The sequence below is a fragment of the Moschus berezovskii genome, chromosome 20, assembly GCF_049115385.1.
Source record: "Moschus berezovskii isolate FMDL1 chromosome 20, NW_MosBer_1.0, whole genome shotgun sequence".
Classification (NCBI taxonomy): Eukaryota; Metazoa; Chordata; class Mammalia; order Artiodactyla; family Moschidae; genus Moschus; species Moschus berezovskii.
In genome coordinates this window covers 325752-611544 of record NC_142479.1, presented here as the reverse complement: position 1 = coordinate 611544, position 285793 = coordinate 325752, and the positions used below count along the sequence as shown (strand labels likewise).

At 46.7% G+C, this 285793-nt stretch overlaps 1 protein-coding gene across 1 annotated transcript; it reads left to right on the top strand.

The window, feature by feature from the left end:
- Positions 1-58872: 58872 nt before the first annotated feature.
- On the top strand, positions 58873-234750 carry LOC148774600 (uncharacterized). Its single transcript, XM_088828765.1, has 2 exons — positions 58873-59141; positions 234162-234750. Exons 1-2 carry the CDS (start codon positions 58873-58875, stop codon positions 234748-234750), a joined length of 858 nt encoding a protein of 285 aa, XP_088684891.1.
- The last annotated feature ends 51043 nt before the right edge of the window (positions 234751-285793 follow it).

The following is a 285793-nucleotide window of genomic DNA, read 5'->3' as shown; positions in this document are numbered from 1 at the left end:
AATGGATAACATTTTGTTGTTTGCATGAGGAAGCTGGGGGTATTTCTTGAGTTGCGACGGGGCCCTCAGGAACTCACTCGAGTTAGTTCAGGGAAGACAGGTCCCCTTCTGTGCTGGAAGGGGAACTTCCGGATTACTCTCGTGCCCTTTAATGGGAATAAGTCCTCTTCTCGAGTTGAGTCCATAAAGTGTGTCCTCCTTCCAATGGGGACAGATTTTAGGAAACTTTCTGAGTGGCATAAAGTGTGTCAAGGACCCTTTTGCCTTTCAAGCGGGAATGTGGGATTTCTCTTGAGATTCTGCAGCGCAAATTTACCTCATCTCGCATTGAGGGGATAATTTTCTGGTGTTTCTCGAATTGCAGCGGGAAGCTGGGGTCCTTCTGAGTTGCGATGGGGACCTCAGGAACTCACTCAAGTTACTTAGGGAAGTCAGGTCCTCTTTTCTGCTGGAAGGGGAACTTCCAGATTACTCTCGAGCCCTTTAATGGGAATAGGGTCTGTTCTCGATTTGAGTCGATAAAGTGTGTGCTCCTCTTCAGTGGGGACGGATGTTAGGGAACTTTCTCAATGGCATAAGTTGTGTCAAGTACCCTGTTGCCATTCAAGTTGGAATGTGGGTTTTCTCTTGAGATTCTACAACGCAAATTTACCTCATTTTGCATTGAGGGGATAATTTTGCGGTGTTTCAGGAGTTGCGGCAGGAAGCAGGGGATACTTCTCAAATTGTGACGGGGATCTCAGGAACTCGCTCGGGTTGCTTCAGGGAAGTCAAGTCCCCTTTTGTGTTGGAAAGGGAACTTCCAGGTTACTCTTGAGCCGTTAAATGGGAATATTGCCTCTTCTCGATGTGAGTCCTTAAAGTGTGTTCTCCTCTCCCCTGAGAACGGATGTTAGGGACCATTCTGAGTCGCCTAAAGGGAGTCAAGGACCATTTTGCCATTCAAGCGGGAATGTGGGATTTCTCTTGAGATTTTGCAGCGCAAAATTTCCTCATCTTGCATTGAGGGGATAATTTTGAGGTCATCTCGAATTGTGGCGCATAGCTGGGCGTACTTCTCGAGTTGCGATGGGGACCTCAGGAACTCACTCGAGTTACTTCAGGGAAATCAGGTCCCCTTTTTTCCTGGAAAGGAAATTTATGGATTACTCTCTAGCCCTTTAATGGGAATAGGGCCTTTTCTAGAATTGAGTCCATAAATGTGTTCTCTTCCCCAATGTGGATGAATATTAGGGAACTTTCTGAGTGGCATAAGGTGTGTCAAGTACCCTTTTTCCTTTCAAGCGGGAATGTGGGATTTCTCTTGAGATTTTGCACCCCAAAATTGCCTCATCTCTCATTGAGGGGATAATTATGTGGGGTTTCTCGAGTTGCGGCGGGCATCAGGGGCACTTCTCGCTTTGCGACGGGGACCTCAGGAACTTGCTCCGGTTGCTTCAGGGTAGTCAAGTCCCCTTTTCTGTTGGAAGAGTAACTTCCCGATTACTCTTGAGCCGTTAAATGGGAATATTGCCTCTTGTCGTTTTGAGTCCATAAAGTGTGTTGTCCTCTCCACTGAGGAGGGATGTTAGGGATCATTCTGAGTCGCCTAAAGGGAGTCAAGTACCCTTTTGCCTTTCAAGCGGGAATATGGGATATCTCTTGAGATTCTGCAGCGCAAAATTATCTCATTTCGCATTGAGGGGATCATTTTGTGATGTTTCTGGAGTTGCGGCGGGAAGCAGAGTGTACTTCTCGATTTGCGACGGGGACATCAGGACCTCGCTCGGGTTGCTTCAGGGAAGTCAAGTCACCTTTTGTGTTGGAAGGGTAACTTCCGGGTTACTCATTATCCATTAAATGGGAATATTGCCTCTTCTCGATTTGAATCCATAAAGTGTGTTCTCCTCTCCAGTGAGGACGGATGTTAGGGACCATTCTGAGTCTCCTAAAGGGAGTCAAGTACCCTTTTGCCTTTCAGGCGGAAATGTGGGTTTTCCCTTGAGATTCTGCGGTGCAAAATTTCCTCATCTCGCATTGAGGGCATAATTATTTGGTGTTTCTCGAATATGGCGGTAAGCTGGGGGTATTTCTCGAGTTGCGATGGGGACCTCAGGAACTCACTCGAGTTACTTCAGGGAAGTCAGGTCCCCTTTTGTGCTGGAAGGGGAACTTGCAGATTACTCTTGTATCCTTTAATGGGAAAAGGGCTTCTTCTCGAGTTGAGTCCGTAAAGTTTGTTCTCCTCTCCAATGGGACGGATGTTAGAGAAAATTCTGAGTGGCATAAAGTCTGTCAAGTACTCTTTTGTCTTTCAAGTGGGAATGTGGGATTTCTCTTAAGATTCTCCAGCGCAAAATTACCGTATCTCGCATTGAGGGGATAATTTTGTGGTGTTTCTCGACTTGTGACGGGAAGCAGGGGGTACTTTTCGAGTTGCGACGAAGACCTCAGGAACTGGCCTCGGTTGCTTCAGGGAAATCAAGTCCCCTTTTGTGTTGGAAGGGGAACTTCCGGAATACTCTCGAGCCATTAAATGGGAATATTGCCTCTTCTCGATTTGAGTCCATAAAGTGTGTTCTCCTCTCCACTGAGGACAGATGTTACGGACCATTATGAGTCGCCTAAATGGAGTCAAGGACCCTTTTGCCTTTCAAGCGGGAATGTGGGATTTCTTTTGAGATTCTGAAGCGCAAATTTTCTTCATCTCGCATTGAGGGGATAATTATGTGGTGTTTCTCGAATTGCGGCGGGAAGCTGGGGGTGTTTCTCGAGTTGCGACGGGGACCTCAGGAACTCACTTGAGTTACTTCAGGGAAGTCAGGTCCCTTTTTGTGCTGGAAGAGGAACTTCCGGATTACTCTGGAGCCCTTTAATGGGAATAGGGCCTCTTCTCGATTTGAGTCCATATATTGTGTCCACCTTTCCAATGTGGATGATTTTAGGGAACTTTCTGTGTGGCACAAAGTGTATCAACTACCCTTTTGCCTTTCAAGGGGGAATGTGGGATTTCTCTTGAGATTCTGCAGCGCAAAATTACCTTATCTCAAATTGAATGGATAATTTTTTGTTGTTTATTGAATTGCATCAGGAAGATGGGGGTATTTCTAGAGTTGTGATGGGGACCTCAGGAACTCATTCGAGTATCTTCAGGGAAGACAGGTCCCCTTTTGTGCTGGAAGGGGAACTTCCGGATTACTCTCGTGCCCTTTAATGGGAATAGGGCCTCTTCTCAAGTTGAGTCCATAAAGTGTGTTCTCCTCTCCAATGGGGACGGATGTTAGGAATATTTCTGAGTGGCATAAAGTGTGTCAAGTATCCTTTTTGCCTTTCAAGTGGGAATGTGGGAATTTTCCTGAGTTTCTGCATCGCAAAATTATCTCATCTCGCATTGAGGGGATAATTTTGTCCTGTTTCTCGAGTTGCAGCGGGAAGTAGGGGGTTCTTCTCGAGTTACGACGGGGACCTCAGGAACTCGCTCCTGTTGCTTCAGGGAAGTCAAGTCCCCTTTTGTGGTGGAAGGGCAACTTCCGGATTACTCTCGAGCCATTAAATGGTAATATTGCCTCTTCTAGATTTGAGTCCATAAAGTGTGTTCTCCTCTTCACTGAGGACGGATGTTAGGGACCATTCTGAGTCGCCTAAAGGCAGTCAAGTACCCTTTTCCCTTTCAAGTGTGAATGTGGGATTTTTCTTGAGATTCTGCAGCGCAAAATTTCCTCATCTCGCATTGAGGGGATAATTTTGTCGTGTTTCTCGAATTGCAGCGGGAAGTTGGGGGTCCTTTACGAGTTGCGATGGGCACCTCAGGAACTCACTCGAGCTACCTAGGGAAGTCAGGTCCTCTTTTGTGCTGGAAGGGGAACTTCCGGATTACTCTCGAGCCCTTTAATTGGAATAGGGCCTGTTCTCCAGTTGAGTCCATAAAGTGTGTGCTCCTTTCCAGTGTGGACGGATGTTAGGGAACTTTCTGAGGTTGCGGCGGGAAACAGGGGTTACTTCTCGAGTTGCGACTGGGACCTCAGGAACTCACTCGAGTTACTTCAGGAAAGTCAGGCCCCCTTTTGTGCTGGAAGGGGAACTTCCGTATTACTATTGAGCTCTTTAAAGGGAATAGGGCCTCTTCTCGAGTTGAGTCTATAAAGTGTGTTCTCCTCTATAATGGGGATGGATATTAGGGAAATTTCTTAGTGGAAAAAAGGTTGTCAAGTACCCTTTTGCCTTTGAAGCGGGAATGTGGGATTTCTCTTGAGATTCTGCAGCGCAAAATTACCTCATCTCTCATTGAGGGGATAATTTTGTGGTGTTTCTCGAGTTGCGGTGGGAAGCAGGGTTACTTCTCCATTTGCGAAGGGAACCTGAGGAACTCACTTGGGTTGCTTCAGGGAAGTCCAGGCCCCTTTTTTGTAGGAAGGGGAACTTCCGCGTTACTCTCCAGCCACTAAATGAAAATATTGCCTCTTCTCCTTTTGAGTCCATAAAGTGTGTTCTCCTCGCCAATGGGGACGGATGTTAGGGAAATTTCTGAGTGGCATAAAGTGAGTCAAGTACACTTTTGCCTTCCAGGGGGAAATGTCGGATTTCTCTTGAAATTCTTCAGCACAAAATTATCTCATCTCACATTGATGGGATAATTTTGTGGTGTTTCTCAAATTGCGGTGGGAAGCTGGGGTTACTTCTCGAGTTGCGACAGGGACCTCAGGAACTCACCGGAGTTACTTCAGGGAAGTCAGGTCCCCTTTTGTGCTGGAAGGGGAACTTCCGGATTACTCTCGAGCCCTTTAAAGGAAACAGGCCTCTTCTCGATTTGAGTCCATAGAGTCCATAAAATGTGTTCTCCTCTCCAATGGGGACAGATGATAGGGAACTTTCTGAATGGGATAAAGCGTGTAAAGTACCCTTTTGCCTTTCAAGTGAGAATGTGGGATTTCTGTTGAGATTCTGCAGCGCAAAATTACCTCATCTCGCATTGAGGGGATAATTTTGTGGTGTTTCTCGAGTTGTGGCGGGAAGCAGCAGGTACTCTTCGATTTGTGACCGGAACCTCAGGGACTCGCTCGGGTTGCTTCAGGGAAGTCAATCCCCTTTTGTGTTAGAAGGGGAATTTCCGGGTTATTCTGGAGATGTTAAATGGGAATATTGCCTCCTCTTGATTTCAGTGCATAAAGTGTGTTCTCCTCTCCTTGAGGACGGATGTTAGGGAACATTCTGAGTCGCCAAAAGGGCGTCAGGTACCATTTTACTTTTCAAGCGGGAATGTGGGATTTCTCTTGAGATTCTGCAGCACAAAATTTCCTCATCTCGCAATGAGGGGATAATTTTGTGGTGTTTCTTGAATTGCGGCGGGAAGCTGGGGGTACTTTTCGAGTTATGACACGGACCTCAGCAACTCACTCGAGTTACTTCAGGGAAGTCAGGTCCCCTTTTGTGCTGGAAGGGGAACTTCCGGATTACTCTCTAGCCCTTTAATTGGAATAGGGCGTCTTCACGTGTTGAATACATAAAATGTGTTCTCCTCTCCAATGGGAATGGATGTTAGGGAACTTTCTGAGTAGCATAAAGTGTGTCAAGTACCCTTTAGCCTTTCAAGCAGGAATGTGGGGTTTCTCTTGAGATTATGCAGCACAAAATTTCCTCATCTCGCATTGAGGGAATCATTTTGTGTTGTATCTCGAGTTGTGGTGAGCAGCAGGGGGTCCTTCTCGAGTTGCAAGGGGACCTCAGGAACTCGCTCGGGTTGCTTCAGGGAAGACAAGTCCCCTTTTGTGTTGGAAGGGTAACTTCCGGGTTACTCTTGAGCTGACAAATGGGAATATTGCCTCTTCTCGTGTTGAGTCCATAATATGTGTTCTCCTCTCCAATGAGGCTGGATGTTAGGGAACTTTCTGAGTGGCATATAGTGTGTTAGGTAGCCTTTTACCTTTCAAGCGGGAATGTGGGATTTCTCTTGAGATTCTGCAGCACAAAATTACGTCATATCGCATTGAGGGGATAATATGTGGTATTTCTCGAGTTGCGGTTGGATGCAGGTCGTACTTCTTGAGTTGCAACGGGGACCTTAGAACCTCGCTTGAGTTGCTTCAGGGAAGTCAAGTCCCCCTTTGTGTTGGAAGGGGAATTTCCGGATTACTCTGGAGTCCTTAAATGGAAATATTGCCTCTTCTCGATTTGAGTCCATAAAATATGTTCTCCTCTCCACTGAGGACGGATGTTAGGGAACATTCTGAATAGCATAAAGAGAGTCAAGTAACCTTTTGCCTTTCAAGTGCGAATGTGGGATTTCTGTTGTGATTCTGAAGTGTATAATTTCCTCATCTCGCATTGAGGGGATAATTTTGTAGTGTTTCTCGAATTGCGGCCGGAAGCTGGGGGTACTTCTCGAGTTGCGAATGGGACCTCAGGAACTCACTCGAGTTACTTCAGGGATGTCAGGTCCACTTTTGTGCTGGAAGGGGAACTTCCGGATTACTCTCGAAACCTTTCATGGGAATAGGGCCTCTGCTCATGTTGAGTCCGTAAACTGTGTTCTCCTCTCCAATGGGGACGGATGTTAGGGAACTTTCTGAGTGGCATAAAGTGTGTCAAGTACCCTTTTGTCTTTCAAGCAGGAATGTGGGATTTCTCTTGAGATTCTGCAGTGCAAAATTACCTCATCTCACATTGAGGGGTAATTTTGTGGTGTTTCGTTAGTTGCGGCGGGAAGCAGGGGGTACTTCTGGATTTGCCAAGGGAACGTCAGGAACTCGCTCGGGTTGCTTCAGGGAAGTCACGTCCCCTTTTGTGTTGGAAGGGGAATTTCCGGATTACTATCGAGCCCTTAAATGGGAATAGGGCCTCTTCTTGAATTAAGTCCATAAAGTGTGTTCTCCTCTCCAATGGGGACGACTGTGTGAGGGAATTTTCTGCGTCTCACCAGGCGGCGCAGACGCGAGAGATGCCGTCCCCTCCAGTGCAGACGGAAGTGAAGCCTTCCCTGCCTGTGCAGACAGGAGAGACGCAGGCCCCTCCCGCGCAGACGGGGGAGACACTGGCCCAAACCGCTCAGATGCCAGAGTCGCCGGCCCCACCCGTGCAGACGCCAGAGACACCGCCCCCTCCCGCGCAGACCCGCGAGACCCTGGCCCCTTCCACACAGATGCGAGTGACACGGGCCCCGCCTGCGCAGTCACGAAAAACCCAGCCCCCGGCCGCGCCGTAGTGAGAGAACCTGGCCCCGCCCGCGCAGACCCGGGAGACCCAGGACCCTCCCACGCAGACGCAAGAGACACAGGCCCCACCCGCGCAGACACGAGAATCGCCGGCCCCTCCTGCTCAGACGACAGAGTCTCCGGCCCCGCCCGGGCAGACACGAGAGATACCAACCCTGCCCGTGCAGTCTTGAGAGACGCAGGCCCCACCCGTGCAAATGCGAGAGACGCAAGCCCTGGCACAATGGACCATGCAAAGATGAGCGCCCATGAGGAGTTACCACATGCCTGAGGCCAGGGCAGGCGGCCAAGAGGAGGTACCCCACGTCCAATATGCTGTGGCTGTGCGTGGGAGGGCCGAGAGGAGCTACAAACATTCAACGTCAGGAGGGGCAGCCTTGAGGACATACCCCTCATCCAAGGTAAGGTGCAGCAGCTGCACTTTCTTGGAGAAGCTGTGAAGAGATATCCCACACCCAAGGTAAGAGAAACTCAAATAAGATGGTAGGTATAGCGAGGGGGCATCAGAAGGCAGAGACACTGAAATCATAATCACAGGAATCTAGTCGATCTGATCACATGGACCACAGCCGAATGTGGTCCACTGCAGAAGGGAATGGCAAACCACTTCAGTATACTTGCCTTGAGAACCCCATGAACAGTATCAAAGGGCAAAATGACAGGAGACTGAATGAGGAATTCCCCAGGTCGGTAGGTGCCCAGTATGATACTGGAGATAAGTGGAGAAATAACTCTAGAAGGAATGAAGGGATGGAGCAAAAGCAAAACGAGTACCCAGTTGTGGATGTGACCGGTGATAGAAGCAAGGTCCGGTGCTGTAAAGAGCAATATTGCATAGGAACCTGGAATGTTAGGTCCAGGAATCAAGGCAAATTGGAAGTGGTCAAACAGGAGATGGCAAGAGTGAACATAGACATTCTAGGAATCAGTGAATTAAAATGGACTGGAATGGGTGAATTTAACTCAGATGACCATTATATCTACTACTGTGGGCAGGAATTCCTTAGAAGAAATGGAGTAGCCATCATGGTCAACAAAAGAGTCCGAAATGCAGTACTTGGTGCAATCTTAAAAACGACAGAATGATTTCTGTTCGTTTCCAAGGCAAACCGTTCAACGTTACAGTAATCCAGGCCTATGCCCCAACCAGTAACACTGAAGAAGCCGAAGTTGAATGGTTCTATGAAGACCTACAAGACCTTTCAGAACTAACACCCAAAAAAGATGTCCTTTTCATTACAGGGGACTGGAATGCAAAAATAGGAAGTCAAGAAACACCTGGAGTAACAGGCAAATTTGGCCTTGGAGCACGGAATGAAGCAGGACCAAGGCTAATAGAATTTTGTAAAGAGAACGCACTGGTCAGAGCAAACACACTTTTCCAACAACACAAGAGAAGTCTCTACACATGGACATCACCAGATGGTCAACACCAAAATCAGATTGATTATATTCTTTGCAGCCAAAGACAGAGAAGCTCTATACATTTAGCAAAAATAAGACCAGGAGCTGACTGTGGCTCAGATCATGAACTCCTTATTGCCAAATTCAGACTTAAATTGAAGAAAGTAGGGAAAACCCCTAGACCGTTCAGATATGACCGAAATCAAATCCCTTATGATTATACAGTGGAAGTGAGAAATAGGTTTAAGGGACTAGATCTGATAGATAGAGTGCCTGATGAACTCTGGAAGGAGGTTCGTGACTTTGTACAGGAGACAGGGACCAAGAGCATCCCCATGGAAAAGAAATTCAAAAAAAGCAAAATGGCTGTCTGAGGTGGCCTTACAAATAGCTGTGAAAAGAAGAGAAGCGAAAAGCAAAGGAGAAAGGGATAGATATAAGCATTAGAATGCAGAGTTCCAAAGAATAGCAAGGAGAGATAAGAAAGCCTTCCTCAGTGATCTATGCAAAGAAATAGAGGAAAACAACAGAATAGGAAAAACAAGAAATCTCTTCAAGAACATGAGAGATTCCAAGGGAACATTTCATGAAAAGATGGGCTCGATAAAGAGCAGAAATGGTATGGACCTAACAGAAGCAGAAGCTATTAAGAAGAGGTGGCAAGAATACACAGAAGCACTGTACAAAAAATATCTTCACGACCAGGATAGTCACGAAAATGTGATCACTGACCTAGAGCCAGACATCTTGGAATATGAAGTCAAGTGGGCCTTAGAAAGCTTCACTACGAAAAAGCAAGGGGAAGTGATGGAATTACAGTTGAGCTCTTTCAAATCCTTAAAGATGTTGCTGTGAAAGTGCTGCACTCAATATGCTAACAAATTTGGAAAACTCAGCAGTGGCCATAGGACTGGAAAAGGTCAGTCTTCATTCCAATCCCAAAGAAAGGCAATGCCAAAGAATGCTCAAACTACCGGACAATTGCACTCATCTCACACGCTAGTAAAGTCATGTTCAAAATTCTCCAAGCCAGGCTTCAGCAATATGTGATCCGTGAACTCCCAGATGTTCAAGCAGGTTTTAGAAAAGGCAGAGGCACCAGAGATCAAATTGCCAACATCCGCTGGATCATGGAGAAAGCAAGAGAGTTCCAGAAAAACATCTATTTCTGCTTCATTGACTATGCCAAAGCCTTTGACTGTGTGGATCACAATAAACTGTGGAATATTCTGAAAGAGATGGGAATCCCAGACCACCTGAGCTGCCTCTTGAGAAACCTGTATGCAGGTCAGGAAGCAACAGTCAGAACTGTACATGGAAAAACAGACTGGTTCCAAATAGGAAAAGGATTACGTCAAGGCTGTATATTGTCACCTTACTTATTTAAGTTAACTGCAGAGTTCATCATGAGAAATGCTGGGCTGGAAGAAGAACAAGCTCGAATCAAGATTGCTGGGAGAAATATTAATAACCTCAGATATGCAGATGACACCACCCTTAGGGCAGAAAGTGAAGAGGAACTCAAAAGCCTCTTGATGAAAGTGAAAGAGGAGAGTGAAAAGGTTGGCTTGAAGCTCAACATTCAGAAAACAAAGATCATGGCATCTGGTCCCACCACTTCACTGGAAATAGATGGAAAAACAGTAGAAACAGTATCAGACTTTAATTTTTGGGCTCCAAATAACTGCAGATGCTGATTGCAGCCATGAAATTAAAAGACGCTTATTCCTAGGAAGGAAAGTTATGACCAACATTGACAGTATATTAAAAAGCAGAGACATTACTTTGCCAACCAAGGTCCGTCTAGTCAAGTCTATGGTTTTTCCCGTGGTCATGTATGGATGTGAGAGTTGGACTGTGAAGAAATCTGATCGCCGAAGAATTGATGCTTTTGAACTGTGGTGTTGGAGAAGACTCTTTAGAGTCCCTTGTACTGCAAGAAGATCCAACCAGTCCATTCTAAGGGAGATCAATCCTGGGTGTTCATTGGAAGGACTGATGCTAAAGCTGAAACTGCAATACTTTGGCAACCTCAGGCGACGAGCTGACTCACTGGAAAAGATTCTGAAGCTAGGAAATGTTGGAGGCTGGAGGAGAAGGGGACGATAGAGAAAGAGATGGCTGGATAGAATCACCGACTCTGTGGACATGAGTTTGAGTGAACTCCGGGAGTTGGTGATGGACAGGGAGGCTTGGCGAACAGTGATTCATGGGGTCGCGGAGAGTCGGACACGACTGAGCGACTGAACTGAACTGAACTGTACTGAATAACGTGTGTCAAGTACCCTTTTGCATTTCAGGCGGGAATGTGGAAATACTCTTAATTGTGCAGTGCAAAATTTCCTCATCTCGCCTTGAGGGGATAATTTTGTATTGTTTCTCGAGATGCGGCGGGAAGCTGGGGGTTCTTCTCGAGTTGTGACGGGGACCTCAGGAACTCGCTCGGGTTTCTTCAGGGAAGTCAGGTCCCCTTTTGTGCTGGTAGGGGAACTTCTGGATTACTCTTGAGCCCTTAAATTGGAGTAGGGCCTCAACTCGAGTTGAGTCCATAAACTGTGTTCTCCTCTTCAATGGGGACGGCTGTATGAGGAACTTTCTGAGTCGCATAGACGGTGTCAAGTACCCTTTGCCTTTCAATCCGTAATGTGGGTTTTCTCTTGATATTCTGCAGTGCAAAATTTCCTCATCTCGCATTGAGGGGATAATTTTGTGGTGTAAATTCTGTTGGGGCGGGAAGCTGAGGATTCTTCTCTTTGCAATGGGGATCTCACGAATGCATTCGGATTGCTTCACGGATGTCAGCTCCACTTTTGTGTTGATGGTGGAACTTCCGGATTACTCTCGAGCTCTTAAAAGGGAATAGGGCCTCTTCTCCAATAGAATCCATAAAGTGTGTTCTCCTCTCCAATGGGGACGGCTGTGTGAGGGAACATTCTGAGTCGCATAAAGGGAGTCAAGTACCCTTTTGCCTTTTAAGCTGGAATGTGGGATTTCTCTTGAGATTCTGCAGTGAATTCAAGTCCCCTTTTGGGTTGGAAAGGAAACTTCCATGTTACCCTCGAGCCGTTACATGGGAATATTGCCTCTTCTCGTTTTGAGTCCTTAAAGTGTGTTCTCCTCTTCAATGGGGACTGATGTTAGTGAAATTTCTGAGTCGCATAAAGGGTGTTAAGTACCCTTTTGCATTTCAAGAGGGAATGTGGAATTTCTCTTGAGATTATGCCTCGCAAAATTTCCTCATCTCGCATTGAGGGGATAATTTTGCGGTGTTTCACGAGTTGCGGCAGAGAGATGGGGGTACTTCTTGAATGGCGACGGGGACCTCAGGAACTCGCTCGGGTTCTTTCAGGGAAGTCAGGTCCCCTTTGGTGTTGGAAGGGGAACTTCCGGTTTACACTCGAGCCATTAAATGGGAATAGGGGCTCATCTCCTATTGAGTCATAAAGTGTGTTACCTTTCCAATGGGGACGACATTGTGAGGAAACTTTCTGAGTCGCATAAAGGGTTTCAAGTACCCTTTTGCCTTTCAAGAGGGAATGTGGTATTTCTCTTGAGATTCTGCAGCGCAAAATTTCCTCATCTTGCATTGAGGGGATAATTTTGAGGTATTTCTCGAGTTGCGGCGGGAAGCTGGGGATAGTTCTCGAGTTGCGACGGGGACCTCAGGAACTCACTCGGGTTGCTTCTGGGAAGTCAGGTCCCCTTTGGTGTTGGAAGGGGAACTTCCGGTTTACACTCGAGCCCTTAAATGGGAATCGGGGCTCATCACCAATTGAGTCCATAAAGCGTGTTCTCATCTCCAATGGGGGACGGCTGTGTGAGGGAACTTTCTGAATCGCATAAAGGGTGTCAAGTACCATTTTGCCTTTCAAGATGGAATGAGGTATTTCCCTCGAGATTCTGCAACACAAAATTTTCTCATCTCGCATTGAGGGGATAATTTTGTGGTGTTTCTCGAGTTGCGGCGGGAAGATGGGGGTACTTCTCGAGTTGCGACGGGTACCTCAGGAACTGACCTGGGTTGCTTCAGGGAAGTCAGGTCCCCTTTGCTGTTGGAATGGGAACTTCCTGTTTACTCTCGAGGCTTTAAAAGGGAATAGGGGCTCACCTCGAATTGCATCTATAAAGTGTCTTCTCAAGTCCAATGGGGACGGCTGTGTGAGGGAACTTTCTGAGTCACATAAAAGATGTCAAGTACCCTTTTGAATTTCAAGAGGGAATGTTGTATATCTATTGAGATTCTGCAGTGCAAAATTTCCTCATCTCGCATTGAGGGGATAATTTTGTGGTGTTTCTCGAGTTGCGGCGAGAAGCTAGGGGTAGTTCTTGAGTTGTGACAGGGACCTCAGGAACTTGCTCGGGTTGCTTCAGGGAAGTAAAATCCCCTTTTGTGTTGGAAGGGGAACTTCCGGTTTACTCTGGAGCCACTAAATGGGAATAGGGGCTCATCTCGATTTGAGTCCATAAAATGTATTCTCCTGTCCAATGGGGACGGCTGTATGAGGCAACTTTCTGAGTCGCATAAACGGTGTCAAGTACCCTTGTGCCTTTCAAGAGGGATCGTGATATATCTCTGGAGATTGTGCAGAGCAAAATTTCCTCATCTTGCATTGAGGGGATAATTTTGTGGTGTTTCTTGAGTTGTGGCGGGAAGCTGGGGGCACTTCTCTTGTTTGGACGGGGACCTCAGGAACTCGCTCGTTGGCTTCAGGGAAGTTAGGTCCCATTTCATGTTGGAAGGGGAACTTCCGGTTTATTCTCTAGCCTTAAATGGGAAAGGGGCCCATCTCGAATTAAGTCCATAAAATGTGTTCTCCTCTCCAATGGGGACTGATGTTAGTGAAATTTCTGAGTCGCATAAAGGGTGTCAAGTACCCTTTTGCCTTTCAAGGGGGAATGTGGTATTTCTCTTGAGATTCTGTAGCGCAAAATTTCCTCAACTCGCACTGAGGGGTTAATTTTGTGGTGTTTCTCATGTTGCGGTGGGAAGTTGGGAGTACTTCTCGAGTTGCTATGGGGACCTCAGTATCTCGCTCGGGTTGCTTCAGGAAAGTCAGGTCCAGTTTTGTGTTGGAAGGGGAACTTCCGGTTTTCTCTCGAGCCGTTAAATGGGAATAGGGGCTTATCTCGAATTGAGTCCATGAAGTGTGTTCTCCTCTCTAATGGGGACTGATGGTAGTGAGCTTTCTGAGTCGCATAAAGGGTGTCAAGTACACTTTTGCCTTTCAAGAGGGAATGTGGTATTTATCTTGAGATTCCGCAGTGCAAAATTTCCTCATCTCGCATTGACGGGTAATTTTGTGGTGTTTCTCGAGTTGCGGCGGGAAGTTGGGGATACTTCCAAGTTGCGATGGGGACCTGAGGAACTTACTCGTGTTGCTCCAAGAAAGTCAGGTCCCATTTTTTGTTGGCAGGATAACTTCCGGTTTACTATCGAGCCTTTAAAAGGGAATATGGACCCATCACAAATTGAGTCATAAAGTGTGTTATCCTCTCCAATGGGGACGGCTGTGTGAGGGAACTATCTGTGTCGCATAAATGTTGTCAAGTACACTTTTTCCTTTCAAGAGGGAATATGGTATTTCTCTTGAGATTCTGCAGCGCAAAATTTCCTCATCTCCCATTAGGGGATTATTTTGTGGTGTTTCTCGATTTGCGGCGGGAAGCTGGCTGTACTTCTCGAGTTGCGACAAGGACCTCAGGAACTCGCTCCTGTTGCTTCAGGGAAGACAGGTCCCCTTTGGTGTTGGAAGGAGAACTTCCAGTTTACTCTCGAGCTGTTAAATGGGAATAGGGGCTCATCTCGAATTGAGTCCATAAAGTGTGCTCTCCTGTCCAATGGGGACCGCTGTGTGAGGGAACTTTCTGAGTCGCATAAAGGGTGTCAAGTACCCTTTTGCCTTTCAAGAGGAAACGTGGTATTTCTCTTGAGATTCTGCAGCTCAAAATTTTCTCATTTCACATTGAGGGGATAATTGTGTGGTGTTACTCGTGTTGCAGCGGGAAGCTGGGGGTACTTCTCAATTTGAGACGGGGACCTCAGTAACTCGCTTGGGTTGCTTCAGAAAATTCAGGTACACTTTTGTGTCAGCAGGGGAACTTCCGGTTTACTCTCGAGCCGTTAAATGGGAATAGGGGCTCATGTCGAATTGAGTACATAAATTGTGTTCTCCTGTCCAATGGGGACGGCTGTGTGAGGGAACTTTCTGAGTCGCATAAAGGGCGTCAAGTACCCTTTTGTCTTTCAAGAGGGAATGTGGCATTTCTCTTGAGATTCTTCAGCGGAAAATTTCCTCATCTCGCACTGAAGGGATAATTTTGTGGTGTTTCTCGAGTTGCGGTGGGAAGCTGGGGATACTTCTCGAGTTGCGAAGGGAACCTCAGGAACTCTCTCGGGTTGCTTCAGGGAAGTCAGGTCCCATTTTGTGTTGAAAGGGGACCTTCCGGTTTACTCTCGCGCCATTAAATTGGAATAGGGGCTCATCTCGAATTGAGTCCATAAAGTGTGTTCTCCTCTCCAATGGGGATGGCTGTGTGAGGCACTTTCTGAGTCGCATAAAGTTTGTCACGTATCCTTACCTTCAAGAGGGAATGTGGTACTTCTCCTGAGATTCTGTAACGCAACATTTCCTCACCTTTCATTGAGGGGATAATTTTGTGGTGTTACTCGAGTTGCGGCGGGAAGCTGGGGGTACTTCTCGAGTTGCGACGGGGACCTCAGGAACTCACTTGGGTTGCTTCACGGAAGTCAGGTCCCCTTTTTTGTTGGAAGGGGAACTTCTGGTTTACTCAAGAGCCGTTAAATTGTAATAGGGTCTCATCTCGAATTGAGTCGATAAAGTGTGTTCTCCTGCTCAATGGGGACGGCTGTGTGAGGGAACTTTCTGAGTCACATAAAGGGTGTCAAGTACCCTTTTGGCTTTCAAGAGGGAATGTGGTATTTCTCTAGAGATTGTGCAGTGCAAAATTTCCTCATCTCGCATTGGGGGGTAATTTTGTGTTGTTTCTTGAGTTGCGGCGGGAAGCTGGGGGTGTTTCTCGAGTTGCGATGGGGACCTCAAGAACTCGCTCGTGTTGTTTCAGGGAAGTCAGATCCCCTTTGTTGTTGGAAGGGGAACTCTCAGTTTACTCTCGAGCCGTTAAATGGGAATAGGGGCTCATCTCAATTGACTGCATAAAGTGTGTTCTCTCCAATGGGGAAGGCTGTGTGAGGGAAATTTCTGAGTCGCATAAAGGATATCAAGTACCCTTTTGCCTTTAAAGAGGGAATGTGGTATTTCCCTTGAGATTCTGCAGCGCAAAATTTCCTCATCTCGCATTGAGGGGATAATTTTGTGGCGCTTCTCGAGTTGCGGCGTGAAGCTGAGGGTACTACTCGAGTTGCGACGTGGACCTCAGGAACTCGTTCGGGGTAATTCAGGGAAGTCAGGTATCCTTGGTTTCAGAAGGGGAACTTCCAGTTTACTCTCTAGCCGTTAAATGTGAATAGGGCGTCATCTCGAATTGAGTCCTTAAAGTGTGTTCTCCTGTACAATGGGTACGGCTGTGTGAGGGAACTTTCTGAGTCGCATAAATGGGGTCAAGTACACTTTTGCCTTACAAGATGAAATGTTATATTTCTCTTGAGATTCTGCAGCACAAAATTTCCTCATCTCGCATTGAGGGGATAATTTTGTGGTGTTTCTCGAGTTGCAGGGGAAGCTGGGGGTACTTCTCGAGTTGCAACGGGGACCTCAGGAAACTGCTCGAGTTGCTTCAGGGAAGTCAGTTCTCCTTTGGTGTTGCAAGGGGAACTTCCGGTTTACTCTCGAGCCTTTAAATGGGAATAGGGGCTCATCTCAAATTGAGTCCATTAAGTGCGTTCTCCTCTCCAATGGGGACTGATGTTAGTGAAATTTCCGAGTCGAATAAAGGATGTCAAGTACCCTTTTGCCTTTCAAGAGGGAATGTGTTATTTCTCTTGAGAATCTGCAGCGAAAATTTTCCTCATCTCGCATTGAGGGGATAATTTTGTGTGGTTTCTGGAGTTGCGGCGGGATGTTGGGTGTATTTCTCGATATTCGACCGGGACCTCAGGAACTCGCTCGGGTTGCTTCATGGAAGTCATGTCCCCTTTGGTGTTGGAAGGGGAAATTCGGGTTTACTCTAGAGCCGTTAAATGGGAATAGCGGCTCATCTCGAATTGAGTCCATAAAGTGTGTTCTCCTATCCAATGGGGACGGCTGTGTGAGGGAACTTTCTGAGTCGCATAAAGGGTGTCAAGTACCCTTTTGCCTTTCAAGAGGAAACGTGGTATTTCTCTTGAGATTCTGCAGCTCAAAATTTCCTCATTTCGCATTGAGGGGATAATTGTGTGGTGTTTCTCGTGTTGCGACGTGAAGCTGGGAGTACTTCTGGAGTTTTGACGTGGACCTCAGGAACTCCTCGGGTTGCTTCAGGAAAGTCAGGTCCCCTTTTGTGTTGGAAGGGGAACTTCTGGTTTATTCAAGAGCCATTAATTGGTAATAGGGGCTCATCTCGAATTGAGTCAATAAATTGTGTTCTCCTGTCCAATGGGGACGGCTGTGTGAGGGAACTTTCTGAGTCGCATAAAGGGTGTCAAGTACCCTTTTGCCGTTCAAGAGGGAATGTTGTATTTCTCTAGAGATTCCGCAGCACAAAATTTCCTCATCTCGCATTGGGGGGTAATTTTGTGTTGTTTCTGGATTTGCGGTGGGAAGCTAGGGGTGCTTCTCGAGTTGCGACGGGGACCTCAGGAACTCGCTCGTGTTTTTTCAAGGAAGTCAGATCCCCTTTGTTGTTGGAAGGGGAACTTTCTGTTTACTCTCGAGACGTTAAATGGCAATAGGGGCTCATCTCGAATTGAGTACATAAAGTGATTTCTCCTCTCCAAAGGTACTAATTTTAGTGAAATTTCTGAGTCGCATGAAGGTTGTCAAGTACACTTTTGCCTTTAAAGAGGGAATGTGGTATTTCTCTTGAGATTCTGCAGCGCAAAATTTCCTCAATTTGCTTTGAGTGAATAATTTTGTGATGTTTCTCGAGTTACGGCGGGAAGCTGGGTGTTCTTCTCGACTTGAGACGGGGACCTCAGGAACTCACTCAGGTTTCTTCAGGGAAGTCAGTTCCCCTTTGGTGTTGAAAGGGGAATTCTGATTTGCTCTCGAGAAATTAAATGGGAATATTGCCTCATCTCGAATTGAGTCCATAAAGTAGTGTGTTCTCCTCTCCAATCGTGACTGATGTTAGTTAACTTTCTCAGTCGCATAAAGGGTGTCATGTGTTTCTCGAGTTGCAGCGAGAAGCTGGGGTTACTTCTCAAGTTGCGACGGGGACCTCAGGAACTCGCTCGTGTTGCTTCAGGGAAGTCAGGTCCCCTTTTGTGTTGGAAGGGGAACTGATTGTATACTCTCGAGCCGTTAAATGGGTATAGGGCCTCATCTCGAATTGAGAACATAAAGTGTGTTCTCCTCTCCGTTGGGGACGGCTGTGTGAGGGAACGTTCTGAGTCGCATAAAGGGTGTCAAGTACCCTTTTGCCTTTCAATAGGGAATGTGATATTTCTCTTGAGATTCTGCAGCGCCAAATTTCCACATGTCGCAATGACCGGATAATTTCGTGATGTTTCTCGAGTTACGGATCTAAGCTGGGGGTACTTCTCGAGTTGCTACGGGGACCGCAGGAAATTGCTCAGGTTGCTTCAGGGAAATCAGGTACCCTTTTGTGTTGGAAGTGGAACATCCGGTTCACTCTCGAGCCATTAAATGGGAATAGGGCCTCAGCTCATATTGAGTCGATAAAGTGTGTTCTCCTGTCCAATGGGGACGGCTGAGTGAGGGAAATTTCTGAGTCGCCTCAAGCGAGTTAAGTACCCTTTTGCCTTTCAAGAGGGAATGTGGAATTTCTCTTGAGATTCTGCAGCACAACATTTCCTCATCTCGCATTGAAAAGATAATTTTGTGGTGTATCACGAGTTGCGCCAGGAAGATCGGGATATTCTTGAGTTGCGACGGGGACCTCAGGAACTTGCTCGGTTGCTTCAGGGAAGTCAGGTACCCTTTAATATTGGAAGGGGAACTTCTGGTTTACTCTCGAGCCTTTAAATGGGAATAGGGCCTCATCTCGAATTGAGTCCATAAAGTGTGTTCTCCTGTCCAATGGACACGGCTGTGTGAGGGAACTCTCTGAGTCTCATAAAGGGTGTCAAGTACCCTTTTGCCTTTCAAGAGGGAATGTTATATTTCTATTGAGATTCTGCAGTGCAAATTTTCCTCATCTCGTACTGAGTGAATAATTTGTGGTGTTTCGCTAGTTGCGGAGGGAAGTTGCGGGTTCTTCTGGAGTTGGGCAGGGCACCTCAGGAACTCGCTCGGGTTGCTTCAGGGAAGTTAGGTCCCCTTTTGTGTTGGAAGGAGAACTTCCGATGTACTCTCTAGCCATTAAAGGGAATAGGTTCTCATCTCGGCTTGAGTCCATAAACTGTGTTCCCCTCTCCAATGGGGACGGTTGTGTGAGGGAACATTCTGAGTCGCCTAAAGGGGGTCAAGTACCATTTTGCTTTCAAGAGGGAGTGTGGTATTTCACTTGAGATTCTGCAGCGCAAAATTTCCTCATCTCACATTGAGGGGATAATTTTGTGGTGTTTCTCGAGTTGCGGCGGGACCCTGTGGGTACTTCTCGAGTTGCGATGAGGACCTCAGGGACTCGCTCGGGTTGCTTAGGGAAGTCAGGTCCCCTTTTGTGTAGGAAGGGGAATTTCATGTTTACTCTCGACTGTTAAATGGGAACAGGGCCTCATCTCGAATTGAGTCCATAAAGTGTGTTCTCCTGTCCAATGGGTAAGGCAGTGTGAGGGAACTTTCTGAGTCGCATAAAGGGTCAAGTACACTTTTGCCATTCAAGAGGGAATATGGTATTTCTCTTGAGATTCTGCAGCACAAAATTTCCTCATCTCACATTGAGGGGATAATTTTGTGGTGTTTCTCGAGTTGCGGCGTGAACCTGGGAGTACTTTTCGAGTTGCGACAGGAACCTCAGGAACTCGCTCGGTTTGCTTCAGGGAAGTCAGGTCCCCTTTGGTGTTTTAAGGGGAACTTCCGGGTTACTCTCGAGTCTTTAAATGGAAATAGGGCCTCATCTCGAATTGAGTCCATGAAGTGTGTTCTCCTCTCCAATGTGGATGGCTTTGTGAGGGAAGTTTCTGAGTCGCATAAAGGTGTCAAGTACCCTCTTTGAATAGGGAATGTGGTATTTTACTTGAGATTGTTGAGGGCAAAATTTCCTCATCTCGCATTGAGGGGATAATATTGTGGTGTTTCTCAAATTGCGGCGGGAAGCTGGGGTGTACATCTCGAGTTGCGATGGGATCTAGGGAACTCGCAAGTGTTTCTTCCGGGAAGGCAGGTCCCCTTTTTGTTAGAAGGGGAACTTCTGCTTTACTCTCGAGCCGTTAAATGGGAATAGATCCTCATCTCGAATTGAGTCCATAAAGTGTTTTCTCCTGTCCAATTAGGACGGCTGTGTGAGGGAACTTTCTGAGAAGCAGAAAGGGTATAAGGTACACTTTGCCTTCCAAGAGAAAATATGGTATTTCTCTTGAGATTCTGCAGCACAATATTTCCACATCTCACCTTGAGGGGATAATTTTGTGGTGAGTCTCGAGTTGCCGCGGAAAGCTGGGGGTACTTCTCCAGTTGCGACGGGGACCTCAGGAACTCACTCGGGTTGCTTCAGGGAAGTCTGGTCCCCTTTTGTGTTAGAAGGGGAACTGATTGTATACTCTCGAGCTGTTAAATGGGAATAGGGCCTCATCTCGAATTGAGTCCATAAAGTGTGTTCTCCTCTCCGTTGGGGACGGCTGTGTGAGGGAACGTTCGGAGTCGCATAAAGGGTGTCAAGTACCCTTTTGCCTTTCAATAGGGAATGTGATATTTCTCTTGAGATTCTGCAGTGCCAAATTTCCTCATGTCGCAATGACCGGATAATTTTGTGATGTTTCTCGAGTTACGGAACTAAGCTGGATGTACTTATTGAGTTGCTACGGGGACCGCAGGAACTTGCTCAGGTTGCTTCAGGGAAATCAGGTACCCTTTTGTGTTGGAAGTGGAACATCAGGTTCACCCTCAGCCATTAAATGGGAATAGGGCCTCAGCTCGTATTGATCCCATAAAGTGTGTTCTCCTGTCCAATGGAGACTGATGTTAGTGAAATTTCTGAGTCTCATAAGGGATGTCAAGTACACTTTAGCCTTTCAAGAGGGAATGTGGAATTTCTCTTGAGATTCTGCAGCGCAAAATTTCCTCATCTCGCATTGAGGGGGTAATTTTATGGTGTTTCTCGAGTTGCGGCAGGAGGCTGGGTTGCTTCTCTAGTTGCGACGGGGACCACAGGAACTCGCTCGGGTTGCTTCAGGGAAGTCAGGTCCCCTTTTGTATTGGAAGGGGAACTTCCGGTTTACTCTCGAGCAGTTAAATGGGAATAGGGCCTCATCTCTAATGAATCCATAAAGTGTGTTCTCCTCTCCAATGGGGACGGCTGTGTGAGGGAACTTTCTGAGTAGCATAAAGGATATCAAGTAGCCTTTTGCCTTCAAGAGGGAATGTGGTATTTCTCTTGAGATTGTGCAGCGCAAAATTTCCTCATCTCGCACTGAGTGGTTATTTTTGCTGTGTTTCTCGAGTTGCCGTGGGAACCTGGGGGTACTTCTCGAGTTGCTACAGGGACCTGAGGAACTGGCTTGGGTTGCTCCAGGGAAGTCAGTTCCCCTTTTGTGTTGGAAGGGGAACTTCTGGTTTACTCTCGAGCCGTTAAGTGGGAATAGGGCCTCATCTCGAATTGAGTCCATGAAGTGTGTTCTCCACTCCAATGTGGATGGCTTTGTGAGGGAAGTTTCTGAGTCCCATAAAGGTGTCAAGTACCCCTTTGCCTTTGAATAGGGAATGTGGTATTTCACTTGAGATTGTTGAGGGCAAAATTTCCTCATCTCGCTTTGAGGGGATAATATTGTGGTGTTTCTCGAATTGCGGCGGGAACATGGGGGTACATCTCGAGTTGCAATTGGGACCTAGGGAACTCGCAAGGGTTTCTTCAGGGAAGGCAGATCCCCTTTTGTGTAGAAGGGGAACTTACGCTTTACTCTAGAGCCGTTTAATGGGATTGATCCTCATCTCGAATTGAGTCCATAAAGTGTTTTCTCCTGTCCAATTAGGATGGCTGTGTGAGGGAACTTTCTGAGAAGCATAAAGGATGTAAAGTACCCTTTTGCCTTCAAAGACAAAATGTGGTATTTCTCTTGAGATTCTGCAGCGCAAAATTTCCTCTTCTCCCATTGAGGGGATAATTTGGTGGTGTTTCTCGAGCTGCGGCGGGAAGCTGGGGTACTTCTCCAGTTGCGACGGGGACCTCAGGAACTCACTCGGGTTGCTTCAGGGAAGTCAGGTCCGTTTTTGTGTTGGAAAGGGATCTTCAGGTTTACTCTCGAGCCGTTAAATGGGAATAAGGCCTCATCTGGAATTGAGTTCATAAAGTGTGTCCCCCTCTCTAAAGGGGACTGATGTTAGTGAAATTTCTGAGTTGAAAAGGGTGTCAAGTACCCTTTTGCCTTTCAAGTGGGAATGTGTTATTTCTCTTGAGATTCTGCAGCGCAAAATGTCCTCATCTCGCATTGAGGGGATAATTTTGTGGTGTTTCTCCAATTGCGGCAGTAAGCTGGTGGTACTTCTCCAGTTGCGACGGGTTCTTCAGGAACTCACTCGAGTTACTTCAGGGAAGTCAGGTCCCCTTTTGTGCTGGAAGGAGAATTTCTGGTTTACTCTAGAGCCTTTAAATGGGAATAGGGCCTCATCTGGAATTGAGTCCAAAAAGTGTGTCCCCCTCTCCACTGGGGACTGATGTTAGTGAAATTTCTGAGTCGCATAAAGGGTGTCAAGTACCCTTTTGCCTTTCAAGCGAGAATGTGGGATTTTTCTTGAGATTCTACAGTGCAAAATTTCCTCATCTCGCTTTGAGGGGACAATTTTGTGGCGTTTCTCGAGTTGTGGCGGGAAGCTGGGGGTACTACTCGGGTTGAGACGGGGACCTCAGGAACTCGCTCGGGTTGCTTCAGGGAATTCAGGTCCCTTTTTTTGTTGGAAGGGAAATTCCGGTTTACTCTCGAACCCTTAAATGGGAATAGGGCCTCTTCTGGAGTTGAGTGCATAAAGTGTGTTCTCCTCTAAACTGAGGACTGATGTTAGGGAACATTCTGAGTCGCATAATTGGAGTCAAGTATGCTTTTGCCTTTCAAGTGGGAAAGTGGGATTTCTCTTGAGATTCTGCACCGCAAAATGTCCTCATCTCGCATTGAGGGGATAATTTTGTGGTGTTTCTCGCCTTGCGGCAGGAAGCTGGAGGTACTTCTCCAGTTGTGACGGAAACCTTAGGAACTTACTCGAGTTTCTTCAGGGAAGTCAGTTCCCCTTTTGTGCTGTAAGGGGAACATCTGGATTACTCTCGAGCCGTTAAATGGGACATTGCCTCTTCTCAATACAGTCCATAAAGTGTGTTCTCCTCTCCAATGGGGATGGATGTTAGGGACCATTCTGAGTAGCCTAAAGGGAGTCAAGTATCCTTTTGCCTTTCAAGCGGGAATGTGGAATTTCTCTTGAGATTCTGCAGCGCAAAATTACCTCATCTCGCATTGAGGGGATAATTTTGTGGTGTTTCTTGAGTTCCGACTGGGAACTCAGGAAATCACTCGACTTACTTCAGAGAGGTCAGGTCCCATTTTGTCCTGGAAGGGGAACTTCCGGATTACTCTGAAGCCCTTTTTTGGGAATAGGGCCTCTTCTCGAGTTGAGTACATAAAGTGTTCTCCTCTCCACTCTGGTCAGAGGTTAGGGACCATTCTGAGTCCCCTAAAGTGAGTCAAGTACCCTTTGCCTTTCAAGCGGGACTTTGGGATTTTCAGGAGATTCTGCAGCTCAATAATTCCACATTTCGCATTGAGGGGATAATTTTGTGGTGTTTCTCAAATTGCGGTGGGAAGCTGGGGTACTTCTCGAGTCAAGACGGGAACCTCAAGCACTGAATTGAATTACTTCAGGGAAGTCAGATCCCCTTTTGTGCTGGAAAGTGAGACTTCCGGATTACTCTCGAGCACTTTAATGGGAATAGGGCCTCTTCTCGAGTTGAGTCATAAAATGTGTTCTGCTCTCCAATAAGGACGGAAGTTATGGAACTTTCTAAGTTGCATAAAGTGTGTCATGTACCCTTTTGCCTTTCAAGAGGGAATGTGGGATTTCTCTTGAGATTCTAAAGTCAAAATTTTCTCATCTTGCGTTGAGGGGTTAATTTTGTGGTGTTTCTCGAATTTCGGCGGGAAGCTGGGGGTATTGCTCCAGTTGCGACGGGGACCTCAGGAAATCACTCGTGTTACTTCAGGCAAGTCAGGTCCCCTTTTGTGCTGTAAGGGGAAATTCCGGATTACTCTTGAGCCATTAAATGGGAATATTGTCTCTTCTAGATTTGAGTACATAAAGTGTGATCTCCTCTCCACTGAGCATGGATGTTAGGGACCATTCTGAGTCGCCTAAAGGGAGTCAAATACCCTATTGCCTTTCAAGCGGGAATGTAGGATTTCTCTTGAGATTCTGCAGCACAAAATTTCCTCATCTCGCATTGAGGGGATAATTTTGTCGTGTTTCTCGAATTGTGTCCAGAAGCTGGGTGTACGTCTCCACTTGCAATAGGGACCTCAGGAACTCACTCGAATTACTTCAGGGAAGTCAGGTCCCCTTTTGTGCTGTAAGGGGAACTTCCGGATTACTCTGGAGCCATTAAATGGGAATATTGTCTCTTCTAGATTTGAGTCCATAAAGTGTGATCTCCTCTCCACTGAGCACGGATGTTAGGGACCATTCTGAGTCGCCTAAAGGGAGTCAAGTACCCTATTGCCTTTCAAGCAAGAATGTAGGATTTCTCTTGAGATTCTGCAGCACAAAATTTCCTCATCTCGCATTGAGGGGATAATTTTGTGGTGTTTCTCGAATTGTGTCCAGAAGCTGGCTGTCCTTCTCCAGTTGCAATAGGGACCTCAGGAACTCACTCGAGTTACTTCAGGGAAGTCAGGTCCCTTTTGTGCTATAAGGGGAACTTCCGGATTACTCACGAGCCCTTTAATGGGAATAGGGCCTCTTCCCGATTTGACTCCATAAACTGTGTTCTCCTCTCCAATGAAGAGGGAAGTTAGGGATCATTCTGAATCGCCTAAAGGGAGTCAAGTACCCTTTTGCCATTCAAGCGGGACTGTGGGATTTTCTTGAGATTCTGCAGCTGAATATTTCCTCATCTCGCATTGAGGGGATAATTTTGTGGTGTTTCTCGAATTGCGGCGGGAAGCTGGGGATACTTCTCCTGTTGCGACGGGTTCTTCAGGAACTCACTCGAGTTACTTCAGGGAAGTCAGGTCCTCTTTTGTGCTGGAAGGGGAATTTCCGGTTTACTCTCGAGCGTTTAAATGGGAATAGGGCTTCATCTGGAATTGAGTCCATAAAGTATGTCCCCTTCTCCAACGGGGACTGATATTAGTGAAATTTCTGAGTTACATAAAGGCTGTCAAGTACCCTTTTGCCTTTCAAATGGGAAAGTGGTTTTTCTCTTGAGATTCTGCACTGCAAATTGTCCTCATCTCGCATTGAGGGGATAATTTTGTGGTGTTTCTCGAGTTGCGGCGGGAAGATGGGGGTACTTCTCGAGTTGCGACGGGGACTTCAGGAACTTGCTTGGGTTGCTTCACTGATGTCAGTTACTCTTTTGTGTTGGAAGGGGAATTCCGGTTTACTCTGAAGCCGTTAATTGGGAATAGGGTCTCATCTTGAATTGAGTCCATAAAGTTTGTTCTCTTCTCCAGTGGGGAAGGCTGTGTGAGGGAGTTTTCGCAGTGGCAGAAAGATTGTCAAGCACCCTTTTGCCTTTCAAGAGGGAATGTGGTAATTCACTTGAGATTCTGTAACGCAAAATTTCCTCTTCTCGCATTGAAGGGATAATATTGTGGTGTCTCTCGAGTTGCGGCGGGAAGCTGGGGTTACTTGTTGAGTTGCGTCAGGGACCTCAGGAAGTCGCTCTGGTTGCTTCAGTGAAGTCAGGTCCCCTTTTGTGTTGGAAGGGGAACTTCAGGTTGACTCTCGAGCTGATAAATGGGAAATCGACCTCATCTGAAATTGAGTCCATAAAGTGTGTTCTCCTCTCCAATTGGGACTGATGTTAGTGAAATTTCTGATTTGCATGAAGTGTGTCAGGAAACCTTTTTCCATTCAAGCAAGAATGTGGGATTTCTCTTGATATTCTTCAGCGTAAAATTTCCTTATCTCGCATTGAGGGGATAATTTTGTGGTGTTTCTCAAGTTGGGGCGGGAAGGTGGATGTCCTTCTCGAGTTGCGACAGGGACCTCAGGAACTCACTCGATTTACTTCAGGGGAGTCAGGTGCCCTTTTGTGCTGGAAGGGGAATTTCCGGATTACTCTCGAGCCTTTATATGGGAATATTGCCTCTTTTCAATTTGAATCCATAAATTCTGTTCTCCTCTCCACTGAGGAGGGCTGTTAGGGACCATTCTGAGTCGCCTAAAGCGAGTCAAGTACCCTTTTGCCTTTCAATCGGGAATGTGGGATTGCTCTTGAGATTCTGCAGCGCAAAATTTCCCTATCTCGCATTGAGGGGATAATTTTGTGGTGTCTCTCGAATTGCGGCGGGAAGCTGGGGGTACTTCTCCCGTTGCGACAGGGACCTTAGGAACTCACTCGAGTTTATCCTGGGAAGTCTGGTCCCCTTTTGTGTTGGAAGGGGAAATTCCGGTTTACTCTCTAGCCGTTAAATGAGAATATTGCCTCTTCTATTTGAGTCCATAAATTGTGTTCTCCTCTCCAACGGGGACGGATGTTAGGGACCATTCTGAGTCGCTTAAAGGGAATCAAGTAGCCTTTTGACTTTCAAGCGGGAATGTGGGATTTCTCTTGAGATTCTGAAGCGCAAAATTTCCTCATCTCGCTTGGAGGGGTTAATTTTGTGGTGTTTCTCGAATTTCGGCTGGAAGCTGGGGGTACTTCTCCAGTTGCGACGGGGACCTTAGGAAATTACTCGTGCTACTTCAGGCAATTCAGGTCCCCTTTTGCGCTGGAAAGGGAACTTCCGGATTACTCTCGATCCATTATGGGAATATTGTCTCTTCTAGATTGGAGTCGATAAAGTGTGCTGTCCTCTCCACTGAGCACGGACGTTAGGGACCATTCTAAGTAGCCTAAAGGGAGTCAAGCGCCCTTTTGCCTTTCAAGCGGGAATGTAGAATTTCTCTTGAGATTTGGCAGCGCAAAATTTCCTCATCTCGCATTGAGGGTATAATTTTGTGGTGTTTCTCAAATTGTGTCCAGAAGCTGGTGGTACTTCTCCAGTTGCGACAGGGACCTCAGGAACTCACTCGAGTTACTTGAGGGAAGTCAGGTACCCTTGTGTGCTGTAAGGGGAACTTCCGGATTACTAGCGAGCCCTTTAATGGGAATAGGGCCTCCTCTCCATTTGATCCATAATGTGTATTTTCCTCTCCAATGGGGACGGATGTTAGGGAACTTTCTGATTGGCATAAAGTGTGTCAAGTACCCTTTTGCCTTTTAAACAGGAATGTGGGATTTCTCTTGAGATTCTGCAGCGCAAATTTACCTCATCTCACATTGAGGGGATAATTTTGTGGTGTTTCTCGATTTGAGGCGGGAAGCAGGTTGTACTTCTCCAAGTGCAACGGGGACCTCAGGAACTCGCTCGGGTTGCTTCAGGAAAGTCAAGTCCCCTTTTGTGTTGGAAGGGGAACTTCCGGATTACTCTGGATCCGTTAATTGGGAATACTGCCTCTTCTCGATTTGAGTCCATAAAGTGTGTTCTCCGCTCCAGTGAAGAGGGAAGTTAGGGAACATTCTGAATGGCCTAAAGGGAGTCAAGTACCATTTTCCCATTTAAGCGGGAATGTGTAATTTCTCTTGAGATTCTGCACCTCAATCATTCCTCATCTCGCATTGAGGGGACAATTTTGTGGTGTTTCTCGAGTTCCGACTGGGACCTCAGGAAATCACTCGAGTTACTTCAGGGAGGTCAGGTCCCATTTTGTCCTGGAAGGGGAACTTCTGGATTACTCTGAAGCCCTTTAATGGGAATAGGGCCTCTTCTCGAATTGAGTCCTCTTCTCGAATTTCCTCTGGGATGTCTGGTCCCCTTTTGTGTTGGAAGGGGAAATTCCGGTTTATCCCTAACCTCCAATCTGGTCGGAGGTTAGGGATAATTCTGAGTCGCATAAAGGGTATCAAGTACCCTTTTGCCTCTCAAGCGGGAATGTGGGATTTCTCTTGAGATTCTGAAACACAAAATTACCTCATCTCGCATTGAGGGGTTAATTGTGTGGTGTTTCTCGATTTGCAGCGGGAAGCTGTGGGTGGTTTTCCAATTGTGCCAGGAACCTCAGGAACTCACTATAGTTACTTCAGGGAAGTCAGGTCCCCTTTTGTGCTGGAAGGGGAACTTCCAGATTACGCTGGAGATGTCAAATGGGAATATTACCTCTTCTCGATTTGATTAAATAAATTGTGATCTCCTTCCACTGAGGAAGGCTGTTAGGGACCATTCTGAGTCGCCTAAATAGAATCAAGTACACTTTGGCCTTTCAAGCGGGAATGTGGGATTTCTCTTGAGATTCTGCAGCGTAAAATTTCCTCATCTCGCATTGAGGGGATAATTTTGTGCTGTTTCTCAAGTTGGGGCGGGAAGGTGGATGTACTTCTCAAGTTGCAACGGGAACGTCAGGAACTCACTCGATTTACTTCAGGGGAGTCAGGTGCCCTTTTGTGCTGGAAGGGGAATTTCCGGATTACTCTCGAGCCTTTATATGGGAATATTGCCTCTTTTCAATTTGAGTCCATAAATTCTGTTCTCCTCTCCACTGAGGACGGATGTTAGGGACCATTCTGAGTCGCCTAAAGCGAGTCAAGTACCCTTTTGCCTTTCAATCGGGAATGTGGATTGCTCTTGAGATTCTGCAGCGCAAAATTTCCCTATCTCGCATTGAGGGGATAATTTTGTGGTGTTTCTCGAATTGCGGCGGGAAGCTGGGGGTACTTCTCCCGTTGCGACAGGGACCTTACGAACTCACTCGAGTTTCTTCTGGGAAGTATGGTCCCCTTTTGTGTTGGAAGGGGAAATTCCGGTTTACTCTCTAGCCGTTAAATGAGAATATTGCCTCTTCTATTTGAGTCCATAAAGTGTGTTCTCCTCTCCAACGGGGACGGATGTTAGGGACCATTCTGAGTCGCTTAAAGGGAGTCAAGTAGCCTTTTGCCTTTCAAGCGGGAATGTGGGATTTCTCTTGAGATTCGGCAGCGAAAAATTTCCTCATCTCGCACTGAGGGTATAATTTTGTGGTGTTTCTCGAATTGTGTCCAGAAGCTGGTGGTACTTCTCCAGTTGCGATAGGGACCTCAGGAACTCACTCGAGTTTCTTCAGGGAAGTCAGGTAACCTTTTGTGCTGGAAGGGGAACTTCCAGATTACGCTGGAGCCGTCAAATGGGAATATTACCTCTTCTCGATTTGATTAAATAAATTGTGATCTCCTTCCACTGAGGACGGCTGTTTGGGACCATTCTGAGTCGCCTAAATGGAATCAAGTACACTTTGGCCTTTCAATCGGGAATGTGGGATTGCTCTTGAGATTCTGCAGTGCAAAATTTTCTTATCTCGCATTGAGGGGATAATTTTGTGGTGTCTCTCGAATTGCGGCGGGAAGCTGGGGTTACTTCTCTCGTTGCGACAGGGACCTTAGGAACTCACTCGAATTTCCTCTGGGATGTCTGGTCCCCTTTTGTGTTGGAAGGGGAAATTCCGGTTTACTCTCTAGCCGTTAAATGAGAATTTTGCCTCTTCTATTGAGTCCATAAAGTGTGTTCTCCTCTCCAACGGGGACGTATGTAAGGGACCATTCTGAGTCGCTTAAAGGGAGTAAAGTAGCCTTTTGCCTTTCATGGGGGAATGTGGGATTTCTCTTGAGATTCTGAAGCACAAAATTTCCTCATCTCGCTTTGAGGGTTAATTTTGTGGTGTTTCTCGAATTTCGGCTGGAGGCTGGGGGTACTTCTCCAGTTGCGACGGGGACCTTAGGAAATTACTCGTGTTACTTCAGGCAAGTCAGGTCCCCTTTTGTGCTGGATAGGGAACTTCCGGATTACTCTCGAGCCATTAAATGGGAATATTGTCTCTTCTCGATTTGAATCCATAAATTGTGTTCTCCTCTCCACTGAGCACGGCCGTTAGGGACCATTCTAAGTCGCCTAAAGGGAGTCAAGTACCCTTTTGCCTTTCAAGTGGGAATGTGGAATTTCTCTTGAGATTCGGCAGCGCAAAATTTCCTCATCTCGCATTGAGGGTATAATTTTTGGTGTTTCTCGAATTGTGTCCAGAAGCTGATGGTACTTCTCCATTTGCGAGAGGGACCTCAGGAACTCACTCGAGTTACTTCAGGGAAGTCAGGTACCCTTGTGTGCTGTAAGGGGAACTTCCGGATTACTCGCAAGCCCTTTAATGGGAATAGGGCCTCCTCTCCAGTTGATCCATAATGTGTATTTTCCTCTCCAATGGGGACGGATGTTAGGGAACTTTCTGAGTGGCATAAAGTGTGTCAAGTACCCTTTTGCCTTTTAAGCAGGAATGTGGGATTTCTCTTGAGATTCTGCAGCGCAAATTTACCTCATCTCGCATTGAGGGGATAATTTGGTGGTTTTTCTCGAGTTGCGGCGGGAAGATGGGGGTACTTCTCCAATTGCGACGGGGACCTCAGGAACTCGCTCGGGTTGCTTCAGGGAGGTCAATTCCCCTTTTGTGTTGGAAGTGGAACTTCCGGATTACTCTGGATCCATTAATTGGGAATACTGCCTCTTCTAGATTTGAGTCCATAAAGTGTGTTCTCCTCTCCAGTGAAGAGGGAAGTTAGGGAACATTCTGAATCGCCTAAAGGGATTCAAGTACCCTTTTGCCATTCAAGCGGGAATGTGTGATTTCTCTTGAGATTCTGCACCTCAATCATTCCTCATCTCGCATTGAGGGGACAATTTTGTGGTGTTTCTCGAGTTCCGACTGGGACCTCAGGAAATCACTCGAGTTACTTCAGGGAGGTCAGGTCCCATTTTGTCCTGGAAGGGGAACTTCTGGATTACTCTGAAGCCCTTTAATAGGAATAGGGCCTCTTCTCGAGTTGAGTCCCTAAAGTGTGTTCTTCTCTCCACTGAGGTCGGAGGTTAGGGACAATTCTGAGTCGCATAAAGGGTATCAAGTACCCTTTTGCCTCTCAGGCGGGAATGTGGGATTTCTCTTGAGATTCTGACACGCAAAATTACCTCATCTCACATTGAGGGGTTAATTGTGTGGTGTTTCTCGAATTGCAGCGGGAAGCTGTGGGTGGTTCTCCAGTTGCGCCAGGGACCTCAGGAACTCACTGTAGTTACTTCAGGGAAGTCAGGTCCCCTTTTGTGCTGGAAGGGGAACTTCCAGATTACGCTGGAGCCGTCAAATGGGAATATTACCTCTTCTCGATTTGATTAAATAAATTGAGATCTCCTTCCACTGAGGATGGCTGTTAGGGACCATTCTGAGTCGCCTACATGGAATGAAGTACACTTTGGCCTTTCAAGCGGGAATGTGGGATTTCTCTTGAGATTATTCAGCGTAAAATTTCCTCATCTCCCATTGAGGGGATAATTTTGTGGTGTTTCTCAAGTTGGGGCGGGACGGTGGATGTACTTCTCGAGTTGCGTCGGGGACCTCAGGAACTCACTCGAAATATTTCAGGGGAGTCAGGTGCCCTTTTCTGCTGGAAGGGGAATTTCCGGATTACTCTCGAGCCTTTATATGGGAATATTGCCTCTTTTCAGTTTGAGTCCATAAATTCTGTTCTCCTCTCCACTGAGGACGGATGTTAGGGAACATTCTGAGTCGCCTAAAGCGAGTCAAGAACCCTTTTACCTTTCAATCGGGAATATGCGATTGTTCTTGTGATTATGCAGCACAAAATTTCCTTATCTCGCATTGAGGGGATAATTTTGTGGTGTTTCCCGAATTGCGGCGGGAAGCTGGGGATACTTCTCCCGTTGCGACAGGGACCTTAGGAACTCACTCGAGTTTCTTCTGGGAAGTCTGGTCCCCTTTTGTGTTGGAAGGGGAAATTCCGGTTTACTCTCTAGCCATTAAATGAGAATTTTGCCTCTTCTATTTGAGTCCATAAAGTGTGTTCTCCTCTCCAAATGCGACGGATGTTAGGGACCATTCTGAGTCGCTTAAAGGGAGTCAAGTAGCCTTTTGCCTTTCAAGGGGGAATGAGGGATTTCTCTTGAGATTCTGAAGCACAAAATTTCCTCATCTCGCTTTGAGGGGTTAATTGTGTGGTGTTTCTCGAATTTCGGCTGGAAGCTGGTGGTACTTCTCCAGTTGTGATAGGGACCTCAGGAACTCACTCGAGTTTCTTCAGGGAAGTCAGGTACCCTTGTGTGCTGTAAGGGAAACTTCCGGATTACTCGCGAGACCTTTAATGGGAATAGGGCCTCCTCTCGAGTTGAGTCCATAAAGTGTGTTTTCCTCTCCAATGGGGACGGATGTTAGGGAACTTTCTGAGTGGCATAAAGTGTGTCAAGTACCCTTTTGCCTTTTAAGCAGGAATGTGGGATTTCTCTTGAGATTCTGCAGCGTACATTTACCTCATCTTGCATTGAGGGGATAATTTGGTGGTGTTTCTCGAGTTGCGGCGGGAAGCAGGGGGTACTTCTCCAATTGCGACGGGGACCTCAGGAACTCGCTCGGGTTGCTTCAGGGAAGTCACGTTCCCGTTTGTGTTGGAAGGGGAACTTTCGGAATACTTTGCATCCGTTAATTGGGAATACTGCCTCTTCTCGATTTGAGTCCATAAAGTGTGTTCTCCTCTCCAGTGAAGAGGGAAGTTAGGGAACATTCTGAATCGCCTAAAGGGAGTCAGGTACCCTTTTCCCATTCAACCGGGAATGTGTGATTTCTCTTGAGATTCTGCACCTCAATCATTCCTTATCTCGCATTGAGGGGATAATTTTGTGGTGTTTCTCAAGTTCCGACTGGGACCTCAGGAAATCATTCGAGTTACTTCACGGAGGTCAGGTCCCATTTTGTCCTGGAAGGGGAACTTCTGGATTACTCTGAAGCCCTTTAATGGGAATAGGGCCTCATTTCGAATTGAGTCCATTAAGTGTATACTACTCTCCACTCTGGTCGGAGGTTAGGGACAATTCTGAGTCGCATAAAGGGTATCAAGTACCCTTTTGCCTCTCAAGCGGGAATGTGTGATTTCTCTTGAGACTCTGACAGGCAAAATTACCTCATCTCACATTGAGTGGTTAATTGTGTGGTGTTTCTCGAATTGCAGCGGGAAGCTGTGGGTGGTTCTCCAGTTGCGCCAGGGACCTCAGGAACTCACTGTAGTTACTTCAGGGAAGTCAGGTCCCCTTTTGTGCTGGAAGGGGAACTTCCAGATTACGCTGGAGCCGTCAAATGGGAATATTACCTCTTCTCGATTTGATTAAATAAATTGAGATCTCCTTCCACTGAGGACGGCTGTTAGGGACCATTCTGAGTCACCTACATGGAATCAAGTACACTTTGGCTTTTCAAGCGGGAATGTGGGATTTCTCTTGAGATTCTGCAGCATAAAATTTCCTCATCTCGCATTGAGGGGACAATTTTGTGGTGTTTCTCAAGTTGGGGCGGGAAGGTGTATGTCCTTCTCGAGTTGCGACGGGGACCTCAGGAACTCACTCGATTTACTTCAGGGGAGTCAGGTGCCCTTTTGTGCTGGAAGGGGAATTTCCGGATTACTCTCGAGCCTTTATATGGGAATATTGCCTCTTTTCAATTTGAGTCCATACATTCTGTTCTCCGCTCCACTGAGGACGGATGTTAGGGACCATTCTGAGTCGCCTAAAGCGAGTCAAGTACCCTTTTGCCTTTCAATCGGGAATGTGGGATTTCTCTTGAGATTCTGAAGCGCAAAATTTCCTCATCTCGCTTTGAGGGGTTAATTTTGTGGTGTTTCTCGAATTTCGGCTGGAAGCTGGGGGTACTTCTCCAGTTGCGACGGGGACCTTAGGAAATTACTCGTGTTACTTCAGGCAAGTCAGGTCCCCTTTTGTGCTGGAAAGGGAACCTCCGGATTACTCTGGAGCCATTAAATGGGAATATTGTCTCTTCTAAATTTCAATCCATCAAGTGTGTTCTCCTCTCCACTGAGCACGCACGTTAGGGACCATTCTAAGTAGCCTAAAGGGAGTCAAGTACCCTTTTGCCTTTCAAACGGGAATGTAGAATTTCTCTTGAGATTCGGCATTGCAAAATTTCCTCATCTCGCATTGAGGGTATAATTTTGTGGTGTTTCTCGAATTGTGTCCAGAAGCTGGTGGTACTTCTCCAGTTGTGATAGGGACCTCAGGAACTCACTTGAGTTACTTCAGGGAAGTCAGGTACCCTTGTGTGCTGTAAGGTGAACTTCCAGATTACTAGCGAGCCCTTTAATGGGAATAGAGCCTCCTCTCGACTTGAGTCCATAAAGTGTGTTTTCCTCTCCAATGGGGACGGATGTTAGGGAACTTTCTGAGTGGCATAAAGTGTGTCAAGTACCCTTTTGCCTTTTAAGCCTGAATGTGGGATTTCTCTTGAGATTCTGTAGCGCAAATTTACCTCATCTCGCATTGAGGGGATAATTTTGTGGTGTTTCACGAGTTGCAGCGGGAAGCCGGGGGTACTTCTCCAATTGCGACGGGGACCTCAGGAACTCGCTCGGGTTGCTTAAGGGAAGTGAAGTCACCTCTTGTGTTGGAAGGGGAACTTCCGGATTACTCTGGATCCGTTAATTGGGAATACTGCCTCTTCTCGATTTGAGTCCATAAAGTGTGTTCTCCGCTCCAGTGAAGAGGGAAGTTAGGGAACATTCTGAATCGCCTAAAGGGAGTCAAGTACCCTTTTGCCATTCAAGCCGGAATGTATGATTTCTCTTGAGATTCTGCACCTCAATCATTCCTCACCTCGCATTGAGGGGATAATTTTGTGGTGTTTCTCGAGTTCTGACTGGGACCTCAGGAAATCACTCGAGTTACTTCAAGGAGGTCAGGTTTACTCTGAAGCCCTTTAATGGGAATAGGGCCTCTTCTTGAATTGAGTCCATTAAGTGTATACTCCTCTCCACTCAGGTCGGAGGTTAGGGACAATTCTGAGTCACATAAAGGGTATCAAGTACGCTTTTTGCCTCTCAAGCGGGAATGTGGGATTTCTCTTGAGACTCTGACAGGCAAAATTACCTCATCTCGCTTTGAGGGGTTAATTGTGTGGTGTTTCTCGGTGTTGGGGCGGGAAGGTGGATGTCCTTCTCGAGTTGCGACGGGGACCTCAGGAACTCACTCGATTTACTTCATGGGAGTCAGGTTCCCTTTTGTGCTGGAAGGGGAATTTCCGGATTACTCTCGAGCCTTTATATGGGAATATTGCCTCTTTTCAATTTGAGTCCATAAATTCTGTTCTCCTCTCCACTGAGGACGGATGTTAGGGACCATTCTGAGTCGCCTAAAATGAGTCAAGTACCCTTTTGCCTTTCAATCGGGAATGTTGATTGTTCTTGTGATTCTGCAGCGCAAAATTTCCTTATCTCGCATTGAGGGGATAATTTTGTGGTGTTTCTCGAATTTCGGCTGGAAGCTGGGGGTACTTCTCCCGTTGTGACAGGGACCTTAGGAACTCACTCGAGTTTCTTCTGGGAAGTCTGGTCCCCTTTTGTGTTGGAAGGGGAAATTCCGGTTTACTCTTGAGCCGTTAAATGAGAATATTGCCTCTTCTATTTGAGTCCATAAAGTGTGTTCTCCTCTCCAACCGAGACGGATGTTAGGGACCATTCTGAGTCGCTTAAAGGGAGTCAAGTAGCCTTTTGCCTTTCAAGGGGGAATGTGAGATTTCTCTTGAGATTCTGAAGCGCAAAATTTCCTCTTCTCGCTTTGAGGGTTTAATTTTGTGGTGTTTCTCGAATTTCGGCTGGAAGCTGGGGTACTTCTCCAGTGCGACGGGGACCTTAAGAAATTACTCGTGTTACTTCAGGCAAGTCAGGTCCCCTTTTGTGCTGGAAAGGGAACTTCCGAATTACTCTCGAGCCATTAAATGGGAATATTGTCTCTTCTAGATTAGAGTCTGTAAATTGTGTTCTCCTCTCCACTGAGCACGGACGTTAGGGACCATTCTAAGTCGCCTAAAGTGAGTCAAGTACCCTTTTGCCTTTCAAGCGGGAATGTAGAATTTCTCTTGAGATTCGGCAGCGCAAAATTTCCTCATCTCGCATTGAGGGTATAATTTTGTGGTGTTTCTCGCATTGCAGAGGGAAGCTGTGGGTGGTTCTCCAGTTGCGCCAGGGACCTCAGGAACTCACTGTAGTTACTTCAGGGAAGTCAGGTCCCCTTTTGTGCTGGAAGTGGAACTTCCAGATTACGCTGGAGCCATTAAATGGGAATATTACCTCTTCTCGATTTGATTAAATAAATTGTGATCTCCTTCCACTGAGGACGGCTGTTAGGGACCATTCTGAGTCGCCTTAATGGAATCAAGTACACTTTGGCCTTTCAAGCGGGAATGTGGGATTTCTCTTGAGATTTTTCAGCGTAAAATTTCCTCATCTCGCATTGAGGGCATAATTTTGTGGTGTTTCTCAAGTTAGGGCGGGAAGGTGGATGTCCTTCTCGAGTTGAGACGGGGAGCTCAGGAACTCACTCGATTTACTTCAGGGGAGTCAGGTGCCCTTTTGTGCTGGAAGGGGAATTTCCGGATTACTCTCGAGCCTTTATATGGGAATATTGCCTCTTTTCAGTTTGAGTCCATAAATTCTGTTCACCTCTCCACTGAGGACGGATGTTAGGGACCATTCTGAGTCGCCTAAAGCGAGTCAAGTACCCTTTTGCCTTTCAATCGGGAATGTGGGCTTGCTCTTGAGATTCTGCAGCGCAAAATTTCCTTATCTCGCATTGAGGGGATAATTTTTGGTGTCTCTCTAATTGCGGCGGGAAGCTGGGGTTACTTCTCTTGTTGCGACAGGGACCTTAGGAACTCACTCGAATTTCTTCTGGGAAGTCTGGTTCCCTTTTGTGTTAGAAGAGGAAATTCCGGTTTACTCTATAGCCGTTAAATGAGAATTTTGCCTCTTCTATTGAGTCCATAAAGTGTGTTCTCCTCTCCAACGGGGACGTATGTAAGGGACCATTCTGAGTCGCTTAAAGGGAGTCAAGTAGCCTTTTGCCTTTCAAGCGGGAATGTGGGATTTCTCTTGAGATTCTGAAGCGCAAAATTTCCTCATCTCGCTTTGAGGGGTTAATTTTGTGGTGTTTCTCGAATTTCGGCTGGAGGCTGGGTGTACTTCTCCAGTTGCGACGGGGACCTTAGGAAATTACTCGTGTTACTTCAGGCAAGTCAGGTCCCCTTTTGTGCTGGATAGGGAACTTCCGGATTACTCTCGAGCCATTAAATGAGAATATTGTCTCTTCTCGATTTGAATCCATAAATTTTGTTCTCCTCTCCACTGAGCACGGCCGTTAGGGACCATTCTAAGTCGCCTAAAGTGAGTCAAGTACCCTTTTGCCTTTCAAGCGGGAATGTAGAATTTCTCTTGAGATTCGGCATTGCAAAATTTCCTCATCTCGCATTGAGGGTATAATTTTGTGGTGTTTCTCGAATTGTGTCCAGAAGCTGATGGTACTTCTCCATTTGCGAGAGGGACCTCAGGAACTCACTCGAGTTACTTCAGGGAAGTCAGGTACCCTTGTGTGCTGTAAGGGGAACTTCCGGATTACTAGCAAGCCCTTTAATGGGAATAGGGCCTCCTCTCCATTTGATCCATAATGTGTATTTTCCTCTCCAATGGGGACGGATGTTAGGGAACTTTCTGAGTGGCATAAAGTGTGTCAAGTACCCTTTTGCCTTTTAAGCAGGAATGTGGGATTTCTCTTGAGATTCTGTAGCGCAAATTTACCTCATCTCGCATTGAGGGGATAATTTGGTGGTTTTTCTCGAGTTGCGGCGGGAAGCCGGGGGTACTTCTCCAATTGCGACGGGGACCTCAGGAACTCGCTCGGGTTGCTTCAGGGAAGTCACTTCCCCTTTTGTGTTGGAAGTGGAACTTCCGGATTACTCTGGATCCGTTAATTGGGAATACTGCCTCTTCTCGATTTGAGTCCATAAAGTGTGTTCTCCTCTCCAGTGAAGAGGGAAGTTAGGGAACATTCTCAATCGCCTAAAGGGAGTCAAGTACTCTTTTGCCATTCAAGCGGGAATGTGTGATTTCTCTTGAGATTCTGCACCTCAATCATTCCTCACCTCGCATTGTGGGGACAATTTTGTGGTGTTTCTCGAGTTCCGACTGAGACCTCAAGAAATCCCTCGAGTTAGTTCATGGACGTCAGGTGCCATTTTGTCCTGGAAGGGGAACTTCTGGATTACTCTGAAGCCCTTTATTGGGAATAGGGCCTCTTCTCGAATTGAGTCCCTAAAGTGTGTTCTCCTCTCCACTCAGGTCGGAGGTTAGGGACAATTCTGAGTCGCATAAATGGTATCAAGTACCCTTTTGCCTCTCAAGCGGGAATGTGGGATTTCTCTTGAGATTCTGACACGCAAAATTACCTCATCTCACATTGAGGGGTTAATTGTGTAGTGTTTCTCGAATTGCAGCGGGAAGCTGTGGGTGGTTCTCCTGTTGTGCCAGGGACCTCAGGAACTCACTGTAGTTACTTCAGGGAAGTCAGGTCCCCTTTTGTGCTGGAATGGGAACTTCCAGATTACGCTGGAGCCGTCAAATGGGAATATTACCTCTTCTCGATTTGATTAAATAAATTGAGATCTCCTTCCACTTAGGATGGCTGTTAGGGAACATTCTGAGTCGCCTAAATGGAATCAAGTACACTTTGGCCTTTCAAGCGTGAATGTGGGATTTCTCTTGAGATTCTTCAGCGTAAAATTTCCTCATCTCGCATTGAGGGGATAATTTTGTGGTGTTTCTCAAGTTGGGGCGGGAAGGTGGATGTACTTCTCGAGTAGCGACGGGGACCTCAGGAACTTTCTCGGGTTTCTTCAGGAAACGCAGGTTCCCTTTTTTATTGGAAGGGGAACTTCCGGTTAACTCTCGAGCCGTTAAATGGGAATAGGGCCTCAACTCGAATTGAATCCATAAAGTGTGTTCTTCTGTCCAAAGCGGACATCTGTGTGAGGGAACATTCTGAGTCGCATAAAGGGTGTCAAGTACCCTTTTGCCTTCCAAGAGGGAATGTGGTATTTCTCTTGAGATCCTGCAGCGCCAAATTTCCTCATCTCGCATTGAGGTGTTTCTCAATTTTGTGGTGTTTCTCGAGCTATGGCGCGAATCTTGGGGTACTTCTCGAGTTGCGACAGGGACCTCAGCAAATCGCTCCGGTTGCTTCAGGGAAGTTAGTTCCCCTTTTGTGTTGAAAGCGGAACTTCCGGTTTACTCTCGAGCAGTTAAATGGGAACAGTCCACATCTCGAATTGAGTCCATAAAGTGTGTTCTCCTGTCCAAGGGGGAGGGCTGTTCGAAAGGAATTTTCTGAGTCGCATAAAAGGTGTCAAGTATCCTTTTGCCTGTCAAGAGGAAATGTGGTATTTCTCTTGAAGTTGTGCTGCGAAAACTTTCCCAATCTCGCATTGAGGGGATAATTTTGTGGTGTTTCTCGAGTTGCGGCGGAAAGATGGGGGTACTTCTCGATTTGCGACGGGGACCTCAAGAACTTGCTTGGGTTGCTTCACGTATGTCAGTTACCCTTTTTTATTGTAAGGGGAATTTCCGGTTTACTCTCGAGCCGTTAATTGGGAACAGGGTCTCATCTCGAATTGAGTCCATAATGTGTATTGACCTCTCCAATGGGGAAGGCTGTGTGAGGGAGTTTTCGCAGTGGCAAAAAAAGTGTCAAGTACTGTTTTGCCTTTCAAGAGGGAATGTGGTAATTCTCATGAGATTCTGTAGCGCAAAATTTCCACATCTGGTATTGAGAGGATAATTTTGTGGTGTCTCTCGACTTGTGGTGGGAAGCTGGGGGTACTTCTCGAGTTTCATCGGGGACCTCAGGAACTCGCTCGGGTTGCTTCAGGGAAGTCAGGTGCCCTTTTGTGTTGGAAGGGGAACTTCAGGTTTACTCTCGAGCCGATAAATGGGAATAAGGCCTCATCTCAAATTAAGTCCTTAAATTGTGTTCTCTTCTCCAATGGGGACTGATGTTAGTGAAATTTCTGATTAGCATGAAGTGTGTCAGGTAACCTTTTGCCTTTCAAGAGGGAATGTGGTATTTCTCTTGAGATTCTGCAGCGCAAAATTTCCTCATCTCGCATTGAGGAGTTAATTTTGTGTTGTTCCTCGAGTTGCGGCGGATTCTGGGAGTAATTCTCAAGTTGCGATGGGGACCTCAGGAACTCGCTAGGGTTGCTTCAGGGAAGTCAGGGGCCCTTTGGTGTTGGAAGGGGAACTTCCGGTTTACTCTCGAGCCGTTAAATGGGAATAGGTGCTCATCTCGAATTGAGTCCATAAAGTGTGTTCTCCTGTCCAATGGGTACATCTGTGTGAGAGAAATTTCTGAGTCGCATAAAGGGTGTCAAGTACTCTTTTGCCTTTCAAGAGGAAATGTGGTAATTCTCTTGAGATTCTGAAGCTCAAAATTTCCTCATCTCGCATTGAGGGAATAAATTTGTGGTGTTTCACGAGTTGCGGAGGGAAGCTGGGGGTACTTTTTGAGTTTCGACAGGGACCTCAGGAACTCGCTCGGGTTGCTTCAGGGAAGTCAGGTCCCCTTTTGTGTTGAAAAAGAAACTTCCGCTTTACTCTCGAGCCGTTAAATGGGAATAGGGGCTCAGCTCGAATTGAATCCATAAAGTGTGTTCTCCTCTCCAATGTGGACCGATGTTAAGGAAATTTCTGAGTGGCATAAAATGTGTCAAGTACACTTTATCCTCTCAAGCGGGAATGTGGGATTTCTCTTGAGGTTCTGCCATGCAAAATTACCTCATCTCGCATTGAGGGGTTAATTTTGTGGTGTTTCTCGAGTTGCAGCGGGAAGCTGGGGGTGGATCTCCAGTTGCGACGGAGACCTCAGGAACTCACTGTAGTTACTTCAGGGAAGTCAGGTTCACATTTGTGCTGGAAGGGGAACTTCCGGATTACGCTGGAGCCTTCAAATGGGAATATTGCCTCTTCTCGATTTGATTCTATAAAGTGTGATCTCCTCTCCAGTGAGGACTGCTGTTAGGGACCATTCTGAGTCCCCTAAAGGGAGTCAAGTACACTTTTGCCTTTCAAGCGTGAATGTGGGATTTCTCTTGAGATTCTGAAGCTCAAAGTTTCCTCATCTCGCATTGAGGGGATAATTCTGTGGTGTTTCTCGAATTGCGGCGGGAAGCTGGGGGTACTTCGGGAGTTGCGACGGGGACCTCAGGAACTCACTCGATTTACTTCAGGGAAGTCAGGTCCCCTTTTGTGCTGGAAAGGGAATTTCCGGATTACTCTCGAGCCTTTATATGGGAATATTGCCTCTTTTCAATTTGAGTCCATAAATTCTGTTCTCCTCTCCACTGAGAAGTTAGGGACCATTCTGAGTCGCCTAAAGGGAGTCAAGTACCATTTTGTGCTGGAAGGGGAATTTCCGGTTTACTCTCGAGCCTTTAAATGGGAATAGGGGCTCATCTGGAATTGAGTCCATAAAATGTGTCCCCCTCTCCACTGGGGACTGATGTTAGTGAAATTTCTGAGTCGCATAAAGTGTGCCAAGTACCCTTTTGCCTTTCAAGCGGGAATATGGGATTTCTCTTGAGATTCTACAACGCAAAATTTCCTCATCTCGCATTGAGGGGATAATTCTGTGGTGTTTCTCGAATTGCGGCGGGAACCTGGGCGTACTTCTGGAGTTGCTATGGGGACCTCAGGAACTCACTCGCGTTACCTCAGGGAAGTCAGGTAAATTTTTGTGCTGGAAGGGGAACTTCCGGATTACTCTGAAGCCCTTTAATGGGAATAGGGCCTCTTCTCGAGTTGAGTCCATAAAGTGTGTTCTCCTCTCCACTCTGGTCGGATGTTAGGGACCATTCTGAGTCCCTTAAAGGGAGTCAAGTAACCTTTGCCTTTCAAGCGGGACTGTGAGATTTTCTTGAGATGCTGCAGTGCAAAATTTCCTCATCTCTCATTGAGGGGATAATTTTGTGGTGTTTCTCGAGTTACCGCGGGAAGCTGGGAGTACTTCTCGAGTTGCGACGGGGACCTCAGGAACTCGCTCGGCTTGCTTCAGGGAAGTCAGGTCCCGTTTTGTGTTGGAAGGGAACTTCCGGTTTACTCTGAACTCGTTAAATGGGAATAGGGCCTCATCTCGAATTGAGTCCATAAAGTGTGTTCTCCTCTCCAATGTGGACTGCTGTGTGGGGAACTTGCTGAGTCGCATAAAGGGTGTAAAGGACCCTTTTGCCTTTCAAGACGGAATGTGGTATTTCTCTTGAGATTTTTTAGCTCGAATTTTCCTCATCTTGCATTGAGGGGATAATTTTGTGGTATTTCTCTCGTTGTGGAGGGAAGCTGGGGGTACTTCTTGAGTTGTGACGCAGACCTCAGGAACTCAATCGAGTAATTTCAGGGAAGTCAGTCCCCTTTTGTGCCTGAAGGGGAACTTCCCTATGACTCTCGATCCCTTTAATGGGAATCGGGCTTCTTCTCAAGTGGAGTGCATAAAGTGTGTTCTCCTCTCAACTGAGGACGGATGTTAGGGAACATTCTGAGTCGCATAAATGGAGTCAAGTACGCTTTTGCCTTTCGAGCGGGAATGTGGGATTTCTCTTGAGATTCTGCAGCGCAAAATTTCCTCATCTCGCATTAAGGGATTAATTTTGTGGTGTTTCTCGAATTGCGGCGGGAAGCTGGGGGTACTTCTCCAGCTGTGACGGGGACCTCAGGAACTCGCTCGAATTACTTCAGGGAAGTCAGGCTCCTTTGTGATGTAAGGGGAACTTCCGGATTACTCGCGAGCCCTTTAATGGGAATAGGGCCTCTTCTCTAGTTGAGTCCATAAAGTGTGTTTTCCTCTCCAATGGGGACGGATGTTAGGGAACTTTCTGAGTGACATAAAGTGTGTCAAGTACCCTTTTGTCTTTCAAGCAGGAATGTGGGATTTCTCTTGAGATTCTGCAGCGCAAATTTACCTCATCTCGAATTGAGGGGATAATTTTGTGGTGTTTCTCGAGTTGCGGTGGGAAGCAGGGGGTACTTCTCCAAATGCGACGGGGACCTCAGGATCTCGCTCGGGTTGTTTCAGGGAAGTCAGGTCCCTTTTTGTGTTGGAAGGGGAAATTCCGGATTACTCTGGATCCGTTAATTGGGAATATTGCCTCTTCTCGATTTGAGTCCATAAAGTGTGTTCTCCTCTTCAGTGAAGAGGGAATTTAAGGACCATTCTGAATCGCCTAAAGGGAATCAAGTACCCTTTTGCCATTCAAGCGGGAATGTGGGATTTCTCTTGAGATTCTGCACCTCAATAATTCCTCATCTCGCATTGAGGCGATAATTTTGTGGTGTTTCTCGAGTTCCGACTGGGACCTCAGGAAATCACTCGAGTTACTTCAAGGAGGTCAGGTCCCATTTTGTCCTGGAAGGTGAACTTCCGGATTACTCTGAAGTCCTTTAATGGGAATAGGGCCTCTTCTCAAAATGAGCCAATAAAGTGTGTTCTCCTCTCCACTCTGGTCGGAGGTTAGGGAAAATTCTGAGTCCCCTAAAGGGAATCAAGTACCCTTTTGCCTTTCAAGAGGGACTTGGGATTTTCTTGAGATTCTGCAGCTCAATAATTCCAAATCTCGCATTGAGGGGATAATTTTGTGGTGTTTCTCATATTGCGGCGGGAAGCTGGGGGTACTTCTCCTGTTGCGACGGATTCTTCAGAAACTCACTCGAGTTACTTCAGGGAAGTCAGTTCCCCTTTTGTGCTGGAAGGGGAATTTATGGTTTACTCTCGAGCCTTTAAATGGGAATAGGGCCTCATCTGGAATTGAGTCCATAAAGTGTGTCCCCCTCTCCACTGGGGAGTAATGTTAGTGAAATTTGAGTCGCATAAAGGGTATCAAGTACCCTTTTGCCTCTCAAGCTGGAACGTGGGATTTCTCTTGAGATTCTGACAGGCAAATGTACCTCATCTGGCATTGCGGGGTTAATTTTGTGGTGTTTCTGGAATTGCAGCGGGAAGCTGGGTGTTGTACTCCAGTTGTGCCAGGGACCTCAGGAACTCACTGTAGTTACTTCAGGGAATTCAGGTGCCCTTTTGTGCTGGAAGGGGAACTTCCAGATTATGCTGGAGCCGTCAAATGGGAATATTACCTCTTCTCGATTTGATTAAATAAATTGTGATCTCTTTCCACTGAGGACGGCTGTTAGGGACCATTCTGAGTTGCCTAAATGGAATCAAGTACACTTGGGCCTTTCAAGCGGGAATGTGGGATTTCTCTTGAGATTCTTCAGCGTAAAATTTCCTCATCTCGCATTGAGGGGATAATTTTGTGGTGTTTCTCATGTTGGGGAGGGAAGCTGGATGTACTTCTCGAGTTGCGGCAGAGACCTCAGGTACTCGCTCGGGTTGCTTCAGGGAATTCAGGTCCCCTTTTGTATTGGAAGGGGAACTTCCGGTTAACTCTCAAGCAGTTAAATGAAAATAGAGCCTCAACTCGAATTTAATCCATAAAGTGTTTTCTTCTGTCTAAAAGGGACATCTGTGTGAGGGAACATTCTGAGTCCCATAAAGTGTGTCAAGTACCCTTTTTCCTTCTAAGAAGGAATGTGGTATTTCTCTTGAGATTCTGCAGTGCAAAATTTCCTCATCTCGCATTGAGGGGATAATTTTGTGGTGTTTCTCGAGCTGCGGCGGGAAGCTTGGGGTAGTTCTTGAGATGGGACGGGGACCTCAGAAACTCACTCGGGTTGCTTCAGGGAAATTAGGTCCCCTTTTGTGTTGAAAGCAGAACTTCCGGTTTATTCTCCTGCAGTTAAACGGGAATAGTCCACATCTCGAATTGAGTCCATAAAGTGTGTTCTCCTGTCCTAGGGGGAGGGCTGTTCGAGGGAACTTTCAGAGTCGCATAAAAGGTGTCAAGTACCCTTTTGCCTTTCAAGAGGGAATGTGGTATTTATCTTGAGGTTGTGCTGCGAAAAATTTCTTCATCTCACATTAAGGGGATAATTTTGTGATGTTTCTCGAGTTGCGGCGGGAAGATGGGGGTACCTCTCGATTTGCGACGGGGACCTCAAGAACTTGCTTGGGTTACTTCACGGATGTCAGTTACCCTTTTGTATTGGAAAGGGAATTTCCGGTATACTCTCGAGCTGTTAATTGGGAATAAGGTCTCATCTCGAATTGAATCCATAAAGTGTGTTCTCCTCTCCAGTGTGGAAGGCTGTGGGAGGGAGTTTTCGCAGTGGCAGAAAGAGTTTCAAGTACCCTTTTGCCTTTCAAGAGGGAATGTGGTAATTCTTTTGAAATTCTGTAGCACAAAATTTCCTCATCTCTCATTGAGGGGATAACTTTGTGGTGTCTCTCGGGTTGCTGCGGGAAGCTGGGGGTATTTCTCGAGTTGCGACGGGGACCTTAGGAACTTGCTCGGGTTGCTTCAGGGAAGTCAGGTCCCCTTTTGTGTTGGAAGGGGAACTTCAGGTTTACTCTCGAGCCGATAAATGGAAATAGGGCCTCATCTCAAATTGAGTCCATTAAGTGTGTGCTCTTCTCCAATGGGGACTGATGTTAGTGAAATTTCTGATTAGCATGAAGTGTGTCAGGTAACCTTTTGCCTTTCAAGAGGGAATGTGTTATTTCTCTTGAGATTCTGCAGCGCAAAATTTCGTCATCACGCATTGAGGGGAAAATTTTGTGGTGTTTATCGAGTTGTGGCGGTTATTTGGGGATAATTCTCAAATTGCGAAGTGGACCTCAGGAACTCGCTTGGGTTACTTCAGGGAAGTCAGATCCCCTTTTGTGTTGGAAGCAGAACTTCCGGTTTACTCTCGAGCCGTTAAATGGGAATAGGCCTCATCTCGAATTGAGTCCATAAAGTATATTCTGTTCTCCAATGGTTACTGATGTTAATTAAATTTCTGAGTCGCATAAAGGGTGTCAAGTACCCTTTTGCCTTTCAAGAGGGAATATGGTATTTCTCTTGAGATTCTGCAACGCAAAATTTCCTCATCAAGCATTGAGGGGATAATTTTGTGGTGTTTCTCGAGTTGTGGCTGTAAGCTGGGGGTACTATTCGAGTTGCGACGGGGAGCTCTGGATCTCGCTACGGTTGCTTCAGGGAAGTCAGGTCCCCTTTTGTGCTGGAAGGGGTACTTCCGGTTTACTCTCGAGCAGTTAAATGGAAATAGGGCCACACGTCAAATTGGGTCCATAAAGTGTGTTCTCCTGTCCAATAGGACGGCTGTGTGAGGGAAATTTCTGAGTCGCATAAACGGTGACAAGTACTCTTTTTCCTTTCAAGAGGGACTGTGGTATTTCTCTTGAGATTCTGCATCGCAAAATTTCCTCATCTCGCATTGAGGGGATAATTTTATGGTGTTTCTCGAGTGGCGGCGGGCAGCTGGGGGTACTCCTCGAGTTGCAACAGGGACCTCAGGAACTCGCTCGGGTTGCTTCAGGGAAGTGAGGTCCAATTTTGTGTTGGAAGGGGAACTTCCGATTTACTCTCGAGCCGTTAAATGGGAATAGGGAATCATCCCGAATTCAGTCCACAAAGTGTGTTTTCCTGTCCAATAGGTACATCTGTGTGAGAGAATTTTCTGAGTTGCATAAAAGATGTCAAGTACTCTTTTGCCTTTCAAGAGGAAATGTGGTAATTCTCTTGAGATTCTGAAGCTCAAAATTTCCTCATCTCGCATTGAGGGGTAATTTTGTGGTGTTTCACGAGTTGCGGGGGGAGCTGGGGATACTTTTCGAGTTTCGACAGGGATCTCAGGAACTCGCTCGGGTTGCTTCAGGGAAGTCAGGTCCCCTTTTGTGTTGAAAAAGAAACTTCCGCTTTACTATCGAGCCGTTAAATGGGAATAGGGGCTCAGCTCGAATTGAGTCCATAAAGTGTGTTCTCCTCTCCAATGTGGACCGATGTTAAGGAACTTTCTGAGTGGCATACAATGTGTCAAGTACCCTTTTGCCTCTCAAGCGGGAATGTGGGATGTCTCTTGAGGTTCTGCCATGCAAAATTACCTCATCTCGCATTGAGGGGTTAATTTTGTGGTGTTTCTCGAGTTGCAGCGGGAAGCTGGGGGTGGTTCTCCAGTTGCGACAGAGACCTCAGGAACTCACTGTAGTTACTTCAGGGAAGTCAGGTCCCCATTTGTGCTGGAAGGGAACTTCAGGATTACGCTGGAGCCTTCAAATGGGAATATTGACTCTTCTCGATTTGATTCTATAAAGTGCGATCTCCTCTCCAGTGAGGACGGCTGTTAGGGACCATTTTGAGTCGCCTAAAGGGAGTCAAGTACACTTTTGCCTTTCAAGCGTGAATGTGGGATTTCTCTTGAGATTCTGAAGCTCAAAGTTTCCTCATCTCGCATTGAGGGGATAATTCTGTTGTGTTTCTCGATTTGCGGCAGGAAGCTGGGGGTACTTCTCGAGTTGCGGCGGGGACCTTAGGAATTAACTCGAGTTTCTTCAGGGAAGTCAGGTCCCCTTTTGTGCTGGAAGGGGAATTTCCGGATTACTCTCATGCCTTTATATGGGAATATTGCCTCTGTTCGATTTGAGTCCATAAATTCTGTTCTCCTCTCCACTGAGGACGGATGTTAGGGAACATTCTGAGTCGTCTAAAGGGAGTCAAGTACCCTTTTGCCTTTCACGAGGGAATGTGGGATTGCTCTTGAGATTCTGCAGCGCAAAATTTCCTCATCTCGCATTGAGGGGATAATTTTGGTTTACTCTCGAGCCTTTAAATGGGAATAGGGCCTCATCTGGAATTGAGTCCATAAAGTGTGTCCCCCTCTCCACTGGGGACTGATGTTAGTGAAATTTCTGAGTCGCATAAAGGGTGTCAATTACCCTTTTGCCTTTCAAGCAGGAATATGGGATTTCTATTGAGATTCTACAGCGCACAATATCCTCATCTCGCATTGAGGGGATAATTCTGTGGTGTTTCTCCAATTTCGGCGGGAAGCTGGGCGTACTTCTGGAGTTGCGACGGGGATCTCAGGAACTCACTCGCGTTACCTCAGGGAAGTCAGGTAAACTTTTGTGCTGGAAGGGGAACTTCCAGATTACTCCGAAGGCATTTAATGGGAATAGGGGGGCCTCTTCTCGAGTTGAGTCCAAAAAGTGTGTTCTCCTCTCCACTCTGGTCGTATGTTAGGGACCATTTTGAGTCCCTTAAAGGGAGTCAAGTAAACTTTCGCCTTTCAAGCGGGTCTGTGGTTTTTTCTTGAGATGCTGCAGTGCAAAATTTCCTCATCTCGCATAGACAGCATAATTTTGTGGTGTTTCTTGAGTGGCGAAGGGAAGCTGGGGGTACTCTCGAGTTGCGACGTGGACCTCAGGAACTCGCTCGGGGGGCTTCAGGGAAGTTAGGTCCCCTTTTGTGTTTGATTGGGAACTTCCGGTTTGCTATCGAGCCGTTAAATGGGAATAGGGGTTCATCTCAAATTAAGTCCATAAAGTTTGTTCACCTGTCCAATAGGGACGGCTGTGTGAGCCAACTTTCTGAGCCGCATAAAGGGTGTTAAGTAGCCTTTTGCCTTTCAAGAGGTAATGTGGTATTTCTCTTGAAATTCTGCCGCACAAAATTTCCTCATCTCGCATTGAGGGGATAATTTTGTGGTGTTTCTCGAATTGCGGCGGAAATCTGGGGTACTTCTCGAGTTGGGACGGGGACCTCAATAACTCGCTCGGGTTTCTTCAGGGAAGTCTGGTCCGCTTTTGTGATGGAAGGGGAACTTCCGGTTTACTCTCGAGGCGTTAAATGGCAATAGGGGCTCATTTCTAATTGAATCCATAAAGTGTGTTCTCCTCTCCAATTGGAACTGATGTTTTTGAAATTTCGGAGTAACATAAAGGGTGTCAAGTACCCTTTTCCCTTTCCAGAGGGCATGTGGTATTTCTCTTGAGATTATGCATTGCAAAATTTCCTCCTCTCGCATTGAGAGGATAAATTTGTGGTGTTTCTCGATTTGCGGCGAGAAGCTGGGAGACCTTTTCGAGTTGCGGCGGGACACAGGAACTCGCTAAGTTTGCTTCAGGGAAGTCAATCCTCGTTTGTGTTGAAAGGGCAACTTCCGGTTTACTCTCGAGGCGTTAAATGGGAATAGGGCCTCATCTCGTATTGAGTCCATAAAATGTGTCCTCCTGTCCAATGGGGACGGCTGTGTGAATGAACTTTTGCAGACGCATAAAAGGTGTCAAGTCCCCTTTTGCCTTTCAAGAGGGAATGTGGTATTTCTCTTGAGATTCTGCAGCCCAAAATTTCCTCATCTTGCATTGAAGGGATAATTTTGTGGTGTTTCTTGAGTTGCGGCGGGAAGCTTGGTTTTCTTCTCGAGTTGTATAGGAAACCTCAGGAACTCGCTCGGGTTTCTTCAGGGAAGTCAGGTCCCCGTTTGTGTTGGATTGGGAACTTCCGGTTTACTCTCGAACCGTTAAATGGGAATAGGGCCTCATCTCGAATTGAGTCCATAAATTGGGTTCTCCTCTCAAATGATGACGGCAGTGTGAGGGAAATTTCTGAGTCGGATAAAGGGTGTCAGGTACCCTTCTGCCTTTCAAGAGGGAATGTGGTATTTTTCTTGAGATTCTGCAGTGAAAAATTTCCTCATCTCATATTGAGGGGATAATTTTGTGGTGTTTCTCGATTTGCGGCGGTAAGCTGAGGGTACTTCTCGAGTTGTGATAGGGACCTCCTGAACTCGCTCGGGTTTCTTACATGAAGTCAGGTCCCCTTTTGTGTTGGAAGGGGAACTTCTGGTATTACCCCGAGCCGTTAAATGTGAATAGGGCCTCATCTCGAATTGAGTCCAGAAAGTGTGTTCTACTCTCCAATTGGGACTAATGTTATTGAAATTTCTGAGTCGCATAAAGGGTCTCAAGTAACCTTTTGCATTTCAAGAGGGAATGTCGTATTATTCTTGAGATTATTCACCTCAAAATTTCCTCATCTCGCATTGAGGGAATAATTTTGTCGTGTTTCTCGAATAGCAGCCGGAATCTTGGGGTACTTCAAGGGTTGCGACCAGCACCACAGGACTTCCTCGGATTTCTTCAGGGAAGTCAGGTCCCCTCTTATGTTGGAAGGGGAACTTCCGGTTTACTCTAGAGACGTTAATGGGGAATAGGGCCTCATCTCGAATTGAGTCCATATAGTGTGTTCTCCTCTCCAATGGGTATCGATGTTAGTGAAATTTCTGAGTCGCAATGAGTGTGTCAAGTACCATTTTGCCTTTAAAGAGTTGTGATAGGGACCTCAGGAACTCGCTCGGGTTGCTTCATTGAAGTCAGGACCCCTTTGGTGTTAGAAGGGGAACTTCCAGTTTACTTTCGATCCGTTAATTGGGAATAGGGTTTCATCTCGAATTGAATACATAAAATGTGTTCTCCTGTCCAATGGGAACGGCTGTTTGAGGGAACTTTCTGAGTCGCACAAAGGGTGTCAAGTACCCTTTTCCCTTTCCAGAGGGCATGTGGTATTTCTCTTGAGATTATGCATTGCAAAATTTCCTCCTCTCGCATTGAGAGGATAAATTTGTGGTGTTTCTCGATTTGCGGCGAGAAGCTGGGAGACCTTTTCGAGTTGCGGCGGGACACAGGAACTCGCTAAGTTTGCTTCAGGGAAGTCAATCCTCGTTTGTGTTGAAAGGGCAACTTCCGGTTTACTCTCGAGGCGTCCAATGGGGACGGCTGTGTGAATGAACTTTTGCAGACGCATAAAAGGTGTCAAGTCCCCTTTTGCCTTTCAAGAGGGAATGTGGTATTTCTCTTGAGATTCTGCAGCCCAAAATTTCCTCATCGCTCGGGTTTTTTTCACTGAAGTCAGGTCCCCTGTTGTGTTGGAAGGGGAACTTCAGGTTTACTCTCGAGCCAATAAATGGCAACAGGGGCTCATCTCGAATTGAGTCCATAAAATGTGTTCTCCTCTCCAATGAGGACTGATGGTAGTGAATTTCTGATTTGCATTAAGGGTGTCAGGTAACCTTTTGCCTTTCAAGAGGGAATGTAGTATTTCTCTTGAGATTCTGCAGCACAAAATTTTCTCATCTCGCATTGAGGGGATAATTTTGTGGTGTTACTCGTGTTGCGGTGGGAATCTGGGGGTACTTCCTGAGTTGGGACGGGGACCTCTGGAACTCGCTCGGGTTGCTACAGGGAAGTCAGGTCCCCTCTTGTGTTGGAAGGGGAACTTCCGGTTTACTCTCGAGACCTTAAATGTAAATAGGGCCTCATCTCGAATTGAGTCCATAAATTGGGTTCTCCTTCATAATGTGAATGGCTGTGTGAGGGAAATTTTTGAGTCGCATAAAGGGTGTCAAGTACACTTTTGCATTTCTAGAAGGAATGTGGTATTTCTCTTGAGATTCTGCAGGACAAATTTTCTCATCTCCCATTGAGGGAATAATTTTGTGGTGTCTCTCCAGTTGCGGTGGGAAGCTGGGGGTTCTTCTCGAATTGCGACGGGGATCTCAGCAACTCGCTCGGGTTTCTTCAGGGAAGTCAGGTCCAATGTGTATTGAAAGGGGAACTTCCGGTTAACTCTCGAACCGTTAAATGAGAACAGGACTTCATCTCGCATTGAGTCCAGAAAGTGTGTTCACATGTCCAATGGGGACGGCTGTGTGAAGGAAGTTTCAGAGTTGAATAAAGGGTGTCAAGTACCTTTTGCCTTTCAATAGGAAATGTGGTATTTTTCTTGAGATTTTGCAGCGCAATATTTCCTCATCTCGCATTGAGGGCATAATTGTGAGGTGTTTCTCGAGTTGCGGCAGGAATCTGGGGGTACTTCTCCAGTTGCGACCGGCACCTCAGGACTTCCTCGGGTTGCCTCAGGGAAGTCAGGTCCCCTTTGGTTTTGAAGGCGAACTTCTGGTTTTCTCCACAGCCGTTAACTGGGAATAGGGCCTCATCTCGAATTAAGTCCATATAGTGTGTTCTCCTCTCCCATGGGGACTGATGTTATTGAAATTTCGGAGTCACATAAATGGTGTCAAGTACTCTTTTCCCTTTCCATAGGGAATGTGGTATTTCTATTGAGATTCTGCAGCACAAAGTTTCCTCATCTCCCATTGAGAGGATAATTTTGTGGTGATTCTGGACATGCGGCGAGAACTTGGGAGACCTTCTCGAGTTGCGGCAGGACCACAGGAACTCGCTAAGGTTGCTTCAGTGAAGTCAATCCCCGTTTGTGTTGAAAGGGCAACTTCCGGTTTACTCTCGAGACGTTAAATGAGAATACGGCCTCATCTCCAATTGAGTCCATAAATTGTGTTCTCCTGTCCAATGGGGACGGCTGTGTGAATGAACTTTTGCAGATGCATAAAAGGTGTCAAGTCCCCTTTTGCCTTTCAAGAGGGAATGTGGTATTTCTCTTGAGATTATGTAGCAGAAAATTTGCTCATCTCGCATTGAGGGGATAATTTTGTGGTGTTTCTCGAGTGGGGGCGGGAAACTCGGGGTACATCTCGAGTTGGGAAGTGGAACACAAGAACTCGTTCTGGTTGCTTCAGGGTTGTCAGGACCCCTTATTTGTTGTAATGGAATTCCGGTTACTCTCGAACCGTTAAATTGGAATATGGGCTCATCTCGAATTGAGTCCATCAAGTGTGCTCTCCTCTCCAATGCGGACTGATGTTAGTGAAATTTCTGAGTCTTATAAAGGATTTCAAGTACCCTTTTGCCTTTCAAGAGGGAATGTGGAATTTCTCTTGAGATTCTGCAGCGCAAAATTTCCTCATCTCGCATTGAGGGAATAATTTTGTGGTGTTTCTCGAGTTGCGGCGGGAAGCTGGGGGTACTTCTCGAGTTGCGACGGGGACCTCAGGAACTTGCTCGGGTTGCTTCAGGGAACTCAGGTCCCATTTTTTGTTGGAAGGGGAACTTCCGGTTTGCTCTCGAGCCTTTAATGGGAAGAGGGGCTCAACTCGAATGGAATCCATAATGTGTGTTCTCCTGTCCAATATGAATGGCTGTTTGAGGGAACTTTCTGATTCGCATAAAGGGTGTCAAGTACCCTTTTGCCTTTCAAGAGGGAATATGGTATTTCTCTTGAGATTCTGCAGCGCAAAATTTCCTCATCTCGCATTGAGGTCATAATTTTGTGGTGTTACTCGAGTGGCGGCCTGAAGCTCGGGGTACTTCTCGAGTTGCGACGGGACCTCAAGAACTCACTCGGGTTGCTTCAGAGAGGTCAGGTCCCTTTTTGTGTTGTAAGGGGAACTTCCGGTTAACTCTCGAGCTATTAAATGGGAATAGGGCCTCAACTCGAATTGAGTCCATAAAGTGTGTTCTCCTCTCCCATGGGGACGGCTGTGTAAGGGAATATTCTGAGTTGCATAAATCGTGTCAAGTACACTTTTCCCTTTCCAGAAGGAACGTGGTATTTCTCTTGAGATTCTGCAGCACAAAGTTTCCTCATCTCTCATTGAGGGAATACTTTTGTGGTGTTTCTCGACTTGCGGCGTGAAGTTGGGAGACCTTCTCGAGCTGCGGCGGGACCACAGGAACTCGCTAAGGTTGCTTCAGGGAAGTCAATCCCCGTTTATGTTGAAAGGGCAACTTCCGGTTTACTCTCGAGACATTAAATGAGAATATGGCCTCATCTCGAATTGAGTCCATAAAACGTGTTCTCTTCTCCAATGGGGACGGCTGTGTGAATGAACTTTTGCAGACGCATAAAGGGTGTCAAGTCCCCTTTTGCCTTTCAAGAAGGAATGTGGTATTTCTCTTGAGATTCTGCACTGCAAAATTTCCTCATCTCGCATTGAGGGGATAATTTTGTGGAGTTTCTCGTTTTGCGGCTGGAAGCTGTGTGTACTCCTCGACTTGCGACGGTGAACTCAGGAACTCGCTCGGGTTGCTTCAAGGGAGTCAGGTCCCTTTTTTTTGTGGGAAGGTGAAATTCCAGTTTATTCTCGAACCGTTAAATGGGAATAGGTCCTCATCTCGAATTGAGTCCATAAAGTGAGATCTCCTCTCCAATGGGTACTGATGTTAGTGAATTTTCTGAGTCACATGAAGGGTGTCTGATAACCTTTTGCATTTCAAGAGGGAATGTGGTATTTCTCTTGAGATTCTGCAGTGCGAAATTTCCTCATCTCGCATTGAGGGGATAAGTTTGTGGTGTTACTCGAGTTGCGGCGGGAAGCTGGGGGTACTTCTCGAGTTGCGACTGGGATCTGAGTAACTCGCTCGGGTTGCCTCAGGGAGGTCAGGTCCCCTTTTGTGTTGGAAGAGGAACTTGCGGTTAACTCTCGAGCCATTGAGTCCATAAAGTGGGTTCTCCTGTCCAATGGGGACGCCTGTTTGACGGAACTTTCTGAGTTTCCTAAAGGCTTCTTAAGAACCCTTTTGCCTTTCAAGAGTGAATGTGTTATTTCTCTTGTGATTATGTAGCACAAAATTTGCTCATCACGCATTGAGGGGATAATTTTGTGGTGTTTTTCGAGTTGGGGCGGGAAACTCGGGGTGCTTTCGAGTTGCGACGTGGACCTCAAGAACTCGTTCGGGTTGCTTCAGGGAATTCAGGACCCCTTATTTGTTGAAATGGAATTCCGGTTACTCTCGAGCCGTTAAATGGGAATATGGGCTCATCTCGAATTGAGTCCATAAAGTGTGCTCTCCTCTCCAATGCGGACTGATGTTAGTGAAATTTCTGAGTCGTATAAAGGATTTCAATACCCTTTTGCCTTTCAAGAGGGAATGTGGAATTACTCTTGAGATTCTACAGCGCAAAATTTCCTCATCTCGCATTGAGGGATAATTTTGTGGTGTTTCTCGAGTTGTGGTGGGAAGCTGGGGGTATTTCTCGAGTAGCGACGGGGACCTCAGGAACTCGCTCGGGTTGCTTCAGGGAACTCAGGTCCCATTTTGTGTTTGAAGGGGAACTTCCGGTTTGCTCTCGAGCCTTTAAATGAGAAGAGGGGCTCATCTCGAATTGAATCCATAAAGTGTTTTCTCCTGTCCAATGGGAACGGCTGTTTGAGGGAACTTTCTGAGTCGCATAAAGGGTGTCAAGTAGCCTTTTGCCTTTCAAGAGGGAATGTGGTATTTCTCTTGTGATTCTGCCGCACAACATTTCCTCCTCTCGCATTGAGGGGTTAATTTTGTGGTGTTTCTCGAGTTGCGCAAGAAGATGGGGTTACTTCTCAAGTTGTGACAGGGACCTCAGGACTTCTCGGGTTGCTTCAGGGAAGTCACGTCCCCTTTTGTTTTGGAAGGGCAACTTGCGGTTTACTTTCGGGCCTTTAAATGGGAATAGGGGATCATCTTGAATTGAGTCCATATAGTGTGTCCTCCTGTCCAATTGGGACCTCTGTTTGAGGGAACTTTCTGATGCGCATAAGGGGTGTCAAGTACCTTTTGCCTTTCAAGAGGGAATGGGGTATTTCTCTTGAGATTCTGCAGCGCAAAATTTCCTCATCTCACATTGAGGGGATAATTTTGTGATGTTTCTCGAATTGGGGCGGGAAGCTGGGCGTACTACTCGAGTTGAGACGGGGACCTCAGGAACTCGCTCGGGTTGCTTCAGGGAAGTCAGGTCCCATTTTGTGTTGGAGGGGTAACTTCCGGTTTACTCTCGAGACCTTAAATAGGAATAGGGCCTCATCTCGAATTGAGTCCAGGAAGTGTGTTGTCCTCTCCAATGGGGAATGATGTTAGTGAAATTTCTGAGTCACATAAAGGGTGTCAAGTACACTTTGCCTTTCAAGAGGGAATGTGGTATTTCTCTTGAGATTCTCCAGCGCAATATTTCGTCATCTCACATTGAGGGGATAATTTTGTGGGTTTCTCAAGTTATGGCAGGAAGCTGAGGGTTCATCACGAATTGCGACGGGGACCTCAGGAACTCGCGCGGGTTGCTACAAGGAATTCAGATCCCTTTTGGTGTTGGAATTGGAATTTCCGGTTTAGTCTCGAGCCATTAAATGGGAATAGGGGCTCATCTCGAATTGAGTCAATAGTGTGTACTCCTCCTCAATGGGGACGGCTGTGTGAGGGAAATATCTGAGTCGCATAAAGGTTGTCAAGTACCCTTTTGCCTTTCAAGAGGGGATGTGGTATTTCTCTTGAGATTGTGAAGCGCAAAATTTCCTCATCTCGCATTGAGGGGATAATTTTGTGGTGTTTCTCGAGTTGCGGCGGGAAGATGGGAGTACTTCTCGAGTTACGACGGGCTCCTCAGGACCTCGCTCGGGTTGACTCAGTGAAGTCAGGTCCCCTTTTGTGTTGGAAGGGGAACTTCCGATTTACGCTCGAGCCGTTGAATGGAAATAGGGGCTCATCTCGAATTGAGTCCATAAAGTGTGTTCTCCTCTCCAATGGGGACTGATGTTAGTGAAATTTCTGAGTCGTATACAGGGTGTCAAGTATCCTTTAGCCTTTCAAGAGGGAATGTGCTATTTCTCCTGAGATTATGCAGCGTAAAATTTCCTCGTCTCCTATTGAGGGGATAATTTTGTGGTGTTTCTCGAGTTGCGGCGGGAAGATGGGGGTACTTCTCAAGTTGCGACGGGGACCAGAGGAACTCGCTCGGGTTTCTTCACTGAAGTCAGGTCCCCTGTTGTGTTGGAAGGGGAACTTCAGGTTTACTCTCTAGCCATTAAATGGCAATAGGGGCTCATCTCGAATTGAGTCCATAAAGTGTGTTCTCCTCTCCAATGAGGACTGATGATAGTGAATTTCTGGTTTGCATGAAGGGTGTCAGGTAACCTTTTGCCTTTCAAGAGGGAATGTGGTATTTCTCTTGAGATTCTGCAGCACAAAATTTTCTCATCTCGCATTGAGGGGATAATTTTTTGGTGTTTCTCGAGTTGCGGTGGGAATCTGGGGTTACTTCCCGAGTTGGGACGGGGACCTCTGGAACTCGCTCGGGTTGCTACAGGGAAGTCAGGTCCACTTTTGTGTTGGAAGGGGAACTTCCGGTTTACTCTCGAGCCCTTAAATGTAAATAGGGCCTCATCTCGAATTGAGTCCATAAATTGGGTTGTCCTTCATAATGTGAACGGCTGTGTGAGGGAAATTTTTGAGTTGCATAAAGGGTGTCAAGTACCATTTTGCCTTTCAAGAGGGAATGTGGTATTTCTCTTGAGATTCGGCAGCGCAAAATTCCCTCCTCTCGCATTGAGGGGATAATTTTGTGGTGTTTCTCGAGTTGCGGTGGGAAGTGGGGCTTCTTCTCGAATTGCGATGGGGATCTCAGGAACTCGCTCGGGTTTCTTCAGGGAAGTCAGGTCCAATGTGTATTGGAAGGGGAACTTCCGGTTTAATCTAGAATTGTTATGAGAACAGGACTTCATCTCGCCTTGAGTCCAGAAAGTGTGTTCACATGACCAATGGGGACGGCTGTGTGAAGGAAGTTTCAGAGTCAAATAAAGGGTGTCAAGTACCTTTTGCCTTTCAATAGGAAATGTGGTATTTTTCTTGAGATTTTGCAGCACAATATTTCCTCATCTCGCATTGAGGGCATAATTGTGAGGTGTTTCTCGAGTTGCGGCAGGAATCTGGGGGTACTTCTCCAGTTGCGACCGGCACCTCAGGACTTCCTCGGGTTGCTTCAGGGAAGTCAGGTCCCCTTTGGTTTTGAAGGGGAACTTCTGGTTTTCTGCCCAGTCTTTAACTGGGAATAGGGCCTCATCTCGAATTAAGTCCACATAGTGTGTTCTCCTCTCCCATGGGGACTGATGTTATTGAAATTTCGGAGTCACATAAATGTTGTCAAGTACCCTTTTCCCTTTCCAGAGGGAACTTGGTATTTCTCTTGAGATTCTGCAGCGCAAAGTTTCCTCATCTCCCATTGAGAGGATAATTTTGTGGTGTTTCTCGACTTGCAGCGAGAAGTTGGGAGACCTTCTCGAGTTGTGGCGGGACCACAGGAACTCGATAAGGTTGCTTCAGGGAAGTCAATCCCCGTTTGTGTTGAAAGGGCAACTTCCGGTTTACTCTCGAGACGTTAAATGAGAATACGGCCTCATCTCGAATTGTGTCCATAAAATGGGTTCTCCTGTCCAATGGGGACGGCTGTGTGAATGAACTTTTGCAGACGCATAAAAGGTGTCAAGTCCCCTTTTGCCTTTCAAGAGGGAATGTGGTATTTCTCTTGAGATTCAGCACTGCAAAATTTCCTCATCTCGCATTGAGGGGATAATTTTGTGGTGTTTTTCGTGTTGCGGCGGGAAGCTGTGTGTACTCCTCGACTTGCGACGGTGAACTCAGGAACTCGCTCGGGTTGCTTCAGGTGAGTCAGGTCCCTTTTTTTTGTGGGAAGGTGAAATTCCAGTTTATTCTCGAACCGTTAAATGGGAATAGGTCCTCATCTCGAATTGAGTCCATAAAGTGAGATCTCCTCTCCAATGGGTACTGATGTTAGTGAATTTTCTGAGTCACATGAAGGGTGTCTGATAACCTTTTGCCTTTCAAGAGGGAATGTGGTATTTCTCTTGAGATTCTGCAGTGCGAAATTTCCTCATCTCGCATTGAGGGGATAAGTTTGTGGTGTTTTTCGAGTTGCGGCGGGAAGCTGGGGGTACTTCTCGAGTTGTGACGGGGACGTCAGGAACTTGATCGGGTTGCTTCAGGGTAGTCAGGTCCACTTCTGTGTTGGAAGGGGAGCTTCTGGATTACTCTCGAGTCGTTAAATGGGAATCGGACCTCATCCCCAGTTGAGACTATAAAATGTGTTCTCCACTCCAATGGGGACGACTGTGTGAGGGAATTTTCTGAGTCTCACCCGGCAGCGCAGATGCGAGAGATGCCCTCCCCTCCTGCGCAGACGCAAGAGAAGCCTTCCCTGCTTGCCCAGATGGAGAGACCCCGGACCCTCCCGTGCAGACGCCAGAGACACTGGCCCCGCCCCCGCAGACCCGCGAGACCCAGGCCCCTTCAGCACAGATGCGAATGACACTGCCCCCACCCGCGCAGACGCGAGAATCGCCTGCCCCGCCCGCTCAGACCCTAAAGTCCCGGATCCCTCCTGCGCAGATGCGAGAGACCCAGGCCCCACCCGCGCAGTCGCGAGAGAACTCGGCCCCGCACGCGCAGACGGGAGAATCGCTGGCCCCTCCCGCTCAGACGCGAGAGTACACGGCCCCACCTGCGCAGAACGCGAGAGAACCAGGCCCCGCCCACGAAGTCGCGAGTGAACCCGGCCCCGCCCACTCAGACTCGAGAGATGCCGGCCCCGCCCGGGCAGACGCGAAAGACGCAGGCCCTGGTGCAACTGACCATACAAAGATGCGCGGCCAAGAGGAGTTACCCCACGTCCAATAGGCGGTGGCTGTGCGGGGGAGGGCCGAGAGGAGCTACTCACGTTCAAAGTCAGGAGGGGCAGCCTTGAGGACATACCCCTCATTCAAGGTAAGGTGCAGCAGCTGCGCTTTCTTGGAGCAGATGTGAAGAGATATCCCACACCCAAGGTAAGAGAAACTCAAATCAGATGGTAGGTATTGCGAGGGGGCATCAGAGGCCAGACACATTGAAATCATCATCACAGGAATCTAGTCAATCTGATCACATGGACCACAGCCGAATGTGGTCCACTGGAGAAGGGAATGGCAAACCACTTCAGTATACTTGCCTTGAGAACCCCATGAACAGTATCAAATTGCAAAATGACAGGAGACTGAATGAGGAATTCCCCAGGTCGGTAGGTGCCCAGTATGATACTGGAGATCAGTGGAGAAATAACTCTAGAAGGAATGAAGGGATGGAGCAAAAGCAAAACCAATACCCAGTTGTGGATGTGACCGGTTATAGAAGCAAGGTCCGGTGCTGTAAAGAGCAATATTGCATAGGAACCTGGAATGTTAAGTGCATGAATCAAGGCAAATTGGAAGTGGTCAAACAGGAGATGGCAAGAGGGAACATAGACATTCTAGGAATCAGTGAATTAAAATGGACTGGAATGGGTGAATTTAACTCAGATGACCATTATATCTACTACTGTGGGCAGGAATCCCTTAGAAGAAATGGAGTAGCCATCATGGTCAACAAAAGAGTCCGAAATGCAGTACTTGGATGCAATCTAAAAACGACAGAAGGATTTCTGTTCGTTTCCAAGGCAACCCATTCAACATTACAGTAATCCAGGCCTATGCCCCAACCAGTAACGCTGAAGAAGCCGAAGTTGAACGGTTCTATGAAGACCTACAAGACCTTTTAGAACTAACACCCAAAAAAGATGTCCTTTTCATTATAGGGGACTGGAATGCAAAAGTAGGAAGTCAAGAAACACCTGGAGTAACAGGCAAATTTGGCCTTGGAGCACGGAATGAAGCAGGGCCAAGGCTATTAGAGTTTTGTAAAGAGAACGCCCTGGTCATAGCAAACACCCTCTTCCAACAACACAAGAGAAGACTCTACACGTGGACATCATCAGATGGTCAACACCAAAATCAGATTGATAATATTCTTTGCAGCCAAAGACAGAGAAGCTGTATACAGTTAGCATAAACAAGACCAGGAGCTGACTGTGGCTCAGATCATGAACTCCTTATTGCCAAATTCAGACTTAAATTGAAGAAAGTAGGGAAAACCCCGAGACCATTCAGATATGACCTAAATCAAATCCCTTATGATTATACAGTGGAAGTAAGAAATAGATTTAAGGGACTAGATCTGATAGATAGAGTGTCTGATGAACTCTCGACGGAGGTTCGTGACATTGTACAGGAGACAGGGACCAAGAGCATCCCCATGGAAAAGAAATTCAAAAAAAGCAAAATGGCTGTCTGAGGTGGCGTTACAAATTGCTATGAAAAGAAGAGAAGCGAAAAACAAAGGAGAAAGGGAAAGATATAAGCATCTGAATGCAGAGTTCCAAAGAATAGCAAGGAGAGATAAGAAAGCCTTCCTCAGTGATCTATGCAAAGAAATAGAGGAAAACAACAGAATAGGAAAAACAAGAGATCTCTTCAGGAACATGAGAGATTCCAAGGGAACATTTCATGCAAAGATGGGCTCGATAAAGAGCAGAAATGGTATGGACCTAACAGAAGCAGAAGATATTAAGAAGAGGTGGCAAGAATACACAGAAGAACTGTATAAAAAAGGTCTTCACGAGCGGGATAGTCACGAAAATGTGATCACTGACCTAGAGCCAGACATCTTGGAATGTGAAGTCAAGTGGGCCTTAGAAAGCATCACTACGAACAAAGCTAGTGGAAGTGATGGAATTCCAGTTGAGCTATTTCAAATCTTTGAAGATGATGCTGTGTAAGTGCTGCACTCAATATGCCAACAAACTTGGAAAACTCAGCAATGGCCACAGGACTGGAATAGGTCAGTCTTCATTCCAATCCCAAAGAAAGGCAATGCCAAAGAATGCTCAAACTACCGCACAATTTCACTCATATCACAGGCTAGTAAAGTCATGCTCAAAATTCTCCAAGCCAGGCCTCAACAATATGTGATCTGTGAACTCTCAGATGTTCAAGCAGGTTTTAGAAAAGGCAGAGGCACCAGAGATCAAATTGCCAACATCCTCTGGATCATGCAGAAAGCAAGAGAGTTCCAGAAAACCATCTATTTCTGCTTCATTGACTATGCCAAAGCCTTTGACTGTGTGGATCACAATAAACTGTGGAAGAATCTGAAAGAGAAGGGAATCCCAGACCACCTGAGCTGCCTCTTGAGAAACCTGTATACAGGTCAGGAAGCAACACTCAGAACTGTAAATGGAATAAGAAACTGGTTCCAAATACCAAAAGGATTACGTCAAGGCTGTATATTGTCACCTTTTTTATTTAAATAATATGCAGAGTACATCATTGGAAATGCTGGGCTGGAAGAAGAACAAGGTGGAATCAAGATTGCTGGGAGAAATATCAATAACCTCAGATATGCAGATGACACCACCCTTAGGGCAGAAAGTGAAGAGGAACACAAAAGCCTCTTGATGAAAGTGAAAGAGGAGAGTGAAAAGGTTGGCTTGAAGCTCAACATTCAGAAAACAAAGGTCATGGAATCTGGTCCCATCACTTCACTTGAAATAGATGGAAAAACAGTGGAAACAGTGTCAGACTTTATTTTTTGGGGCTCCAAAATCACTGCAGATGCTGATTGCAGCCATGAAATTAAAAGGCGCTTACTCCTAGGAAGGAAAGTTATGACCAACCTTGATAGTATATTAAAAAGCAGAGACATTACTCTGCCAACAAAGGTCCGTCTAGTCAAGGCTATGGTTTTTCCCGTGGTCATGTATGGATGTGAGAGTTGGACTGCGAAGAAAGCTGATCGCCGAAAAATTGATGCTTTTGAACTGTGGTGTTGGAGAAGACTCTTGAGAGTCCCTTGTACTGCAAGAAGATCCAACCAGTCCATTCTAAGGGAGATCAATCCTGGGTGTTCATTGGAAGGACTGATGCTAAAGCTGAAACTGCAATACTTTGGCCACCTCAGAGGACGAGTTGACTCACTGGAAAAGATTCTGAAGCTAGGAAAGTTTGGGGGCGGGAGGAGAAGGGGACGACAGAGAATGAGATGGCTGGATAGAATCACCGACTCTCTGGACATGAGTTTTAGTGATCTCCGGGAGTTGGTGTAGGACAGGGAGGCTTGACGAACAATGATTCATGTGGACGCGGAGAGTGGGACACGACTGAGCGACTGAACTGAACTGAACTGAATAAAGTGTTTCAAGTACCCTTTTGCCTTTCAAGAGGGAATGTGGTATTTCTCTTGAGATTCTGCACTGCAAAATTTCCTCATCTCGCATTGAGGGGATAATTTTGTGGTGTTTCTCGAGTTGCGGCGTGAAGCTGGGGGTACTCCTCGAGTTGCGACGTTGACCTCAGTAACTCGCTCGGATTGCTTCAGGGAGGTAAGGTCCCCTTTTGTGTTGGAAGGGGAAATTCTGGTGAACTCTCGAGCCGTTAAATGAGAATAGGTCCTCAATTCGAATTGAGTCCATAAAGTGTGTTCTCCTCTCCAATGGGGACGGCTGTGTGAGGGAACATTCTGAGTCACATAAAGGGTGTCAAGTACCCATTTGCCTTTCAAAAGGGAATGTGGTATTTCTCTTGAGATTCTGCAGCGCAAAATTTCCTCATCTCGGATTGAGGGGATAAGTTTGTGATGTTTCGCGAGTTGCGGCGGGAAGCTGGGGATATTTCTCGAGTTTCGACGGGGACCTCAGGAACTCGCTCGGGTTGCTTCCGGGAAGTCAGGTCCCCTTTTCTGTTGGAAATGGAACTTCCGGTTTACTCTCGAGGCGTTAAATGGGAATAAGCGCTCATTTCTAATTGAATCCATAAATTGTGTTCTCCTCTCCAATGTGGACTGATGTTACTGTAATTTCGGAGTCGCATAAAGGGTGTCAAGTACCCATCTCCCTTTCAAGAGGGAATGTGGTATTTCTCTTGAAATTCTGCAGCACAAAATTTCCTCATCTCGCATTGAGGGGATAGTTTTTGGTGTTTCTCGTTTTGCGGCGAGAAGCTGGGAGACCTTCTCGAGTTGCGGCGGGACCACAGGAACTAGCTAAGGTTGCTTCGGGGAAGTCAATCCCCGTTTGTGTTGAAAGGGCAACTTTCGGTTTACTCTCGAGCCATTAAATGGGAATAGGGCCTCATCTCGAATTGAGTCCATAAAATGTGTTCTGTCCAATGGGGACTGCTGTGTGAATGAACATTTGCAGACGCATAAAGGATGTCAAGTCCCCTTTTGTCTTTCAAGAAGGAATGTGGTATTTCTCTTGAGATTTTACAGGGCAAAATTTCCTCCTCTCGCATTGAGGGGATAATTTTGTGGTGTTTCTCAAGTTACAGCGTGAGGCTAGGGGTACTTCTCGAGTGGCGACGGGGACCCCAGTAACTCACTCGATTTGCTTCAGGGAAGTCAGGTCCCTTTTTGTGTCGGAAATGGAACTTCCGGTTTACTCTGGAGACATTAAATGGGAATAGGGGCTAATTTCTAATTGAATCCATAAAGTGTGTTCTCCTCTCCAATCGGGACTGATGTTATTGAAATTTCGGAGTTACATAAAGGGTGTCAAATACCCTTTTCCCTTTCAAGAGGGAATGTGGTATTTCTCTTGAAATTCTGGGCGCAAAATTTCCTCATCTCACATTGAGGGGATAATTTTGTGGTGTTTCTCGAGTTGAGGTGGGAAGCTGAGATTTCTTCTCGAGTTGCGACGGGTACCTCAGGAACTCGCTCGGGTTGTTTCAGGGAAGTCAGGTCCCCTTTTTGTTGGAAGGTGAAATCCCGGTTTACACTCTAGCCGTTAAATGTGAATAGGACGTCATCTCGAATTGAGTCCAGAAAGTGTGTTCTACTCTCCAATGGGGACTGATGTTACTGAAATTTCTGAGTCGCATAAAGGGTGTCAAGTACCCTTTTGCCTTTCAAGAGGGAATGTCGTATTATCCTTGATATTATTCAGCACAAATATTCCTCATCTCACATTGAGGGGATAATTTTGTGGTGTTTCTCGAGTTGCGGCGGGAATCTGGGAGTACTTCCCGAGTTGCGACGGGGACCTCAGGAACTCGCCCGGGTTGCTTCAGTGAAGTCAGGACCCCTTTTGTGTTGGAAGGGGAATTTCCGGTTGACTCTCCAGCCGTTAAATAGGAATAGGTCCTCGTCTCGAATTGAATCCATAATGTGTGTTCTCCTCTCCAAAGAGTACGGTGGTGTGAGGCAACTTTCTGAGTCGCATAAAGGGTGTCAAGTACCCTTTTGCCTTTCAAGAGGGAATATTGTATTTCTCTTGAGAGTCTGCAGCTCAACATTTCCTCATCTCGCATTGAGGGGATAATTTTGTGGTGTTTCTCGAGTTCCGGCGGATAGCTGGAGGTACTTCTCGAGTTACGACGGGCTCCTCAGGACCTCGCTCCGGTTGCTTCAGTGAAGTCAGGTTCCATTTTGTGTTGGAAGGGGAATGTCCAATTTACGCTCGAGCCGTTCAATGGAAATAGGGGCTCATCTCGAATTGAGTCCATAAAGTGTGTTCTCCTCTCCAATGGGGACTGATGTTAGTGAAATTCCTGAGTCATATAAAGGGTATCAAGTATCCTTTAGCCTTTCAATAGGAAATATGGTATTTCTCCTGAGATTTTTAAGCGCAAAATTTCCACCTCTCGCATTGAGGGGATAATTTTGTAATTTTTCGCGAGTTGCGGCGGGTAGCTGGGGGTATTTCTCGAGTTTCGACAGGGACCTCAGGAAATCGCTCGGGTTGCTTACGGGAAGTCAGGTCCCCTTTATGTGTTGGAAATGGAACTTCCGGTTTACTCTCGAGGCGTTAAATGGGAATAGGTCCTCATGTCGAATTGAATCCATAATGTGTGTTCTCCTCTCCAAAGGGTACGGTTTTGTGAGGTAACTTTCTGAGTTGCATAAAGAGTGTCAAGTACCCTTTTGCCTTTCAAGAGAGAATGTGGTATTTCTCTTGAGATTCTGCACCTCTAAATTTTCCTCATCTCACATTAAGGGGATAATTTCGTGGTGTTTCTCGAGTTGCGGTGGGAAGCTGGAGGTACTTCTCGAGTTACCTTGGGCACCTCAGGAACTCGCTCAGGTTGCTTCTGGGAAGTCAGGTCCCCTTTTGTGTTATAAGGGAAACTTCCGGTTTACTCTCGAGCCATTAAATGGGAATAGGGACTCATCCCAAATTGAATCCATAAAGAGTGTTCTTCTCTCCAGATGGGACTGATGTTATTGAAATTTCTGAGTCGCATAAAGGGTGTGAAGTACACTTCTGCCTTTCAAGAGGGAATGTGGTATTTCTCTTGAAATTCTGCAGCGCAAAATTTCCTCATCTCGCATTGAGGAGATAATTTTCTGGTGTTCTTTAGTTGTGGCGCGAAGTTGGGGGTACTCCTCGAGTTGCGACGTTGACCTCAGGAACTCGCTCGGGTTTCTTCAGGAAAGTCAGGTCCCCTTTTTTGTGGGAAGGTGAAATTCCGGTTTATTCTCGAACCGTTAACTGGGAAAAGGTCTTCATCTCGAATTTAGGCCATAAAGTGAGTTCTCCTCTTCAATGTGTACTGATGTTAGTGAATTTTCTGAATCACAAGAAGGGTGTCTGATAACCTTTTGCCTTTCAAGAGGAAATATGGTATTTCTCCTGAGATTTTTAAGCGCAAAATTTCCACCTCTCGCATTGAGGGGATAATTTTGAGATGTTTCGCGAGTTGCGGCGGGAAGCTGGGGGTATTTCTCGAGTTTCGACGGGGACCTCAGGAACTCGCTCGGGTTGCTTCCGGGAAGTCAGGTCCCCTTTTGTGTTGGAAATGGAACTTCCGGTTTACTCTCGAGGCGTTAAATGGGCATAGGGGCTCATTTCTAATTTAATCAATAAAGTGTGTTCTCCTCTTCAATGTGGACTGATGTTATTGAAATTTCGGAGTCGCATAAAAGGTATCAAGTACCCTCTTCCCTTTCCAGAGGTAATGTTGTATTTCTCTTGAGATTCTGCAACGCAAATTTTCCTCATCTCACATTGAGGAGATAATTTTGTGGTGTTTCTCGATTTGCGGCGATAAGCTGGGAGACCTTCTCGAGTTGCGGCGTGACCACAGGAACTCACTAAGTTGCTTCAGTGAAGTAAATCCCCGTTTGTGTTGAAAGGGCAACTTCCAGTTTACTCTCGAGCCGTTAAATGGGAATAGAGTCTCTTCTCAAATTGAGTCCATAAAATGTGTTCTCCTGTCCAAGGGGTCGGCTGTGTGAATAAACTTTTGAAGACACATAAAGGGTGTCAAGTCCCCTTTTGCCTTTCAAGAAGGAATGTGTTATTTCTCTTGAGATTCTGCAGCACAAAATTTCCTCCTCTCGCATTGAAGGGATAATTTTGTGGTGTTTCTCGAGTTGCGGTAGGAAGATGGGGTTACTTCTGAAGTTGCGACAGGGACCTCGGGAATTCGCTCGGGTTTCTTCAGGGAAGTCAGGTCCCCTTTTGTTTTGGATTGGGAACTTACTGTTTACTTTGGAGCCATTAAATATGAATAAGGCCTCATCTCTAATTGAGTCCAGAAAGTATATTCTACTCTCCAATGGGGACTGAGGTTATTGAAATTTCTGAGTTGCATTAAGGGTGTCAAGTACCCTTTTGCATTTCAAGAGGGAATGTCATATTATTCTTGAGATTATTCAACGCAAAATTTCCTCATCTCGCATTGAGGGGATATTTTGTGGTGTTTCTCGAATTGCGGCGGGAATCTGGGGGTACTTCCCTAGTTGCGACGTGAACCTCACGACCTCGCTCGGGTTGCCTCAGGGAAGTCAGGTCCCCTTTTGTGTTGGAAGGGGAACTTCCGGTTTACTTTCGAGCGGTTAAAATGGGAAAAGGTCCTCATCTCGAATTGAATCCATAATGTGTGTTCTCCTCTCCAAAGGGTAGAGTGGTGTGAGGCAACTTTCTGAGTTGCATAAAGGGTGTCAAGTACCCTTTTGCATATCAAGAGGGAATGTGGCATTTCTCTTGAGATACTGCAGCTCAAAATTTCCTCATCTCACATTAAGGGGATGATTTTGTGCTGTTTCTCAAGTTGCGGCGGGAAGCTGGAGGTACTTCTCGAGTTACCTCGGGCACCTCAGGAACTCGCTCAGGTTGCTTCAGGGAAGTCAGGTCCCCTTTTGTGTTGGAAAGGGAACTTCCGGTTTACTCTCGAGCCGTTAAATGGGAATAGGGACTCATCAAAAAATTGAATCCAAAAAGAGTGTTCTTCTCTCCAAATGGGACTGATGTTAGTGAAATTTCTGAGTCACATAAAGGGTGTGAAGTACACTTTTGCCTTTCTAGAGGGAATGTGGTATTTCTCTTGAGATTCTGCAGCACAAATTTTCCTCATCTCGCATTGAGGGGATAATTTTGTGTTGTTACTCGAGTTGTGGTGGTAAGTTGCGGGTACTTCTCCAGTTGCGATGGGGACCTCAGGAACTCACTTGGGTTTCTTCAGGAAAGTCAGGTCCCCTTTTGTGGTGGAAGGGGAAATTCTGGTATTCTCTCGAGCCGTTAAATGTGATTAGGGCCTCTTCTCGAATTGAGTCCAGAAAGTGTGTTCTACTGTCCAATGGGGACTGATGTTATTGAAATTTCTGAGTCCCATAAAGGGGGTAAATTACCATTCTGCCTTTCAAGAGGGAATGTCGTATTATTCTTGAGATTATTCAGCACAAAATTTCCTCATCTCGCATTGAGAGGATAATTTTGTGGTGTTTCTCTAGTTGCGGCGGGAATCTTGGGGTACTTCCCGAGGTGAGACGGGGACTTCAGGAACTCGCCCTGGTTGCTTCAGGGAAGTCAGGACCCCTTTTGTGTTGGAAGGGGAACTTCCGGTTAAGTCTCGATACGTTAATGGGAATAGGTGCTCAATTCGAATTGAGTCAATAAAGTGTGTTCTCCTCTCCATGGGGACGGCTGTGTGAGGGAACATTCTGAGTCGCATAAAGGGTGTCAAGTACCCATTTGCCTTTCAAGAGGGAATATGGTATTTCTCTTGAGATTCTGCAGCGCAAAATTTCCTCATCTCGCATTGAGGGGATAATTTTGTGATATTTCGCGAGTTGCGGCGGGAAGCTGGGTGTATTTCTCGACTTTCGACGGGGACCTCATGAACTCGCTCTGATTGCTTCTGGGAAGTCATGTCCCCTTTTGTGTTGGAAATGGAAATTCCGGTTTACTCTCGAGGCGTTAAATGGAAATAGGGGCTCATTTCTAATTGAATCCATAAACTGTGTTCTCCTCTCCAATGTGGCCTGATGTTTTTGAAATTTTGGAGTGGCATAAAAGGTGTCAAGTACCCTCTTCCCTTTCCAGAGGGAATGTGGTATTTCTCTTGAGATGCTGCATCGCAAAATTTCCTCATCTCGCATTGAGGGGATAATTTTGGTGTGTTTCTCGAGTTGCGGCGGGAAGCTGGGGGTGCTTCTCGAGTTGCGACGGGGACCTCAGGAACTCGCTGGGGTTGCGTCAAGGAAGTCAGGTCCCCATTGGTGTTGGAAGGGGAATTTCCGGGTTCCTCTCGAGCCCTTAAATGTGCACAGGGGCTCATCTCGAATTGAGTCAATGAAGTGTATACTCCTCTCAAATGGGACAGTTGTGAGAGGGAACTCTCTGAGTCGAATAAAGGGTGTCAAGTACCTTTTTGCCTTTCAAGAGGGAATGTGGTATTTCTCTTGAGATGCTGCATCGCAAATTTTCCTCATCTCGCATTGAGAGGATAATTTTGTGGTGTTTCTCGATTTGCGGTGAGAAGCTAGGAGACCTTCTCAAGTTGCGACGGGAGCACAGGAACTCACTAAGGTTTCTTCGGGGAAGTCAATCCCCGTTTGTGTTGAAAGGGCAACTTCCGGTTTACTCTCGAGTCGTTAAATGCGAATAGGGCCTCATCTCGAATTGAGTCCATAAAATGTGTTCTCCTGTCCAATGGGGACGGCTGTGTGAATGAACTTTTGCAGACGCATAAAGGGTGTCAAGTCCCCTTTTGCCTTTCAAGAAGGAATGTGGTATTTCTCCTGAGATTGTGCAGCGCAAAATTTCCTCCTCTTGCATTGAGGGGTAATTTTGTGGTGTTTCTCGAGTTGCAACACGAAGATGTCGTTACTTCTCAAGTTTCGACAGGGACCTCAGGAATTCGCTCGGGTTTCTTCAGGGAAGTCAGGTCCCCTTTTGTGTTGGATTGGGAACTTCCGGTTTACTCTGAAGCCGTTAAATGGGAATAGGACCTCATCTCGAATGGAGTCCATAAATTGGGTTCTCCTATCAAATGGGGATGGCTCTGTGAGGGAAATTTCTGATCGGATAATGTGTGTCAAGTACCCTTTTGCTTTCAAGACGGAATGGGGTATTTCTCTTGAGATTCTGCAGCGCCATATTTCCTCATCTCGCATTGAGGGGTTAATTTGGTGGTGTTTCACGATTTGCGGTGGTAAACTGGGGGTATTTCTTGAGTTGCGATGGGGACTTCAGGAACTCGCTCGCGTTTCTTCAGGGAAGTCAGGTCCCCTTTTGTGTTGAAAGGGGAATTTCCGGTATTCTCTCGAGTCGTTAAATGTGAATAGGGCCTCATTTCGAATAGAGTCCAGAAAGTGTATTCTACTCTTCAGTGGTGACTGATGTCATTGATATTTCTGAGTCACATTGAGTGTTTCAAGTAACCTTTTGCATTTCAAGAGGGAATGTCATATATTTCTTGAGATTATTCAACGCAAAATTTCCTCATCTCGCATTGAGGGGATATTTTGTGGTGTTTGTCAAATTGCGGCGGGAATCTGGGGGTACGTCCCTAGTTGCGACTCGGACCTCAGGACCTCGCTCGGGTTGCCTCAGGAAAGTCAGGTCCCCTTTTGTGTTGGAAGGGGAACTTCCGGTTTACTTTCGAGCCATTAAATGGGAATAAGTCCTCATCTCGAATTTAATCCATAATGTGTGTTCTCCTCTCCAATGGGTACGGTTGTTTGAGGCAACTTTCTGAGTTGCATAATGGGTGTCAAGTACCCTTTTGCCTTTCAAGAGGGAATGTGGTATTTCTCTTGAGATTCTGCAGCTCAAAATTTCCTTATCTCACATTAAGGGGATAATTTCGTTGTGTTTCTCGAGGTGCGGCGGGAAGCTGGAGGACTTCTCGAGTTACCTCGGGCACCTCAGGAACTCGCTCAGGTTGCTTCAGGGAAGTCAGGTCCCCTTTTGTGTTGGAAGGGGAACGTCCTGTTTACTCTCGAGCCGTTAAACGGGAATAGGGACTCATCCCAAATTGAAACCATAAAGAGTGTTCTTCTCTCCAAATGGAACTGATGTTAGTGAAATTTCTGAGTCGCATAAAGGGTGTGAAGTACAATTTTGCCTTTCAAGAGGGAATGTGGTATTTCTCTTGAGATTCTGCAGTGCAAAATTCCCTCATCTTGCATTGAGGGGATAATTTTGTGGTGTTACTCGAGTTGCGGCGGTAAGCTGCGGGTATTTCTTGAGTTGCGATAGGGAACTCAGGAACTCGGTCGGGTTTCTTCAGGGAAGTCAGGTCCCCTTTTGTGTTGTAAGGGGAATTTCCGGTATTCCCTCGAGCCGTTAAATGTGAATAGGGCCTCATCTCGAAATGAGTCCAGAAAGTGTATTCTACTCTCCTATGGGGACTGATGTTATTGAAATTTCTGAGTCCCATTAAGGGTGTCAAGTACCCTTTTGCATTTCAAGACGGAATGTTGTATTATTCTTGAGATCATTCAATGTAAAATTTCCTCATCTCGCATTGAGGGGATATTTTGTGGTGTTTCTCGATTTGCGGCGGGAATATGGTGGTACTTCCCTAGTTGCGACGCGGACCTCAACACCTCGCTCGGGTTGCCTCAGGGAAGTCAGGTCCCCTTTTGTGTTGGAAGGGGAAATTCCGGTTTACACTCGAGACGTTATATGAGAATAGTTCCTCATCTCGAATTGAATCCATAATGTGAGTTCTCCTCTCCAAATGGTACGGTTGTGTGAGGCAACTTTCTGAGTTTCATGAAGGTTGTCAAGTACCCTTTTGCCTTTCAAGAGGGAATGTGGTATTTCTCTTGAGATTCTGCAGCTCAAAATTTCCTCATCTCACATTAAGGGGATAATTTTTTGGTGTTTCTCGAGTTGTGGCGGGAAGCTGGATGTACTTCTCGAGTTACCTCCGGCACCTCAAGAACTCGCTCAGGTTGCTTCAGGGAAGTCAGGTCCCCTTTTGTGTTGGAAGGGGAACTTCCTGTTTACTGTAGAGCCGTTAAATTGGAACAGGGACTCATCCCAAATTGAATCCATAAAGAGTGTTCTTCTCTCCAAATGGGACTGATGTTAGTGAAATTTCTGAGTCGCATAAAGGCTGTGATGTACACTTTTGCCTTTCAAGAGGGAATGTGGTATTTCTCTAGAGATTCTGCAGCGCAAAATTTCCTCATCTCACATTGAGGGAATTATTTTGTGGTGTTACACGAGTTGTGGCGGTAATCTGCGGGTATTTCTTGAGTTGCGATAGGGAACTCAGAAACTCGCTCGGGTTTCTCCAGGGAAGTCAGGTCCCCTTTTGTGGTGGAAGGGGAACTTCCGGTATTCTCTTGAGCCATTAAATGTGAATAGGGCCTCATCTCGATTTGAGTCCAGAAAGTGTGTTCTACTCTCCAATGTGAATGGATGTTTTTGAAATTTCTGAGTCGCATAAAGGGTGTCAAGTACCCTTTTGCCTTCAAGAGGGAATATCGTATTATTCTTGACATTATTCAGCACAAAATTTCCTCATCTCGCATTGAGGGGATAATTTTGTGGTGTTTCTCGAGTTGCGGCGGTAATCTTGGGGTACTTCCCGAGTTGCGACAGGGACCTCAGGAACTCGCCCGGGTTGCTTCTGGGAGGTCAGGACCCATTTTGTGTTGGAAGGGGAACTTCCGTTTGACTCTACAGCCGTTAAATGGGAATAGGTCCTCGTCTCGAATTGAATGCATAATGTGTGTTCTCCTCTCCAAAGGGTACGGTGGTGTGAGGCAACTTTCTGAGTTGCATAAAGGGTGCCAAGTACCCTTTTGCCTTTCAAGAGGGAATGTGGTATTTCTCTTGAGATTCTGCAGCTCAAAATTTCCTCATCTCACATTAAGGGGATAATTTTTTGGTGTTTCTCGAGTTGTGGCGGGAAGCTGGATGTACTTCTCGAGTTACCTCGGGCATCTCAGGAACTCACTCAGGTTGCTTCAGGGAAGTCAGGTCCCCTTTTGTGTTGGAAGGGGAACTTCCTGTTTACTGTAGAGCCGTTAAATTGGAACAGGGACTCATCCCAAATTGAATCCATAAAGAGTGTTCTTCTCTCCAAATGGGACTGATGTTAGTGAAATTTCTGAGTCGCATAAAGGCTGTGATGTACACTTCTGCCTTTCAAGAGGGAATGTGGTATTTCTCTAGAGATTCTGCAGCGCAAAATTTCCTCATCTCACATTGAGGGAATAATTTTGTGGTGTTACACGAGTTGTGGCGGTAATCTGCGGGTATTCTTGAGTTGCGATAGGGAACTCAGAAACTCGCTCGGGTTTCTCCAGGAAAGTCAGGTCCCCTTTTGTGGTGGAAGGGGAACTTCCGGTATTCTCTTGAGCCATTAAATGTGAATAGGGCCTCATCTCGATTTGAGTCCAGAAAGTGTGTTCTACTCTCCAATGTGAATGGATGTTTTTGAAATTTCTGAGTCGCATAAAGGGTGTCAAGTACCCTTTTGCCTTCAAGAGGGAATATCGTATTATTCTTGACATTATTCAGCACAAAATTTCCTCATCTCGCATTGAGGGGATAATTTTGTGGTGTTTCTCGAGTTGCGGCGGTAATCTAGGGGTACTTCCCGAGTTGCGACAGGGACCTCAGGAACTCGCCCGGGTTGCTTCAGGGAGGTCAGGACCCATTTTGTGTTGGAAGGGGAACTTCCGTTTGACTCTACAGCCATTAAATGGGAATAGGTCCTCGTCTCGAATTGAATGCATAATGTGTGTTCTCCTCTCCAAAGGGTACGGTGGTGTGAGGCAACTTTCTGAGTTGCATAAAGGGTGCCAAGTACCCTTTTGCCTTTCAAGAGGGAATGTGGTATTTCTCTTGAGATTCTGCAGCTCAAAATTTCCTCATCTCACATTAAGGGGATAATTTTGTTTTGTTTCTTGAGTTGCGGCGGATAGCTGGAAGTACTTCTCGAGATACTTCGGGCACCTCAGGAAGTCTCTCAGGTTGCTTCAGCGAAGTCAGGTCCCCTTTTATGTTGGAAGGGGAACTTCCAGTTTGCTCTCGAGCCATTAAAAGGAAATAGGGACTCATCCCAAATTGAATCCATAAAGAGTGTTCTTCTCTCCAGATGGGACTGATGTTAGTGAAATTTCTGAGTCGCATAAAGGGTGTGAAGTACACTTCTGCCTTTCAAGAGGGAATGTGGTATTTCTCCTGAGATTCTGCACCACAAAATTTCCTCATCTCACATTGAGGGGATAATTTTGTGGTGTTCCTCGAGTTGCGGCGGGAAGCTAGGGGTACTCCTTGAGTAGCGACGTTGACCCCAGGAACTCGCTCGGGTTTCTTAAGGAAAGTCAGGTCCCCTTTTTTGTGGGAAGGTGAAATTCCGGTTTATTCTCGAACCGTTAAATGGGAATAGGTCCTCATCTCGAATTTAGTCCATAAAGTGAGTTCTCCTCTCCAATGGGTACTGATGTTAGTGAATTTTCTGAGTCACATGAAGGGTGTCTGATAAACTTTTGCCTTTCAAGAGGGAATGTGGTATTTCGCCTGAGATTTTGCAGCGCAAAATTTCTACCTCTCGAATTGAGGCGATAATTTTGTGATGTTTCCCGAGTTGCGGCGGGAAGCTAGGGGTATTTCTCGACTTTCAATGTGGACCTCAGGAGATCGCTTGGGTTGCTTCCGGGAAGTCAGGTCCCCTTTTGTGTTGGAAATGGAACTTCCGGTTTACTCTCGAGGCGTTAAATGGGAATAGGGGCTCATTTCTGATTGAATTCATGAACTGTGTTCTCCTCTCCAATGTGGACTGATGTTATTGAAATTTCGGAGTCGCATAAAAGGTGTCAGGTACCCTCTCCCCATTCCAGAGGGAATGTGGTATTTCTCATGAGATTCTGCATCGCAAATTTTCCTCATCTCACATTGAGAAGATAATTTTGTGGTGTTTCTCGATTAGCGGCGAGAAGCTGGGAGACCTTCTCGAGTTGCGGCGGGACCACAGGAACTCGCTAAGGTTGCTTCAGGGAAGGCAATCCACGTTTGTGTTGAAAGGGCAACTACCGGTTGACTCTCGAGCCGTTAAATGGGAATAGGGCCTCATCTCGAATTGAGTTCATAAAATGTGTTCTCCTGTCCAATGGGGACGGCTGTGTGAATGAACTTTTGCAGACGCATAAAGGGTGTCAAGTTCCCTTTTGCCTTTCAAGAAGGAATGTGGTATTTTCTTGAGATACTGCAGCGCAAAATTTCCTACTCTCTCATTGAGGGGATAATTTTTTGGTGTTTCTCGAGTTGCGGCAGGAAGATGTGGTTACTTCTCAAGTTGCGACAGGGACCTCAGGAATTCGCTCGGGTTTCTTCAGGGAAGTCAGGTCCCCTTCTGTTTTGGATTGGGAACTTCCGGTTTACTCTGGAGCCGTTAAATGGGAATAGGGCCTCATCTCGAATGGAGTCCATAAATTGGGTTCTCCTCTCAAATGGGGATGGCTGTATGAGGGAAATTTCTGATTGGATAATGTGTGTCAAGTAACCTTTTGCTTTCAAGAGGGAATGGGGTATTTCTCTTGAGATTCTGCAGCGCCATATTTCCTCATCTCGCATTGAGGGGATAATTTTGTGGTGTTTCTCGAGTTCCGACTGGGACCTCAGGAAATCACTCGAGTTACTTCAGGTAGGTCAGGTCCCATTTTGTCCTCGAAGGGGAACTTCTTGATTACTCTGAAGCCCTTTAATGGGAATAGGGCCTCTTCTGGAATTGAGTCCATATAGTGTGTTTTCTTCTCCACTCTGGTCGGAGGTTTTGGATCATTCTGAGTCCCCTAAATGGAATCAAGTACCCTTTCGCCTTTCAAGCGGGAATGTGGGATTTTCTTGAGATTCTGCAGCTCAATAATTCCACATCTCGCATTGAGGGGATAATTTGTGGTGTTTCTCCAATTACGGCGGGAAGCTGGGGGTACTTCTCCTGTTGTGACGGGTTCTTCAGAAACTCACTCGAGTTACTTCAGGGAAGTCAGTTCCTTTTTTGTGCTGGACGGGGAACTTCCGGATTACGCTGGAGCCTTCAAATGGGAATATTGCCTCTTCTCGATTTGATTCTATAAAGTGTGATCTCCTCTCCACTGAGGACGGCTGTTAGGGACCATTCTGAGTTGCCTAAAGGGAGTCAAGTACACTTTTGCCTTTCAAGCGGGAATGTGGGATTTCTCTTGAGATTCTACAGCACAAAGTTTCCTCATCTCGCATTGAGGGGATAATTCTGTGGTGTTTCTCGAATTGCGGCGGGAAGCTGGGGGTACTTCGGGAGTTGCGACGGGGACCTCAGGAACTCATTCGATTTACTTCAGGGAAGTCAGGTCCCCTTTTGTGTTGGAAGGGGAACTTCTGGGTTACTCTGAAGCCCTTTAATGGGAATAGGGCCTCTTCTCGAATTGAGTCCATAATGTGTGTTCTCCTCTCCACTCTGGTCGGAGGTTAGGGACTATTCTGAGTCGTATAAAGGGTATCAAGTACCCTTTTGCCTCTCTAGCGGGAATGTGGGATTTCTCTTGAGATTCTGACACGCAAAATTACCTCATCTCGCATTGAGGGGTTAATTGTGTGGTGTTTCTCGAATTGCAGCGGGAAGCTGTGGGTGGTTCTCCAGTTGCGCCAGGGACCTCAGGAACTCACTGTAGTTACTTCAGGGAAGTCAGGTCCACTTTTGTGCTGGAAGGGGAACTTCCAGATTACGCTGGAGCCGTCAAATGGGAATATTACCTCTTCTCGATTTGAGTAAATAAATTGTGATCTCCTTCCACTGAGGACGGCTGTTAGGGACCATTCTGAGTCGCCTAAATGGAATCAAGTACACTTTGGCCTTTCAAGCGGGAATGTGGGATTTCTCTTGAGATTCTGCAGCGTAAAGTTTCCTCATCTCGCATTGAGGGGATAATTTTGTGGTGTTTCTCAAGTTGGGGCGGGAAGGTGGATGTAATTCTCGAGTTGTGACCGGGACCTCAGGAACTCACTCGATTTACTTCAGGGAAGTCAGGTCCCCTTTTGTGCTGGAAGGGGAATTTCCGGATTACTCTCAAGCCTTTATATGGGAATATTGCCTCTTTTCAATTTGAGTCCATAAATTCTGTTCACCTCTCCACTGAGGACGGATGTTTGGGACCATTCTGAGTCGCCTAAAGGGAGTCAAGTAACCTTTTGCCTTTCAATCGGGAATGTGGGATTTCTCTTGAGATTCTGCAGCATAAAATTTCCTTATCTCGCATTGAGGGGATAATTTTGTGGTGTTTCTCGAATTGCGACGGGAAGCTGGGGATACTTCTCCCGTTGTGACAGGGACCTTAGGAACTCACTCGAGTTTCTTCTGGGAAGTCTGGTCCCCTTTTGTGTTGGAAGGGGAAATTCCGGTTTACTCTGGAGCCGTTAAATGTGAATATTGCCTCTTCTATTTGAGTTCATAAAGTGTGTTCTCCTCTTTAACGGGGACGGATGTTAGGGACCATTCTGAGTCGCTTAAAGGGAATCAAGTACCCTTTTCCCTTTCAAGGGGGAATATGGGATTTCTCTTGAGATTCTGAAGCGCAAAATTTCCTCATCTCGCATTGAGGGGTTAATTTTGTGGTGTTTCTCGAATTTCGGCTGGAAGCTGAGGGTACTTCTCCAGTTGCGACGGGGACCTTAGGAAATTACTCGTGTTACTTCAGGCAAGTCAGGTCCCCTTTTTTGCTGGAAAGGGAACTTCCGGGTTACTCTCGAACTATTAAATGGGAATATTGTCACTTCTAGATTTGAATCCATAAAGTGTGTTCTCCTCTCCACTGAGCACGGCCCTTAGGGACCATTCTAAGTCGCCTAAAGGGAGTCAAGTACCCTTTTGCCTTTCACGCCGGAATGTAGAATTTCTCTTGAGATTCGGCAGCGCAAAATTTCCTCATCTCGCATTGAGGGTATAATTTTGAGGTGTTTCTCGAATTGTGTCCAGAAGCTGCTTCCGGATTACTCGCGAGCCCTTTAATGGGAATAGGGCCTCCTCTCGAGTTGAGTCCATAAAGTGTGTTTTCCTCTCCAATGGGGACGGATGTTAGGGAACTTTCTGAGTGGCATAAAGTGTGTCAAGTACCCTTTTGCCTTTTAAGCATGAATGTGGGATTTCTCTTGATATTCTGCAGCGCAAATTTACCTCATCTCTCTTTGAGGGGATAATTTTGTGGTGTTTCTCGAGTTACGGCGGGAAGCATGGGGTACTTCTCCAATTGCGACTGGGACCTCAGGAACTCGCTCGGGTTGCTTCAGGGAAGTCAAGTCCCCTTTTGTCTTGGAAGGGGATCTTCCAGATTACTCCGGATCCGTTAGTTGGGAATACTGCCTCTTCTCGATTTGAGTCCATAAAGTGTGTTCTCCTCTCCAGTGAAGAGGGAAGTTAGGGAACATTCTGAATCGCCTAAAGGGAGTCAAGTACCCTTTTGCCATTCAAGCAGGAATGTGTGATTTCTCTTGAGATTCTTCACCTCAATCATTCCTCATCTCGCATTGAGGGGATAATTTTGTGGTGTTTCTTGAGTTGCGGCGGATAGATGGAAGTACTTCTCTAGTTACCTCAGGCACCTCAGGAACTCGCTCAGATTGCTTCTGGGAAGTCAGGTCCCCTTTGGTGTTGGAAGGGGTACTTCTGGGTTACTCTCGAGCCCTTAAATGTGAACAGGGGCTCTTCTCGAATTGAGTCCATAAAGTGTGTTCTCCTCACCAATGGGGACGGCTATATGAGGGAACTTTCTGAGTGGAATAAGGGTGTCAAGTCCCTTTTAGCCTTTCAAGAGGTAATGTGGTATTTTTCTTGAGATTTGGCATTGCCAAATTTCCTCATCTCTCATTGAGGGGATAATTTTCTACTATTTCTCGAGTTGTGGCGGGAAGGTGGGTGTACTTCTCGATTTGTGACCGGGACTTCCGGAACTCGCTTGGGTTGTTTCAGGGAAGTCGGGTCCCCTTTGGTGTTGTAAGGGGAACTTCCGGTTTATTCTCGAGCCCTCCAGTGTGAACAGGGTCTCATCTCGAATTGAGTCCATCAAGTGTGTTCTCCTCTCCAATGGGGACGGCTGTGTGAGGGAACTTTCTGAGTCGCATTAAGGGTGTCATGTACCCTTTTGCCTTCAAGAGGGAATGTTGTATTTCTATTTAGATTCTGCAGCGTAAAATTTCCTCAACTCACATTGTGGGGATAATACTGTGTTGTTTCTCGAGTTGCAGCGGGAAACCGGGGGTACTTCTCGAGTTGAGATAGGGACCTCAGGATCTCGCTCGGGTTGCTTCAGGGAAGTCAGGTCCCCTTTGGTGTTGAAAGGGGAGCTTCCGGTTTACTCTCGAGCCTTTAAATGGGAATAGTGGCTCATCTTGAATTGAGTCCTTAAAGTGTGTTATTCTCTCCAATGGGGTAGGCTGTGTGAGGGAACTTTCTGAGTCGAATAAAGGGTGTCAAGTACCTCTTTGCCTTTCAAGAGGGAATGTGGTATTTCTCTTGCGATTCTGCATCGCAAAATTTCCTCATCTCGCATTGAGGGGATAATTCTGTGGTGTTTCTCTAGTTGGGACGGGAAGTTGGGGGTACTTCTAGAGTTGCCATGGAGACCTCCGGAAATCGCTCGGGTTGCTTCAGGGAAGTCAGGTCCCCTTTGGTGTTGGAAGGGCCACTTCCGGTTTACTCTTGAGCCGTTAAATGGGAATAGGGCCTCATTTCGAATTGAGTCCATGAAGTGTTTTTTCCTCTTCAATGGGGACTGATGTTAGTGAAATTTGTGAGTCGCATAAAGGGTGTCAAGTACCCTTTTGCCTTTCAAGAGGGAATGTGGTATTTCTCTTGAGATTCTGTAGCGCAAAGTTTCCACATCTCGCACTGAGTGGATAAATTGTGGTGTTTCTCAAGTTTCGGCGGGAAGCTGGGAGTACTTCTAGAGTTGGGACAGGGACCTCAGGCACTCGCTTGGGTTGCTCCAGGGAAATCAGTTCCCCTGTTGGGTTGGAAGGGAACTTCCTGTTTACTCTTGAGCCCTTAAATGAGAATAGGGCCTCATCATGAATTGAGTCCATAACGTGTGTTATCCTGTCCAATGGGGACGGCTGTGTGAGGAAACTTTCTGAGTCACATAAAGGTTGTCAAGTACCCTATTGCCTTTCAAGAGGGAATGTGATATTTCTCTTGAGATTCTGCAGCGCAAAATTTCCTCATCTCGTATTGAGGGGATAATTTTGTGGTGTTTTGCGAGTTACGGTGGGAAACTTGTGTACTTCTTGAGTTGCGACGGGGACTGCAGGAACTCGTTTCGGTTGCTTGAGGGAAGTCAGGTCCCCTTTTGTGTTGGAAGGGAACTTTCGGTTTACTCTCTAGACGTTAAAAGGGAATAGGGCCTCATCTCGAATTGAGTCCATGAAGTGTTTTCTCCTGTCCAAAGGGGACTTATATTAGTGAAATTTCTGAGTCGCATAAAGGGTGTCAAGTACCGTTTTGCCTTTCAAGAGGGAATGTAGTGTTTCTCTTGAGATTCTGCATCGCAAATTTCCTCCTCTCTCATTGAGGGGATAACTTTGTGGTGTTTCTCAGTTTTCGACGGGAAGCTGGGGGTACTTCTCGAGTTGCAACAGTGACCTCAGACACTCGCTCGGGTTGCTTCAGGGAAATCAGGTCCCCTGTTGGGTTGGAAGGGAACTTCCGGTTTACTCTTGAGCCGTTAAATGGGAATAGGGCCTCATCCTGAATTGAGTCCATAAAGTGTGTTCTCCTGTCCAATGGAATCGGCTGTGTGAGGGAACTTTCTGAGTCGCATAAAGGGTGTCAAGTACCCTTTTGCCTTTCAAGAGGGAATATGGTATTTCTCTTGAGATTCTGCAGCACAATATTTCCTCATCTCGCATTGAGGGGATAATTTTGTGCTGTTTTTCTAGTTGTTGCGGGAAGCTTAGAGTATATCTCGAGTTGCGACATGGACGTCAGGAACTCGCTCGGGTGGCTTCAGGGAAGTCAGGTCCCCTTTTGGGTTGGAAGGGAACTTTCGTTTTGCTCTCGAGCCATTAAATGGGAATAGGGCCTCATCTCGAATCCATAAAGTGTGTTCTCCTCTACAATGGGGACTGATGTTAGTGAACTTTCTGTGTCGCATAAACGGTGTCAACTACCCTTTTACCTTTCAAGAGTGAATATGTTATTTCTCTTGAGATTCTGCAATGCAAAATTTCCTCATCTCGCAATGAGGGGATAATTTTGTGGTGTTTCTCGAGTTGCGGCGGGATGCTTGGGGTACTTCTCAAGTTGTGAAGGTGACCTCAGAAACTCACTCGGGTTGCTTCAGAGAAGTCAGGTGCCTTTTGTTTTTGAAAGGAAATTCCGTTTTTCTTTCGAGCCGTTAAATGGGAAGAGGGCCTCATCTCGAATTGAGTCCATAAAGTGTTATCTCTTCTTCAATGGGTACTGATATTAGTGAACTTTCTGAGTCGCATAAAGGGTGTCAAGTACCCTTTTGCCTTTCAAGAACGAATGTGGTATTACTCTTGAAATTGTGCAGCATAAAATATCTTCATCTCGCATTGAGGGGATAATTTTGTGGGTTTTCTCGAGTTGCGGCTGGAAGCTGGGGGTACTTCTCGAGTTGCAACGGGGACTCAGCAACTCACTAGGGTTGCTTCAGGGATGTCAGGTCTCCTTTTGAGTTGGAAGGGGAATTTCCGGTTTACTCTCGAGCCGTAAAGTGAGAATAGGGCCTCATCCGGAATTGAGTCCATAAAGTGAGTTCTCCTGTGCAATGGGGACGGCTGTTTGAGGGAACTTTCTGAGTCGAATAAATGGTGTCAAGTATCTTTTTGCCTTTCAAGAGGGAATGTGGTATTTCTCTTGAGATTCTGCATCGCAAAATTTCCTCATCTCGCATTGAGGGGATAATTTTGTGGTGTTTCTCGTGTTGGGACGGGAAGCTGGGGGTACTTCTCGAGTTGCGACGGGGACGTCAGGAACTTGCTCAGGTTGCTTCAGGGAAGTCACGTCCCCTTTTGTGTTGTAGGGGAACTTTCGTTTTGCTCTCGAGCCATTAAATGGGAATCGGGCCTCATCTGGAATTGAATCCATAAAGTGTGTTCTCCTCTACAAAGGGGACTGATGTTAGTGAACTTTCTGTGTCGCATAAATGGTGTCAAGTACCCTTTTGCCTTTCAAGAGTGAATATGTTACTTCTCTTGAGATTTTGCAGCGCAAAATTTCCTCATCTCACATTGAGGGGATAATTTTGTGGTTTTTCTCGAGTTGCGGCGGGATGCTTGGGGCACTTCTCAAGTTGTGAAGGGGACCTCAGAAACTCTCTCGGGTTGCTTCAGGGAAATCAGGTCCCTTTTGTATTTGAAGGGAAATTCCGGTTTACTTTCGAGCCGTTAAATGGGAATAGGGTCTCATCTCGAATTGATTCCATAAAGTGTTATCTCTTCTCCAATGGATACTGATATTAGTGAACTTTCTGAGTCGCATAAAGGCTTTCAAGTACCCTTTTGCCTTTCAAGAACGAATGTTGTATTACTCTTGAGATTCTGCAGCATAAAATCTCCTGATCTCGCTTTGAGGGGATAATTTTGTGGTTTTTCTCGAGTTGCGCCGGGAAGCTGGGGGTACTTCTCGAGTTGCAACCGGGACCTCAGCAACGCAATCGGGTTGCTTCAGGGAAGTCAGGTCTCCTTTTGAGTTGGAAGGGGAACTTCCAGTTTACTCTCGAGCCGTAAAGTGGGAATAGGGCGTCATCCTGAATTGAGTCCATAAAGTGTATTCTCCTGTCCAATGGGGACGGCTGTGTAAGGGAACTTTCGGAGTCGCATAAAGGGTGTCAAGTACCCTTTTGCCTTTCAAGAGGGAATGTGGTATTTCTCTTGAGATTCTGCAGCACAAAATTTCCTCATCTCACATTGACGGGATAATTTTGTGCTGTTTCTCGAGTTACGGAGGGAAGGTGGAGGTACTTCTCGAGTTGTGATGGGGACCTCAGGAACTCGCTCCTTGTGCTCCAGGGAAGTCAGGTCCCCATTGGTGTTGGAAGGTGAACTTCCGGTTTGCTCTCAAACCCTTAAATGTGAATAGGGCTTCATCTCGAATTGAGTCTATAAAATGTGTTCTCCTGTCCAATGGAGACTTAAGTTAGTGAAATTTCTGAGTCACATTAAGGGTGTCAAGTACCCTTTTGCCTTTCAAGAGGGAATGTGGTGTTTCTCTTGAGATTCCTCAGCGCAAAATTTCTTCATCTCGCATTGAGGGGATAATTTTGTGGTGTTTCTCGAGTTCCGGCTGGAAGCTGGGGGTACTTCTGGAGTTTCGACGTGGATCTCAGGAACTCGCTCGGGTTGCTTCAGGAAAATAAGTTCCCTTTTTGGGTTGGAAGTGAACTTCCGGTTTACTCTCGAGCCGTTAAATGGGAATAGGGCCTCATCCTGAAATGGGTCCTTAAAGCGTGTTCTCATGTCCAATGCGGACGGCAGTATGAGGGAATTTTCTGAGTCGCATAAAGGGTGTCAAGTACCCTTTTTCCTTTCAAGAGGAATGTGGTATTTCTCTTGCGATTCTGGAGTGCAAAATTTCCTCATCTCGCATTGAGGGGATAATTTTGTGGTGTTTGTCCAGATGCGGCTGGTACAGGGGGTACTTCTCGAGTTGCAACGGGGACCTCAGGAACTCGCTCGGGTTGCTTCAGGGAAGTCAGGTCCCCTTTTGTGTTGGAAGGGGAACTTCTGGTTTACTCTCGAGCCGTTAAATGGAAATATGGCCTCATCTCGAATTGAGTCCATGAAATGTGTTCTACTCTCCAATGGGGACTGGTACTATTGAAATTTTTGAGTCGCATAAAGGGTGTCAAGTACCCTTTTGCCTTTGACGAGGGAATGTGCTATTACTCTTGAGATTCTGCAGTGCAAAATTTCCTCATCTGGCATTGAGGGGATAATTTTGTCGTGTTTCTCGAGTTGCGGTGGGAAGCTGGGGTATTTCTAAAGTTGCGACGAGTACCTCAGAAACTCACTCATGTTGCTTCAGGGATTTCAGGTCCCCTTTTGTGTTAGAAGGGGAACTTCCTGATTACTCTTGAGACGTTAAATGGAAATAGGGCCTCATCCTGAGTTGAGTCTATAAAGTGTGTTCTCCTCTCCAATGGAGACGGATGTTAGAGATCTTTCTCAGTGGCATAAATTTTGTCAAGTACCCTTTTGCCTTTCAAGCGGGAATGTGGGATTTTTCTGGAGAATCTGCAGCGCAAAATTTCCTCATTTCACATTGAGGGGATAATTTGTGGTGTTTCTCGAGTTGCGGCGGGAAGCAGGGGGTACTTCTCCAGTTGCGGCGGAGACCTCAGGAACTCGCTCAAGTTACTTCAGGGAAGTCAGGTCCCCTTTTGTGCTGGAAGGGGAACTTCCGGATTACTCTCGAGCCGTTAAAAGGGAATATTGCCTCTTCTCCATTTGAGTCCATAAAATATTTCTCCTCTCCACTGAGGATTGATGTTAGGGAACATTATGAGTCTCATAAAGGGAATCAAATACCCTTTTGCCTTTGAAGCGAGAATGTGGTATTTCTCTTGATATTCTGCAGCGCAAAATTCCCTCCTCTCGCATTGAGGGGATAATTTTGTGGTGTCTCTCGAGTTGCGGCGGGATTCTGGGGGTACTTCTCAAGTTGCGGCGGGGACCTCAGGAACTCACTCGAGTTACTTCAGGGAAGTCACGTCCCCTTTTGTGCTGGAAGGGGAACTTGCGGATTACCCTCGAGCCCTTTAATGGGAATAGGGGCTCTTCTGAATTTGAGTCCATAAAGTGTGTATGCCTCTCCAAAGCGGACGGATGTTAGGGAGTTTTCTGAGGGTCATAAAGTGTTTCAAGTTCCCTTTTGCCTTTCAGGCGGGAAAGTGGGATTTCTCTTGAGATTCTTCAGCACAAAATTTTCTCATCTCGCATTGAGGGGATAATTTTGTGCTGTTTCTCGAACTGCGGCGGGAAGCTGGGGTTACTTCTGGAGTTGAGACCGGGACCTCAGGAACACACTCGATTTACATCAGGGAAGTCAGGTCCCCTTTTGTGCTGGAAGAGGAACTTCCGGATTACTCTCAAGCACTTGAAAGGGAATAGGGCCTCTTCGGTAGTCGAGTCCATAAAGTGTGTTCTCCTCTCCCATGGGGACGGATGTTAGGGAACATTCTGAGTGGCATAAAGTGTGTCAAGTACGCTTTTGCCTTTCAAGGTTAATGTGGATTTTCTCTTGGGATTCTGCAGCGCAAAATTTCCTCATCTCGCATTGAGGGGATAATTTTGTGGTGTTTGTCGAGTTGTGGTGGGAAGCAGTGTGCACTTCCCTAGCTATGGAGGGACCTCAGGAACTCGCTCGGGTTGCTTCAGGGAAGTCAAGTCCCCTTTTGTGTTTGAAGGTGAACTTCCGGCTTACTCTGGAGCTGTTAAATGGGAATAATGCCTCTTCTCGATTTGAGTCCATAAAGTGTGATTTCCTCTCCACTGAGGATGGATTTAGGGAACATTCTGTGTCGCCTAAATGGAGTCAAGTCCCCTTTTGCCTTTCAAGCAGGAATGTGGGATTTCTCTTGAGGTTCTGCAGCGCAAAAATTTCCTCATCTCGCATTGAGGGGATAATTTTGTAGTCTTTCTCGAGTTGTGGTGGGAAGCAGGGTGTACTTCTCTAGTTGGGGCTGGGACCTCAGGAACTCCCTCGGATTGCTTCAGGGAAGTCAAGTCCCCTTTTGAGTTGGAAGGGAAACTTCCGGATTACTCTCCAGGTGTTAAATGTGAATAATGCCTCTTCTTGATATGAGTCCATAAAGTGTGCTTTTCTCTCCACTGAGGAAGGATGTTAGGGAACATTCTGAGTCTCCCAAAGGGAGTCAAGTACCCTTTTGCCTTTCAATCGGGAATGTGGGTTTTCTCTTGAGATTCTGCAGCGCAAAATTTCCTCATCTCGCACTGACGGGATAATTTTGTGGTGTTTCTCTAATTTATCGGGTAGTTGGGGGTACTTCTGAAGTTGCCCCGGGAACCTCACGGACTCACTCGAGTTACTTCAGGGAAGTAAGTTCCCCTTTTGTGCTGGAAGGGGAACTTATGGATTACTCTCGAGCTCTTTAAAGGGAATAGGGACTCTTCTCGAGTTGAGTCCATGAAGTGTGTACTACTCTCCACTGAGGACTAATGTTAGGGAACATTCTGAGTCGCATAAATGGAGTCAAATACCCTTTTCCCTTTCAAGCGGGAATTTGGGATTTCTCTGGAGATTCTGCAGCGAAAATTTTCCTCATCTCGCAGTGAGGGGATAATTTTGTGGAGTTTCTCGAGTTTTAATGGGGACCTCAGGAACTTTCTCTAGTTAATTCAGGGAATCAGGCCCCTTTTTTCTTGGAAGGAGAACTTCCGGATTACCCTTGAACCCTTTAATGGGAATAGGGCCTCTTCTGGAGTTGAGTCCATAAAGTTGTTATCATCTCCAATGAGGACAAATGTTAGGGACCATTCTGAGTCGCCTAAAGGGAGTCAAGTACCCTTTTGCCTTTCAAGCAGAAATGTGGGATTTCACTTGAGATTCTGCAGCGCAAAATTTCCTCATCTCACATTGTGGGGATAATTTTGTGGTGTTTCTCGAGTTACGATGGGGCCGTCAGAAACTTACTCAAGCTACTTCAGGGAATCAGGTCCCATTTGTTCTGGAAGGGGAACTTCTGGAATACTCTTGAGCCCTTTAATGGGAATAGGGCCTCTTCTCCAGTTGAGGCCACAAAGTGTGTTATCTTCTCCAATGGGGACGGATATTGTTGAACATTCTGAGTGGCATAAAATGTGTCAAGTACGCTTTTGCCTTTCAAGCAGGAATGTGAAATTTCTCTTGAGATTCTGCAGTGCAAAATAACCTCATCTCACATTGAGGGGATAATTGTGTTGTGTTTCTCGAATTGCTGCGGGAAGCTGGGGGTACTTCTCGAGTTGCGACAGGGACCTCAGGAACTCACTCGTGTTGCTTCAGGGAAGTCAAGTCTCCTTTTTTTTTTTTTTTTGGCCTTTGTCGGCAAAGTGATGTCTTTGCCTTTTATTCTTTTTTATTTATTTATTTATTTGCATTACAATAGTTTAATATGAACAATGAGAACTAATTAACAGTATAACAATATTTTACAACTGAAATAATTAAAATAAACTATAAAATTACTACATAAAACAGGTCTAATCTAGCTTATTTACTTTCTATAATCTCTTCAGTGCTGCAAAACCATTTATTTCTTTTTTATGTTCATGTTTTAATAAACACTTCGTCATTTTGTATTGTTTTCTTTTTCATCACAATAATAGAAATATAACACCATATATCACTGTAAAACACATTTCCACATAAATGCTGATAAGCACAAAATATTTTTCATCAAATGGTTTCTGTCGCAAAGTAAAATCGTACATAATGTCTAGTGACACAGTACGCTGGTGGATGGGTGGTTTCGGAAAATGGAAATGCAACTTCATTTTTAATTAGATTTATAAACTTCACCACCTCCACCTCCAGCCAGCTTCCCAACCCTCCCTCCCACCACCATTATTTATTTATTTATTTTTAAATGAGGCTTTTAATTAGTGTTTGACAGAGCTGATTCAGGTTGAATAGACTAAATTTCTTTAAACAAACTTACTTATATTCCAGAGTCCTTTAAAAACTTAATAGCATTTATACATTGAAGGTATTTGATTTTCTTGTAACTAGCACTTCAAATGCAACAAGTATTTGAAGCAACAAGCATTTGACCCAACAAGTAAAACTTTCTACAGTTCATAACTTTTATAAATAAAATAAATTAAATGTACAGTGAATAAATTCTCTGAAATATTTCAATATTTCTGCAGGTTTCGTAACATCATAAAATACATTTCAACTAAAATTCACAAATCTAAAAACCTGTTAGGCATTTTTAGGCATTTTAAGTTGGAAATGAAGACCAATGTTACATCGTAATATGCCAATTACAAATAGTACTTCAAATAGCAAATACTACAGTTTGTCCCAAACTTTAAAATCTATTCATGAACTCAACACTAAAGTATTGATGGCTATGAGAATTGTTTCCTAGCCTTTTTGAAAATTTCAACCCATTTACGTTTAAGGTAATTATTGATAAGTACGATCCCGTAGCCATTTTCTTTATTGCTTTGGGTTCAAGTTTATACACTTTTTCTGTGTTTCCTGTCTATAGAAGATCCTTTAGCATTTGTTGGAGAGCTGGTTTGGTGATGCTGAATTCCCTCAGCTTTTGCTTGTCTGTAAAGCTTTTGATTTCTCCTTCATATTTGAATGAGATCCTTGCTGGGTATAGTAATCTGGGCTGTAGGGTATTTTCTTTCATCACTTTAAGTATGTCTTGCCACTCCCTTCTGGCCTGAAGAGTTTCTGTTGAAAGATCAGCTGTTATCCTTATGGGAATCCCCTTATGTGTTATTTGCTGCTTTTCCCTTGCTGCTTTTAATATTTGTTCTTTGTGTTTGATCTTTGTTAATTTGATTAATACGTGTCTTGGAGTATTTCGCCTTGGGTTTAATCTGTTGGGGACTCTCTGGGTTTCTTGGACTTGGGTGATTATTTATTTCCCTATTTTAGGGAAGTTTACAACTATTATCTCCTCAAGTATTCTCTCATGGTCTTTGTCAAACAATAGAATAACAGAGGCAGAAGACAGGATTAGCAAACTAGAAGATAGAATTGTAGAAATAAATGAAACAGAGAGGAAAAAAGAAAAACGAATTAAAAGAAATGAGGACAATATTAGAGACATCTGGGACAATGTTAAACGCTCCAACATTCGAATCATAGGAGTCCCAGAAGAAGAAGTCAAGTCTCCTTTTGTGCTGGAAGGGGAAATTCCGGAATACTCTGGAACCATTAAAAGGGAATATTGCTCTTCTGCATTTGAGTCCATAAAATATGTTCTCCTCTCCACTGAGGATGGATGTTAGGGACTATTCTGAATCGCATAAAGGGAGTCAAGTACCCTTTTGCCTTTCAAGCGGGAATGTGGGATTTCTCTTGAGATTCTGCAGCACAAAATTTCCTCATCTCGCATTGAGGGGATAATTTTGTGGTGTTTCTCGAAATGAGGCGGGAAGTTCTGGGTATTCTGGAGTTGCGACGGGACCTCAGGAACTCACTCCAGTTACTTCAGGGAAGTAAGGTCCCCTTTTGTGCTGGAAGGGGAACTTCCAGATTACCCTCACGCCCTTTAATGGGAATAGGGGCTCTTCTAGAGTTGAGTCCATAAAATGTATTCTCCTCTCCAATGGGGACGGATGTTAGGGAACATTCTGATTGGCATAAAGTGTGTCAAGTACGCTTTTGCCTTTCAAGGATAATGTGGATTTTCTCTTGAGATTCTGCAGCGCAAAATTTCCTCATCTCGCATTGAGGGGATAATTTTGTGCTGTTTCTCGAATTTAGCGGGTAGCTGGGGGTTCTTCTGAAGTTGCCACGGGAATCTTACCGACTCACTTGAGTTACTTCAGGGAAGTCAAGGTCCCCTTTTGTGCTAGAAGGGGAACTTAAGGATTACTCTTGAGCTCTTTAATGGGAATAGGGCCTCTTCTCGAGTTGAGTCCATAAAGTGTGTTCTCCTCTCCAATGGGGACGGATGTTAGGGAACTTTCTGAGTGGCATAAAGTGTGTCAAGTACGCTTTTGCCTTTCAAGCGTGAATGTGGGATTTCTCTTGAGATTCTGCAGTGCAAAATTTCCTCATCTCTCATTGAGGGCATAATTTTGTGGTGTTTCTGGAGTTGTGGCGGGAACCAGGGTGTACTTCTCTAGTTGCGTCGGGGACCTCAGAAACTCGTTCGGGTTGCTTAAGGAAGTCAAGGCCCCTTTTGTGTTGGAATGGGAACTTCCGGATTACTCTCGTGCTGCTAAATGGGAATAATACATCTTCTCGATTTGAGTTCATAAAGTGTGTTTTCCTCTCCACTGAGGAAAGATGTTAGGGAACATTCTGAGTCGCCTAAAGGGAGTCAAGTACCCTTTTGCCTTTCAAGCAGGATTGTGGTGCTTCTCTTGAGATTCTGCTGCGCAAAATTTCCTCATCTCGCATTGAGGGCATAATATTGTGTAATTTCTCGAGTTGCGGTGGGAAACATGGTGTACTTCTCGAGTTGAGCCAGGAACTTCAGGAACTCGCTTTGGTTGCTTCAGGGAAGCCAAGTCCTTTTTGTGTTGGGAGGGGAACTTCTTGATTACTCTCTAGCTTTTAAATAGGAATATTGCCTCTTTTCGATTTGAGTTCATGAAGTGTGTTTTCCTCTCCTCTCAGGAAAGATGTTAGGGAACATTCTGAGTCGCCTAAAGGGAGTCAAGTATCCTTTTGCCTTTCAAGCGGGATTGTGGGATATGTCTTGATATTCTGCAGTGCAATTATTCCTCATCTTGCATTGAGGAGATAATTTGGTGGTGTTTCTCGAGTGGCGCCGGAAGCTCGGGGTACTTATCGAATTGGAACGGGGACGTCAGGAACTCGCTCCGGTTCCTTCAGGGAAGTCAGGTTCCCTTTTGTGTTGGAAGGGGAACTTCCGGTTTACTCTGGAGCCCTTAAATGGGAATAGGGGCTCATCTCGAATTGAGTCCATAAAGTGTGTTCTCCTATCCAATGGGGACAGATGTTAGGGAACTTTTTGAGTGGCATAAAGTGTGTCAAGTAAGCTTTTGCCTTTCAATGGTAATGTGGATTTTCTTTTGAGATTCTGCATGCACAAAATTTCCTCATCTCGCATTGAGGGGATAATTTTGTGGTTTTTCTCGAGTTGTGGCGGAAGCAGGGGTACTCGAGTTGCGGCAGGGACGTCAGGAACTCGCTCGGGTAGCTTCAGGGAAGTCAAGTCCCCTTTTGTGCTGGAAGGGGAACTTCCTGATTACTCTCGAGCCGTTAAAAGGGAATATTGCCTCTTCTCCATTTGAGTCCATAAAATACGTTCTCCTCTCCACTGAGGATGGAAGTTACGGAATATTCTGAATCGCATAAAGGGAGTCAAGTTCCCTTTTGCCTTTCAAACGGGAATGTGGTATTTCTCTTGAGATTCTGCAGCGCAAAATTTCCTCATCTCGCATTGAGGGGATAATTTTGTGGTATTTCTCGAATTGCTGTGGGAAGCTGGGGGTACTTCTGGAGTTGTGACTGGGACCTCAGGAACTCACTAGAGTTACATCAGAGAAGTCAGGTCCCCTTTTGTGCTGGAAGGGGAACTTCCGGATTACTCTCAAGCCCTTGAATGGGAAGAGGGCCTCCTCTCCAGTTGAGTCCATAAAGTGTGTTGTCCTCTCCAATGGGGAAGGATGTTAGGGAACATTCTGAGTGGCATAAAGTGCGTCAAGTATGCTTTTGCCTTTCAAGGTTAATGTGGATTTTCTCTTGAGATTCTGCAGGGCAAAATTTCCTCATCTCTCATTGAGGGGATAATTTTGTGGTGTTACTCGAGTTGTGGTGGGAAGAAGTGTGCACTTCTCTAGCTACGGCGGGGACCTCAGGAACTCGCTCGGGTTGCTTCAGGGAAGTCAATTCCCCTTTTGAGTTGGAAGGGGATATTCCGGATTACTCTCCAGCTGTTAAATGTGAATAATGCCTCTTCTTGTTTTGAATCCATAAATTGTGTTTTCCTCTCCACTAAGGAAGGATGTTAGGGAACATTCTGAGTCGCCTAAAGGGAGTCAAGTACCCGTTTGCGTTTCAAGCGTGAATGTGGGATTTCTCTTGAGATTCTGCAGCGCAAAATTTCCTCATCTCGCACTGAAAGGATAATTTTGTTGTGTTTCTCGAATTGCGGCGGGAAGATGGGGGTACTTCTGGAGTTGGGACGGGGGCCTCAGGAATTCACTCGAGTTACTTCAGGGAAGTCAGTTCACCTTTTGTGCTGGAAGGAGAACTTCTGGATTACTCTCGAGTTCTTTAAATTGAATAGGGCCTCTTCTCCAGTTGAGTCCATAAAGTGTGTTCTCCTCTCCAATGGGGATGGATGTTAGGGAACTTTCTGAGTGGCAAAAAGGGAGTCAAGTACGCTTTTGACTTTCAATCGGGAATGTGGGATTTCTCTTGAAATTCTGCAACGCAAAATTTCCTCATCTCACATCTAGGGGATAATTTTGCGGTGTTTCTAAAATTACCGCAGGAATTCGGGGTACTCTAGAGTTGCGGCGGGGACGTCAGGTACTCACTCGGGTTACTTCAGGGAAGTCAGGTCTCCTTTTGTGCTGGAAGGGGAACTTCCGGATTACCCTCGAGCCCTTTAATGGGAATAGGGGCTCTTCTGGAGTTGAGTCCATAAAGTGTGTATGACTCTCCAATGGGGACGGATGTTAGGAAAATTTCTGAGGGGCATAAAGTGTTTCAAGTTCCCTTTTGCCTTTCAAGGGGGAATGTGGGATTTTTATTTGAGATTCTGCAGTGAAAAATTTCCTAATCTCGCATTAAGGGGATAATTTTGTGGTGTTTCTCAAGTTGTGGCGGGAAGAAGGGTTACTTCTCTAGTTGCGGCGGGGAACTCAGGAACTCGCTCGGGTTGCTTCAGGGAAGTCAAGTCCCCTTTTGTGTTGGAAGGGGAACTTCCGGATTACTCTGGAGCTGTTAAATGGGAATAATGCCTCTTCTCGATTTGAGTCCATAAAGTGTGTTTTCCTCTCCACTGAGGAAGGATGTTTGGGAACATTCTGAGTTGCCTAAAGGGAGTCAAGTACCTGTTTGCCTTTCAAACGGGAATGTGGGATTTCTCTTGAGATTCTGCAGCGCAAAATTTCCTCATCTCGCATTGAGGGGATAATTTTGTGGTGTTTCTTGAATTGCACCGGGAAGCTGGGGGTAATTCTGAAGTTGCCACGGGAACCTCAGCGACTCACTCGAGTTACTTCAGGGAAGTCAGGTCCCCTTTTGTGCTGGAAGGGGTTTATACGGATTACTTTCGAGCTCTTTAATGGGAATAGGGCGTCTTCTCGAGTTGAGTCCATAAAGTGTGTTCTCCTCTCCAATGGGTACGGATGTTAGGTAACTTTCTGAGTGGCATAAAGTGTGTCAAGTACGCTTTTGCCTTTCAAGCACGAATGTGGGATTTCTCTTGAGATTCAGCAGCGCAAAATTTCCTCATCTCGCATTGAGGGGATAATTTTGTAGTGTTTCCGGAGTTGTGGTGGGAACCAGGGGGTATATCTCTAGTTGCAATGGGGACCTCAGAAAATCGCTCGGGTTGCTTCAGGGAAGTCAAATGACCTTTTGTGTTGGAAGGGGAACTTCCGGATTACTCTCGTGCTGTTAAATGGGAATAATACATCTTCTTGATTTGAGTCCATAAAGTGTGTTTACCTCTCCACTGAGGAAGGATGTTAGGGAACATTCTGAGTCGCCTAAAGGGAGTCAAGTGCCCTTTTGCCTTTCAAGCGGGATTGTGGGATTTCTCTTGAGATTCTGCAGCGCAATAATTCCTCATCTTGCATTGAGGGGATAATTTTGTGGTGTTTCTCGAGTTGCGGCTGGAAGCTCGGGGTACTTATAGAGTGGTGACGGGGACCTCAGGCACTCATTCGAGTTACATCAGGGAAGTCAGGTCCCCTTTTGTGCTGGAAGGAGAGCTTCCAGATTACTCTCAAGCCCTTGAATGAGAATAGGGCCTCTTCTCCAGTTAAGTCCATAAAGTCTGTTGTTCTCTCCAATGGGGAGGGATGTGAAGGAACTTTCTGAGTGGCATAAAGTGTGTCAAATAAGCTTTTGCCTTTCAATGGTAATGTGGATTTTCTTTTGAGATTCTGCAGCGCAAAATTTCCTCATCTCACATTGAGGGGATAATTTTGTGGTGTTTCTCGAGTTGTGGCGGGAAGCAGGGGTATTTCTCTATTGAGGCGTGGACCTCAGGAACTCGCTCGGGTTGCTTCATGGAAGTCAAGTCCCCTTTTGTGCTGCAGGGAAACTTCCGAATTACTCTCAAGCCGATGAAAGGGAATATTGCCTACTCTCCATTTGAGTCCATAAAATATGTTCTCTCCACTGAGGATGGATGTTAGGGAACATTCTGAGTGCCTAAAGGGAGTCAAGTACCCTTTTGTCTTTCAAGCGGGAATGTGGGATTTCTCTTCACATTCAGCCACGCAAAATTTCCTCATATCGCATTGAAAGGATAATTTTGTGGTGTTTTTCCAGTTGCAGCGGGAAGCTTGGGGTACTTCTCGAGTTGCGACGGGAACCTCAGGAACTCGCTCTGGTTACTTCAGGGAAGTCAAGTCCCGTTTTGTGTTGGAAGGTGAAATTCCGGATTACTCTCGAGCTGTTAAATGGGAAAAATGCCTCTTCTCGATTTGAGTCCATAAACTGTGTTTTCCTGTCCACTGAGGAAGTATTTTAGGGAACATTCTGAGTCGCATAAACGGAGTCAGTACCCTTTTGCCTTTCAAGCAGGAATGCGGGATTTCTCTTGAGATTCTGAAGGAGAAAATTTCCTCATCTCGCTCTGAGGGGATAATATTGTGTCGTTTCTTGAGTTGGGGTGGGAAGCAGGGGGTACATCTGGAGTTGAGACGGGACCCTCAGGAACTCACTCATGTGACTTCAGGGAAGTCAAGTCCTTTTATGAGTTGGAAGGGGAACTTCTTGATTACTCTCGAGCTTTTAATGGGAATATTGCCTCTTTTCGATTTGAGTCCATGAAGTGTGTTTTCCTCTCCACTGAGGATGGATGTTAGGGAACATTCTGAGTCGCCTAAAGGGAGTCAAGTACACTTTTGCCTTTCAAGCGGTAATGTGGGATTTCTCTTGAGGTTCTGCAGTGCAAAATTTCCTCATCTCGCATTGAGGGGATAATTTTGTGGTGTTTCTCGAATTGCGGCGGGAAGCTGTGGGTACTTCTGGAGTTGTGACGCAGACCTCAGGAATTCACTCGAGTTACTTCAGGGAAGTAAGGTCCCCTTTTGTGCTGGACGGGGAATTTCCGGTTACTCTCTAGCCTTTAAATGGGAATATTGCCTCTTCTCGATTTGAGTCCATAAAGTGTGTTATCCTCTCCCCTGAGGATGGATGTTAGGGATCATTCTGAGTCTCCTAAAGAGATTCAATTACCCTTTTATCTTTCAAGTGGGAATGTGGGATTTCTCTTGAGATTCTGCAGCAAAAATTTACCTCATCTCGCATTGAGAGCATAATTCTGTGGTGTTTCTCGAGTTGCTGCGGGAAGCAGTGTTTACTTCTGGAGTTTCGACGGGGAACTCAGGACGCACTCGGGTTGCTTCAGGGTAGTAAAGTCCCCTTTTGTGTTGGAAGGGGAACTTCCGGATTACTCTCGAGCTGTTAAATGGGAATATTGCCTCTTCTTGATTTGAGTCCATAAAGTGTGTTCTCTTCTCCACTGAGGGGGGATTTTAGGGACCATTCAGAGTCGCCACAAGGGAGCCAAGTACACTTTTGCCTTTCAAGTGGGAATGTGGGATTTCTCTTGAAATTCTGCAGCGCAAAATTTCCTCATGTTGCATTGAGGGAATAATTTTTTGGTGTTTCTCGAATTGCGGCGGGAAGCTGGGGGTACATCTCAAGGTGCCACGGGGACTTCAGGAACTCACTCGAGTTACTTCAAGGAAGTCAGGTCCCCTTTTGTGCTGGAAGGGGAATTTCCTTGTTACTCTGGAGCCGTTAAATGCGAAAATTGCCTCTTCTCGATTTGAGTCCATAAAGTGTGTTCTCCTCTCCACTGAGGACAGATGTTAGGGAACATTCTGAGTCATATAAAGGGAGTCAAGTACCCTTTTGCCTTTCAAGCGGGAATGTGGGATTTCTCTTGAGATTATGCAGCACAAAATTTCCTCATGTCTCATTGAGGGGATAATATTGTGGTGTTTCTCGAATTGCGGCGGGAAGCTGGGGTTACTTCTCGAGTTGCGTCGGGGACCTCAGGAACTCACTCGAGTTAACTCAGGGAAGTCAATTCAGCTTTTGTGCTGGAAAGGGAACTTCCGGATTACTGTCGAGCCCTTTAAATGGAATAGGGCCTCTTCTCGAATTGAGTCCATAAAGTGTGTTCTCCTCTCCATTTTGCCTTTCAAGCGGGAATTTGCAATTTGTCTTGAGATTCTGCAGGTCAAAATTGCCTCATCTCTCATTGAGGGGATAATTTTGTGGTGTTTCTTGAGTTGCGGTGGGAAGCAGGTGGTACATTTCCAGTTGCGATGGGGACCTCAGGAACTTGCTCCGGTTTCTTCAGGGAAGTCAAGTCCCCTTTTTTGTTGAAAGGGGAAATTCCGGATTTCTCTCAAGCCGTTAAATAGGAATATTGGCTCTTCTCGATTTGATTCCATAAAGTGTGTTCTCCTCTCAAATGAGGACGGTTTTAGGGGCCATTCTTAGTCGCCTAAAGAGAGTCAAGTACCCTTTTGCCTTTCAAGCGGGAATGTGGGATTTCTCTTGGAATTCTGCAGGACATAATTTCCTCATCTCGCATTGAGGGGATAATTTTGTGGTGTTTCTGGAATTGCGGCAGGAACCTGGAGGTACTTCTCCAGTTGCGATGGAACCTCAGGAACTCACCCGAGTTACATCAGGGAATCAGGCCCCTTTTGTGCTGGAAGGAGAACTTCCGGATTACTCTTGAGCCCTTTAATGGGAATAGGGCCTCTTCTGGAGTTGAGTCCATAAAGTGTGTTATCCTCTCCACTGAGGACGAATGTTAGGGACCATTCTGAGTCACCTAAAGGGACTCAAGTACCCTTTTGCCTTTCAAGCGGAAATGTGGGATTTCTCTTAAGATTCTGCAGGGCAAAATTTCCTCATCTCACATTGTGGGGATAATTTTGTGGTTTTTCTCGAGTTGCGATGGGGACCTCAGAAACTTACTGGAGTTATGTCAGTGAATCATGTCCGATTTGTGCTGGAAGGGGAAGTTCCGGATTAGTCTCGATCCCTTTAATGGGAATAGGGCGTCTTCTGGAGCTGAGTCCATAAAGTGTGTATGCCTCTCCACTGAGGACGGATGTTAGGGAACTTTCTGAGTGGCATAAAGTGTGTCAAGTTCCCTTTTGCTTTCAAGCGGGAATGTGGGTTTTCTCTTGAGATTCTGCAGCGCAAAATTACCTCAACTCGCACTGAGGGGATAATATTGTGTCCTTTCTCCAGTTGGGGCAGGAAGCTGGGGGTACTTCTGGAGTTGAGACGGGACTCTCAGGAACTGGCTCAGGTTGCTTCAGGGAAGAAAAGTCCTTTTTTGTGTTGGAAGGGGAACTTCTTGTTTACTCTCGAGCCATTAAATGGGAATATTGCCTCTTTTCGATTTGAGTCCATGAAATGTGTTTTCCTCTCAACTGAGGACGGATGTTAGGGAACATTCTGAGTCGCCTAAAGGGAGTCAAGTAGTCTTTTGCCTTTCAAGCGGGAATGTGGGATTTCTCTTGATATTCTGCAGCGCAAAATTTCCTCATCTCACATTGAGGGGATAATTTTGTGGTGTTACTCGAGTTGTGGTGGGAAGAAGTGTGCACTTCTCTAGCTACGGCGGGGACCTCAGGAACTCGCTCGGGTTGCTTCAGGGAAGTCAATTCCCCTTTTGAGTTGGAAGGGGATATTCCGGATTACTCTCCAGCTGTTAAATGTGAATAATGCCTCTTCTTGATTTGAGTCCATAAAGTGTGTTTTCCTCTCCACAGAGGAAGGATGCTAGGGAACATTCTGAGTCGCCTAAAGGGAATCAAGTACCCTTTTTCCTTTCATGAGTGAATGTGGGATTTCTCTTGAGATTCTGCACCGCAAAATTTCCTCATCTCGCATTGACGGGATAATTTTGTGGTGTTTCTCGAATTGCGGCGGGAAGCTGGGGGTACTTCTGGATTTATGATGGGGACCTCAGGAATTCACTCGAGTTATTTCAGGGAAGTTAGTTCACCTTTTGTCCTGGAAGGGGAACTTCCGGATTACTCTTAAGCTCTTTAAATTGAATAGAGCCTCTTCTCCAGTTGAGTCCATAAAGTGTGTTCTCCGCTCCATTGGGGATGGATGTTAGGGAACTTTCTGAGTGGCAAAAAGGGAGTCAAGTACGCTTTTGCCTTTCAATCGGGAATGTGGCATTTCTCTTAAAATTCTGCAGTGCAAAATTTCCTCATCTCACATCGAGGGGATAATTTTGCGGTGTTTCTCAAATTACTGCAGGAAACAGATGATACTTCTATAGTTGCGGCGGGGACCTCAGCAACTCACTCGAGTTACTTCAGGGTAGTCAGATCCCCTTTTGTGCTGGAAGGGGAAATTCCGGATTACCCTCGAGCCCTTTAATGGGAATAGGGGCTCTTCTGGAGTTGAGTCTATAAAGTGTGTATGCCTCTCCAATGGGGACGGATGTTAGGGAAATTTCTGAGGGGCATAAAGTGTGTCAAGTTCCCTTTTGTCTTTCAAGGGTGAATGTGGGTTTTTTTTTTTTTTTTGAAATTCTGCAGCGAAAAATTTCCTCATCTCGAATTAAGCGGATAATTTTGTGGTGTTTTTCAAGTTGTGGCGGGAAGAAGGGTTACTTCTCTAGTTGTGGCGGGAACCTCAGGAACTCGCTCGGGTTGCTTCAGGGAAGTCAAGTTCCCTTTTGTGTTGGAAGGGGAACTCCCGGATTACTCTCGTGCTGTTAAATGGGAATAATACATCTTCTCGATTTGAGTCGATAAAGTGTGTACTCCTCTCCCCTGAGGAAGGATTTAGGGAACATTCTGAGTCGCCTAAAGGGAGTCAAGTACCCTTTTGCCTTTCAAGCGGGATTGTGGGATTTCTCTTGAGATTCTGCAGCATAATATTTCCTCATCTCGCACTGAGGGGATAATTTTGTGGTGTTTCTCGAGTCGCGGCGGGAAGCTCGGGGTACTTATAGAGTGGTGACGCGGACCTCAGGAACTCGCTCGGGTTCCTTCAGGGAAGTCAGTTCCCCTTTTTTGTTGGAAGGGGAACTTCCGGTTTACTCTCGAGCCCTTAAATGGGAATAGGGCCTCATCTCGAATTGAGTCTAATAAGTGTGTTCTCCTCTCCAATGGGAAGGATGTGTTAGGGAACTTTATGAGTCGCAAAAAGGGTGTCAAGTACCCTTTTGCCTTTCAAGAGTTAATGTGATATTTCTCTTGAGATTCTGCATCGCAAAATTTCCTCATCTCGCATTGAGGGGATAATTTTGTGGTGTTTCTCGAGTTGCAGCGGGAAGCTGGATGTACTTCTCGAGTTGCAATGGGGTTCTCAGGAACTCGCTCGGCTTGCTTCAGGGAAGTCAGGTCCCCTTTTGTGTTGGAAGGGGAACATCCGGTTTTCTCAGGAGCCCTTAAATGGGAATAGGGGCTCATCTCGAATTGAATCCATAAAGTGTGTTCTCCTATCCAATGAGGACAGAGGTTAGGGAACTTTCTGAGTTGCATAAAGTTTGTCAGTCCGCTTTTGCCTTTCAATCGGAAATGTGGTATTTCTCTTGAGATTCTGCAGCGCAAAATTTCCTCATCTCGCATTAAGGGGATAATTTTGTGGTGTTTCTCTAGTTGTGGTAGGAAGCAGGGAGTACTTCTCTAGTTCTAGCGGGACCTCAGGAACTCACTCGGGTTGCTTCAGGGAAGTCAAGTCCCCTTTTGTGTTGGAAGGGGAACTTGTGGATGACTCTCGAGCTGTTAAATGTGAATAATGCCTATTCTCGATTTGAGTCCATAATGTGTGTTTTACTCCCCACTGAGGAAGGATGTTAGGGAATATTCTGAGTCGCCTAAAGTGAGTCAAGTACCCTTTGGCCCTTCAAGCGGGAATGTGGGATTTCTCTTGAGATTCTGAAGCGCAAAATTTCCTCATCTCGCATTGAGGGGATAATTTTGTGGTGTTTCTCGAGTTGCGATGGGGACCTCAGGAACTTTCTCGAGTTACTTCAGGGAATCAGGCCCCTTTTTTCCTGGAAGGAGAATTTCCGGATTACTCTAGAGCCCTTTAATGGGAATAGGGCCTCTTCTGGAGTTGAGTCCATAAAGTGTGTTATCCTCTCCACAGAGGACGAATGTTAGGGACCATTCTGAGTCGCCAAAACGGTGTCAAGTACCCTTTTGCCTTTCAAGCGGAAATGTTGGATTTCACTTGAGATTCTGCAGCGCAAAATTTCCTCATCTCACATTGTGGGGATAATTTTGTGGTGTTTCTCGAGTCGCGATGGGGACCTCAGAAACTTCCTCGAGTTACTTCAGGGAATCAGGTCCCATTTGTGCTGGAAGGGGAACTTCCGGAATACTCTTGAGCTCTTTATTGGGAATAGGGCCTGTTCTCCAGTTGAGTCCATAAAGTGTGTTATCTTCTGCAATGGGGACGGATATTATTGAACTTTCTGAGTGGCATAAAGTGTGTCAAGTACGCTCCTGACTTTCAAGTGGGAATGTGGGAATTCTCTTGAGATTCTGTAGCGCAAAATAACCTCATCTTGCATTGAGGGGATAATTTTGTGGTGTTTCTCGAATTGCGGCGGGAACCTGGAAGTACTTTTCGAGTTGCGGCGTGGACCTCAGGAACTCGCTCGGGTTGCTTCAGGGAAGTCAAGTCCCCTTCTGTGTTGAAAGGGGAACTTCCAGAATACTCTCGAGCCATTAAAAGGGAATATTGCCTCTTCTCCATTTGAGTCCATAAAATATGTTCTCCTCTCCACTGAGGATGGATGTTAGGGAACATTCTGAGTCGCATAAAGGGAGTCAAATACCCTTTTGCCTTTCAAGCGGGAATGTGGGATTTCACTTGAGATTCTGCAGCGCAAAATTTCCTCATCTCGCATTGAGGGGATAATTTTGTGGTGTTTCTCGAATTGTGGCGGGAAGCTGGGGTTACTTCTGGAGTTGCGACGGGGACCTCAGGAACTCATTCGAGTTACATCAGGGAAGTCAGGTCCCCTTTTGTTCTGGAAGGGGTACTTCCAGATTACTCTCAAGCCCTTGAATGGGAATAGGGCCTCTTCTCCAGTTAAGTCCATAAAGTCTGTTGTTCTCTCCAATGGGGACGGATGTTAGGGAACATTCTGAGTGGCATAAAGTGTGTCAAGTAAGATTTTGCCTTTCAATGGTAATGTGGATTTACTTTTGAGATTCTGCTGCGCAAAATTTCCTCATCTCGCATTGAGAGGATAATTTGGTGGTGTTTCTCGAGTTGTGGCGGAAGCAGGGGTTCTTCTCGAGTTGCGGCGGGGACCTCAGGAACTCACTTGGGTTGCTTCAGGGAAGTCAAGTCCCCTTTTGTGCTGGAAGGGGAACTTCCTGATTACTCTCGAGCCGTTAAAAAGGAATATTGCCTCTTCTCGATATGTGTCCATGAAGTGTGTACTCCTCTCCACTGAGGACTAATGTAAGGGAACATTCTGAGTCGCATAAACGGAGTGAAGATTTCTCTGGAGATTCTGCAACGAAAATTTTCCTCATCTCGCTTTGAGGGGATAATTTGTGGTGTTTCTCCAGTTGCGGCGGGAAGCAGGGGGTACTACACGAGTTCCGGCGGGGACCTCAGGAACTCGCTCGGGTTGCTTCAGGGAAGTCAAGTCCCCTTTTGTGCTGGAAGGGGAACTTCGTGATTACTCTCAGGCTGTTAAATGTGAATAATGCCTCTTCTTGATTTGAGTCCATAAAGTGTGTTTTCCTCTCCACTGAGGAAGGATGTTGGGGAACATTCTGAGTCGCCTAAAGGGAGACAAATAACCTTTTGCCTTTCAAGCGGGAATGTGGGATTTCTCTTGAGATTCTGCAGCGCAAAATTTCCTCATCTCGCATTGAGGGGATAATTTTGTGGTGTTTCTCGAATTTAGCGGGTAGCTGGGGGTTCTTCTGAAGTTGCCACGGGAACCTCACCGACTCACTCGAGTTACTTCAGGGAAGTCAGGTCCCCTTTTGTTCTAAAAGGGGAACTTAAGGATTACTCTTGAGCTCTTTAATGGGAATAGGGCCTCTTCTCGAGTTGAGTCCATAAAGTGTGTTCTCCTCTCCAATGGGGACGGATGTGAGGGAACTTTCTGAGTGGCATAAAGTGTGTCAAGTACGCTTTTGCCTTTCAAGCGTGAATGTGGGATTTCTCTTGAGATTCTGCAGCACAAAATTTCCTCATCTCTCATTGAGGGCATAATTTTGTGGTGTTTCTGGAGTTGTGGCGGGAACCAGGGGGTACTTCTCTAGTTGCGTCGGGGACCTCAGAAACTCGTTCGGGTTTCTTAAGGAAGTCAAGTCCCCTTTTGTGTTGGAAGGGGAACTTCCGGATTACTCTCGTGCTGTTAAATGGGAATAATACATCTTCTCTATTTGAGTTCATAAAGTGTGTTTTCCTCTCCACTGAGGAAAGATGTTAGGGGACATTCTGAGTCGCCTAAATGGAGTCAAGTACCCTTTTGCCTTTCAAGCGGGATTGTGTTGTTTCTCTTGAGATTCTGCTGCGCAAAATTTCCTCATCGTGCATTGAGGGCATAATATTGTGTTGTTTCTCGAGTTGCGGTGGGAAGCATGGGTACTTTGAGCCGGGAACCTCAGGAACTCGTTTTGGTTGCTTCAGGGAAGCCAAGTCCTTTTTGTGTTGGAAGGGGAACTTCTTGATTACTCTCTAGCTTTTAAATAGGAATATTGCCTCTTTTCGATTTGAGTCCATGAAGTGTGTTTTCCTCTCCTCTCAGGAAAGATGTTAGGGAACATTCTGAGTCGCCTAAAGGGAGTCAAGTATCCTTTTACCTTTCAAGCGGGATTGTGGGATATGTCTTGATATTCTGCAGCGCAATTATTCCTCATCTTGCATTGAGGAGATAATTTGGTGGTGTTTCTCGAGTGGCGCCGGAAGCTCGGGGTACTTATCGAGTTGCAACGGGGATGTCAGGAACTCCCTCAGGTTCCTTCAGGGAACTCAGGTCCCCTTTTGTGTTGGAAGGGGAATTTCCGGTTTAATCTGGAGCCCTTAAATGGGAATAGGGGCTCATATCGAATTGAGTCCATAAAGTGTGTTCTCCTGTCCAATGGGGACAGATGTTAGGGAACTTTTTGAGTGGCAAAAAGGGAGTCAAGTACGCTTTTGCCTTTCAATCTGGAATGTGGAATTTCTCTTAAAATTCTGCAGCGCAAAATTTCCTCATCTCACATCGAGGGGATAATTTTGCGGTGTTTCTCAAATTACTGTAGGAAGCAGAGGGTATTTCTAGAGTTGCGGCGGGGACCTCAGGTACTCACTCGAGTTACTTCAGGGAAGTCAGGTCCCCTTTTGTGCTGGAAGGGGAAATTCCGGATTTCCCTCGAGCCCTTTAATGGGAATAGGGGCTCTTCTGGAGTTGAGTCCATAAAGTGTGTATGTCTCTCCAATGGGGACGGATGTTAGGGAAATTTCTGAGGGGCATAAAGTGTGTCAATTTCCCTTTTGCCTTTCAAGGGGGGATGTGGGATTTTTTTTGAGATTCTGCAGTGAAAAATTTCCTCATCTAGCATTAAGGGGATAATTTTGTGGTGTTTTTCAATTTGTGGCGGGAAGAAGGGTTACTTCTCTAGTTGAGGCGGAAACCTCAGGAACTCGCTCGGGTTGCTTCAGGGAAGTCAAGTCCCCTTTTGTGTTGGAAGGGGAACTCCCAGATTACTCTCGTGCTGTTAAATGGGATTAATACATCTTTTCGATTTGAGTCCATAAAGTGTGTACTCCTCTCCCCTGAGGAAGGATTTAGGGAACATTCTGAGTCGCCTAATGGGAGTCAAGTGCCCTTTTGCCTTTCAAGCGGGATTGTGGGATTTCTCTTGAGATTCTTCAGCGTAATATTTCCTCATCTCGCACTGAGGGGATAATTTTGTGGTGTTTCTCAAGTTGCAGCGGGAAGCTGGGTGTACTTCTCGAGTTGCAATGGGGTCCTCAGGAACTCCCTCAGCTTGCTTCAGGGAACTCAGGTCCCCTTTTGTGTTGGAAGGGGAACTTCCGGTTTTCTCTGGAGCCCTTAAATGAGAATAGGGGCTCATCTCGAATTGAGTCCATGAAGTGTGTTCTCCTATCCAATGAGGACAGTGGTTAGGGAACATTCTGAGTGGCATAAAGTGTGTCAAGTCCGCTTTTGCCTTTCAATCGGAAATGTGGTATTTCTCTTGAGATTCTGCAGTGCAAAATTTCCTCATCTCGCATTGAGGGGATAATTTTGTGGTGTTTCTCGAGTTGCGCTGGGGACCTCAGGAACTTTCTCGAGTTACTTCAGGGAATCAGGCGCCTTTTTTCCTGGAAGTAGAACTTCCGGATTACTCTTGAGCCCTTTAATGGAAATAGGGCCTCTTCTGGAGTTGAGTCCATAAAGTTTGTTATCCTCTCCCTGAGGACGAATGTTAGGGACCATTCTGAGTCGCCAAAAGGGTGTCAAGTACCCTTTTGCATTTCAAGCGGAAATGTTGGATTTCACTTGAGATTCTGCAGCGCAAAATTTCCTCATCTCACATTTTGGGGGATAATTTTGTGGTGTTTCTCGAGTTGCAATGGGGACCTCAGAAACTTCCTCGAGTTACTTCAGGGAATCAGGTCCCATTTGTGCTGGAAGGGGAACTTCCGGAATACTCCTGAGCCCTTTAATGGGAATAGGGCCTTTTCTCCAGTTGAGTCCATAAAGTGTGTTATCTTCTGCAATGGGGACAGATATTATTGAACTTTCTGAGTGGCATAAAGTGTGTCAAGTACGCTCCTGACTTTCAAGCGGGAATGTGGGATTTCTCTTGAGATTCTGTAGCGCAAAATAACCTCATATCACATTGAGGGGATAATTTTGTGGTGTTTCTTGATTTGCGAGGGGAAGCTGAAGGTACTTCTCGAGTTGCGACGGGGACCTACGGAAAGCGCTCGGGTTGCTACAGGGAAGTCTGGTCCCCTTTGGTGTTGGTGTTGGATGGGGAAATTCCCGTTTACTCTCGAGCCGTTAATTGGGAATAGGGAACTCGCTAAGGTTGCTTCAGGGAAGTCAATCCCGGTTTGTGTTGAAAGGGCAACTTCCGGTTTACTCTCGAGACGTTAAATGAGAATACGGCCTCATCTCGAATTGAGTCCATAAAATGTGTTCTCCTGTCCAATGGGGACGGCTGTGTGAATGAACTTTTGCAGACGCATAAAAGGTGTCAAGTCCCCTTTTGCCTTTCAAGAGGGAAAGTGGTATTTCTCTTTAGATTCTGCAGCGCAAAATTTACTCATCTCGCATTGAGGGGATAATTTTGTGGTGTTTCTCGAGTTGCGGCGGGAAGTTGGGGGTACTTCTAGTGTTGTGACTGGGTCTTCAGTAACTCGCACGGGTTGCCTCAGGGAGGTCAGATCTCTTTTTGTGTTGGAAGGGGAACTTCCGGTTAACTCTCGAGCCGTTAAATGGGAATAGGTCCTCAATTCAAATTGAGTCCATACAGTGGGTTCTCCTGTCCAATGGGGACACCTGTTTGACGGAAATTTCTGAGTTTCCTAAAGGCTTCTTAAGAACCCTTTTGCCTTTCAAGAAGGAATGTGTTATTTACCTTGAGATTATGTAGCACAAAATTTGCTCATCTCGCATTGAGGGGATAATTTTCTGGTCTTTCTCGAGTTGTGGCCTTAAGCTGCGGCTACTTTTCGAGAGGCAACGGGGACCTCTCGATCTCGCCTGGGGTGCTTCAGGGAAGTCAGATCTCCTTTGGTGTTGGAAGGGGAACTTCCGGTTTACTATTGAGCTGTTAAATGAGAATAGGGACTCATCTCGAATTGAGTCCATAAAGTGTGTTCTCCTGTCCAATGGGGACGGCGGTGTGAGGGAACTTTCTGAGTCGCATAAAGGGTGTCAAGTACCCTTTTGCCTTTCAAGAGGGAATGTGGTATTTCTCTTGTGATTCTGCCGCACATTTCCTCCTCTCGCATTGAGGGGATAATTTTGTGGTGTTTCTCGAGTTGCGGCAGGAAGATGGGGTTACTTCTCAAGTTGCGACAGGGACCTCAGGACTTGCTCGGGTTGCTTCAGGGAAGTCACATCCCCTTTTGTTTTCGAAGGGCAACTTCCGGTTTCCTATCGGGCCGTTAAATGGGAATAGGGGCTCATTTCTAATTGAATCCATAAAGTGTGTTCTCCTCTCCAATCGGGACTGATGTTATTGAAATTTCGGAGTCACATAAAGGGTGTCAAATACCCTTTTCCCTTTCAAGAGGGAATGTGGTATTTCTCTTGAAATTCTGGGCGCAAAATTTCCTCATCTCACTTTGAGGGGATAATTTTGTTGTGTTTCTCGAGTTGAGGTGGGAAGCTGGGATTTCTCTCGAGTTGCGACGGGGAACTCAGGAACTCGCTCAGGTTGTTTCAGGGAATTCAGGTCCCCGTTTTGTTGGAAGGTGAAATCCAGGTTTACTCTAGACCGTTAAATCCCAGTTTACACTCTAGCCGTTAAATCTGAATAGGACGTCATCTCGAATTGAGTCCAGAAAGTGTGTTCTACTCTCCAATGGGGACTGATGTTACTGAAATTTCTGAGTCGCATAAAGGGTGTCAAGTACCCTTTTGCCTTTCAAGAGGGAATGTCGTATTATCCTTGAGATTATTCAGCACATTTTTCCTCATCTCACATTGAGGGGATAATTTTGTGGTGTTTCTCGAGTTGTGGCGGGAATCTGGGGGTACTTCCCGAGTTGCGACTTGGACCTCAGGAACTCGCTCGGGTTTCTTCAGGAAAGTCAGGTCCCCTTTTTTGTGGGAAGGTGAAATTCCGGTTTATTTTCGAACCATTAATTGGGAATAGGTCTTCATCTCGAATTTAGTCCATATAGTGAGTTCTCCTCTTCAATGTGTACTGATGTTAGTGAATTTTCTGAGTCACATGAAGGGTGTCTGATAACCTTTTGCCTTTCAAGAGGAAATATAGTATTTCTCCTGAGATTTTTAAGCGCAAAATTTCCACCTCTCGCATTGAGGGGATAATTTTGAGATGTTTCGCGAGTTGCGGCGGGAAGCTGGTGGTATTTCTCGAGTTTCGACGGGGACCTCAGGAACTCGCTCGGGTTGCTTCCGGGAAGTCAGGTCCCCTTTTGTGTTGGAAATGGAACTTCCGGTTTACTCTCGAGGCGTTAAATGGGCATAGGGGCTCATTTCTAATTTAATCAATAACGTGTATTCTCCTCTTCAATGTGGACTGATGTTATTGAAATTTCAGAGTCGCATAGAAGGTGTCAAGTACCCTCTTCCCTTTCCAGAGGTAATGCGGTATTTCTCATGAGATTCTGCAACGCAAATTTTCCTCATCTCACATTGAGAAGATAATTTTGTGGTGTTTCTCGATTTGCGGCGAGAAGCTGGGAGACTTTCTCTAGTTGCGGCGGGACCACAGGAACTCGCTAAGGTTGCTTCAGTGAAGTCAATCCCCGTTTGTGTTGAAAGGGCATCTTCCGGTTTACTCTCGAGCCGTTAAATGGGAATAGGGCCTCATCTCGAATTGAGTCCATAAAATGTGTTCTCCTAGCCTATGGGGACGGCTGTGTGAATAAACTTTTGAAGACACATAAAGGGTGTCAAGTCCCCTTTTGCCTTTCAAGAAGGAATGTGGTATTTCTCTTGAGATTCTGCAGCACAAAATTTCCTCCTCTCGCATTGAAGGGATAATTTTGTGGTGTTTCTCGAGTTGGGGTAGGAAGATGGGGTTACTTCTAAAGTTGCTACAGGGACCTCGGGAATTCGCTCGGGTTTCTTCAGGGAAGTCAGGTCCCCTTTTGTGTTGGATTGGGAACTTCCGGTTTACTCTGGAGCCGTTAAGTTGAATAGGGCCTCATCTCGAATTGAGTCCAGAAAGTGTATTCTACTCTCCAGTGGGGACTGATTTTATTGAAATTTCTGAGTCACATTAAGGGTGTCAAGTACCCTTTTGCATTTCAAGAGGGAATGTCGTATTATTCTTGAGATTATTCTACGCAAAATTTCCTCATCTCTCATTGAGGGGATATTTTGTGGTGTTTCTCGAATTGCGGCGGGAATCTGGGGGTACTTCCCTAGTTCCGACGTGGACCTCATGACCTCGCTCGGGTTGCCTCAGGAAAGTCAGGTCCCCTTTTGTGTTGGAAGGGGAACTTCCGGTTTACTCTCGAGCCGTTAAATGGGAAAAGGTCCTCATCTCGAATTGAATCCATAATGTGTGTTCTCCTCTCCAAAGGGTACGGTGGTGTGAGGCAACTTTCTGAGTTTCATAAAGGGTGTCAAGTACTCTTTTGCATATCAAGAGGGAATGTGGAATTTCTTTTGAGATACTGCAACTCAAAATTTCCTCATCTCACATTAAAGGGATAATTTTGTGCTGTTTCTCAAGTTGCGGCGGGAAGCTGGAGGTACTTCTCGAGTTACCACGGGCACCTCAGGAACTCGCTCAGGTTGCTTCAGGGAAGTCAGGTCCCCTTTTGTGTTGGAAGGGGAACTTCCGGTGTTCTCTCGAGCCGTTAAATGGGAATAGGGACTCATCTCAAATTGAATCCAAAAAGAGTGTTCTTCTCTCCAAATGGGACTGATGTTAGTGAAATTTCTGAGTCACATAAAGGGTGTGAAGTACACTTTTGCCTTTCTAGAGGGAATGTGGTATTTCTCTTGAGATTCTGCAGCACTAATTTTCCTCATCTCGCATTGAGGGGATAATTTTGTGTTGTTACTCGAGTTGTGGCGGTAAGTTGCGGGTACTTCTCGATTTGCGACTTGGACATCAGGAACTCGCTCGGGTTTCTTCAGGGAAGTCAGGTCCCCTTTTGTGGTGGAAGAGGAAATTCCGGTATTCTCTCGAGCCGTTAAATGTGAATAGGGCCTCTTCTCGAATTGAGTCCAGAAAGTGTGTTCTACTCTCCAATGGGGACTGATGTTATTGAAATTTCTGAGTCCCATATAGGGGGTCAAGTACCATTTTGCCTTTCAAGAGGGAATGTTGTATTATTCTTGAGATTATTCAGCACAAAATTTCCTCATCTCGCATTGAGGGGATAATTTTGTGGTGTTTCTCGAGTTTCGGCGGGAATCTTGGGGTACTCCCCGAGTTGGGACGGGGACCTCAGGAACTCGCCCTGGTTGCTTCAGGAAAGTCAGGACCCCTTTTGTGTTGGAAGGGGAACTTCCGGTTAAGTCTCGATATGTTAAATGGGAATAGGTCCTTAATTCGATTTGAGTCAATAAAGTGTGTTCTCCTCTCCAATGGGGACGGCTGTGTGAGGGAACATTCTCAGTCGCATAAAGGGTGTCAAGTACCCATTTGCCTTTCAAGAGGGAATGTGGTATTTCTCTTGAGATTCTGCAGCGCAAAATTTCCTCATCTCGCATTGAGGGGATAATTTTGTGATATTTCGCGAGTTGCGGCGGGAATCTGGGGGTATTTCTCGACTTTCAACGGGGACCTCATGAACTCACACGGATTGCTTCCAGGAAGTCAGGTATCCTTTTGTGTTGGAAATGGAACTTCCGGTTTACTCTCGAGGCGTTAAATGAGAATAGAGGCTCATTTCTAATTGAATCCATAAAGTGTGTTCTCCTCTGCAATGTGGCCTGATGTCTTTGAAATTTCGGAGTGGCATAAAAGTTGTCAAGTACCCTCTTCCCTTTCCAGAGGGAATATGGTATTTCTCTTGAGATTCTGCAACGCAAATTTTCCTCATCTCGCATTGAAGGATAATTTTGTGGTGTTTCTCGATTTGCGGCGAGAAGCTGGGAGACCTTCTCAAGTTGCGACGGGAGCACAGGAACTCACTAACGTTGCTTCGGGGAAGTCAATCCCCGTTTGTGTTGAAAGGGGAACTTCCGGTTTACTCTCGAGTCGTTAAATGGGAATAGGGCCTCATCTCGATTTGAGTCCATAAAATGTGTTCTCCTGTCCAATGGGGACGGCTGTGTGAATGAACTTTTGCAGAAGCATAAAGGGTGTCAAATCACCTTTTGCCTTTCAAGAAGGAATGTGGTATTTCTCCTGAGATTGTGCAGCGCAAAATTTCCTCCTCTCGCATTGAGGGGATAATTTTGTGGTGTTTCTCGTGTTGCGGTGGTAAACTGGGGGTATTTCTTGAGTTGCGATGGAGACCTCAGGAACTCGCTCGCGTTCTTCAGGGAAGTCAGGTCCCCTTTTTTGTTGTAAGGGGAATTTCCGGTATTCTCTCGAGCCGTTAAATGTGAATAGGGCCTCATCTCGAATTGGGTCCAGAAAGTGTATTCTACTCTCCAATGGTGACTGATGTTATTGAAATTTCTGAGTCGCATTAAGGGTGTCAAGTACCCTTTTGCATTTCAAGAGGGAATGTCGTATTATTCTTGAGATTATTCAACGCAAAATTTCCTCATCTCGCATTGAGGGGATATTTTGTGGTGTTTCTCGAATTGCGGCAGGAATCTGGGGGTATTTCCCAAGTTGCGACTGGGACCTCAGGACTTCGATCGGGTTGCCTCAGGAAAGTCAGGTCCCCTTTTGTGTTGGAAGGGGAACTTCCGGTTTACTCTCGAGCCGTTAAATGGGAATAAGTTCTCATCTCGAATCGAATCGATAATGTGTGTTCTCCTCTCCAAAGGGTACGGTTGTTTGAAGCAACTTTCTGAGTTGCATTAAGGGTGTCAAGTACCCTTTTGCCTTTCAAGAGGGAATGTGGTATTTCTCTTGAGATTCTGCAGCGCAAAATTTCCTCATCTTGCATTGAGGGGATAATTTTGTGGTGTTACCCGATTTGCGGCGGTAAGCTGCGGGTATTTCTAGAGTTGCGATAGGGAACTCAGGAACTCGCTCGGGTTTCTTCAAGGAAGTCACGTCCCCTTTTGTGTTGGAAGGGGAATTTCCAGTATTCTCTCTAGCCGTTAAATGGGAATAGGGACTCATCCCAAATTGAATCCATAAAGAGTGTTCTTTTCTCCAAATGGAACTGATGTTAGTGAAATTTCTGAGTCGCATAAAGGGTGTGAAGTACACTTTTGCTTTTCAAGAGGGAATGTCGTATTTCTCTAGAGATTCTGCAGCGCAAAAAATCCTCATCTCGCATTGAGGGGATAATTTTGTGGTGTTACTCGAGTTGCGGCGGTAAGCTGCGGGTATTTCTTGAGTTGCGATAGGGAACTCAGGAACTCGCTCGGGTTTCTCCAGGGAAGTCAGGTCCCCATTTGTGTTGGAAGGGGAACTTCCTGTATTCTCTTGAGGCATTAAATGTGAATAGGGCCTCATCTCGAATTGAGTTCAGAAAGTTTGTTCTACTCTCCAATGGGAATGGATGTTTTTGAAATTTCTGAGTCGCATAAAGGGTGTCAAGTACCCTTTTGCCTTCAATAGAGAATGTCGTATTATTCTTGACATTATTCAGCACAAAATTTCCTCATCTCGCATTGAGGGGATAATTTTGTGGTGTTTGTCGAGTTGCGGCGGTAATCTTGGGGTACTTCCCGAGTTGGGATGGGACCTCAGGAACTCGCCCGGGTTGCTTCTGGGAGGTCAGGACCCATTTTGTGTTGGAAGGGGAACTTCCGTTTGACTCTACAGCCGTTAAATGGGAATAGGTCCTCGTCTCGAATTGAATGCATAATGTGTGTTCTCCTCTCCAAAAGGTACGGTGGTGTGAGGCAACTTTCTGAGTTGCATACAGGCTGTCAAGTACCCTTTTGCCTATCAAGAGGGAATGTGGTATTTCTCTTGAGATTCTGCAGCTCACAATTTCCTCATCCCACATTAAGGGGATAATTTTGTTTTGTTTCTTGAGTTGCAGCGTATAGCTGGAAGTACTTCTCTAGTTACCTCGGGCATCTCAGGAACTCGCTCAGGTTGCTTCAGCGAAGTCAGGTCCCCTTTTATGTTGGAAGGGGAACTTCCGGTTTGCTCTGTAGCAATTAAATGGGAATAGGGACTCATCCGAAATTGAATCCATAAAGAGTGTTCTTCTCTCCCAAAGGGACTGATGTTAGTGAAATTTCTGAGTCACATAAAGGGTGTGAAGTACACTTCTGCCTTTCAAGAGGGAATGTGGTATTTCTCTTGAGATTCTGCACCACAAAATTTCCTCATCTCACATTGAGGGGATAATTTTTTGGTGTTTCTCGTGTTGCGGTGGGGAAGCTGGGGGCACTCCTCGATTTGCGACCTTGACCTCAGGAACTCGCTCGGGTTTCTTAAGGGAAGTCAGGTCCCCTTTTTTGTGGGAAGGTGAAATTCCGGTTTATTCTCGAACCGTTAAATGGGAATAGGTCCTCATCTGGAATTTAGTCCATAAAGTGAGTTCTCCTCTCCAATGGGTACTGATGTTAGTGAATTATCTGAGTCACATGAAGGGTGTCTGATAACCTTTTGCCTTTCAAGAGGGAATGTGGTATTTCGCCTGAGATTTTGCAGCCAAAATTTCTACCTCTCGCATTGAGGCGATAATTTTGTGATGTTTCCCGAGTTGCGGCGGGAAGCTGGGTGTATTTTTCGACTTTCGACGGGGACCTCAGGAGATCGCTCGGGTTGCTTCCCGAAAGTCAGGTCCCCTTTTGTGTTGGAAATGGAACTTCCGGTTTACTCTCGAGGCGTTAAATGGGAATAGGGGCTCATTTCTAATTGAATCCATAAACTGTGTTCCCCTCTCCAATGTGGACTGATGTTATTGAAATTTCGGAGTCGCATAAAAGGTGTCAAGTAGCCTATTCCCTTTCCAGAGGGAATGTGGTATTTCTCTTGTGATTCTGCAATGCAAATTTTCCTCATCTCACATTGAGTGGATAATTTTGTGGTGTTTCTCGATTTGCGGCGAGAAGCTGGGAGACCTTCTCGAGTTGCGGTGGGACCACAGGAACTCGCTAATGTTGCTTCAGGGAAGTCAATCCCTGTTTGTGTTGAAATGGCAACTTCCGGTTTACTCTCAAGCCGTTAAATGGGAATAGGGCCTCATCTCGAATTGAGTCCATAAAATGTGTTCTCCTGTCCAATGGGGACGGCTGTGTGAATGAACTTTTGCAGACGCATAAAGGGTGTCAAGTCCCCTTTTGCCTTTCAAGAAGGAATGTGTTATTTTCTTGAGATTCTGCAGTGGAAAATTTCCTCCTCTCACATTGTGGGGATAATTTTTGGTGTTTCTCGAGTTGCGGCAGGAAGATGTTGTTACTTCTCAAGTTGCGACAGGGAACTCAGGAATTCGCTCGGGTTTCTTCAGGGAAGTCAGGTCCCCTTCTGTTTTGGATTGGGAACTTCCGGTTTACTCTGGAGCCGTTAAATGGGAATAGGGCCTCATCTCGAATGGAGTCCATAAATTGGGTTCTCCTCTCAAATGGGGATGGCTGTGTGAGGGAAATTTCTGACTGGATAATGTGTGTCAAGTAACCTTTTGCTTTCAAGAGGGAATGGGGTATTTCTCTTGAGATTCTGCAGCACCATATTTCCTCATCTCGCATTGAGGGGATAATTTTGTGGTGTTTCTGGAGTTCCGACTGGGACCTCAGGAAATCACTCGAGTTACTTCAGGTAGGTCAGGTCCCATTTTGTCCTCAAAGGGGAACTTCTTGATTACTCTGAAGCCCTTTAATGGGAATAGGGTCTCTTCTGGAATTGAGTCCATATAGTGTGTTCTCCTCTCCACTCTGGTCGGAGGTTTTGGACCATTCTGAGTCCCCTAAATGGAATCAAGTACCCTTTCGCGTTTCAAGCGGGAATGTGTGATTTTCTTGAGATTCTGCAGCTCAATAATTCCACATCTCGCATTGAGGGGATAATTTTTTGGTGTTTCTCCAATTACGGCGTGAAGCTGGGGGTACTTCTCCTGTTGTGACGGGTTCTTCAGAAACTCACTCGAGTTACTTCAGGGAAGTCAGTTCCTTTTTGTGCTGGACGGGGAACTTCCGGATTATGCTGGAGCCTTCAAATGGGAATATTGCCTCTTCTCGATTTGATTCTATAAAGTGTGATCTCCTCTCCACTGAGGACGGCTGTTAGGGACCATTCTGAGTTGCCTAAAGGGAGTCAAGTACACTTTTGCCTTTCAAGCGGGAATGTGGGATTTCTCTTGAGATTCTACAGCACAAAGTTTCCTCATCTCGCATTGAGGGGATAATTCTGTGGTGTTTCTTGAATTGCGGCGGAAGCTGGGGGTACTTCGGGAGTTGCGACCGGGACCTCAGGAACTCACTCGATTTACTTCAGGGAAGTCAGGTCCCCTTTTGTGTTGGAAGGGGAACTTCTGGGTTACACTGAAGCCCTTTAATGGGAATAGGGTCTCTTCTCGAATTGAGTCCATAAAGTGTGTTCTCCTCTCCACTCTGGTCGGAGGTTAGGGACAATTCTGAGTCGCATAAAGGTTATCAAGTACCCTTTTGCCTCTAAAGCGGGAATGTGGGATTTCTCTTGAGATTCTGACACGCAAAATTACCTCATCTCGCATTGAGGGGTTAATTGTGTTGTGTTTCTCGAATTGCAGCGGGAAGCTGTGGGTGGTTCTCCAGTTGCGCGAGGGACCTCAGGAACTCACTGTAGTTACTTCAGGGAAGTCAGGCCCCCTTTTGTGCTGGAAGGGGAACTTCCAGATTACGCTGGAGCCGTCAAATGGGAATATTACCTCTTCTCGATTTGAGTAAATAAATTGTGATCTCCTTCCACTGAGGACGGCTGTTAGGGACCATTCTGAGTCGCCTAAATGGAATCAAGTACACTTTGGCCTTTCAAGCGGGAATGTGGGATTTCTCTTGAGATTCTTCAGCGTAAAATTTCCTCATCTCGCATTGAGGGGATAATTTTGTGTTGTTTCTCAAGTTGGGGCGGGAAGGTGGATGTACTTCTCGAGTTGCGACCGGAACCTCAGGAACTCACTCGATTTACTTCAGGGAAGTCAGGTCCCCTTTTATGCTGGAAGGGGAATTTCCAGATTACTCTCGAGCCTTTATATGGGAATATTGCCTCTTTTCAATTTGAGTCCATAAATTCTGTTCTCCTCTCCACTGAGGACGGATGTTTGGGACCATTCTGAGTCACCTAAAGCGACTCAAGTACCCTTTTGCCTTTCAATCGGGAATGTGGGATTACTCTTGAGATTCTGCAGCGCAAAATTTCCTTATCTCGCATTATGGGATAATTTTGTGGTGTTTCACGAATTGCGACGGGAAGCTGGTGGTACTTCTCCCGTTGCGACAGGGACCTTAGAAACTCACTCGAGTTTCTTCTGGGAAGTCTATTCCCCTTTTGTGTTGGAAGGGGAAATTCCGGTTTACTCTCTAGACGTTAAATGAGAATATTGCCTCTTCTATTTGAGTCCATGAAGTGTGTTCTCCTCTCCAACGGGGACATGTGTTAGGGACCATTCTGAGTCGCTTAAAGGGAGTCAAGTACCCTTTTGCCTTTCAAGCGGGAATGTGGGATTTCTCTTGAGATTCTGAAGCACAAAATTTCCTCATCTCGCAGTGAGGCGTTAATTTTGTGGTGTTTCTCGAATTTCGGCTGGAAGCTGGGGGTACTTCTCCAGTTGCGACGGGGACCTTAGGAAATTACTCGTGTTACTTCAGGCAAGTCAGGTCCCCATTTTTGCTGGAAAGGGAACTTCCGGATTACTCTCGAGCCATTAAATGGGAATATTGTCACTTCTAGATTTGAATCCATAAAGTGTGTTCTCCTCTCCACTGAGCACGGACGTCAGGGACCATTCTAAGTCGCCTAAAGGGAGTCAAGTACCCTTTTGCCATTCAAGCGGGAATGTAGAATTTCTCTTGAGATTCGGCAGCGCAAAATTTCCTCATCTCGCATTGAGGGTATAATTTTGTGGTGTTTCCCGAATTGTGTCCAGAAGCTGGTGGTACTTCTCCAGTTGTGATAGGGACCTCAGGAACTCACTCGAGTTTCTTCAGGGAAGTCAGGTACCTTTGTGTTGTAAGGGGAACTTCCGGATTACTCACGAGTCCTTTAATGGGAATAGGGCCTCCTCTCGAGTTGAGTCCATAAAGCGTATTTTCCTCTCAAATGGGGACGGATGTTAGGGAACTTTCTGAGTGGCATAAAGTGTGTCAAGTACCCTTTTGCCTTTTAAGCGTGAATGTGGGATTTCTCTTGAGATTCTGCAGCGCAAATTTACCTCATCTCGCATTGAGGGGATAATTTTGTGGTGTTTCTCGAGTTGCGGCGGGAAGCAGGGGTACTTCTCCAATTGTGACGGGGACCTCAGGAACTCGCTCGGGTTGCTTCAGGGAAGTCAAGTCCCCTTTTGTGTTGGAAGGGGAACTTCCGGATTACTCTGGATCCGTTATTTGGGAATACTGCCTCTTCTCGATTTGAGTCCATAAAGTGTGTTCTCCTCTCCAGTGAAGAGGGAAGTTAGGGAACATTCTGAATGGCCTAAAGGGAGTCAAGTACCCTTTTGCCATTCAAGCGGGAATGTGTGATTTCTCTTGAGATTCTGCACCTCAATCATTCCTCATCTCGCATTGAGGGGATAATTTTGTGGTGTTTCTCGAGTTTCGACTGGGACCTCAGGAAATCATTCGAGTTACTTCACGGAGGTCAGGTCCCATTTTCTCCTGGAAGGGGAACTTCTGGATTACTCTGAATCCCTTTAATGGGAATAGGGCCTCTTCTCAAATTAAGTCCATAAAGTGTGTTCTCCTCTCCACTCTGGTCTGAAGTTAGGGACAGTTCTGAGTCGCATAAAGGGTATCAAGTACCCTTTTGCCTCTCAAGCGGGAATGTGGGATTTCTCTTGAGATTCTGACACGCAAAAATCCCTCATTTCGCATTGATGGGTTAATTGGGTGGTGTTTCTCGAATTGTAGCGGGAAGCTGTGGGTGGTTCTCCAGTTGTGCCAGGGACCTCAGGAACTCACTGTAGTTACTTCAGGGAAGTCAGATCCCCTTTTGTGCTAGAAGGGGAACTTCCAGATTACGCTGGAGCCGTCCAATGTGAGTATTACCTCTTCTCGATTTGATTAAATAAATTGTGATCTCCTTCCACTGAGGACGGCTGTTAAGGACCATTCTGAGTCGCCTAAATGGAATCAGGTACACTTTGGCCTTTCAAGCGGGAATGTTGGATTTCTCTTGAGAACCTTCAGCGTAAAATATCCTAATCTCGCATTGAGGGGATAATTTTGTTGTGTTTCTCAAGTTGGGGCTGGAAGGTGGATGTACTTCTCGAGTTGCCACGGGGACCTCAGGAACTCACTCGATTTACTTCAGCCGTGTCAGTTCCCCTTTTGTGCTGGAAGGGGAATTTCCGGATTACTCTCGAACCTTTATATGGGGATATTGCCTCTTTTCAATTTGAATCCATAAATTCTGTTCTCCTCTCCACTGAGGACGGATGTTAGGGACCATTCTGAGTCGCCTAAATCAAGTCAAGTACCCTTTTGCCTTTCAATCGGGAATGTGGGATTGCTCTTGAGATTCTGCAGCTCAAAGTTTCCTTATCTCGCATTGCTACTGCTAAGTCACTTCAGTCGTGTCCGACTCTGTGCGACCACATAGACAGCAGCCGACCAGGCTCCGCCGTCCCTTGGATTCTCCAGGCAAGAATACTGGAGTGGGTTGACATACCTTCTCCAATGCATGAAAGTGAAAAGAGAAAGTGAAGTCGCTCAGTCATGTCCGACCCTGAGCGACCCCATGGACTGCAGCCTACCAGGCTCCTCCATCCATGGGATTTTCTAGGCAAGAGTACTGGAGTGGCTTGCCATTGCCTATCTCGCATTGAGGGTATAATTTTGTGGTGTTTCTTGAGTTGCGGCGGATAGCTGGAAGTACTTCTCTAGTTACCTCAGGCACCTCAGAAACTCGCTCAGGTTGCTTCAGGGAAGTCAGGTCCCCTTTTGTGTTGGAAGGGGAACTTCCGGTTTGCTCTCGAGCCGTTAAATGGGAATAGGGACTCATCCCAAATTGAATCCATAAAGAGTGTTCTTCTCTCCAGATGGGACTGATGTTAGTGAAATTTCTGAGTCGCATAAAGGGTGTGAAGTACACTTCTGCCTTTCAAGAGGTAATGTGGTATTTCTCTTGAAATTCTGCACCACAAAATTTCCTCATCTCACATTGAGGGGATAATTTTTTGGTGTTTCTCGAGTTGCGGCGGGAAGCTGGGGATACTCCTCGAGTTGCGACGTTGACCTCAGGAACTCGCTCGTGTTTCTTAAGGGAAGTCAGGTCCCCTTTTTTGTGGGAAGGTGAAATTCCGGTTTATTCTCGAACCATTAAATGGGAATAGGTCCTCATCTCAAATTTAGTCCATAAAGTGAGTTCTCCTCTCCAATGGGTACTGATGTTAGTGAATTATCTGAGTCACATGAAGGGTGTTTGATAACCTTTTTCCTTTCAAGAGGGAATGTGGTATTTCGCCTGAGATTTTGCAGCGCAAAATTTCTACCTCTCGCATTGAGGCGATAATTATGTGATGTTTCCCGAGTTGCGGCGGGAAGCTGGGGGTGTTTCTCGACTTTTGACGGGGACCTCAGGAGATCGCTCGGGTTGCTTTCCGGAAGTCAGGTCCCCTTTTGTGTTGGAAATGGAACTTCCGGTTTACTCTTGTAACATTAAATGGGAATAGGGCCTCATTTTTAATTAAATCCATAAATTGTGTTCTCCTCTCCAATGTGGACTGATGTTATTCAAATTTCGGAGTCGCATAAAAGGTGTCAAGTACCCTCTTCCCATTCCAGAGGGAATGTGGTATTTCTCTTGAGATTCTGCAGCGCAAATTTTCCTCATCTCACATTGAGAGGATAATTTTGTGTTGTTTCTCGATTTGCGGCGAGAAGCTGGGAGACCTTCTCAAGTTGCGACGAGGACCTCAGGAACTCGCTCAGGTTGCTTCACGGAAGTCAGGTCCCCTTTGGTGTTGGAAGGGGAACTTCCGGTTTTCTCTCGAGCCCTTCAATGTGAACAGGGGCTCATCTCGAATTGAGTCCGTAAAGTGTGTTCTCGTCTCCAATGGGGACGGCTGTGTGAAGGAACGTTCTGAGTCGAATAAAGGGAGTCAAGTTCCTTTTTGCCTTTCAAGAGGGAATGTGGTATTTCTCTTGAGATTCTGCATCGCAAAATTTACTCATCTCGCTTTGAGGGGATAATTTTGTGGTGTTTCTCGAGTTGCGGCAGGAAGCTGGGGTACTTCCGAGTTGCGATGGGGCCCTCAGGAACTCGCTGGGGTTGCTTCAGGGAAGTCAGGTCCCCTTTGCTGTTGGAAGGGGAACTTCCGGTTACTCTCGAGCCCTTAAATGTGAACAGGGGCTCATCTCGAATTGAGTCCATAAAGTGTGTTCTCATCTCCAAACGGTACGGCTGTGTGAGAGAACTTTCTGAGTCGAATAAAGGATGTCAAGTACCTTTTTGCCTTTCAAGAGGGAATGTGGTATTTCTCTAGAGATTCTGCATGGCAAAATTTCCTCATCCCACATTGAAGGGATAATTTTGTGGTGTTTCTCGAGTTGCGGCGGCAAGCTGGGCGTACTTGTCGAATTGCGATGAGGACCTCAGGAACTCGCTCCGGTTGCTTCAGGGAAGATAGGTCCCCTTTCCTGTTGGAAGGGGAACTTCCGGTTTGCTCTCGAGCCCTTCAATGTGAACAGGGGCTCATCTCGAAATGAGTCTATAAAGTGTGTTCTCCTCTCCAATGGGGACGGCTGTGTAAGGGAACTTTCTGAGTCGAATTAAGGGTGTCAAGTACATTTTTGCCTTTCAAGAGGGAATGTGGTATTTCTCTTGAGATTTTGCATCGCAAAATTTCCTCCTCTCGCATTGAGGGGATAATTTTGTGGTGTTTCTCAAGTTGTGGCTGGAAGCTGGAGGTATTACTCGAGTTGCGACGGGGTCCTCAGGAACTCGCCTTGGTTGTTTCAGGGAAGTAAGGTCTCCTTTGGTGTTGGAAGAGTAACTTCCGGTTTACTCTAGAGTCGTTAATTGGAAATAGGGGGTCATCTCGAATTGAGTCCATAAAATGTGCTCTCCTCTCCAATGCGGACTAACATTAGTGAAAATTCTGAGTCGCAAAAACGGTGTCAAATACACCTTTGCCTTTCAAGAGGGAAAGTGGAATTTCTCTTGAGATTCTGCATCGCAAAATTTCCTCCTCTCGCACTGAGGGGATAATTTAGTGGGGTTTCTCGAGATTTGGCCGGAAGCTGGAGGTACTTCTCATTTTGCGACGGGTACCTCAGCAACTCACTCGGATTGCTTCATGGAAGTCAGGTCCCATTTGGTTTTGGAAGGGGAAATTTCGGTTTTCTCTCGAGAACTTAAATGTGAACAGGGGCTCATCTCGAATTGAGTCCGTAAAGTGTGTTCTCCTCTCCAATGGGGACGGCTGTGTGAGGGAATTTTCTGAGTCGAATAAAGGGTGTCAAGTACCTTTTTGCCTTTCAAGAGGGAATGTGGTATTTCTCTTGAGATTCTGCATTGCAAAATTTCCTCCTCTCGCATTGAGGGGATAATAATGTGCTGTTTCTCGAGTTGCGGCGGAAAGCTGGTTGTACTTCTCGAGTTAAGACAGGGACCTCAGGAAATCACTCGGGTTGATTCAGGGACGTCAGGTCCCCTTGGGTGTTGGAAGGAGAACTTCCAGTTTACTCTTGAGCCCTTCAGTGTGAACAGGGGCTCATCTCGAATTGAATCCATAAACTGTGTTCTCCTCTCCAATGGGGATGGCTGTGTGAGGGAACTTTCTGAGTCGAATAAAGTTTGTCAAGTGCCTTTTTCTCTTTCAAGAGGGAATGTGGTATTTCTCTTGAGATTCTGCATCGCAAAATTTCCTCCTCTCGCATTGTGGGGATAATTTTGTTGTGTTTCTCGATTTGCGGCGGAAAGCTGGGGGTATTTCTCGAGTTGCGTCGAGGACCTCAGGAACTGGCTCGGGTTGCTTCAAGGAAGTAAGGTCCCCTTTGATGTTGGAAGGGTAACTTCCGGTTTACTTTCGAGCCGTTAATTGGAAATAGGGGGTTATCTCGAATTGAGTCCATAAATTGTGGTCTCCTCTCCAATGCGGACTAATATTAGTGAAAATTCTGAGTCGCAAAAACGGTGTCACGTACACCTTTGCCTTTTAAAAGGGAATGTGGAATTTCTCTTCCGATTCTGCATCGCAAAATTTCCTCATCTCGCATTGAGAGGATAATTTTGTGGTGTTTCTCGAGTTTCGGCGGGAAGCTGGGAGTACTTCTCGAGTTGCGACAGGACCTCAGGAAGTGGCTCGGGTTGCTTCAGGAAAATCAGGTCCCCTTTGGTGTTGGAAGGGGAACTTCCGGTTTCCTCTCGAGCCTTTAAATGTGAATAGGGTCTCATCTTGAATTGAGTCTATAGACTGTGTTCTCCTCTCCAATGGGGACGGCTGTGTGAGGGAATTTTCTGAGTCGAAAATAGGGTGTCAAGTACCTTTTTGCCTTTCATGAGGGAATGTGGTATTTCTCTTGAGATTCTGCATCGCAAAATTTCCTCCTCTCGCATTCAGGGGATAAATTTGTGATGTTTCTCGAGTTGCCTCGGGAAGCTGGGGTACTTCTAGAGTTGCTACGGGGACCTCAGGAACTCGCTTGGGTTGCTTCTGGGAAGTCGGGGTCCCTTTGGTGTTGAAGGGGAACTTCCAGTTTACTACCAAGCCCTTAAATGTGAACAGGGGCTCATCTCGAATTGAGTCCATAAAGTGTGTTCTCCTCTCCAATGGGGACGGATGTGTGAAGGAACTTTATGAGTCGAATAAACTTTGTCAAGTGCCTTTTTCCCTTTCAAGAGGGAATGTGGTATTTCTCTTGAGATTCTGCATCGCAAAATTTCCTCCTCTCGCATTGAGGGGATAATTTTGGGGTGTTTCTCGAGTTGCGGCGGGAATCTGGGGCTATTTCTCGAGTTGCGACGGGGACCTCAGGAACTCGCTCGGGTTGATTCAGGGAAGTAAAGTGCCCTTTGGTGTTAGAAGGGTAACTTCCAGTTTACTCTCGAGCCGTTAATTGGAAATAGGGGGTCATCTCTATTTGAGTCCATAAAATGTGCTCTCCTCTCCAATCCGGACTAATATTACTGAAAATTCTGAGTCGAAGAAACGTTGTCAAGTACACTTTTGCCTTTCAAGAGGGAATGTGGAATTTCTCTTCAGATTCAGCATCGCAAAATTTCCTCATCGCGCATTGAGGGGATAATTTTGTGGTGTTTCTCGAGTTGCGGCGGGAAACTGGGGGTACTTCTCGAGTTGTGCCGGGGACCTCAGGAACTGGCTCGGGTTGCTTCAGGGAAGTCAGGTCCCTTTGGTGTTGGAAGGGGAAATTTCTGGTTTACTCTCGAGTCATTAAATGTGAACAGAGGCTCATCTCGAATTGAGTCCATAAAGTGTGTTCTTCTCTCCAGTTGGGACGCCAGTGTGAGGGAACTTTCTGAGTCGAATAAAGGGTGTCAAGTACCTTTTTGCCTTGCAGGAGGGAAAGTGGTATATCTCTTGAGATTCTGCATCGCCAAATTTCCTCCTCTCTCATTGAGCGGATAATTTAGTGGTGTTTCTCGAGATTTGGCCGGAAAGTGGAAGTACTTCTCGTTTTGCGATGGGTACCTCAGGAACTAGCTCGGGTTGCTTCATGGAATTCAGGTCCCATTTGTTGTTGGAAAGGGAAATTTCGGTTTACTCTCGAGAACTTAAATGTGAACAGGGGCTCATCTCGAATGTCTCCATAAAGTGTGTTCTCCTCTCCAATGGGGACGGCTGCGTGAGGGAACTTTCTGAGTCGAATAAATGGTGTCAAGTACCTTTTTGCCTTTCAAAAGGGAATGTGGTATTTCTCTTGAGATTCTGCATCGCAAAATTTCCTCCTCTCTCATTGAGGGGATAATATTGTGCTGTTTCTCAAGTAGCGGTGGAAAGCTGGTGGTACTTCTCGAGTTAAGATGGGGACCTCAGGAAATCGCTCGGGTTGCTTCAGGGAAGTCAGGTCCCCTTTGGTGTTGGAAGAGGAACTTCCAGTTTACTCTCGAGCCCTTAAATGTGAACAGGGGCTCATCTCGAATTGAGTCCATAAAATGTGTTCTCCTCTCCAATGTTGACGGCTGTGTGAGGGAACTTTCTGAGTCGAATAAAGGGTGTCAAGTCCATTTTTGCCTTTGAAGAGGGAATGTGGTATTTCTCTTGAGATTCAGCATCACATAATTTCCTCCTCTCGCATTGAGGGGATAATTTTGTGGTGTTTCTCCAGTTGCGGCGGGAAGCTGGTGGTACTTCTCGAGTTGTGACGGGGACCTCAGGATCTCGCTCGGGTTGCTTCAGGGAAGTCAGGTCCCCTTTCGTGTTGGAAGGGGAACTTCTGGTTTACGCTCAAGCCCTTAAATGTGAACTGGGGCTCATCTCGAATTGAGTCCATAGAGTGTGTTCTCCTCTCCAATGGGACGGCTGTGTGAGGGAACTTTCTGAGTCGAATTAATGGTGTCAAGTACCTTTTTGCCTTTCAAGAGGGAATGAGGTATTTCTCTAGAGATTCTGCATTGCAAAATTTCCTCATCTCGCATTGAGAGTATAATTTTGTGGTGTTTCTCGAGTTGACGCGGGAAGCTGGGGGTACTTCTCTAGTTGCAACGGTGACCTCAGGAACTCGCTCGGGTTGCTTCAGGGAATTCAGTTCCCATTTGGTGTTGGATGGGGAACTTCCGGTTTTCTCTCGAGCCCTTCAATGTGAACATGTGCTCATCTCGACCTGAGTCCATAAAGTGTGTTCTCCTCTCCAATGGGGACGGCTGTGTGGGATCGTTCTGAGTCGAATAAAGGGTGTCAAGAAACTTTTTGCCTTTGAAGAGGGAATGTGGTATTTCTCTTGAGATTCTGCATTGCAAAATTTCCTCCTCTCGCATTGAGGGGATAATTTTGTGGTGTTTCTCTTGTTGTGGCGTGAAGCTGGGGGTACTTCTCGAGTTGCGACGGGGACCTCAGGTACTCACTCGTGTTGACCCAGGGAAGTCAGGTCTCCTATCATTTTAGAAGGGCAACCTCGGGCTTCCTCTCGAGGCACAGCAGAGGAAAACGGCCTCATCCAGCTTTGAGTCGGTCAACTGTGTTTTCGTCTCCAGTGGCGTTGCTACGATGGTTCTACTAGGGAGTCAAGTTTCGTCTCGATTTGAGGCATGGAATCTGCTTTCCTATCGAGTTGTAAAAGGGGAATCAGTCCTCTTGTCTTAATGAGGCCGTTCATAAGGCTTTTTCTAAAGGTTCAGCATGGTTGTCATCTATCCCGTCATGTATTGATGTCATAGTTGGCATTCCCTTGTTATTTGCTAGATCATCAGGACCTACCTCGATTAGAGGAGGAACTCAGAGTCCTTTATACTTGCAGCAGGATCCACAGAAGTGCATTCGAGATTCATAGGAGAAAGCGGCCTCTTCTTGTGGTGGGAGAAGTGGAAAGAATTCCTCTTGATTTGAATCAGGGTTTGAAAGCTCGTATCTTGAGGAGGTTGGGAATACGGAGCCCTTCTTGAGGTGTGGAAAGAAACTCATGTTTTCTCTCAATTGAAGACGGGTATTCTGGGAACCCCTTGAATTGTAAATAGGAATTCAAGCCTCATGTCATATGTCAAGAGAGAACTCGACTCGGGATTGATCTTCAGGAACTGCGGGAAGAGAAGGGCCTCATGTGACGTTTTTGGGACATCTCGTGGTTTTTGGCGAGTTACGGGAGAACGTTTGGCTTTCTTTTCGAATTATGACGGGGAACACATTTTGACACTCTGTTGCCTCAGTGAAGTCAAGTTGTGAGGGGAAGGTCGTGATTGCTCTCGACTGAATGCAAGGGAATCGGACTTCAATTCACATTGAAAGGGGTAATCCCGAAGAGTTTCTCGAGATGGGGCAGGAAACTTTCGTATCCCTCGCGTGGCAACAGGGGCCTCCTGTAATATCTCAAGTTGTCTCTGAGAAGACCGGAATCCTTTGAGGTGTGAGGAGACTTTGGGATGCCTTTCGAGGCAGTGCAGTGGACTAGGGTATCATCTGGAGTTGAGGCGCTATCCTCAGGGTGCCTCTCCAGTTCCGACAAAGGTTTCAGTAATCCTATGAAGTTTCAACAGGGGAGTCATGCCATGTCTCTTCTTGAGGCATGGAACTCCGCTATCTTTTCGAGGTATTAAAGAGGTGGGAGGCCTCATGTCGAGTTTCATTTCTGTCCTGGGGCTTTTTCTCCATGATGTACCTGGGAAGTCAGGTCTCCCTCTGTGGTGTTGGTTGATCCCGGGGGTTCTCTTTGAATCAGTACAGTGGAATCAGTCCTTATGTCGAGCGGATGGGGATATCCGTGTCATTTTGAATTATGGCACGACTCCCTGGGGTCTTCTCGAGTTTCATGGGGAGATGGGCCTCCTCTTCAGATTCCACGGGAACATCGGGATTAATTTACAGACGAAGCAGGGGAATCGATCCTCCCCTGGAGATGACGAGTGTAAAATGGGTCTCTTCTTCAGCTGTGGCAGGAACCTCACTGCTCTTCTCGAGTTGGGTAGGGTATCTCGGTTACCTTCTTGAGTGGCATACATGATGTCGGGTATCCTTTCGAGTTTGACGAGCGAACGTGTGATTTCTCTTAAGACACTGTACTGGAAAGGGGCGTCATGTCTGGTGTAGTGGAGCATTTAATGGTTTTTCGCGTGTTGCCTCTTGAGCTTGGTGGTCTTCTCGAGTTATGATAGGAACCACTGGGACTCACTAGTTTTGCTTCAGAGAAGTCAGGTCTTCTTTCCAGTTGAAAGTGTTACTTCTGGATTCTTTACGAGTCATTGCAGGGCATGAGGGCCTCATTTAGAATGGAGTGGGTAAACTCAGCGTTCCTCTCAAGTGGCCACAAGGATCTTGGCGTTGCTATGAATTTGACAATGAGGAGTCAGGCCTAGTCTTTGTTGAGGATGGAACTCTGATTTCCGCCCTAGTTTTAAAGGATTGTTAGGTCTGTTGTCTTTTCAAGCGGGAAAGTTGGGCTTTTTTAAGAGTCTCAGCGCGGGATTCATGCCTCAGATCATGTTGGGAGGAGATACTCGGTGTTCCATGGGAGCTGCTTTAAGCGCAACATGACTCATCTCTAGTTGAGTGTGAACTCGAAGTCCTTTGACCTTGCTGCAGGATCCACGGGGTTGCCATCAAGTGTCAATTGATGTGACAGGACTCGACACGTGGTGCGAGAGGAAGTTGGGATTCCTCTTCAGTTGAAAGTGGAATGTTCCATTTTCTTCAGCTGAGGTGTGACCACGGGGCTTCTCTTAAATTGTGGCAGTGAATTCGGTTTTCTTCTCTCATCGGGATGGGTATCTCTGGGCAACCCTTAAGTTGCTTCAAGGAATTCAAAACTCATATCCAAATTGCAGAAGGAACTCTGAACTTTTGTGTATTTACTACAGTAAAAAAAAAGTTCCTATCTTTCTTTGAAAGAGGCACCTCGAGGTTTTCCTTGAGTTGCTGCTGGAAGTGTGCTGATCCTCTCAAGTAACAACGGGAATAACAGGGAGCCTCCTATGTAGTCTCCGGGAAGATAGAACGCCTTTCCGTTTTCAAGGGGCACCTCGGGATTCTTTGGAGTCACTGCAGATAAATAGTTCTGCATCTAGATTCGAGTCTATTTTACTGAGGTTTCCTCTCCAGAAGCAACAGGGTTCTCAGGGTTGCTCTCCAAATTCACATGGGGGTCAGGCCTCATCTCGTGTTCAGACATGGAAGTGCACTTTCTTCTCGAGTTGTAAAACGGGTGTTAGGCCACTTTGGAGTTGAATTTGTACCTGGAGATTTATCTAGTATGCTCTGGGAGTCAGGTCTCCATTCATCTTGTGAGTTGATACTCGAGGATACATTTGAATCTGTGCATTAGAATCAGACAATATCTCGAGTGGGTGGTGACATCTGTACCTTTTCCATTTGTGTTCTGAAAACCTGGTGATCCTCCCGAGTTTCAAAGTGGTACCAGCCTCCTCGTACTGTGCAACATACTCATCTGGATAGCATTCCAGAGAAAGCAGATGAATCGACTCTCATCTGGAAAAGAGGACTGGAAATAGGGGCAATCTGTCATTGTGGCAGATAACTCAGTGTTCCTCTCGATTGGGGCTGTGTATGTCGGTTTAATTTTTGAGTCACATAAATGCAGTTAAGTAACCTGTCGAGTTTCAAGCTGGAATGTGGAATTTCTTTTGCCAATCTGCAACGGAAGTGTTCATCATCTCGCCTTGAGAGCAGAATTTTCGGTTTTTCTGGAGTGGCAGCGGGAAACTTGGGATCCATCTGGAGTTTACCCCGGTACCTCAGGAACTCGCTCGTGTTGCTTCAGGGAAGTCATTTCCCCGTTTATGTTGGAAAAGGAATTTCAGGATTACTCTCGAGCCCTTAAATGGGAATAGGGCCTTATCTCGAGTTGAGTCCATAAGTTGTGTGCTCCTTTCCAGGTCAGACAGCTATGTTAGGGAAATTTGTGAGTCGCATAAAGGGTGTCAAATACCCGTTTGAGTTTCACTTTCGAATGTGGAATTTCTCTTGAGATTCTGCAGCAGAATATTTCCTCATCTAGCATTGATGGGGATACGTTTTCGTTTTTCTCGAGTTGCAGCTGACAGCTTTGGCTTCTCTCGAGTTGTGACAGGGACCTCAGTAACTACCTCGAGTTGTCCCAGGGAAGTTACGTCTCCTATCCTGTTGGAAGGGGAACATCCGGATTTCTCTCGAGGCGCAGAGGATGAATAGGGCCTCATGTAGTGTTTTGTAAGTAAATTTTGTGCTCCACTTCAATGTGGATGGCTTTGTCGGGGAAGTTTTGGGATAGCATAAAGGATGTCAACTACTCGTTCGAGTTTCAAGCCGGAATGTAGGATTTCTCTTGCGAATCTGCAACGGAAGTGTTCCTCATCTCGACTTGAGGGCAGACTCTTCGGTTTTTCTCGAGTGGCGGCGGGAAGCTTGGGCTCCTCTCGAGTTTCCCCGGGTACCTCAGGAACTCGCTCATGAGGCTTCAGGGAAGTCATTTCCCTTTTTGTTTTGGAAGGGGAACTTCGGGATTACTCTCGAGCCCTTAAATGGGAATAGGGCCTCATCTCGAGTTTAGTCCATAAATTGTGTGCTCCTCTCCAGTGGGGACAGCAATGTTAGGGAACTTTTTTTGTCACATAAAAGGTGTCAAGTACCTCTTGGACTTTCATGCGGGAATGAGAGATTTCTCTTGAGATTCTGCAGCAGAAATATTCCTCATCTCGCATTGATGGGGGAATGATGTCGTTTATTTTGAGTTATGGCGGAAAGCTTGGACTTCTTCTCGAGTTGCCACAGGGACCTCAGGAACTCGCTCGCATTGTCCCAGGGACGTTAGGGCTCCTTTGATTTTGGAAGGTGAACCTCAGGATTCCTCTTCAGTCTCTGGAGAGGAATAGGGCCGCGTGAAGTGTATTGTAAGTATATTTTGTGCCCCACTTCAATGTGGACGGCTATCTCAGGGAAGATTTGGGTCGCATAAGTTTGTCAAGTACCCGTATGAGTTTCAAAAGGGAATTTGGGATTTATCTTGAGACTCTGCAGGGTAAAAGTTCCTCATCTCTCATTGAGGGGATAATATTATCTGGTGTTTCTCGAGTTGCAGCGGGAAACTTGGGGTTCTTCTCGAGTCGCGACGGGGACCTCAAGAACTCCCTCGTGTTGCCCCACGGAAGTCACGTCTCCTATCATGTTGGAAGGGGAACTTCGGGATTCCACTTGAGGCGCACGAGAGGAATAGGGACGCATCTAGCGTTGAGTGAGTCAACTGTGTGTTCCTTGCCAGGGACGACAGGGATCTTGTGGTAGCTCTCAAAATTCACCTGGGGAGTCAGGCCTCTTCTTTTTTTCAGACATGGAAATGCGCTTTCCTCTCGAGTTGTAAAACGGCTGTTAGGCCACATTAGAGATGAATTTGTACCTGGAGATTATATCAAATATGTTCGGGGTGTCAGATCACCACTCGTCTGTGAGTTGATACTCGAGAATACATTTGAATCTGTGCAGTAGATTCACACAATATCTCAAGTGGATGGTGACATCCGTACCTTTTCCATTTGTGCATTGAAAACCTGGGGATCTTCCCGAGTTTCAATGTGGTACCCACCTCCTCGTACTGTGTGACCGGAATGTCTGGATTCCATTTCAGTGCAAGCAGTGGAATCGACTCTCATATGGAAAAGAGGACTGGAAATCGAGGCAATTAGTCAGTGGGTCAGAAAACTCGGTGTTCCTCTCGATTGGGGCTGTGTATGTTGGTTTAATTTTTGAGTCGCATAAAGGATGTTAAGTAACCTATCGAGTTTCAAGCGGGAATGTGGAATTTCTCTTGCCAATCTGCAACGGAAATATTCCTCATCTCTCCTTGAGGGGAGAATCTTTGTTTTCTCTCGAGTAGTGGCGTGAAGCTTTGGCTCCCTGTAGAGTTACGCTGGGGACCTCTGGAACTCACTCGTGTTGCTTCAGGGAATTAATTTCCCCTATTGTGTAGGAAGGGTAACTTTGGGATTACTCTGCACGCGTTAAATTGGAATAGGGCCTCTTCTCGAGTTGAGTCCACAGATTGTGTGCTCCTCTCCAGTGGCGACCACTATGTTCGGGAACATTTTGAGTCCCATAAAGGGTGTCAAGTATCCCTTCGAGTTTCAAGTGGGAATGTGGGATTTCTGTTGAGATTCTGCAGCAGAAATGTTCCTCATCTCTCATTGATGGGGGAATGTTGTTGTTTATATCGAGTAGCGGCGGAAAGCTTGGTGTTCCACTCGAGTTGAGACGGGTACCTCAGGAACTAGCTTGCGATTTCCCAGGGAAGTTAGCTCTCCTTTGCTTTTAGAAGGGGAACCTCAGGATTCCTCTCCATGATCAGGAAATGAATAGGGCCGCATGTAGTGTTGTGTATGTAAATTGTGGGCTCCACTTCAATGTGGACAGCTATGTAGGGGAAGTTTCTGGGTCACATAAAGTGTGTTAAGTACCCGTTCGAGTTTCAAGCGGGAATGTGGGATTTCTCTTGAGACTCTGCAGCGGAAATTTTCCTCATCTCCCACTGAGGGTTAATTACGTGGTGTTTTTGAGTTTCGGCCTGAAGTTTGGTGTTCTTCTTGAGTTGCAACGGGTACTTCAGGACGTCGCTCATGTTGCCACAGGGAAGTCAGGTCTCCTCTCATGTTGGAAAGGGAACCTCGGGATTCCACTCTAGGCGCAGCAGAAGAATTGGGCTGCATCTAGGGTTGAGTCGGTCAAATGTGTGTTCCTTGCCTGGTGCGACATTGATCTCGTGGTTGCTCTCAAACTTCACCTGGGGAGTCAGCCCTCGTCTCTTGTTCAGACATGGAACTGAGCTTTCTCAAGTTGTAAAACGGATGTTAGGCCACATTAGATTTGAATTTGTACCTGGAGATTGTATCGAGTATGCTCCGGGAGTCAGGTCTCCACTCGGCCTGTGAGCTGATACTCGAGGATACATTGGAATCTGTGCAGTGGAATCAGACAATATCTCGAGTGGGTGGGGATATCCGCACCTTTTCCATTTGTGTTTGGAAATCCTGGGATCCTCGCGAGTTTCAATGTGGTACCTGGCTCCCCATACTCTGCGATCTGAACATCCGGATTCTATTCCAGAAAAAGCAGAGGAATCGACTCTCATCTGGAAAAGAGGACTGGAAATCGGGGCAATTTGTCAGTGGGGCAGATAACTTGGTGTTCCTCTCGATTGGGGCTGTATGTCGGTTTAATTTCTGAGTCACATAAAGGATGTTAAATAATCTTTTGAGTTTCAAGAGGGAATGTGGAATTTCTCTTGCAAAGCTTCAAGGGAAGTGTTCCTCATCTCGCCTTGGGGGCAGAATCTTTGGTTTCTCTGGATTGGCGGCAACTTGGGCTCCCTCTGGAGTTTCCCTGGTACCTCAGGAACTTGCTCGTTTTGCTTCAGGGAAGTCATTTCCCCTTTAATGTTGGAAGGAGAACTTCAGGATTACTCTCCAGGCGTTAAATGGGAATAGGGCCTTGTTTCAATTTGAGTCTATAAATTGTGTGCTCTTCTCCAATGGGGACGGCTATGTTAGGGAACTTTTTGAGTTGCATAAAGTGTGTCAAGTACCTGTTCGTCTTCATGCGGGAATGTGGGATTTCTCTTGAGATTCTGCATCAGAAATATTCCTCATCTCGCATTAATGGGGGAATATTGTCGTTTTTCTCGAGTTTTGGTGGAAAGCTTGGGCTTCCTCTAGAGTTGCAACGGGGAACTCAGGAGCTAGCTCACGTTGTCCCAGGGAAGTTAGGTCTCCTTTGATTTTGGAAGGTGAACCTCAGGATTCTTCTCCAGGCTCGGTGTTTCTCGAGTTGCAGCGGGAAGATTGGGGTTCTTTTCAAGTTGTGAAGGGGACCTCAGGAACTCACTCCTGTTGCCCCACGAAAGTCAGGTCTGCTATCATGTTGGAAGAGGAACATCAGTATTCCACTCGAGGCGCATCAGAGGAATAGGGCCTCCTCTAGCGTTGAGTCGGGCAACAGTGTGTTCCTTGCCAGGGGCGACAGGGATATTGTGGTTGCTCTCAAAATTCACCTGGGGTGTCAGGCCTCGTCTCTTTTTCAGACATGGAACTGTGCTTTCCTCCTGAGTTGTAAAAAGGCTATTAGGGCACATTAGAGATGAATTTGCACATGGAGATTATATAGAATATGCTCGGGGAGTCAGACTTCCACTCGTCTTTTGAGCTGATACTCGAGTATACATTTGAATCTGTGAGGTAGAATCACACAATATCTCGAGTGGGTGGTGACATCCGTACCTTTTCCATTTGCGTTTTGAAAACCTGGGGATCCTCACGAGTTTCAACGTGGTAGCCGCCTCCTCGAACTGGGCGACCGGAACGTCAGGATTCCATTCCGGAGAAAGCAGAGGAATCGACTCTCATCTGGAAAAGAGGACTGGAAATTGGGGCAATTTGTCAGTGTGGCAGATAACTCGGTGCTCCTCTCGATTGGGGTTGTGTATGTCAGTTTATTTTCTGAGTCTCATAAAGGATATTAAGTAACCTTTCCAGTTTTAAGCGGGAATGTGGAATTTCTCTTGTGAAGCTGCAAGGGACGTGTTCCTCATCTCGCCTGAGGGCAGAATCTTTGGTTTTTCTCGAGTGGCGGCGGGAAGGTTGGACTCCCTCTGGAGTTTACCCTGGTACCTCAAGAACTCGCTCATGTTGCTTCACGGAAGCCATTTCCCCTTTTTGTGTTGGAAGGGGAACTTCGGGATTACTCTAGAGCCATTAAATGGGAATAGGGACTCATCTAGAGTTGAGTCCATAAATTGTGTGCTCCTCTCTAGGTGGGACAGCTATGTTAAGGAACTTTGTGAGTCGCATTAAGGGTGTCAAATACCCGTTCCAGTTTCAAGTTCGAATGTGGGTTTTCTCTTGAGATTCTGCAGCAGAAAATTTCCTCATCTCTCATTGATGGGGAAACGTTTTCGTTTTTCACGAGTTGCAGCAGACAGCTTTGGCTCCCTCATGATTTGCGACGGGGAACTCAGAAACTCGCTTACGTTTTCCCAGGGAAGTTAGGTCTCCTGTCGTTTTGGAAGGGGGACATCCGGATTCCTCTCGAGGCGCTGGGGAGGAATAGGGCGGCAAGTAGTGCTGTGTCCGTAAATTGTGGACTCTGCTTCAATGTGGACGAATATGTAGGGGAAATTTCTGGTTCGCATAAAGAGTGTCAAGTACCCTTTCGAGTTTCATGTGGGAATGTGGGATTTCTCTTGAGACTCTGCAGCAGAAAAGTTCCTCATCTCTCATCGAGGGTAATTAGGTGGTGTTTCTTGAGTTGCGGCCTGAATTTGGCATTCTTCTCGAGTTGCAACGGGTACTACAGGAAGTCGCTCGTGTTGCCCCAGGGAAGTCAGGTCTCCTATCCGGTTGGAAAGTGAACCTCGGGATTCCACTTGAGGCGCAGCAGAAGAATAGGGCCGCATCTAGGGTTGAGTCGGTCAACTGTGTGTTCCTTGCCAGGGGCGACAGGGATCTCGTTGTTGTACTCATAATTCACCTGGGGAGTCAGCCCTCATCTCTTGTTCAGACATGGAACTGCACTTGTGTTTTGAAAACCTGGGTATCCTCCTGTGTTTCAAAGTGGTAACTGTCTCCTCGTTCTCTGCAACCAGAACGTCAGGATTCTATTCCGGAGAAAGCAGAGGAATCGACTGTCATCTGGAAAAGAGGACTGAAAATTGGGGCAGCTTGTCAGGGTGGAAGATAACTCGTTGTTCCTCTCGATTGGGGTTGTGTATGTCAGTTTAATTTTTGAGTCACATAAAGGATGTTAAATAATCTGTCGAGTTTCAAGCAGGAATGTGGAATTTCCTTTGCTAATCTGCAACGGAAATGTTCTTCATCTCGCCTTGTGGGCAGAATCTTGTGTTTTTTCTAGAGTTGCGGAGGGAAGCTTGAGCTCCCTCTCAAGTTGCGATGGGGAACTCAGGAACTCTCTTGCGTTTTCCTAGGCAAGTTAGGTCTCCTTTGCTGTTGGAAGGGGAACCTCAGGATACCTCTGCATGAGCGGGAGAGGAATAGGGCCTCATCTAGTGTTTTGTAGGTAAATTGTGTGCTCGGCTTCAATATGAGCGGCTATGACAGGGAAGATTTTGGTTCACATAAAAGTTGTGAGGTACCCCTTCGAGTTTCAAGCAGGAATGTGGGATTTCTCTTGCGACTCTGCAGCAGAAAATTCTTCTTCTCACATAGAGGGAATAATTTTGTTGTGTTTCTAGAGTTGCGGAGGGAAGATTAGGGTTCTTCTTTAGTTGAAATGGAGACCTCAGGAACTCTCTTGTGTTGCCCCAGGGAAGTCAGGTCTCCTATCATGTTGGAAGGGGAACCTCGGGATTCCTCTCAAGGCGCCGCAGAAGAATAGGGCCGCACATAGCGTTGAGTCAGTCTACACTGTGTTCCTTGCCATGGGCGAAAGGGATCTTGGGGTTGATATCAAAATTCACCCAGTGAGTCAGGCTCGTCTCTTGTTCAGACATGGAACTCCGCTTTCTTCTCGAGTTGTAAAACGGGTGTTGGGCCACATTAGAGTTGAATTTATACCTGGAGATGGTATCCAGTATGCTCAGGGAGTCAGGTCTCCACTCGTCTTTTGAGTTGATACTCGAGGATAGAATAAGAATCAGAATCAGAAATCAGAATCAGAAAATATCTCAAGTGGGTGGTGACAACCATTCCTTTTCCATTTGTGCTTTGAAAACCTGGGGATCCTCCCGAGTTTCAGCGTGGTACCCGCCTCCTCATACTGTGCGACCAGAACGTCCACATTCCATTCCAGAGAAAGCAGAGAAATCGACTCTCTTCTGGAAAAGAGGACTGGAAAATGGGTCTATTTGCCAGTGTGGTAGGAAACTCGGTGTTCCTCTCTATTGAGGCTGTGTTTGTCGGTTTTATTTTTGAGTCGCATAAAGGATGTTAAGTAACCTCTTGTGTTTCAAGTGGGAATGTGGGATTTCTGTTGCAAATCTGCAACGAAAGTGTTCCTCATCTCGCCTTGAGAGGAGAATCTTGTAGTTTTTCTCGAGTTGTCGTGGAAAGCTTGGGCTCTCTCTCGAGTTGCAACAGGGATCTCAAGAACTCACTCGTGTTGCTTCAGGGAAGTCCATTCCACTTTTTGTTGGAAGGGGAATTTCAGGATTACTCTCGAGCCATTAAATGGGAATAGGGCCTCATCTCGAGTTGATTCCGTAAACTATGTGCTCCTCTCCAGTGGGGACGGCTATGTTAGGGAACTTTTTAACACGCAAAAGGGTGTCAAGTACCCGTTCGAGTTTCAAGCGGGAATGTGGGATTTCTCTTGAGATTCTGCAGCAGAAAATTTCCTCAACTCTCATTGATGGGGAAACGTTGTCGATTTTCTCGAGTTGCAGTGGAGAGCTTCGGCTCCCTCCTGAGTTGTGAGGGGGACCTCAGGACCTCGCTCGCGTTGTCCGAGTAAATTTAGGTCTCCTTTGCTGTTGGAAGAGGAACCTCAGTATTCCTCTCGGGGAACAGGAGAGGAATAGGGTCGCAACTCGTGCTGTGTATGTAAATTGTGTGCTTCACTTCAATGTAGACGGCTATGTCGGGGAAGTTTTTACGGCACATAAAGGGTGTCAAGTACCCGTTCGAGTTTCAGTTGGGAATGTGGGATTTTTCTTGAGACTCTGCATCGGGAAAGTTCCTCATCTCGCATTAAGGGGATAATTTTGTGGTGTTTCTCGAGTTGCGGCGGGAAGCTTAGGGTTCTTCTTGAGCTGCGACGGGACCTCTGGAACTTGCTCGTGTTGCCCCATTGAGGTCAGGTCTCCTATTCTGTTGGAAGGGGACGGTCAGGATTCCTCTCGAGGCGCAGCAGAGGAATAGGGCTGCATCTAGCTTTGATTCGGTCAACTCTGTGTTCCTTGCCAGAGGTGACAGAGATCTCGGGGTTGCTCTCAAAGTTGACCTGGGAAGTCAGGCCTCATCTCTTGTTCAGACATGGAAGTGTGCTTTTTCTGGAGTTGGAAAACAAGGGTTAGGCCACATTAGAGTTGAATTGTTACCTGGAGATTGTATCGAGTAGGCTCGGGGAGTCATTTCTCCTCTCTTCTTGTGAGTTGATACTCGAGGATACATTTGAATCTGTGCAGTAGAATCAGACAATATCTCGAGTGGGTGCTGACATTGGTACCTTTTCCATTTGTGTTTTAAAAACCTGGAGATCCTCCCGAGTTTCAAGGTGGTACCCGCCTCCTCGTCCTGTGCTACCGGATCATCAGGATTCCATTCCAGAGAAAGCAGAGTAATCGACTCTCATCTGGAAAAGAGGACTGGAAAACGGTGTGATTTGTCAGTGTGGCAGATAACCCATTGTTCCTCTCGATGGGGGCTGTGTATGTCAGTTTAATGTTTGAGTCGCATAAAGGATCTTAAGTAACCTGTCGAGTTTCAAGCGGGAATGTGGAATTTCTCTTGCGAATCTGCAACGGAAATGTTCCGCATCTCACCATGAGGGCAGAATCTCGTGGTTTTTCTCGAGTTGTAGCGGCAAGCTTGAGCTCCCTCTCGAGTTGCGACGGGGACTTCAGGAACTCGCTTGTGTTGCTTCAGGGAAGTCTTTTTCCCTTTTGTGTTGGAAGGGGAACTTTAGGATTACTCTCTAGCCATTAAATGGGAATAGGCCCTCATCTTGAGTTGAGTCCGTAAATTGGGTGCTCTTCTCCAGTAGGACGGCTATGTTAGAGAACTTTTTGAGTTCCATAAAGGGTGTCAAGTACACTTTCGAATTTCAAGCGGGAATGTGGGATTTCTCATGAGATTCTGCAGCAGAAATCTTCCTCATCTCGCATTGATGGGGAAACATTGTCGTTTTTATCGAGTTGCAACAGAAAACTTTGGCTCCCTCTAGAGGTGCGACGGGGAGCTCAGTAACTCGCTTGCATTGTCCTAGGGAAGTTAGATCTCCTTTCGTGTTGGAAGGGGAACCTCGGAATTCCTCTCAAGCCACGGTAGAGGAATAGGGCCCCATCCAATGTTAAGTACGTAAATGGTGTGATCCTCTTCAATGTGGACGGCTATGTCGGGGAAGTTTTTGGGTCGCATAAAGCGTATCAAGTACACGTTCGAGGTTCAGTTGGGAATGTGGGATTTATCTTGAGACTCTGCATCGAATAAGTTTCTCATCTACCATTGAGGGGATAATTTTGTGGTGTTTCTCGAATTGCGGCAGAAAATTTGAGGTTCATCTCGAGTTGTGACATGGACATCAGGAAATCGCTCATGTTGACCCATGGAAGTCAGGTCTCCTATCGTGTTGGAAGGGGAACCTCGGGATTCCTCTATAAGGAGCAGCAGAGGAATAGGGCCGCATATATCGTTGAGTAAGTCAACTCTTTGTTCTTCTCCAGTTTAGACAGGGATCTCACGGTTGCTCTCAAAATTCTCCAGGGTATTCAGGACTCGTCTCTTGTTCAGACATGGATCTGCGCTTTCTTCTCTACTTGTAAAATGGGTGTTAGGCCACATTAGATTTGAATTTCTACCTGGAGATTGTATCGAGTATCCTCGGGGAGTCAGGTCTCCACTCGTCTTGTGAGTTGATACTCGAGGATACATTTAAATCTGTGCAGTAGAATCACAAAATATCTCGAGTGGGTGGTGACATCCGTACCTTTTCCATTTGTGTTTTGAAAACCTGGGGATCCTCCCGAGTTTTAACGTGGTACCCGCCTTGTCGTACTGTGTGAATGGAACGTTCGGATTCCATTCCAGAAAAATCAGAGGAATCCATTCTCATCTGGGAAATAGGAATGGAAAACGGGGCAATTTGTCAGTGTGCCAGGGAACTCGGTGTTCCTCTCGATTGGGGCTGTGTATGTCGGTTTAATATTTGAGTTGCATAAAGTATGTTAAGTAACCTGTAGAGTTTCAAGCGGGAATGTGTAATTTCTCTTGCGAATCTGCAACGGAAGTGTTCCTTACCTTGCATTGATGGCAGAATTTTTGTTTTTTCTCGAGTGGTGGCGGGAAGCTTGGACTCCCTCTGGAGTTGCACTGGGGACTCCAAGAACTCGCTCGTGTTGCTTCAGGGAAGTCATTTCCCCTTTTATTTTGGAAGGGGAACTTCGGGTTTTCTCTCTAGCAGTTAAATTGGAATAGGGCCTCATCTCACCTTTAGTCCGTTAATTGTGTGCTCCTCTCCAGTGAGGACAGATATGTTAGGTAACTTTTTGAGCCGAATAAAGGGTGTCAAGTACCCGTTTTAGATTCAAGTGGGAATTTGAGATTTCTCTTGAGATTCTGCAGCAGAAATTTTCCTCATCTCGCATTGATGGGGGAATGTTGTCGTTTTTCTCGAGTTGCGGCTGAAATATTGTGGTTCCTCTCAAGCTGCGATGGGGATCTAAGGAACTCGCTCACATCGTCCCAGGAAAGTTAGGTCTACTTTGCTTTTGGAAGGGGAAACTCGGATTTCCACTCCAGGCTCGGGAGAGGAATAGGCCCTCATCTAGTGTTATGTACATAAAGTGTGTGTTCTGCTTTAATGTGGACGGCTATGTCGGGAATGATTTTGGATCACATAATGGTTTCAAGTACCTGTTCAAGTTTCAAGCGGGAATGTGGGATTTCTCTGGAGTCTCTTCAGCGGAAAAGTTCCTCATCTTTCATTGAGGGGATAATTATGTGGTATTTCTGGAGTTGCGGCGGGAAGCTTGGGCTTCTCTTGAGTTGCGATGGGGAACTCAGGAACTCGCTCGTTTTTCCCCAGGGACATCAGTTCCCCTATCGTGTTGGAAGGGGAATCTCGGGATTCCACTCAAGGTGCAGCAGAGGAATGGGGCTGGAGCTAGCGTTGAGTAGGTCAACTGTGTGTTCCTTGCCCGGCGGCAACAGGGATCTTGGGGTTGCTCTCAAATTTCACCTGGGGAGTCAGGCCTCGTCTTTTGTTCCGACATGGGACTCCGCTTTCTTCTCGTGTTGTAAAACGGGTGTTAGGCCACATTAGAGTTCAATTTGTACCTGGAGATTGTATCGAGTATACTCCGGAAGTCAGATCTCCACTCATCGTGTGAGTTGATACTCGAGCATACATTTGAATCTGCACAGTAGAATCAGACAATATTTCGAGTGGGTGGTGACATCCGTATCTTTTCCATTTGTGTTTTGAAAACCTGGGGATCCTCCCGAGTTTCAACGTGGTACCCGCCTCCTCGTTCTGTTCAACCTAAACGTCCAGATTCCATTCCAGAGAAAGCAGAGGAATGATTTCTCATCTGGAAAAGAGGACTGGAAATTGGGGCAATTTGCCAGTGTGGCAGATAATTCGGTGTTCCTTGGATTGGGGCTGTGTATTTTGCTTTAATTTCTGAGTCATATAAAGGATATTAAGTATCCTGTCGAGTTTCAAGCTGGAATGTGGAATTTTTCTTGCAAAACTGCAATGGAAGTGTTCCTCACCTCGCCTTGAGGGCAGAATCTTTGTTTTTTCTCAAGTTGCGTAGGGAAGCTTCGGTTCCCTCTCGAGTTGAGCCGAAGACCTCAGGAACTCGCTCGTGTTGCTTCAGTGAAGTCATTTCCCTTTTTGTGTTGGAAGGGGAACTTCGGGATTAAATGGGAATAGGGCCTCATCTCGAGTTGAGTCCGTAAATTGTGTGCTCCTCTCCAGTGGGGACGGCTATGTTAGGGAACGTTGTGAGTCCCATAAAGGGTGTCAAGTACCCATTCAAATTTCAAGTGGGAATGTGGTATTTCTGTTGAGATTCTGCAGCAGAAATGTTCCTCATCTCGCATTGATGGGGGAATGTTGTCGTTTCTCTTGAGTTGCAGCAGAAAGCTTGGGGTTCCTCTCGATGTGTCACGGGGACATCAGGAACTCGCTCGCATTGTCCAAGTGAAGTTAGCTCTCCTGTGCTGTTGGAAGGGGAACTTCAGGATTCCTCCCAAGGCTCAGGAGAGGAATAGGGCCGCGCCTAGTGTTGTGTACGTAAATTGTGTGCTCCCCTTTAATGTGGAAGGCTATGTTGGGGAAGTTTCTGGGTCGCATAAAGGGTGTCAAGTACCCGATCGAGTTTCAAGTGGGAATGTGGGATATCTCTTGAGACTCTGCAGCGGAAAGTTTCCTCATCTCGCATTGAGGGGTAATTATGTGGTGTTTCTCGATTTGCGGCGGGAAGCTTGGGGTTCTTCTCGACTTATGATGGGTACCTTAGGAACTTGTGCGTGTTGCCCCAGGGAAGTCAGTTTTCCTATCGTGTTAGAAGGGGAAACTCTGGATTCCACTTGAGGTGCAGCAGAGGAATAGGGCCACATCTACCATTGAATGGGTCAACTGTGTGTTCCTTGCCAGGGGCGACAGGAATCTGGGGTTGTTCTCAAAATTCACCTGGGGAGTCAGGCCTCATTTCTTGTTCAGACATGGATCTGCGCTTTCTTCTCGAGTTGTAAAAAGGGTGTTAGGCCACTTTGGAGTTGAATATGTACCTGGAGATTTGTTGAGTACGCTCGGCGAGTCAGGTATCCTCTCGTCTTGTGAGTTGATACTCGAGGATACATTTGAATCTGTGCAGTAGAATCAAACAATATCTCGAGTGGGTGGTGACATCCGTACCTTTTCCATTTGTGTTTTGAAAACTTGTGGATCCTCCCGAGTTTCAATGTGGTACCCGACTCCTCCTACTGTGCAACCAGAACGTCCACACTCCTTTCCAGAGAAAGCAGAGGAATCCACTATCATCTGGAAAAGAGGACTGGAAATCGGGACAATTTGTCAGTGTGGCATATATCTCGGTGTTCCTCTCAATGGGTGCTATGTATGTCGGTTTAATTTTTGAGTCGCATAAAGGATGATAAGTAACCTGTCTAGTTTCAAGCGGGAATGTGGAATTTCTCTTGCGAATCCGCAACGGTAGTGTTCCTCATCTCGACTTGATGGCAGAATTTTGTTTTTTCTGGAGAGGCGGCGGGAAGATTGGGCATCCTCTGGAGTATCCCCGGGTACCTCAGGAACTCGCTCGTGTTGTTTCAGGGAAGCCATTTCCCCTTTTACGTTGGAAGGGGAACTTCCGGATTACTATAGATCCATTAAATGTCACTAGTGCCTCATCTTGAGTTGAGTCCGTAAATTGTGTGCTCCTCTCCATGTGGGACGGCTATGTTAGGGAACATTTGAGGCACACAAATGGTGTCAAATACCCGTTCGAGTTTCAAGTGGGAATGTGGGATTTCTCTTGAGATTCTGCAGCAGAATATTTCCCCATCTCGCATTGATGGGGAAATGTTTTCGTTTTTCGAGCTGCAGCGGAAAGCTTTGGCTCCCTCTCGAGTTTCGACGGGGACCTCAGGAACTCAGTCGCATTGTCCCAGTGAAGTTAGGTTTCCTTTGCTGTTAGAAGGGGAACCTCCAGATTCCTCTCGAGGCATGGGAGAGGAATAGTGCCGCATCTAGTGTTGCATATGTAAATTGTGTGTTCCACTTCTATGTGGATGGCTATGTCGGGGACATTTTTGGGTCACATAAGGGTGTCAAGTACCCGTTCGAATTTCAGGTGGGAATGTGAGATTTCTCTTGAGATTCTGTTGCAGAAAATTTCCTCATCTCGCATTGATGGGGGAATGTTGTCGTTTCTCTCCAGATTCAGGGGAAAGTTTGGGGTTCCTCTCGATTTGCCACGGGGACCTCAGGATCTTGCTCGCGTCATCCCAGGGAAGTTAGCTCTCCTTTGCTGTTGGAAAGAAAACTTCTGTATTGGAATAGTGCCGCATGTAGTGTTGTGTACGTAAAATTGTGCTCCGCTTCAATGTGGATGGCTATGTTGGGGAAGTTTAAGGGTCACATAAAGGGTGTCAAGTACCTGTTTGAGTTTCAAGTGAGAATGTGGGGTTTCTCTTGAGACTGTGCAGCGGAAAATTTCCTCATCTCGCATTGACGGATAATTATGTGGTGTTTCACGAGTTGCAGCGGAAAGCTTGGGGTTCTTCTCGAGTTGTGACAGGTACCTCAGGAACTCGCTCTTCTTGCCCCAGGGAGGTCAGTTCTCCTATCGTGTTGGAAAGGGAACCTCGGGATTCTACTCGAGGCGCAGCAGAGAAATGAGGCCACATCTAGTGTTGAGTCGGTCAATTGTGTGTTCCTTGCCAGGGGCAACAGGGATCTCGGGGTAGTTCTCAAAATTCACCTGGGGAGTCAGGCCTCGTCTCTTGTTCAGACATGGACCTGTGCTTTCTTCTCGAGTTGTAAAATGGGTGTTAGGCCATATTAGATTTGAATTTGTACCTGGAGATATATCGAGTATGCTCGGGGAGTCAGGTCTCCACTCGTCCTGTGAGTTGATATTCGAGGATACATTTGAATCTATGCAGTAGATTCAGACAATATCTCGCGTGGTTGGTGACATCCATATCTTTTGTATTTGTGTCTTGAAAACCTGGGGATCCTCCCGAGTTTCAAAGTGGTACCGGGCTCCTCGTAATGTGTGACTGGAACGTCCGGATTCCATTCCAGAGAAAGCAGAGGAATCGACTCTCATCTGGAAAAGAGGAATTGAAATCAGGGCAATTTTTCAGTGTGGTAGATAAATCGGTTTTCCTCCCGATTGGGCCTGTGTATGTCGGTTTAGTTTTTGAGTCGCATAAAGGATGTTAAGTAACCTGTCGAGTTTCAAGCGGGAATGTGGAATTTCTCTTGCAAATCCGCAACGGAAGTTTTCCTCATCTCGACTTGATGGCAGAATCTTTGGTTTTTCTGGAGAGGCGGCGGGAAACGTGGGCTCCCTCTGGAGTTTCCCCGGGTACCACAGTAACTCGCTCGTATTGTTTCAGAGAATTCATTTCCCCTTTTATGTTGGAAGGGGAACTTTCGGATTACTCTCATTCCTTTAAATGGGAATAGGGCCTCATCTCGAATTGAGTTCATTAATTGTGTGCTCCTCTCCAGGTGGGACGGATATGTTAGGGAACTTTTTGAGTCGCATAAAGGGTGTCAATTACCCGTTCGAGTTTCAAGTGGGAATGTGAGATTTCTCTTCAGTTTCTGAGGCAGAAAATGTCCTCATCTCGCATTGATGGGGAATTGTTTTCGTTTTTCTGGAGTTGAAGCGGAAATTTTCGACTCCCTCTCGAGTTGGGACGGCGACCTCAGGAACTTGCTCGCGTTGTCCCAGGGAAGTTAGGTCTCCTTTCGTGTTGGAAGGGGAACCACGGGATTCATCTTGAAGTGCGGTAGAGGAATTGGGCCCCATCTAGTGTTGAGTATGTAAATGGTGTGCTCCTCTTCAATCTGGACGGATATTTTGGGGAAGTTTTCAGGTCGCATAAAGGGTGTCAGGTACCCGATCGAGTTTCAAGCGGGAATTTGGGATTTCTCTTGAGACTCTGTGGTGAAAATATTCCTCATCTCTCATTGAGGCGAAAATTTTGTGGTGTTTCTCGATTTGCGGCGGGAAGCTTCGAGTTGCTCTCGAGTTGCGACGGAGATCTCAAGAACTGTCTCGCCTTGTCCCACGGAAGTTAGCTCTCCTGTGCTGTTGGAAGGCGAACCTCAGGATTACTCTCAAGGCTCGGGAGAGGAATAGGGCTGTGTCTAGTGTTGTGTACCTAGATTGTGTGCTCCCCTTTAATGTGGAAGGCTATGTCGGGGAAGTTTCTGGGACGCATAAAGGGTGTCAAATACCCGATCGAGTTTCAAGTGGAAATGTGGGATTTCTCTTGAGACGCTGCAGCTGAAAAGATGCTCGTCTTGCATTGTGGGGTAATTATGTGGTGTTTCTCGATTTGCGGCAGGAAGCTTGGGGTTCTCGAGTTGTGACGGGTACCTCAGGAACTCGCGAGTGTTGCCCCAGGGAAGTCAGTTCTCCTATCTTGTTGGAAGGGGAACCTAGGATTTCCACTCGAGGCGAAGCAGAGGAATAGGGCCGCATCTACCATTGAATGGGTCAACTGTGTGTTCCTTGCCAGGGGCGACAGGGATCTGGGGTTGTTCTCAAAATTCACCTGGGGAGTCAAGCCTCGTTTCTTGTTCAGACATGGAAATTCCCATTCTTCTCGAGTGTTAAAACTGGTGTTAGGCCACTTTAGATTTGAATATGTACCTGGCGAATTGTCGAGTATGTTCGGGAATCAGGTCTCCTCTCGTCTTGTGAGGTGATACTCGAGGATATCTGTGCAGTAGAATGAAACAATATCTCGAGTGTGTGGTGACATCCGTATCTTTGCCATTTGGGTTTTGAAAACTTGTGGATCCTCCCGAGTTCCAATGTGGTACCCGATTCCTCCTACTGTGCTACTGGGATGTCCGGATTCCTTTCCAGAGAAAGCAGAGGAATCGACTATCATCTGAAAAAGACGACTGGAAATCAGGGCAATTTGTCAGTGTGGCAGATAACTCGGTGTTCCTCTCCATGGGGGCTGTGTATTTCTGTTTAAATTTTTAGTCGCATAAAGGATGTTAAGTAACCTGTTGAGTTTCAAGAGGGAATGTGGAATTTCTCTTGCGAATCTGTAACTGAAGGGTTCGTCATCTAGATTTGAGGGCAGAATCTTTGCATTTTTCGAGTGGCAGCAGGAACATTGGGCTCCCTCTGGAGTTTCCAAAGGTACCTCACCAACTCCTCATGTTGCTTCAGTGAAGTCATTTCCCCTTTTATTGTGGAAGGGGAACTTCCGGATTACTCCTGACCCGTTAAATGGGAATACGGCCTCATCTCAAGTTGAGTCCATAAATTGTGTGCCTCTCTCCAGGTGGGAAGGCTATGTTAGGGAACTTTTTGAGTTGCATAAAGGGTGTCAAATACATGTTTGGGTTATAAGTGGGAATGTGGGGTTTCTTGTGAGATTCTGCAGCAGAAAATTTTCTCATCTCCCTTTGATGGGAAACATTTTCGATGGGGACCTCAGGAACTCTCTCGAGTTTACCTAGGCAAGTTAGGTCTCCTTTGCTGTTGGAAGGGGAACCTCTGTATACCTCTCCATGCCCGGGAGAGGAATAGGGCCTCATCTAGTGTTTTGTATGTAAATTGTGTGCTCTGCTTCAATGTGGATGGATACAGCAGGGAAGATTTTGGTTCACATAAAGGGTGTGAAGTACCCCCTTCGAGTTTCAAGCGGGAATTTGGGATTTCTCTTGCGACTCTGCAGCGGAAAATTGCTCATCTCGCATTGAGGGGATAATTTTGTCATGTTTCTCGAGTTGCGGCGGGAAGATTGGGTTTCTTCTTGTGTTGCGACAATGACCTAAGGAACTCGCTTGTGTTGCCCCAGGGAAGTCAGGTCTCCTATCGTGTTGGAAGGGGAACCTCGGGATTCCTCTCGAGGCCCAGCAGAGGCATAAGGCCGCACATAGCGTTGAGTCTGTCTATTCTGTGTTACTTCCCATGGGCTACAGGGTTCTCGGGGTTGATATCAAAAGACACCTGGGGAGTCAGGCTCGTCTCTTGTTCAGACATGGAACTCCGCTTTCTTCTCGAGTTGTAAAATGGATGTTATGCCACATTAGAGTGGGATATGTACCTGGTGATTGTATCGAGTATGTTTGGCGAGTCAGATCTCCACTCGTCTTGTGAGTTGATTCTTGAGGATAGAATCAGAATCAGAAAATATCTCGAGTGGGTGATGACATGAAAATCTTTTCCATTTGTGTTTTGAAAATTTAGGTATCCTGCCGAGTTTCAGCCTGGTACCCGCCTCCTCATATTGTGCGACCAGAACGTCCACATTCCATTCCAGAGAAAGCAGAGGAATCAACTCTCATCTGGAAAAGAGGACTGGAAAACGGGGCAATTTGTCAGTGGGGCAGGAAACTCGGTGTTCCTCTTGATTGGGGCTGTGTATGTCGGTTTAATTTTTTTTTCCTCTTTTTTGATAGTGTTGTTTTTTTTCTCTTATTTTTTATTTTTTTTTTAATTTTTCTTTTTTTAAAATTTATTTTTTTGGAGGCAAATTACCTTACATTAATATATTGGTTGGTTTTGCCATCCATTGACACAAATCCGCCCCGGGTGTACATGTGTTCCCTTTCTTGAACCACCCTCCCACCTCCCTCTTCCCCATATCCTCCCTCCAGGTTATCCCCATGCACCAGGTCCAAGCATCCTGTATCATGTGTCGAACCTGGACTGGTCACATATGATAATATACATGCTACAATGCCGTTCGCCATGATCATCCCACCTTCACCCTCTCCCACAGAGTCCCAAAGACTGTTTTATATACCTATGTCTCTTTTGCAGTGTCGTATACAGGGTTAATGTTACCATCTCTCTAAATTCCATATATAATGTTAGTATACTGTATTGGTGTTTTTCTTTCTGGCTTACTTCACTCTGTATAATAGGCTCCAATTTCATCCACCTCATTAAAACTGATTCAAATGCATTCTTTTTGATGGTTGAAAAATATTCCATTGTGTATATGTACCAAAGCTTTCCTATCCATTCATCTGCAGATGGACATCTAGGTTGCTTCCATGTCCTGGCTATTATAAACTGTGATGCAATGAACATTGGAGTACATGTGTCTCTGTCAATTCTGGTTTCCTCGGTGTGTATGCCCAGGAATGCGATTGCTGGATCATATGGCAGGTCGATTTCCAGTTTTTGAGGAATCTCCACACTGTTCTCCATAGTGGCTGTACTAGTTTGCATTCACACCAACAGTGTAAGAGGGTTCCCTTTTCTCCACACCCTCTCCAGCATTTGTTGCATGTAGACTTTTGGATAGCAGCCATTCTGACTGTTGTAAAATGGTATCTCATTGTGGTTTTGACTTGCATTTCTCTGATTATGAGGGATGTTGAGCATTTTTTCATGTGTTTGTAAGCCATCTTTATGTCCTCTTTGGAGAAATGTCTGTTTAGTTCTTTGGCCCATTTTTTGATTGGGTCACTTATTTTTCTGGAATTGAGCTGCAGGAGCTGCTGGTATATTTTGGAGATTAATCCTTTATCAGTTGTTTCATTTGCTATTATTTTCTCCCATTCTGCAGGCTGTCTTTTCACCTTGCTTATAGTTTCTTTGCTGTGCAGAAGCTTTTGATTTTAATGAGGTCCCATTTGCTTATTTTTGCCTTTATTTCCGATATTCTGGGAGGTTGGTCTTGGAGGATCCTGCTGTGAATTATGTCAGAGAGTGTTTTACCTATGTTCTCCTCTAGGAGTTTTATAGAATCTGGTCTTACGTTTAGCTCTCTAATCTATTTTGAGTTTATTTTGGTGTATGGTCTTAGGAAGTGTTCTAGTTTCATTCTTTTACAAGTGGCTGACCAGTTTTCCCAGCACCACTTTTTAAAGAGACTGTCTTTTCTTCATTTTATATTCTTGCCTCCTTTATCGAAGATAAGGTGTCCATAGGTGCATGGATTTATCTCTGGGCTTTCTATTTTGTCCCATTGATCTATCTTTCTGTCTATATGCCATTACCATACTGTCTTGATGACTGTGGCTCTGTAGCAGAGCCTGAAGTCCAGCAGGTTAATTCCTCCAGTTCCATTTTCTTCTTCAAGATTGCTTTGACAATTCGAGGTTTTTTGTATTTCCATACAAATTGTGAGATTATTTGTTCTAATTCTGTGAAAAATATCATTGGTAGCTTGATAGGGATTGCATTGAATGTATAAATTACTTTGGGTATTATACTCATTTTCACAATATTTATTCTTCCAATCCACTAACACGGTATATTTCTCCATCTATTAGTGTCCTTTTTGATTACTTTCACTAGTGTTTTATAGTTTTCTATGTACAAGTCTATTGTTTCCTTAGGTAGATATATTCCTAAGTATTTAATTCTTTTCGTTGCAACAGTGAATGGAATAATTTTCTTAATTTCTCTTTCTATTTTCTCATTATTAGTGTATAGGAATACAATGGGTTTCTGTGTGTTGATTTTATATCCTGAAACTTTACTGTATTCATTGATTAGCTCTAGTAGTTTTCTGGTAGAGTCTTTAGGGTTTTCTGTGTAGAGGATCATGTCATCAGCGAACAGTGAAAGTTTTACTTCTTTTTTAGAATTTGTATTCCTTTTATGTCCTTTTCTGCTCTGATTGCTGTAGCCAAAACTTCCAGAACTATGTTGAATAGTAGTGGTGAGAGTGGGCACCCTTGTCTTGTTCCTGACTTTAGGGGAAATACTTTCAGTTTTTCACCATTGAAGATATTGTTTGCTGTGGGTTTGTCATATATAGCTTTTATTATGTTGAGATATGTCCCTTCTATTCCCACTTTCTGGCGAGTTTTTATCATAAATGGATGTTGTATTTTGTCAAAGGCTTTCTCTGCATCTATGGAGATAATCATATGATTTTTAGTTTTCAGCTTGTTAGTGTGGTGTATTACGTTGATTGATTTGCGGATATTGAAGAATCCTTGCATTGCTGGGATAAAGCCCAATTTGTCATGATGTATGATCTTTTAATGTGTTGGATTCCGATTGCTAGAATTTTGTTAAGGATTTTTGCATCTATATTCCTCAGTGATATTGGCATGTAGTTTTCTTTTTTTGTGTGATCTTTACCAGGTTTTGGGATTAGGGTGATTGTGGCCTCTTAGAATGAGTTTGGAAGTTTCCCTTCCTCAGCAATTTTCTGGAAGAGTTTGAGTAGAATAGGTGTTAGCTCTTCTCTAAATTTTTGGTAGAATTCAGCTGTGAAGCCGTCTGGACCTGGGCTTTTGTTTGCTGGAAGATTTCCGATTATTTCTTCAAGTTGAGTGCTTGTGATGGGTCTGTTCAGATTTTCTATTTCTTCCTGGTGCAATTTTGGCAAGGTGTACTTTTCTAGGAATTTGTCCATTTCTTCCAAGTTATTAATTTTATTGCCATATGATTGCTGATAGTATTCTCTAATAATCCTTTGTATTTCTGTGTTGTCAGTTGTGATCTCTCCATTTTCATTTCTAATTTTATTGACTTGGTTCTTCCTCCTTTGTTTCTTGATGAGTCTGGCTAGTGGTTTGTCAATTTTATTTTCCTTCTCAAAAACCAGCTTTTGGCTTTGTTAATTTTTGCTATGGTCTCTTTTGTTTGTTTTCCATTTATCTCTGCCCTAATTTTTACGATTGCTTTCCTTCTACTGATGGTGGGGTTCTTCATTTCTTCCTTTTCTAGTTGCTTTAGATGTAGAGTTAGGTTATTTGGTTGACTTATTTCTTGTTTCTTGACGTGTGCCTCTATTTGTGAACTTCCCCCTTAGCACTGCTTTTACAGTGTCCCAGAGACTTAGAGTTGTTGTGTTTTCATTTTCATTCATTTCTACGCATATTTTGATTTCTCTTTTGGTTTCTTCTATTATTTGTTCATTATTCAGCAGCATGTTGTTCAGCGTCCATATGTTGGCATTTTTCATAGTTTTTCTCCCGTAATTGAGATCTAATCTTACTGCATTGTGGTCAGAAAAGATGCTTGGAATGATTTCAGTTTTTTTTAATTTACCAAGGCTAGATTTATGGCCCAGGATGTGATCTATCCTGGAAAAGGTTCATTGTGCGCTTAAGAAAAAGGTGACATTCATTGTTTTGGGGTGAAATGTCCTAAAGAGATCTATTAGGTCGAACTGGTCTATTGTATCATTTAAAGTTTGTGTTTCCTTGTTAATTTTCTGTTTAGTTGATCTAAACATAGATGTAAGTGGGGTATTACAGTCTCTCACTATTATTGTGTTATTGTTAATTTCCCTTTTCATACTTGTTAGTAATTGTCTTACATATTGCGTTGCTCATATGTTGGGTGCATAAATATTTATAATTGTTATATCTTCTTCTTTTTGATTGATCCTTTGATCATTATTTAGTTTCCTTCTTTGTCTCTTTTCACAGCCTTTGTTTTAAAATCTATTTTATCTGATATGAGTACTGCTACTCCTGCTTTCTTGTCGTCTCTATTTGAGTGGAATACCTTTTTCCAGCCCTTCACTTTCACTCTGTATGTGTCCCTCATTTTGAGGTGGGTCTCTTGTAGACAACATATATGGGGATCTTGTTTTTGTATCCATTCAGCCAGCCTTTGTCTTTTGGTTGGGGCATTCAACCCAATTATGTTTAAGGTGATTATTGATAAGTATGATCCTGTTGCCATTTTCTTTATTGTTTTGGGTTCGAGTTTATATACCCTTTCTGTGTTTCCAGTCTAGAGAAGATCCTTTAGTTTTTGTTGGAGAGCTGGTTTGGTGATGCTGAATTCGCTCAGCTTTTGCTTGTTTGTAAAGCTTTTGATTTCTCCCTCATATTTGAATGAGATCCTTGCTGGGTACAGTAATCCGGGCTGTAGGTTATTTTCTTTCATCACTTTAAGTATGTCTTGCCATTCCCTCCTGGCCTGAAGAGTTTCTGCGGAAAGATCAGCTCTTATCCTTATGGGTATTCCCTTGTGTGTTATTTGGTGTTTTTCCCTTGCTGCTTTTAATATTTGTTCTTTGTGTTTGATCTTTGTTAATTTGATTAATATGTGCCTTGCAGTATTTCGCCTTGGGTTTAACCTGTTAGGCACTCTCTGTGTTTCTTGGACTTGGGTGATTATTTCATTCCCCATTTTAGGGAAATTTTCAAATATTATCTCCTAAAGTATTCTCTCATGGTCTTTCTTTTTGTCTTCTTCTTCTGGGACTCCTATGATTCGAATGTTGGGGCATTTAATATTGTCCCAGAGGTCTCTAATATTGTCCTCATTTCTTTTAATTCGTTTTTCTTTTTTCCTCTCTGTTTCATTTATTTCTACAGCTCTATCTTCTATCTCGCTTATCCCTTCTTCTGCCTCCGTTATTCTACTGTTTGTTCCCTCCAGAGTGTTTCTGATCTCATCTGTTGCATTATTCATTGTATCTTGACTATTTTATTTCCTCTAATTCCTTATTGAACATTTCTTGCATCTTCTCAATCCTTTTCTCCAGTTTATTTATCTGTAACTCCATTTTTCTTTCCAGATTTTGAATCATTTTCACAAGTAAAATTCGAAATTCTTTATTGGGTAGGTTCCCTATATCTTCCTCTTTTGTTTGTGTTGGTGGGCATTTATCCTGTTCCTTTACTTGCTGGGTATTTCTCTGCCTCTTCATCTTGTTTGTATTGCTGTGTTCTGGGTGGCTTTTCCGTCTTCTGGCAGTTTGTGGAGTTCTCTTTATTATGTAGTTACCTGGTTGTGTGTGGGGTTGGATGGGTGACTTGTCAAGGTTCCCTGGTTAGGGAAGCTTGTGTTGATGTTCTGGTGGGTGGAGCTGGATTTTTTTTCTCTGGAGTGAATTGAAGTGTCCAGTAATGAGTTTGAGATGTCAGTGGGTTTGGAGTGGCTTTGGGCAGCCTGTATATTGAAGCTTAGTGTTATTCCCCTGTGTTGCTGGATAGTTTGCCTAGTATGTCTTTCACTGAAACTTGTTGAATCTTGGGTTGTGCCTGGTTTCAGTGTAGGTATGGGGGCATTTGATAAGTACCTATCAATTAATGTTCTCTGGAACAGGAGAACTCTGGTGTTCTCAGGATTTGGCCTTAAGCCTCTGCCTCTGGTTTTCAGTCTTATTCTTGCAGTAGGCTCAAGGCATCTCCCTCTGTTACATCCAAGGCAGTTCCTTCTATTGAAAAAGCTCTTCTGTTTTCTGGTCTCCTCCGTGTCTAATTCCTGTCCTGACACCAGGATGCAGTGGTGGACACTTTTTATTTCCCCAGCTCACCTATTCAGTCCTGCTATGGGGAGGGAGGAACAGCTAACAAATATCCCTGTTGTCTGTGGGGAGTGCTCACAGTGTCTCGGCTGCACTGGGAATGCTCCCACTCGAGGCGTGTGTGCTTTCCCTGTTTATGTTGCTTAGGCTTTAGGTTGCTCTGCTGGGAGCTGTCCGTGGCTGGCGCTGGGTTGCATGCACTTCCCTGCTCTGAGCGGCTCAGGTTCAGGTCCTCGGGTACTCAACAAAGGCACAAATGTGCCTGGGCCTGCGTTTTGTGCCTTCCCCGGTCCTAGCAGCCCAGTGAACAGACGTTTGGCGAGCGCAGTCGCTGTAACTTATCGCCATCCTGGTCCCTGCCCTCGGTTTTCTGGGAGTACAACCGGTGCACTTTCTCAGGCGGATATCGACAGGCCCAAACCCAAGAAGTCCTAGCCAGCAAGGAAACCTGCCTGCAACTTGGCACATGAAGCCTCTCTGGGGCCGCGGCTGCACTTGCCCCAGCGCTGGCTGCCCTCCCAGCCCGCGTCGGCGGGAGCTGGGGGATGGGCCACCTGCTGCAGCTCGCTCCAGTCAGCGCCCAGTTCTGTGGGCAGGGCTGGCGGAGTTCTGGGTTGGGGCTTTTCGCAGGCTTTTCCTAGCCTTTTAGCTTTTTAGCTGTAATTTCTGCTTTGTTATCTTAAGTTTGAGCCCTCGGTTTGCCCTGGGGCGTTCAAGCCCTGTTCTCACTCTAAGCGCCACTGCCCGCGCCTCCCTGCCCATTCCCCGCCTACTAGTGAGGGGTTGGGGCATCTGCGCCGCTTCTCTGCTGAGAGTTTCCTCTGGGAACTTAGTCTGTGAGTTTTAATTATGTATGTCTTTTGTCTCCCAGTTATGCAACCCTCTGAAATTACACTCGCCAGTGTTTCCAGGTGTTTGGAAACTTCTCTCTTTTTTTTTTAAGCCTCCCTTCCCAGGACGGAACTCTGTCCCTCCCTCTTTTGTCTCACTTTTAATCTTTTTATCTATTTCCTACCTCCTTTTAACGACAATGGGCTGCTTTTCTGAGTGCCTGATGTCCTCTGCCGGTATTCAGAAGTTGTTTTGTGGGATTTACTCAGCGTTCAAGTGTTCTTTTGTTGATTTTGTAGGGGAGAAAGTGGTCGTCCCGTCCTATTCCTCCGTAATCTTCCCGTGCTCCCCGGTTTAATTTTTGAGTTGCATAAAGGATGTTAAGTAACCTGTTGAGTTTCAGGCGGAAATGTGGAATTTCTCTTTCGAATCTACAACGGCAATATTCCTCACTTCGCCTTGAGGGCAGAATATAGTAGTTCTTCTCGAGATGCGGCGGGAAGCTTGGGTTCCCCCTCGAGTTGTAACGGGGACCTCAGGAACTCGATCTTGTTGCTTCAGGCTAGTCAGGTCCCCTTTTGTGTTGGAAGGGGAACTTCGGGTTTAACTCGAGCCGTTAAATGGGAATAGGGCCTTATCTCGTGTTGAGTCTGTAAACTGTGTGCTCCTCTCCAGAGGGGACGGATATGTTAGGGAACATTTTGAGGCTCACAAAGGGTGTCAAGCACCCATTCGAGTTTCAAGCGGGAAGGTGGGATTTCTCTTGAGAATCTGCAGCATAAAATTTCCTCATCTCGCAATGATGGGGAAATGTTGTCGTTTCTCTCGAGTTGCAGCGGAAAGCTAGGGGTTCCCCTCTAGTTGCGATGGGGACCTCAGGAACTCGTTCGCATTGTCCCAGGGAAGTTAGGTCTCCTTTCCTGTTGGAAGTGGAACCATGATATTCCTCTCGAAGCACAGTAGAGGGATTGGGCCCCATCTAGTGTTGAGTATGTAAGTGGTGTGCGCTTCTTCAATCTGGACAGCTATGCTGGGGAAGATTTTGGGTCGCATAAAGGGTGTCAGATACCCAATCGAGTTTCAAGCGGGAATTGGGGATTTCTCTTGAGACTCTTCAGCAGAAATATTCCTCAACTTTCATTGAGGGCATAATTTTGTGGTGTTTCTTGTGTTGCGCGGGAAGCCTGGGATTCTTCTCGAGTTGCGACAGGGACCTCAGGAACTAGCTCGAGTTGCCCAAGAGAAGTCAGGTCTCCTATTGTATTGGAAGCAGAACCTTGGGATTCCTCTCGTGGTGCAGCAGAGGAATAGGGTCGCATCTAGCATTGAGTCGGTCAACTGTGTATTCCTTGCAAGTGGCGACAGGGATCTCGGGGTTGGCCTCAAAATTCACCTGTGGAGTCAGGCCTCGTCACTTGTTCAGACATGGACCTGTGCTTTCTTCTCGAGGTGTAAAAAGGTTGTTAGGCCATATTAGAGTTGAATTTGTACCTGGAGATTGTATCAAGGATGTTCAGGGAGTCAGGTCTCCACTCATCTTGTGAGTTGATACTCGAGGATTCATTTGAATCAGTGCAGTAGAATCAGACAATATCTCGAGTGGGTGGTGATACCCGTACCTTTTCCATCTGTGTTTTAAAAACCTGGGATCCTCCCGAGTTTCAAGGTGGTACCTGCCTCCTCGTACTGTGCAACCAGAACGTCTGGATTCCATTTCACAAAAAGCAGAGGAATCGAATATCATCTGGAAAAGAGGACTGGATATCGGGGCAATTTGTCAGTGTGGCAGATAACTCGGTGTTCCTCTCGATTGAGTCTGTGTATGTTGGTTTAATTTTTGAGTCGCATAAAGGATGTTAAGCAAACTGTCGAGTTTCAATCGGGAATGTGGGATTTCTCTTGAGATTCTGCTACAAAAATGTTCCTCATCTCATACTGATGGAGGAATGTTGTCGTTTTTCTCGAGTTGCAGCGTATAGTTTGGGGTTCCTCTCGAGTTGCGACGGGGACCTCAGGAAATCACTCGCATTGTCCCAGGGAAGTTAAGTCTCCTTTAATTTTGGAATGGGAACCTCAGGATTCCTCTCCAGGCTCGGGAGAGGAATAGGGCCACATGTAGTGCTGTGTAAGTAAATTGTATGCTCCGCTTCAATGTGGACGACTATGTTGGGGAAGTTTTTGGGTCGCATAAGGGTATCAAGTACCCGTTCGAGTTTTGAGCGGGAATGTTGGATTTCTCTTGAGACTCTGCAGCGGAAAATTTCCTCATCTTGCATTGAGGGGATAATTATGTGGTGTTTCTCGAATTGCGGCGGGAAGCTTTGGGTTCTCTCGAGTTGCGACAGGGCCCTCAGGAACTCGCTCGTGTTGCTCCACGGAAGTCAGGTCTCCTATCGTGTTGGAAGGGGAATCTCGTGATTCCACTCGAGGCGCAGCAGAGGAATAGTTCCTCATCTTTCGTTGAGTCGGTCAACTGTGTGTTCCTCGCCAGGGGGGACAGGGATCGCTGTGTTGCTCTCAAAATTTACCTGGGGAGTCAGGCCTCGTCTTTTTCTCAGACATGGGACTCTGCTTTTTTCTCGAGAAGTAAAACAGGTGTTAGGCCACATTAGAGTTGAATTAGTACCTGGAGATTGTATCGAGTATGCTCCGGGAGTCAGGTCTCCACTCGTCTTGTGAGTTGATACTCGAGGATACATTTGAATCTGTGCAGTAATATCAGACAATATCTCTAGTGGGTGGGGACATCCGTACTTTTTCCATTTGTGTTTGGAAAATCTGGGTATCCTCCGGAGTTTCGACGTGGTACCCGCCTCCTGTACTGTTCGACCGGAATGTCCAGATTCCATTCCAGAGAAAGCAGAGGCATCGACTCTCATCTGGAAAAGAGGACTGGAAATCGGGGCAATGTGTCAGTGTGGCAGATAACTCGGTGTTCCTCTGGATTGAGACTGTGTATGTCGGTTTAATTTTTGAGTCGCATAAAAGATGTTAAGCATCCTCTCGAATTTCAAGTGGGAATGTGAAATTTCTCTTGCGAATCTGCAACGGATGTGTTCCTCATCTCGCCTTGAGGGCCGAATCCTAGGTTTCTATCGAGTTGCGGCGGGAAACTTCGGTTCCCTCTCGAGTTGCGCTGGGGGCCTCAGGAATTTGCTCATGTTGTCCCAGGGAAGTTAGTTCTCCTTTGCTGTTGGAAGGGGAACATCAGGATTCCTCTCCAGGCTCGGGAGAGGAATAGAGCCACATCTAGTGATGTGTACCTAAATTGTGTGCTCCACTTCAATGTGGAAGGCTATGTCAGGGAAGTTTCTGGGTCGCATAAAGGGTGTCAAGTACCCGTTCGAGTTTCAAACGGGAATGTGGGCTTTCTCTTGAGACTCTGCAGCAGAAATGTTCCTCATTTCGCATTGAGGGGTGATTATGCATTGGAAGGGGAACCGCGGGATCCTCTGGAGGTGCAGGAGAGTAATAGGGCCTCATCAAGCGTTGAGTCGGTCAACTGTGTGTTCCTTGACAGTGGCGACAGGGATCTCGGGGTTGTTCTCAAAATTCACCTGGGGAGTCAGGCCTCGTTTCTTGTTCAGACATGGAACTGGGCTTTCTTCTCGAGTTATAAAACGGGTGTTAGGCCACATTAGATTTGAATTTGTATTTGGAGGTTGAATAGAATATGCTCGGCGAGTCAGGTCTCCACTCATCTTGTGAGTTGATACTCGAGGATATATTTGAATCTATGCAGTAGATTCAGACAATATTTTGAGTGGGTGGCAACATCAGTACCTTTTCCATTTGTGTTTTGAAAACCTGGGGATCCTCCCGAATTTCAAAGTGGTACCTGGCTCCTTGTACTGTGCTACTTGAATGTCCGGATTCCATTCCAGAGAAAGCAGAGGAATCGACTGTCATCTGGAAAAGAGGACTAGAAATCGGGGCAATTTGTCAGTGTAGGAGATTACTCGGCGTTCCTCTCTATTGGGGCTGTGTATGTCGGTTTAATTTTTGAGTTGCATAAAGGATGTTAAGTAACCTGTCGAGTTTCAAGTGGGTATGTGGAAATTCTCTTGTGACTCTTCAACGGAAGTGTTCTCATCTCACCTTGAGGGCAGAATCTTTGGTTTTTCGCGAGTGGAGGTGGGAAAGTTTGTCTCCCTCAGGGGTTTCCCTGGGCACCTCAAGAACTCGCTCGTGTTGCTTCAGCGAAGTCATTTCCCCTTTTATGTTGGAAGCGGAACTTCCGGACTACTCTCTATCCGTTAAATCGAAATAGGGCCTCATCTCGTGTTGAGTCCATAATTTGTGTGCTCCTCTCCAGGTGGGAAGGATATGTTAGGGAACTTTTTGAGTCGCATACATGATCTGAAGTACCCGTTCGAGTTTTAATTGGGAATGTGAGACTTCTCTTGAGAATCTGCAGCAGAAAATTTCTTCATCTCGCATTGATGGGGGAATGTTTTCGTTTTTCTCGAGTTGCATTGGAAAGTTTCGGCTCCGTCTCGACTTGCGTCGGGGACGTCAGGAACTCTCTTGGGTTGTCTCAGGGAAGTCATTCTCCTTTGATTTTGGATGGGAACCTCAGGATTCTGCTCCCGTCTCGGGAGAGGGATAGGGCCGCATCTAGTGTTGTGTATGTAAATTTTTGCTCCGCTTCAATGTGGACGTCTATGTAGGGGAAATTTTTGGGTCGCATAAAGGCTGTCATATACCCTTTCGATTTTCAGTCAGGAATGTGGGATTTCTCTTGAGACTCTGCAACAGAAATGTTCCTCATCTCGCTTTGAGGGGATAATTTTGTGGTGTTTCTCCAGTTGCGGCGGGAAACTTGGGGTTCTTCTAGAATTGCGACGGGGATCTCAGGAACTCAATCGTGTTGCCCCACGGAAGTGAGGTCCAATTGTGTTTGAAGGGGAACCTCGGGATTATGTTCAAGGCGCAGTAAAGGAATGGGACAGCATTTAACTTTGAGACGGACAATTGTGTGTTCCTTGACAGAGATGACAGGGATCTAGGGGTTGCTCTGAAAATTCACCTGGGGAATCAGGCCTCGTCTATTGTTCAGACATGGGCTTGCGCTTTCTTCTCGAGTTGTAAAAAGGGTGTTAGGCCATATTAGAGTTGAATTTGTACTTGGAGATTGTATCGAGTATGCTCGGCGAGTCAGGACTCCACTCGTCTTGTGAATTGATACTCGAGGATACATTTGAATCTGTGCAGTAGAATCAGACAATATCTCGAGTGGGTGGTGACATCCGTACCTTTTCCATTTGTGGTTTGAAAACTTTGGGATCTTCACGAGTTTCAACGTGGTACCTGCCTCCTCGTACTGTATGACCAGAAGGTCGGGATTCCATTCCAGAGAAAGCAGAGGAATAGAGTCTCATCTGGAAAAGAGGACCTGAAAACGGGGCAATTTGTCAGTGTGGCAGGAAAATCGCTGTTCCTCTCGATTGGTGCTTGGTATGTTGGTTTATTTTTTGAGTTGCATAAATGATGTTAAGTAACCTGTATAGTTTCAAGCAGGTATGTGGAATTTCTCTTGAGAATCTGCAACGGAAATGTTCCTAATCTAGCCTTGAAGGCAGAATCTTGTGGTTTTTCTCGAGTTGTGGCGGGAAGCTTGGGTTGCTTCTCGAGTTGCACCGTGGACGTCAGGAACTCGCTCATTTTGCTTCAGGGATGTCAGGTCTCCTTTGTGTTGGAAGTGGAACTTCGGGATTACTCTCGAGTCATTAAATGGGAATAGGACCTCATCTCGAGTTGAATCCGTAAACTGTGTTCTCCTCTCCAGTGGGGAAGGCTATGTTAGGGAACTTTTTGAGCTGCATAGAGGGTGTCAAGTACCCGTTCGAGTTTCAAGCGGGAATGTGAGATTTCTCTTGAGATTCTGCAGCAGAAAAGTTCCTCATCTCGCATTGATGTGGTAATGTTTTTGTTTTTCTCAAGTTGCGGCGGAAAACTTGGGCTTCCTCCCGATTTGCGTCTGGAACCTCAGGAACTCGCTTGCATTGTCCCAGGGAAGTCAGGTCTCCTTTGCTTTTGAAAGGGGAAACTCAGGATTCCTCTCCAGGCGGAATAGGGCCGCATCTAGTGTTGTGTATGGAAATTGTGAGCTCCACTTCAATGTGGAAGGCTCTGATAGGGAACTTTTAGGGTTGCATAACGGTGTCAAGTTCCCAATCAAGTTTCAAGCGGGAATGTGGAATTTCCATTGAGACTCTGCAGCGGAAAAGTTCCTCATCTCTCATTGAGGGGATAATTTTGTGGTGTTTCTCGAGTTGCGGCTGGAAACTTGCGGTTGCTCTTGAGTTGTGACGGGACCTCTGGAACTCGCTCGTTTTGCCCCAGGAAAGTCAGGTCTCCTATCGTGTTGGAAGGGGAACCTCGGGATTCCTATATAAGAAGCAGCAGAGGAATAAGGCTGAATCTATCATTGAGTCGGTCAACTCTTTATTTTCTCCAGTCCAGACAGGGATCTCGCTGTCACTCTCAAAATTCTCCTGGGAATTCAGGCTTGGTCTCTTCTCCAGACATGGAACTGAGCTTTCTCTTGAGTTGTAAAATGAGTGCTAGACCACATTAGAGTTGAATTTGTACCTGGAGATTGTATCGGGTATTATCCGGGAGTCAGGTCTCCGCTCATCTTGTGAGTTGATACATGACGACACATTGAATCTGTGCGGTAGAATCAGACAATATCTCGAGTGGGTGGTGACATCTGTACCTTTTCCATTTATGGTTTGAAAACCTGGGGATCCTCCCGAGTTTCAAAGTGGTACACGGCTCCTCCTACTGTGCGACCAGAACATCCGGATTCCATTCGAGAGAAAGTAGAGGAATCGACTCCCATCTGGAAAAGAGGACAGGAAATCGGGGCAATTTGACTGTGTGGAAGATAACTCGGTGTTCCTCTTGACTGGGTCTGTGTATGTCGGTTTCATTTTTGATTCACATAAAGGAAATTAAGTAACCTGTTGAGTTTCAATCCGGAATGTGGAATTTCTCTTTTGAATCTGCAAAGGAAATGTTCCTCATCTCGCCATGAGGGCAGAATCTTGTGGTTTTTCCTGAGATGCGGCAGGCAACTTGGGCTCCCTCTCGAGTTGTGCCGTGGACTGCAGGAAGTTGCTCGTGGTGCTTCAGGGAAGTCTGTTCCCCTTTTGTGTTAGAAGGGGAACTTCGGGTTTACCTCGAGCCGTTAAATGGGAATAGGGCCTCATCTCGTGTTGAGTCCATAAATTGTGTGCTCCTCTCCACGTGGGAAGGATATGTTAGGGAACTTTTTTAATGGCATAAATGTTGTCAAGTACCCTTTAGAGTTTCAAGCGGGAATGTGGGATTTCTCTTGAGATTCTGTAGCATAAAATTTCCTCATCTCGCATTGATGGGGGAACGTTGTCGTTTTTCTCGAGTTGCAGTGGAAAGCTTGGGGTTCCTCTCATTTGTGACGGGGACCTCAGGAACTAGCTCGTGTTGTCCCAGGGCAGTTAGATCTCCTTTCGTGTTGGAAGGGGAACCTCGGAATATCTATCCATTAGAGGTAGAGGAATAGGGCCCCAACTAGTGTTGAGTATGTAAATGGTGTGTTCCTCTAGAATGTGGACGGCTGTGTCGGGGAAGATTTTGGGTCGCATAAAGGGTGTCTATTACCTGTTCGAGTTTCAAGTGGGAACGTGTGATTTCTCTTGCGATTCTGCAACATAAATGTTCCTCACCTTGCTGTGAGGGCAGAATCTTGTGTTTTATCTCGAATTGCGGCCAGAAGCTTGGGCTCCCTCTCAAGTTGTGATGGGGACCTCAGGATCTCGCTCGAGTTTCTTCAGGGAAGTCCGGTCCCCTTTTGTGTTGGAAGGGAACTTCGGGATTACTCTGGAGCCATTAAATGGGAATAAGGCCTCATCTCGAGTTCAGTCCATATAATTTTGTGCTCCTCTCCAGTGGGGACGGCTATGTTAGGGAACTTTTTGAGTCACATAAAGGGTGTAAAGTACCCGTTTGAGTTTCAAGCGGGAATGTGGGATTTCTCTTGAGACTCTGCAGCGGAAATATTCCTCATCTCGCATTGAGGGGATAATTTTGTGGTGTTTCTCGAGTTGCGGCGGGAAGCTTGTGCTTCTTCTAGACTTGTGATGGGGACTTCAGGACCTCGCTCGTGTTGCCCCACGGAAGTCAGTTCTCTTATTGTGTTGGAAGGGGAACCTCGGGATTCCTCTATAAGGAGCAGCAGAGGAATAGGGCCGCATCTAGCATTGAGTTGGTCAACTGTTTGTTCTTCCTGAGTCGATCAGGTACTTTGCCATTGCTTTCAAAATTCTCCAGAGGATTCAGGCTTCATCTCTTGTTCAGACATGGAACTGCTCTTTCTTCTCGAGTTGTAAAACAGATATTAGGCCACATTAGAGTTGAATTTGTACCTGGAGATTGTATCGAGTATGCTCGGGGAGTCAGGTCTCCACTCATCTTGTGAGTTGATATTCGAGAATACATTTGAATCTATGCAGTAGGATCAGACAATATCTCGAGTGTTTGGTGACATCCATACCTTTCCATTTGTGTTTTGAAAACCTGGGGATCCTCCCGAGTTTCAATGTGGTACCTGCTTCCTTGTACTCTGTGACCAGAACGTCCGGATTCCATTCCAGAGAAAGCTGAGGAATCGACTCTCATCTGGAAAAGAGGACTGGAAAACGGGGCAATTTGTCAGTGTGGTAAGAAACTCGGTTTTCCTCTCGATTGGGGCTGTGTATGTCCATTTAGTTTTTGATTCACATAAAGGATGTTAAGTAACCTGTCGAGTTTCTAGCGGAAATGTGGAATTTCTATTGAGAATATTCCATGGAAATGTTCTTCATCTCTCCTTTAGGGCAGAAATTTGTGTTTTTTCTCGAGTTGTGGCAGGAAGCTTGGGCTCCCTCTCGAGTTGCTTCGGGGACCCAGGAACCTTCTTACGTTGTCCTAGGCAAGGTAGGTCTCCTTTGATTTTGGAAGGGGAACCTCAGGATTCTTCTCCATGCACAGGAGAGTAACAGGGCCTCGTCTAGTGTTGTGTACGTAAATGGTGTGCTCCGCTCACTGTGGACGGGTATGTCGGAGAAGTTTTTGGTTCGCATAAGGGTGTCAATTACACGATCGAGTTTCAAGCGGGAATGTGGGATTTCTCTTGAGAATCTGCAGAGGAAAATTTCCTCATCTTGTATTGAGGGGATAATTTTCTTGTGGTTCTCGAATTCCGGTTGGAAGCTTGGGGTTCTTAGTGAGTGGCGACGGGCACCTCAGAAACTCGCTCCTGTTGCCCCAGGGAAGTCAGGTCTCCTATCGTGTTGGAAGGGGAGCCTCGGGATTCCTCTTAAGGCGCAGCAGAGGAATAGGGCCGAATCTAGCGTTGAGTCTGTCAACTGTGTGTTCCTTGACAGTGGCGACAAAGATCTCGGAGTTGCTCTCAAAATTCACCTGGGGAGTCAGAATTCCTCTATTGTTCAGACATGGAAGTGCGCTTTCCTCTTGAGTTGTAAAACGGGTGTTAGGCAACATTAGAGTTGAATTAGTACCTCGAGATTGTATCGAGTAAGCTCGGGGAGTCATTTCTCCAATCATCTTGTGAGTTGATACTAGAGGATACATTTGAATCTGTGCAGTAGAATCACACAATATCTTGAGTGGGTGGTGACATAAGTAACTTTTCCCTTTGTGTTTTGAAAACCTGGGGATCCTCCAGGGTTTCAGCGTGGTACCCGCCTCCTTGTACTGTGTGATTGGAACATCCGGATTCCATTCCAGAGAAAGCAGAGGAATCGACTGTCATCTGGAAAAGAGGACTGGAAAACGGGGCAAGTTGTCAGTGTGGCAGGAAACTCGGCGTTACTGTGGATTGGGGCTGTGTATGTCAGTTTAGTTTTTGAGTCACATAAAGAATATTAAGTATCCTGTCTAGTTGCAAGCCGGAATGTGGAATTTCTTTTGCGAATCTTCAACAGAAATGTTCCTCATGTCGCATTCAGGGCAGAATCTTGTGGTTTTTCTCGAGTTGCGGCGGGAATCTTGGGCTCTCTCTCTAGTTGCCATGTGGACAATTGCTCGTGTTGCTTCAGGGTATTCAGGTCCCCTTTTGTGTTGGAAGGGGAATTTTGGGATTAATCTCGAGCCGTTAAATTGAATAGGGCCTCGTCTCGTGTTGAGTCCGTAAATTGTGTGCTCCTCTCCAATTGGGACGGATATGTTAAGGAACTTTTGGAGGCGCATGAAGGGTGTCAAGTAACCGTTTGAATTTCAAGCATGAATGTGGGATTTCTCTGGAGATTCTGCAGCAGAAAAGTTCCTCATCTCGCATTGATGGAGGAACGTTGTCATTTGTCTCGAGTTGTGGCTGAAAACTTGGGGTTCCTCTCGAGTTGCGATGGGGACCTCAGGAACTCGCTCTCATTGTCCTAGGCATATTAAGTCTGCTTTCCTGTTATAAGGGCAACCTCAGGTTTCCTCTCCATGCGCGGGAGAGGAATAGGGCCTCATCTAGTGTTGTCTACCTAAATTGTGTGCTCCCCTAAGATGTGCACGGCTACGTTGGGGAAGTTTTTGGTTCTCAAAAATGGAGTCAAGTACCCGTTCTAGTTTCAATCGTGAGTGTGGGATTTCTCTTGAGACTCTGCAGTGGAAAATTCCTCATCTCGCATTGAGGAGATAATTTTGCCGTGTTTCTCGAGTTGCGGCGGGAAGCTGTGGGTTCTTCTCGAGTTGCGACGGGGATCTCAGGAACTCGGTCTTGTTGCCCTAGGGAAGTCAGGTCTCCTATCGTGTTGGAAGTGGAACTTCAGGATAACTCTCGAGCCGTTAAATGGGAATAGGGCCTCATCTTGAGTTGAGTCCCTAAATTTTATGCTCCTCTCCAGTGGGGATGGCTATGTTAGGGAACTTTTTGAGTCACATAAAGGGTGTCATGTACCCGTTCGAGTTTCAAGCGGGAATGTGGTATTTCTCTTGAGATTCTGCAGCAGAAATGTTCCTCATCTCGTATTAATGGGGAACATTTTCGTTTTTCTCGAGTTGCAGCAGAAAGTTATGGGATCCCCTCGAGTTGCGACGGGGACCTCAGGAACTCCCTCGTGTTGCCCCAGATAAGTCATGTCTCCTATCATGTTGGAAGGGGAACCTCAGGATTCCTCTCGAGGTGCAGCAGAGGAATAGGGCCGCATCTAGCGTTAAGTCGGTCAACTGTGTGTTCCTTGTCAGTGACGACAAGGTTCTCAGGGTTGGTCTCAAAATTCACCTGGGGTGTCAGGCCTCGTCTCATGTTAAGATATGGAACTGCACTTTCTTCTCGAGTAGTAAAACGGGTGTTAGGTCACATTAAATTTGCATTTGTACCTGGAGATTTTATCGTGTATGCTCTGTGAGTCAGGTCTCCACTCGTCTTGTGAGTTGATACTTGAGGATACATTTGAATCTGTGCAGTAGAAACAGATAATATCTCGAGTGGGTGGTGAAATTCATACCTTTTCCATTTGTGTTTTGAAAACCTGGGGTCCTCCTGAGTTTCAACGTGATAGATGCCTCCTCGTACTCTGCGACTGGAACGTCTGGATTCCATTCCAGAGAAAGCGGAGGAATTGACTCTCATCTGGAAATGAGGACTGTAAAACGGGACAATTGGTCAGTGTGGCAGGTAACTCGATGTTCCTCTCGATTGAGCTGTGCATGTCGGTTTAATTTTTGAGTCGCATAAAGGATGTTAAGTAGTAACCTGTCGAGTTTCAAGCGGGAATGTGGAGTTTCTCTTGTGAATCTGCAACGGAAATGTTCCTCATCTCACCTTGAGGGCAGAATCTTGTGGTTTTTCTCGAGTTGCCGCGGGAAGCTTGGGTTCCAACTCACGTTGGGCCGTGGACATCTGGAACTCGCTCATGTTCCTTCAGTGATGAGAGGTCTCCTTTGTGTTGGAAGGGGAACTTCAGGATTACTCTCGAGCCCTTAAATGGGAATAGGGTCTCATCTCGAGTTGAATCCATAAACTGTGTGCTCCTCTCCAGTGGGGACGGCTATGTTAGGGAACTTTTTGAATCGCATAAAGGGTATCAAGTACCCGTTCGAGTTTCAAGCGGGAATTTGTAATTTCTCTTGAGATTTTGCAGCAGAAATATTGCTCATCTCCAACTGATGGGGTATTGTTCTCGTTTTCCTAAAGTTGCAGTGGAAAACTTGGGATTCCTCTCAAGTTGTGACGGGGACCTCAGTATTCACTCGCGTTATCCCAGGGAAGTTAGCTGTCCTTTGCTGTTGGAAGGGGAACATCAGAATTCCTCTAGAGATGCCGGAGTGGAATAGAGCAGCATTTAGTGATGTGTATCGAAATTGTGTGCTCCACTTCAATGTGGACAGCTATGTCGGGGAAGTTTCTGGGTTGCATAAATCGTGTCTAGTACCCGTTCAAGTTTCAAGCGGGAATGTGGGATTTCTCTTGATACTCTGCAGTGGAAAAGATCTTCATCTCGCATTGAGGGGAAATTTTGTGGTGTTTCTCGATTTGTGGCGGGAAGCTTGGGGTTCTTCTCGAGTTGCGACCTCAGGAACTCGCTCGTGTTCCCCCACAGAAGTCAGGTCTCCTATCCTGTCAGAAAGGGAACCTCAGGATTCCTCTTGAGGCGCAGCAGAGGAATAGGGCTGCATCTAGCTTTAGGTCGGACAACTGTGTGTTCCTTGACAGAGGTGACAGGGATCTCTCGGTTGCTTTCAAAATTCACCTGGGGACTCAGGCGTTGTCTTTTGTTCAGACATGTGACTGCACTTTGTTTCAAGTTGTAAAACGGGTGTTAGGCGACATTAGAGTTGAATGTGTACCTGGAAATTGTATCGAGTATGCTCGGTGAGACAGGTCTCCACTCGTCTTGTGAGTTGATACTCGAGGATACATGTGAAACTGTTCAGGAGAATCAGACAATATCTCGAGTGGGTGGTGACATCCGTACCTTTGCCATTTGTGTTTTGAAAACCTGGGGATCCTCCCGAGTTTCAGCGTGGTACACACTTCCTCGTACTTTGTGACTGGATTGTCCGGATTCCATTCCAGAGAAAGCACAGGAATTGACTCTCATCTGGAAAAGAGGACTGGAAAACGGGGCATTTTGTCAGTGTGGCAGGAAATTCGGCGTTCCTCTCAATTGGTTCAGTGTATATCGGTTTAATTTCTGAGTCGCATAAAGAATGTTAAGTAACCTGTTGAGATTCAAGCGGTAATGTGGAATTTCTCTTGCGAATCTCAACGGAAATGTTCCTCATCTCACCTTGAGGGCAGAATGCTGTGGTTTTTCTTGAGATGCGGTGAGAAGCTTGGGCTCCCTCTCGAGTCGAGCCAGGAATGTCAGGAACTCGCTCGTGTTGCTTCAGGGATGACAGGTCCCCTTTGTGTTAGAAGGGGAACTTCGGGATTACTCTCTCCAGCCGTTAAACGGGAATAGGATCTCATCTCAAGTTGAATCCATAAATTGTGTGCTCCTCTCCAGTGGGGACGGCTATGTTAGCAAACTTTTAAAGGCTCATAAAGGGTGCCAAGTACCCATTTGAGTTTCAAGCGGGAATGTGGGATTTCTCTTGAGATTCTGCAGCAGAAAATTTCCTCATCTCTCATTGATGGGGGAACGTTGTCATTTTTCTCGAATTGTGGCAGAAAGCTTGGGGTTCCTCTCGAGTTGCGTCGGGGATCTCAGGAACTCATTCGCATTGTGCCAGGGTAGTAGGTCTACTTTCGTGTTAGAATGGGAACCTCGGGATTCTTCTTGAGGCACGTTAGAGGAATAGGGCCGCATCTAGTGTTGTGTACATAAATTGTGTGCTCCTCTTCAATGTGGACGGCTATGTCTGGGAAGTTTTTGGGTCGCATAATGGGTGTCAAGTACCCGTTCGAGTTTCAATCGGGAATGTGGGATTTCTCTTGAGACTCTGTAGCGGAAATATTCCTCATCTCACATTGAGGGGATAATTTTGTGGTGTTTCTTGAGTTGCGACGGGAACCTCAGGAACTCTCTCGTGTTCCCCCAAGGAAGTCATGTCCCCTATCGTGTTGGAAGGGGACCCTCGGGATTCCTCTATAAGGAGCAGCAGTGGAATAGGGCCACATCTAGCGCTGAGTCTGTCAACTGTTTTTTATTCTCCAGTTGAGACAGGGATCTTGCTGTTGTTGCACGTGAAAAGACACAAAGACAAGACACACAAAAGACAGACAAAGACACAACTCTGGCCGGAGGAATATTTCTTCTCAAAACCCCTTGTGGTTTATTTTTATACCCCGGTCGCTGGACACATACCAAAATCTAAGCAATGCATTCTTCTACCAAATAAGGACAAAAAGCCAAGCACATTTCAAGGACGGGAGGAAGAAAGGGAGGAAGTGACAACATCATGTTTATTATGAAGCCTGCAGAGAACTCCAGCCTCTTCCTTATTTTTAAGGAGCTCATGTCCCCTCGTATGCAAGCGGACCATTAACCTTGGATATTGTGTGCAGGCTTCCTGGCAGAACATCCTGTTTCAAGCATGCTCTGCCCAAGGAGAGAGTCTTGTTTGTAGGCACATCTCTGTTTCCTTAACCATTCTTTCTCGTGGTCACTGTCGGGCTCATACATTTCCCCCTTCTTTCTGAGAAGCAGTAGCAAGCTGTAAGGCGGCAATTATGTGTTGTCTGTCCTTTTTTAGTTGTTGCCTTCTCCACCAGCACCAGAAGACTAGAATAATAACACAGCATAATAGTATTATGAACAAAGTATTTCCAAAAGTAGTTCCAATTAGAGTAGATACATGCCCGAAAGGATTCAAATTTTTCATCCCTTCCTGCAAATCCTTTAACAGATCAGACACAGTAATGTCAGGTAGCATTTTGCTAAATGTATACAAAATTTGTTGCTCTAATTCCATAATTTCCCTGGTTAGGTTTTGATGCCCTGTTAAAGACCGTTTCACCTTTTCCCAACCCTCACTCATGTTGAAAGGCACAGGTGTTATACATAACTGAGAGGAGTTCGAATCACATTTCAACACATTTCTTGTGGATAAGACAGCTAATTGATCCCCAAGCCAAGAAACAGTATGTTGAAGATTGTGCACATCAGTTGCAAGTTGGGTATCCAAATCTCGTTGTTGTTGCCATAATAAATGAGAGTCTTTATGTCATTCCCGCACAAATTCCGCTATTTGGATTCCTTGATGCAAAGCAAGTCCAGCCACCGCAACGGTTGTAGTAACTGAAGCCACTGCAAGAACTGAAGCTATGATTACTCCAAGCATGCGTCGGGATCGACAAAGCAAAGTCTGTACAGCGGTCACAAAATGAGATACAGCAAAAGAGTCTGACGAAGGTCTTGTCAAATTTACAGGTAACCATACGTCAGTTCGAGTTTTAACAACCACCATAGAAAACTTAGAATTGCGAGTTTGTATTTCAAAATTTTTCCACCATGACTGATTTACACATTGTGTTAAATTACAATGATTACATGATATAGATTCCTCAGTTGCATTCCAAGTCCAATTCCCATACAACAATGCAAACGGGTACTTTAAACAAGCCATAGCAGATTAATATTTATTAATATGCAAGTTAACATGTAAGGGAAATGAACTGTCACTCATAGCCAAAGTATAGTTTTCCGACCATATAGTGAGATTTCCAGAAACTGCCCACAATTTCCAAATATTCCTTTGGAAGTGGGGATACCCTAACAATAGCAACTGAGGGGGAACGAGTGCAAACTGCTGCAATTTTACGGTTTCATTACCGTTACCCATTAAAGTACCATTAATTCGATGCCATTTGAGAGTTTTGTTAGACCATTTTTCCAAAATTTGGCTATGATCAGGGCTCTTATCTACAATAACAAATACAGAATAGTTCATGACCTTAAAAGGCCAATGACCTCGGCAACTTTCCCATTCCAAAGATTCTAGAGAAGAAATAAAAAATTTAGAAGGGCATAATGATATAAAGGTACCAGAATGATGACTCATTGGTGTCTTAGAGTTGTTGAATACCCTGGTGGAAACAAGCACAGTAAAGACAGCAGGATGATAATTATTATATTGTACCCCCCAGGTATTATAAGAGTGACGATTGTGCTTTTTTGTAGAAAGGCAAAAGGAATGTCCTCTAATGCAGAAGGGGAGGCCCTCCACTGTAACAGTAACATTATTTATGTTATATTGATTATTATGATGATACAAATGCTCAATTCCTCCACATGTGGGTGGTGGGAAGAATGCACTTTCATCAGTGTATACCTGTACTTCAGGTTCATCCCAAGAGACAGCTCTCACAAAAAGAGGATTAGGAACATAAGCCCAATAAGTATATTCTATCGCTTGCGCATACGTTACCTGACAGGTAAACACAGCCATCATAACCAACAGCAAATGAGTAGGATTGAGAGGTTGACCAGCATTAACGAGGGTTTTTTCAGCCTCCTGTGTAAGCTTCTTCAGTTGCCCCCATGTTGGAAGGGACGCAGATCGGGTAGGGAGAGTTAAGCTCCGCTGTGCAGAAAGCTCTTCAAATTTTCGCACAAAGCGGTCATCCATGATGAATCTTGATCAACCGAGTTGGTGTCCAAAACCTAAAATTATCAACAGATATGAAAGCATAACCTCATCCTAAATATATCAGTGATGCTGGAACCCAACCTTTTTCTTTATCTTTATACCAAATGAGTGTATTCAAGATCTTCTTATCTTCATCTTTTCTTCGAAAATGCAATTCTGCTGCTGATAGATTTTCTTTGTGCCAAATAGTCAAAAAATTTAAAGTAAGTAAGGTTCCCTGGTGGCTCAGAGGTTAAAGCGTCTGCCTTCAATGCGGGAGACCCTGGTGCGATCCCTGGGTTGGGAAGATCCCCTGGAGAAGGAAATGGTAACCCACTCCAGTATTCTTGCCTGGAGAATCCCATGGACGGAGAAGCCTGGTAGGCTACAGTCCCTGGGGTTGCAGAGAGTCGGACACGACTGAGCGACGGAACGGAACGGAACAGAACGGAAGGTTCGGAAGGTTTTATTCAAGATATCTTTTGGTTTCATAAATCTCTCCTGTTCCCCATTTTTTATTTTTTCAATATATTTATGAAAAGTACGATTAGCTCTTTCAGTGGTAGCTTGTCCTTGACTGTTATAAGGGATGCCAAAAGTATGAGTTATATGATATTGGGATAAAAAGTGAGCTAATTTAGCCTATTGGTAAGCAGGTGCGTTATCAGTTTTTAATTCAATTGGTATTCCCATAATTGCAAAACAAGATAATAAATGAGTAATAGCAGCGTCATCTTTTTCAGAATGTAATGCAGTAGCCCATTGGAAATGTGTGCATGTATCTATAGTATGATGGACGCATTTTTGCTGCCCAAAATATGAAATAAAAATTGCATCCATTTGTCATATCTGATTTGCTTGTAGTCTTCTTATGTTGACACCTGGTTGGGTAAATGGTAAAGTAAAAGGTGCACATATGGGACATGAGCGAACAATATTTTCAACTTGTGTTTGAGTAATATCATAAGATATTTTTAATCCTTTAGAGTTAGTATGTTGCAGATGATGCTCTTGCTTTGCTGCTTTTATAGGATAAAGTAATGCATGAATTGCAGCATTTCCAAAGGACAAGGGTCCAGGAAGGGTGGAATGAGCACTGATATGAGTAAAGAAAATTGATTTTGAATGTCGTAGAAGCAATTGCTGCACCTGATAAAACAATTTATCAATATCTGTCTTAAGAGTTATAGGCAGGGAAACTTGAGGAAGTTGAAGACAAGAGAGAACACCATATTGAGAATTTGAAACAATGTTAACAGGAAGCTGAGGAAAATCTTGCAAAACTAAATAAATAGTCCACAACTCAGCAGGCTGTACAGAGGAGAATGAATGGGGAAGAACTTTAGAACTTTCAAAAGTCCATTGTCCAGTGGTGTTTCTATTTGCATCAGTAAAAACATTGGGTCTTTTAACTGGAACATCTGAAATCGGAGATTTCATGGCGTTGGCTCGAAGAAAATCAATCAATTTAGATGATGGATAATGATTTGCAAATGAACCAGGAAATGAAGCAAGGGAGATTTGCCAATTTTTATTAAATTGTAAACATAAAGATATCTGAGCATTTGTTAATTGAGTAACAATTTGGTGTGGTTTTTTTCTGATAATTGTAAAATATGATTGTGACCCTTTTGTATAAGAAAGGCTAATTTATCCATATACATAGTTATTTTTTTAGAGAAACTATTAGGTAAAAAAAAAAAAAAAACATTTTATTAATCCTTTTCCTTGCGCAATCGCACCAGATGGAGAATGAGGGGTATTAAATATTATGAATGCAGTATGTTGAGATGCAGAAATATATGTTAAAAAAAACATCATTTAATCTTTGTTCAGCAAACTGAAGCTCTTGCAAAGCCAAGGGGGTTAGGATTCGGGGACTACCTAAAGCTGTGTCTCCTTTTAAAGTAGAAAATAAGTGTCGTAATTGATAAGTAGGAATCCCAAGTACCAAGCGAAGCCAATTAATATCTCCTCATAATTTCTGGAAGTCATTTAAAGTTTTTAAATGGTATCTTTTAATTTGCAATTTTTGAGGCCGAATTTGGTGTTGTTCTAATATGGTCCTTAAATAAGAAATGGGAAAAATCCTTTTGAATTTTCTCTGGCACAATAAGCAAGTTATATTATTTCAAAGTCTCCTGTACTTTTCAGAAGAATTTATCACGTTCAGCGATACAGGGAGCTGCCAATAAGAGATCATTCATATGATGATAGAGAATATAATTAGGATATTCTTGATGGATAGATTGTAAGCAACAAGCTACAAACTCTTCATATAAGGTAGGATTATTTATTGTTCCCTGTGTCAAGCCTGTCCAATGGTAGTGCTTAAAGGGGTGAGCGTGATAAAAAACAGGAACCGTGAAAGTAAATTTATCTCTATCTTGTAATTGTAAGGGAATAGTTAAAAAAAAAAACAATCTTTAAGATCTAATACCATTAAAGACCAATTTTGTGGAAAAAGTGCAGGAGAAGGAAGGCCCGACTGTAAGGCTCCCATGGGTTCAATACATTTATTAACTTGTCTTTAATCAGTCAACATTTTCCACTTTTCAGATTTCTTTTTTTAAAACAAATACAGGAGAATTCCAAGGGGAAGTAGAAGGCTCTATATGGCCAAGTTGAATTTGTTTGTTATTAATTACTCTAAGGCCTCGAGCTTCATTTTTGGTAATGGCCACTGCTCAACGCATTTAGGAGTATTAATTTTCCATTTTAATGGGATTGCTCGAGGAGTTTGAGCAATGGCTATTAGTTTCCCGACGGAATGCTTACAGAGGCTCCCATGGGAGAGAGAAGATCTCTTCCCCATATATTAATAGGTATACTAACATTATAAAAAGTGACAAAAACTGTTTTTCCATTATGGAGCTGGCATTGTAAAGGACAAGTACTTTTTCAAACATCTGCAGTGGAGCATAATCCGGTCAACATTAGAGGATTCTTTTCTTTGCTCCAGTCTTGGGGCCATTGTTGGGAGGATATGACTGAAACATCTGCCCCGGTGTCTATTAGCCTTTCAAAGTTCTTTCCTTGTATGGTAAAGGAAAGGACAGGACGAGAATCCTTGATGAGCATCTCCCAAAATATATGTTGCTCAGTACTTCTAAAACCTCCTGACCTTTCAGTAGGAAGAGCATAAAATGGAAGATAAGATAAAATAAGTATTTGTGCTATACGTTCTCCAGCCAATAGTGAAATTGTAACAGAAGTAGAGACCATAATTAAAATTTCTCCAACAAAATCAGAGTCTGTTACTCCAGGAATTATGGTTAGGCCTCTTAGAGCGGCACTATTGCGGCCCAATATTAAGCCAAAAGTGCCTTTAGGCAATGGGCCAAAAACGTTTGTTCTTAATTTATTAATGCCACAGGCTGGAGACCAAATAATATTTTCAGCGAGACGCAAATCAGCAGCAGCTCTTCTTGAAGTTGCAGAGCGTAAATCTGACACCATTAGAGGTTTGGTTATTCCTGTTGTAGTGGTCATCTCTAAGGGTTGTTGGGAAACAAAGGAGTTACCTGAGGAGCAGGAGGCATGGTTAATTGCATCCCCGGCATTGTTCCTGGGCCCCGGGGACTGAGGCACGCTAAGTAGTTTTCAGATTGTCGGTTACCATTAGGATTGCCATATTTATTAGTTTTAGAGCGGCATTCATTGGTCCAATGAAGCCCTTTTCCACACTGGCTGCAAAGTCCAGGGGGCTTATTTTGTTTTGTATATCCTTGTTTTGCCTTTAATTTTTTGCAATCCTTTTTCATATGTCCAGGTTTCCCACAATGGTAACAATTTTTGCCCTTAGAGGGCTTCATAGCTTGAGCCAAAGCAGTAGCAAAAACAGTAGCATTATGTTCAGTTCCTCCCACTCCCGAACAAGCTCTAATATATTTAGCTATAGAAGCCCCCTGTCCCCTTAAAGGACCTAAAACACGTTTACATTCTGGGTTTGCATTTTCGAAAGCAAGTGTTTGTAAATGTATCTCTGAAATTTCATCACGTCCAACAGCCCCTCAACAGCCACCCACAATCTAGCAAGAAAATCAGTATAAGGTTCATTGGGTCCTTGTAAAGTTTTTGTGAAAGAAGGCTGAGCTTGGCCAGTAGGTACAATATGGCGCCAAGCCCTAAGAAATACTTGGCGCACCTGTTGTAAATCCTGGTCAGAATATTGAGTCTGATCTCTTAAGGCTCGAAATTGGATTTCTCCCATCAATTTATCTTCTAAAGGACCAGGAGGGTTCTGTCCCTCATTAATTTGAGCCTGTTTTTGGGCTTTTTCTTCTGACCAACTCTTTAATTGCAAAAATTGGGATCCTTTAACCACAGCCTGGGCTATGGACTCCAAATCGAAGGGAAGAATCAATTTTGTCTTCTCCACAGAATCTAACATAGCTAATACAAAAGGGGATTGGGGACCATATTGAGCAACAGCAGCTTTAAGATCCTTGAAAAATTTATATTTAAAAGGCGAATATTGAACTTTAATCATATTGTTGGGAGCTGCTTGCCGTTGAATTGGAAATAACTGTGGAGGATCTGTAAAACCACCAGAGGGCGCAGGGATATCATCATCATAAAACATGGACTCGGGAAATGAGAAAGAGGGCCCCTCTTGGCCTACACCTGGAGAACTATGTGATACCGTAAAAAGAGAAGCATAGGGAGGGGCTGTAGGAGTAGGAACCCTCTTTGTTCCTCATTCTGTGCTTTCCACCATTGTTGAAAATTTCAGGCCACTTTATCAACTTGGTCGTTGCCTTCAGACGAGGAGGAGGAATCACTAGCACTATCAGATTTGGTGTCTGATTCCCCATCCATGGAATGCAAAGCAGCCGCCACGGAAGCGTCATTTAAAGCGGCAACATTTGATATTTTTGTTTGTTTCTCAATAGGACTTCCTCATAAATTACCTCAGATTTTGTAGATTTAGTTTCACTATCAATGGAAAGCAATGCAAGTGCTTGAGTGATAGCACTACATAGAGTCCACAATTTCAAAGGAATTATGTTACCCTTCTGATGCTGTTGCCGTAATTCTTTCTGTATTAATTTCCATTCCTTTAAGTTTAATTGTACTTCAGGTTGGCACTTAAACCAATAACAATGCTGCTACACAAGGTGAAATAACTCTGATAAACGACGACTAGATGCCTTTACCCCGATGGAGTGGAGAAGTCCTTTGACTAGCTCCATGTATTGTGCCTTTGCTGATGGGGAATTCCCCATAATTTTCCCGAAAGTTCCCCTGCCTTGGACCTACAATCCCCGAGGGGGTACTCACCCTTTCAGTTTCGCTTGGGCACCACGTTGGGCGCCAGATGTTGTGGGCTAAATGACACAGAGACAAGACACAGAAAAGACAAAGACACAACTCTGGCCAGAGGAAAAATTCTGCGCAAGCCCCCTTGCGGTTTAATTTTATACCCCGGTAGCTGGGCACATACCAAAATCTAAGCAATTTATTCTTCTACCAAATAAGGACAAAAAACTAAGCACATTTCAAGGACGGGAGGAACAAAGGGAGGAAGTGACCACATCATGTTTACTACAAAGCCTGCCCAGAACTCCAGCCTCTTCCTTTTTTTTAAGGAGGACATGTTCCCTCGTATGCGAGCGGAACATTAACTTTGGATATTGTGTGCAGGCTTCCTGGCAGAATATCCTGTTTGCAAGCATGCTCTGCCCAAGCAGAGAGTCTTGTTTGCAGGCACTTCTCTGCTTCCTTAACCATTCTCTCTCGTGGTCACTGTTGGGCTCCTAAACGCGGTTACTCTCAAAATTCTCCAGGGCATTCAGGCCTCGTCTCTTGTTCAGACATGCAAATGCGCTTACTTCTCGAGTTGTAAAACGGGTGTTAGGCCCCATGAGAGATGATTTAGTGCCTGAAGATTGTATCGAGTATGCTCAGGGAGTCAGTTCTCTACTCGTCTTCTGAGTTGATACTCGAGGATACATTTGAATCTGTGCAGTAGAATCAGACAATATTTCCAGTGGGTGGTGACATCCGTACCTTTTCCATTTGTGTGTTGAAAACCTGAGGATCCTCCTGAGTTTCAAATTGGTACCCATCTCCTCGTTCTGTGCCACCAGAACATCCAGATTCCATTCCAGAGAAAGCAGAGGAATCGACTCTCTCATCTGGAAAAGTGGACTGGAAAAAGGGGAAATTTGTTCACTATGGCAGGAAACTCGGTATTCCGCTGGATTGGGATTGTGTATGTCGGTTTAACTTTTGAGTCACATAAAAGATGTTCAGTAACCTGTCGAGTTTCAAGTGGGAATGTGGAATTTCTCTTGCGAAGCTGCAACGGAAATGTTCCTCATCTTGCCTTGAGGGCAGAATCTTGTGGTTTTTCTTGAGATGAGACAGGAAGCTTGGGGTCCCTCTCGAGTTGTGCTGGGGACTTCAGGAACTCGCTTGTGTTTCTTCAGGGAAGTCTGGTCCCCTTTTGTGTTGGAAGGGGAACTTTGGGATTACTCTCGAGCCGTTAAATGGGCTTAGGGCCTCATCTTGAGTTGAGTCCGTAAATTGTGTGCTCCTCTCCGGTGGGGACGGCTATGTAAGGGAACTTTTTGAGTCACATGCTGCTGCTGCTAAGTCACTTCAGTCGTGTCCGATTCTGTGCGATCCCATAGACAGCAGCCGACCAGGTTTCCCCGTCCCTGGGATTCTCCAGGCAAGAACACTGGTGTTGGTTTCCATTTCCTTCTCCAATGCATGAAAGTGAAAAGTGAAAGTGAAGTCGCTCCCGTTGTGTCCAACTCAGTGACCCCATGGACTGCAGCCTACCAGGCTCCTCTGTCCATGAGGTTTTCCAGGCAACAGTACTGGAGTGGGGTGCCATTGCCTTCTCCCTTGAGTAGCATAAAGGGTGTCAAATAACTCTTCAAGTTTCAACTGGAAATGTGGGATTTCTCTTGAGATTCTGCAGCAGAAAATTTCCTCATCACGCATAGATGGGGGAAATTTGTCGTTTTTCACGAGTTGTGGCGGAAAGCTTGGGGTTCCTCTAAAATTGCGATGGGAACCTCAGGAACTCGCTCGCATTGTCCCAGGGAAGTTGGCTCTCTTTGCTGTTGGAAGGGCAACCTCAGGATTCATCTAGAGGCGCGCGAGAGGAATAGGGTCGTTATCTAGTGTTGTGTAGGAAAATTGTATGCTCCACATCAATGTGGACGGCTATGTTGGGGAAGTTTTTGAGTCGCATACAGGGTTTCAAGTACCCGTTCGAATTTCAAGCGGGAATGTGGGATTTCTCTTGAGACTCTGCAGAGGAAAATTTCTTCATCTTGCACTGAGGGCATAATTTTCTGGTGTTTCACGAGTTGCCGCGGGAAGCATTGGGTTCTTCTCAAGTTGCGACAGGGACCTCAGGAAATCGCTCGTGTTGCCCCAGGAAAGTCAGGTTTCCTATCGTGTTGGAAGGTGAACCTCCGGATTCCTCTCGAGGCGCAGGAGAGGAATAGGGCCACATTTAGTGTTGATTCGTTCAACTGTGTGTTCCTTGCCAGTGGCAACAAGTGTATCGGGGTTGCTCTCAAAATTCACCTGGGGAGTCAGGCCTCGTCTCTTGTTCAGACATGGAACTGCACTTTCTTCTCAATTTGTAAAACGGGTGTTAGGCCACATTAGAGTTGAATTTGAACCTGGAGATTGTATCGAGTACGCTCGGGGAGTCAGGTCTCCACTCGTCTTATGAGTTAATACTCGAGGATACATTTGAATCTGTGCTGTAGAATCAGACAATATCTCGAGTGGGTGGTGAAATCCGTACCTTTTCCATTTGTGTTTTGAAAATCTGGGGATCCTCCTGAGTTTCAAGGCGGTACCCGCCTCCTCGTACAGTGCGACCGGAAGGTCGGGATTCCATTCCAGAGAAAGCAGAGGAATCTACTCTTATCCGGAAAAGAGGACTGGAAAACGGGACAATTTATCAATGTGGCACAAAACTCGGTGTTCCTCTTGATTGGGCCTGTGTATGTCGGTTTAATTTTTGAGTCACATAAAGGATGTTAAGTAACCTGTCGAGTTTCAAGTGGGAATGTGGATTTCTCTGGTGAATCTGCTACGGAAATATTCCTCATCTTGCCTTGAGGGCAGAATCTTGGTTTTTCTCCAGTTGAGGCGGGAAGCTTGGGTTCCATCTCGAGTTGTGCCGTGGACCTCAGGAACTCGCTCGTGTTGCTTCAGGGAAGTCTTGTCCCCTTTTGGGTTGGAAGGGGAACTTCGGGGTTACTCTTGAGCCGTTAAATGGGAATAGGCCCTCATCTCGTGTTGAGTCCGTTTATTGTGTACTCCTCTCCAGTGGGGATGGCTATGTTAGGGAACTTTTGGAGTTCCATAAATTGTGTCAAGTACCCTTTCAAATTTCAAGCGGGAATTTGGGATTTCTCTTGATATTCTGCATCAGAAAATTCCTCATCTCACATTGATGGGGGAACGTTGTCATTTTTCTTGAGTTACAGTGGAACGCTAGGGGTTCCTTGCGAGATGCGATGGGGAACTCAGGAACTCGTTCGCGTTGTCCCAGGGAAGTTAGTGCTCATTTGCTGTTGGAAGGGGAACCTCAGTATTCCTCTCGAGGTGCGTGGGAGGAAAAGGGCCGCATCTAGTGTTGTGTACGTAAATTGTGTGCTCCGGTACAATGTGGAAGGCTATGTCCAGGATGTTTTTGGGTCGCATAAACGGTATCAACTACCCGTTCGAATTTCAAGCGGGAATGTGGGATTTCTCTTGAGACTCTGCAGCGGAAATATTCCTCATCTCTCCTTGAGGGCAGATTTTTATGGTTATTCTCTAGTTGTGGCAAGAAGCTTGGGCTGCCTCTCGATTTGCGATGGGGACCTCTGGAACTCGATGGTGTTGCTTCAGGGAAGTCAGGTCTCTTTTCGCGTTGAAGGGGAACCTCGGGATTCCCCTCGAAGTGTGGCAGAGAAATAGGGCCGAATCTAGCATTGTGTACCTAATCTGTGTGCTCCTCTTCAGTGGGGACAGCACTGTCAGGGAAGTTTTGATTCGCATAAAGGGTGTCAAGTACTTGTTCGAATTTCAATCGGGAATGTAGGATTTCTCTTGAGACCCTGCAGCGGAAAATTTTCTCATCTCGCATTGAGGGGAAAATCTGATGGTTTTTCTCTAGTTGCAGCGGGAAGCTTGGGGTTCTTCTCCAGTTGTGACGGGGACCATATGAAATCGCTCGTGTTGCCCCAAGGAAGTCAGGTCTTCTCTCGTGTTGCAAGGGGAACCTCGGGATTTCTCTCGAGGCGCAGCAGAGGAATAGGACCGCATCTAGCGTTGAGTCTGTCAACTCTGTGTTGACAGGGATCTCGGGGTTGCTATGATGGTTCTACTGGGGAGTCAGGTTTCGTCTCGATTTGAAGCATGGAATTCTGCTTTCCTTTCTAGTTGTAAAAGGGGAATCATTCTTCGTGTCTTGATCGGGAAGTTCATTAGGGCTTTTTCTCTCTGCTGAGCATGTGTGTCAGGTTTCTCATCATGTTGTGAGGGTATAGTCGGTGTTCCATTGGAGCTTTGCTAGATCATCAGGACTTACCTCGATTGGAGGTGGAACTCAGAGTCCTCAGCAGCTTCCGCGGGAGGGCACTTGAGTTTCAATAGGAGACAGAGGCCTCCTCTTATGGTGGGAGAAAAAGAAAGGATACATCTAGAGTTGAAGCAGGGTTTGAATGCTCATATCATGAGGACATGGGGAATACAGAGCTCTTCTAGAGCTGTGCACAGAAACTGGGCTTTTCTTTGATTGAAATGGATATTCTGGGAGCCCCTTCAATTGTAAATAGGGATTCAAGCCTCCTGTGGTATCTTGAGAGAGAACTCGTGATTGCTCTCCAGGCGCTGTAGGAAAAAAGGGCCTCAAGTGACGTTGCCTGGGGCTTCTCGTGGTGTATGGCGATTGCAAAGGGAAGTTTGGCTTTCCTTTCGAGTTACGCCAGGGAACTCAGGGAGACACTCATATTGCCTCAGAGAAGAAAAGTTGCGAGGGGAAGGTCGTGATTGCTCTCGAGTCAATGCAGAGGAATCGGGCTTCAATTCACATTGAATGGGGGTCATCCCAAATTGTTTCTCGAGTTTGGGCAGGAATCTTTCGGAACCCTCGAGTTGCAAAAGGGGCCTCACGGATCCTCTCAAGTTGTCTCTGGGAAGTCCGGAAACCTTTTGTAGTGTGGAGAGCCTTTGGGATGCCTTTAGAGACAGTGCAGGGGAATAGGGTCTGATCTGCAGTTGAGGCGCTAACATCAGTATGCCTCTCCAGTTCTTACATGGATCACAGTGTTCCTAAGAAGTTTCAAAAGGGGAGTCAAGTCAAGTCTCTTGTTGAGGCATGGAACTCCGCTAACATTTCGAGTTGTAAAAGGGGTGGTCGGCCTCCTGTTGTGTTGATTTTCTGTCCTGGGGCTTTTTCCCCATGAGGCACCTGGGAAATCAGGACTCCCTGAGTGGTGTTACTTGATCCTGGGAGTTCCCTTTGAATCAGTATGGTGGAATCAGTCCTTATATCGAGTGGATGGGTAAATTGGTGTCTTTTTTAATTGTGGCACGAATCCCCAGGGTCCTCTCGAGTTTTAAGAGGACATAGGCCTCCTGTTCAGATTTGACAGAAACATCGGGATTAATTTCTAGACGAAGCAGGGCAATCGATCCTCACCTCTGGATGACGAGTGGAAAACGGGTCTCTTCTTGAGCTGTGGCAGGAACCTCGCTGCTCCTCTTGAGTTTAGCTGGGTGTCTCGGGGAAACTCTTCAGTTGCACATAGGGTGCCGAGTATCCTTTCGAGTTTGAAGAGGGAATGTGGGACTTCTCTTAAGACGCTGCAGCAGAAAAGGGTGTCCTGTCGCATGGAGTGGAGAATTTCATGGTTTATCTGGAGTTGCGGCTTGAAGCTTGGAGGTCTTCTCGCATTATGACGGGAAACACTTGGACTTGCTAGTTTTGCCTCAGGGAAGTCAGGTCTCCTTTCCTGTTGAAAGTGGAACTTAGGGATTCTGTTGGAGTCACTGCAGAGCATGAGGGCCACATTTAGACTTGGATGGGCAAACTCAGTATCCCTTTCAAGTGACCACATTGATCTTGATGTTGCTTTGACGGTTGCACTGGGGAGTCAGGCCCAGTCTTTGTTGAGGAGGGAGCTGTGCTTTACCCCCGAGTTGTAAAAGCACTATCAGGTCTGCTTTCTGTTTTAGCGGGTAATTTGCGCTTTTTCGAGAGTGTCAGCAGGGAATTCATGCCTCCGATCATGTTGCGAGTTGATACTCCGTGTTCCACTGGAGCTGCTGCAAACACAACATGACTCATCTCTAGTTGAGTGTGAACTCGAGTCCTTTGAACTTGCTGCAGTATCTACAGTGTTGCCCTCAACACTGTAAATAGATGTGACAGGACTCGTCCTGTGGTACGAGGTGAAATTGGGATTCCTCTTTAGTTGAACATGGAACACTCATTATTTTCAGCTGAGGTGTGATCACGGACCTTTTCTTAAATTCTGGAGGGGAAAACCGGTTTTCTTCTCTCATTGGGACTGGTAGCTCTGGGTGATCCTTAAGTTGCATCAAGGAACTCAAGCCTAATCGAATTTGGAGAAGGAACTTGGGACTTTTGTCTACGTGCTGTAGGAAAAAAAAAAAGGCATCATCTTGCTTTAAAAGAGGAATCTCGAGTTTATTCTCGAGTTGCTGTGGAAAATGTGGTGATCCTCTCGAGTGACGATGGATATATCAGGGAGCCTCCCTTGTTGTTTCTGGGAAGTCAGAACGCCTTTCCATTTGCAAGGGGAACCTCGGGATTCCTTTGGAGTCGCTGCAGAGAAGTAGGTCTGCATCTAGATTTGAGTCCGTTTAACTCAGGATTCCTCTCCAGTAGCGACAGAGTTCTCAGGGTTGCTCTCAAAATTCTCTTGGGGAGTCAGGCCTCGTCTCGTGTTCAGACATGGTACTCCGCTTTCTTCTCGAGTTGTAAAAGGAGTATTAGGCCACAATCGAGTTAAATTTTACCTGGAGATTTTGTTGAAAATCCTCAGGAAACAGGTCTCCACTCATCTTGTGAGTTGATATTCGAGGATATATTTGAACCTGTGCAGTGGAATCAGACAATATCTCGAGTGGGTGGGGACATTGGTACATTTTCCAATTCTGTTTTGAAACCCGGAATTCTCCCGAGTTTCAAGTGGTTACCGGTCTCCTCGTACTGTGTGATGGAAACGTCCGGATTCCATTCAGACAAAGCAGGGGAATCGACTTTCATCTGGAAAAGAGGACTGGAAAACGGGACAATTTGTCAGTTGTGGCAGGAAATTTGATGTTCCTCTCGGTTCAGTTCAGTTCATTTCAGTTGCTCTGCCCTCTCCCACTCTTTGCGACTCCATGATTCACAGCACGCCAGTCCTCCCTGTCCATCACCCTTTCCCGCAGTTCACTCAATCTCATGTCCATAGAGTCGGTGATGCCATCCAGCCATCTCATTCTCCATCTTCTACGTTTCCTCCCACCCCCAATCCCTCCCAGCATCAGACTCTTTTCCAGTGAGTCAACTCGTCACATGAGGTGGCCAAAGTATTGGAGTTTCAGCTTTAGCATCAGTCCTTCCAATGAACACCCAGGATTGATTTCCTTTAGAATGGACTGGTTTGATCTCCTTGCAGTCCAAGGGACTCTCAAGAGTCTTCTCCAGCACCACAGTTCAAAAGCATGAATTCTTCAGCGATCAGCTTTCTTCACAGTCCAACTCTCACATCCATACATGACCACGGGAAATATCATAACCTTGACTAGACGGAACTTGGTTGCCAAAGTAATGTCTCTGCTTTTTAATATGCTATCTAAGTTGGTCATAAATTTCCTTCCAAGGAGTAAGCGTCTTTTAATTTCCAGGCTGCAATCAGCATCTGCAGTTTTTTTGGAGCCCCCCAAAAATGAAAGTCTGACTCTGTTTCCATGGTTTCCCCATCTATTTCCCATGAAGTGATTGGACGAGATGCCATGATCTTCGTTTTCTGAACGTTGAGCTTCAAGCCAAATTTTCACTCTCCTCTTTCACTTTCATCAAGAGGCCTTTGAATTCCTCTTTACTTTCGGCCATAAAGGTGGTGTCATCTGCATATCTGAGGTTATTGATATATCTCCCGGCAAACTTGATTCCAGCTTGTGCTTCTTCCAGTCCAGCATTCCTCATGAGGTCCTCTGCATATAAATTAAATAAGCAGGGTGACAATATACAACCTTGACATACTCCTTTTCCTATTTGAAACCAGTCTGTTGTTCCATGTCCAGTTCTGATTGTTCCTTCCTGACCTGCATACAGGTGTCTCAAGAGGCAGGTCAGGTGGTCTGGTATTCCCATCTCTTTCAGAATGTTCCACAATTTATTGTGATCCACACAGTCAAAGGCTTTGGCATAGTCAATGAAGCAGAAATAGATGTTTTTCTGAAACTCTCTTGCTTTCTCCATGATCCAGCGGATGTTGGCAATTTGATCTCTGGTGCCTCTGCCTTTTCTAAAACCTGCTTGAACATCTGGAAGTTCACGGTTCACATATTGCTGAAGCCTGGCTTGGAGAATTTTGAGCAGGACTTTATTAGCGTGTGAGATGATTGAGATTGTGTGGTAGTTTTGAGCATTCTTTGGCATTGCCTTTCTTTGGGATTGGAATGAAGACTGACCTTTTCCAGTCCTGTGGCCTATGCTGAGTTTTCCAAATTTGCTGGCATATTGAGTGAAACACTTTCACAGCATCATCTTTCAGGATTTGAAATAGTTCAATTGGAATTCCATCACCTCCACTAGCTTTGTTAGTAGTGATGCTCTCTAAGGCGCACTTGACTTCACATTCCAAGATGTCTGGTTCCAGGTGAGTGATTATCTTCATCGTGAAGATCATTTTTGTACAGTTCTTCTGTGTATTCTTGCCACCTCTTCGTAATATCTTCTGCTTCCATTAGGTCCATACCATTTATGTACTTTATCGAGCCCATCTTTGCATGAAATGTTCCCTTGATATCTCTAAATTTCTGGACTGGTTATGTCAGTGTCATTTTTGAGTCGCCTAAAAGATGTTAAGTAACCTGTCGAGTTTTAAGCTGGAATGTGGGATTTCTCTTGAGAGTCTGTAAAGGAAAAGTTCGACATCTTGCCTTGAGAGCAGAATCTTGTGACTTTTCTCGAGTTGCGGCAGGAAGCTACGGGTCCCTCTCACGTTTCAATGAGGACCTCAGGAACTCGTTCGTGTTGCTTCAGGGAATACAGATCTCCTTTCATGTTGGAATCGGAACTTCGGGATTCCTCTGGAGGCGTGGATTTGGAATAAGGGCTCATCTAGAGTTGAGTCCCTAAATTGTGTGCTCCTCTCCAATGGGGATAACTATGTCAGGGAACTTTTTGAGTCGCATAAAGGGTGTAAAGTACCCGTTCGAGTTTCAAGCGGGAATGTGGTATTTCTCTTGAGACTCTGCAGCAGAAATATTCCTCATCTCGCATTGATGGGGGAACGTTTTCGTTTTTCTCGAGTTGCGGCAGGAAGCTTTGGGTTCCTCTTGAGTTGCGACAGGGAACTCAGGAACTTGCTCGTGTTGTCCCAGGGAAGTCAGGTCTCATTTTGTGTTGGAAGGGGAACCTCGGGATTCCTCTCGAGGTGCGGCAGAGGAATAGGGCCGCACCTAGTGTTGTGTACATAAACTTTGTGCTCCTCTTCAGTGGGGACGACTATGTCGGGGAAGTTTTGAGTTGTATAAAGGGTGTCAAATACCCATTCAAATTTCAAGCGGGAATTTGGGATTTCTTTTGAGACTCTGCAGTGGAAATGTTCCTCATCACGCATTGCGGGGAGAATCAGGTTGTTTTTCTCGAGTTGCGGCGGGAAGCTTGGTATTCTTCTCGAATTGTGACAGGGACCTTATGAACTCGCTCGTGTTTCCTCAGGGAAGTCAGGATTCCTCTTGTGTTGAAAGAGGAACCTCGGGATTTCCCTCAAGGCGCAGTAGAGCAATAGGGCCCCATCTTGTGTTGAGTCGGTCAACTGTGTTTTCCTCTTCAGTGGCGACAGGGATCTTGGGGTTGCTATGAAAGTTCTACTGGGGAGTCAGGTTTCGTCTCGATTTGAGGCATGGAATTCTGCTTTCCTTTCGAGTTGTAAAAGGGTAACCAGTACTCTTTTCATGATAAGGCTGTTCATTAGGGCTTTTTTTTAATAGGCTCAGCATGGGTGTCAGGATTCCCATCACCTTGTGAGGGGATCGTCGGTTTTCCATTGGAGCTTTGCTAGATCATCAGGACCTACTTTGATTGGAGGTGGAACACAGAGTCTTTTATCCTTGAATCAGGACCCTCGGGAGTGCCCTCGAGTTTCAATAAGAGACAGAGGCCTTCTCTTGTGGTGGGAGAGGAAGAAAGAATTCCTCTAAATTTGAAACAGGGTTTTAACGATCATATCGTGAGTAGGTGGGCAATACAGAGCTCTTCTTCTACAGTGGATGGAAACTCAGGTTTTCACTCGATTGAAGATGGGTATTCTGTGAGCCACTTGAACTGAAAATAGGGATTCAAGCCTCCTATGTTATCTTGATAGTCAACTCTGGATTGCTTTCCAGGCGCTGCAGGAAAAAAAGGGCCTCATGTGAAGTTGCCTGGGGCTTCTCGTGATTTTTGGTGAGTTGCGAACGGAAGTTTGGATTTCCTTTCGAGTTACGCCAGGAACTCAGGGAGACACTCGTGTTGCCTCAGGGAAGTCAATTTGCAAGGGGAAGGTCGTGATTTCTCTAGAGTCAATGCAGAGTAATCGGTCTTCAATTCACATTGAAAGGGGTAATGCCAGAGTGTTTCTAGTTTGGGGCAGGAAACTTTTTAATTCCTCGAGTTGCAAAAGAGGCCTCACGGAGCATCTCAAGTTGTCTCTGAGAAGTCCGGAATCCTTTTGTGTTGTGAGAAGCCTTTGGGACGCCTTTCGAGTCACTGCAGGGGAATAGGGTCTAATCTGGAGTTGAGTCGCTAACCTCAGGGTGTCTCTCCAGTTCTGACATTTGTCTCAGTCTTCCTATGAATTTTCAACAGGGGAGTCATGCCACATCTCTTGTTGAGGCTTGAAACTCCGCTATCTTTTTGAGTTGTCCAAGGGGTGGGAGGCCTCCTATTGAGTTCAATTTCTGTCCTGGGGCTTTTTCTCCATGATGCACCTGCGAAGTCAGGCCTCCCTTATTGGTGTTACTTGATCCAGGGAGTTCTCTTTGAATCAGTACAGTGGAATCAGTCCTTATGTTGAGCGGATGGGACAATCCGTGTCTTTTTGAATTGTGGCATGACTCCCCAGGGTCCTCTCGAGTTTCAGGGGGACATAGGCCTCCTCTTCACATTCAACGGGAACATCAGGAATATTTTCGAGACGAAGAAGGGGAATCGACCCTCACCTCAACATGACGAGTGGAAAACTGGTCTCTTCTTGAGTTGTGGCAGGAACCTCGCTGCTCCTCTGGAGGTTGATCGGGTATCTCGGGGAACTTTTTGAGTTGCATATAGGGTGCCGAGTATCCTTTCGAGATTGAAGAGGGAATGTGGGATTTCTCTTAAGATGTTAAGCAATTAGACTATACCTGCTGCTAGAGCTGCTGCATCCATTCAACTGTGGAAATGCAGGCTAAAAAAACCCGCATCTTTCCGAGAAGTTCTCCAAATGGGTTTAGGAGCAACGCCTTTGCAAACCAGATTTGATGACATGCATGTCCATGGAAACTTGACACCTCTCAACAAATGCACTACAAATGATTCCTAGACATACATTCCATGCAAAACGGATCACAAATCCAGAAGGAAATGGAGCAGACATTAGACATGAGCTCTGAGTCTTCACACAAAATACAGAATGGCACTACACAAAGAGTAACCAGGGAACAGTGAACTTTGTCAAATCCAAGATTTGGACTCTGGGAAAGACCTTCTGAAAAATGCGAATGACACATCCCAAGTTGGGAGACAACTGTTTGCATACACAGAGCTTAGGCAGGATTTGGCTCTTAATACACAAAACACATGATCACAAACGAGTCTGAAGGAGGGGTCTGAAGGGACACCAGGCGAAGGAAGGGACACGGAGAGTACACCGAATGATGCCCAGCACTGAGGGCCTGAGAAATACGGTCTAGCTGCACTTCCCGAGACGCGTGTGACCCTAGACTTGGCCTGTTCTACCTGGAGGCTCAGAGAGATGGACAGTGAGGAAGGGGAAGAGAAATCCTTGGCATTTCGATCACTCACAGCAAACACTTAGAAGGAGAAGGCAAGTATCAACCCCACCGACTGTGACATTCCCTGAAAGTCAATAGCTAGGAGTACATCTAACCCAGGAGGGAAGCCCCTCTTCTCAGAGAACTACAAGAGATGAATGAAAGAAGGTGAAGCCCACCAATCCAATGGAAAATAAACTGTGCTCACGGATCAGAAGAATTCCTCCTGGTAAGATGATGTCAGTTCCCCCTCCCCCCGAACCCCACCGTGGGACAATCCAGAGTTTCCACGCTATTCCTCTCAAAATACCAACAGCTGTTCTCAGGGTAATATAACCAAAGAATTCCAAAATGTCTATGGAAATATTCGGAGTCAAAGAAGTCAATGCAATCTGCCGCAAAGCCGTGAAATGGACATCACAGGCTGCCTGATAGCCAGTTAGACTATCACACTAGGATCATCAGGACAGCATGGTACTGGGAAGAAATCAAACACGCAGAACCAGATACATGGAATGGAATTGAGGGTCCAGAAATAAACCCAAGCTTCTATGGTCAATTCCATCGACGCCGAAGGAGGGGACACAATACGAATGCGAACAAGAGCCTCTGCAACGAAAGACAATGGGAATAGGAGATGGTTCCATCTGAAAAATCATATTGGCTTTTGGTCTCATAACACCTCAGATTCAGTGAAACACATCAACGCAAAACTGAAGAGATGAAAGTCCTGGAAATAAACAAGGACATTGGCTCCTTAATGTCAGGGACTTCTCAAAATGTGTGGAGGGTGAAGCAAAATTGGGTGTCTTCAAGTCAAGGAAACAGGAAACCAAATGACACCAACGGGCTTACATCCATTTGAACAGCTATGCAACAGAAAAGCTAAGCATTCACAAATCAAAATGGTAACAAACTGAACACAAAAGAATATTTGCAAGCAGAATATTGGTGAAGGGGTTCCTTCGCAAAAGAGAGTGAGAAATCCCACCACTAAGTCTCCCAGAATTATCCCCAGACGAATCCCTTCCCTTCACACAAACTCCAGCCCCAAATCATTACCTCACTCGAAAGGAAAACCTATAGCTTCACCGTAGGTCAATATTATACATGTGTACATGCATTAACAGGTTGTGAGCATTCACAAGAGAGACACAGATAAGAAGAGACAGACTCAATTTGGACAGGTAGTAAAAGAGACGAACAAGGGACAGAGACTGAACAATGGATAGAGGAAATGAGTCGATTTCACAGAATTTGCACGAATCTCTCTTGAGGTTGGAAACAATGACAGTAACTATTCCCCCTCAATGATGAGACTCAAAGACAAGGATGCGGGGAGCCACTGTTGGAACAGCTTCCCCCACCCCTCGAGGCTGAGTGGGACACTTGAGTAGGACAAGGAAGGTTGATATCAGAGGGGGCGATGTCTGAATATGACCTTCCGGTCATCCCAACGCAGGGGTCAAGAAATAGGCAGGAAGAGGGCTGCCTTCACCCAGGTCCCAGAGCCCATCCAGGCCTGATTCTGCCCCATTCTGTGCTAGGTCAGCCCTGTGTGGAATCCGTCCCTTGGGAAGTCTGTGTACAAGCTCCTTTTGATGGCGGTCCAAAGTTTGAACAGGGACTGGAGCTCTTCGTAGGCTGACAGATCCAGGGAGGAGATGGGAGAGGGACCCCCACTCTGCACACGGAGAGACTGGGGAAACCCTGCAGGGCACATGTCTTGCCTAGGGCCACATCACTCCTGAGAAGAAGGAGCCTGGGCTGAAAGCAGCTCTGTCCCCAACGCTGTGGGATCGGGTGTGTAGGTGTCACTTTGCCTGCACGTGGACTAAAGACATTGGGCAACAGCCAGAAACCAGAGGTTCCCTTTGGGAGCTTGTGGAAGGGACCTCAGCCACGAACCCAGGAAATGATGTCACTTCCTGGCAACAGAACCCAACAGAACCCCCAACCCATGTATCCAGGCCTCCCCAGCGGAAAGGAGCCCCAAGCCAGATCACTTGCCGTCAAGATGTTCTGCTGCTTGCCCCTGCTAAGAGGCCTGGGCCTCAGGAGAGCTCACAGGCAGAGTGCGTGGGAATGCGGTTGATGTTGGCTCAGGCACCCCCACCCCCCTCGAGAGGCCTCTGGCCCTTTGCCCGAAGGAACAGAAAGGTACCACGGGAGCCACAGACCGGGTCCAGCCACATCTCCCTTTCCACGCGGGGAAGCCTGAGGCCTTTCCCTGTGTGTGGATGGGGGTTTCTCCGGGTGTGTTGAACTCAAGCAAGCCCAGCCACATGAGGGTCAGGAGTCCATGGGCTGCTTTTGGCCACACCCCAGGGGAGAGCAGGCTGGGTGGCATGAGGAGAGTCCGGGCAGTGCCAGCTGCCCATGCTGACCGCACACCGTCATGAGGGTCTCCGTCCCCCCGGGTGGGTATCTGAGCAGACACTCGTGTCTCTGGTCTTACTTGGAGCAGAAGGGCAGGCAGGCAGAAGCAGCAGCCATCCTGGCCAGGCACAGCTCAGAAATATAGAAGCAGGGCTGGCTGATGGTCACTATCATTGCAGATCGTCCCAACTGAGGTGCCCCTGAGGGGCACACCCTATCCATCTCCAAGAGGGAGGGCTCAGTGCACCAGCCCCCTGCCCTGGAGGCTAAGTACAGGCTCCAGGTGAGAATGGCCACAGAGGGCTCAACCCAAATAGCGTTGACGAGGAAGCGGGCAAGGCCTGCTGCTCAGACACACCCAGCACACAACCAGGGGCCAAGACTTAGGCTGCCGAGGAGCTCAGCACAGCTGGCTCTGACCCAGAGCTCTGAGAAGCCCTGCCTCGGAGGCAGCTTGAGGACCTGAAGCCCAGCAGGGAAGAGCACAGAGGTGAGGCGGCTGGGGCTGCTGCATGTAAGTATGGGGAGGCGGTGCTGAGCCACAGAGAGAGGAGTCTCCCAGAGCTGGGGCTGGGCTTGGAACAAAGGCTGGCCTCACACCAACCATCTTGGAGACTGCAGAGAAGACTCCGATGGTGGGCCTTCTTAGCGAATCTCTAGGAAGCTTTCTGGCCCACTTAGGCACATGGCAAGGCTGGCCTGTGGCAAACTCTTCTTCTCCCCTAGCTCTAGCTTTGGCCGTCAAACTCAGCCAGCCTCCATGTCCAAGACCTGTCACTCAGGAGGAGTAGCGAGGTCCAAGTGCAGGACCAAGGAATCCAGTGAGGGGAGACCGAGACCTGAGACGTCCCCTCCCAATGACACGGGGCCAGTCGGGAACTGGCCAGCACCGTCAGCACATCGGATTTCTGTGCCAGGATGACCCCCCGCCCCAGGCCCCGATGTCCCACCCGATCTTCCAGAAACTCCACCTCCACGTGCACTTGCACCTACTCAGGCTTTGGCGGCAGAACACCAGTCAAGGCCTGAGTGACCACATGTGCAGGGGCAGCCTTCCCTGGCTCCTGCAAAGGACTCAGACGCCCACCATGACTGTCCCACCCCTACAGGGAGAACAGGCCCCTACTCTGGACAGAAACCCAGAGCCCTTCGGCAACCACATCATCCTGGGGCGTGGTTGGCTCTGCAGCCTCCATCTCTCTGTGTTCTCCATGGATGCTGTCCACTCCTTCCCCACCCAGGGGAGACTGACTTTCCTTAACCTGAGCTGATTTTCATCAGGGTCCTAGGCATTTTTCTCCTCATCTTTTATGTCTTTTACAGCTTTCTGTACATTTTGCTCCCAAGTGTGTGTCAATAAAGCTTCCTTCGTTGATGCCAGTTTGGAATATGCAAGCCTTCACAATGCTGTGTAAGCATCACCACTGTCTACATTGGGACACCCTCACTCTATCCACCCTCACTTCAAAAAAAAAAAAAAAAAGCCTCGATTCATGGCAAGCAGTCCCCATTCAACTTTGCCCCGCCTGACAACATTGAGTCGTCTTCTATCTGCATTTCTTCCCATCCTTTCGGGGTCCCCAGTCAATTCCAATCACTAAAATGAGAGGAAACTGGATTTTGCTCTGACTAAAGGTAAACGTTATAGTCTCTCAGTATTGTTAGTCTTGGCATCCCCATGAATTCTACACTCCATGGAATTCTCTAGGCCAGAATCCTGGAGTCAGTAGCTTTTCCTTTCTCCAGCGGATTGTGCTGACTCCCCACATGTTGGAAGACCAAACTGGAGAATTCTGGTTTCTATGTCATTTGAAGGATCCTTTGGGTATCTGATAGGACCGGGTAGGTCCTTTCAAGATGTCATCTGCCAAAAGAAGCCCTCTCGGCAAATGTGTTCAGAATCGCCAGGTAGCATTGCTGTTGCAAATGGGACACCTCAGGCACAAGAGAAAGGCTGAGTTCTTCTGCCGGCACAAACAAACTCACAGCAATAAACCAGGCAGGAGAAATGGAAAGATAAACCCACACCAACAAAGGGACAAATGTTTCTCAGAACACAAGGCCAGAGAAAGACCCACCATTCTTGTGGCCCCACACGGTGGAGAAAATCAGTGATCGGGAAGGAAACAGAAGAAACATGCACAGGTCCAATGAGAGGCAATGCACATGGCTAGTGTAGCTCAGAGACAGCCTGACGCTTCACATGGACACGCCGCCAAAGGGAACACAGTACAGGTGGCAGTGGTCATCATCTCAGAGTTAGGTGCTCAGGATGGTGACAACCAGGCTTCAGGACCACAAGAGGGAGCAGAGGGCCTAGCAGAGCCCATAGACATTTCTCTCGCTCTTTGGCAGAAGAGTGTGACAGACCCATCAAAGTTCCATGGGAGCATCTCTTGACGATAAGTGCCCACCCTCAGGGTGGTTCCCACTCCACTTCTGGCACGGTTGTTCCTGTCCTCTGAAATGCTCACCTCTGGCGGTCCGAAACCACAGGCCTGCTGGGTGCCTGCGGAGTCAAAACTCACTTCAGCTGCTCACACAGCCAAGGACTCTCAGGATGCCTGTGGCCTCTGGCTCAAAGATGGAAGCTCAGTGCCCTGTCAACCCGACCTGGCGATCGGTGCTGAAAGGGAGGCCGCACCCGACTCCCCTTCCACTGGACACAGCGTCCCTGCTGCTAGAGCTGCTGAATCCATTCATCTGTGGAAATGCAAGCTGAAAAACACCCATCTTTCCTAGAAGGTCTACAAAAGAGTTTAGGAGCAACGCATTTGGAAACCAGAGGGGATGACATGCATGTCCATGGAAACTTGACACCTCTCAACAAATGCACTTGAAATGATTCCTAGACATATGTTCCATGCAAAACGGTTCACAAATCCAGAAGGAAATGGAGGATACATTAGACATGAGCTCTGAGTTTTTACACACAATACAGAAAGGCACTACACAAAGAGTAATCAGGGAACACAGTGAACGTTGTCTAACCAAGATTTGGACTCTGGGAAAAACGGTCTGTAAAACACAAACAACACCTCCAAAGCTGGGAGACAACTGCTTACAGACACAGAGTTTAGGCAGGATTTGGCTCTTAATATGCAAACAACATGAACACAAATGAGCCTGAAGGAGAGGTCTGAAGGGACACCAGGCAAAGGAAGGTACACGGAGAGTACACCGAGTGATGACCAGCATTGAGGGCCTGAGAAACAAGGTCTAGATGCACTCCCCGAGACACGTGGGACCCTAGACTTGGCCTGTTCTACCTGGAGGCTCAGAGAGATGGACAGTGAGGATGGGGAAGAGAAATCCTTGGCATTTCTAACACTCACAGCAAATGCTTAGAAGGACAAGGCAAGGATCAACACCATCGACAGTGACATTCCTTGAAAGGCAATAGCTAGGAGTACATCTAACCCAGGAGGGAAGCCCCTGTTCTCAGAGAACTGCAAGAGATGGATGAAAGAAGGTGAAGCCCACCAATCCAATGGAAAATAAGCTGTGCTCACGGATCAGAAGAATTCCTCCTGGTAAGATGATGTCAGTTCCCCATCCCCCTGACCCCACAGTGGGGCATTACAGAGGTTCCACGCTATTCCTCTCAAAATACCAACTGCTGCTCTCAGGGCATTATAAGCAAAGAATTCCAAAATGTCTATGGAAACACAAAGGAGTCAAAAGGGTCAAAGCAATCTGCCACAAAGCCCTGAAATGGACATAGCAGGCTGCCTGATAGCCAATTTGATTATCACACCAGGATAACAGGACAGCATGGTACTGGGAAGAAATCAAACACTCAGAACCAAATCGATGGAATGGAATTGAGGGTCCAGAAATAAACCCAAGCTTCTGTGTTCAATTCATTGACGCCAAAGGAGGGGAGGCGATATGAATGGGAACAAGAGCCTCTGCAACGAAAGGACGTGGGAAATGGAGATGGTTCCATCTAAACAATCACATTGTCTTTTGGTCTCAGAACATGTCAGATTCAGTGAAACACATCAACGCAAAGCCTGAAGTGATGAAACTCCTGGAAATAAGCAGGGGCCATAGGGTCCTCCTTGTCAGGGATTCCTCAACATGTGTGTGTACGGGGGAAGCAAAATTGAGTCTCTTCAATTCAAGGAAACAGGAAACCAAAGGAAACCCACCAGCTTCCATCCACTTGAACAGCTTTGCAAGAGAAAAGCTAAGAATTCACAAATGAAAATGGCAGCAAAGTGAACACACAAGCATATTTGCAAGCAGAATATCGGAGAAGGGGTTATTATGTAAGAGAATGAGAACTCACACCACTACGTCTCCCAGAACAAACCCCAGACCTAACCCTTCCCCTAACACTGACTCCAACCCCAAACCTTTACCTCACTCAAAACGAAACCCTAAATCCTCAGCCTAGGTCAAAAATATACATGCGTACATGCTTTCACAGGCATGCGAGAATCCACAGGAGAGACACAGAGTGGAAGAGACAGACTGAATTTGGAAAGGTCAAGCAAGAGAGGAAACGAGGGAGAGAGACTGAACAATGCAGAGAGGAAATGAGTCGATTTCACAGAATTTGCATGAATCTCTCTTGAGGTTGGAAAAAATGACTGTGACTATTCCCTTGCAAGGGGTAAAATGACCCACAATGATGGGACTCAAAGACAAGGATGCGGGGAGCCACTGTTGGGGAGGCCTCCCCTCCCCTCGAGGCTGAGTGGGACACTTGAGTAGGACGAGGAAGGTTGATATCAGAGGGGGCGACGTCTGAATATGACCTTCCGGTCCTCCCAATGTGGGGGTCAAGAAATAGGCAGGAAGGGGACTGCCTTTTCCCAGGTACCATAGCCCATCCAGGCCTGATTCTGCCCTATTCTGTGCTAGATCAGCCCTGTGTTGGATCCATTCTTTGGGAAGTCTCAGTGTACAAGCTCCATGTGAAAGCGGCCCAAAGTTTGAACAGTCACTGGAGTTCTTCGTAGGCTGACAGACCTAGGCAGGAGACGGGAGAGTGAGCCCCACTCTGCAGATGAACAGACTGGGGAAACCCTGCAGGGCATATGGCTTGCCCTGGGCCACATCACTTCTGAGAAGAAGGATCCTGGGCTGAAAGCAGCTGTGTCCTCAGAGCTCAGGCCCTGGCTGCATCCAGGTCTCCCCAAGGCTGTGGGGTGGGCTGTGTGGCTGTCACTGTGCCTGCACGTGGCCTAAGGACGTGGGGGAACAGCCAGAAACCCAGAGGTTCCCTTGTGGAGCTTTGTGGAAGGGACCTCAGCCACGAACCAGGAAGTGATGTCACTTCCTGGCAACAGAACCCAACAGAACCCGCAACCCGTGTATCCAGGCCTTTCCAGTGAAGAGGAGCCCCTGGCCAGATTGCTTGCTGTCAAGATGTTTTGCTGTTTGCCCCTGCCCAGAAGCCGGGGCCTCAGGTGAGCTCACAGGCAGAGTGTGTGGGAATGCAATCAACGCTGGCTCAGGTGCCCCCCGAGAGGCCTCTGGCCCTTTACCCAAAGGGACAGAAAGGTAACAGGGGAGGTCCAGGCCGGGTCCGGCCACGTTCCTGTCCCACCCGGGGAAGCCTGAGGCCTTTCCCTGTGTGTGGATGGGGGTTTCTCAGGGTGTGTCTGCCTCAAGCATGCCAGCCGCATGTGGGGCAGGAGCCTGTGGGACGCTTGTGTCCACACCCCAGGGGAGAGCAGGCTGGGTGGCATGGGGAGAGTCCAGGAAGAGCTGGTTGCCCAGGCTGACCTCACGCCCTCAGGGGGGTCTCCGACTTCTCGGGTTGGTGTCAGAGCAGACACTCGTCTCTCTGGTCTTTCTGGGAGTAGAAGGGCAGGCGGGCAAAAGCAGCAGCCTTCCTGGCCAGGCTCAGCTCAGAAATATAGAAGCAGGGCTGGCTGATGGCTACTGTAATTGCAGATCGTCCCAACTGAGGTGCCCCTGAGGGGCACACGATATCCACCTCCCAGAGGGAGGGCTCAGAGCACCAGCCCCCTGCTCGGGAGGCCCAGCGCAGGCTACATTTGAACGTGGTCACGGAGGGCTCAGCCCACTTGGCGATTAGGAGGAGGCCGGCAAGGCTTGCTGCCCAGACGCCACCCAGTACACACCACAGGGCCCAGTCTCATTCTGCCATGGAGCTCAGCACAGCTGGCTATGACCCAGAGCTCCGAGAAGCCCTGCCTCGGATGCAGCAGGAAGACCTGGAACTCAGTACGGCAGAGCACGGAGGTGAGTTGGCAGGGGCTACTGCCTGTGAGCGTGGGGAGGCGGTGCTGAGCCACACAGGGAGGAGTCCCACGGAGCTGGGGCTGGGCCTGGATCAAAGGCTGGCCTCACACCAACCATCTTGGAGACTGCAGAGAAGACTCCGATGCTGGGCCTTCTTAGCAAATCTCTAGGAAGCTTTCTGGCCCACTTAGGCACATGGCAAGGCTGGCCTGTGGCAAACTTTTCTTCTCCCCCAGCTCTAGCTCTGGCCATCAAACTCAGCCAGCCTCCACGTCCAAGACGTGTCCCTATGGAGGTGGGAGCTCAAGGAGCACGACCCAGGGATCCATTGAGGGGAGATCGACACCTGAGACATCCCCTCCCAATGACACAGGGCCAGCCGGGTACTGGCCAGCACCCTCAGCACATCCGAATTCTGTGCCTGCACGACCGCCAACCCCAGGCCCCGATGTCCCACCCCGCCTTCCAGAAACTCCACCTCCGTGTGCAATTGCACCTGCTCGGGTTTTGGTGGCAGAACCCGAGTCAGGGCCTGAGTGACTACTTTCGCAGTGGCAGCCTGCCCTGCCTCCTACCAAGGACTCAGACGCCCACCATGACTGTCCCACCCTTGCAGGGAGAACAGGCCTGTGCTCTGGACAGAAGCCCAGAGACCTTCGGCAACCACATCATCCAGGGGTGCGGTTTGCTCTGCAGGCTCCATCCCTGTGTGTTCCCCATGGACGCCGTCCACTCCCACCCCACCCAGGGGAGATTGACATTCCTTACCCTGAGCTGATTTTCATCAGGGTCTTAGACATTTTTCTCCTCATCTTTTATGTCTTTATAGCTTTCTGTATATTTTGCTCGTAAGTGTGTGAATAAAGCTTCCTTCGTTGATGCCAGTTGGGAATATGGAGGCCTTCACAATGCTGTGTAAGCATCAACACTGTCTACATTTGGACACCCTCATTCTATCCCCCCCACTTCCAGCAAAGCCTGGATTCATTGCAAGCAGTCCCCGTTCCACTCTCCCCCACCTGACAACATTGAGTCTTCTTCTCTCTGCATTTCTTCCCATTTTTGGGGGTTCAACAATCAATGCCAATCACTAAAATGAGAGGAAACTGGATTTTGATCTGATTGAAGGTGAACGTTATAGTCTCTCAGTATTGTTAGTCTTGGCATCCCCATGAATTCTACAGTCCATGGAATTCTCTATGCCAGAATCCATGAGTTGGTAGCTTTTCCCTCCTCCAGGGGATTGTGCTGACTCCTCACATATTGGAAGACCTAACTGGGGAATTCTGGTTTCTATGTCATTTGAAGGATACTTTGGGTACCCGAAAGGACCGTGTATGTCCTTTCAAAATGTCATCGGCCAAACGAAGCCCTCTCAGCAAATGTGTTCAGAATCTCCAGGTAGGCATTGCTGTTGTAAGTGGGACACCTCAGGCACAAGAGAAAGGCTGAGTTCTTCCGCCGGCACAAACAAACTCACAGCAATAAACCAGGCAGGAGTAATGGAAAGACAAACCCACACCAACAAAGGGACAAGTGTTCCTCAGAACACAAGGCCAGAGAAAGCCCCACCATCCTTGTGGCCCCCACATGCTCAAGAAAATCAGTGATCGGAAAGGAAACAGAAGAAACATGCGCAAGTCCAATGAGAGGCAATGCACATGGCTAGTGTAGCTCAGAGACAGCCTGAAGCTTCGCATGTATACGCGGGCGAGGGAAACACAATGCAGGTGGTGGCGGTCATCATCTCAGAGCTACGTGCTCAGGATGGTGATAACCAGCCTTTGGGACCCAAAGTGGGAGCGGAAGGCCTAGCAGAGCCCACAGACATCTCTCTCACTCTCTGGCAGAAGAGTGTGCCGGACCCATCAAAGTCCCACAGAAGCATCTCTTGACGATCAGTGCCCAACCTCAGGGTGGATCCTACTCCACTTCTGGCAGGGTTGTTCCTCTCCTTTGAGATGCTCACCTCTGGCGGTCTGAAGCTGCAGGCAAGCTGGGCACCTGTGGAGACGAAACTCCCTTCAGCTGTTCACACAGACAAGGGCACACAATGATGCCTGTGATCTCTGGCTCACGGATGGAAGATCAGCGCCCTGTCAATCGGAAATGGGGATCGGTGCTGAAAGGGAGGCTGCACCGGACTCCCCTTTCACTAGACACAGCGTCCCTGCTGCTAGAGCTGCTGAATCAATCATCTGTGGAAATGCAAGCTGAAAAACACCCATCTTTCCGAGAAGGTCTCCAAAAGATTTTAGGAACAATGCATTTGGAAACCAGAGGGGATGACATACATGTCCATGGAAACTTGACACTTCTCAACAATTGCACTTCAAATGATTCCTAGACATATGTTCCATTCCAAACGGTTCACAAATCCAGAAGGAAATGGAACAATGCATTTGGAAACCAGAGGGGATGACATACATGTCCATGGAAACTTGACACTTCTCAACAATTGCACTTCAAATGATTCCTAGACATATGTTCCATTCCAAACGGTTCACAAATCCAGAAGGAAATGGAGCAGACATTAGACATGAGCTCTTAGTTTTCACACACAATACAGAAAGGCACTACAAAAAGAGTAACCGGGGAACACAGTGAAATTTTTAAAATCCAAGATTTGGCCCATTTTTTGATTGAGTCACTTATTTTTCTGGAATTGAGCTGCAGGAGATGCCTGTATATTTTGGAGATTAATCCTTTATCAGTTGCTTCATTTGCTATTATTTTCTCCCATTTTGAAGGCTGTCCTTTCCCCTTGCTTTTAGTTTCCATTGCTCTACAGAACTTTTTGATTTAATTTAAGTCCCATTTGTTTACTTTTGCTTTTATTTCCAACATTCTGGGAGGGGGGTCATGGAGGATCCTGCTGTGATTTATGACGGAGAGTGTTTTGCCTAAGTTCTCCTCTAAGAGTTTTATAGAATCTGGGCTTACATTTAGCTCTCTAATCCATTTTGAGTTTATTTTGGTGTGTGGTGTTCGGAAGTGTTCTAGTTTCATTCTTTTACCAGTGGCTGACCAGTTTCCCCAGCACCACTTGTTAAAGAGACTGTCTTTTCTCCATTTTATATTCTTGGCTCCTTTGTCAAAGATAAGGCATCCATAGGTGCACGGATTTATCTCTGGGCTTTCTATTTTATTCCATTGATTTATATTTCTGTCTTTATGCCAGTACCATACTGTCTTGATGACTGTGGCTTTGTAGTTGATCCTGAAGTCCGGCAGGTTAATTCCTCCAGTTCCATTTTTCTTCTTCAAGATTGCTTTGACTATTCGAGGTTTTCTGTATTTCCATACAAATTGTGAGATTATTTGTTCTAGTTCTGTGAAAAATATCATTGGTAGCTTGATAGGGATTGCATTGAATGTATAAATCACTTTGGGTAGTATACTCATTTTCACAATATTTATTCTTCCAATCCACTAACACGGTATATTTCTCCATCTATTAGTGTCCTCTTTGATTACTTTCACTTGTGCTTTATAGTTTTCTATGTACAAGTCTATTGTTTCCTTAGGTAGATATATTCCTAAGTATTTAATTCTTTTCGTTGCAACAGTGAATGGAATAGTTTCCTTAATTTCTATTTTCTCATTATTAGTGTATAGGAATGCAATGGATTTCTGTGTGTTGATTTTATATCCTGCAACTTTACTGGATTCATTCATTAGCTCTAGTAGTTTTATGGTAGAGTCTTTAGGTTTTTCTGTGTAGAGGATCATGTCATCAGCGAACAGTGAAAGTTTTACTTCTTCTTTTCCAATTTGTATTCCTTTTAGGTCTTTTTCTGCACTGATTGCTGTAGCCAAAACTTCCAGAACTATGTTGAATAGTAGTGGTGAGAGTGGACACCCTTGTCTTGTTCCTGACTTTAGGGGAAATGTTTTCAGTTTTTCACCATTGAGGATAATGTTTGCTGTGCGTTTGTCATACATAGCTTTTATTATGGTGAGATATGTCCCTTCTATTCCCACTGTCTGGAGGGTTTTTATCATAAATGGATGTTGTATTTTGTCAAAGGCTTTCTCTGCATCTATGGAGATAATCATATGATTTTTATTTTTCAGTTTGTTAATGTGGTGAATTACGTTGATTGATTTGCGGATATTGAAGAATCCTTGCATTCCTGGGATAAAGCCCATTTGTTTATGAGGTGTGATCTTCTTAATGTGTTGTTGGATTCTGATTGCTAGAATTTTGTTAAGGATTTTTGTATCTATGTTCATCAGTGATATTGGCCTGTAGTTTTCCTTTTTTGTGGGATCTTTAGCAGGTTTTGGGATTAGGGTGATGGTGGCCTCATAGAATGTGTTTGGAAGTTTCCCTTCCTCAGCAATGTTCTGGAAGAGTTTGAGTAGAATAGGTGTTAGCTCTTCTCTAAATTTTTGGTAGAATTCAGCTGTGAAGCCGTCTGGACTTGGGCTTTTGTTTGCTGGAAGTTTTCCGATTACTTCCTTTAGTTCCGTGCTTTTGATGGGTCTGTTAAGATTTGCTATTTCTTCCTGGTTCAGTTTTGGCAGGGTGTACTTTTCTAGGAATTTGTCCGTTACTTCCAGGTTATTCATTTTATTGCCATACAATTGCTGATAGTATTCTCTAATAATCCTTTGTATTTCTATGTTGTCGGTTGTGATCTCTTCATTTTCATTTCTAATTTTTTTTTATTTGGTTCTTCCTCCTTTGTTTCTTGATGAGTCTGGCTAGTGGTTTGTCAATTTTATTTACCTTCTCAAAGAACCAGCTTTTGGCTTTGTTGATTTTTGCTATGGTCTCTTTTGTTTCTTTTGCATTTATCTCTGCCCTAATTTTTACGATTTCTTTTCTTCTACTAACCCTTGGGTTCTTATTTTCTTCCTTTTCTAGTTGCTTTAGATGTCGAGTTAGGTTATTTAGTTGACTTTTTTCTTGTTTCTTGATGTGTGCCTCTATTACTGTGAACTTCCCCCTTAGCAGTGCTTTTACAGTGTCCCAGAGTTTTGGAGTTGTTGTGTTTACATTTTCATTCATTTCTACACATATTTTGATTTCTCTTTTGATTTCTTCTATTATTTGTTCATTATTCAGCAGCGTGTTGTTCAGCCTCCATATGCTGGCATTTTTAATAGTTTTTCTCCAGTAATTGAGATCTAATCTTACTGCATTGTGGTCAGAAAAGATGCTTGGAATGATTTCAGTTTTTTTTTAATTTACCAAGGCTAAATTTATGGCCCAGGATGTGATCTATCCTGGAAAAGGTTCCGTGTGTGCTTGAGAAAAAGGTGAAATTCATTGTTTTGGGGTGAAATGTCCTATAGAGATCTATTAGGTCTAACTATGTATTGTTTCATTTAAAGTTTGTGTTTCCTTGTTAATTTTCTGTTTAGTTAATATATCCATATATGTAAGTGGGGTATTAAAGTCTCCCACTATTATTGTGTTATTGATTATTTCCCCTTTCATACACGTTAGTAATTGTCTTACATATTGCGGTGCTCCTATGTTGGGTGCATAAATATTTATAACTCTTATATCTTCTTCTTGGATTGATCCTTTGATCATTATGTAGTTTCCTTCTTTGTCTGTCTTCACAGCCTTTTTTTTAAAGTCTATTTTATCTAATATGAGTAATGCAACTCCTGCTTTCTTTTGGTCTCTATTTGTGTGGAATATCTTCTTCCAGCCCTTCACTTTCAGTCTGTATGTGTCCCTCGTTTTGAGGTGGGTCTCTTGTAGACAACATATATGGGGGTCTTGTTTTTGTATCCATTCAGCCAGCCTTAGTCTTTTGGTTGGGGCATTCAACCCATTTATGTTTAAGGTGACTATTGATAAGTATGATCCCATTGCCATTTTCTTTATTGTTTTGGATTCTAGTTCATATACCCTTTCTGTGTTTCCTGTCTAAAGAAGATCCTTTAGTATTTGTCGGAGAGCTGGTTTGGTGATGATGAATTCTCTCAGCTTTTGCTTGTCTGTAAAGCTTTTGATTTTCCTTCATATTTGAATGAGATCCTTGCTGGGTATAGTAATCCGGGCTGTAGGTTACTTTCTTTCATCACTTTAAGTATGTCTTGCCATTCCCTCCTGGCCTGAAGAGTTTCTGCTGAGAGATCAGCGGTTATGCTTCTGGGGATCAACTTGTGTGTTATTTGTTGTTTTTCGCTTGCTGCTTTTAATATTTGTTTAAAGACATAAAGATAGCTAACAAACAGATGAAAAAATGCTCAACATCCCTCATAATCAGAGAAATGCAAATCAAAACCACAGTGATATACCGTTTCACACCAATCAGAATGGCTGCTATCCAAAAGTCTACAAGCAATAAATGCTGGTGAGGGTGTGGAGAAAAGGGAACCCTCTTACAATGTTGGTGGGAATGCAAACTAGTACAGCCACTATGTAGAACAGTGTGGAGATTCCTCAAAAAACTGGAAATAGAACTGCCATATGATCCAGCAATCGCACTCCTGGGCATACACACGGAGGAATCCAGAATTGAAAGAAACACGTGTACTCCAATGTTCATCGCTGCACTGTTTATAATAGTCAGGACATGGAAGCAACCTAGATGTCCATCTGCAAATGAATGTATAAGAAAGCTTTGGTACATATACACAATGGAGTATTTTTCAGCCATCAAAAAGAATGCATTTGAATCAGTTTTAATGAGGTGGATGAAATTGGAGCCTATTATACAGAGTGAAGTAAGCCAGAAAGAAAAACACCAATACAGTATACTAAGAGTTATATATGGAATTTAGAAAGATGGTAACATTAACCCTGTATACGGCACTGCAAAAGATACATAGGTATATGAAACAGTCTTTGGGACTCTATGGGAGAGGGTGAGGTGGGATGATTGGGGAGAACGACAATGCAGCATGTATATTATCATATGTGAAATGAATCACCAGTCCAGATTCGACGCATGATACAGGATGCTTGGGGCTAGTACATGGGGATGACCTGGAGGGAGGATATGGGGAAGAGGGAAGTGGGAGGGGCTTTCAAGAAAGGGAACAGATGTACACCCGGAGCGGATTCATGTCAATGTATGGCGAAACCAACCAATATATTAATGTAAGGTAATTTGCCTCCAATAAAATAAATTAAAAAAAAATAAAATCCAAGATTTGGACTCTGGGAAAGACCTTCTGAAAAACGCAAATGACACATCCCAACCTGGGCAACAACTGTTTACAGACACAGAGCTTTGGCAGGATTTGTCTCCTAATACACAAACGACATGAACACAAACGAGCCTGAAGGAGAGGTCTGAAGTGACACCATGCGAAGGTAGGGACACAGAGAGTACACCAAATGATGCCAAGCACTGAGGGCCTTAGAAACACTGTCTAGCTTCACTCCCCGAGTCCCTGAACTAGGCCTCTTCTACCTGGAGTCTCAGAGAGATGGACAGTGAGGAAGGGGAAGAGAAACCCTTGGCATTTCTTACACTCAGAGCAATTGCTTTGAAGGAAAAGTCAAGGAACAACCCCACCGACAGTGACATTCCCAGAAAGGCAATAGCTAGGAGTCCATCTAACCCAGGAAGGAAGTCCCTCTTCTCAGAGAAGTGCAAGAGATGGATGAAAGAAAAGAAGACCACAAATCCAATGGAAAATAAGCTGTGCTCACGGAGCAGAAGAATTCCTCCTGGTAAGATGATGTCAGTTCCCCATCCCCCTTATTCCCACCGTGTGTCAATCCAGAGGTTCCAGGCTATTCCTCTCAAAATACCAACTGCTGCTCTCAGGACATTATAACCAAAGAAATCCAAAATGTCTATGGAAACACAAAGGAGTCAAAAGGGTCAATGCAATCTGCTGAAAAGCCCTGAAATGGACATAGCAGGCTGCCTGATAGCCAATTTGATAATCACACCAGGATAACAGGACAGCGTGGTACTGGGAATAAATCAAACATGCAGAACCAGGTCCATGGAATGGAATTGAAGGTCCAGAAATAAACCCAAGCTTCTATGGTCAATTCATTGACGCCAAAGGAGGGGAGGCGATATGAATGGGAACAAGAGCCTCTGCAACGAAAGGACGTGGGAAATGGAGATGGTTCCATCTGAACAATCACATTGGCTTTTGGTCTCAGAACACCTCAGATTAAGTGAAACACATCAACGCAAAACCTGAAGTGATGAAACTCCTGGAAATAAGCAGGGGCCATAGGCTCCTTTATGTCAGGGACTTCTCAACATGTGTGTGTGGGGGAAGCAAAATTGAGTCTCTTCAATGCAAGGAACAGGAAACCAGAGGACACCCACGAGTTTCCGTCACTTGAACAGCTTTGCAACAGAAAAGCTAAGCATTCACAAATCAAAATGCTATCAAACTGAACACACAAGAATATTTATAAGCAGAATATCGAAGAAGGGGTTCCTATGTAAAACAGACTGAGAACTCACACCAGTAAGTCTCTCAGAACAAATCCCAGATATATCCCTTCCCCTAACAGCAACACCAACACCAAACCTTTACCTCACTCAAAACGAAACACTAAAGCCTCACCCTTGCTCAAAAATATACATGCATACATGCATTCAAAGACATGCAAGCATCCACAGGAGAGACACAGAGAGGAAGAGACAGACAGAATTTGGAAAGGTCAAGAAAGAGAGGAAATGAGGGAGAGAGACTGAACAATGCAGATAGGAAATGAGTCGATTTCACAGAATTTGCATGAATCTCTTGAGGTTGGAAACAGTGACAGTGAATATTCCCCTGCAAGGGGGAAAATGACCCATGATGATGAGACTCAAAGACAAGGATGCGGGGAGCCACCTTTGGGGCAGACTCTCACAACCCTCGAGGCTGAGTGGGACATATGAGTAGGACAGGGAAGGTTGATATCAGAGGGGGTGATGTGTGAATATGACCTTCCAGTCCTCCCAATGCAGGGCCCATAAATAGGCAGGAACGGGACTGACTTTTCCCAGGTCCCAGAGCCCATCCAGGCCTGATTCTGCCCATTCTGTGCTAGGTCAGCCCTGTGTGGAATCCATCCTTTGGGAAGTCTGTGTCCAAGCTCCAAGTGAAAGCGGCCCAAAGTTTGAACAGGCACTGGAGCTTCTCGTAGGCTGACAGACCTAGTCAGGAGACGGGAGATTGTGACCCACTCTGCAGATGGAGAGACGGGAAACCCTGTGGGGCAGATGGCTTGCCCAGGGCCACAACAATTCTGAGAAGAATGAGCCTGGGCTGAAAGCAGCTGTGTCCTCAGAGCTCAGGCCCTGGCTGTAACCAGGTCTCCCCAAGGCTGTTGGGTGGGCTGTGTGGTTGTCACTGTGCCTCCACATGGCCTAAGTTTGAGGGGGAACAGCCAGAAGCCCAGAGGTTCCGTTTGGGAGCTTTGTGGAAGGGACCTCAGCCACGAACCAGGAAATGATGTCACTTCCTGGCAACAGAACCCAACAGAACCTGCAACCTGTGTATCCAGGCCTGGTCAGCGGAGAGGAGACCCTGGCCAGATCGCTAGCTATGAAGATATTCTGTTGTTTGCCCCTGCCCAGAGGCCAGGGTCTCAGGCTAGCTAACAGGCAGAATGCGTGGGAACGTGGTCGACGCTGGCTCAGCCCCCCACCCCACCCCAAGAGACCTCTGACCCTTTGCGGAAGGAAAAGAAAGGTAACAGCGGAGCCCCAGACCGGGTCCGGCCACCTCTCCCGTCCCAAACGGGGAAGCCTGAGGCCTTTCCCTCTGTGTGGATGGGGGTTTCTTGGGGTGTGTCTACCTCAAGCAAGCCCAGCCGCATTTCAGTCAGGAGCCCATGTGCTGCTTGTGTTCACACCCCAGGGGAGAGCAGGCTGTGTGGCATGGGGAGTGCCGGGCAGAGCAGATGCCAGGCTGACCTCATGCCCTCAGGGGATTCTCCATCCTCCCGGGTGGGTATCTGAGCAGACACTCGTGTTTCTGGTCTTTCTTGGAGCAGAAGGGCAGGCAGGCAGAAGCAACAGCCATCCTGGCCACGCTAAGTTCAGAAATATTGAAGCAGGACTGGCTGATGGTCACTGACATTGCTACCGTCCCACCCGAGGTGGCCTCTGAGGGACACACCCCATCCACCTCCCAGAGGGAGGACTCAGAACACAAGCCCCCTGCTCGGGAGGCCCAGTGAAGGCTCCAGTGAGGGTGGCCACGGAAGGCTCAGCCCAACTGGCGATGAAGAGGAAGTGGGCAAGGCCTGCTGTGCAGACTCCACCCAGCACACACCCCGGGACCCAGTCTCAGGCTGCTACGGAGATCAGCACAGCCGTCTCTGACGCAGAACTCCGAGAAGCCCTGCCTTGGAGGCAGCAGGAAGACCTAGAGCCCAGCACAGATGAGCACAGAGATGAGTTGGCTGGGGCTACTGCCTGTGAGTGTGGGGAGGCGGTGCTGAGCCACTCAGGGAGGTGTCCCCCAGAGCTGGGGCTGGGCCTGGAACAAAGGCTAGCCTCACACCACCCATCTTGGAGACTGCAGAGAAGACTCCGATGCTGGGCCTTCTTGGCGAATCTCCAGGAAGCTTTCTGGCCCACTTAGGCACATGGCAAGGCTGGCCTGTGGCAAACTTCTTCTCCCACAGCTCTAGCTCTGGCCGTCAAACTGAGCCAGCCTCCATGTCTAAGACCTGTCCCTACGGAGGTGAGAGCTCCTGGTGCAGGACTCACGGATCCACTGAGGGGGGATCGAGACCTGGGACGTCCCCTCCCAATGACACGGTGCCAGCCGTGTATTGGCCAGCACCCTCAGCACATCGGATCTCTGTGCCTACACAACATCCAGCGCCAGGCCAAGATGTCCCACCCCGCCTTCGAGAAACTCCACCTCCATGTGCACTTGCACCTGCTCGGGCTTTGGCAGCAGAACCCGAGTCAGGGCCTGAGTGACCACCTTTGGAGTGGCAACCTGCTCTGCCTCCTAACAGGGACTCAGACGCCCACCATGACTGTCTAACCCGTGAAGGGAGAACAGGCCCCTGCTCTGGACAGAAGCCCAGAACCCTTCAGCAACCACATCATCCAGGGGCGCAGTTGGCTCGGCAGCCTCCATCCCTGTGTGTTCCCCGTCGACGCCGTCTTCTCCCTCCACACCCAGGGGAGATTGACTTTCCTTCCCCAGAGCTCATTTTCATCAGGCTCCCAGGCATCTTTCTTCTCATCTTTTAAGTATTTTATGGCTTTCTGTATATTTTGCTTGCAAGTGTGTATCAATAAATTTTCCTTCCTTGATGCCATTTGGGAATATGGAGGCCTTCACAGTGCTGTCTAAGCGTCACCACTGTCTACATTCAGACACCCTCATTCTATCCCCCCCACTTCACAGCAAAGCCTGGATTCATGGCAAGGATTCCCCATTCCTCTCTCCCTCGCCTCTCAACATCGAGTCCACTTCTCACAGCAATTTTTCCCATCCTTTCGGGGTTCCCAATCAACGCTATTCACTGCAATGATAGGAAAATGGATTTTGCTCTTATTGAAGGCGGAAGTTATAGTCTCTAAGTATTGTTAGAGTCTTGGCATCCCCATGAATTCTACCGTCCATGGAATTCTCTAGGCCAGAATCTTGGGTGGGTAGCTTTTCCCTTCTCCAGAGGATTGTTCTGACTCCCCACATATTGGAAGACCAAAGTGGAGAGTTCTGGTTTCTATGTCATTTGAAGTAGCCTTTGGGGATCTGAAAGGACTCTGTAGGTCCTTTTAAAATGTCATCTTCCAAATGAAGCCCTCTCCGCTAATGTGCTCAGAATCTCCAGGTAGGCAGTGCTGTTGTAAGTGGGACACCTCAGGCACAAGGGAAAGTCTGTGTTCTTCTGCCGGCACAAACAAACTCACAAGAATAAACCAGGCAGGAGAAATGGAAATATATACCCACACCAACAAAGGAACAAGTGTTCCTCAGAACACAAGGCCAGAGAAAGACACACCATCCTTGTGGCCCCCACATGCTCGAGAAAATCAGTGATCAGGAAGGAAACAGGAGAAACATGTGCAGGTCCAATGAGAGGCAAAGCACATTGCTAGTGTAGCTCAGAGATGGCCTGACTCTTCACATGGACACATGGGCAAAGGGAAACACAGTGCAGGTGGCGGTGGTCATCATCTCACAGCTAGGTGTACAGGATGGTGACAACCAGGCTTCGGGACCCAAAGAGGGAATGGAGGGCCGGCAGAGCCCATAGACATCTCTCTCGCTCTCTTGTAGAAGAGATTGCCGGATCAATCAAAGTCCGACAGAAGCATCACTTAATGATCAATGCCAATCCTCAACGTGAATTCCACTTACTTCTGGCACGGTTGCTCCTGTCCTCTTAGATGCTCTCCTGTAGCGGTCCAAAGCCACAGGCTTGCTGGACGCCTGTGGAGTCAAACCTCACTTCAGCTGCTCACACAGACAGGGGCACACAGGATGTCAGTGGCCTCTGGCTCAGAGATGGAAGATCAGGGCCCTGTCAACCCGAACTGGGGAACGGTGTTGAAAGGGAGGCCGCACCCGACTCCCCTTTCACTGGACACAGCGTCCCTGATGCTCGAGCTGCTGAATCCATTCAACTGTGGAAATGCATGCTGAAAAACACCCATCTTTCCAACAAGGTCTCTAAAAGGGTTTACAAGCAACGCATTTGGAAACCAGAGGGGATGACATGCATGTCCATGAAAATTGACACCTCTCAACAAATGCACTTCAAATGATTCCTAGACATATGTACCATGCAAAACGGTTCATAAATCCAGAAGTAAATGGAGCATACATTAGACATGAACTCTGAGTCTTTACACACAATACAGAAAGGAACTACACAAAGAGTAACCAGGGAACACAGTGAACTTTGTCAAATCCAAGATTAGGACTCTGGGAAAGACCGTCTGAAAAACGCATAGGACACCTCCCAAGCTGGGAGACAACTCTTTGCACAGAGTTTAGGCAGGATTTGGCTCCTAATATGCAAACGACATGAACACAAATGAGCCTGAAGGAGAGGTCTGAAGGGATACCAGGCGAAGGAAGGGACACAGAGAGTATACCGAATGATGCCCAGCACTGAGGTCCAAAGAAACACGGTCTAACTGCACTTCCCGAGGCCCGTGGGACCCTGGACTAGGTCTCTTCCACCTGGAGGCTCAGAGAGATGGACAGTGAGGAAGGGGAAGAGAAATCCTCGGCATTTCTAACACTCACAGCAATTGCTTAGAAGGAGAAGGCAAGTATCAACCCCACCAGCAGTGAATTCCCTGAAAGGCAATAGCTAAGAATCCATCTAACCCCAAAGGTGTGCCCCTCTTCTCAGAGAACGACAAGCGATGGATGAAAGAAGGTGAAGCCCACCAAACCAATGGAAAATAAGCTGTGCTCACGGATCAGAAGAATTCCTCATGATAAGATGATGCTACTTCCCCCTTTCCCGGACCCACACTGTGGGGCAATCCAGAGGTTCCATGCTATTCCTCTCAAAATAAAAACGGCTGCTCTCAGGGCATAAAAACCAAAGAATTCCAAAATGTCTATGGAAACACTACGGGGTCAAAAGAGTCAATGCAATCGGCCGCAAAAACGTGAAATTGACATAGCAGGCTGCTGATAGCCAATTAGACTATCACACTAGGATCATCAGGACAGCATGGTACTGGGAAGAAATCAAACATGCAGAACCAGATCCATGGAATGGAATTGAGGGTCCAGACATAAACCCAAGCTACTATGGTCAATTCCTCGATGCCAAAGGAGGGGAGGTGATAAGAATGGGAACAAGAGTCTGTTCAACGAAAAACCGTGGGAACTGCAGATGCTTCCACCTGAACAATCACATTGGCTTTTGGTCTCATAACACCTCAGATTCAGTGAAACACATCAACGCAAAGCCTGAAGTGAAGAAACTCCTGGAAATAAGCACGCGACATAGGCTTTTAATGTCAGGGACTTCTCAACATATGTGGGTGGAAAAGCAAAATAGGATCTCTTCAAGTCAAGGAAACAGGAAACCAAAGGACACCCACGAGTTTCCGTTCACTTGAACAGCTTTGCAACAGAAAACCTAAGCATACACAAATCAAAATGGTAACAAACTGAACACAAAAGAATATTTGCAAACAGAATATCGGAGAAGGGGTTCCTACATAAAAGAGACTGAGAACTCACACAAGTAAGTCTCTCAGAAAAAATCCCAGACCTATCCTTTCCCCTAACACCAACTCCAACCCGAAATCATTACCTCACTCGACACGAAACCCTAAAGCCTCACCCTAGGTCATCACTAAACATGTTTACATGCATTCACAGACATGCGAGCATCCTCGGGAGAGACACAGAGAGGAAGAGACAGACTGAATTTGGAAAGATCAAGAAAGAGACGGAACAATAGAGAGAGGAAATGAGTCGATTTCATAGAATTTGCATGAATCTCTATTGAGGATAGAAACAATGACAGTGCCTATTCCCCCTGCAAGGGGGAAAATGACCCAAGTTGATGAGTTTCAAAGACAAGGATTCAGGGAGCCACTGTTGGGGCAGCCTCCCCCAGGCCTCGAGGCTGAGTGGGACACTTGAATAGGACGAGGAAGGTTGATATCAGAGGTCGCGAAGTGTGAATATGATCTTCCGGTCCTTCCAATGCAGGGGTCAAGAAATAGGCAGGAAGGGGACTGCCTTTTCCCAGGTCCCAGAGCCCATCCAGGACTGATTCTGTCCATTCTGTGCTACGTCAGCCCTGTGTTGAATCCGTCCTTTGGGAAGTCTCAGTGTCTAAGTTCTATGTGATAGCAGCCGAAAGTTTGAACAGGTACTGGAGCTGTTTGTAGGATGACAGACCTAGGGAGGAGATGGAAGAATGACCCTCACTCTGCAGATGGAGAGACTGGGGAAACCAAGGGGGGCACATGTCTTGCCCAGGACCACATCACTTCTGAGAAAAGGGAACCTGGGCTGAAACCAGCTGTGTCCTCAGAGCTCAGGCCCTGGCTGCAACCAGGTCTCCCGAAGGCTGTGGGGTGGGCTGAATGGGTGTCACTGTGCCTGCACGTGGCATAAGGGCATGGGAGAACAGCCAGAAAATCAGAGGTTCCCTTGGGGAACTTTGTGGAAGGGACCTCGGCCACGAACCAGGAAATGATGTCACTTCCTGGCAATAGAACCCAACAGAACCCACAACCCGGGTATCCAGTCCTCCCCAGCGGAGAGGAGTCCCCAGCCAGATCGCTTGCTGTCAAGATGTTCTGCTGTTTGCCCCTGCCCAGAGGCCAGGTCCTCAGGCGAGCTCACAGGCAGAGAGTGTGGTAAGGCGGTCGACGCTGGCTCAGGGCCCGTCCGAGAGTCCTCTGGCCGTTTGCCCGAAGGAACAGAAAGGTAAGAGGGGAGGCCCAGGCCGGATCCGGCCACCTCTCCCATCCCACCCGTGGAAGCCTGAGGCCTTTCGCTGTGTGGATGGGGGTTTCTCGGGGTGTGTCTGCCTCAAGCAAGCCCAGCCACAGGTGGGTCAGAAGCCCGTGGACCACTTGTGTCCACACCCCAGGGGAGACCACGCTTGGTGGCATGGTGAGCGTCTGGGCAGAGCCGTGTGCCCAGGCTCTCCTCAAGCCCTCGGGGGGGTGGGGTCTCCATTCTCCCTGGTGGGTATCTGAGCAGGCATTCATCTCTGTTCTTCCTGGGAGCAGAAGGGCAGATGGGCAGAAACATTATACATCTTGGCCAGGCTCAGCTCAGAAATATCGAAGCAGGGCTGGCTGATGGTCACTATCATTGCATAGTGTCCCCCCCGAGGTGGCTTCTCAGGGGCACACCCCATGCACCTCCCAGTGGTAGGGTTCAGAGCACCACCCCCTGACCAGGAGGCCCAGTGCAGGTTCCAGGTGAGCATGGCCACGGAGGGCTCAGCCCAACTCGCAATGAAGAGCAGGCGGGCAAGTCTTGCTGTCCAGACACCACCCAGAACACAAACCGGGGCCCAGTCTAAGGCTGCCATGGAGCTCAGCACAACTGGCTCTGACACAGAGCTCCAAGAAGCCCTGCCTCAGAGACAACAGTAGGACCTGGAGCCCAGCACGGCAGAGCTCAGAGGTGAGGCGGCTGGGCTTCTGCATGTGAGTGTGGGGAGGCGGTGCTGAGCCACACAGGGAGTAGTCCCACAGAGCTGGGGCTGGGCCTGGACCAAAGGCTGGCCTCAAACTACCCATCTTGGAAACTGCAGAGAAGACTCCGATGCTTGGCCTTCTTAGCGAATCTCTAGGAATCTTTCGCGTCCACTTAGGCACATGGCAAGGATGGCCTGTGGCAAACTTTTCTTCTCCCCCAGCTCTAGCTCTGGCCGTCAAACTCAGCCAGCCTCCATGTCTAAAACCTGTCCCTACAGAGGTGGGAACTCCAAGTGCAGGACCCAGGGATCCACTGAAGGGATATCGAGACCTAAGACGTCTCCACCCAAAGATACGGGGCCTGCCATGTAAACTGGCCAGCAACTTCAGCACATCGGATCTCTGCCTGCATGACGCCCAGCCCCAGGCCCCGATGTCCCACCACGCCTTCTAGAGCCTCCACCTCCACCGGCACTTGCACCTTCTAGGGCTTTGGCAGCAGGACTCAAGTCAGGGCCTGAGGGACCACCTGCACAGAGGGAGGCTGTCCTGGCTCCTGCCAAGGACTCAGATGCCCACCATGACTGTCCAACCTCTGCAGGGAGAACAGGACCCTGCTCTGGACAGAGACCCAGAGCCCATTCGGCAAACACCTCGTCCAGGGGTGCAGTTGGCTCTGCAGCCACCATCCCTGTGTGTTCCCCATGGACCCCGTGCACTCCCTCCCCACCCAGGGGAGATTGACTTCCCTTCCCCTGAGCTCATTTTCATCAGGCTTCTAGGAATCTTTCTTCTCATCTTTTATGTCTTTTATGTCTTTCTGTATATTTTGCTCGCAAGTGTGTGTCAATAAATTTTCCTTCCTTGATGCCATTGGGAATATGGAGGCCTTCAATGCTGTGTAAGCATCACCAATGTCTACATTCGGACACCCTCATTCTCTACCCCCCTCCACTTCACAGCAAAGCCTGGATTCATGGCAAGCACTGCCCGTTCCTTTCTCCCCTGCCTGACAACATTGAGTCTACTTCTCTCTGCATTTCTTCCCATTCTTTCGGGGTCCCCAATCAATGCCAATCACTGAAAAGATAGGAAACTTTATTTTGGTCTGACTGAAGGTAAAAGTTATAGTCTCTCAGTATCGTTCGAGTCTTGGCATTCCCATGAATTCTACAGTCCATGGAATTCTCTAGGCCAGAATCCTGGAGTGGGTAGATTTTCCCTTCTCCAGGCAATTGTTCTGACTCCCCATATGTTGGAAGACCAAACTGAATTATTCTGGTTTCTATGTCATTTGAAGTAGCCTTTGGGTATCTGAAAGGACCGTGTAGGTCCTTTCAAGAAGTCATCTGCCAAATGAAGCCCTCTCGGCAAATGTGCTCAGAATCTCCAGGTAGTCAGTGCTGTTTCAATGGGAAACCTCAGGCACAAGGGAAAGTCTGAGTTCTTCCGACGGCACAAACAAGGGCTGACCTAGCACAGAATGGGGCAGAATCAGGCCTGGTTGGGCTCTGGGACCTGGGAAAAGGCAGTCCCCTTCCTGCCTATTTCTTGACCCCGTCATTGGGAGGACCGGAAGGTCACTTTCAGACATCGCCCCCTCTGATATCAACTTTCATCCTCCTGCTCAGGTGTCCCACTCATCTTTGAGGGGTGGGGGAGGCTGCCCCAACAGTGGCTCCCCACATCCTTGTCTTTGAGACTCATCAACTTGGGTCATTTTCCCCTTTGCAGGGGGAATAGGCATTGTCATTGTTTCAAAATTCAAGAGAGATTCATGCAAATAGTGTGGAATCGACTCATTTCCTCTCTCCATTGTTCAGTCTCTCTCCCTCCATCTGTCTTTATTAAACTTTCCAAATTCAGTCTGTCTCTTCCTCTCTGTGTCTCTCCTGTGGATGCTCGCATGCCTGTGAATGAATGTAAGCATGTATATTGTTGACCTAGAGTGAGGCTTCAAGGTTTCCTTTCCAGTGAGGTAAAGGTTTGGGGATGGAGTTGGTGTTAGGGGAAGGGATAGGTCTGGGGTTTGTTCTGGGAGACTTAGTCGTGTCAGTTCTTGTCTCTTTTACTTAGGAAACCTTTCTTCTATATTCTGCTTGCAAATATTCTTTTGTGTTCAGTTTGTTACCATTTTGATTTGTGAATGCTAAGCTTTTCTCTTGTAAAGCTGTTCAAATGGATGGAAGCTAGTTGATGTTCTTTGGTTTCCTGTTTCCTTGACTTGAAGAGATGCAATTTTTCTTCCGCCACCACACACATGTCGTGAAGTCCCTGACATTAAGGAGCCTATGGCCCGTGCTTATTTCCAGGAGTTTCATCACTGCAGGCTTTGCGTTGATGTGTTTCACCGAATCTGAGGTGTTATGAGACCAAAAGCCAATGTGATTATTCAGATGCAACCATCTCCAATACCCATGGATTTTCGTTGCAGAGGCTCCTGTTCCCATTCATATTGTCTCCCCTCCTTTGGCGACAATGAATTGACCATAGAAGCATGGGTTTATTTCTGGACCCTCAATTCCATTCCATGGATCTGGTTCTGCATGTTTGTACCATGCTGTCCTGATGATCCTAGTGTGATAATCTAATTGGCTATCAGGTAGCCTGCTATGTCCATTTCAGAGCTTTATGGCAGATTGCATTGACTCTTTTGACTCCTTTGTGTTTCCATAGACATTTTGGAATTCTTTGGTTATAATGCCCTGAGAACAGCCTTTGGTATTTTGAGAGAAATAGCATACAACCTCTGGATTTTTCCACGGTGGGGGTTGGGGGGATGGGGAAGTGACATCATCTTACCAGGAGGAATTCTTCTGATCCAGGAGCACAGCTTATTTTCCATTGGATTGGTGGGCTTCACCTTCTTTCATCCATCTCTTGCAGTTCTCTGAGAAGAGGGGCTTCCCTCCTGGGTTAGATGGACTCCAAGCTATTGCCTTTCAGGAAATGTCATTGTCGGTGGGGTTGATCCTTGCCTTCTCCTTCTAAGCGTTTGCTGTGAATGTTTGAAATGCCAAAGATTTCTATTCCCCTTCCTCACTGTCCATCTCTCTGAGCCTCCAGGTAGAACAGGCCTAGTCCAGGGTCCCAAGGGTCTCGGGGAGTGCAGCTAGATCATGTTTCTCAGGTGCTCAGTGCTGGGCATCATTCAGTGTACTCTCCGTGTCCCTTCCTTTGCCTGGTGTCCCTTCAGGCCTCTCCCTCAGGCTCCTTTGTGTTCATGTCATTTGTGTATTAGAAGCTAAATCTGCCTAAGCTCTGTGTATGCAAACAGTTGTCTCCCAGCTTGGGATGTGTCGTTTGCGTTTTACAGACCGTTTTTCCCAGGGTCCAAATCTTGGTTAGATAACGTTCACTGTGTTCCCTGGTTACTCTTTGTGTAGTGTCTTTCTGTATTGTGTGTGAAGACTCAGAGCTCATGTCTAATGTCTTCTCCATTTCCTTCTGGTTTTGTGAACCGTTTTGCATGGAACGTATGTCTAGGAATCATTTCAAGTGCATTTGTTGAGAGGTGTCAAGTTTCCATGGACATGTATGTCATCCCCTCTGGTTTACAAATGTGTTGCTCCTAAACTCTCTTGGATATCTTCTCGGAAAGATGGGTGTTTTTCAGCTTGTGTTTTCACAGTTGAATGGATTCAGCAGCTCTAGCAGAAGGGACGCTGACTCCAATGAAGGGAGTCGGGTGCGGCCTCCCTTTCAGCACAAATACCCAGGTCGGATTGTCAGGGGGCAGATCATCCATTTGTGAGCCACAGGCCACTGGCATCCTTGTGTGGCCTTGGCTGTGTGAGCAGCTGAAGGGAGTTTCGTCTCGGCAGGCACCCAGCAGGCCTGTGGCTTCGGACCGCCAGATGTAAGCATCTCAGAAGACAGGAGCCACTGTGCCAGAAGTGGAGTGGGATCCACCCTGAGGGTGGGCACTGATCGTCAAGAGATGTTCCTATGGGACTTTGATGGGTCCGGCACACTCTTCTCCCAGATAGCCAGAGAGATGTCTATGGGCTCTGTTAGGCCCTCCACTCCCTCTTGTGGTCCCAAAGGCTGGTTGTCACCATGATGAGCACCTAGCTATAGATGATGACCACTGCCACCTGCACTGTGTTTCCTTTTGCCGGCATGTCCACACAAAGTGTCAAGCTTTCTCTGAGCTACACTAGCCATGTTCATTGCCTCTCATTGGACCTGCATATGTTTCTTCTGTTTCCTTCCCCATCATACATTTTCTGGAGCATGTGGGGACCACAAGGATGGTGGGTCTTTCTCTGGCCTTGTGTTCTGAGGAACAGTTGTCCCTTTGTTGGTGTGGATTTATCTTTCCATTTCTCCTGCCTGGTTTATTGTTGTGAGTTTGTTTGAGCCGGGAGAAGAACTCAGCATTTCCTTGTGTCTGAGGTGTCCCATTTACAATAGCACTGCCTACCTGGAGATTCTGAGAAGTTATCGAGAGGGCTTCGATGGGCAGATGACATCTTGAAAGCACCTACACTGTCCTTTCAGATACCCAAAGCTCCTTCAAATGAAATAGAAACCAGAATTCTCCAGTTTGGTCTTCCAATATGTGGGGACTCAGAACAATCCCCCAGAGAAAGGAAAAGCTACCCACTCCAGGATACTGGCCTAGAGAATTCCATGCACTGTAGAATTCATGGGCATGTCAAGACTCTAAAAATACTGAGAGACTATAACCTTCACCTTCAGTCACAGGAAAATCCAGTTTCCTTTCATTTCAGTGATTGCATTGTTTGGGGACCCCGAAAGGATGGGAAGAAATGCAGAGAGAAGTAGACTCAATGTTTTCAGGTCGGGGAGAGAGGAACGGGGAGTGCATGCCATGAATCCAGGCTTTGCTGGGAAGTGGGTGGGGGTATAGAATGAGGGTGTCTGAATGTAGACAGTGGTGATGCTTACACAGCATTGTGAAGGCCTATATATTCCCAAATGGCATCAAGGAAGGATAATTTATTGACACACACTTGCGAGCAAAACATACAGAAAGCCATAAAAGACATAAAAGATGAGAAGAAAGATGCCTAGTTGCCTGATGAAAATCAGCTCAGGGGAAAGGAAGTCAATCTCCCCTGGGTGGGGAGGGAGTGGACGGCATCCACAGGGAACACACAGGGATGGAGCCTGCAGAGCCAACCGCGCCCCTGGACTAGGTGATTGCCGAACGGGCTCTGGGTCTCTGTCCAGATCAGGGGCCTTTTCTCCCTGCAGGGGTGGGACAGTCATAGTGGGTGTCTGAGTCCTTGGCAGGAGCCAGGGCAGGCTGCCCTTGTGCAGGTGGTCACTCAGACCCTGACTCAGGTTCTGCCACCAACGCCCAAGCAGGTGTAAGTGCACGTTGAGGTGGAGGATCTGGAAACGGGGTGGGACATCGGGTCCTGGGGCTGTGGGTGGTGCAGGCACAGAGATCCAATGTGCTGAGTGTGCCTGCCAGTACCCGGCTGGCCACATGTCTTTGGGAGGGGACTTCTCAGGTCTCGAACCCCCCTCAGTGGATCCCTGGGTCCTGCACCTGGAGCTCCCACCTCTGTAGGGACAGGTTTTAGACGTGAAGGCTCGCTGAGTTTGACGGCCAGAGCTAGAGCTGGGGGAGAAGAAAAGTTTGCCATAGGCCAGAATTGCCATGTGCCTAAGTGGACCCGAAAGTTTCCTAGAGATTCGCTAAGAAGGCCCAGCATCGGAGTCTTCTCTGCAGTCTCCAAGATGGGTGGTGTGAGGCTAGCCTTTGTTCCAGGCTCAGCCCCAGCTCTGGGGAACTCCTACCTGTGTGGCTCAGCACTGAATCCCTACACTCCTATGCAGCAGTCCCAGCCGCCTCATGTCTGTGCTATGCCGTGCTGGGTTCCAGCTCCTCCTGCTACTTCAGGGCCAGGGCTTCTCAGAGCTCTGGGTCAGGGCCGGTTCTGTGGAGCTCCGTGGCAGCCTGAGACTGGGCCCCGTGGTGCATGCTGGGTGGTGTCTGGGCAGCAGGCCTTGCCCGCTCCATCTTCATCACCAGTTGGGCTGAGCCATCCTTGGCCACGCTCACTTGGAGCCTGCACTGGGCCTCCCGGGCAGGGGGCTGGTGCTCTGAGCCCTCCTTCTGTGAAGTGGATAGGGTGTGCCCCTCAGGGGCCAACTCAGGTGGGACGCTCTGCAATGATAGTGACCATCAGCCAGCCCTGCTTCGATATTTCTGAGCGGAGGCTGGCCAAGATGGCTGCTGCCTCTGCCTATCTGCCCTTCTGCTCCCAGAAAGAGCAAAGACAACGATCTGCTTAGATACCCACCCGGGAGGACAGAGACACCCCTGAGGGTGTGAGGTCAGCCTGGGCACACGGGTCTACCCGGACATTAGCCATGCCACCCAAGCTTCTCTCCCCTGGGGTGTGGACACAAGCGACCCACGGTCTCCTGACTGAAATGCGGCTGGGCTTGCTTGAGGCAGACACACCCCGAAAAACCCCCATCCACACACAGCGAAAGGCCTCAGGCTTCCCCGGGTGGGATGGGAGAGGTGGCCGGACCTGGCCTGGGGCTCCCCTGTTACCTTTCTGTTCCTTCGGGCAAAGGGCCAGAGGCCTCTCGGAGGGGGCCTGAGCCAGCGTCAACCGCGTTCCCACACACTCTGCCTGTGAGCTCGCCTGAGGTCCCGGCATCTGGGCAAGGGCAAGCAGCAGAACATCTTGACAGCAAACGATCTGGCTGGGGGCTCCTCTCTGCTGGGGAGTACTGGATACCCGGTTTGTGGGTTCTGTTGGGTTCTGTTGCCAGGAAGTGACATCATTTCCTGGTTCGTGGCCGAGGTCCATTCCACGAAGCTCCCCAAGTGAATCTCTGGGTTTCTGGCTGTTCTCCCACGTCCTTAGACCACGTGCAGGCACAGTGACACCACACAGCCCACTCCACAGCATTGGGGAAACCTGGGTGCAGCCAGGGCCTGAGCTCTGGACACAGCTTCTTTCAGCCCAGGATCCTTCTTCTCAGAAATGATGTGGCCCTGGGTAAGGCATGTGCTCTGCAGGGTAACCCAGTCTCTTGATCTTCAGAGTGGTGGACACTCTCCCATCTCCTGCCTAGGTTTGTCAGCCTACGAACAACTCCAGTTCCTGTTCATACTTTGGGCCGCTATCACATGGAGGTTGGACACTGAGACTTCCCAAGGACGGATTCAGGGCTGACCTAGCACAGAATGGGGCAGAATCAGGCCTGGATGGGCTCTGGGACCTGGGAAAAGGCAGTCCCCTTCCTGACTATTTCTTGACCCCTGCATTGGGAGGACTGGAAGGTCATATTCAGACATCGCCCCCTCTGATATCAACATTCTTCGTCCTACTCAAGTGTCCCACTCAGCCTCGAGGAGTGGGGGAGTCTGCCCAAACAGTGGCTCCCCACATCCTTGTCTTTGAATCTCATCATCTTGGTCATTTTACCACTTTCAGGGGGAATAGGCACTGTCAATGTTTCCAACCTCAAGAGAGATTCATGCAAATTCTGTGAAATCGACTCATTTCCTCTCTCCATGGTTCAGTCTCTCTCCCACATTCCGTTTCTTTCTTGACCTTTCCAAATTCAGTCTGTCTTCCTCTCTGTGTCTCTCCTGTGGATGCTTGAATGCATGTGAATGTATGTAAGCATGTAAACTGTTGAACTAGCGTGAGGCTTTAGGGTTTCGTGTCGAGTGAGGTAAAGGTTTGGGGTTGGAATTGGTGTTAGGGGAAGGGTTAGGTGTGGGGTTTGTTCTGGGAGACTTAGTGGTGTGAGTTCTCAGTCTCTTTTACGTAGGAACCCCTTCTCCGATATTCTGATTGCCAATATTCCTTTTTATTCAGTTTGTTACCATTTTGATTAACGAATTCTTAGCTTTTCTGTTGCAAAGCTGTTCAAGTGGATGGAAGCCCGTGGGTGTCCTTTGGTTTACTGTTTCCTTGACTTGAAGAGACCCAATTTTCTTCCCCCCCACACACATGTTGAGAAGTCCCTGACATTAAGGTGCCTATGGCCCGTGCTTATTTCCAAGAGTTTCATCACTTCAGGCTTTGCGTTGATGTGTATCACTAAATCTGACGTGTTATGAGACCAAAAGCCAATGAGATTGTTCAGATGGAACCATCTCCAATTCCCAAGGCCTTTCATTGCACAGGCTCTTTTTCCCATTCGTATCGCCTCTCCTCCTTTGGCGTTGAGGAATTGACCTTAGAAGCTTGGGTTTATGTCTGGAACCTCAAATCCATTCCATGGATCTGGTTCTGCGTGTTTGATTTCTCCCCAGTACCATGCTGTCCTGATAATCCTAGTGTGATAGTCTAATTGGCTATCAGGCAGGCTGCTCTGTCCATTTCAGAGCTTTACGGCAGATTGCATTGACTTTTTTGACGCCTTTGTGTTTCCATAGACATTTTGGATTCTTTGGTTATAATGCCTTGAGAAAAGCCATTGGTAATTTGAGAGAAATAGAGTGGAACCTCTGGATTGCCCCACAGTGGGGGTCCGAGGGAGGGAGAATTGACATCATCTTACCAGGAGGAATTCTTCTGATCCTTGAGCACAGCTTATTTTCCATTGTATTGGTGGGCTTCAACTTCTTTTATCCATCTCTTGCAGTTCTCAGAGAAGAGGGGCTCCCCTCCTGGTTTAGATGGACTCCTAGCTATTGCCTTTCAAGGAATGTAACTGTTGGTGATGTTGATAATTGCCTTCTTCTAAGCGTTTGCTGTGAATGTTAGAAATGTCAAGTATTTCTCTTGCCCTTCCTCACTGTCCATCTCTTTGAGCCTCCAGGTAGAACAGGCCTAGTCCAGGGTCCCACGGGTTTCAGGGAGTGCAGCTAGACCCTGTAGATCAGACCCTCAGTTCTGGGCATCATTCATTGTACTCTCCGTGTCCCTTTCTTCGCCTGGTGTCCCTTCAGATCTCTCCTTCAGGCTCCTTTGTGTTCATGTCATTTGTGTATTAAAAGCCAAATCCTGTCTAAGCTAAGTGTATGCATACAGGGTCCTGCCACCTCTCCCGTCCCACCCGCGGAAGCCTGAGGCCTTTCCCTGTGTGTGGAAGGGGTTTTCTCGGCGTGTGTTGACTCAAGCAAGCCCAGCTGCATGTGGGTTTGGAGCCCTTTGACTGCTTGTGTCCACACCCCAGCAGAGAGCAGGCTGCGTGTCATGGGGAGCGTCCAGGCAGAGCTGGCGGACCAGGTTGACCACACGCCCTCAGGGGTGTCTCCGTCCTCCCGGGTGGGTATCTCAGCATATCTTTGTGGCTGCTCCTTCTCGGAGCAGAAGGGCAGACGAGCAGAAGCAGCAGGCATACTGGCCAGTCTCAGCTCACAAATATCAAAGCATGGCTGGCTGATGGTCTCTATCATTGCAGAGCATCCCACCCGAGGTGGCCCCTGAGGGGTACACCCTGTCCACCTCCCAGAGGGAGGGCTCAGAGCACCAGCCCCCTGCCCGGGAGGCCCAGTGCAGGCTCCAGGTGAGCGTGGCCACGGAGGGCTCAGCCCAACTGGCAATGAAGACGGAGCAGGCCAGTCCTGCAACACAGACACCACCCAGCATGCACCACGGGGCCCAGTCTCAGATGCCATGGAACTCAGCAGAGCCAGCCCTGACCCAGAGCTCTGAGAAGCCCTGCCTTGGTGATAGCAGTAGGACCTGGAACCCAGGAGGGCAGAGCAAATAGATGAGGCATTTGTGGCTGCTGCATGTGAGTGTGGGGAGGTAGTGCTGAGCCACACAGGGAGGTGTCCCCCAGAGCTGGGGCTGGTCCGGGACCAATGGCTGGCCTCACACCACGCATTTTGGAGACTGCAGAGAAGAGTCCGATGCTAGGCCTTCTTATAGAATCTCTAGGAAGCTTTCGTACCCACTTAGGCACATGGCAAGGCTGGCCTGTGGCAAACTCTTCTTCTCCACCAGCTCTAGCTCTGACCATCAAACTCAGCCAGCCTTCACGTCCAAAATCTGTCCCTACAGAGGTTGGAGCTCCAGGTGCAGCACCCAGGGATCCACTGAGGGGAGATCGAGACCTGAGACGTCCCCTCCCAAAGAAATGGGACAAGCCGGATACTGGCCAGCACCCTCAGCACATCCGAACTCTGTGCCTGCACAAACCAGAGCCCCAGGCCCCGATGTTCCACCCCGTTCTCCAGAACCTCCACCTCCACTTAAACTTATACCTGCTCGGGCTTTGGTGGCAGAACCCGAGTCAGGGCCTGAGTGACCACCTGCAGAGGGGCAGCCTGCCCTGTCTCCTGCCAAGGACTCAGACGCCCAACATGCCTGTCCCACCCCTGCAGGGAGAACAGGCCCCTGCTCTGGACAGAGACCCAGAACCGTTTCATCAAAAAACTCATTCATGGATGCGGTTGCCTCTGCATGCTCCATCCCTGCGTGTTCCTTGTGGTAGCCATCCACTCGCTCCCCAAATAGGCGAGATTAACTTCCCTTCCACTGAGCTGATTTTCATCAGGCTCCTAGGCATCTTTCTTCTCATTTTTTATGTCTTTTATGGCTTTCTGTATATTTTGCTCGCAAGTGTGTGTCAATAAATTTTCCTTCCTTGATGCCATTTGGGAATATGGAGGCCTTCACAATGCTGTCTAAGCATTACCACTGTCTACATTTGGACACCCTCATTCTATCCCCCCCACTTCCCAGCAAAGCCTGGATTCATGGCAAGCACTCCCCGTTCTTCTCTCCCCGCCTGACAACATTGAGTCTACTTCTCTCTGCATTTCTTCCCATCCTTTCGGGGTTCACAATCAATGCCAATCACTGAAATAAAACAAACTGGATTTTGCTGTGACTGAAGGTGAAAGTTATAGTCTCTCAGCATTGTTAGAGTCTTGGCATCCCCATGAATTCTACAATCCATGCAATTCTCTAGGTAAGAATCCTGGAGTCAGTAGCTTTTCCCTTCTCAGTGGATTGTTCTGACTCCCCACATATTGGAAGACAAAACTGGATAATTCTGGTCCCTATGTCATTTGACGTAGCCTTTGGGTATCTGAAAGGACTGTGTAGGTCTTTTCAAGTTGTTATCTGCCAAACGAAGCCCTCCTGGCAAATGTGCTCAGAATCTCCAGGTAGGCAATGCTGTTGTAAGTGGGACACCTGAGGCACAAGGGAAAGTCTGAGTTCTTCCGCCAGCACAAACAAACTCACAAGAATAAACCAGGCAGGAGAAATGGAATGATAAACCCACACCAACAAAGGGAGAAGTGTTCCTCAGAACACAAGGCCAGATCCACCATCCTTGTGGCCCCCACATGCTCGAGAAAATCAGTGATCGGGAAAGAAACAGAAGAAACATGTGCAAGTCCAATGTGAGGCAATGCACATGGCTAGTGTAGCTCAGAGACCGCCTGATGCTTCGCATGGACATTCGGGCAAAAGGAAACAGTGCAGGTGGCGGTTCTCATCATCCCAGAGATAGGTGCTCAGGTTGGTGTTAACCAGCCTTCGGGACCACAAGAGGGAACGGAGGGCCTAGCAGGGCCCATAGACATCTGTCTTGCTCTCTGTCAGAAGAATGTGCTGGACCCATCAAAGTCCCACTGGAACATCTCTTGGCGATCAGTGCCCACCCTCAAGGTGGATTCCATTCCACTTCTTGCACGGTTGATCCTGTCTTCTAAGATGCTCACCTCTGGTGGTCCAAAGCTGCAGGCATGCTTGGTGCCTGCACAGACGAATCTCCCTTAAGCCGCTCACACGTCCAAGGGCACACAAGGATGCCTGTGGCCTCTGGCTCAAAGATGGAAGATCAGCGCCCTCTCAACCAGACTTGGGGATCGGTGCTGAAAGGGAGGCCGCACCCAACTCCCCCTTTCACTGGACAAAGTGTCCTTGCTAATAGAGTGGCTGAATCCATTCAATTGTGGAAATGCAAGCTGAAAAAACACCCATTTTTCCGAGAAGGTCTCCAAAAGAGTTTAGGAGTGACACATTGGAAACCAGAGGGGATGACATGCATGTCCATGGAAACTTAACACCTCTCAACAAATGCAATTCAAATGATTCCTAGACATACTTTCCATGCAAAATGGTTCACAAATCCAGAAGGAAATGGAACAGACATTAGACATGAGCTCTGAGTTTTCACACACAATACTGAAAGGTACTACACAAAGAGTAACCAGGGAACACAGTGAACTTTGTCAAATCCAAGATTTGGGCTCTGAGAAAGACCGTCTGAAAAACGCTAACAACATATCCCAAGTGGGAAGACAACTGTTTTCATACACAGAACGTAGGCAGAATTTGGCTTCTAATACACAAACGGCATGAATACAAGCTTGAAGGAGAGGTCTGAAGGGAAACCAGGAGAAGGAAGGGACATGGAGAGTACACCGAATGATGCCCAACACTGAAGGCCTGAGAAACACGGTCTAGCTGCACTCCCCGATACCCGTGGGACCCTGGACTAGGCCTGTTCCACCTGGAGGCTCAGAGAGATGGACAGTGAAAAAGGGGAAGAGAAATCCTTGGCATTTCTAACATTCACAGCAAACGCTTAGAAGGAGACGGCAAGTATCAACCTCACCGACAGTGACATTTCCTGAAAGGCAATAGCTAGGAGTCCATCTAATCCAGGAGGGAAACCACTCTTCTCAGAGAACTGCAAGAGATGGATGAAAGAAGGTGAAACCCACCAATCCAATGGAAAATAAGCTGTGCTCCAGGATCAGAAGAATTCCTCCTGGTAAGAAAATGTCACTTCCCCCTCACCCCGACCCCCAACTTGGGGCAATCCAGAAGTCGCACAGTATTCTTCTCAAAATACCAACGGCTACACAAATACAAAGGATTATTAGAGAATACTATCAGCAATTATATGGCAATAAAAAGAATAACCTGGAAGAAACTGACAAATTCCAAGAAAAGTACAACTTTACAAAACTGAACCAGGAATAAATAGAAAATCTTAAAAGAGCCATCACAAGCTCGGAACTAGAGGCTATAATAAAAAATCTTCCAGCAAACAGAAATCCCGGTCCAGACAGCTTCACAGCTGAATTCTACCAAAAATTTAGAGAACAGCTCACATCTATTCTACTCAAACTCTTCCAGAAAATTGCTGAGGAAGGGAAAATTCCAAACTCATTCTATGAGGCCACCATTACCCTAATACCAAAACCTGCTAAAGATCCCACAGAAAAAGAAAACTACTGGCCAATATCATTGATGAACATAGATACAAAAATCCTTAACAAAACTCTAGCAATCAGAATCCAACAACACATGAAGATCATACATCATGACCAAGTGGGCTTTATCCCAGGAATGCAAGGATTCTTCAATATCCACAAATCAATCAACGTAATACACCACATTAACAAACTGAAAAATAATAATCATATGATTATCTCTATAGATGCAGAGAAAGCCTTTGACAAATACAACATCCATTTATGACAAAAACCCTCCAGAAAGTGGGAATAGAAGGGACATATCCCAGCATAATAAAAGCTATATATGACAAACCCACAGCAAACGTTATCCTCAATGGTGAAAAACTGAAAGCATTTCCCCTAATGTCAGGAATAAGATAAGGGTGCCCACTCTCACCACTACTATTCAACATAGTTCTGGAAGTTTTGGCTACAGCAATCAGAGCAGAAAAAGACAAAAAAGGAATACAAATTGCAAAAGAAGAAGTAAAACTTTCACTGTTCGCTGATGAAATGATCCTCTACACAGAAAACCCTATAGACTCTACCAGAAAACTACTAGAGCTAATCAATGAATACAGTAAAGTTGCAGGATATAAAATCAACACATAGAAATCACTTGCATTCCTTTACAATAATAATGAGAAAATAGAAAGAGAAATTAAGGAAACTATTTCATTCTCTGTTGCAACGAAAATATTTAAATACTTAGGAATATATTTACCTAAGGAAACAAAAGACTTGTACACAGAAAACTATAAAACACTAGTGAACATAATCAAAGAGTACACTAATAGATGGAGAAATATACCGTGTTCATGGATTGGAAGAATAAATATTGTGAAAATGAGTATAATATCCAAAGTAATTTATACATTCAATGCAATCCTTATCCAGCTACCAACGATAATTTTCATAGAACTCGAACAAATAATCTCACAATTTGTATAGAAATATAAAAAACCTCGAATAGCCAAAGCAATCTTGAGCAAGAAAAATGGAACAGGGGGAATTAACCTGCCGGACTTCAGGCTCTACTACAAAGCCACAGTCATCAAGACAATATGGTAATGGCATATAGACAGAAACATAGATCAATGGGACAAAATAGAAAGCCCAGAGATAAATCCACGCACCTATGGACACCTTATCTTTGACAAAGGAGGCAAGAATATAAAATGGAGAAAAGAGAGTCTCTTTAACAAGTGGTGCTGGGAAAACTGCTCAGCCACTTGTAAAAGAATGAAACTAGAACACTTCCGAACACCATATACCAAAATAAACTCAAAATAGATTAGAAAGATAAACGTAAAACCAGGAACTATAAAACTCCTAGAGGAGAACATAGGCGAAACACACTCTGAAATAAATCACAGCAGGATCCTCTAAGACCGACCTCCCAGAATATTGGAAATAAAAGCAATAATAGACAAATGGGACCTAATTAAAATCAAAAGCTTCTGCACAGCAAAGGAAACTATAAGCAAGATTGAAAAGACAGCATTCAGAATGGGAGAAAATAATAGCAAATGAAACAACTGATAAAGGATTAATCTCCAAAATATACAAGCAGCTCCTGCAGCTCAATTCCAGAAAAATAAATGACCCAATCAAAAAATGGGCCAAAGAACTAAACAGACATTTCTCTAAAGAATTCATAAAGATGGCTAACAAACACATGAAAAAATGCTCAACATCCCTCATAATCAGAGAAATGCAAATCAAAACCACAATGATATGCCATTTCACACCAGTCAGAATGGCTGCTATCCAAAAGTCTACATGCAATAAATGCTAGAGAGGTTGTGGAAAAAAGGGAACCTTCTTACACTGTTGGTGGGAATGGAAACTAGTACAGCCACTATGGAGAACAGTGTGGAGATTCCTCAAAAAACTGGAAATAGAACTGCCATATGATCCAGTAATCACACTTCTGGGCATACACACCGAGGAAACCAGAATTGAAAGAGACACATGTACTCCAATGTTCATTGCAGCACTGTTTACAATAGCCAGGACATGGAAGCAACCTAGATGTCCATCTGCAGACGAATGGAAAAGAAAGCTTTGGTACATATACACAATGGAGTATTCAGTTCAGTTCAGTTCAGTTCAGTTCAGTTCAGTTCAGTCGCTCAGTCATGTCTGACACTCCGCGACCCCATGAATTACAGCACGCCAGGCCTCCCTGTCCATCACCAACTCCTGGAGTACATTCTCAACCGTTAAAAAGAATGCATTTGAATCAGTTCTAATGAGGTGGATGAAACTAGAGCCTATTATACAGAGTGAAGTAAGCCAGAAAGAAAAACACCAATACAATATACTAACGCATATATATGGAAGTTAGAAAGATGCAAATGATAACCCCGTATACGAGACATCAAAAGAGACACAGATGTATAAAACAGTCTTAGGGGCTCTGTGGGAGAGGGTGAGGATGGGATGGTTGGGGAGAATGGCATTGAAACATGTATATTATCATATGTGAAACGAGTCACCAGTTCAAGGTCGAGGCATGTTACAGGATGTTCAGCGCTGTTATGACCCAGAGGGAAAATAAAGGAAGGAGGGAGGTGGGAGGGGGGTTCGGGAGAAGGACCTCATGTACACCCGAGGTGGATTCATGTCAATGTATCGCAAAACCAACCAATATAATATTGTAAAATAATTAGCCTCCAATAAAAATAAAAAAATACCAACGGCTGTTCTCAGGGCATTATAACCAAAGAATCCAAAATGTCTATGGAAACACAAAGGAGTCAAAACAGTCAATGCAATCTGCCACAAAGCCATGAAATGGACAGAGCAGGCTGCTTGATAGCCAATTAGACTATCACACTAGGATCATCAGGACAGCATGGTACTGGGAAGAAATCAAACACGCAGAACCAGATCCATGGAATGGAATTGAGGGTCCAGAAAATAACCCACGCTTCTACGGTCAATTCCTTGATGCCAAAGGAGGGGAGGCGATACGAATGGGAACAAGAGCCCTGCAATGAAAGGCCGTGGAAATTGGAGATGGTTCCATATGAACAATCACATTGGCTTTTGGTCTCAGAACACGTCAGATTCAGTGAAACACATCAACGCAAAGCCTGAAGTGATGAAACTCTTGGAAATAAGCACGGGCCATAGGCTCCTTCATGTCATGGACTTCTCAATATATGTGTGGGGGGAAGAAAATTGGGTCTCTTCAAGTCAAGGAAAGAATAAACCAAAGGACACCCACGGGCTTCCATCCACTTGAACAGGTTTGCATCAGAAAAGCTGAGCATTCACAAATCAAAATTGTAACACACTGAACAAAAAAGAATATTAGCAAGTAGAATATCGGAGAAGGGGTTCCTAGGCATCTCCCAGAACAAACCCCAGACGTATCCCTTCCCCTAACACCAACTCCAACCCCAAACCTTTAACTCACTCCACACGAAACCCTAAAGCCTCAAACAAATTCAACAACATACATGCATCCATGCATTCACAGGCATGCGAGCATCCAGAGGAGAGACACAGGGAGGAAGAGACAGACTAAATTTGGAAAGGTCAAGAAAGAGGGGGAATGAGGGAGAGAGACTGAACAATGGAGAGAGGAAATGAGCCGATTTCAAAGAATTTGCATGAATCTCTCTTGTGGTTGGAAACAATGACTGTGCCTATTCCCCCTGCAAGGGGGAAAATGCCCCAAGATGATGAGATTCAAGGACAAGTATGCGGGGAGCCACTGTTGGGGCAGACTCCCCCAGCCTTCGAGGCCGAGTGGGGCAATTGAGGAGGATGGGGAAGGTTGATATCAGAGGGCTCAATGTCTGAATATTACTTTCCGGTCCTCCAAATGCAGGGTTCAAGAAATAGGCAGAAAGGGGACTGCCTTTTCCCAGGTCCCAGAGCCCATCCAGGCCTGATTCTGCCCCATTCTGTGCTAGGTCAGCCCTGTGTGGAATCCATCCTTTGGGAAGTCTCAGTGTCCAAGCTCCATGTGATAGCGGCCCAATGTTTGAACAGGCACTGGAGCTTTTCGTAGGCTGACAGACCTAGGCAGGAGATGGGAGAGTGACCCCCACTCTGCAGATGGAGAGACTGGGGAAAACCTGCAGGGCACATGCCTTGCCCAGGGCCACTTCACTTCTGAAAAGGAGCCTGGGCTGAAAGCAGCTGTGTCCTAGGAGCTCAGGCCCTGGCTGCACCCAGGTCTCCCCAATGCTGTGGGGTGGGCTGTGTATGTCACTGTGCCTGCACGTGGCCTAAGGGCGTAAGGAAACAGCTAGAAACCCAGAGGTTCCCTTGGGGAGCTTTCTGGAAGGGACCTCGGCATGAACCAGGAAATGATGTCACTTCCTGGCAACAGAACCCAACAGAACCGTCAACCCTGATATCCAGGGCTCCTCATCAGAGAGGAGCCCCCAGCCAGATCACTTGCTTTCACGATGTTCTGTTGTTTGCCCCGGCCCAGAGGCCGGGGCCTCAGGTGAACTCACAGGCAGAGCATGTGGGAACGTGGTCGACGCTGGCTCAGGGATCCCGGAGAGGCCTCTGGCCCTTTGCCCGAAGGAACAGAAAGGTAACAGGGGAGGCCCAGGCCGGGTCTGGCCACCTCTCTGGTCACACATGGGGAAGCCTGAGGCCTTTCCGGTGTGTTGATGGGGGTTTCTCCGGGTGTGTCTGCCTTAAGAAAGCCCAGCCGCATATTGGTCAGGAGCTCGTGGGTCGCTTTTGTCCACACCCCAGGGGAGATCAGGCTGATGGCATGGGAAGCATCTGGGCAGAGCTGGCTGCCCAGGCTGACCTCACTCCCTCAGGGATATCTCCGTCCTCCTGATTGCATATCTGAGCAGCCACTCGTCTCTGCTCTTTCTGGGAGCAGAAGGGCAGTTGGGCAGAGGCAGCAGCCATCCTGACCAGGCACAGCTCAGAAATATCGAAGGAGGGCTGCTGATGGTCACTGTCATTGTAGAGCGTCCAACCCGAGGTGGCCCCTGAGGGGAACACCCCTACCACCAACCTGAGGGAGGTTTCAGAGCACCAGCCCCCTGCCCGGGAAGCCCAGTGAAGGCTCCAGGTGAGCATGGCCACGGAGGGCTCAGCCAAACTGGTGAAGAAGAGGAAGCGGGCAAGGCCTGCTGCGCAGACACCACCAAGCACACACTCCGGGGCCTAGTCTCAGGCTGCCACGGAGCTCAGCACACCCGGCTCTGACCCAGAGCTTCGAGAAACCCTTCCTAGGAGGCAGCAGGAGAACCTGGAGCCCAGCAGTGCAGAGCACAGAGTTGAGGCGCCTGGGGCTGCTGCATGTGAGTGTGGGGAGGCCGTGCTGAGCCACACAGGGAGAAGTCCCCCAGAGTGGGGCTGGGGCTGGGCCTGGACCAAAGGCTGGCCTCACACCACCCATCTTGGAGACGGCAGAGAAGACTCCGAAGCAGGGCCTTCTTAGCGAATCTCTAGGAAGCCTTCACGTCCCCTTAGGCTCATGGCAAGGCTGGCATTTGGCAAACTCTTCTTCTCTCCCAGCTCTAGCTCTGGCCGTGAAACTCAGCCAGCCTCCACGTACAAGACCTGTCCCTGCAGAGGTGGGAGCTCCAGGTGCAGGATGTAGGGATCCAATGAGGGGAGATCTAGACCTGAGACAACCCTCCCAAAGTTACAGGGCGAACCGGGTACTTAACAGCCCCTTTAGCACATCGGCAATCTGTACCTGCACGACTCCCAGCCCCAGGCCCCGATGTCTTGCCATGCCTTCCAGAACCTCCACCTTCACGTGTATATGAAACTGCTTGGGCTTTGGCGGCAGAACCCGTGTCAGGGCCTGAGTGATCACCTGCACAAGGGCAGCCTGCCCTGGCTGCTGCCAAAGACTCAGACGCCCACCATGACTGTCCGATACGTGCAGGGAGAACAGGCCCCTGCTCTGGACAGACACCCAGAGCCCTTTCGGCAAACACATCATCCAGGGACGCGGTTGGCTCTGCCCCCTCCATCCCTGTGTGTTCCCCATGGACGCCGTCCACTCCCGCCCCACCCAGGGGAGATTGAATTCCCTTCCCCTGAGCTGATTTTTGTCAGGCTCCTAGGCATCTTTCTTCTCATCTTTTATGTCTTTTATGGCTTTCTGTATATTTTGCTCGCAAGTCTGTGCCAATAAATTTTCCTTCTTTGATGCCATTTGGGAATATGGAGGCCTTCACAATGCTGTGTAAGCATCACCACTGTCTACATTCAGACACCCTCATTCTATCCCCCTCCCACTTCCCAGCAAAGCCTGGATTCACGGCAAGCACTCCCCGTTCCTCTCTGCCCCAACTGAAAACACTGAGTCTAATTCTGTCTGCATTTCTTCCCATCGTTTCGGGGTCCCCAATCAATGCCAATCACTAAAATGAGAGGAAACTAGATTTTGTTCTGACTGAAGGTGAAAGTTATAGTCTCTCAGTATTGTTGGAGTCTTGGCATCCCCATGAATTCTACAGTCCATGGAATTCTCTAGGCCAGAATCCTGGAGCTTTTCCCTTCCCCGGGGGATTGTTCTGACTCCCCACATATTGGAAGACCAAACTGGAGAATTCTGGTTTCTGTGTCATTTGAAGGAGACTTTGGATATCTTAAAGGACTCTGTAGGCACTTTCAAGATATCATCTGCCAAATGAAGTCGTCACGGCAAATGTGCTCAGAATCTCCAGGTAGGCCGTCCTGTTGTAAGTGGGATGCATCAGGCACAAGTGAAAGGCTGAGTTCTTCCACCGACACAAACAAACTCACAACAATAAACCATGCAGGATAAATGGAAAGATAAACCCACACCAACAAAGGGAGAGGTGTTCCTCAGAACACAAGGCCAGAGAAAGACAAACCATCCTTGTGGCACCCACATGCTCGAGAAAATCAGTTATCAAGAAGGAAACAGAAGAAACATGTGCAGGTCCAATGACAGGCAAAGCACATGGCTAGTGTAGCTCAGAGACAGCCTGACACTTCGCATGGACACGTGGGAAAAGGGACATACATTGTAGGTGGAGGTGGCCATCATCTCAGAGCTAGGTGATCAGGATGGTGACAACCAGCCTTTGGGACCACAAGAGGGAGCGGAGGGCCTAGTATATCCCATAGACATCTCTCTCGTTATCTGGGAGAATAGTGTGCCGGACCCATCAAAGTCCCACAGGAACATCTCTTGACGATCAGTGCCCAACCTCAGGGTGGATCCCACTCCACTTCTGGCACGGTGGCCTTGTCCTCTGAGATGCTCACCTCTGGCGGTCTGAAGCCGCAGGCCTGCTGGGCACCTACAGAAACGAAACTCCCTTCAGCTGCTCACACAGCCAAGGGCATACAAGGATGCCTGTGGAATCTGGATCACAGATGGAAGTTCAGAGCCCTGTCAACCTGAACTTGGGATTGGTGCTGAAAGGGAGGCCACACCCAACTCCCTTTTCACTGGACACAGCGTCCCTGCTGCTAGAGCTGCTGAATCCATTCATCTGTGGAAATGTAAGCTGAAAAACACCCATCTTTCCGGGAAGATATCCAAAAGTGTTTAGGAGCAACACATTTGGAAACCAGAGGGGATGACATGCATGTCCATGGAAACTTGACACCTCTCAAAAAATGCACTTGAAATGATTCCTAGACATATGTTCCATGCAAAAGGGTTCACAAATTCAGAAGGAAATGGAGCAGAGATTAGCATGAGCTCTGTGTCTTCACACAGAATACAGAAAGGCACTACACAAAGAGTAACCAGGGAACACAGTGAACTTTGTCAAATCCAAGATTTGGACTCTGGGAAAAACCTTCTGAAAAGTGCAAATGAAACATCCCAAGCTGGGAGACAACTGTTTGCATACACAGAGCTTAGGCAGGATTTGGCTTTTAATACACAAATGACATGAACACAAATGAGCCTGAAGGAGACACCAGGCGAAAGAAGGGACACGGAGACTACACCAAATGATGGCCAGCACTGAGGCCTGAGAAATACGGTCTAGCTGCATTCCCCAAGCCCCGTGGGACCCTGGACTAGGCCTGTTCTACCTGGAGGCTCAGAGAAATGGACAGTGAGGAAGGGGAAGAAAAGTCCTTGGCATTTCTAACACTTCCAACAAACGCTTAGAAGAAGGCAATTATCAACCCCACCGACAGTGACATTCCCTGAAAGGCAATAGCTAGGAGTCCATCTAACCCAGGAGGGAAGCCCTTCTTCTCAGAGAACTGCAAGAGATGGATGAAAGAAGGTGAAGCCCAACAATCCAATGGAAAATAAGCTGTGCTCACAGATCAGAGGAATTCCTCCTGGTAAGATGATGTCACTTCCCCCTCACCCCAACCCCCACCGTGGGGCAATCCAGAGTTTCCACGCTATTCCTCTCAAAATACCAACGGGTGTTCTCAGGTCAATACAACCAAAGAATTCCAGAATATCTATGGAAAAACAAAGGATTCAAAATAGTCAATGCAATCTGCCACAAAGCCCTGAAGTGTACATAGCATGCTGCCTGATAGCCAATTAGACTATCACACTAGGATCATCAGGACAGCATGGTAGTGGGAAGAAATCAAACACGCAGAACCAGATCCATGGAATGGAATTGAGGTTCCAGAAATAAACCCAAACATCATCAGTCAATTCCTCAATGCCAAAGGAGGGGAGGCGTTATGAATGGGAACAAGAGCCTCTGCAACAAAAGGCCGTGGGAATTGGAGATGGTTCCATCTGAACAATCACATTAGCTTTTTTTCTCATAACATTTCAGATTTAGTGAAACAAGTCAATACAAACCTGAAGTGATGAAACTCCTGGAAAAAAACAAGAGCCATTGGCTCCTTAATGTCAGGGACTTCTCAACATGTGTGTGGGAGGGAAGCAAAATTGGGTCTCTTCAAGTCAAGGAAACAGGAAACCAAAGGACACCAACTTGCTTCCATCCACTTGAACAGATTTGCATCAGAAAAGCTAAGCATTCACTTATCAAAATGGTAACAATCTGGACACAAAAGAATATTTGCAAGCAGAATATCGGAGAAGGGGTTCCTTCATAAAAGAGACTGAGAACTCACACCACTAAGTCTCCCAGAACAAACCCCAGACATATCCTTTCCCCTAACACGAACTCCCACCCGAAACCTTTACCTCACTAGAAATGAAACCCTAAAGCCTCACCCTAGGTCAACAATATACATGCGTACATGCATTTCTTAGGCATGCGAGTATCCAGAGGAGAGACACAGAGAGGAAGAGACAGACTGAATCTGGAAAGGTCAAGAAAGAGAGGGAACGAGGGAGAGAGACTGAACACTGGAGAGAGGAAATGAATCGATTTCACAGTATTTGCATGAATCTCACTTGAGTTTGGGGAAAATAACAGTGTCGATTCCCCCTGAAAGGGGGAAAATGACCCAAGATGATGAGACTGCAGAGTTCGACACTTGAGTAGGACGAGGTAGGTTGATATCAGAGGCAGCGATGACTGAATATGACCTTCCGGTCCTCCCAATGCTGTGGTCAAGAAATAGGCAGGAAGGGGACTTCATTTTCGAAGGTCTCAGAGCCCACCTAGGCCTGATTCGGCCCCATTCTGTGCTAAGTCAGCCCTGTGTGTAATCCGTCCATTGGGAAGTCTCAGTGTCCTAGCTCCATGTGAGAGTGGCCCAAAGTTTGAACAGGCACTGGAGCTGTTCGTAGGTTGACAGACCTAGGCAGGAGATGGGAGAGTGATCCCCACTCTGCAGATGGAGAGACTGTGGAAACCCTGCTGTGCACATGGCTTGCCCAGGGCCACATCACTTCTGAGAAGAAGGAGCCTGGGCTGAAAGCAGCTGTGTCCTCAGAGCTCAGGCCCTGGCTGCACCCTGGTCTCCTCAAGGCGGTGGGTTGTGCTGTGTGGGTGTCAAGTTGCCTGCACGTGTCCTAAGGGCATGGGGGAACAACCAGAAACACAGAGGTTTCTTTGGGGAACTTTGTGGAATGGACCTTGGCCACGAAAGCAGGAAATGATATCACTTCCTGGAAACACAACCCAACAGAACCCGCAACCCGGGTATCCAGGCCTCCCCAGCAGAGAGGAGCCCCCAGGCAGATCTCTTGCTTTCAAGATGTTCTGCTGTTTGCCCCTGCCCAGAGGCCGGGGCCTCAGGTGAGCTCACAGGCAGAGTGTGTGGGAACGCGGTCGACGCTGGCTCAGGGCCCCCCCGAGAGGTCCTTTGCCGAAGGAACAGAAAGGTAACAGGGGAGACCCAGGCCAGGTCAGGCCTCCTCTCCCGTCCCATATGGGGAAGCCTGAGGCCTTTCCTTGTGTGTGGATGGGGGTTTCTCGGGGTGTATCTGCCTCAAGCAAGCCCAGCCACATGTGGGTCAGGAGCCCGTGGGTCGCTTGCGTCCACACGCCAGGGTAGAGCATGCTGGGTGGCATAGGGAGCATCCGGGCTGAGCCGTGTGCTGAGGCTGACCTCACACCCTCATGGGGGGTCTCCATCCTACCCGGTGGGTACTGAGCAGACACCCGTATCTGTTCTTTCTGTGAGCAGAAGGGCAGATGGGCAGAAACTTTAGACATCCTGTCCAGGCTCAGCTCAGAAATATTGAAGCAGGGCTGGCTGATGGTCACTATCATTGCATAGCGTCCGACCCAAGGTAGCTCCTGAGGTGCACACCCCATCAACGTCCCAGAGGGAGGTTTCAGAGCACCACCCCCTGCCCTGGAGGCCCAGTGCAGGCTTCAGGTGAGTGTGACCACGGAGGGCTCAGGCGAACTGGTGATGAAGAGGAAGCAGGCAAGATCTGCTGCACAGACACAACCCAGCATACACCCGGGTACCCAGTCTCAGGGTGCCACTGAGCTCAGCACAGCCAGCTCTAAACCAGAGCACCAAGAAGCCCTGCCTCGGAGGCAGCAGGAGGACCTGGAAGCAAGCACAGCAGAGCACAGAGGTGAGGCAGCTGGGGATGTTGCATGTGAGTGTGGGGAGGCGGTGCTGAGCCAAACAGGGAGGAGTCCCCAAGAGCTGAGGCTGGGCCTGGATCAAAGGCTGGACTCAAACCACCCATCTTGGAGACTGCAGAGAAGACACCAATGCTGGGCCTTCTTAGCGCATCTCTAGGAAGCTTTCGTGCCCACTTAGGCACATGGCAAGGCTGGCCTGTGGCAAACTCTTCTTTTCCCCAAACTCTACCTCTGGCCGTCAAACTCAGCCAGCCTCCATGAACAAGACCTGTCCCTACAGAGGTGGGAGCTCTAGGTGCACAACCCAGGGATCCACTGAGGGGAGATCAAGACCTGAGACGTCCCCACCCAAAGACACGGGGCAAGCCGGGTACTGGCCAGCACCCTCAGCACATTGGATCTCTGTGCCTGCAGGACCCCCAGCCCCAGGCCCTGATGTCCTACTCCACCTTCCAGAACCTCCACCTCCACGTGCACTTGCACATACTTGGGCTTTGGCGGCAGAACCCTAGTCAGGGCCTGAGTGACCACCTGGGCAGGGGCAGCCTGCCCTGGCTCCTGCCAAGGATTCAGACGCACACCATTTCTGTCCCTCCCCTGCAGGGAGAACAGGCCCCAGTTATGGACATAGACTCAGAGCCCTTTTGGCAAATACCTGGTCCAAGGGTGCGGTTGGCTCTGCAGGCTCCATCCCTGTGTGTTCCGCGTGGACGCCGTCCACTCTCTCCCGACCCAGGGGAGATTGAATTCCCTTCCCCTGAGCTGATTTTCATCAGGCTCCTAGGCATCTTTCTTCTCATCTTTTATGTTTTTTGTGGCTTTATGTATATTTTTCTCATAAGTGTGTGTCAATAAATTTTCCATTCTTGAAGCCATCTGGGAATATGGAGGCCTTCACAATGCTCTGTAAGCATCACCACTGTCTACATTCAGACACCCTAATTCTATTGCCCCTACTTCCCAGCAAAGCATGGATTCATGGCAAGCACTATACCGTTCCTCTCTCCCCCTCCTGACAACATTAAGTTTACTTTTCTCTGCATTTCTTCCCATCCTTTTGAGGCCACAATCAATGCCAATCACTGAAATGAAAGGAAACTGGATTTTGCTTTGACTGAAGTTGAAAGTTGCAGTCTCTCAGTATTGTTAGAATCTTGGCATCCCCATGAATTCTACAGCCCATGGAATTCTCTAGAGCAGAATCCTGGACTGGGTAGCTTTTCCCTTCTCCAGGGGAGTTTCTGACTCCCCACATATTGGTAGATCAAACTTTAGAATTCTCGTTTCTATGTCATTTGAAGTAGCCTTTGGGTATCTGAAAGGACAGTGTAGGTCCTTTCAAGATGTCATCTGCCAAACGAAGCCTCTTGGCAAATGCGCTCAAAATCTCCATGTAGGCAGTGCTGTGGTAATTGGGACTCCTCAGGAACAAGGGAAATGCTGAGTTCTTCTGCTGGCACAAACAAACTCACAACAATAAACCAGGCAGGAGAAATGGAAAGATAAACCCACACCAACAAATGGAGAAGTGTTCTTCAGAGCACAAAGCCAGAGAAAGACCCACCATTCTTTTGGCCCCCATATCCTCAAGAAAATCAGTGATCGGGAAGGAAAGAGAAGAAACATATGCAGATCCAATGAGAGGAAATGCACATGTCTCGTGTAGGTCAGAGATGGCCTGACACTTCGCATGGAAACGCAGGCAAAGGGAAACACAGTGCAGGTGGCAGTGGTCATCATCTCAGAGCTAGGTGCTCCAGATGGTGACAAGAGGGACCACAAGAGGGAGCCGAGGGCCTAGCAGAGCCCATAGACATCTCTCTCGCTGTCTGGGAGAATAGTGTGCCGGACCCATCAAAGTCCCACAGGAGCATCTCTTGGCGATCAGTGCCCACCCTCGGTGTGGATCCCACTCCACTTCTGGCACGGTTGCTTCTATCTGCTGTGATGTTCACCTCTGGTGCTCCGAAGCCACAGGCCTGCTGGGCGCCTCAGAGACTAAATTCCCTTCAGGTGCTCACACAGTCAAGGGCAAACGAGGATACCTGTGGCCTGTGGCTCACAGATGGAAGATCAGAACCCTTCAACCCGACCTGGGGATGGGTGCTGAAAGGGAGGCTGCACCCGTGTCCCTTTTCACTGGACACAGTGAAAGTCTCATTGGCTATTGTTCGTCGGGGACATCCAGAAAGTCTAATTAGCAGATAGGGGCGACCTGTACGTGGAGTGCAGAATTTCATGGTTTTTCTCGAATTGCGGCTTGAAGCTTGGAGGTCTTCTCGAGTTACGACGGGAACCACTGTGACTCGCTAGTTTTGCCTCATGGAAGTCAGGTCTCCTATCGTGTTGTAAGTGGAACTTGGTGATTCCTTTCGAGTCGTTGCAGGGCTTGAGGGCCACATTTAGACTTGAGAGGGTAAACTCAGTTTTCCTCTCCAGTGGCCACAGGGATCTTGGGGTTGCTATGAAAGTCTCCCTGGGGAGTCGGGCCTAGTCTTTGTTGAGGAGGGAACTAAGATTTCCCCCCAAGTTTTAAAAGGATTATCAGGCCTGCTATCTGTTTGAGCGGGAATTTTGGGCTTCCTCTCCCACCCACCGAGAGTTTCTCAGAGGGGGATTAATGCCTCCGACCACGTTGGGAGTTGATACTAACTGTTCCACTGGAGCTGCTGCAAATACAACACAACTCATCTCTAATTGAGTGTGAACTCGGAGTCCTTTGACCTTGCTGTAATATCTATTGGGTTGCCCTCGAGTGTCAATAGATGTGACCGGACTCATCAAGTGGTGCGAGTGGAAGTTGGGATTCCTCTTCATTTGAAAGTGGAATGCCCCATTATCTTCAGCTGAGGTGTGATCCCGGGCCTTCTCTTAAATTATGGCAGGGAAATTCAGTTTTCTTCTCTCATCGGGATGGGTATCTCTGGGCTACCCTTAAGTTGCATCAAGGAACTCAAGCCTCATATCCAATTTGGAAAAGGAACTCGGGACTTCTGTCTATGTGTTTCAGGAAAAAAGATTGCCTCATCTTGCTTTGAAAGAGGAATCTCGAGGGTTTGCTCGAGTTGCTATGGGAAGTTTGGTGATCCACTCGAGTAACAACGGGAATATCAGGGAGCCTCCCATGTTGTCTCTGGGAAGTCAGAACTCCTTTCCATTTGCAAGAGGAAACTTATGATTCCTTGGAGTTGCTGCAAAGAAATAGGTCTGCATCTAGATTCACGTCGGTTTAACTCAGGATTCCTCTCCAGTACCAGCAGAGTTCTCAAGATTGCTCTCAAATTTCACCTGGGGAGTCAGGCCTCCTCTCGTTTTCAGACAAGGAACTCCGCTTCCTTCTCGATTTGTAAAAGGGGTGTTAGGACACAGTCGAGTTGAATTTGTACCTGGAGATTGTATTGAGAATACTCGGGGAGTCAGGTGTCCACTCTTCTTGTGAGTCGATCCTCGAGGATACATTTGAATCTGTGCAGTGGAATCAGACAATATCTCGAGCGGGTGTGGACACTGGTACCTTTTCCAATTGTGTTTTGAAACCCTGTGGATACTCCCGAGTTTCAAGGTGGTACCGGCCTCCTTGTACTGTGCGACGGGAACGTCCGGATACCATTCCAGACATAGCAAGGGGATCGACTGTCATCTGGAAAAGAGAACTGTAAACGGGGCACTTTGTCAGTTGTGGCAGGAAACTCAGTGTTCTCGATTGGGGCGGGGTAGGTCAGTGTAATTTTTCAGTCACATACAGGATGTTAAGAAACTTCTCGAGTTTCCAACGGGAACGTGGGACTGCCCTTGAGAATCTGCAACGGAAATGCTCCTCATCTCACCTTTAGGGCAGAATCTTGTTGTTTCTCTTGAGTTGCGGAGGGAAGCTTGGTATCTCTCTCCAGTTGTGAAGGGAACCTAGGAACTTGCTCGTGTTGCTTCAGGGAATTCACGTCTCCTGTCATATTGGAAGGGTACTTCAGGATTACTCTTGAGACATGGAATGGGCATAGGGCCTCCTCTGCTGTTGAGTCGGAAAAATGTGTGCTCCTCTCCAGTGGGGACAGCTATGTCAGGTAGTTTTTGAGTCGCATAAAGGGTGTCAAGTACCCATTCGAATTTCAAGCGGGAATGAGGGATTTCTTTTGAGACTCTGCAACAAAAAATTTCCTCATCTGGCATTGAAGGGATAATCTTGCGGTTTTTCTGGAGTTGCAGCTGGAAGCTTGGGGTTCCTCTCGAGTTGCGACTGGGACCTCAGGAACTCTCTCGTGTTGTCCCATGGAAGTCAGGTCTCCTATCATGTTGGAAGGGAACCCTCGGGATTCCTCTCTAGGCACAGCAGAGGAATAGGGCCACATATAGCGTTGAGTCGGTCAACTGTGTGTTCCTCTCCAGTGGCGACAGTGATCTCAGCGTTGCTATGAAGGTTTTACTGGGGGGTCAGGTTTCGTCTCGATTTGAGGCATGGAATTCTGCTTTCCTTTCGAGTTGTAAAAGAGGAATCTGTCCTCGTGTCGTGATCAGGCCGTTCATTGGGGCTTTTTCTATAGCCTCATCATGGGTGTCAGGTATACTGTCCTGTTGTGATGTCATAGTCGGTTTTACCTTGCAGCTTTGCTAGATCCTCAGGACCTACCTCGCTTGGAGGGGGAACTCAGAGCAGCAGGTAGCTTGTAGTCTCTCTCAAGTTACGACGGGGACCTCAGGAACTCGCTCGTGTTGCTTCTTGGAAGTCAGGTCTCCTTTCGTGTTGCAAGGAGAGATTCGGGATTACCCTCGAGGTGTGGAATGGGAATAGGGCCTCATCTAAGAATGAGTCTGTATATTGTGTTCTCCTCTCCTGTGGGGACTGCTATGTCAGGGAATTTTTGTGTCGCATAAAGGTTGTCAAGTACCACAACGAGTTTCAAGCGGGAATGTAGGATTTCTCTTGAGACTTTGCAGCAGAAAATTTCCTCATCTCGCATTGATGGGTGAATCTTTTAGTTTTTCTCCAGTTGCGGCGGGTAGCTTGTAGTGTCTCTCGAGTTGCGACGGGGATCTCAGTATATTGCTGGTGTTGTCCCAGGGAAGTCTGGTCTCCTTTCGTATTGGAACGGGAACCACGGTATTCTTCCCGTGGCACAGCAGAGGAATAGCGCCGAATCTAGCGTTGTGTAGGTAAATTGTGTGCTCTTCCTCAGTGGGGCCGGTTATGTCAGGGAAGTTTTGAGTTGCATAAAGGGTGTCAAGTACTCCTACAAGTTTCAAGCGGGAATGTGGGATTTCTCTTGAGACTTTGCAGCAGAAAATTTCCTCATCTCGCATTGATGGGCGAATGTTTTGGTTTTTCTCCAGTTGCGGCGGGTAGCTTGTAGTCTCTCTCTAGTTGCGATGGGGATCTCAGGATATTGCTGGTGTTGTCCCAGGGAAGTCTGGTCTGCTTTTATGTTGGAACGGGAACCACAGTATTCTTCCCGTGGCGCACCAGAGGAATAAGGGAGAATCTAGCTTTGTGTAGGTAAATTGTGTGCTCTTCCTCAGTGGGGCCGGTTATGTCGGGGAAGTTTTGAGTCGCATAAAGGGTGTCAAGTACCCTTTCGAGTTTCAAGCAGTAATGTGGAATTTTTCTGAGACTCTGCATTGGAAAAGTTCCTCATCTCGCCTTGAGGGCTGAATCTTTTGGTTTCTCTCGAGTTGTGGCGGTAAGCTTGTCACTTGTGGTCTTCGTATTGCAAGGACAGCTTCAGGATTACTGTCGAGGCATGGAATGGGAATAGGGCATGACCTAAGTTTGAGTCCGGAAATTGTGTGCTCCTCAGTACTGAGGACAGCTATGTCAGGGAACGTTTTGGGTCGCATAAAGGGTGTCAAGTACCCGTATGTGTTTCAAGCGGAAATGTGGGATTTCACTTGAGACTCTGCAGCAGAATAGTCCCTCATCATGCCTTGAGGGCAGAATGTTGTGGTTTTTCTTGAGTTGCGGCGGGAACCTTGGGTTCCCTCTCGAATTGGGACGGGGACCTCAGGAACTCGCTCCCATGGACCCTGGAAAGTCAGGTCTCCTTTCGTGTTGGAAGGGCAACTTAAAGATTCCTGTCGAGGCGTGGAAGGGAATTGGGCCTCATCTAGAGATGAGTCCGTTAATTGTGTGCTCCTCTCCTGTGCGGACGTCTTAATCAGGGAGCTTTTTGTGTCGCAGAAAGGGTGTCAAGTATCAATTCGAATTTAAACTGGGAATGTGGGGTTTCTCTTGAGACTCTGCAGCAGAAATATTTCTCATCTCGCATTGATGGGGAATCATTTGATTTTTCTCGCTTTGCGACGGGAAGCATGTGGTGTCTCTCAAGTTACGTTGGGGAACTCAGGAACTCGCTTGTGTTGTTTCAGGGAAGTCAGGTCTCCTTTTGTGTTGCAAGAGAGCTTCTGGATTACTCTGGAGGCGTGGAATGAGAATAGGGCCTCATCTAAGAATGAGTATGTAAATTATGTTCTCCTCTCCATGCGGGCAGCTTTATCATGGAACTTTTTGAGTCGCATAAAGGGTGTCAAGTACCCGTACGAGTTTCAAGTGGAAATGTGGGATTTCTCTTGAGACTCTGCAGCGGAAAATTTTCTCATCTCACATTGAGGGTAGAATCTTGTGGTTTTTCTTGAGTTGTGCTGGGAAGCCTGGGGTCCCTCTCTAGTTGCACTGGGGACCTCAGGAATTCGCTCGTGTTGCTTCAGTGAAGTCAGGTCTCCTTTCTTTTTGCAAGAAGAGCTTCGGGATTACTCTCGAAGTGTGGAATGGGAATAGGGCCTCATCTAACATTGAGTCCGTAAATTGTGTGCTCCTCAGCACTGTGGACTGTTATGTCAGGGAACTTTTTGAGTTGCCTAAACAGTGTCAAGTACCCGTTCGAGGTTCAAGGGGGAATGTGGGATTTCTCCTGAGACTCTGCAGCAGAAACGTTCCTCATCTCGCATTGAAGGGGGAATCTTGTGGCTTTTCTCGAGTTGCGGCGGGAAGCTTGGGGTTCTTCTCGAGTTGTCACGGGGACCTCAGGAAATCACTCGTGTTGCCCCAGTGAAGGAAGGTCTCCTATCATGTTGGAAGGGGAACCTCGGGATTCCTCTCCAAGCGCAGCAGATGAATAGGGCCATATCTAGTGTTGATTTTGTCAACTGTGTGTTCCTCTCCAGTGGGGATATGCATTGTGGAGTTGCTCTCAACATTCACCTGGGGAGTCAGGGCTCTTCTCGTGTTCAGGCATGGAACTCCACTTTCTTCTCGATTTATAAAAGGGGTGTTAGACCACAGTCGAGTTGAATTTGTAACTGGAGATTGTATCGAGAATTCTCAGGGAGTCAGGTCTCCATTCTCCATGAGTTGATACTCGAGGATACATTTGTATCTGTGCCGTGGAATCATACAATATCTCGAGTGGGTGGGGACATCGGTTCCTTTTCCAATCGTGTTTTGAAACCCTGTGGATCCTCCCTAGGTTCAAGGTGGTACCGGCCTCCTCCTAGGGTGCGACGGGAACGTCTGGATTCCATTCCAGACAAAGCAGGTGAATCGACTGTCATCTGGAAAACTAGACTGTATAACGGGGCACCTTGTCAGTTGTATTAAGAAACTCGGTGTTCCTCTCAATTGGGGCGGTGTAAGTTGGTGTAATTTTTGAGTTGCATAAATGATGTAAAGTTACCTGTCATGTTGGAAGCTGGAAAGTGGGATTTCTTTTGATAATCTGCAACGGAAATGTTCCTCATCATGCCTTGAGCGCAGAATTTTGTGGTTTTCCTCGAGTTGCGGCGGAAAGCTTCGGGTCCCTCTGGAATTGCAATGGGGAACTGAGGAACTCGCTTGTGTTTCCCCAGGAAAACCAGGTCTCCTTTCGTGTTGGAAGAGGAATTTCAGGATTCCTCTGGAGGCGTGGAATGGGAATTGGGCTTCAGATAGAGATGAGTTCGTTATTGTGTGCTATTCCCCTGTGGGTTCGGCTTAATTAGGGAGCTTTTGTGTCACAGACAGTGTGTCAAGTAGCAGTTCGAGTTTCAAGCGAGAATGTGGGATTTCTCTTAAGACTCTGCAGCAGAAAATTTCCTCATCTCGCATTGGTGGGGGAATCTTGTGGTTTCTCTCGAGTTGTGGCGGGAAGCTTGTAGTCTCTAGCGAGTTATGACCAGGACCTCAGGAACTCGCTTGTGTTGCTTCAGGGAAGTAAGGTCTCCTTTCGTGTTGCTAGGAGAGCTTCGAGATTACTCTCCAGGCGTGGAATGGGAATAGGGCCTCATCTAAGAATGAGTCTGTATATTGTGTTCTCCTCTCCAGTGGGGACAGCTATGTCTGGGACCTTTTTGAGTCGCATAAAGGGTGTCAGGTACCCCTACGAGTTTCAAGCGGCATTGTGGGATTTCTCTTGAGACTCTGCAGCAGAACACTTTCTCATCTCACATTGATGGGGAATCTTGTGGTTTATTTCGAGTTATGGCGGGAAGCTCAGGGTTCCTCTGGAGTTGCCGCAGGGACCTCAGGAACTCTCTCGTGTTGTCCCAGGGAAGTCTGGTCTCCGTTCGTGTTGGAAGGGGAACCACGATATTCTTCCCGTGGCGCAGCAGAGGAATAGCGCCGAATCTAGCATTGTGTAGGTGAATTGTGTGCTCTTCCTCAGTGGGGCTGATTATATCAAGGAAGTTTTGAGTCGCATAAATGGTGTCAAGTCCTCCTACGAGTTTCAAGAGGAAATGTGGGATATCTCTTGAGACTGTGCAGCAGAATAGTCCCTCATCATGCCTTGAGGGCAGAATGTTGTGGTTTTTCTTGAGTTGCGGCGGGAAGCTTGGGGTCCCTCTCGAATTGCGATGGGGACCTCAGGAATTCGCTCCCTTGGACCCTGGAAAGTCAGGTCTCCTTTCTTGTTGGAAGGGGAACTTAGAGATTCCTGTCGAGGCGTGGAAGGGAATTGGGCCTCATCTAGAGATGAGTCCGTTAATTGTGTGCTCCTCTCCTGTGGGGACGTCTTAATCAGGGAGCTTTTTGTGTCGCAGAAAGGGTGTCAAGTATCCGTTTGAATTTAAACCGGGAATGTGGGGTTTCTCTTGAGACTCTGCAGCAGAAATATTCCTCATCTCGCATTGATGGGGAATCCTTTGATTTTTCTCAAGTTCCAGCACTAAGCATGTGGTCTCTCTCGAGCTACGTCGGGGATCTCAGGAACTCGCTTGTGTTGTTTCAGGGAAGTCAGGTCTCCTTTCGTGTTACAAGTGAGTTTCTGGATTAACTGGAGTCGTCGAATGAGAATAGGGCCTCATCAAGGAATGAGTGTGTAAATTGTATTCTCCTCTCCGTGCAGGCAGCCATTTCAGGGAACTTTTTGAGTCGCATAAAGGGTGTCAATACCCGTACGAGTTTCAAGTGGAAATGTGGGATTTCTCTTGAGACTCGGCAGCGGAAAATTTCTCATCTCACACTTAGGGTAGAATCTTATATTTTTTCCCATGTTGTGGCAGGAAGCTTGGGGACCCTCTCAAGTTGTGCCAGGGACCTCAGGAATTTGCTCGTGTTGCATCAGCAAAGTCAGGTGTCCTTTCTTTTTGCAAGAAGAGCTTCGGGATTACTCTCGAAGTGTGGAATGGGAATAGGGCCTCATCTAATGTTGAGCCCGTAAGTTCTGTGCTCCTCTCCAGTGGGGACGGCATAGTCAGGTAACTTTTGGTGTTGCAGAAAGTGTTTCAAGTATCCTTTCGAGTTTCAAGCGGGAATGTGTGATTTCTCTTGAGACTCTGCAGAAGAAATGTTCCTCATCTCGCATTGAAGAGAGAATCTTGTGGTTTTTCTCGAGTTGCAGCTAAAAGCTTGGGGTCCCTTTCGGGTTGAGACGGGGATCTCAGGAACTGGCTAGTGTAGCCCCAGGGAAGTCAGGTTACCTTTCCTTTTGGAAAGGGTACTTCGGGATATCTCTTGAGGCATGGAATGTGAATTGGGACACATCTAGACATGAGTCCGTTAATTGTGTGCTCCTCTCCAGTGGGGACCGCTTAGTAAGGGTCCTATTTATGTCGCAGAAATGGTGTCAAGTACCCGTTCGAGTTTAAGCGGGAATGTGGGATTTCTCTTGAGACTCTGCAGGGGAAAATTTCCTCATCACACCGTGAGTCCAGAATCTTGTGTTTTTTTCGAGTTGCGGCGGGAAGCTTGGTGTCCTTTTCGAGTGGTGACAGGGCCCTCACGAACTGGCTCGTGTTGTCCCTGGGACGTAAGGTCACCAACCATGTGGCAGGGGAACCTCGAGACTCCGTTCGTGGCATGGAATGTGGTTTGGGTCTCATCTTGTGTTCAGTCCGTTAATTGTGTGCTCCTCTCCAGTGGGGACGGCTTAGTCAGGGATCTTTTTGTGTCGCAGAAAGGGTTTCAAATACCTTTTCGAGTTGCAAGCAGGAATGTGTTATTTCTCTTGAGACTCTGCAGCAGAAATATTCCTCATCTCGCATTGAGGGGAGAATCTTGTTGTTTTACTCGAGTTGTGGCTGGAAGCTTGGGGTCCCTTTCGGGTTCGACAGGGATCTCAGGAACTCGCTTGTGTAGTCCCTGAGAAATCAGGTCTCCTTTCGTTTTGGTAGGGGAACTTCGGGGTTACTCTCGAGGCATGGAATGGGAATAGGGCCTCAAATAAAGTTCAGTCCATATATTGTGTTCTCCTCTCAAGTGGGGACAGCTATGTCAGGAATGTCTTGAGTCGCATAAAGGTTGCCATGTACCCATTCAAGTTTCACGCAGGAATGTGAGGTTTCTCTTGAGACTTTGCAGGGGAAATTTTCCTCATCTCACCTTGAGTTCAGAATCTTGTGGTTTTACTCAAGTTGCGGTGGGATGCTTGGGGTCCTTCTCTAGTTGCGACGGGGTCCTTCTCTAGTTGCAACGGGGACCTCAGTAACTCCCTGTAGTTGTCCCAGGAAAGTCAGGACTCCTTTCGTGTTGGAAGGAAAATTTCAAGATTATTCTCGAGGCGTGAAATTGGAATGGAAGTCATCTAGAAATGAGTCCGTAAATTGTGTGCTCCTCTCCAGTAGGGACGGCTTAGTCAGGGAACTTTAAGATTTGCAGAAAGGGTGGGTTTTACTCAAGTTGCGGCTGGAAGCTTGGGGTCCCTTTCGGGTTCGACGGGGATCTCAGGAACTGGCCAGTGTAGCCCCAGGACAGTCAGGTCTCCTTTCCTGTTGTAAAGGGTACTTTTGGATTTCTCTCGAGGCAGGGAATGTGAATTGGGACTCATCTAAAGATGCGTCCGGTAATTGTGTGCTCCTCTCCAGTGGGGACCACTTTGTAAGGGTCCTTTTTATGTCACAGAAATGGTGTCAATTACCTGTTCGAGTTTAAGCGGGAATGTGGGATTTCTCTTGAGACTCTGCAGGGGAAATTTTCTTCATCACATCGTGAGTGCAGAATCTTGTGGTTTAACTCGAGTAGTGGCTGAAAGTTTGGGGTCCCTTTCGGGTTCGACAGGGATCTCAGGAACTCGCTCGTGTTGTCCCTGAGAAGTCAGGTCTTTCGTTTTGGTAAGGGAACTTCGGGGTTACTCTCGAGGCATGGAATGGGAATAGGGCCTCATCTAAAGTTGAGTCCATAAATTGTGTTCTGCTTTCAAGTGGGGACAGCTATGTCAGGGAATGTCTTGAGTCGCATCAAGGATGTCAAATACTCATTCGCGTTTCAAGCGGGAATGTGGGATTTCGCTTGAGACTCTGCAGGGGAAATTTTCCCCATTTCACCTTGAGTGCCGAATCTTGTGTTTTTTCTCAAGATGGGGCCCGAAACTTGGGCTCCTTCTCAATTGCGACGGGGACCTCAGGAACTGTCTCGTGTTGTCCCAGGGATGTCAGGTCTCCAATCGTATTGGAAGGGGAACTTCCTTATCCCGCTCGAGCCATGGAATGTGATTTGGGTCTCATCATGTGTTGAGTCCGTTAATTCTGTGCTCCTCTCCAGTGGAGACGGCATAGTCAGGGAACTTTTTGTGTCGCAGAAAGGGTTTAAAGTACCCTTTTGAGTTTCAAGCGGGAATGTGTGATTTCCCATTAGACTGTGCAGTAGAAATGTTCCTCATCTCGCATTGAGGGGAGAATCTTGTGGTTTTTCTCGAGTTGCAGCTGAAAGTTTGTGGTCTCTTTCGAGTTGAGATGGGGATCTCAGGAACTCGCTTGTGTAGTCCCAGGGAAGTCAGATCTCCTTTCCTGTTGGAAAGGGTACTTCGGGATTTCTCTCGAGGCATGGAATGTGAATTGGGACACATCTAAAGATAAGTCTGTTAATTGTGTGCTCCTCTCCGGTGGGGACTGCTTAGTAAGAGTCCTATTTATGTCACAGAAATGGTGTCAAGTACCCGTTCGAGTTAAAGCGGGAATGTGGGATTTCTCTTGAGACTCTGCAGGGGAAATCTTCCTCATCACACCGTGAGTGCAGAATCTCGTGTTTTTTCTCAAGTTGCGGTAGGAAGCTTGCGTTCCTTCTCGAGTTGCTACAGGGAACTCAGGGACTCGCTCGTGTAGTCCCTGGGAAGTCAGGTCTCCTTTCATATTGGTAGGGGAACTTCGGGATTTCTCTCAAGGCGTGGAAAGGGAATAGGGCCTCATCTAAAGTTGAGTCCATAAATTGTGTTCTCCTCTCAAGTGGGGACAGCTATATCAAGGAATGTCTTGAGTCGCATAAAGGGTGTCAAGTACACGTTGGAGTTTAAAACAGGAATGTGGGATTTCTCTTGAAAATCTGCAAGGGAAATTTTCCTCATCTCACGTTGAGTGCACAATCTTGTGGTTTTTCACGAGATGCGGCAGGAAGCTAAGGGTCCTTCTTGAGTTGCGACGGGGACCTCAGTAACTCGCTCTTGTTGCTCCAGGGAAGTCAGGTCTCATTTCGTGTTGGAAGGGAATCTTCGGGATTATTCTCGAGGAGTGGAATGGGAATTGGAAGTCATCTAGAGATGAGTCGGTAAATCGTGGACTCCTCTCCAGTAGGGACAGCTTAGTCAGGGAACTTTTATGGTTGCAGAAAGGGTGTAAAGTACCTGTTTGAATTTCAAGCGGGAATGTGGGATTTTCCTTGAGACTCTGCAGAAGAAAATTCCTCATCTCGCATTGATGGGGAAATCTCATGGTTTTATCGAGTTGCAGCTACAAGCTTGTAGTCCCTCTCGAGTTGCGACAGTGACTTCAGAACCTAGCTTTTTTTACTGCAAAGAGGTCAGGTCACTTTTCTTGTTACAAGGAGAGCCTCGGGATTACACTCGAGATGTAGAATGGGAATACAGTCCCATCTAAAATTGAGTCCATAAATTGTTTTCTCCTCTCCAGTGGGGATATCTATGTCAGGGAATGTCTTGAGTAGCATAAAGGGTGTCATGTACCCATTCGTGTTTCAAGCGGGAATATGGGATTTCTCTTGAGAATCTGCAGGGGAAAATTTCCTCGTCTCACCTTGAGTGCAGAATTTGTGGTTTTTCTCGAGTTGCGGCGGGAAGCTTGGGGTCCTTCTCGAGTGGCGATGGGGCACTCACGAACTGGCTCGTGTTGTCCCTGGGACATAAGGTCACCAATCGTGTGGCAGGGGAACCTCAGGATTCCGTTCGTGGCATGGAATGTGATTTGGGTCTCATCTTGTGTTCAGTCCGTTAATTGTGTGCTCCTCTCCAGTGGGGATGGCTTAGTCAGGGATCTTTTTGTGTCGCAGAAAGGGTTTCAAGTACCTTTCGAGTTTCAAGAGGGAATGTGTGATTCTCTTGAGACTCTGCAGCAGAAATTTCCTCATCTCGCATTGAGGGGAGAATCTTGTGGTTTTATTCGAGTTGCGGCTGGAAGCTTGCGGTCCCTTTCGGGTTGTGACGGGGATCTCAGGAACTTGCTCGTGTAGTCCCTGAGAAGTAAGGTCTCCGTTCGTTTTGGTAGGGGAACTTCGGATTAACTCTCGAGACATTGAATGGGAATAGGGCCTCATCTAAAGTTGAGTCCATATATTGTGTTCTCCTCTCAAGTGGGGACAGCTATGTCAGTAATGTCTTGAGTCGCATAAAGCTTGTCATGTACCCATTCGAGTTTCACGCGGGAATGTAAGATTTCTCTTGAGTCTGTGCGGGGGAAATTTTCCTCATCTCACCTTGAGTGCAGAATCTTGTGGTTTTTCTCAAGATGCGGCCGTAAGCTTGGGCTCCTTCTCAATTTCGCCAGGGAACTCAGGAACTCACTCGTGTTGTCCGAGGTACGTCAGGTCTCCAATCATATTGGAAGGGGAACCTCGTTATTCTGCTCGAGCCGTGCAATGTGATTTGGGTCTCATCATGTGTTGAGTCCGTTAATTGTGTGCTCCTCTCCAGTGGGGACGGCATAGTCAGGGAACTTTTTGTGTCGCAGAAAAGGTTTCAAGTACCCTTTCGAGTTTCAAGCGGGAATGTGTGATTTCCCTTGACACTCTGCAGCAGAAATGTTCCTCATCTCGCATTGAGGGGAGAATCTTATGATTTTTCTCGAGTTGCAGCTGAAAGCTTGCGGTCCCATTTGGGTTGAGACGGGGATCTCAGGAACTCTCTCTTGTAGCCCCAGGGAACTCAGGTATCATTTCCTGTTGGAAAGGGTACTTCGGGATATCTCTCGAGGCATGAAATGTGAATTCGGACATATCTCGAGATGAGTCCGTTAACTGTGTGCTCCTCTCCAGTGGGGACTGCTTAGTAAGGGTCCTATTTATGTCGCATAAAAGTTGTCCAGTGCCCTTTCACGTTTCAATCGGGAATGTGGGATTTCTCTTGAGACTCTGGAGGAGAAATTTTCCTCATCTCACCTTCAGTGCAGAATCTTGTGGTTTTTTTCGAGTTGTGGCGGGAAGTTTGGTGTCTTCTCTATTTGTGACAGGGACCTCAGGAACTCACTCGTGTAGTCCCTGGGAAGTCAGGTCTCCTTTCGTTTTGGTAGGGGAACATCGGGATTACTCTCGAGGTGTGGAATAAGAATAGGGCCTCATCTAAAGTTGAGTCCGTAAATTGTGATCTCCTCTCAAGTGGGGACAGCTATGTCAGGGAATGTCTTGAGTCGCATAAAGGGTGTCAAATACCCGTTCGCGTTTCAAGAGGGAATGTGCAGGGGAAATATTCCTCATCTCACCTTGAGTCCAGAAACTTGTCATTTTTCTCAAGTTGCGGCGGGAAGATTGGAGTCCTTCTCCTGTTGTGACAGGGACGTCAGGAACTCGCTCACGTAGTCCTGGGAAGTCAGGTCTCCTTTAGTGTTGGTAAAGGAACTTCGGAATTAATCTCAAGACATGGAATGGGAATAGGACCTCATCTAAAGTTGAGTCCATAAATTGTGTCCTCCTCTCAGATGGGGACAGCTATGTCAGGGAGTATCTTGAGTCGCATAAAGTGTGTCACTAACCCGTTCGCGTTTCAAGGGGGAATGTGGGATTTCTCTTGAGACCCTGCAGGAGAAATTTTCTTCATTTCAACTTGAGTGCAGAATCTTGTGGTTTTTCTCGAGTTGGGTCGGGAAGATTGGAGTCCTTCTCCTGTTGCGACAGGGACATCAGGAACTCGCTGGTGTAGTCCCTGGGAAGTCAGGTCTGCTTTCGTTTTGATAGGGCAATATCGGTATTACTCGAGGCATGGAAAGGGAATAGGGCCTCATCTAAAGTATAATCCATAAATTATGTTCTCCTCTCAAGTGGGGCGAGCTATGTCAGGGAATCTCTTGAGTCGCATAAAGTGTGTCAAGTACCCGTTCACGTTTCAAGCGGGAATGTGGGATTTCTTTTGAGACTCTGCAACGGAAATTTTCCTCATCTCACCTTGAGTGCAGAATCTTGTGATTTTTCTTGAGTTGTGCCGGGAAGCTTGGGGTCTTTCTCGAGTTGCGAGAGGGACCTCAGGAACTCATTCGTGTAGTACCTGGGAAGTCAGGTCTCCTTTCGTTTTGTTAGGGGAACATCGGGATTACGTTCGAGGCTTTGAATTTGAATAGGGCCTCATCTAAAGTTGAGTCCATAAATTGTGTTCCCCTCTCAAGTGGGGACAGCTATGTCATCTAATGACTTGAGTCGCATAAAGTGTGTCAAGGATGCATTCGCGTTTCAAGCGGGAATGTGGGATTACTCTTGAGAGTTGCAGGGGTAAATTTCCTCATCTCACCTTGAGGAGAGAATCTTGTGATTTTTCTCGAGTTTCGGCAGGAAGCTTTGGGTCCTCCTCGAGTTGCGACAGGGACCTTAGGAACTCGTTCGTGTAATCCCTGGGAAGTCAGGTCTTCTTTCCTTTTTGGAGGGGAACATCGGGATTACTTTCAAGGCATGGAATGGGAATAGGGCCTCAACTAAAGTTGAGTCCATATATTGTTCCCTCTCAAGTGGGGACAGCTATGTCAGGAAGTGTCTTGAGTCGCATAAAGGGTGTCAAGTACCGGTTCGCGTTTCAAGCGGGAATGTGGGATTTCTCTTGAGACCTTGCGGGGAAAATTTCCTCATCTCACCTTGAGTGAAGTATCTTGTGGTTTTTCTCGACTTGCAGCGGGAAGCTTGGGGTCCTTCTCGAGTTATAAAAGGGACCTCAAGAACACGCTCTTGTAATTCCTGGGAAGTCAGGTCTCCTTTCGTTTTGGTAGGGGAACATTGGAATTACTCTCGAAGCAAGGAATGGCAATAGGGCGTCATCTAAAGTTGAGTCCATAAACTGTGTTCTCATCTGAAGTAGGGACAGCGATGTCAGGGATTGTCTTGAATCGCATAAAGGTTGTCAGTTCCCCTTTCGCGTGTGAAGCGGGAATGTGGGATTTCTCTTGAGATTCTGCAGGGGAAATTTTCCTCATCTCACCTTGAGTGCAGAATCTTGTCGTTTTTCTCAAGTTGCGGCTGGAAACTTGGGTCCCTTCTCGAGTTGCGACAGGGACCTCAGGAACTTTCTCTGTAGTCCCTGGGAAGTCAAGTCTACTTTCGTTTTTGTAGGAGAATTTGGGATTACTAGCGAGTCCTGGAAGGGGAATAGGGCCTCATTAAAGTTGAGTCCATATATTGTGTTTTACACTCAAGTACAGACAGCTATGTCAAGGGAATGTCTTGAGTCGCATAAAGAGTGTCAAGTAACCATTCGCATTTCAAGCGGGCATGTGAGATTTCTCTTGAGACTCTGCAGGGGAGATTTTCCTCATGTCACCTTAAGTGCAGAATCTTGTGGTTTTTCTCTTGTTGCGGCGGGAAGCTTGGGGTCCTTCTCGAGTTACGAAAGGGACCTAAAAAACACACTCTTGTAATCCCTGGAAAGTCAAGTCTCCTTTCATTTTGGTAGGGGAACATCGGGATTACTATCGAGCCGTGGAATGGTAATAGGGCCTCATCTAATTTTGAGGCCATAAACTGTGTTCTCCTCTTAAGATGGGACAGCTATATCAGGGATTGTCTTGAGTCGCACAAAGGGTGTCAAGTAGCCGTTCGGGTTTCAACCGGGAATGTGGGAATTCTCTTGTGACTCTGCAGAGGAAATTTTCCTCATCGCACCATAAGTGCAGAAACTTGTGGTTTTTCAGGAGTGGCGGAGGGTAGCTTGGGGTCCTTCTCGAGTTGCGACAGAGACCACAGGAACTCGCTCGTGTAGTCCCTGGGAAATCAGATCTCCTTTCATTTTGGTAGGGCAACATCGGGATTACTCTCGAGGCGAGGAATGGGAATAGGGCCTCATCTAAAGTTCAGCCCATAAATTGTATTCTCCTCTCAAGAGTGGACAGCTATATCAGGGAATATTTTGAGTCGCATAAAGGGTGTCAAGTACCCGTTCGCGTTTCAAGACGGAATGTGGGATTTCTCTTGAGACTATGCGGGGGATATTTTCCTCATCTCACCTTGATTTCAGAAACTTGTGGTTTTTCTCTAGTTGCTGCGGGAATCTTGGGTTCCTTCTCGAGTTGTGACAGGGATCTCAGGAACTCGCTCGTGTAGTCCCTGAGAAGTCAGGTCTCCTTTCGATTTGTTTGGGGAACATCGGTTTACTAGAGAGTCGTGGAAGAGGAACAGGGCCTCATTAAAGTTGAGTCCATAAATTGTGTTCTCCTCTCAAGTAGGAACAGCTATGTCAGGGAATGTCTTGAGTAGCATAAAGGGTGTCAAATACCCGTTTGCGTTTCAACCGGGAATATGGGAATTCACCTCAGACTCTGTAGGGGAAATTTTACTCATTTCACCTTGAGTGCGGAATATTTTGGTTTTTCACGTATTGTGGCAGGAAGCTTTGTGCCTTTCTCGATTTGTGATAGGGACGTCAGGAACTCGCTAGTGTAGTCCCTGGGAAGTCAGCTCTCCTTTCGTTTTGGTAGGGGAATATTGGGATTACTCTCAAGGCGTGGAAGGGGAATAGGGCTGCATTAAAGTTGAGTCCATAAATTGTGTTCTCCTCTCAAGTGGGGACAGCTATTTCAGGGAATGTCTTGAGTCGCATAAAGGGTATCAAGTACCTGATCGCGTTTCAAGCGGGAATGTGGGATTTCTCTTGAGACTCTGCAGGGGAGATTTTCCTCATCTCATCTTGAGTGCAGAATCTTGTGGTTTTTCTCGAGTTGTGGCGCAAAGCTTGGGTTCCTTCTTGAGTTGCGAAAGTGACCTCAAGAACACGCTCGTGTAGTCCCTGGGAAGTTAGGTCTCCTTTCGTTTTGGTAGAGGAACATCGGGATTAATCTCAAACCGTGGAATGGGATTAGGGCCTCATCTAAAGTTGAGTCCATAAATTGTGCTCTCAAGTGGGGACAGCTATGTCACGGAATGTCTTGAGTCTAATAGAGGGTTTCAAGTTTTCGTTCGCATTTCAAGTGATAATGTGGGATTTCTCTTGAGACTCTTCAGGAGAAAATTTTCCAATCTCACCTTGAGTGCAGAATCTTGTGGTTTCCCTCTTGTTGCGGCGGGAAGCTTGGGGCCCATCTCGAGTTGTGACAGGGACATCTGGAACTCGCTCTTGTAGTCCCTGTGAAGTCAGGTCTCCTTTCGTTTTGGTAGGGGAACATCGGGATTTTCTCGAGGCGTGGAATGGGTATAGGGCCTCATCTAAAGTGAGTCCATAAATTGTGGTCTCCTCTCAACTGGGGACAGCTATGTCAGGGAATGTCTTGAGTCGCATAAAGTTTGTCAAGAACCCGTACGCGTTTCAAGCGGGAATGTGGGATTTCTCTTGGGACACTGTATGGGAAATTTTCTTCAGTTCACCTTGAGTGCATAATCTTACGGTTTTTTTCGCATTGCGGCAGGATGCTTTGCCTCCTTCTCGGTTGCGACGGTACTTCAGGAATTCGCTCATGTTGCCCCAGGTACGTTAGGTCTCCAATCGTGTTGGAAGTGGAACTTCATGATTTCGCTCATGGGTGGAATGTTATGTGGGCATCATCTTGTGTTGAGTCCGTTAATTTTGTGTTCCTCTCCCGTGGGGATGGATTAGTCAGGGACCTTTGTGTGTCAAAGTGTTTAAAGTACCCTTTCAAGTTTCAAGCGGGAATGGATGATTTCTCTTGAGACTCTGAAGCAGAAATATTCCTCATCTCGCATTGAGGGGAGAAACTTCTGGTTTTTCTCGAGTTACCGCTGGAAGCTTGGGGTCCCTTTTGGGTTGTTATGGGGACCTCAGGAAATCGCTCATGTTTCCCCAGGGAAGTCAGGTTTCCTTTCCTGTTGGAAAGGGTATTTCGGGATTTCACTCAAGGCATCGAATGTGAATTGGGCCTCATCTAGAGATGAGTCCGTTAATTGTGAGCTCCTCTCCAGTGGGGACGGCTTAGTAAGGGTCCTTTTTGTGTCACAGAAATAGTGTCACGTGCCCGTTCCAGTTTAAAGGGAATGTGGGATTTCTCTTGAGACTTTGCAGGGGAAATTTTCCTCATCTCACCTTGAGTGAAGAATCTTGTGGTTTTTCTCGAGTTGCGGCAGAAGCTTGAGTTCCATTTCTACTTTCAACGGGCACCTCAGGGACACGCTCGTGTTGTCCCTTGAAATTCAGGTCTCCTTTCCTCTTGAAGGGGAACTTCGGGATTACTCTTGAGGCGTGGAATGGGAATAGGGCCTCATCTAAAGTTGAGTCCAAAAATTGTGTTCTCCTCTCAAGTGGGGACAGCTATGTCAGGGAGTATCTTGAATCACATAAAGCGTGCCAAGTATCCGTTCGAGTTTCAAACGGGAATGTGGGATTTCTTTTGAAACTCTGCATGGGAAATTTTCCTCATCTTATCTAGAATGCAGACTCTTGTGGTATTTCTCGAGTTGCGGCGGGAAGCTTTGGGTCCTTCTTGAGTTGCGACGGAGACAGCAGTTACTCGCTGGTCATGCCCCAGGGAAGTCAGGTCTCCTTGCGTGTTGGAAGGGAAACTTCAGGTTTATTCTCCAGGCGTGGAATGGCAATTGAAGGCATCTGCAGATGAGTCATTAAATTGTGTGCTCCTCTCCAGTAGGGATGGCTTAGTCAGGGAACTTTTATGATTGCAGATAGGGTGTCAAGTACCCATTCGAATTTCAAGTGGTAATGTTGGTTTTCCCTTGAGACTCTGCAGCAGAAAATTCCTCATCTCGCAATGATGGGTGAATCTAGTGGTTTTTATCGAGTTGCTGGGGGAAGCTTGTAGTCCCCCTCGAGTTGAGACAGTGACCTCAGAACATAGCTCTTTATACTTCAGGGAGGTCATGTCACTTTTCTTTTTGCAAGGAGAGATTCGGGATTACACACGAGGTGTAGAATGGGAATACGGCCTCATGTAAAATTGAGTCCATAAATTGTGCTCTTCTCTCCAGTGGGGACAGCTATGTCAAGGAATGTCTTGGGTCGCATATAGTGTGTTAGGTCCTGGTTCGAGTTTCAAGCGGGAATGTGGGATTTCTTTTGAGACTTAGCATGGGAAAAATTTCCTCATCACACCTTGAGTCCACAATCTTGTGGTTTGTCTCGAGTTGTGGCCGGAAGCTTGGGGTCCTTCTCGAGTTGCGACGGGGACCTCAGAAACTCGCTCGTGTTATCTCAGGGACGGCAGGTCTCCAATCGTGGTGGAAGGGGAACCCCGGGATTCCAATCGTGGCGTGGAATCTGATTTCCTTTTCACTTTGTGTTGAGTCCGATAATTGTGTGCTCCTCTCCAGTGGGGACTGCTTAGTCAGGGATCTTATTGTGTTGCAGAAAGGGTTTCAAGTACCCTATCGAGTTTCAAGCAGGAATGTGTGATTTCACTTGAGACTCTGCAGCAGAAATATTCCTCTTCTCTCAATTGAGGGGAGAATGTTGTTGTTTTTCTCGTTTTGCGGCTTGAAGCTTGGGGTCCCTTTTGGGTTGCAAGGCGATATCAGGAACTCGCTCGTGTAGTCCCAGGGAAGTCAGGTCTCCTTTCGTTTTGGTAGGGGATTTCGGGATTACTCTCTAGGCATGGAATGGGAATACGGCCTCATCTAAAGTTGAGTTTATAAATTTTGTTCTCTTCTCAGGTGGTGACAGCTATATCAGGGAATGTATTGAGTCGCCTAAAGGGTGTCATGTAACCTTTCGATTTTCAAGAGGGAATGTGGGATTTCTCTTGTGACTCTGCATGGGAAATTTTCCTCAGCTCACCTTGATTGCAGAATTGTACGGTTTTTCTAGAGTTGCGGTGGGATGCTTTGGCTCCTTCTCGATTGCGACAGCACCTCAGGAATTCGCTCATGTTGCCCCAGGCACGTCCGTTCTCCAGTCGTGTTGGAAGAGGTACCTTGGGATTTCGCTCGTGGTGTGGAATGTGATTTGGGCATCATCTTGTGTTGAGTCCGTTAATTGTGTGTTCCTCTCCAGTGGGGACGGATTTTTCAGGGCTCTATTTGTGCCAAGAAAGGGTTTAAAGTACCCTTTCGAGTTTCAAGCAGGAATGTATGATTTCTCTTGAGACGCTGCAGAAGAAATATTCCTCTTCTTGCATTGAGGGGAGAATCTTCTGGTTTTTCTCGAGTTGCGGCTGGAAGCTTGGATTTCCTTTCGGGTTGCGACGGGGATCTCAGGAAATCGCTCGTGTTGCCCCAGGGAAGTCAGATCTCCTTTCCTGTTGGAAAGGGTACTTCGGGATTTCACTAGAGGCGTCGAATGTTAATTGGGCCTCATCTAGAGATGAGTCCGTTAATTGTGTGCTCCTCTCCATTGGGGACTGCTTAGTAAGGGTCCTATTTGTGACGCAGAAATAGTGTCAAGTGCCCGTCCGAGTTTAAAAGGGAATGTGGGATTTCTCCTGAGACTATTCAGGGTAAATTTTCCTCATTTCACCTTGAGTGCAGAATCTTGTGGTTTTTCTCGAGTTGCGTCGGAAGCTTGGGGTCCTTTTCGAATTACAACGGGCATCTCAGGTACATGCTCGTGTTTTCCCTGGGAAATCGGGTCTCCTTTCCTCTGGTAGGGGATTACTCTTGAGGCGTGGAATGGGAATAGGGCCTCATCTAAAGTTAAGTCCATAAATTGTGGTCTCCTCTCAAGTGGGGACAGCTATTTCAGGGAATGTCTTGAGTCGCATAAAGGGTGTTAAGTATCCGTTCGCGTTTCAAGCGGGAATGTGTAATTTCGCTTGAGACTCTGCCGCAGAAATTTTCCTCATCTCACCTTTAAGGCAGAATCTTGTGTTTTTTCTCGAATTGTGGCGGGTAGATTGGAGTCCAACTCGAGTTTCGACAGGGACATCAGAAACTCGCTTGTGTAGTCCCTTGGATGTCAGGTCTCCTTTCGCTTTGGTACTGGAACATCGGGATTACTCTCGAGGCGTGGAATGGGAATAGGGCCTCATCTAAAGTTGAGTCCATAAATTGTGTTCTCCTCTCAAGTGGGGACAGCTGTGTCAGGGAATATCTTGAATCTCAAAAAGGGAGTCAAGTACCTGGTCGATTTCAAGCGGGAATGTGGGATTTCTCTTAGGACTCTGCATTGGATATTTTAATTATCTCACCTTGTGTGCAGAAACTTATGGTTATTCTCGAGCTGCTGCGGGAAACATTGGCTCCTTCTTGATTGTTACGGGGACCTCAGTAATTTCCTCCTGTTGCCCCAGGGAAGTCAGGTCTCAAATATTATTGGACAGGGAACCTCGGGATTCCAATCGTTGCATGGAATGTGATTTGGGCATCATCTTATGTTGAATCCATTAATTGTGTGTTCCTCTCCAGTTGGGACGGATTAGTCAGGGATCTTCGTGTGTCAAAGAAAGGGTTTAAATTACCCTTTCACGTTTCAAGCGGGAATGTGTTATTTCTCTTGAGACTCTGCAGCAGAAATATTCCTCATCAGGCATTGAGTGGATAATCTTCTGATTTTTCTTGAGTTGCGGCTGAAAGCTTGGTGTCCCTTTCAGGCTGCGACGCGGATCTCAGGAAATCGCTCGTGTTACCCCAGGGAAGTCGGGTCTCCTTTCCTGTTGGAAAGGGTACTTCAGGATTGCTCTCGAGGCGTCGAATGTGAATTGGGCCTCATCTATATATGAGTCCGTTAATTGTGTGCTCCTCTCCAGTGGGGATGGCTTAGTAAAGGTCCTTGTGTCGCAGAAATAGTGTCAAGTGCCCGTTCGAGTTTAAAAGGGAATGTGGGATTTCTCTTGAGACTCTGTAGGGGAAATTCTCCTCATCTCACCATGAGTGAAGAATCTTGTGGTTTTTCTCGAGTTGCGGCGGAAGCTTGGGATACTTTTCGAATTACACCGGGCACCTCAGGAACAGGCTTGTGCTGTTCCTGGGAAGTCAGGTCTCCTTGCCTCTGGTAGGGGAACTTCGGGATTACTCTTGAGGCCTGGAATGGCAATAAGGCCTCATCTAAAGTTGAGTCCATAAATTATGTTCTCCTCTCAAGTGGGGGCAGCTATTTCAGGGAATGTCTTTTGTCTCATAAAGTGTGTCAAGTACCCGTTCGCGTTTCAAGCGGGAATGTGGGAAATCTCATGAGATGCTGCAGGTGAAATTTTCCTCATCTCACCTTGAGTGCAGAATCTTGTCGTTTTTCTCGAGTTCCAACGGAAAGCTTGGGGTCCTTCTCGAGTTGCGACAGGGACGTCAGGAATTCAGTCGTGTAGTACCTAGGAAGTCAGGTCTCCTTTCGTTTTGGTAGGGGAACATTGGGAATAGTCTCAAGGCGTGGAATGGGAATAGGGCCTCATCCAAGTTTGAGTCCATAAATTGTGTTCTTCTCTCAAGTGGGGACAGTTATGTTAGGGTATGTCTTTAGTCGCATAAAGGGTGTAATGTTCCCGTTCGCGTTTCAAGCGGGTATGTGGGATTTCTCTTGAGACTCTGCAGGGGAAATTTCCTCATCTCACGTTGAGTGCAGAATCTTGTGGTTTTGCTCGAGTTGGGGTGTCAAGATTGGGGTCCTTCTCAAATTGCGACAGGGACTTCAGAACTCACTCGTGTAGTCCCTGGGAAGTCAGGTCTCCTCTCGATTTGGTACGGTAACATCGGGATTACTCTCGAGGCGTAGAATGGGAATAAGGAGTCTTCTAAAATGATTCCATTTACTGTGTTCTGCTCTCAAGTGGGGACAGCTATGGCAGAGTATGTTTTGAGTCACATAAAGGGTGTAAATTACACGTTTGCATTTCAAGCGGGAATGTGGGATTTCTCTTGATACTCTGCAGGGAAAATTTTCCTCATCTCATCTTGAGTGCCGAGTCTTGTGGTTTATCTAGAGCTGCACGGGAAACTTGGGGTCCTACTTGTGTTGGGGCAGGGAACTCAGGAATCACTTGTGTGGTCCCTGGGAAGTCAGGTCTCCTTTCGTTTAGGTAGTGGAACATCGGGATTACTCTCGAGGCGTGGAATGGGAATAGGGCCTCATCTAAATTTGAGTCCGTAAATTGTGTTCTCCTCACAAGTGGGGACAGCTATGTTAGGGAATGTCTTGAGTCACATAAAGGGTGTCAAGTACCCGTTCGCGTTTCAAGTGGGCACTTGGGAAATCTCATGAGACTCTGCAGGGGAAATTTTCCTCATCTCACCTTAAAAGCAGAATCTTGTGGTTTTTCTCGAGTTGCGGCGGAAAGATTGGGGTCCTTCTCGAGTTGTGACAGGGACGTCAGGAATTCGCTCTTGTAGTCCCTGGGAAGTCAGGTCTCCTTTCGTTTTGGTAGGGGAACATCAGGATTACTCTCGAGGCGTGGAATGGGAACAGGGCCTCATCTAAAGTTGAGGCCATAAATTGTATTCTTCTCTCAAGTGGGGACAGCTATGTCAGGGAATGTCTTGAGTCGCATAAAGTGTGTCAAGTACCCATTCGCGTTTATACCGGGATGTGGGATTTCTCTTGATACTGTGCAGGGAAATATTCCTCATCTCACCTTGAGTGCAGAATCTTGTGGTTTTTCTCGAGTTGCGGCAGGAAGATAGGGTCCTTCTGGAGTTGTGACAGGGACCTGAGGAAATCACTCGTGTAGTACCTGGGAAATCACATCTCCTTTCGTTTTGGTAGGGGAATATCACAATTAGTCTCAAGTGGTGAAATGGGAATAGGACGTAATCTAAAGTGAGTCCATAAATTGTGTTCTCCTCTCAAGTGGGGACATCTATGTCAGGGAATGTCTTGAGTCTCATAAAGGGTGTCATGTACCCTTTCGAGTTTCAAGTGGGAATGTGTGATTTCTCTTGGGACTCTGCTTGGGATATTTTCCTCATCTCACCTTGAGTGCAGAATCTTATGGTTTTTTTCGAGTTGCGGCGGGAAAATTTGGCTTCTTCTCGATTGCTATGGGGACCTCAGGAATTCGCTCGTGTTGCCTCAAGTACCTCAGGTCTCCAAACGTGTTGAAAGGGAAACCTCGGGTTTCCAGTCTTTGCGTGGAACGTGATTTGGTCATCATCTTACGTTGAGTCCGTTAATTGTGTGTTCTTCTCCAGTGGGGACGGATTAGTCATGGATCTTTGTGTTTCAAAGAATGGGTTTAAAGTATCCTTTCGAGTTTCAAGCAGGAATGAGTGATTTCTCTTGAGACTCTGCAGCAGAAATATTCCTCATTTCGCATTGAGGGCAGAATCTTCTGGTTTTTCTCCAGTTGTGGCTGGAAGCTTGGGGTCCATTTCAGGCTGCGAATGGGATCTCAGGAAATCGCTCGTGTTGCCCCAGCGAAGTCAGGTCTTTTTTCCTGTTGGAAAGGCTACTTTGGGATTTCTGTCGCGGCGGTGAATGTGAATTGGGCCTCATCTAGAGATGAGTCCGTTAACTGTGTGCTCCTCTCCAGTGGGGACAGCTTAGTAAGGGTCCTTTTTGTGTCGCAGAAATAGTGTAAAGTGCCCATTCGAGTTTAAAAGGGAATGTGGGATTTCTCTTGTGACTCTGTAGGGGAAATTTTCCTCATTTCACCATGAGTGAAGAATTTTGTGTTTTTTTCCGAGTTGCAGCGGAAGATTGGGGTCCATTTCTACTTACAACCGCAATGTCAGGGACACGATTGTTTTGTCCCTGGGAAGTCAGTTCTCCTTTCCTCTTGGAAAGGGTACTTCAGCATTTCTCTTGAGGCTCGAATGTGTATTGGGCCTAATCTAGCGATGAGTCCATTAACTGTATTCTCCTCTCCAGTGGTGTCGGCTTAGTAAGGGTCCTTTTAGTGTCACCGAAAGAGTGTCAAGTGCCCATTCGAGTTTAAAATGGAATGTGGGGTTTCTCTTGAGACTCTGTAGGGGAAATTTTCCTCATCTAAATTTGAGTGCAGATTCTTGTGGTTTTTCTCGAGATGTGGCAGGAAGATTGGGGTCCTTCGCGAGTTCAGACAGGTACCTCAAGAACTCGCTCATGTAGTCCCTGGAAAGTCAGTTCTGCTTTGGTTTTGGTAGGAGAACATCGGGATTACTCTCGAGGGGTGGAATAGGAATAGGGCATCATCTCAAGTTGAGTCCATAAACTGTGATCTCCTCTCAAGTGGAGACAGCTATGCCAGGAATGTCTTGATTGGCAAAAGGGTGTCAAGTACCAGTTCGAGTTTCAAGGGGAAATGTGGGATAACTCCTGTGACCCTGTAGGGGAAATTGTCCTCATCTCACCTTGACTGCAGAATCTTGTGGTTTTGCTCGAGTTGTGGTGGAAGCTTGGGGTCCTTCTCGAGTTGCCACAGGGGCCTCAGGAATTCGCTCCTGTAATCCCTGGACAGTCAGGTCTCCTTTCGTTTTGGTAGGGGAACATCGGGATTACTCTCGAGGCATGGAATGGGAATAGGGCCTCATAAATTTGAATCCATTAATTGGGTTCTCCTCTCTAGTGGGGACAGCTATGTCAGGGATTGTCTTGAGTCACATAAAGGGTGTCAAGTACCCGTTTGCGTTTCAAGCGGCAATGTGGGATTTCTCTTGAGACTCTGCAGGGTAAATATTTTTTCATCTCGCCTTGAGTGCAGAATCTTGTGGTTTTTCTCGAGTTGCGGCGGAAAAGCTTGGGGTCCTTCTCGAGTTGCGAAAGGGACCTCAGGAATTCGCTCGTGTAGTCCCAGGGAAGTCAGGTCTCCTTTCGTTTTGGTAGGGGAACAACGGGATTACTCTTGAGGCTTGGGATGGGAATAGGGCCGCTTCTAAAGGTGAGTCCATAAGTTGTGTTCTCCTCTCATGTACGGACATCTACGTCTGGGAATGTGTTGAGTCGCATAAAGTGTGTCAAGTTCCCGTTCGCGTTTCAAGCAAAAATGTGGGATTTCTCTTGAGACTATGCAGGGGAAATTTTCCTCATCTCACCTTGAGTGCAGAATCTTGTGGTTTTTCTCGAGATGCGGCCAGAAACCTAGCGGCCTCCTAGAGTTGCGACAGGGAACTCAGGAACCTGCTCGTGTAGTCTCTGGGATGTTTGGTCTCCTTGTGTTTTGGTAGGGGAACATCGATATTACTCTCGAGGTGTGAATCGGAATAGGGCCAAATCTAAATTTGAGTTCATAAACTGTGTTCTCCTCTCAAGTGTGGACAGCTATGTCAGGGAATGTCTTGTGTCGCATAAAGGGTGTCAAGTAACCGATCGAGTTTCAGATGGGAATGTGGGATTTTTCTTGAAACTCTGCAGGGGAAATTTTCCTCATCTCACCTTGAGTGCAGAACCTTGTGGTTTTGCTCGAGTTGTTGCAGAAGATTGGGGTCCTTCTCGAGTTGTGACAGGGGCCACAGGAACTCGCTCCTGTAGTCCCTGGGAAGTCAGGTCTCCGTTCATTTTGTTAGGGGGAACATCGGGATTACTCTCGAGGCGTGGAATCTGAATAGGGTCTTATCTCAATTGATTCCATAAATTGTGTTTTCCTCTCAAGTGGGGACAGCTATATCAGGGAATGTCTTGAGTCGCATAAAGGGTGTCAAGTACCCGTTCTCGTTTCAAGCGGGAAAGTGGGAAATCTCTAGATACTCTGCAGTGGAAATTTTCCTCATCTCACCATGAGTGCAGAATCTTGTGCTTTTTCCCTAGTTGAAGTGGGAATCTTGGGGCCCTTCTCGAGTTGCCACAGAAACCTCAGGAACTCCCTCGTGTAGTTCCTGGGAAGTCAGGTCTCCTTTAGTTTTGTTAGGGGAACATCGGGATTTTCTCGAGGCGTGGAATGGGAATAGGGCCTCATCTAAAGTGAATCCATAAATTGTGGTCTCCTCTCAAGTGGGGACAGCTATGTCAGGGAATGTCTTGAGTTGCATAAAGTTTGTCAAGTACCCGTTCACTTTTCAAGCGGAATGTGGGATTTCTCTTTTGACTCTGCATGGGAAATTTTCCTCAGCTCACCTTGAGTGCAGAATCTTATGGTTTTTCTCGAGTTGCGGCGGGATGCTTTTGCTCCTTCTCGATTGTGAAGTTACCTAAGGAATTCGCTCATGTTGCCCCAGGGACGTCAGTTCTCAAATCGTGTTGTAAGTGGAACCTCGGGATTTCGCTTGTGGCGTGGAATGTGATTTGGGCATCATATTGTGGTGAGTCCGTTAATTGTGTGTTCCTCTCCAGTGGGGATGGATTAGTCAGGGATATTTGTGTCAAAGAAAGGGTTGAAAGTACCCTTTCAAGTTTCAAGCTGGAATTTATGATTTCTTTTGAGACTCTGCAGCAGAAATATTCCTCACCTCGCATTGAGGGGAGAAACTTCTGGTTTTTCTCGAGTTGCAGCTGGAAGCGTGTGGTTCTTATCGGGTTGCGACAGGGATCTCAGGAATTCGCTCGTGTTGCCCCAGGGAAGTAAGGTCTCCTTTCCAGTTCAAAAGGGTACTTCGGGATTTCACTCGAGACACCGAATGTGAATTGGGCCTAATCTAGAGATGAGTCTGTTAATTGCTTGCTCCTCTCCATTGGGGACAGCTTAGTAAGGGTCCTTTTTGTGTCGCAGAAATAGTGTCAAGTGCCCGTTCAAGTTTAAGTGGGAATGTGGGATTTCTCTTGAGACTCTGCAGGGGAAATTTTCCTCCTCTCACCTTGAGTGCAGAGTCTTGTGGTTTTTCTACAGTTGCAGCGGAAATTTGGGGTTCTTTTCTACTTACAACCTGCATCCCAGGGACAAGCTCGTGTTGTCCCTGGGAAGTCAGGTTCCTTTCCTCTGGTAGGGGAAATTCAAAATTACTATTGAGGAGTGGAATGAGATTACGGCCTCATTTAAAGTTGAGTTCATAAATTGTGTTCTCCTCTCAAGTGGGGACAGCTATATAAGGGAATGTCTTGAGTCGCATTAAGGGGGTCAAGAACCCATTCCCGATTCAAGTGGGAATGTGGGATATCCCTTGAGACTCTGCAGGGAAAAATTTCCTCATCTCACCTTGAGTGCAGAAACTTGTGGTTTTCCTTGAGTTGAAGCGGGAAGCCTCGGCTCCTTCTCGAGTTGCCACAGAGAGCTCAAGAACTTGTGCGTGTAGTACCTGGGATGTCAGGTCTAATTTCGTTTTGGTAGGGGAACACTGGGGTTACTCTAGAGGCGTGAAATGAGAATAGGGCCTCATCTAAAGTCAGTCCATAAATTGTGGTCTTCTCTCAAGTGGGGAAATCTATGTCAGGGAATGTATTGCATCGCATAAATGGTGTCAAGTACCCGTTCGCGTTTCAAGCGGGAATGTGGGATTTCTCTAGAGACACTGCAGGGGAAATTTTCCTCATCTCACCTTGAGTGCAGAATCCTGTCTTTTCTCTCAAGCATTGGCAGGAAGCTTGTCGTCCTTCTCTAGTTATGACAGGGACATCTGGAACTCGTTCGTGTAGTCCCTGGGAAGTCAGGTCTCCTTTAGTTTTGGTAGGGGAACACGGGGTACTCTCGAGGGGTGGAATGGGAATAGGGACTCATCTAAAGTGTGTCCGTAAATTGTTTTCTTTTCTCAAGTGGGGCCAGCTATGTCAGGGAATGTCTTGAGTCGCTTAAAGTGTGTCAAGTACCCATTTGCATTTCAAGCGGGAATGGTGGATTTCTCTTGAGACTCTGCAGTGGAAAATTTCCGCGTCACTCCTTGAGTGCTGAAGCTTGCAGTTTATCTAGAGCTGCCACGGAGTGCTTCGTTTACCTCTCCAGATGCTACAGGGACGTCAGGAATTCGATCGTGTAGTCGCTGGGAATACAGGTCTCCTCTCCTTTTGGTAGGGGAACATCGGGATTACTCTCGAGTCTTGGAATGGGAATAGAGCGTCATCTAAAGTTGAAACCATAAATTGTGTTCTCCTCTCAAGTTGGGACAGCTATGTCAGGGAATGTCTTAAATCTCTTAAAGAGTGCCAAGTACCCGTTTGCTATTCAAGCGGGAATGTGATTTCTCTTGAGACTCTGCAGGGGAAATTTTCCTCATCTCACATTGAGTGCAGAATCTAGTGTTTTCTCACAAGTTTTTGCGGGAAGCTTGTGGTCCTTCTCTAGTTATGACAGGGACTTCAGGAACTCGCTCGTGGAGTCCCTGGTAAATCAGGTCTCCTTTCGTTTTGGTAGGGGAACATCGGGGTACACTTGAGGCGTGTAATGGGAATAGGGCCTCATCTAACGTGAGTCCAAAAATTTGTTCTCCTCTGAAGAGGAGACAGATATGTCAGGGAATGTCTTGAATCGCATAAAAGGTGTCAAGTACCGGTTCGCAATTCAAGCGGGAATGTGCGATTTCTCTTGACACTCTGTAGGGGAAATTTTCCTCATCTCACCATGAGTGAAGAATCTTGTGGTTTTTTCTCGAGTTGCGGCGGAAGCTTGGGGTAGTTTTTGAATTACATCGGGCACCTCAGGAACAGGCTTGTGTTGATCCTGGGAAGTCAGGTCTCCTTGCCTCTGGTAGGGGAACATCGGGATTACACTTGAGGCGTGGAAAGGGAATAGGGCCTCATCTAACGTGAGTCCATAAATTGTGTTCTTTTCTCAAGTGGGGCTTGCTATGTTAGGGAATGTCTTGAATCGCAGAAAGGGTGTCACGTACCCTTTCACGTTTCAAGCGGGCATGTGGGATTTCTCTTGACACTCCGCAGGGGAAACATTCCTCATCTCACCTTGAATGCCAAATCTTGTGGTTTTTCTCGAGTTGCGGGGGGAAGATTGGGGTCCTTCTCGAGTTGCGACAGGGACCTCAGTTACTCGCTTATCTAGTCCCTGCGAAGTCAGGTTTCCTTATTTTTTTGTAGGGGAATATCGGGATTACTCTCGAGGCGTGGAATGGGAATACGGCCTCATCTAAAGTGAGTCCATAAATTTTGTTCTCCTCTCAAGAGGGGACAGATATGTCAGGGAATGTCTTGAGTTGCATAAAGGGTGTCAAGTACAGGTTTTCGTTTCAAGTGGGAATGTGGGATTACTCTTGAGACTCTGCTGGGGAAATTTTCCTCTGCTCACCATGAGTGCATAATCCTGTTGTTTTTTTTGAGTTGCTGCGGGAATCGTAATGTCCTTCTCCAGATGTGACAGGGACCTCAGGAACTCACTAGTGTAGTCCTTGCAAAGACAGGTTTCCTTTCGTTTTGGTAGGGGAACATCAGGATTACTCTCGAGGCATGGAAAGGAAATAGGGCCTCATATAAAGTTGAGTCCATAAATTTTGTTCTCCTCGCAATTGGGGACAGCAAACTCAGGTAATGCCTTCAGTGGCATAAAGGGTGTCAAGTTCTCGTTCGTGTTTCAAGCAGTAATGTGGATTTCCCTTGAGACTCTGAGGGGAAATTTTCCTCATCTCACCTTGAGTGGAGAATCTTGTGGTTTTTCTCGAGTTGAGGCGGGAAGATTGGGGTTCTTCTTGAGTGGCCACAGAGAACTCAGGAACTCGTCGTGTACAACATTGCTGTCAGGTCTAATTTCGTTTTGGTAGCGGAACATTTGGATTACACTCGAGGCGTGGAATGGGAAAAGGGCCTCATCTAAAGTGAGTCCATAAATTGTGTTCTCCTCTCATTTGGGGACAGCATTGTCAAGGAATGTTTTGAGTCACATAAACGGTGTCAAGTCCACGTTTTGGTTTCAAGCGGGAATGTGGGATTTCTTTTGAGACTCTGCAGGGTAAATTTTCCTCATCTCACCATGAGTGCAGAGTCCTGTGATTTTTCTCGAGTTGCAGCTGAAAGCTTGGGGTCCTTCTCACGTTGTGACAGGGACCTCAGGAATTCGCTCGTGTAGTCCCAGGGAAGTCAGGTCTCCTTTCGTTTTGGTAGGGGAACAACGGGATTACTCTTGAGGCGTGGGATGGGAATAGGGCCGCTTCTAAAGGTGAGTCCATAAGTTGTGTTCTCCTCTCATGTACGGACATCTACGTCTGGGAATGTGTTGAGTCGCATAAAGTGTGTCAAGTTCCCGTTCGCGTTTCAAGCAAAAATGTGGGATTTCTCTTGAGACTATGCAGGGGAAATTTTCCTCATCTCACCTTGAGTGCAGAATCTTGTGGTTTTTCTCGAGATGCGGCCAGAAACCTAGCGGCCTCCTAGAGTTGCGACAGGGAACTCAGGAACCTGCTCGTGTAGTCTCTGGGATGTTTGGTCTCCTTGTGTTTTGGTAGGGGAACATCGATATTACTCTCGAGGTGTGGAGTTGGGATAGGGCCTCATCTAAATTTGATGATAAAATGTGTTCTCCTCTCAAGTGGGGACAGCTATATAAGGGAATGTCTTGAGTCGCATAAAGGGGGGTCAAGAACCCTTTTCTGATTCAATTGGGAATGTGGGATATCCCTTGAGACTCTGCAGGGAAAATTTTCCTCATCTCACCTTGAGTGCAGAATCTTGTGGTTTTCCTTGAGTTGAAGCGGGAAGCCTCGGCTCCTTCTCGAGTTGCCACAAGAGCTCAAGAACTTGTGCGTGTAGTACCTGGGATGTCACGTCTAATTTCGTTTTGGTAGGGGAACACCGGGATTACTCTAGAGGCGTGAAATGAGAATAGGGCCTCATCTAAAGTCAGTCCATAAATTGTGGTCTTCCCTCCAGTGGGGAAATCTATGTCAGGGAATGTATTGCGTCGCATAAATGGTGTCAAGTACCCGTTCGCGTTTCAAGCGGGAATGTGGGATTTCTCTTGAGACTCTGCAGGGGAAATTTTCCTCATCTCCCCTTGAGTGCAGACTCTAGTGTTTTCTCACGAGTTTTTGCGGGAAGCTTGTCGTCCTTCTCTAGTTATGACAGGGAATTCAGGAACTCGCTCGTGTAGTCCCTGGGAAATCAGGTCTCCTTTCTTTTTGGTAGGGGAACATCGGGGTATTCTTGAGGCGTGGAATGGGAATAGGGCCTCATCTAACGTGAGTCCAAAAATTTGTTCTCCTCTGAAGAGGGGACAGCTATGTCAGGGAATATCTTGAATCGCATAAAAGGTGTCAAGTATCGGTTCGCCTTTCAAGCGGGAATGTGCGATTTCTCTTGACACTCTGCAGGGGAAATTTTCCTCATCTCACCATGAGTGAAGAATCTTGTGGTTTTTTCTCGAGTTTGCGGCGGAAGCTTGGGGTACTTTTCGAATTACACCGGGCACCTCAGGAACAGGCTTGTGTTGTTCCTGGGAAGTCAGGTCTCCTTGCCTCTGGTAGGGGAACATCGGGATTACTCTTGAGGCGTGGAAAGGGAATAGGGCCTCATCTAACGTGAGTCCATAAATTGTGTTCTTTTCTCAAGTGGGGCTTGCTATGCTAGGGAATGTCTTGAATCGCAGAAAGGATGTCACGTACCCTTTCACGTTTCAAGCGGGCATGTGGGATTTATTCTTGACACTCCGCAGGGGAAACTTTCCTCATCTCACCTTGAGTGCCAAATCTTGTGGTTTTTCTCGAGTTGCGGGGGGAAGATTGGGGTCCTTCTCGAGTTGCGACAGGGACCTCAGTTACTCGCTTATGTAGTCCCTGGGAAGTCAGGTTTCCTTATTTTTTTGTGGGGGAATATCGGGATTACTCTCGAGGTGTGGAATCGGAATACAGCCTCATCTAAAGTGAGTCCATAAATTTTGTTCTCCTCTCAAGAGGGGACAGATATGTCAGGGAATGTCTTGAGTTGCATAAAGGTTGTCAAGTACCGGTTCTCCTTTCAAGCGGGAATGTGGGATTACTCTTGAGACTCTGCAGGGGAAATTTTCCTCTGCTCACCTTGAGTGCATAATCGTGTTGTTTTTTTTTTGAGTTGCGGCGGGAATCTTAATGTCCTTCTCCAGATGTGACAGGGACCTCAGAACTCACTAGTGTAGTCCTTGGGAAGACAGGTTTCCTTTCGTTTTGCTAAGGGAACATCAGGATTACTCTCGAGGCATGGAATGGAAATAGGGCCTCATATAAAGTTGAGTCCATAAATTTTGTTCTCCTCGCAATTGGGGACAGCAAAGTCAGGTAATGTCTTCAGTGGCATAAAGGGTGTCAAGTTCTCGTTCGTGTTTCAAGCGGTAATGTGGGATTTCCCTTGAGACTCTGAGGGGAAATTTTCCTCATCTCACCTTGAGTGCAGAATCTTGTGGTTTTTCTCGAGTTGAGGCGGAAAGATTGGGGTCCTTCTCGAGTTGCCACCGAGAACTCAGGATCTCGTGCGTGTACAACCTTGGCTGTCAGGTCTAATTTCGTTTTGGTAGCGGAACATTTGGATTACTCTCGAGGCGTGGAATGGGAAAAGGGCCTCATCTAAAGTGAGTCCATAAATTGTGTTCTCCTCTCAATGGGGGACAGCAATGTCAGGGAATGTCTTGAGTCGCATAAAGGGTGTCAAGTCCACGTTTGCGTTTCAAGCGGGAATGTGGGATTTCTTTTGAGACTCTGCAGGGTAAATTTTCCTCATCTCACCTTGAGTGCAGAGTCCTGTGGTTTTTCTCGAGTTGCAGCTGAAAGCTTGGGGTCTTTCTCACGTTGTGACAGGGACCTCAGGAATTCGCTCGTGTAGTCCCTGGGAAGTCAGGTCTCCTTTCGTTTTGGTAGGGGAACAACGGGATTACTCTTGAGGCTTGGGATGGGAATAGGGCCGCTTCTAAAGGTGAGTCCATAAATTGTGTTCTCCTCTCAAGTACGGACATCTACTTCAGGGAATGTGTTGAGTCGCATAAAGTGTGTCAAGTTCCCGTTCGTGTTTCAAGCAAAAATGTGGGATTTCTCTTGAGACTATGCAGGGGAAATTTTCCTCATCTCACCTTGAGTGCAGAATCTTGTGTTTTTTCTCGAGATGCGGCCAGAAACCTAGCGGCCTCCTAGAGTTGCTACAGGGAACTCAGGAACCTGCTCGTGTAGTCTCTGGGATGTTTGGTCTCCTTGTGTTTTGGTAGGGGAACATCGGTATTACGCTCGAGGTGTGGAATTAGGATAGGGCCTCATCTAAATTTGACGATAAAATGTGTTCTCCTCTCAAGTGGGGACAGCTATATAAGGGAATGTCTTGAGTTGCATAAAGGGGGTCAAGAACCCATTCCTGATTCAAGTGGGAATGTGGGATATCCCTTGAGTCTCCGCAGGGAAAATTTTCCTCATCTCACCTTGAGTGCAGAATCCTGTGGTTTTCCTTGAGTTGAAGCGGGAAGCCTTGGCTCCTTCTCGAGTTGCCAGAGAGAGCTCAAGAACTTTTGCGTGAAGTACCTGGGATATCAGGTCTAATTTCGTTTTGGTAGGGGAACACCGGGATTACTCTAGAGGCGTGAAATGAGAATAGGGCCTCATCTAAAGTCAGTCCATAAATTGTGGTCTTCTCTCAAGTGGGGAAATCTATGTCAGGGAATGTATTGCTTCGCATAAATGGTGTCAAGTACCCGTTCGCGTTTCAAGCGGGAATGTGGGATTTCTCTTGAAACTCTGCAGGGGAAATTTTCCTCATCTCACCTTGAGTGCAGAATCCTGTCTTTTCTCTCAAGCATTGGCAGGAAGCTTGTCGTCCTTCTCTAGTTACGACAGGGACTTCTGGAACTCGTTCGTGTAGTCCCTGGGAAGTCAGGTCTCCTTTCGTTTCGGTAGGGGAAGATGGAGTACTCTCGAGGGGTGGAATGGGAATAGGGACTCATCTAAAGTGTGTCCGTAAATTGTTTTCTTTTCTCAAGTGGGGCCAGCTATGTCAGGGAATGTCTTGAGTCGCTTAAAGTGTGTCAAGTACCCGTTTGCATTTCAAGTGGGAATGGTGGATTTCTCTTGAGACTCTGCAGTGGAAATTTTCCGCATCCCTCCTTGAGTGCTGAAGCTTGCGGTTTATCTAGAGCTGCCATGGAGTGCTTCGGTTCCCTCTCCAGATGCTACCAGTACCTCAGGAATTCGACCGTGTAATCGCTGGGAATTCAGGTCTCCTCTCCTTTTGGTAGGGGGACATCGGGATTACTCTCGAGTCTTGGAATGGGAATAGAGCCTCATCTAAAGTTGAGTCCATAAGTTGTGTTCTCCTCTCAAGTTGGGACAGCTATGTCAGGGAATCTCTTGAGTCTCTTAAAGGGTGCCAAGTACCCGTTTGCTATTCAAGCGGGAATGTGTGATTTCTCTTGAGACTCTGCAGGGGAAATTTTCCTCATCTCACCTTGAGTGCAAAATCTAGTGTTGTCTCACGAGTTTTTCCGGGAAGCTTGTGGTCCTTCTCTAGTTATGACAGGGAATTCAGGAACTCGCTCGTGTAGTCCCTGGGAAATCAGGTCTCCTTTCGTTTTGGTAGGGGAACATCGGGGTACTCTTGAGGCGTGGAATGGGAATAGGGCCTCATATAACGTGAGTCCAAAAATTTGTTCTCCTCTGAAGAGGGGACAGATATGTCAGGGAATGTCTTGAATCGCATAAAAGGTGTCAAGTACCGGTTCGCCATTCAAGCGGGAATGTGAGATTTCTCTTGACACTCTGCAGGGGAAATTTTCCTCATCTCACCATGAGTGAAGAATCTTGTGGTTTTTTCTCGAGTTGCGGTGGAAGCTTGGGGTACTTTTCGAATTACAACGGATACCTCAGGAACAGGCTTGTGTTGTTCCTGGGAAGTCAGGTCTCCTTGCCTCTGGTAGGGGAACATCGGGATTACTCTTGAGGCGTGGAAAGGGAATAGGGCCTCATCTAACGTGAGTCCATAAATTGTGTTCTTTTCTCAAGTGGGGCTTGCTATGATAGGGAATGTCTTGAATCGCAGAAAGGGTGTCACGTACCCTTTCACGTTTCAAGCGGGCATGTGGGATTTCTCTTGACACTCCGCAGGGGAAACTTTCCTCATCTCACCTTGAGTGCCAAATCTTGTGGTTTTTCTCGAGTTGCGGGGGGAAGATTGGGGTCCTTCTCGAGTTGCGACAGGGACCTCAGTTACTCGCTTATCTAGTCCCTGCGAAGTCAGGTTTCCTTTTTTTTTTTTTTTTTGGTAGGGGAATATCGGGATTACTCTCGAGGCGTGGAATGGGAATACGGCCTCATCTAAAGTGAGTCCATAAATTTTGTTCTCCTCTCAAGAGGGGACAGATATGTCAGGGAATGTCTTGAGTTGCATAAAGGGTGTGAAGTACCGGTTCTCGTTTCAAGAGGGAATGTGGGATTACTCTTGAGACTCTGCAGGGGAAATTTTCCTCTGCTCACTTTGAGTGCATAATCGTGTTGTTTTTTTTGAGTTGCAGCGGGAATCGTAATGTCCTTCTCCAGATGCGACAGGGACCTCAGTTACTCGCTTATGTAGTCCCTGGGAAGTCAGGTTTCCTTATTTTTTGGTAGGGGAATATCGGGATTACTCTCGAGGTGTGGAATCGGAATACGGCCTCATCTAAAGTGAGTCCATAAATTTTGTTCTCCTCTCAAGAGGGGACAGATATGTCAGGGAATGTCTTGAGTTGCATAAAGAGTGTCAAGTAACGGTTCTCGTTTCAAGCGGGAATGTGGGATTACTCTTGAGACTCTGCAGGGGAAATTTTCCTCTGCTCACCTTGAGTGCATAATCGTGTTGTTTTTTTTGAGTTGCGGCGGGAATCGTAATGTCCTTCTCCAGATGCGACAGGGACCTCAGGAACTCACTAGTGTAGTCCTTGGGAAGACAGGTTTACTTTCGTTTTGCTAAGGGAACATCAGGATTACTCTCGAGGCATGGAATGGAAATAGGGCCTCATATAAAGTTGAGTCCATAAATTTTGTTCTCCTCGCAATTGGGGACAGCAAAGTCAGGTAATGTCTTCAGTGGCATAAAGGGTGTCAAGTTCTCGTTCGTGTTTCAAGCGGTAATGTGGGATTTCCCTTGAGACTCTGAGGGGAAATTTTCCTCATCTCACCTTGAGTGCAGAATCTTGTGGTTTTTCTCGAGTTGAGGCGGGAAGATTGGGGTCCTTCTTGAGTTGCCACCGAGAACTCAGGAACTCCTGCATGTACAACCTGGGCTGTCAGGTCTAATTTCGTTTTGGTAGCGGAACATTTGGATTACTCTCGAGGCGTGAAATGGGAAAAGGGCCTGATCTAAAGTGAGTCCATAAATTTTGTTCTCCTCTCAATGGGGGACAGCAATGTCAGGGAATGTCTTGAGTCGCATAAAGGGTGTCAAGTCCACGTTTGCGTTTCAAGCAGGAATGTGGGATTTCTTTTGAAACTCTGCAGGGTAAATTTTCCTCATCTCACCTTGCTTGCAAAGTCCTGTGGTTTTTCTCGAGTTGCCGCTGAAAGCTTGGGGTCCTTCTCACGTTGTGACAGGGACCTCAGGAATTCGCTCGTGTAGTCCCAGGGAAGTCAGGTCTCCTTTCGTTTTGGTAGGGGAACAAAAGGATTACTCTTGAGGCGTCGGATGGGAATAGGGCCGCTTCTAAAGGTGAGTCCATAAATTGTGTTCTCCTCTCAAGTACGGACATCTACTTCAGGGAATGTGTTGAGTCGCATAAAGTGTGTCAAGTTCCCGTTCGCGTTTCAAGCAAAAATGTGGGATTTCTCTTGAGACTATGCAGGGGAAATTTTCCTCATCTCACCTTGAGTGCAGAATCTTGTGGTTTTTCTCGAGATGCGGCCAGAAACCTAGCGGCCTCCTAGAGTTGCGACAGGGAACTCAGGAACCTGCTCGTGTAGTCTCTGGGATGTTTGGTCTCCTTGTGTTTTGGTAGGGGAACATCGATATTACTCTCGAGGTGTGGAGTTGGGATAGGGCCTCATCTAAATTTGATGATAAAATGTGTTCTCCTCTCAAGTGGGGACAGCTATATAAGGGAATGTATTGAGTCGCATAAAGGGGGTCAAGAACCCTTTTCTGATTCAATTGGGAATGTGGGATATCCCTTGAGACTCTGCAGGGAAAATTTTCCTCATCTCACCTTGAGTGCAGAATCTTGTGGTTTTCCTTGAGTTGAAGCGGGAAGCTTCAGCTCCTTCTCGAATTGCCACAGAGAGCTCAAGAACTTGTGCGTGTAGTACCTGGGATGTCAGGTCTAATTTCGTTTTGGTAGGGGAACACCGGGGTTACTCTAGAGGCGTGAAATGAGTATAGGGCGTCATCTAAAGTCAGTCCATAAATTGTGGTCTTCTCTCAAGTGGGGAAATCTATGTCAGGGAATGTATTGCGTCGCATAAATTGTGTCAAGTACCCTTTCGCGTTTCAAGCGGGAATGTGGGATTTCTCTTGAGACTCTGCAGGGGAAATTTTCCTCATCTCACCATGAGTGAAGAATCTTGTGGTTTTTTCTCGAGTTGTGGCGGAAGCCTGGGGTACTTTTCGAATTACACCGGGCACCTCAGGAACAGGCTTGTGTTGTTCCTGGGAAGTCAGGTCTCCTTGCCTCTGGTAGGGGAACATCGGGATTTTCTTGAGGCGTGGAAAGGGAATAGGGCCTCATCTAACGTGAGTCCATAAATTGTGTTCTTTTCTCAAGTGGGGCTTGCTATGTTAGGGAATGTCTTGAATCGCAGAAAGGGTGTCACGTACCCTTTCACGTTTCAAGCGGGCATGTGGGATTTCTCTTGACACTCCGCAGGGGAAACTTTCCTCATCTCACCTTGAGTGCCAAATCTTGTGGTTTTTCTCGAGTTGCGGCGGGAAGATTGGGGTCCTTCTCGAGTTGCGACAGGGACCTCAGTTACTCGCTTATGTAGTCCCTGGGAAGTCAGGTTTCCTTATTTTTTGGTAGGGGAATATCGGGATTACTCTCAAGGCGTGGAATGGGAATACGGCCTCATATAAAATGAGTCCATAAATTTTGTTCTCCTCTCAAGAGGGGACAGATATGTCAGGGAATGTCTTGAGTTGCATAAAGGTTGTCAAGTACCGGTTCTCCTTTCAAGCGGGAATGTGGGATTACTCTTGAGACTCTGCAGGGGAAATTTTCCTCTGCTCACCTTGAGTGCATAATCGTGTTGTTTTTTTTTGAGTTGCGGCGGGAATCTTAATGTCCTTCTCCAGATGTGACAGGGACCTCAGGAATTCACTAGTGTAGTCCTTGGGAAGACAGGTTTCCTTTCGTTTTGGTAGGGGAACATCAGGATTACTCTCGAGGCATGGAATGGAAATAAGGCCTCATGTAAAGTTGAGTCCCTAAATTTTGTTCTCCTCTCAATTGGGGACAGGAAAGTCAGGTAATGTCTTCAGTGGCATAAAGGGTGTCATGTTCTCGTTCGTGTTTCAAGCGGTAATGTGGGATTTCCCTTGAGACTCTGAGGGGAAATTTTCCTCATCTCACCTTGAGTGCAGAATCTTGTGGTTTTTCTCGAATTGGGACAGTGACCTCAGTTACTCGCTCGTGTAATCCCTGGGAATTCAGGTCTCCTTTCGTTTTCATAGCGGAACCTCCGGATTACTCTCGAGGCATGGAATTTGAATATGGCCTCATCTAAAGTTCAGTGCAGAAATTGTGTTCTCCTCTCAAGTGGGGACAGCTATTTCAGGGAATGTCTTGAGTCGCATAAAGGATGTCAAGTACCCGTTCGCGTTACAAGCGACAATGTGGGATTTCTCTTGAGGCTCTGCTGGGGAAATTTTCCTCATCTCACCTTTAGTGCAGAATCCTGTGGCTTTTCTCGAGATGCGGTGGGAAACCTGACGTCCTCCTGAAGTTGTGAAAGGGGCCTCAGTAACTCGCTCATATACTCCCTGTGAAGAAAGGTTTCCTTTCATTTTGGTAGGGGAACACTGGGATTCCTCTCGAGTCGTGGAATTTGAATAGGACCTCATCTAAAGTTGAGTCCATAAATTTTGTTCTCCTCTCAAGTGGGGACAGCTATGTCAGCGAATGTCTTGAGTCGCATAAAGGGTGTCAAGTACCCGTTCGAGTTTCAATCGGGAATGTGGGATTTCTCTTGAGACTCTGCAGGGGAAATTTTCCTCATCACACCTTGAGTGCAGAATCTAGTGGTTCTTCTCGACTTGCAGCGGCAAGTTTGGGGTCACCCTCGAGTTGTGACAGGGACCTCAGGAACTCGCTCATGTAGTCCCTGGGAAGTAAGTTTTCCTTTTTTTTTTTTTTGTTAGGGAAATATCAGGTTTACTCTCAAGGCATGGAAAGGGAAGAGGGCCTCATCTAAAGTGAGTCCATAAATTTTGTTCTCCTCTCAAGAGCGGGCAGATATGTCAGGGAATGTCTTGAGTCGCATAAAGGTTGTCAAGTACCCGTTCAAATTTCAAGCGTGAATGTGAGATTTCTCTTGATATTCTGCAGGGGAAATTTCCTCATCTCACGTTGAGTGCAGAATCTTGTGCTTTTTCTCGAGTTGTGGCGCCAAGCTTTTGGTCCTTCTCGAATTGTGACAGGGAACTCAGGAACTAGCTTGTGTAGTCCCTGGGAAGTCAAGTTTCCTTTCGTTTTGGTAGGGTAACATTGGCATTACTCTCGAAGCTTAGATTGGGAATAATGATTCTTCTAAAATGAGCCCATTCATTGTGGTATGCTCTCAAGTGGTGACAGCTATGCCAGGGTATGTTTTGAGTTGCATAAAGGCTGTAAATTACACGTTCGCGTTTCAAGCTGGAATGTGGGATTTCTCTTGAGACTCCGAAGAGATAATTTTCCTCATCTCACCTTGAGTGCAGAATCTTGTGTATTTCTCGAGTTCCGTTGGGAAGCTTAGGGTCCTTCTCGAGTTACAAGAGGGACCTCAGGAACTCACTCGTGTAGTCCCTTGTAAGTCAGGTGTCCATTCATTTTGTTTATTGGACATCAGGATTACTCTCGAGGCGTGGAATGGGAATAGGGTCTCATCTAAAGTTGAGTCCATAAACTGTGTTCTCCTCTCAAGTGGGGACAGCTGTCAGGGAATGTCTTGAATCGCATAAAGGGTGTCAAATACCCGTTCGTGTTTGAATCGGGAATGTGGGATTTCTCTTGATACTCTGCACGGGAAATTTTCCTCATTTCACCTTGAGTGCCGAATCTTGTGCTTTATCTAGAGCTGCGCGGGAAACTTGGGGTCCTAGTCGAGTTGGGGCAGGGAATTCAAGAATCTCTTGTGTAGTCTCTGGGAAGTCAGGTATCCTTTCGTTTAGGTAGTGGAACATCGGGATTACTCTCGAGGCGTGGAATGGAAACACGGCCTCATCTAAAGTTGAGGCCATAAACTGTGCTCTTTCTCAAGTGGGAACAGTTATGTCAGGGAATGTCTTGAGTCGCATGAAGTGTGTCAAGTACCCATTTGCGTTTATACCGGGAATGTGGGATATCTATTGATACTGTGCAGGGGAAATACTACTCATCCTAACTTGAGGGCAGAATCTTGTGGTTTTTCTCGAGTTGCGGCAAGAAGCAAGGGTCCTTCTGGAGTTGGGACAGGGACCTGAGGAAATCGCTCGTGTAGTACCTGGGAAGTCAGGTCTGCTTTCGTTTTGATAGGGGAACATCACGATTACTCTCGAGTGATGAAATGGGAATAGGACCTCATCTAAAGCGAGTCCATAAATTGTGTTCTCCTCTCAAGTGGGAACAGTTAGGTCAGAGAATGTCTTGAGTCGCATAAAAGGTGTCAAGTACCCGTTCGCGTTTCAAGCGGTAATGTGGGATTTCTCTTGAGACTCTGCAGGGGAAATTTTACTCATGTCACCCAGAGTGAAGAATCTTGTGGTTGTTCTCGAGTTGTATCGGGAAACTTTCGGTCCTTCTCGAGTTGTTACAGGGAAATCATGATATCGATTGCGTAGTCCCTGGGAAGTCAGGTCTCCTTTCATTTGGGTATGGGATCTTCGGGATTACTCTCGAGGCATGGAAAGGGAATATGGCCTCATCTAAATGTGAGTCAATAAATTGTGTTTTCCTCTCATGTGGTGACAGCTATGTCACGGAATGTCTTGAGTGTCATAAAGGGTGTCATGTACCCTTTCGAGTTTCAAGCTGGAATGTGGGATTTCTCTTGGGACTCTGCATGGGATATTTTCCTCATTTCACCTTGAGTGCAGAATCTAATGGTTTTTCTCGAGTTGCGGCGGGAAACTTTGGCTCCTTGTCGATTGCTACGGGGACCTCAGGAATTCGCTCATGTTGCCTCAGGGACCTCAGGTCTCCAATCGTGTTGAAAGGGGAACCTCGGGTTTCCAATCGTGGCGTGAAATGTGATTTGGGCATCATCTTGTGTTGAGTCCGTTAACTGTGTTTTCCTCTCCAGTGGGGACGGATTAGTCAGGGATCTTTGCGTGTCAAAGAAAGGGTTTAAAGTACCCTTTCGAGTTTCAAGCAGGAATGTGTGATTTCTCTTGAGACTCTGCAGCAGAAATATTCCTCATCTCGAATTGAGGCGAGAATCTTGTGGTTTTTCTCCAGTTGTGGCGTGAAGCTTGGGGTCCCTTTCAGGTTGTGACGGGGAATCTCAGGAAACCGCTCGTGTTGCCCCAGAGAAGTCACGTCTCCTTTCCTGTTGGAAAGGGTACTTCGGGATTTCTCTTGAGGCGTCGAATGTGAATTGGGCCTCATCTAGAGATGAGTCTATTAATTGTGTGCTCCTTGCCAGTGGGGACGGCTTAGTAAGGGTCCTTTTTGTGTCTCAGAAATAGTGTCAAGTGCCCGTTCAAGTTTAAAAGGGAATGTGGGATTTCTCTTGAGACTCTGCAGGGGAAATTTTCCTCATCTCACCTTGAGTGAAGAATCTTGTGGTTTTTCTCGAGTTGCGGCGTAAACTTCTGTTCCATTTCTATTTTCAACGGGCACCTCAGGGACACGCTCGTGTTGTCCCTGGGAAGTCTGGTCTCCTTTCCTCTGGTGGGGGAACTTCAGAATTATTCTTGAGGCGTGGAATGGGGATAGGGCCTCATCGAAAGTTGAGTCCAGAAATTGTGTTCTCTTCTCTAGTGGGCACAGCTATGTCAAGGAATGTCTTGTGTCTCATAAAGGGTGTCAAATATCCATTCAAGTTTCAAGCGGGAATGTGTGATATCTCTTGAGATTCTGCAGGGGAAATTTTCCTCATCTTGCCTTGAGTGCAGAATCTTGTGGTTTGTCTCCAGAAGCGGCAGGAAGCTTGGGATCCTCCTCAAGTTGCAACGGGGACCTCAGAAATTCGCTCGTGTTATCCAGGGACGGCAGGTCTCCAGTCATTTTGGAAGCGGAACCTCGGGTTTCCAATCGTGGCATGGCATCTGATTTCGTTCTCATTTTTTGTTGAGTCCGATAATTGTGTGCTCCTCTCCAGTGGGGATTGCTTAGTCAGGGATCTTTTTTTGTTCCTGAAAGGGTTTCAAATAACCTATCGAGTTTCAAGCAGGAATGTGTGAATTCCCTTGAAACTTTGCGGCAGAAATGTTCCTCCTCTCGCATTGAGGGGAGAATCTTGTGGTTTTTCTCATTTTGCGGTTTGAAGCTTGGGATCCCTTTCAGGTTGCGAGGTGATATCAGGAACTCGCTCGTGTAGTCCCTGGGAAGTCAGGTCTCCTTTCGTTTTGGTAGGGGATTTCGGGGTTAATCTCAAGGCATGGAATGGGAATACGGCCTCATCTAAAGTCGAGTCCATAAATTTTGTCCTCATCTCATGTGGCGACAGCTATGTCATGGAATGTCTTCAGTCTCATAAAGGGTGACCTGTACCCTTTCGAGGTTCAAGCGGGAATGTGGGATTTCTCTTGGGACTCTGCATGGGATATTTTCCTCATTTCACCTTGAGTGCAGAATCTAATGGTTTTTCTCGAGTTGCGGCAGGAAACTTTGGCTCTTTCTCGATTGCTACGGGGAACTCAGGAATTCCCTCCTTTTGCCCCAGGGACGTCAAGTCTCCAATCCTGTTGGAGGGGAATCTCGGGATTCCAATTGTGGCGTGGAATGTGATTTGGGCCTCATCTTGTGTTGAGTCGGTTAATTGTGTGTTCCTCTCCAGTGGGACGGATTAGTCAGGGATCATTGTGTGTCAAAGAATGGGTTTAAAGTACCCTTTCGAGTTTCAAGCGGGAATGTGTGATTTCTCTTGAGACTCTGCAGCAGAAATACTCCTCATCTCGCATTGAGGGGAGAATTTTCTGGTTTTTTCCAGTTGCAGCTGGAAGCTTGGGGTCCCTTTCAGGTTGTGACGGGGATCTCAGGAAAGCGCACATGTTGCCCCAGGGAAGTCAGGTCTCCTTTCATGTTGGAAAGGGTACTTCGGGATTTCTCTGGAGGCGTCAAATGTGAATTGGGCCTCATCTAGAGATGAGTCCGTTAATTGTGTGCTCCTCTCCAGTGGGGACGGCTTAGTAAGGGTCCTTCTTGTGTCGCAGAAATAGTGTCAAGTGCCCGTTCAAGTTTAAAAGGGAATGTGGGATTTCTCTTGAGACTCTGTAGTGGGTATTTTCCTCATCTCACCATGAGTGAAGAATCTTGTGGTTTTTCTCAAATTTCGGCGGAAGCTTGGGGTACTTTTCTAATTACAACGTGCACCTCAGGAACACGCTCGTGTTGTCCCTGGGAAGTCAGGTCTCCTTGCCTCTGGTAGGGGAACGTCGGGATTACTCTTGAGGCGTGGAATCGCATTAGGGCCTCATCTAAAGTTGAGTCCAGAAATTGTGTTCTCCTCTCAAGTGGGGACAGCTATGTCAGGGAATGTCTTGAGTGTCTTAAAGAGTGTTAAGTACCCTTTCGAGTTTCAAGTGGGAATGTGTGATTTCGCTTGAGACTCTGCAGCAGAAATGTTCCTCAACTCGCATTGAGGCGAGAATCTTGTGGTTTTTCTCGAGATCCGGCAGGAAGATTGGGGTCTTTCTCGAGTTGGGACAGGGACCTCAGGAACTCGCTCGTGTAGTCCCTGGAAAGTCAGTTCTGCTTTGGTTTCGGTAGGAGAACATCAGGATTACTCTCGAGGGGTGGAATTGGAATAGAGCATCATCTCAAGTTGAGTCCATAAACTGTGTTCTCCTCTCAAGTGGGGATAGCTATGCCAGGGAATGTCTTGATTCGCAAAAGGGTGTCAAGTACCCGTTCGAGTTTCAAGCGGAAATGTGGGATAATTCTTGTGACCCTGTAGGGGAAATTTTCTTCATCTCAGCTTGACTGCAGAATCTTGTGGTTTTGCTCGAGCAGGAACTCGCTCGTGTAGTCCCTGGGCATTCAGGTCTCCTTTTGTTTTGGTAAGGGAACATCAGGATTACTCTCGAGGCGTGGAATGGGAATAGGGCCTCATAAAGTTGGGTCCATTAATTGGGTTCTCCTCTCAATTGGTGACAGCTATTTCAGGGAATGTCTTTTGTCTCATAAAGGGTGTCAAGTACCCATTCGCGTTTCAAGCGGGAATGTGGGATTTCTCTTGAGACTGTGCAGGGGAAATGTTCCTCATCTCACCTTGAGAGCAGATTCGTGTGGGTTTTCTCGAATTGCGGTGGGAAGCTTGGATTCTGTCTCGATTTGCAACAGGGACCTCAGGAACTCGGTCGTGTAGTCCCTGGGAAGTCAGGTCTCCTTTCGTTTTAGTAGGGGAACATCGGGATTACTCTCGAGGCGTGAAATGGGAATAGGGCCTCATCTAAATTTGAGTTCATAAATTGTGTTCTCCTCTCAAGTGGGGACAGCTATGTTAGGGTATGTCTTGAGTCACATAAAAGGTGTCAAGTATCCGTTCGAGTTTCAAGCAGGAATGTGGGATTTCGCTTGAGACTCTGCAGCGGAAATGTTCCTCAACTCGCATTGAGGCGAGAATCTTGTGGTTTTTCTCGAGTTACAGCTTGAAGCTTGGGGTCCCTTTCCGTTTCTGACGGTGATATCAGGTACTCGCTCGTGTAGGCCCTGGAAATCAGGTCTCGTTTCCTTTTGGTAGGAGATCTTCGGGATTACTCTCGAGGCATGGAATGGGAATATGGCCTCATCTAAATTTGAGTCAATAAATTGTGTTCTCCTCTCATGTGGCGACAGCTATGTCATGGAATGTCTTGAGTCTCACAAAGTGTGTCATGTAACCTTTCGAGTTTCCAGCGGGAATGTGGGATTTCTCTTGGGAGTCTGCATGGGATATTTTCCTCATCTCACCTTGAGTGCAGAATGTTACGGTTTTTCTCGAGTTGCGGTGGGAAATTTTGGCTCCTTCTCGATTGCTACGGGGACCTCAGGAATTCGCTCGTGTTGCCTCAGGGACCTCAGGTCTCCAATCGTGTTGGAAGGGGAACCTCGGGATTCCAATTGGGGCATGGAATGTGATTTGGGCATCATCTTGTGTTGAGTCCGTTAATTGTGTGTTTCTCTCCAGTGAGGACAGATTAGTCAGGGATCTTTGTGTGTCAAAGAAAGGGTTTAAAGTACCCTTTCGAGTTTCAAGCGGGAATGTGTGATTTCTCTTGAGACTCTGCAGCAGAAATATCCCTCATCTCGCATTGAGGGGAGAATCTTGTAGTTTTTCTCCACTTATGGCTGGAAGCTTGGGGTCCCTTTCAGATTGTGATGGGGATCTTAGGAAATCGTTCGTGTTGCTCCAGGGAAGTCACGTCTCCTTTCATGTTGGAAAGGGTACTTTGGGATTTCTCTCGAGGTATCGAATGTGAATTGGTCCTCATCTAGGGATGAGTCTGTTAATTGTGTGCTCCTCTCCAGTGGGGACGGCTTAGTAAGGGTTCTTTTTATGTCGCAGAAATAGTGTCAAGTGCCCGTTCGAGTTTAAAAGGGAAAGTTGGATTTCTCTTGAGACTCTGTAGGGGAGATTTTCCTCATCTCACCTTGAGTGAAGAATCTTGTGGTTTTTCTCGAGTTGCGGCGGAAGCGTCTGTTCCATTTCTACTTTCAACGGGCACCTCAGGGACACGCTCGTGTTGTCCCTGGGAAGTCAGGACTCCTTTCCTCTGGTAGGGGAACTTCGGGATTACTCTTGAGGCGTGGAATGGGAATAGGGCCTCATCTAAAGTTGTGTCGAGAAATTGTGTTCTCCTCTCTAGTGGGGGCAGCTATGTCAGGGAATGTCTTGAGTCGCATAAAGGGTGTCAAGTATCCGTTCAAGTTTCAATCGGGAACGTGGGATTTCTCTTGAGACTCTGTAGGGGAAATTTTCCTCATCTCACCTTGAGTGCAGAATCTTGAGGTATTTCTGGAGTTGCTGCAGGAAGATTGTTGTCCTTCTCGAGTTGCCACAGGGACCTCTAGAATTCACTCCTGTAGTCCCTGGGAAGTAGGGTCTTCCTTCGTTTTGGTAGGGGAACATCAGGATTTCTCTCGAGGCGTGGAATGGGAATAGGGTCCCATCTAAAGTTGAGTCCATAAACTGTGTTCTCCTCTCAAGTGGGGACAGCTATGTCAGGGAATGTCTTGAGCCGCATAAAGGGTGTCAAATCTCGTTTCAAGCGGGAATGTGGGATTTCTCTTGAGACTCTGCAGCGGAAAATATCCTCATCTCTCATTTAGGGGAAATTTTTGTGCTGTTTCTCTACTTGCGGCGGGAAGCTTGGGGTTTTTCTCAACTTGCGATGGCGACCTCAGGAATTCACTTTTGTTGTTAAAGGTAAGTCAGGACCTATTTTGTGTTGGAAGGGGAACTTCAGGATTATTCTCAAGCCATTAAATGGGAATAGTGCCTCTTCTCGAGTTGAGTCCGTAAATTGTGTTCTCCTCTCCAATGTGAACGGCTGTGTTAGGGAAATTTCTGAGTGGCATAAAGGGTGTCAATTTAACGACCGACTTTCAAGTGGGAATGTAGGATTTCTCTTGAGATTCTGTAGAGGAAATCTGTCTCATCTCGCATTGAGGGGATAATTTTGTGGTGTTTCTCGACTTGCGGTGGAAAGCTTGGGGTTCCTCTCAATTTGCGACGGGGACCACAGGAACTCGACCCTGTTGCCCCAGGGAAGTCAGGTATCCTATCGTTTTGGAAGGGGAACCAAGTGATACCTCTATAAGGAGCCTCAGAAGAATAGGGCCGCATCTAGTGTTGAGTTGGTCAACTGTTTGTTCTTCTCCAGTTGAGACAGGGATCTCGCGGTTACTCTCAAAATTCTCCAGGAGATTCAGGCCTCGTCTCTTGTTCAGTCCTGGAACTGCGCTTTCTTCTCATGTTGTAATACGGGTGATAGGCCACTTTAGAGTTGTTTTTGTAAATGGAGATTGTATAGAGTATGCGCGTAGATTCAGGTCTCCATTCGTCTTGTGAGTTGATACTCGAGGATACATTTTAAACTGTTCAGTAGAATCAGACAGTATCTCGAGTTGGTGGTGACATCCGTACATTTTCCGTTTGTGTTTTGAAAACCAGTTATCCACCCGAGTTTCAAAATGGCACCTACCTGCTCATCCTGTGCGACCGGAACGTCTGGATTCCCTTCCAGAGAAATCAAAAAAATCAACTCTCATCTGGAAAAGAGAAGTGGAAAACGGGGCATTTCGACAGTGTGGCAAGAAACTCGGTGTTCCTCTGGATTGGGGCTGTATATGTCGGTTTAGTTTTTAGTCGCATAAAGGATGTTAAGTAAGCTGTCGGAGTTCAAGCGGTAATGTGGAATTACTCTTGAGAGTCTGAAACGGAAATGTTCTTCATCTCGACTTGAGGGCAGAATCTTGTGGTTTTTCTAGAGTTGCGGCAGGAAGCTTGGGCTCCCTCTCGATTTGTGATGGGTACATCAGGAAATCCCACGTGTTGCTTCAGAGAAGTCAGGTCCCCTTTTTTGTCGGAAGGGGAAGTTTGGGATTGCTCTCGAGCCATTAAATGGGAATAGGGCCTCTTCTCGAGTTGAGTCCTTAAATTGTGTTCTCCTCTCCAATGGGGACGTCTGTGATAGGGAACTTTCTAAGTCGCATAAAGGGTGTCAAGTTGCCAATCGCGTTTCAGGAGGGAATGTCGTATTTCTCTTGAGATTCTGTAGCGGAAAATTTCCTCATCTCGCATTGAGAGGAAATTTTTGTGGTGTTTCTCGAGTTGCGGCGCGAAGCTTGGGGTTTTTCTAGACTTGCGACCGGGACCTCAGCAACTCCCTTGTGTTGCTACAGGGAAGTCAGGACCAATTTTGTGTTGGAAGAGGAACTTCGGGATTACTCTCGAGACGTTAAATGGGAATAGGGCCTCTTCTCGAGTTGAGTCTGTAAATTGTGTTTTCCTCTCCAAAGGGACAGCTGTGTTACAGAACACTCTGAGTTGCATAAAGGGTGTCAAGTAACCGTTCGCCTTTCAAGTGGGAATGTGGGATTTCTCTTGAGATTCTGCAGCGGAAAACTTCCTCATCTTGCATTGAGGGGATAATTTTGTGGTGTTTCTCGACTTGTGGCTGGAAGCTCGGGGTTCCTCTCGAGTTGCGACCGGGTCCCCAGGACCTATATGGGAAGTTAGGTTTCCTTGCATGTTGGAAGGGGAATATTAGGATAAATCTCGAGGCACACTGGAGTAATAGGGTCGCCTCTAGTGCTGTGTAGATAAATTGTGTTCTCCACTTCAAAGTGGATAGCTATCTCAGGAAATTTTTTGGGTCGCATAAAGGTGTCAAGTACCCGTTCGAATTCAAGCGGTAATGTGCGATTTCTCTTGCGACTCTGCAGCTGAAAAAATCCTCATCTCGCATTGAGGGGAAAATTTTTGGTGTTTCTCGAGTTGAGGCGGGAAGCTTGGGGATTTTCTCGACTTGTGACGGGGACTTCAGTAACTGGCTTGTGTTGCTTCAGGGAAGTCAGGACCCATTTTGTGTTGGAAGGGGAACTTCGGGATTACTCTCGAGCTGTTAAATGGAAATAAGGCCTTTTCACGAGTTGAGTCCGTAAATTGTGTTCTCCTCTCCAATGGGGTCGGCTGTGTTAGGGAACACTCTGAGTCACATAAAGGGTGTCAAGGACCCGTTCGCCTTTCAAGCGGGAATGTGTGATTTCTCTTGGGATTCTGTAGCGGAAAACGGTCTCATCTCGCATTGAGGGGACAATTTTGTGGTTTCTCGACCTGCAGCGGGAAGCTCGGGGTTTCACTCGATTTGCCATGTGGATCCCTGGAACTCGCTCGTGTTGCCCAAGGGAAGTCAGTTCTCCTATCATTTTGGAAGGGGAACCTCGAGATTCCTCTATAAGGAGCAGCAGAGGAATAGGGCCGAATCTAGCATTGAGTCGCTCAACTGCTTGTTCTTCTCCAGTGGAGACAAGGATCTCGTTTTTGCTCTCAAAATTCTCCAGGGGATTCAGGCCTCATCTCTTGTTCAGATGTGGAACTGCGCTTTCTTCTCGAGTAGTAAAATGGGTGTTAGGCACAATTAGATTTGAATTTGCATATGGAGATTGTATTGAGTATGCTCGGTGATTCAGGTCTCCACACTTCTTGTGATTAGATACTCTAGGATACATTTGAATATGTGCAGTAGAATCA

Coding starts and splice junctions, on each gene's coding strand:
- LOC148774600 (XM_088828765.1), top strand. CDS start 58,873: ATGCGAGAGACCCAGGCCCCACCCGCGCAGTCGCGAGAGAACTCGGCC. Junction 59,142..234,161: donor AAGATGCGCGGCCAAGAGGA/GTTACCCCACGT, acceptor TCCATGAACAAG/ACCTGTCCCTACAGAGGTGG.